This window comes from Aulonocara sp. 'chitande type north' Nkhata Bay, linkage group LG12 (assembly GCF_057382095.1).
Source record: "Aulonocara sp. 'chitande type north' Nkhata Bay isolate Kocher_YH1m ecotype deep benthic linkage group LG12, A_spYH_male_GT1.1, whole genome shotgun sequence".
In the NCBI taxonomy this organism is placed as follows: Eukaryota; Metazoa; Chordata; class Actinopteri; order Cichliformes; family Cichlidae; genus Aulonocara; species Aulonocara sp. 'chitande type north' Nkhata Bay.
In genome coordinates, this window is record NC_141355.1 from 9,354,379 (window position 1) to 9,642,736 (window position 288,358).

Consider the following 288,358-nt stretch of genomic DNA (forward strand, 5'->3'; position numbering starts at 1 on the left):
AAGGTTCAAACAACAAGCAAGGTCAGTTTGATTACAGTCTCCTGAGTGAAGAGTCTGAAACATCTATTTTTTGGGGTTAATCTTCTAATCTTCTCTTTCAGTCCTTTAATGTATCATTACAAAAACACGACTTCAGCAGCCCTCCAAAGATTTGTTGTGGTGCTTTCAGGGAAACAACGACGATTCTTTTTAAAAGTCATGCTGAAGTATTGAACTAGTTTGCCTCTGGAGCTTTTACCTTTATCCCTTTTAAAACAGCATGGACATGATACCCAGAAAAACAAGAGCCCATCCACTAATGGAGCTTTAACCGGATTAGATGCTCTTTCATAACAACACCGAAGGTCAGTCTTCACAGTCACCCGGGGAGACAGAAATGGGGATATGCTGAATCTAACCTAGAGTTTGTTGGGAAGTAGCCACATTATTAGTTATTTGTGTTCTGCAGCAGTGAAAAGTGTTACTGTACTTGAGTTGAATTTTCAGGTATCCATATTTTACTTGAGTAAAGTTTATTATTTATATTTTTTGATTTTTCTCCCTACATTTTAGGACTGTGATCGCTATTTTCTATTCAATTCAATTTAATTTATACAGCACCAAATCACAACAACAGTCACCTCAAGGCACTTTATATTGTAAGGTAGGCACTACAATAATACATACAGAGAAAAACCCAACAATCATATGACCCCCTATGAGCAAGCACTTTGGCGACAGTGGGAAGGAAAAACTCCCTTTTAACAGGAAGAAACCTCCAGCAGAACCAGGCTCAGGGAGGGGCGGCCATCTGCTGCGACTGGTTTGGGCAAGAGAAGGAAGACAGGATAAAAGACATGCTGTGGAAGAGAGACAGAGATTAATAACAGATATGATTCAGTGCAGAGAGGTCTATTAACACATAGTGAGTGGGAAAGGTGACTGAAGAAGAAATACTGAATGCATCATGTGAATCCCCCAGCAACCTACGCCTACTGCAGCATAACTAAGGGAGGATTCAGGGTCACCTTGTCCAGCCCTAACTATATGCTTTAGCAAAAAGGAAAGTTTGAAGCCCAATCTTAAAAGTAGAGATAGTATCTGTCTCCCGAATCCAAACTGGAAGCTGGTTCCACAGAAGAGGGGCCTGAAAACTGAAGGCTCTCCCTCCCATTCTACTTTTAAATACTCTAGGAACAACAAGTAGGCCTGCAGTGCGAGAGTGAAGTGCTCTAATGGGGTGATATGGTACTACAAGGTCATTAAGATAAGATGGGGCCTACTCTACTCCGTACATTTTCAAAACAGGTTCATTACTTTAGATTTAACATGTATGAGTTATTATTTCATATCACAACACATCTTTTAGACCTCAAACCAATTTGAATCTAAATGCAGGGATAAAAGACAACCCTATCGGTGTATCCATGACTGGTGTTTATTGCACATGGCCCAAGATGAAGTAGATGAAAAGATCTGTGAATTTTGTCAAACTGTGTGGCTAAGAGGTGGATGAAAGGTGTAAAAAAGGCAGAACAGGAGAGGGAGAAGAGGGATTATATTTAATAATTTGATTAAATGGTTAAGTTTACAATAAAGGACCATGTAAGACTGCTGCAGAGTGCCTGTGGTGTTCATGGTCATGTCTGATTATATCAAGTGTAGCAAAGATTGATTTAAATTTAAGCTGTTGCTGCTGAATAAATTTATTCTGTTTTTAGGTGGGAGATCTTTTTTTTTACTAATAGAATCCTGAGATTAAGATATCCCATTATGTTCTTATTATTAGTTAGAACAATGTGAATTAAATTGCTTTTCTTGTGCAATGTTTTAATTTTTTCTGCCTCTTGCCTGATTCTTTGATATAGTTTGTTGTTTGAAATGTTATGGTTGATCCTCTGTGACCTTTTATTTTCCTTCAATAGCTTTTCTTCTGTTCATGAACCAAGAACTAAGTTCAGAGTTAAGGCCACCAAAAACTATATTTTCTGAGACGAATTGTACTCCTTTGCTGGTGTTGTTTTAACTGCCATACCTGAAAACTGGAGCTGGGGACACAATGGTTTATATCAGAGGGCCATGGCTCTGTTATGACAGCTCCACCTTTTAGTTTGAAATCTTTGAGTTTTGTGCATCTACAGTAGTTTCTCTGCAGATGTTATTTGCAGATGTTAACTGTTGTCATGGCAGAAGATTGTTGCCCCTTTGTGCAACCAAGTAAATTTTACGAGAATGAACCTCTTTTTAATTTACCTTGATGGATTTCAGAAGCGCATGAATAACATCAGTAAAACTTGCTTTCTTTTATTTTTAAGGCAATCAGTTACTTGCTACTCCTGTTATAATAACTACAACTAAGAAACAGTATGTTGCAGGAACATTCATTGTTTAAAATAATAACAATTCTTTACTAAGTCAAGAGTACATCTGACTTGAAATAGGTGTAGGTTTTTTCATTACATAAACGTGTGTATGTAAAACACATTGTTAGTACAACATATGTTTTAACATGTTTCTTTTAAGGCAATCTGTTTGCATGCTTCTTTTAGTATGGTTGACTAACTAGAATTCACAGTGCAGATTACACTGCAGTCAGTATATTGAATAGTTTGTAAGAACATAATGTTATCAGCTTCAATCCAGAATCACAAGTGTCAGTCTTCCTATGTTTAAGGAACTGCTGCACTTTCATTATAACTATAGAGATCTGACCAGTTCAAAAAAAGTGACAGAAGCTTTTGAGGATAATGAAGCATTGCAGACTTCCAATCCATTCCCTGAACTGTGCTTATCACTCTGTAGAAAAGTAATATGTCTGGACTCTTTTCAGCATTACATCTTTTTGAATGACACCCCTGGGAGAGTGTGCCGAAGAATATACAGTACAAAGAAGCTGCTTATTATGACTCACCACTTATTTCTTTCCTTTCCACTGCAGCTATTCTATTCGAAAAATATTTACATTTTCCTAGATGGAAAAATTGCAGAAATTAATGTGACAGAATGATTCAGCCTGTGCCAACAGATGAGCTCTGGACTCTGTTTAGAAACTGCTGAGAGAATTTAAACATGAGTAAAACGACACCTTTTGCACTGTCTTCTTGTTTGTAAAAAACTAATTAAATCCCTAAATAGCCACGCAACTTCAGTTTCTGCAGTGGAGATTATCTTTCACTACAGTGGTGCCTTGACTTTAATTCATTCCTTGTGACTCAAACTACTCATATGTTTTGCAAAATAACTGCAAGCACAAATGGACTTGAAATGGTAAATGACAGCTGATCAGCCGATCACATGGCAGGTTATTAGACATGGTTATTAGCATGGTTATGAGCTGATCTCAGTGTTTCAGAAACTGCTGGTCTGGAAGACAACAGTAACCAAAGTAAAGGCTTGTTTATTTGAATGTGAATGAATGTGGGCAAAAAATATGATATTTTTTTAATTTTTATTGACTTTGTTTACATGTTTACTCTTAGCTGTTTTACTCTCTTACCTTTTGCTGTCTTTATCTAGTTCTCTCTCCTTCTTACCCTAACCTCTTCAGGTAAATGTAACAGTGAAAGAGAATTTACCATCTAATCAATGGCTGATTTACTGTATATAACATGACTTTATAAAAATATTTGAATTGATAGGTAACATCCTTCTGACTCCCTCTTACATGTGCCACTGTACTGTGATCAAAAAGTAAAGTCCAATTCACCCAGAACAGGAAACTGAGTACATGAGCTCCTTGACTGGTAACTAGCAAAGTGGTAGCAGACTTATGGCCAGTGTTGGGCAAGTTACTTTGAAAAAGCAATTAACTATAGTTACTAGTTACTTCTTCAAAAAAGTAACTGAGTTAGTAGCCGAGTTACAATATTCTAAAAGTAAATAATTACTTGAAAAGTAACTATTGCGTTACTTTAAAAAAAATGTTTAACCCTCTGGGGTCCAGGGTATAATTGGCCATTTTTCACAACTTTTGATTGGACCTCTACATTTCACCTTTAAAAACTATTTACTTTGCCTTGTTTGGTATCATTCTTTTCAGCACAACCTCCTGTGTCTGAATTTACAGTCATGTTTTCATTTTGACATACCTTATTAACACAATTGATCTGAAATCAGACAAAAAACATAAAATCCAAGTAGAAAGTTATATTTTTTACTGTAACAACCACAAACATGTTTATTGAATCATATTTCCTAACTTTAAATGCAAATATAAATTGTCAATTTTAAAATCATATGCACAAGTTTTACAAACAACAAAGTCATTTGCAGCCATTTACCTTTTACTCTTTTTTTATAACCATTTCAAACTATTTACATAACAATCAGGTGTTCTGCATTCAATAAGATGCCACACAAATTATTTGTGCCACTCCAAAAAAAAAAAAAAGATTTCTGTCCACTATAAAGGAGAACATCACAGCCTGATACCTGCAGGTCTGACAGCAGCAGGTGTATCACTCATCCTGTTCTCTACCTGGAGACAGCAGTCGCCTCATTGTTCTGACACACAACACAAAACGATCCACAACACTACACACTAACAACACAAGACAACACATTAACTACACACTCCAAACATGCTGAACGTCACAAATCTCTCACATCTCAAAACTCGCTCTCTCTTTTTCTGCTCTCTCTCTCTCTCTCTCTCTCTCTCTCTCTCTCTCTCTCTCTCTCGCAGTCGCTCCTAAAACTTCTCCCTCTTCCTAAACAACTAAATGTCATGTTGCCATATCATTTTTTGATTGGTCTGTTTTTTGTCGATTGGTCGACAAAAAACAGCCCTCCAACACGAGCAGGCTGTGTTTTGTTTAGTTTTTTCATTTTTTGGTCATAAGCAGAGAGTGCTTGCTAGTGCTGTCCTCAGACACTAAACGTGACAAAACTATTGAGGAAAAAACGCCACGTATATATTGTTTATCATGACTCTGGTTTTATGTGGCCTAGTAACGGTAATACGGTAATTACTAGTAACAGTAATTCATTAGATTGCTCGTTACTGAAAAAAGTAACGCGTTACTTGTAACACCGTTATCACTGCTTATGGCTCTGAAAGCTAATGATCTGTAACTGTAACTTCAGGTAAGATTTGACCAAGTTTAGGTGTAGTTTATTTTCGTTGTGCTAACTTTTTACAGTCAGTTACAATAACTTGTGCTGCGTACTAGCTAGTTTCTATACTGCTGGATGGGTGTTATGATGTTGCTGATAATTAACTTTATTTTATTCGTAAGGTTAGTCAGTAGAGTTGCCAACCGTTCTGTAAAAGACAGAATTGTCGCATATTCAGAGAAAATATTACGCGTTTTGTATTGAGCTGAAAAGGAACACAGTTTGTCCCGGACTTCAGCTACAAAGGAAAAAGACACAAAGCTGGAGTTATTCTGCGTCTTTACGCTGCAGCTGCCTCTTCTTCTCTCATTCTCTCCCCCTCCCTCTCCTGTTGCTACTCCAATCATGAAACTGATCATTGGTTACCTGATCAGTGTTTCTGACACAAGTCCCGTCTCTCTTGTTTGTTTATGGCCCACTTTGCGCCAGAAAGAGGAAACCAGCGGATGTCGCGCTAAACAGCAGCAGCACGTTTAAGGTTGATCAGCTGTTGTTAGAATTTAATTTCTAGTATCAGCTGATGTTTGCTGGAGCCACAGCTGTAAAAGCTGCTGGTCATGATACCGGTTTGGTTATCTTACTGGATCATCTGAGCTGAACAGGTGATGGAGAAACAGGTTTACCTTTTAGGTGACATGAATGAGTTGAAGGGAAGTTATGAACTGTTTCTGAGAGATAAATAACACCAGGATCCTTTTCTAAGTAGCTGACAGCTGGTAACTGTGCAGGGGTCTAGCAAAGTTTTGTCAGGGGGGCCAGGTAGGGTATTAACAGGGAAAGGGGGGAACAAAGAAATACTTTTCTTTCTTATTCTCATTTAAACTGTCTAGTTTTTAATAAATAATTATCTGAATCTTACAACCAAAGTTTTTATCTGAACAAGACAGTGTACAGGCAGCACGGTGGCACGGTGGTTAGCACTGTTACCGCACAGCAAGAAGATCCTGAGTTCAATTCCAACATCAGGCCGGGGTCTTTCTGTGTGGAGTTTGCATGTTCTCCCCGTGTTTGCGTGGGTTCCCTCCGGGTACTCCGGCTTCCTCCCACCGTCCAAAGACATGCACTTAGTGGGGATAGGTTAATTGGATAACCCAAATTGTCACTAGGTGTGAATGTGCGAATGAAAGTGAGTGCGAATGGTTGTCTGTCCCTGTATGTTGGCCCTGCGACAGACTGGCGACCTGTCCAGGGTGTACCCCGCCTCTCGCCCTATGACAGCTGGGATAGGCTCCAGCGCCCCCCGCGACCCTGAAAAAGGATAAGCGGAAGCGAATGGATGGATGGATGGATGGATGGAAGACAGTGTACATCACTGTCACAGCAGCATCTGTTTTCATTCAAAGGCTTTATGGCTTTTCCTATAATACCCGGTGGGCTGCTCTCTAATCAAAATGCCCAGGCTGATTTTTTTTCCCCCCAGTCCAGCCCTGGGCACGACACACAGGGCTGGACTGTGTGTCGATAAGTTTTATCGTTGCTAGATAGCAGGGAGCAGACGACTGAGTTTATTAAACTCCACCAAAATAATTAGCAAATTTCATTAAAATTTAATAAACTATCATCTTGTCTTTATTTTTAGTTAGCACATACCTTAAACACTTAAAGCTGTAAGCAAATGATAGTTATATAAGAGCAGATGCATGCTGGTGCAATAAGCTGTACGTTTTACGTCCAATGGATGCATGATCTGACTAGTCGACTATCAAAATAATCATTTGTGGCAGCCCTTAAAAATAAGGACTTGAGCATTAACAACACAAAAAGTCTTTGTGATGGCCGGTACAGAAATTTCAAGTCAAGCAAATATTAAACAAAACAAGATGATGGAAAACAGTACAGACTAAACTGTAACCAATTAAAATTTAAAGGTCACTGAAAGTTTACTTAAATGCACTTTTGCAGTGAAGACAGTAGATATGGATCTAAGCCTTTTGCAGCCCTTTCACTCTGCAAAATCTTCTTTTCATGAGTCCGTTAGTCATGTGTATGAGGGCTAGAGTGGCTGTCACATCAGCTGCAAATGGGGACGGCAGTATCATTAATGTGCTAGTTAAGTCCAAAAGTGTGTGTTGCCAGCTTGCTAGACTCTGAGCTTGGAAAAAGAAAAAGGAAAGTATAAGAGTATTGCATTTTCACATTACTCTCATATTACTCTGTCCATTTGCACCTAAAGGACAAAGGTCAGTCTTTCGAGGATGCCAATGTTCACATTTTGGACAGAGAAGACAGATGGTTTGAAAAAGGAGTGAAAGAAGCCATTTGTCTATGTATTTTAACAGAGGGGGTTGCAATAATCTTCTCATGCACCTTAACGCCCACTCACACCTTGCTTCAGCTGATCTTAGTAAGTCACATGACCTTGACTCGTGTGATGAAGCACATGATCAACAGTGGGTTAACGACCCCCTTAAGGGAAAACTCCCACTAGAGCTTAAATACCAGGGACTCTCCATCATTTGGTCTTTGAACTGAAGAAGCTTCTCGAATGAGATGTGAAAAGTCTTGAAGAAACTTTAAAAAGTCCAGACGCTTTTCTTTCCAAGCTCCTTAGACTGCCGTTACCATGACTGAGAACCGACAGATATATTCATATTACTCACTTGCTTCCAGTAAAAAGAGATTAACAGCCAATGGCATGATGGATTTCTAAGGCTAGGATTTGTAGTTAAAGGATAATGACTCATTATCCCAAATATAAATATGGAGGTTCAGGTAATCTATATGTGTTCAATAGATTTTCGGCTTCAGCATGCTAGCATGTCACCAATAACGTTTGTGTAGTTTACTAAAGATTAGATTAAGTTTATAACACTTTCAGGTCATTGCATTGGAGGCTTAGTGTTACAACTGTAGCTCTACAACTGAACAATGAACTTGTGCACATCCTCTGTCATCTCATACAGAGATTTGTTGTCTTTAATAAACAAAGGGTCACATAAAACTGACTTTCTTAATTACTATTACTGATATCCAGCTGTGCACATAGCTTTGTCATGAATAGGATGTAATTTTATATCAGTGAGCTGAATGGGAATTTGTTTGTTTTTCTTTTATAGACTTAAAAAAGAACACGTGTCTTTATTAAGGCAATATCTCACTTATTTTTTGGTAATGCGCAGAACACTGGCAGCAGAATGAAAAGCACCTTTCAATGTATGCTCTTGTCTAATAAAAAAAAAATGTCCACACATATTGTCTTGATGCATGCTCAATCTTCCGGGTAAGGAATCCTCAAAAGTTGACCTTGTTCATTTGGATGTAGGCTTTTCATTGGGAGAAATGGTTCGTCACTAATCCAAGTGACTTCTATGCTACATCTAGATGAACAGAATCCAGCTGTTGTAGGAGAGAGCAGTGTGTCATTAATCAGTATGGTATGAATCATCATTAATTTGCAAATTCTGAACACGCTTTTTGCTTTCCATAATAATTAGTTAATACACCTTTCAGCTTTTCATGTATTTTTTAAACAGTTAAACACTTGGGACTTCTGTTTCTTAAATTCTTAAAATATTTTGGGTGCTCAACATTGTTACTATGCCATAACAAGTATTTCCATCTTTAAAGTTGGCGTTGCATATATGAAAGGAAGACATAAACCCACGGAGAATAAACATTTTGTTCCTCTTTGTGTTTTACTTTCATGCCCTCCGCGAACAGAAAAGCAAACCGACACGGCTGCTCCCTGGCTTCTTCACGTCTTACATACACTGTCTGTTGTGTGACTTCACAGTAAATTGCCTTATCTTATCTGAAAGTGACAAAATGTGAATGAGTCGAGTCTGCCTGAAAGCTGTTCACAGATAAAGCCAAGTCAGCCTTGCTGTGACACTGACACACAGTAACCCTTAAAAATGTCATTTTCTCTTACAGTTCAGTCAGCTTAAATGCTTATTGCCTTAATGCGTTGACAACATCGTCGCATCTTGAGTGAATTGCATTCCCCCAATGAATCAACTGAAAGAATGGCCACCATCTGAATGCATCTCTGTAATTCTGTCAAAAAGGAAGAATTCAATTATTTTCTGACAAATGGTGTTGTGTGTATCAGTAAGGGTTGGATTTCAAATCAATATGTCTCTGTAGTTCAGTCAGCAGTGGCAATTAGTTTTCTGCTGCATTCATAAGCAGGAGAGATTTAGTAACATCCCGCTTTAACGTCACATCTTTGCACTGGGGATAATAAGTGTTTTTCCATCTGCTGCCAGACAAAGGACTCCTTTTCTCCAATCATGATTCGCTGGGACTGCTTCTCCCCTTCAGCTTCAATTATTATTAACATGATCCTGATGATGACAGGTGACTGGAAGCTGTTCATATTGGGGACACTGGGCACTAAGGTACAAATGTTTTTATTAGCACTGTTAATGTGCAGCATGTCTTTAAGCTCAGTTTTTAAAACCTTACAATCTAACTTCCTTCCTCTCATCACCACCAACAGGTCTCAGTAGATGGCCGCCCCTCCCTGTGCCTGGTTCTGCCTGAGGTTTTCTCTTGTTAAAAGCACGTTTTTCCTTCCCACTGTTTAGCCTATAATATAAAATGCATTGATGTTAGTGTTGTGATATGGAACTATATTTACTAGGGACAACACACAAGCGGTTTAAGGCCTGGACAATGGCTGAAAATAAATCACTTCATCCAGCTCATAATTTTATAAATTCTGCACTCAGAAGTCTCCAATATCCTTGAAACTCAGATGCTGCGCATCTTATATGGAATGATCTTTATATCATAACTCGCACAGGACTTATGATATAAAGATCATTCTAGATCATTTTACGTCACTCGTTTCTTCACTTTTTCCCGACACGCTTGTATTTAAATCCGGCTCCCTCGTCTCTCTGTGTACCTGGCGTTTATCAATCCATTTGCTATCTTCAGAACATCTGGCCCCCTTCCTTCTTTCACATAATGGTATGAACCCAGTCTGTCTTTGCATGTCATTGGCCAGCTAACCCAACTTTGATAACCCTACAAACATTTCTACATTTTAGTTTCTGTCTTGATTTATGTTCAAACTAATAGCAGAATCTCATATTAAATTTTTTTTATTTTTATAAATCAGTCAGAACATCTAGTTTTATCCTTGGTTATGAGACCATTACAACCAACAATGACAAAAAAAATAAACTAGAAAAACAAGGAATCGCTTTAATCTTTATCATTTACTGTATCAAACCCCACTGAGCTCAGACTCATTTGTGATGCACCTTTATGGTAACAGCTGGGCGACTCACTGTAGGATATTTGTGCAGTCCATATGTCGTGGTACAGTACACAGCGTCCGTGTTGCATATGGTGCCCTGAAACTCTAGACTCTAGGGTGGTTCTGTGTTGATGCAATATGCTTTAGGCAATGTCACCCAGATTATCACTGTAATTCTCATAAAAACAATGGACAATACTGGTCCATTAACAATGTTCAGCTAGTGTGAGGCATGCAAATAAACCCATCAAACCGAGAAGGCCATACTTGAAATTACCCAGTGAGCACTTGACAAATTACAAACCTAAAAACTGCCCGTATTTGATATGATTACAGATGTTTTTACTTATATTTGAACAGTGACAGCTATTCAGTGCACAAAGGGTTTTGAGGCAAGGTCACTTTCATAATAACTGCAGTGTAAGTGGCAGTGCTGGAGGTATTTCCATCATTTACTGCTTTCATTTGGTTTATAAGAGCATTGGAATGGGCAGCGCTATAATTTCTGATGTGGGGGAATGGATGAGAATGACCCATATATTACTACACTCTTCTACAGAGTGTCAGGATTGCAGACAATGTGTTTTTCAAGAGTAATTACTTCCAGCAAGTGAAACTGACTGCAGTTGAAGTTGAAGATGTAGCGGGCACTATCTAAAGCCCTTTACGTCACCTTGATAAATGCCTGGAAAGCTGTCCAATATCACTCAAAGACTAGTTTTTCTCGTTTTCCACTAAAGGCTGTGAATGCCCTTGTGCCAGTGGCTGGCAACTTTTGCTCCATTTACTATCTGAGAAAACAGTCCCAATTCTGAGAATGATTCTGTTAACTTTATGAACAGAGAAAACAGTGGGTTATTCATCATTTCTCACCACTGAGAAATCATTTCAGAAATATTGCAATACCTTTGGTCTTCATGGATGCATGATCCAATTACCTTCTGATGAGATGGCTGAATAGAACTGAGGAATTGAAGTTGAAATGTCATTTTAAGTTGAAATGTCAAATGAGATCATGCTGAATGTCTGAACAAGGACAGGGCAGAGAGAGAAAACTCACTGACATACACAGCAGTGCCTGACAGTGAGACGTGTCTCTTGACAGGGAATATTTTAAGATCTTACTACTTAACCTTTAAAATGTGGAAATATATGAGGGGCCATATTCATCATCAGGTGATGGCCACCATATGCCTGCCAGTGTCAAAGGACAATGACATGTCATATATGGCGCATTTACAATTATAACATTCATGCATTCACTGTAACTTTTTGCTGACCTTGTTGATTATTTTCATTTCGTCTTTAAAAATAAATTTTCTCCAGCGCTGTAAGAGCTTTGACAAGGCTGAGTTTTCACTTTTATGATTTAAAGTAAATGAATTTTCTTATTAAATTCCCCCATGATGTTAATTCATATATTACTACAAAATGAAACAAAATATAGTTTGATGTTGAACACCTTCTCAATGCCGGGATCAGCAAAATGTACAAATTTTATTGTTTGTGCAATTCCTTATTATGTTCTTCTGAGTTTTCTTTAGATACTAATGTTTTTTAAGCTTTATCATCTCTCCATTCATTTTTTTTTTACCACATATCATCCTGCTACAGAGTCGGCTCTTTGTCTGCATAATAGAAACTCTGATGGACTGAGGTGTAGCATGCATTAATGCAGCACAAACAAGTGCAAGTAAGTCATCATTGGTGAACCTAACCCTACTCCTGAACCCTAACCATATATTTTTGAGATGAATAAAAAGTACTTTTATGGGGGGGGGGGGGGGGGGGGGGAGGGAAATGAAGAGCTAAAACAATATTGCAAGAAAACATACAACTACCAATAAGAGGTGAGGTTCGCTAACAGTCACTGGCCGAGTTAGTATTAATGGCTCAAATGGCTTTTCCTTCTGTCAATTCTTTCTCCTTCCCCTTTCTTGTATTTCCCTTCTCTGTCATTCTCTGTGATAAAATGGTCATTTGAAGGTTATTTTACTTTATGCCACTTTACAAGCTGGGGTCACCCTTAAGGGTTTTAGTTTATGTAAATGTAGTCACTATTAGATTTAGAAATAGCATTATTTCAATCCATGCCGCTGGTATGGATGACTTGATCCTGATATAGAATCAGTTCGTTAAAATACACTGTAGATGTGATATAATAAAAACCTTGCGAGAATGATATAATATTAGTAAAAGTTTTAATTTGTCCAGTCCCTGCTTTAAAATGTCACATTTCTGGAAGTTAACTTCAGTTTGTGGTTAATTTCGTCACTCTTCAAGTTTTCCTGCGTGCAGCTGACCTTTGAATGTGTATTCTTTTGGTCAGATGAGATGTCAGAAGCCTTCAGTGTTCACAGCCACTTCACTCTCACACTTTGAGTCACTGTGCAAAATGTCCTGCTATAGTCATTCGCACATGTTAATAAACTGGCTGAGGCAACCATACACATGGACATGATTTCCCCATTTAAATGACATGCAAAGGTCTCTTCTGTAAATATGAGTTAGTGTAATGTCTAAATGACAAAATAGCTACAAAGAAGCTGGTCAGTACCGCTTCAAGGCACACTGTGTACATGTGAAAGCACCTAATAACATATACAACGAATTTCTTCGTTTTTTCTGAGAATACTGAAGGTTAGGAGTGAAACACAATTTCTTCTTTGAAAGACAAAAACGGCCAAAGCAAACAGAACCCTAGTCCTCCTAAATAAGACAGACTTGATGAATAGTTGGACAGAACTGAATAACAACTGTAAACGCTCTGAAAATCTCATTATCAGAAAGCGACACTGTCACCTGATATGAATTGCTAATTTGATACCTACTGATGTTTTTGCAGACAAGCGGCAGCGTGTAATTTGTTTGTCTGCGTGATTATATTTATCTTGCGCTAATGCTAAATGATTCAGTTATTGTCTGATATGGGACCGAGCCTGGAAATGAAAAATGGAATAATCTCCCCGTAAATAAAGCGCCTCAGTCCATTCATTAGTGCTCAAACTCCTGTGTGTGCTGTTGTCTCTGCAGCACATCAGAGCGCTGTTAAGACTTGGGAACCGCACAGTTTATTGCATTGCCTGAGAAATTATATGATTACAGGCCAAAACTGGCCCCTTGTGGGCTCTCAAGTTTCAGCATGCCCCTGCTGTGGGTAGATTGGCTTTGGGCAAGAGTGGATGATTGCTAATAGAGACATTACCAACGATGCTATTTATTGTCCCTAAATAAAACTATCTAATATAATAGTTTATTACCCCTGAGTTACAACAATGGTTTAAAACATCCCTCCAAAATGGTTTATACCTCACCAAATATTAAACAATAAGATAACACAAGTCGTGCCCCCTAGCCCTCGCCGAGGATTCAAAAAACAAGATAAAAATGAATTTATTGTCCCTGTCCCCCAGTGTGGCATCTTTACCTTCATGCCCCCGCCATCACGGTTTGTGATTACTAGCCTCTCCCGTTGCAGTATGATTCAATGACTGTTGAGGGAAAGACCAACACTGTAACAATTAGAAGGAAACTAACTCAGACAACTCATTCTTGGACATTTACTAACTCGACAGTCTAAAGAGTGTCACACTTTTGCCCAATAACCAAAGAGAAGTGTGTACAGACTACATGGCAACATTCTATCACAATTTAGTTTTATAAGTGCAAATCTCTATTAGTCAAATGAATGAATTGTTGTGCTGACTTGCACCTTAGTGTGCGACATGAAATCACTGATGCTATGCAGCCTTTGTTATCGCTCATTATCTGCTATTGTGCAAAACAAATTTTTCTTTTTTTTTTATGTATATAGATTACCCCTCCACAAGTTCCCTGAGAGGCAGGGAAAGCTTTCATCAAGTACTGCTAATCTCACCGGATCTCTCTCTCTCTCTCTCTCTCACACACACACACACACACACACACACACACACACACACACACACACACACTTCTTTGTTTGTCGTCAGCTCATCAGCAGTAATCAGAAAAAGGAAACCTGCTTTTCATTATATCAATTATACCCCCCGGATGTGGAAGAGTAAATTATCTGTCACCGATCTTAACATGTTATTATGCAGACTAAATGAACATTCACTTGTTATTTTGACAAACACAGAACCTTTTCACACAGTGTGAAAAGGTTTAAGACAATAAATCTTGTTAAGCTACAAGGAATTTGCAGTGTGAGGGTCTCATAGATTTCACTCTTGAAATTTATGAGACCCTCATAAATCTAATATCTGATTAAACTATGTTGATGTGCCAAAAATGGAATTAAACTATGTCTTTTTTTTTGGAGAAACCGTCCTCTACCCCATTAGACTGCTAATGCTGAGGTTTTGAAGGGGCGATACCTATCATTCAAGAGAAGACTGCAGTGATAGTGCGTCCTCAGAGCCAGTATGAATGATAATGGGGTTGCAGTGGCATCATCATTTGGCTAAAGCTAAAACCAATTAAAACAAACCTTTGCTTTTGAAAATAAAAAGCAAAATTTCTCTTTCCTAAATGCATCTCTACTGCATTTAATCGTTTGCAATTACTAAACTCTCTTCCCCTTTCTCCTTCAAATTATTGGCCACGACAGAGGGCTACCCCTACCTGAGCCTTGTTCTGCTAGAGGTTTCTTCTTGTCAAAAGGGAGTTTCTCCTTCCCACTGTTGCCAAGTGCTTGCTCAAAAGGTTGCATGATGGCTTTACTTTACAATATAAAGTGCCTTCAAGTCACTGTTCTTGTGAATTGGTGCTTCATAAATGAAAGTGAAATGAGTTGAAGTGATGAGCTAAACAAAAATAGTTAGACTGAACTAAATTACCCCAAACCAAAAGTACAAGAAATTCATCCCTCTTTTGACCAGTAATAATTTGAAGGTCTGAAGCCCAACTGTGAATTCACTCACTGTGGTGGTTGAGGTGTGAAGTGAATTGAATTTATGTGCCCTCTGAGATGAGTTTCCATTATGTCTGCATGGTGTGATGAGAGATGTGCTCAGTAGGAATGCGTACAAGCAGGAGACTTCCCATTACTTCCTGGCACTGGCCATATAATGGCTACTTCTGAAACACCCAGGCATCATGTGCAGACTCTGACCAACTCGTGAATATACTGTATCTAGATACATCATTATTGATTTACACAGACCATCTTTTGATGGATGCCGTTTCCTGTTGTGTTAGTGCTGGGATGGGAAAGTTGTTTGGCTGGTCAGGAACCAAATACATGCAGTCTTTGATTCTCTCTCTTTCAAATAAAAACCCCACAAATTTTGTTATATATATTATTCAGTAAGAACATCCACCCAATGTCAAACTTACATCTGCAACATTGTACAATTTTCAGAGTAATTAGTTTCAGCTAGTTATTCAACATTTAAATATTACTTAGGGTTATTTTGAGTCGAATGAAGAATGACTTGTTTATTTTCTCAGATTTTCACATGGTTGGCACAATCATGTAATCATCTGTTTCGATTAAAAATTCAACATTTATAAATACAAAAAAAAGAAAAAGAAAATCACCATCCAGTGAAATATCCCACCACCTTAGAATCCATCAGTGAAGCCTGCTCAGTGAGATCTGTGTCCCATCTTTTTATAGTAGTTTTATGGTTAATATTTGAAAATAACAAAGCACAATATCTGGACCGGCTTCCAGTGCCTCCAGTCAACTTATAGGACAAATGCTAATCCATTTTACCAGTCTGGAAATCCCATGTGATGTACAAGATGCATGATTCAACAGGCTAAGTATAGCCAAAAAGACAGTTGTAATATTTATGAGAACGTTTGCTAAATCTCTGCTGAAAAAACTATTTTGCAGGCTGGGGGAGGGCTGTGGAGGTGGAGCTGACAAGGATAGCTGTGATAAACAAGCACTACTCTAATGGAGGGCGCTACAGCAAAATATGGATCTTCAAAGCTGGCTTCAGGGATAGCGCTTAAAAAAACAACAACAGCAACAAGAAACTAAACATTTCTTGTTGTTTGCCACAAAATATCAGACACTCAAAAATCCTCTATAAGATTTCTTCATCAATAAAACCAAATGCACTTAAGAATTGCTTTTTAAGAAATTCTGAATATAGAAGAGCTACTGTCTTGGTTTTTATCAATACATCTCTCCCTTTTAGCCAAGCTAACATCACAACTGCAGGAATGTTGATTTGCAGCTAATCTCTCCTACTGACTTTAGTGAGTTCCCTCACTTTTCCTCCTGTTTCAGCACATACAAGTCAGAAAGTAGTGTTTGCAGACTGCTGTAAAGTGCAATCATCACTTTTTCACTCAACAACTCCAAGCCCAAGCCCTGGGTTGACAATGATGAGTAGGAAAAGGGACATCAAATAGTGGTTTTTAGTCCTGTGGGGTCTGAGTCATCTTCACTGAACAACCCAAACCTTTGCAAAATGTCCAGCTGCTCTGAGACAGGCATGGTAGGTTCTCGTTAGTCCTTGACCTTAATCAGATGTCCCACAAGTGATAATGTCCTTGTAGGAAAACTGCTTGTAATGTCTTGTGTTTTCACCAGGAGTAGCAGCCTTCTGAGGTGAATAAAAAAAAAAGGTTTATGGGATTTAAAAATCACAGCATTTTTTTAAATTTACATTTTACACAGCATCTCAATTTGCTTGGATTTTGAAAAAAAAATTGCAAGCATCCTTTCGGCTTCAAATTCAGATTCTGACCGACCCCACAAGGCATATGGTGCAGCTCAGTGTTTGCTTAACTGAAGGAGGCTGAAGAAGAGATCCTTTGACTCATGTGTTGCCACTTTGTAGTGGCTTTTATCATATGGTCGCATATAATAAAGTGCATCAAGTGATCTGGTTTGACAGTGTTGTTGAACCATCCACTAACACACAATATAAGGCTGCCTTGTTCACGCCTGCAGATGTATGTTTCTGTGAGGTCAGCTATTATCCAACATACGCTTTCAGAGGCATCATAAAAATGCCAGATTCTTCAAGTCAAAAATATGCTCTTGGAAATCATATTTACATAAAGCTGTAACAGTGTTACTTCAGACATACAAAACAACTGCAGTAAAATATATTTTGAATCACATTAAATAGAGGGTCCTGGCCACATTTTACAGCCAAACAGCCATAAGATTCATACATCACAATGAATTATACAGTAGACACATCAACACTAGCATAATGTATTTCCTGCAGTTTCTGCTGCCAGTAGTATGTTGGAGAAACAACAACAAATCTCGTGCCTGCGGACGAGATTCAAATGTCTGTACTGTACTGAAAAAAGGGAACCAAATACATTATTAATGTGTCACTTCCAGCTTCGCAAAGTAAAACATACAATAAAGGAGATGGAAACCTGTCCCACATGGAGGTGTGGGCAGCAAAGAGAATCAGTAGTTTGAATAATAAAGAGAAAATGGCAGATATGAAATAAAGATAATAATGTTTTTCTCTGGTCTCTCATGGTTGTATTTATTTTTTTATGTTTGTCTTCTCTGCTTCCCTTTTTTCTTTTCTTCAGGAAAATAAATAGAAGGTAATCAAAACTGAGCAGAGGTGGGAAGTAACAAAGTACAAATACTTTGTTACTGTACTTACATACAATTCTCAGGTATGTGTACTTTACTTGATTTTTTGTTTTACTTTTACTCCCCACATTTTTAAACAAATATCTGTACTTTCCACTCCTTACATTTTCAAAACAGGCTTGTTACTTTTAGTTTGACGCATTTGGGTCAAGTTATCATTTTGTCACTGCAAACCTTCAAACATCAAACCGATTTGAGCCTAAACAGAATGACTTGAAGATAAGATAAGATAAGATAAGATAAGATAAGATAAGATAAGATAAGATAGAACTTTATTAATCCCTCGGGTGGGTTCCTCTGGGAAATTCGATTTCCAAAAAAGCACAGCACCGACAGAAGTTACAGAGTTATACACACACACATATATATAAATACAGAGACAATATAAATAAAATATACGAAGGGGATAAATAGAATAAATAGGAATAAAAATAAAAATACAAGTGAATTGCACATTTCAAGTATTGTCTATTGCACCGTTGACTATTTACAAAAGTATTGCACAAAAGGTATTGCACAGTGAGGTGAAGAGGCACTACAGCTTAGTTGTTCCCCCCTCCTTTGTCCTCCTGTTTCCCCTCCCTCTCCCCTCCAGAGAGGAGTTAAACAGTTTGATGGCGTGTGGGACAAAGGAGTTTTTAAGTCTGTTAGTTCTTGTCTTTGGGAGAAGCAACCTGTCACTGAACAGACTCTTCTGGTTGTTTATGGCCGTGTGCAGAGGATGCCCAGCATTGTCCATAATGTCCATCAGTTTCTTTAATGTCCTTTTCTCTGCCACTGTCACCAGAGTGTCCAGCTTCATGCCGACCACAGAGCTAGCCCTCCTGATCAGTTTTTCCAGCCTGGATGAGTCCTTCTTTGCTGTGCTGCTCCCCCAGCACACCACAGCATAGAAAAGTACTCCAGCAACCACTGACTGGTAAAACATCCTCAGGAGCTTCCTGCAGATGTTAAAAGACCTCAGCCTCCTGAGGAAGTACAGTCGGCTTTGGGCTTTTTTATACAGGTGCTCTGTGTTGCATGACCAGTCCAGTTTATTGTCCACCCACAGCCCGAGGTACTTGTACTTGTTGACCACCTCCACCTCCTCCCCCTCTATCTGAACCGGCAGTGGACCTGCTCTAGACCTCCCGAAGTCCACAACCAGTTCCTTAGTCTTTGAGGTGTTGAGTTGCAGGTGGTTTGTGTGACTCCATGCGACAAAGTTCCTCACCAGACTTCTGTACTCCTCTTCCTGATCATCCCAGATACACCCCATGATGGCTGTGTCGTCTGCAAACTTCTGAATGTGGCATAATTCAGAGTTGTAGCAGAAGTCAGAGGTGTACAGGGTGAAGAGAAGAGGGGACAGCACAGTTCCCTGTGGTGCTCCTGTGCTGCTGACCACTGTGTCAGACGTGATGTCCTTCAGCCTGACGTACTGTGGTCTGTCGGTGAGGTAGTCGGAGATCCAAGCCACCAGGCAGGGGTCCACCTCCATCCTGTTCAGTTTTTCTTGAAGCATACAGGGCCGGATGGTATTAAAGGCACTGGAAAAGTCAAGAAACAGGATCCTGACCGTGCCTTTTCCCCCATCCAGGTGTGAGTGGGCTCTGTGTAGGAGGTACAGGATGGCATCCTCCACTCCGACACCCGCCTTGTATGCAAACTGTAGTGGGTCCTGGGCATGTTGTACCTGTGGTCGGAGGAGGTTGAGGAAGAGCCGCTCTAGAGTCTTCATAAGATGTGACGTCAGTGCCACCGGTCGGAAGTCATTCAGCTCATTGGGCCGGTTCTTTTTGGGGACCGGGACGATGCAGGATGTCTTCCATAGGGCGGGCACTCTCCCCAGTCGCAGACTGAGGTTGAAGACTCGTTGTAGCGGCTCCCCAAGTTCAGCAGCACACGCCTTTAGCATCCTAGGACACACCTTGTCTGGGCCTGCTGCCTTTCTGGGGCGAAGCTTCCTCAGTTGTCTCAGTTGAAAGGCGGTCCTGTTCGTTTATTAATCACCAGAGGATGTCGCATAAAAAGAGATGACGTGTGCCAAAGTCAGGAGTTAAAAGCGGGACAGGTTTTTTTTCTTTTTGGGTTTTTTTTTGGCACAACACTGGAATGACTGCAGTGCTCTATTTCAGCATCTAGCTCGCCCTAAAGGGAATTACTTTTTTTAAGTGTCAGGGTAATTTCAAATGCAACATTTCTATCAGCTCAACAAAATCAGCAATTTTCTTTGATTGTTTTTATTTTCATTTTAGAAAATTGAGAAACTTTAGGCTCCAGTAAAAGATATTTGCTCAAGATGATATTATAAGTCTTGCTTTTACATCCCACATATCTTGCACATAGTGTTGTACATGTCTACTTTTAGTGTCACGCGACTGCCATATTATGGCATCTGTGCCAATCTGCGAATGGTAGCTGTGTGCCTCACTGACTGATACATTAAGAAAAATGTAATCCTCATCATACATCTCCCCAGTGCTAAAATGTAGAATTGAATAGATTTTAGCTAGCCAGCTAACTTTCAATTCAATTCAATTCAATTCAATTTAACCCTTCAATAATAAAGAAACCCCAACAATCAACAAGAAAAGCATTTTAAATTTGATTCTGGATTTAACCAGGAACCAATATTCTCTCTCTCTCTCTCTTTAACTCACTTCTAACTTGTAGTTATTCTCAACATCACAAACTGTCTTTTTTCTTGAATGCCTGGGAAAACAGCCAGAAAAATTGGAGCATTTTACTTTTAAAGCTTGTTTGTATTTCAGAACTGAATGCGCATTTGGATATGGCTACGAAATCCAACTTAACACGTGTATATACAGCAGGATTGACGGATTGATCAAAACTGTGCAGGTGAGGTGCCATGCAGGAGAAGTGGAATCCTACAAGGAAAAAGAGATGAGAGGACAAATGGAAAAACAAGCTGAAACAGAGGCAAAGCCTGAGCCATGGCAGCCTGAGGTTTTCACATTGCATAGTGCTAACCTCAACAATTAACTTATGGCTATCTCAGCAGCAAATACCTGGCAGTGGAAATGTTTTTCCTAACTTTGGCCAAGGTCTGTCAACCCTCTAACAAGAGTGTGTTGGGCTCCAACTTTTCTGCTAGAGAAAGCAAGTAAAATTAGGTTACATTTGCCACCAGCTATTCTTAAAATGTGGGTTATAGAACTGCCTTGGGCTAAATAGCGTGTCTTCAAAACAGACTCCTTCCCACACTTAGACAGTGGTAAATGAATTGGTTGTGACTTAATAGATATAATTCCAATACATTGTGGTCTTTGGGACCTGCAGTAAACAAAATTTAAATATACACCTAAGTGATGAATTCAGGTCAGACCAACAAGGAACGATGCTTTTTTATCTTCACTTCTGTTATCATTTGTCACTTCATCAAACAGTGACAGTACATAAGACAATTAATGCAACCAGATGAATGTTTATTTTTCTTCTGTTCTGTGCAGATTAAATTTAGTGTTCCTTTGCAGGATTGTATCTATTGATGTGTGTGACACTCAAATGAGGAGCTGACTGATGAGCTCTGTGTCAGGCTTCTGTGCACAACTCCCTACTAGCCGTTAGTGAGTCTTCTACATTCCCGTGTCCATGGAGCAGGCCCCCAGAGTGAAAGCCACAGGTTCCATGTATGAACATTAATGTGCATTGTGAAAAAATGCAAATGTTGTGGGGGGGTTAATTCTTAAAGATGAATGAAAAAGATTTTTTCCATTTGCAAACTGCCCATGAATCATGGTATGTGATATATAGTTAGTCCCATAAGACAAAAGTGCACAGTGAGTTCTCCAATGTGCATTCTTACTTTCTTTAAGCCATGTGTGTAGCAGTATCTGGCCTGAGTAATTAATCCAGCACAGAAGAGCCAAAAACAGGAGCTTAAAGCTGTCGTTAATTTAGTCTCTGTAGATTCCCATGTTACATTTTCCACATTCACCCATTTCCCTCCTCATAACAACTATTTGGGGTGTTTTATGTAACTCTCCTGTTTGGATTTTGTTATGTCTTAAAGTTAAAGGTGTGACAGGATATGGTTGAGACAGCTGTAGCTATCAAGCTAGCTAGACCTAACTTCTGTTTATTGAACTGGACCTCTATGTTTGATGTGCAAGTCCTTTTGATAGGATTTTATTGGAAATATCTGAAAGATACTTTTCCCCTAAATGGTTAATCATACTAAAAGTGCTTCAGGGTGACATTCTTATATTTGATTAGTCTGATACTTTACACAAGTTAGGAGGTATTTGTGTCTCAGCATTCCACACATACATTTGTGGATGTCGCCTGCCAGCCAAGCTTGGTACTGCTAACTTACTGTATATAAAAGATGCCACTATCATGTTACCAGCTGGTTTGAGTTTCACATTTTGAAGCCTAAAAGTTATCAGTTAATGCTAACAGTTTTGGTCAATAAGTTGAATTCATAACCAGTACAGTGAAAAGGCACAGATATCGATTTCTGACAATTTGTGCCAAGCAACAAACGAATATAATTTTATTTAAAATATTCCAAGAGATGCAGATTAGTTACTGAATGAGGCTTAAAAATGCATTCTAGAAACCAATGGGTGATATCACCATAGCTGCATACATTTTTTATACATTCTACGGTTAATATCAGCTGTCTCTGTAGATTCCTGCTGTACCTGCAACTATTTGAATTGCACTGCGCATATAAAGTAAACTCTAGTAATTATAATGCTCAGTCAGCATCAAATGTGTTACATATTCAGTGTGATATTTATTTTACTCCAGTATCTACTTTATAAATGCATGCATTAGTAAAAGCATCCTGCAGCAGGACTCTGTAGTGAAACACTTGACAGCTTGGTTTTTATGAGAGTGTGACAAATTTCCAATGTTTCAAGAGTCGGGTTAAGCAAAAAATTCTGCTGCATTATTGAACAGGACATTTCCTAAATTCTGCTGTCTCTGCAGCATGTACCCGAGGGGAGATTGATGGGCAGGTATTACCAAAGGAGAAATATTTTCATAGATTCTTTCTATTGCCTTCCTCCTTTTTGCCTGCAGAGCAATTTATCAGCAGGTGGTATTTCAGATGACACTCTATCAAACAAAGCCTGAGAAAAAATGACTTTCTGCTCTTAACTATGATGCCTGCCACGTGTGCTTGCATTGGTGTGTTTGTGTGTGTAGGCTGAGAACATTATTTTAAAAAAAGGAAAAATATAAATTGTTGTTAAATTACAGGTAGAACTTAATTTCCCTAAGCAAATCAACCTCCTTAGGTTTAATACATTTAACAAAACATTGAACTGGCTAAAAATGTGATCGATATCATTCACGTGAGCTGAATTAATTCAAGCAGGGATACAAGGAGGAGGCAATTCCTGTGCGACTGCACCAGAAGACCACATCTAGATATTATTTTCACTCAGACGCATTGTTATTGATTTGCCAGCTGAGACGTTGCTTCATAAACTATTCACTATACATCATAAACTATACTATCCCCATTCCTTTGGTGATATAAGAGTTGAGCTATAATAAATAAAATTCTGGAGATTGGCATCGGCTTTACAGTGCAATGAAGTGCTGATTAGAAAAGGTGTTTTTTGTTTCCAGATAGGTCTGAAGTGAAATAACACAGGGAAACAAACCCTATCACTGCATTAGTTTGATTTTGCCAAATATCAATCTAAAAAGACAAATATTAATCTTGATTATTTATGCTTGGGGATATATGAAGTGTGACACTGGCCAATAGATGCCAAGGTTAATATGTTATATATCTATAAAGAAATCTATAAAGAATAACATCATTACTATCATGGCTGAACAGCCGGTGCGTTTTAGATATGGACCCAATTGCAGACACAGGAGAACAGAACTGGAGTTTAAACACAAGCGAGCCTATGTTGGATTGATGCACGAGAAACAAGGTGCAAGGTGAGATCAGCTTGGGCAAAACTAAACTAAACAGAAACAACTATGACCACTATGATAACTATGACAACTGTGACGAGAGGTACATGACTTGAAGGGAACCGAGTAGAACAGACATCCTGACAAAGACTTAATGACAACACTAAACACACGCACAGGAGGTGATACGGGGAAACAAATAGGGAAACAGCTAACACAAATGAAGGACATGGCACCACAGGGAAAGCAAAACTAAAACAATGAACATGGAACAAAAGACCTCTCCAAAATAAAACTGGAAACAAGGAGAGACATAGACATGAACCAGGCGTGACAACATGAAAACACAGACAGGAAATAAATGACCTGACACAGAAGACCTAGGAGAAACATAAACTAAACTCAAGTTCTAGGATTATTTGTTTTGCCTTAACATCCTTTCACATAAATCACAAATACAAAAATAAACACAGACCCAGCCACTGACAATTACATCATGCAGAGAAAGACAATACTATACAGTGGCTTGCAAAAGTATTTGGCCCCCTTGAACTTTTCCACATTTTGTCACATTACAGCCACAAACATGAATCAATTTTAGTGGAATTCCACGTGAAAGACCAACACAAAGTGGTGCACACGAGAGAAGTGGAACAAAAATCATACATGATTCCAAACATTTTCTACAAATAAATAATGTTTGGAATCATGTATGATTTTCATTCCACTTCTCTCGTGTGCACCACTTTGTGTTGGTCTTTCACGTGGAATTCCACTAAAATTGATTCATGTCTGTGGCTGTAATGTGACAAAATGTGGAAAAGTTTTGCAAGCCACTGTATTTTGATTCAGGATTCTGTGTCATCCTAATTCAGTATTCCCTTCACATACTCAGTCATATATAAACCATTTTATAAAGATTCTTCATTTTTCCAGATGGAGATGTTTGACACTGGTTTCAATGCATGAGTGGGAAGCACTGGAAATTGATAGGTCCTAATAAGGAAGTGTTCTGTAATAAACTTATAGGGCACTTCCTGAAATTCTGCTACAGGAAGGGTCAATGTGACTTATATGAAATGATAAAATGAAAGGTACATAAACACATTGAGAATTAATTTTTTTTTAATATAATGAAAAATCTTCAAAATGTTATTTAATACAATGCAGTGTAGCAGCTGAACGATTAGAGATTCATTACAAGCACATAGACCTCGGATCCTTGCATGAGTGCTTGATCAGCAGTGCAATCACATTCAAATTGAAGTCACAGAAAAATGCCTTTAACGAAACGGAGACTTTACAGTGTAGAAGCTGCGCGATTTAAGTAATAATAAAGTGAGGTTGTAAGGTTAACAGAGCTTTATGACAGTTTAACATTATCAAGGTACACCAAAAGCATACCAGTAAATGAATATGTTGCCATGGCTACATAATTTAACATTAAAATTCAGGTTCATTATATTTCTAAAGTATCAGCTTGTGAACCTTTTTCATATCAAAGATACAGGTTGGTCACAGTATAGTTTGTTCAGCTTTTAGACTTCATCGCAACTGTTTAAACTCAAGAAACGACCTGAACACAGACATTTGATTCTGCACTTGAGGAATAGTTTCTCTAACTTCAGTCATGTTAAAGGGGGCCCACTGTTTGGTTTATACTCATGCTCATATCTATCATGAGAACACAGAAGCCCCATCAATCCACCATTCCTTCCTAAATGGAGGAATTCATCTTCTATCACCAGGGGAGAGAGCTTCGGAAATAGCTGTGGGTGGTGAAAAGCTTAACTGAGGAGTTGCATCAATACACAGTATGAGACAAATAAGGATTATTCTGAAAAAAGCTACTTTAGCCCAAGAATAAAAACATGGAAGTGTAAATGAGTAAATAAGGTTTAAAACAAAGTTCAACAGCCTGAATCAGAGGATGCTTGTATTGTCAGATCAGATCAAAAACGCTGCTGAGCTCAGTTCATTAGGAGGGAAGAGTGCCTTTAAGTTTCTTTCTGTGTGATCCTGCAGTGTTTTCAGCTGTTTTTTTTTTATTTATTTTTTTTTAGAAATGCTTCAGTACTAAGTAGCAAGACAAAAACTGATAAATAATGGATATTTTGAGCTAGAACAAACTAAAATAGATGGAAAGAGCTGGCATATAAAGACAAACAAACTGACAAGAGACAAAAAGGTCAAGATGTGTTTGAATGTGATTTGTTCCCACTATCTTTTGTCCTTTTCTATTTGATGTGTTATATGATTAAATTTAAGCTGACTTACTAACACTTTGTATTGTTGTCACTATTAATGTTCATACCTCCCACCATCGTCCTCAAGAAATGAAACGCTAAACTATTTCACTTTGTTTGTGCCACTTTGGAGAGAGTGTAATAAAGAAGATCAAATAAAGACGATATGATTCAGCGAGAGCAGCCGTAACCGGAGCAGTCACGGTTGGGCTGCCAGCACAGGCTGCCTGTCTATTGAAGCGACACTGGATCCAGAGCGGGACAGTGTTTGGACAGGTCTGGGCGACGCTGCTGCGTCAGCGGGACAGACACGCTCTCCTGGCTCATCCCGTCTACTTCAGCTGATGAACACAACCTGATAGGGTTCAGCAAACGCTTTAAGAGGGCGCTGACTGATATCAGCTAGCCAGCTGCTCAGCCCAACAGCGAGCGAGCTGACATCCCATTGACAAGAGGTTTTCATATCTTTTCCTGGGGAGCACATGCACTGCCCCAGCACACAAACACCCTTGTTTGTGTATGCCTGTATTTCTAGAGCTCAGAAATGACAGATCCATGATATCAAACTTCTACCAGAAAAGTTTTTTTTTCTTTTAAGTAGATCCAAGAAACATAATCATGATGGTAGATCACATTGTTACCAGTTTTCTGGTATCCTAATTAATTCCTTCTGTATGAGTTACAGTCCAAAATAATTTCTTTTTATCTAATCCTGAGCCTTCTTCTATTCAAGTGAGACTTTTTTTTTTTTTTTATCTTTTTGAAACCACTCTGTCTTTAAGGTAGCTTTCTTCTGATTTGTGCACACACACACAACAACACGAAGGTTAATAACAGTCCTGTACTTAAAAACGGGATTTGTAGCACAGTGACACAAACTCTGATGTAACTGTGTTTGGTTTTTTGGTTCATTTCCTCCGTTGCTATACTAACTCATGCTGCTCCAAAACAGCTTACCATTGCAATGAGTGATCGGACATGTGTCTGCTGACCAACTGATTCTCCAGTAAATACCAATTTTATAAATGCAAATCATTTTATAACTTCTCCAAACCTAAATCCTGGGTGGCTGTGGCACAGGAGGTAGAGGCAGTCAGCTACTAATCAGAAGGTTGATAGTTTAATCCTTGACTGCTTCATTCTACATGCCCAAGTATCACTGAGCATGATACATAGCCCCAAGTTTTTCCCAAAGTTAATCAGAGTACAATGTTACATTTACATTTTGCAGCACTCTACACATTGTATAAAGCCTTTTCAGTGCTCAATTAGAAACGTGTTGCATAAGAACACGTCCATTTACCATTTAATATATCTGAAACTTTGAAGTTGCTAACCTTATACCGAATTTGCCCACTTACTAGTTTGAATTCTGCTTGATCTTTATTTGCATTCACACCATTTAAAACTGCAGCTGCTGCTGAAAAAACTGGACTAAAATGTTCCTACACACAATGTGCAAAGGATAGGCCACTAGCACCTTCATTTAACTGTAATCTCTGTGCAGTAATGATGGGCAGTGATAGTAATAAGTGAGTTAACTGATACAGTTTTTTTGTTTTTTTTACAGTTTTGATTTTAATTATCTCACCTTTAGAGTAGAGAGCGTGTCTGTCTCCGAATCCAAACTGGGAGCTGGTTCCACAGAGGAGGAGTCTACCTCCTATTCTACTATATACCCTAGAAACCAATAGTTGGATTTAATAGAAAGCCTATGAAGAGAAGCTGATGTGTATAATAATAATAATAATAACAATAAAAATAATATAGAAAAATATGTCCTTTCTAACTATCACATACATAACAACACCTCAAAGAATGCATCAGGGACAAAGTGGGGTTTAGTCTCTTGCCTGGAGCTCACTCAGAAGTCTACAATATCAGTCTAAATATACTAAATGATGCCAATCATTATTTGGATGTAATATCTAACTCTTTTAAGTGTTGCTGGTGGTGTGCATGTTTATATAAACGTCTTTTTAAATATATCAGTGATGATATTTTTTTCACCCTGTTTTAATGTGTTTTTTTACCTGTGAAGCCTTTTCAACCTTTGAATGAGATTTCTGGCTGCACAAATAAAACTGACTTGATTTGACCCTGGTAATCATTAAAACAGAGTTAAACACATTCTTGTTATTAACCACAGCAGTCTGACCTTTCCTACTAAGCTACCCAGCTGACCCCTTGTGACCTTTTCTCGTGCCACTCTACTGAGTCTATGAAAGTGTCTTTTCCCCTTTTTCATTTCTCTCATTTAGTTTTCCCTCGTCTTAAATACAGAGTTTGTCCCTCCATTCTAGATGTAGAGCAATCTGGGCATAAGCTTCATGTTTATACAAGTTTGTTTTGCACTATTTTGTCTTTTTTATAGAAGTGACAAAAGAAGGAATCTAAAAGATTCTAGTGCCTTAAAGTTGTACTCACAGGTGTCTCAGACTGTCAAAAGCAGTAATTCCTTGTGCCTCTAAAAGTGCTCTTTTTTTAAAAAAAAATTAAGTGGTTTGTTTTAGGATTGAAGCTTTCCCAATGTGCAGCACTCTTTACACTTGGGGCATTGTTTGTGTAGAGCAGTATTTTCACTAACCATTAGACTAATTGAACCATTATAAGCTTAAGAGAGACGCAAACCCTCGGGTGGTCTTTACAAATGAATTTGTCTCAAATCTGTGCTAATTATCACATGGTCCATAAAGTGTTGGCTGTTTCTTGGCAGCTACTTGTTCGGTGTTGAATGGCAGCTGGAGACTCACATTACATGGCTTATTTTTTTCAAAATAAGCCCAAGTTTAAGATTTAGGAATAAATATTATATAAACTTTAATTAATTCTCTGCAATTGAATCCTCATGAGTGGAAGATGAAAGAGTGACATTTGACTGGAACAAATTTCTGGGCCATTTAATCCTAGCAGTCAAAACCAATTTAATGTTACAGCTGTGCAGCAGGCTGGTTATTATTTCTTTGACCTTAGAGTCCCAAACGCAAAGTCATCAATCAAATTAGACGGACCTCTTCTTCCCTCTGAGTTCTCATAGCACGTTTCCCTAAATTAGTCTGGGATTAAATGATCAAAAAATAGAATAACATCTGAAAACAGGCAGATTCTCAAACAGAGAGAGCATCTCATCATCTGCAGCATATTTTTGAAGCCAGCGCTGTGCCCTACTATACCAGGCAAACCAATCAAAATTCACACTAATGCAACTGACATTTCATTTGTCTAGAAAAATCCAAACTCCAGGTAATATGTTGCAGATTGATCATCTGTCTCCATGTTTGCTTCCACTGCTCAATCACTTGAAAAAGAGCAGGAAGGAGGATTAGCATATGACAAGCTGAATCTAGCATGTCAGAAGACCATGTTTCCATGTACATATAGAATTCTTGCCACCATAAATTTTAAATTTTCCTTCCAATATATCAAAAGCACACATAGATGTATTTGCTTTCTGAAATGTCCCCTCGGTGGCGTTCATCCACTCCTCTCATCTGTATAGCCACACAGGAGATCTGAAAAACATTTCTCTTGGACAGATTTCAGTTATATAGTAATGTGTGGTGCAGTCCTTTTTTGGTACTGGCTAAACTCTGATGCTTTGGTGTCTATTACGCTCTCCTCCTTCACTCTCTCTCCTGTCCTGATCATTAAACTAAAGGAATCATCAAATGCCAAAGAATTCCAAATTAATCTTTCCATTTACATGTGAACTGTGTTGTTTATCCAGTGACTTCAATAGTGTTTTTCTTCCGACTGCTCCCTGTAGGGGTCACCACAGCAAATGATCCGATCCTTAGCATCCTCTTCTGTCACACCAATCTTCTGCATGTCCTCCTTCATTATATCCATGAATCTTCTCTCCTATGCAAATTTCCAAAGGATCTCAGTTTTGCTGTTCCTTCTCTGTCTTCAAACGCCTCAACAAGAGCTGTCCTTCTGATTCACTCATTTCTAATCCCGTCCATCCTGGTGTCTCTCAGTGAAAACCTTAACACCTTCAACTCTGCCACCTCCGTCTCCTGTCTTTTTTTTTTTCACTGTCAATGTCTACAAACCATACATCATAGCAGGTTTCATCTTGTACCTTCTCGTTCACTGTTGCTGCAACCTTTTTTTTCACAAATCACCCCTAACACTCATCTCCACCCACTCCACGCTGCCTGCACTCTCTTCTTCACCTCTCTTGTGCACTGTCCATTCCTTTGGATGGTTGGATGCTTTCTACTCTTCATTCTCTTCCCCTTACTTCCTCCTTACAAGCCCTTTGCACTTCCTGATTCACCAATTATCCTACATCTCTCATTGTATTTCTTTTTTCTTCATTTATCAGGCCCTGAAAGCACTCCTTCCACCTTCTCAACACTGTCTTCACTTGTTAGTATACTTGCATCTTTATCCTTAGCCACCATCACCTGCTGCACATCCTTTCTAGCTCGATCTCTCTGCCTACCCAATAGATACAATTATTTTTCTCCTTCCTTAGTATCCAACCTCACAATGCAGCTCAAAATAAGCCTCGTCCTTTTTCTTTGTCACATTTCTCTTTGTTAAATGCATAGCTCCCCAATACTTTCTTCATCTCCCCAACTATCCCACCTTTTCTTTGATAGCATCTTCTGTTAAATACATTCTTGTACTTCCTCATTGCCCCACCAAGTCTCTTTGTCCTCTGTCCAGAACACACCAAATATCTTTGTGGCAGTTTCCCTTGGTTTTGAAAGGCATCCTACAGACTACCAATCATTGCTGGCTAATTTCATTATCTCCTGACACCACCTTGCAGTCTCCTGTCTATTTCAGATTGTACCTTCTACATCGGATGTTGTCCACATGTGTGCACCTTCGTACACTCTTTTACATCACCATATATTCCTATAGTATGTGTTCACCACAGCCACTTTGATCCATTTCCAATAATCCAGGTTAACAAGGCACAAGTTGCAAAGTGTTGACCAGCAAAAATGGGGAAAAAAAGCAATTATTTACTTTTTTTTCTCTATTTAAGAGAAAAAACAGAGAACCTTTCATTCTAAGATGCCAGTACCACCAGGGTCACTGCTACTAGTAAGTCTTTATCCCTAAAATAGCTTTTAGTACAGCCTGCAGACTTCATATAGAGACATTTTTCTCCTTTTATGATAACAACTCTTCAAATGGAAACTGCCTTTAATACAAATTGCCATTTCTATACTACAAAGCATCTTTTGAAGGAAGCACAATTGTGACCCAATTACATAAAAATGAAAAAAAAAAAAACAATTGTGCATTTGGGGGATGCAGATACTTTGATTCTTATCTGATCTCGAGGTATGAAGGATAAACCGTGGGTGGTAGAGATGGTGTCGTGTAGTGTGGTCCTTCTTTTACATTTTATTTATTTTTTTATTTTTTTATTTTGCCATGTCACTGGTGACAGTGCCATGAATTTTTAATGAGAATTCTTGAGGTTTGCAGAAACCATCCGCGAACCGGTGACAACTAAATGGAGGAATTCATCTTCTATCGCCAGCATGTTCCCAGTTACATTAAAGATGGGCAATATTCTTAAAGGGGTATGCTTCACACACACACACACACACACACACACACACAAACACACACACACACACACACACACACACACACACACACACACACACACACACACACACACAAACAAACACACACACACTTTGGCCTATCATTTATTCCTTGGGATTTAGTAGTGACAGTTCCATTTACCCCATGGTGGGTGTCAAGAGATGGACAGTCTTCAGCCAACCCATCTCGAATGGAGACTGCATTCAAATCTACTTAGAGATAATCTGCCCTTCAAATGATTCTTAATTGCAATACCAGAAAGTCTTCATGCTTAATGTCAAACCAACTGCCAAGCAGAGAGTAGCACAACATGACATTAAGTACCAATTGCATCAAACTGTGGTTACATTACCATTTTTTTGTTTTATTTGAAATATTTTTCCAATAAAAACTAATCCTTAAATGGCAACACATTCCTTTCATGTTACTTATTTCATCAGGATCTCACTGACAAGTTCCAACACAACGTGGTATCCTGACAACACACAGTTGCCCGCTAATAGGGAGCCTAAAAAGATGAAAGTGCCTAATAAGATGAAGACATGCAGGTGAAATGTGAGCCAGTAGGTCTGGAAAAAGCAGAAAACACTGAATTATACACATACACACATATTTGAGCCTCCACTGGGACAATCCCATAACTGTCATTAGAGAATTCCAGCAGTACTGTCCACCCAGCCTGAAAATCAATAAGCTGGCAGCCTCTGGCCCAGAGCACATAATGGTGTCATCAGCACAGGCAGCAGTCAATACTGATAGGAGAACAGTGATTACAAGCTCCGTGTAATATTTAACTAGACAAAGCTGTGCAGTAGGGTGTAAGCACTGTTTTCTACTCGGTTACTGAGAAGCTCCGTGGTTAAATGTTTCGTTAAATGTTTGGTGAACACACCATCCTGATTTTGCTAAGTCATCAGTACAGATTATCATTAGCACTGCTGTAATTATAGTGTTGTTAAATAACGTTCAACATTCAGAAGCGAGAAGATAGGCGGGTTATGAAACTGTGCAGCATGTTCCATTTCATCGCTTTATTATAGGTTCTTTTTAATACTCAAAACTCTTGAGTCTCAAATATCTATGCAGGTTTGCTATTGTTGCCATCATGCCCTTTAGTCCACAAATATTACACTTAAATACTTTTTTATTACTGAGTGAATGATTGATTAAAACTGTGGGGCAGGCCAAAAGAAGTTTGAGAACCACAGCCTTAAAGCAACAGATTGTATAGAAAAGATGGAGTTATCCACTGGTTATTTGTGGCAGTGTGAGTTGTGGTAGTCTGTCCCTGTGGTTGCAAGTGGTAATCAGAGTACTCTTTTGCTGGCCTGAAATCCACCTTAAAACACAGAGGAGGTTAAACCTTTGTTAATTAAGCTGCTAATAAATTTTGGACTAAACTACCTACTTCTGTCAGAAATCTCCCCAGAAAGTCACTTTCAAAACCCATTTTTATTCTTTAATACTTTTCATATCTTCTGCTTTAGTTGTTTTTTCTCATTTTGTGTTCTTTCTTAAATCCACTTTATTGTTTTATGTATTTTACTCAGTTTAGCTGTATCGCACTGCAACGGCTGATGGTTTTAAAAATGCTTATGAATAGATGTTACACAGATGTTATACACTGAAGTTTGCTCATTAATAAGAAAACTTCCTTGCTTATTACTGGTAGAAGCATAATTCACTGATGCTCACAAGTATTTTAAGTCCTAAAGTATCTAAGTGTGTTTCAGATCAAGTTCAACACGAGAAGATGGAATTTATTCGCTGTATGTGCACATTTGTATTGTTACCAGTTATTGATACAAATGCTTAATAATACCCTAATTGCAAAGAAAGCTCATTTAGGATATGAAGAATGGGAAAGGATTCCTTAATATAAAACAAGAACATTAGTGGAATGAAATGTGCAAATAGGCTTACATGTTTATTTGATAACTGCATGATACTACTACTAATAATAATAATATATCATATTTAGTGAAATGTTTCAAGAACAGACTTCTGAGGGAAGTGATTCATGAAGATTTGATTAAGTCAGGAATCTTTTCTGGGAGTTTCCCTGATGTGTGCTTAACATGCAGATGAGCAACCTGAAAACACAACAAAGTGGACCTAATGTGCACACATGCACACACATAAACACACAGCATTTGAGTTAAATGCTAGGGGGGTCAGACGTTAATTAAAAGTACGTGGCTTGGATTTGCATACATTACTCTATGCCCTGCAGGTGCTGCTGATAAACGTGTGCCGCTCTACATGCAACATACAGCCCAACACAACAACATTGCACATGGTAAATATGCCCCTGTTGCAAAAGATTACATTTAACAAGAAGCAGTGTTAACTCACTGGAACATTTAACCCTCCTGCCATCCTTTAAAAAACTCACACCCATCACCCTAGGGACCATTCTCAGCCACGCCATAAAAAGACCATATATCCATATTTTATTCCACTTTAAATTAGCCAACCTTGTAAAACTACTTCTCCCTGAAATATTCATGTAAAGTTTTAATTATATTTTCGTTGTTTTAACCCTTCAAATCCCAGTGTTATTACATGAGCGCCCTGTGTTATAAGCCCCAAAAACCAAAAAACGAAACTAAATATTTCCACAAAAAACCAGTTGAAGTAATATGTGATTGTCATTATAAGTAGGCCTTTAGATGGACCAAAGATTGGCACCAACATACATTTTGACCTGCCATTATTTTTTTTGCATTTTTTTTGCAATTTAAAAATTAAAACTTCAAGGCCCTGAGTCTTCATTGACATCCAAGAAAAGAAGAAAAAATAAAATCATATGATGATAATTTGGGGTTGAAAAATAGCGTTTATAATGGAAGTCAATGGGCAGAAAATGGTCCCCAGGGTGATGGGTGTGGGGATTTCTGCTGCTCAGCCATTTTAGGCTGATTTAAGGAATTCACACTGGAATATTAACATTGACAGGTAAAAACTATCCTGTGGCAAGTTTGGTTATATTCCACTGAACACAGTGGAAATGGCAGCCATTTAACACATAGCAGTGGCACAAAAAGGTCCCAAGAAGGCAGGAAGGTTAACAAACCATTCCACACAGTTATGTGGAAAATGGCAGTGATCCAACTAAACACTTGTTGAATCTCTGAGGAGCAGCACACATAATGAGACACCGCACAAAAAAATCATGTGCAGCTAAAGGTCAGATTCTTTCTGTTGTCGTCTCTCTGCTATTAGAATAATCTTGAGGGAATGCATGCTGTCTTACAGTGAAAATGTTTTCAAGCTCTCCCGGGCATTGAGATTGTTAGCAATTTGGAGGGAGGCCATCTTGCTGCCCTACAGGCCCATCAGTTATGAATGAGCAGCGATTGTGGCTGAATTACAGAGTGCCAGTTGGTAACCAGCATCAATTTCTGTTTCTGATAATTGCAAACATTTGATATGCAAATCCAGGAAAACTTGTTTGAATAAAGGAACACATTTGAAAAGCTGACAGATTTATGGTGGTGATGCTGTTTCCAGGAGACGACGTGTTTTGGGGCAGCTTATGGAAGGCCTACTTAAAAATGCCTGGTAAGTTTTTTTTAATGATCTGATTGTTAACAGACAGAACTGATTTGATTAGTGTCAACATATCAAGTCATCATTTCAAGAAAAAAAAATCCAGAAGTTGACTCCTTGTGGCTGTTGACACCTGACTTCTCTGTTAGTCTCACTTTTAACAGTCTTCCAGAAGCTCTTTCACAATGACACTGGAAATCCCCTTTCTTCAGCATCAACATGATGATGACATTTAAGAGTTATAGCTATCTGGATGCATTGCCAATGAATTTGTATCGATTTATTTGTTAAATGTTATTCTGTTAAATTCCTGCAACTCCCAACATCCTTAGCTGGATTGTTCTGGCTGATGTGAAACCCAACATTCTGGGTTTTGGTCCAAACACAACACACCAATAAGTAAGCATTTTCCCCCTCAGACTTTAGGCATAAATGTTACCCAGCAAAAGTCGATGTGCATGCAAATATCCAATGCATTTATATATTTCACTGGCCAGCGTCTTGGTGAAAATTTGTGTATATGACAACATAAATACACACACACAACAAAAAAGTTGCTAATAGTCTGATGCATAAACTGCTGCCATGTGTGCTGCCACCTTGCTCTCTAAGTAGCTTTCCATCTAAACCACACAAAATATTCCCAATACTGTGAATCATTCTGAAGCGGACTATTTCCTGCTGTGTGCTATGAGAAAGGATGATGAGAAAGAACAGCCAAGGAAAAGAAAGGTTCAAAATCTGAAGTTTGTGTTTAAAAACAGCTAAATGCACCCGAAGAACAGAGGTATTTCTAACATTAACTCAGTCACAGTAGAGAAGCCAGGCCATCAACGAGTCAAAGGTCTACATTTGATGAAAAAAAAGTTACAAAAGAGAATTTTGAGTTTAATGAACATGAGTGCAGCTAAGTTACAGATATATAAATAACTGCAGTACAAGCTCTTTGTTTCACGTGGATAAAAAGCACATTTCACTTTACTGTGGCAACTATTGCAGTGGAGGGTGATTTTTTTCTGGACAAGGTAAAGCAACCCTCAGGAACACTTCAGTTAAATGGATAAAAGAAGAAAGTTAAGAAATTAAGTAATGCATTTTGGTGGTGCAATGGTCAGCACTGCTGCATCACAGCAAGAAGGTTCTTGGCTTGAATGTCCTTTTTGGCTGAAGCCTTTTGTGTGTGTCTGTGTGGATCATCTGCAGCTTTTCAGTAAGTACTCCGGGTTCTTCCCAACATTTATATTAGCTTAATTGTTGATTCAACAACTGGCAAAGGATATGAAGTAGCTTTCTATACTTGTAAAAAATGAAATGCAACGAAGAAACTTGGCACAAAAAATGTTATGCTTAAGTAGAGCCTCCTGGAGTCACTACCAAGGCTAGACTCTCTGATGTAAATATGAACTTGGTATATTTACTATAGCCATATTTGCCATTGTAATTCTATAGACTGTATAAACTTTACACACACAATTTTTTTTTGCTTTGTAACTCCAGAGAATGTAGAGAAATGAGACCTGGGTAAAACACAATAGTAGCCATTCTGGCTAACCACAGGTTAATAACATTGCTGGCAAATAAATCAAAACTGTTTCCACAGACCTCTCTGTTGATCTCTTTCCATCTTACGCAGACTTACAGCCACAGCAGTTTACTATAAAAGAAACCCAAGCTCAAATTACTTAACCTGTAAAGGTGCAGGCTTTGCTGCTTGCAAGGAGCTGGTTATTTACCATCATATTTTACACTGCATGCTTTCTTCTCGTGTGTGATAAGCTAAGGAAGTGATTTACTTTTTGTGACTGAGGCTTTTTTTTGTGTATCCATGACCTCAGACTTAAAGACCGGACAACGGTCTTTAAGTCTGAGGTCATTAGCCGTGTCTGGGCCCAAACTCCGCTGCAGGTCCATAAGTCAAGTGATCACTGTGGCATCACTGAGAGTTGAAAAACTGTCTAAATTCTTTAATCTGTAATAAAATGATGAGCGTTCTGCTCTACCAGGTGTAACAATTAAGTTTAACATCCAGGCATCCATGAAAACGGAATATCTGACATTTAACAGAGTTAGAAGTTAGCACGGAGTTAGCTCGCTAGCTTCCATCTAAATACAACATAGCATGTCCTGACTGAGGGATTTCGGAAACCAATTAAGATGTACAGCTCTGCTATCACTTCTGACATAAATGAAGACAGAAAACTAAACAACAGTGATGTTTGTAGGGTTACTGAAGTTTGGCTACCTGGTATATAATGATGTGCAACGTGATCGCAAGCAACACAGCTATGTCAGCATAATAAACACAGTGAAGCTGGAGGATGAGATTAAATAGAACAAGATACAAAGCATTAAAACATGTTAAAAACACAAAAGCCTTATTAAACACGGGGTAGTTTGGACGCAGAAGCAGGATTCATCATGTCATCACTTAAAGACCGGATAGGTTCATGCACATTTCTGAACTCATGTAAGAATTTAGAGTCTTGTAATACAGGGAGTGCAGAATTATTAGGCAAGTTGTATTTTTGAGGAATAATTTTATTATTGAACAACAACCATGTTCTCAATGAACCCAAAAAACTCATTAATATCAAAGCTGAATGTTTTTGGAAGTAGTTTTTAGTTTGTTTTTAGTTTTAGCTATTTTAGGGGGATATCTGTGTGTGCAGGTGACTATTACTGTGCATAATTATTAGGCAACTTAACAAAAAACAAATATATACCCATTTCAATTATTTATTTTTACCAGTGAAACCAATATAACATCTCTACATTCACAAATATACATTTCTGACATTCAAAAACAAAACAAAAACAAATCAGCGACCAATATAGCCACCTTTCTTTGCAAGGACACTCAAAAGCCTGCCATCCATGGATTCTGTCAGTGTTTTGATCTGTTCACCATCAACATTGCGTGCAGCAGCAACCACAGCCTCCCAGACACTGTTCAGAGAGGTGTACTGTTTTCCCTCCTTGTAAATCTCACATTTGATGATGGACCACAGGTTTTCAACGGGGTTCAGATCAGGTGAACAAGGAGGCCATGTCATTAGTTTTTCTTCTTTTATACCCTTTCTTGCCAGCCACGCTGTGGAGTACTTGGACGCATGTGATGGAGCATTGTCCTGCATGAAAATCATGTTTTTCTTGAAGGATGCAGACTTCTTCCTGTACCACTGCTTGAAGAAGGTGTCTTCCAGAAACTGGCAGTAGGACTGGGAGTTGAGCTTGACTCCATCCTCAACCCGAAAAGGCCCCACAAGTTCATCTTTGATGATACCAGCCCAAACCAGTACTCCACCTCCACCTTTCTGGCGTCTGAGTCGGACTGGAGCTCTCTGCCCTTTACCAATCCAGCCACGGGCCCATCCATCTGGCCCATCAAGACTCACTCTCATTTCATCAGTCCATAAAACCTTAGAAGAATCAGTCTTGAGATATTTCTTGGCCCAGTCTTGACGTTTCAGCTTGTGTGTCTTGTTCAGTGGTGGTCTTCTTTCAGCCTTTCTTACCTTGGCCATGTCTCTGAGTATTGCACACCTTGTGCTTTTGGGCACTCCAGTGATGTTGCAGCTTTGAAATATGGCCAAACTGGTGGCAAGTGGCATCTTGGCAGCTGCATGCTTGACTTTTCTCAGTTCATGGGCAGTTATTTTGCGCCTTGGTTTTTCCACACACTTCTTGCGACCCTGTTGACTATTTTGAATGAAACGCTTGATTGTTCAATGATCACGCTTCAGAAGCTTTGCAATTTTGAGACTGCTGCATCCCTCTGCAAGATATCTCACTATTTTTGACTTTTCTGAGCCTGTCAAGTCCTTCTTTTGACCCATTTTGCCAAAGGAAAGGAAGTTGCCTAATAATTATGCACACCTGATATAGGGTGTTGATGTCATTAGACCACACCCCTTCTCATTACAGGGATGCACATCACCTAATATGCTTAATTGGTAGTAGGCTTTCGAGCCTATACAGCTTGGAGTAAGACAACATGCATGAAGAGGATGATGTGGACAAAATACTCATTTGCCTAATAATTCTGCACTCCCTGTATTTGTCTGTATGTGCCATCTCCCCTTCTTCCTCATCCCTGTATATCACGTGTAAAATTTACTTCAGTAACGAGAGCAGATTTGCAGAAGGCTTCAGGGAAAGTTAAAGAGCCCGTGTTCCTGCCTCAGGAAATTATGAGGCAAAAATTTTTTTATTAATGTACCATTAAAAATTGATTCATGTTCATTACTTTCTTTGATAACTTCCATCCACTTTGTATGCAGAGAGGGAATTTAATTTCCTCCAAAGAGGAAAGTGGTTTGATGCAATAAGTGCTAAATATTCTTTACAATAGATGGTTAAGGTAAGGGTCAGTACACATACACTTACAGGAAAGTAAGAAACGTGCATGTTTTCAGTGAAGGTGCTAACTTATAATAGAAAGACAAAATTCCTGGGGGAAGGTTTAAAAGCTATTTTTGGACTGCTTTCATTTTAGCAAAGACAGTGCATGTTGATCTAAAAAAAAGGTGGCTTGCGACTCATCATATTGAGCTATTCTGTTGTCAATGAGTTTTAGTAGTGTAAATGTGTGGACTGAGAATAGAAATGGGAAAACGACAACAAACTGCAGATAAGGCTGTAGCATAACCCTCCATATTTTGAAGCTTTAAAGCCAGAGATTTGGTCACTAGCTAATAGCTAAGGTTAGCATTACAGGTTAGCAGAATTCTTGCTAACTTGTGTTAGCTAACTCGTGCATCCATTTTCTTCTCCTTATCCAATTCAGGGTTATGGAGTACAGTGGGGCAAAAAAGTATTTAGTCAGCCACTGATTGTGCAAGTTCCCCCACTTAAAATGATGACAGAGGTCAGTAATTTGCACCAGAGGTACACTTCAACTGTGAGAGACAGAATGTGAAAAAAAATCCACGAATTCACATGGTAGGATTTGTAAAGAATTTATTCGTAAATTAGGGTGGAAAATAAGTATTTGGTCACCTCAAACAAGGAAAATCTCTGGCTCTCACAGACCTGTAACGTCTTCTGTAAGAAGCTTTTCTGTCCCCCACTCGTTACCTGTATGAATGGCACCTGTTTGAACTCATCATCTGTATAAAAGACACCTGTCCACAGCCTCAAACAGTCAGACTCCAAACTCCGCCATGGCCAAGACCAAAGAGCTTTCGAAGGACACCAGGAAAAGTATTGTAGACCTGCACCAGACTGGGAAGAGTGAATCTACAATAGGCAAGCAGCTTGGTGTGAAAAAATCAACCGTGGGAGCAATCATCAGAAAATGGAAGACATACAAGACCACTGATAATCTCCCTCGATCTGGGGCTCCACGCAAGATCTCATCCCGTGGGGTCAAAATGATCATGAGAACGGTGAGCAAAGATCCCAGAACCACACGGGGGGACCTGGTGAATGACCTGCAGAGAGCTGGGACCAAAGTAACAAAGGTCACCATCAGTAACACACTACAACGGCAAGGAATCAAATCCCGCAGTGCCAGACGTGTTCCGCTGCTGAAGCCAGTGCATGTCCAGGCCCGCCTGAAGTTTGCCAGAGAGCACATGGATGATACAGCAGAGGATTGGGAGAATGTCATGTGGTCAGATGAAACCAAAGTAGAACTTTTTGGTATAAACTCAACTCGTCGTGTTTGGAGGAAGAAGAATACTGAGTTGCATCCCAAGAACACCATACCTACTGTGAAGCATGGGGGTGGAAACATCATGCTATGGGGCTGTTTTTCTGCCAAGGGGACAGGACGACTGATCCGTGTTAAGGACAGAATGAATGGGGCCATGTATCGTGAGATTTTGAGCCAAAACCTCCTTCCATCAGTGAGAACTTTGAAGATGAAACGAGGCTGGGTCTTCCAACATGACAATGATCCAAAACACACCGCCCGGGCAACAAAGGAATGGCTCCGTAAGAAGCATTTGAAAGTCCTGGAATGGCCTAGCCAGTCTCCAGACCTCAACCCCATAGAAAATCTGTGGCGGGAGTTGAAAGTCCGTGTTGCTCGGCGACAGCCCCAAAACATCACTGCTCTCGAGAAGATCTGCATGGTGGAATGGGCCAAAATACCAGCTACTGTGTGTGTGCAAACCTGGTAAAGACCTATAGTAAACGTTTGACCTCTGTTATTGCCAACAAAGGTTATGTTACAAAGTATTGAGTTGTATTTTTGTTATTGACCAAATACTTATTTTCCACCCTGATTTATGAATAAATTCTTTACAAATCCTACCATGTGGATTCATGGATATTTTTTTTTTCACATTCTGTCTCTCACAGTTGAAGTGTACCTCTGGTGCAAATTACTGACCTCTGTCATCGTTTTAGGTGGGGGAACTTGCACAATCGGTGGCTGACTAAATACTTTTTTGCCCCACTGTATGTTAGCTAACAGAATGATAAAATAGTAGAATTTCACTCACCAAAAACTGGAGTCCATACTTGTTGGAGAGGCTGTTAGTACAATTACCTGCATAGGAAGACATAGCCTACTGTTTGTGAGGTAATTCTAACAGCACTAAAAAGTTGTGAGGTGCAGTTAAATGACTGTAATAAGTGGAAGTGAGGCGTAGCAGACAATTTTCAGCAACAACTGGAAGTTGTGTAGACCAGTGTTTGTCCTCTGTCTCGAATGCTCCCCTCTGTTTTTTACTGTGTGATTTTTCCTTGTACTGTATGATTGAATTCCAGTTTGGTTAAACTTCAATATTCCACTGGGAATTTTTTCATGAGCCACAATAAAGGCTCACCTTATTCTTGGGTCACTCTGCTACTCTACTATAAATCTTCCTTATGAAACAATCTATATTACATAAATAGTGTTTAAACACATTATTCATGCCTTTGGAGTTACTGAAGATGCTATGTATATGGAATATAAAGAATCTGGTTATTTTCTCCTGGAATTTAAACTCACTTTGTCATTTGCACATAGTTCTTCAGCAAAGCTCCTTAATTCACTTGCTAATTCCTTCACTACAGGAAAAGAGCAATTTCACATATTTTGTATGCATCGCTACAGATAGCATTAGGGATTTGCACTGGATTGGTTTGGTTCTGTCCCAGATGTATATGGCTTCTTTTCTCAGTTCTTTCTCTTCTGTTTATTCTGTCTCCTAGCTTAAATTGGCACACATGTGAGGGTGAGCTCTGGGAAAAGGAATACAGATCTCATACTCATCCACAGTCCTCAAAAATCCTCCTTTTCCTTTAAAAACAAGGCAAGAACTGCACAATCCTCCCCAACTCTTTTTTTTTATTGCTCTCATCATGTTCAGGTACAGGAGTGAAAATCACAATTCAAGCAATCAAAAGAATACCTACACATAAGCTGTGACTTTGGGTATCATAGTGCTAGGGTGTGGAATCCAGTTAAAGAGCATCCAAATGACAATGCTTGCTTCAGCTATTTAAATAATCTCATAAAGCTTTAGTAAAACTGTTGAAAAAAAGGATTGTCATCAACTAACTCCTGCAGTCTTATGATGTTTTTGCATAATGATTGATGGCTTGGCATAAAAAAGTGATACTGACAAATTGATGAATGTATGTGGTAAGATAATTTAAATGACTGTTAGAGGTCAGCAACGATGCTTTGGTAACACTGTGGCTTCCTTCCCGGCACGCCTCCTCATGCAGAAACTAATTTGGGACCTTTTCCCATTTACATTCTATGATTCAAATTTTAAAGCAGTGAATTAATGAGTCTTGCCTCTTGATGGGCCGCTGTTGTCTGCATAGCTTAATTAGAATAATCTATCATCATGGGTCAGTACACACCAACCCACACTGCCGAAAAATTTCAGTAGGAAAAAAATGTAATGTAAGGAGCTCCAAAGTAGAGAATGAAGGATACATGTAGACGATTCAAAGAGAACCATCCTTTCTGATAATCTTCTTTATCTGTATGTACTGGATATGAATCACGCATATGAAATTAATCAAAGCCTTTCATTTGTGATTGTGATTGGATTGACCTTTTTGGATTTCCTTCCTTCCAGTGGTAGCAGTGGGTTTGTGATGGTCTGGGGAGGCATATCTTTGGTGAATGACAGTTGATCTGCTTAGTGCTTGGCTGTAAGCGCAAGGCCAGGGCCTAAAGGATTGCAGAGCCTCATGCCACCCTCATGGAGTCTCTGACAATTTGATTAGAAGCATGCACATGAGTAGCTCACTAAAGGTCATACCGTAGGACTCGGCAGTGCTTCCACAGTTCCTCCTCGTACAAAGGAGCATAAACTGGTCCTGCTGATTGGATGATGTCCTTGTACAATCCTGTTCAGCTGTACTTGTATATTTGTCCATTTGCTGGTATTTCCTCCCCACTCTTGAGACTGTGCTGAACCATTGATACTTTCATTTGCACCAAAGGTGCATGGCTTCATGATGTTTAATGCTAACACCCATACTCACACCCATTTGAATGCTACAGTATGCTAGCCACAGTGGTTAAATATTGCCTTAAATTCTTGATAAATTGTCAACAACAGTAATGTCCATTTATTATTTCCGGATCCCAGATCTTCTCTCAGCAGTTGTTTCTTTGCACCATGAAGGAAAATGTTCATCATGTTTTTTTGTGTGTTTTATTTTCTTTATTTTCTTCTTTATTTTTGGGTCTTGAGAGAGCTCACTGGTTTTACCCATCATGAGATGTTTCTTGTGTGACACCTTGGTAATATGAAATCATTTTTATAGGCCATCAGTTGGGATTGAACCAGCTGATAAACTAAGTGGGAGGATTGCTTTCTAATTACTTATATTAGAAAGCAATCTAATATTATTAGTAATATTGGTATAATATCTAATTACTTATATATTTCAGATGATGTCATGACTTTCCATGCCTTTTTGCAACCCCCTTTCTTCATGTGTTCAATATTTTTTCACTGTGTTATTTCTCATTATTACACATAACTAAATTTATGGATGTCCATGGTTTGTTTTCTTTGCATGTGTAGATTGGATGGGGTGTTACCAATGTCTGGTGATAATTTTGTGTCAGTGGCACCTTTAGAAATATATTTACTTAGAAAATTGGTGATGTGTTCAGTGCTTACTTTACCCACTGTATAACGCATATATTTGCCACTTAAACAATCGTGAGTGGAAATTCCATAACACCACAGATGGCAGTTCTTCTGCCCATCTGCTGTTATAAGGACCAGACAACATTTGCGCATACAGTATGTAGCAAAGATACCATCTGTGAAGGAAAGAAAATCCCTTTAAAACTCAACTTTTTGGCAAACCTAACTAACATTTAGGGCGGTTTCACTCAATATTTTTAGACATAACATTTTAAATTTAAAGTTAGATCTGTTTCTGCATTAATTTAGATAAGTAGTAGTCTTGTTAGCTAGTAATATCTGCCTAGACACCTTATCAAAAAGGCTGCTGTACATACCACCTACTGTAGACAAACACACTATCTCTGCTCCAGCATGTCTTCAGTGTATCATCAGGAAGTTGCTTTAACCTCCTAAGACCCGAACTCTTTCACGCCATGCATTTTCCATTTCTCTTTGTTTTTACAATATGCACAAACATCAAAGAATTACCAGATTTTTTTTTACCTTATTTTTTTTTAAGAAAAATAAGAGCGACATATGAGGATATTCGTTTAAAATTTTAATAGAACAGTAGCAGTATATTGTCCTCGTAAGTGGATATCAGGCCCATGTAGAGCAAAATTTAATATTTTAGTCTAAATAACCCAAAATGTGATGTCCACATATGTGGACGCCAGGTCCTAGGACGTTAAATTCGTCGTCATGACGTCATGAGAATGTCTTTATCTTTGTGTACATATTTTTTCAAAAATCATAAAAAAACATTCTGAATGTTTGCCTATTGATGTAACCATGGATCTATATAGTACAGACTTTTAATGCAGGATCTAATTTAGATTACAATCTAATTACAATCAGGTGCCCTACCAATAGTTGCATTTTTTACTAAAAGTACAGTGGGGCAAAAAAGTATTTAGTCAGCCACCGATTGTGCAAGTTCCTCCACCTAAAATGATGACAGAGGTCAGTAATTTGCACCAGAGGTACACTTCAACTGTGAGAGACAGAATGTGAAAAAAAAATCCATGAATCCACATGGTAGGATTTGTAAAGAATTTATTCGTAAATCAGGGTGGAAAATAAGTATTTGGTCAATAACAAAAATACAACTCAATACTTTGTAACATAACCTTTGTTGGCAATAACAGAGGTCAAACGTTTACTATAGGTCTTTACCAGGTTTGCACACACAGTAGCTGGTATTTTGGCCCATTCCTCCATGCAGATCTTCTCGAGAGCAGTGATGTTTTGGGGCTGTCGCCGAGCAACACGGACTTTCAACTCCCGCCACAGATTTTCTATGGGGTTGAGGTCTGGAGACTGGCTAGGCCACTCCAGGACTTTCAAATGCTTCTTACGGAGCCACTCCTTTGTTGCCCGGGCGGTGTGTTTTGGATCATTGTCATGTTGGAAGACCCAGCCTCGTTTCATCTTCAAAGTTCTCACTGATGGAAGGAGGTTTTGGCTCAAAATCTCACGATACATGGCCCCATTCATTCTGTCCTTAACACGGATCAGTCGTCCTGTCCCCTTGGCAGAAAAACAGCCCCATAGCATGATGTTTCCACCCCCATGCTTCACAGTAGGTATGGTGTTCTTGGGATGCAACTCAGTATTCTTCTTCCTCCAAACACGACGAGTTGAGTTTATACCAAAAAGTTCTACTTTGGTTTCATCTGACCACATGACATTCTCCCAATCCTCTGCTGTATCATCCATGTGCTCTCTGGCAAACTTCAGACGGGCCTGGACATGCACTGGCTTCAGCAGCGGAACACGTCTGGCACTGCGGGATTTGATTCCCTGCCGTTGTAGTGTGTTACTGATGGTGACCTTTGTTACTTTGGTCCCAGCTCTCTGCAGGTCATTCACCAGGTCCCCCCGTGTGGTTCTGGGATCTTTGCTCACCGTTCTCATGATCATTTTGACCCCACGGGATGAGATCTTGCGTGGAGCCCCAGATCGAGGGAGATTATCAGTGGTCTTGTATGTCTTCCATTTTCTGATGATTGCTCCCACAGTTGATTTTTTCACACCAAGCTGCTTGCCTATTGTAGATTCACTCTTCCCAGTCTGGTGCAGGTCTACAATACTTTTCCTGGTGTCCTTCGAAAGCTCTTTGGTCTTGGCCATGGCGGAGTTTGGAGTCTGACTGTTTGAGGCTGTGGACAGGTGTCTTTTATACAGATGATGAGTTCAAACAGGTGCCATTCATACAGGTAACGAGTGGGGGACAGAAAAGCTTCTTACAGAAGACGTTACAGGTCTGTGAGAGCCAGAGATTTTCCTTGTTTGAGGTGACCAAATACTTATTTTCCACCCTAATTTACGAATAAATTCTTTACAAATCCTACCATGTGAATTCATGGATTTTTTTTTCACATTCTGTCTCTCACAGTTGAAGTGTACCTCTGGTGCAAATTACTGACCTCTGTCATCATTTTAAGTGGGGGAACTTGCACAACCGGTGGCTGACTAAATACTTTTTTGCCCCACTGTATATCCTATTTAGGTATTTAGTAACATAAAGGGTATTTCTGGTCAACCGAGGTGGGTCTATAGGCATTTTGAATCATAAAGGAAAATTATAATTCTCTTTATTATGACACTCTAGTTCTTTATTGGGATAAAAACATTGTGATTATGATAGCTTGTCAGTCAAAGAGATTATACAGTCATGTGAAAAACAAAGGGTTCTATGCATTTCTGTGAACACCTAAATATACTTTACCATATGTCAAAATTGTGAGGATAAGAAACAACCAATCAAATGCACTTGATTAATTGATGTTTGACGCAACAATACTATTACTACTACTACTACTAATCTTTTAATAGTAATCATAATACAATAATTGATAAAAACATACATTTTGTCAGTTTGTTTGTCTGAGGTTCAGGTGTGTGTTAAGGATTAGAAAGCAATCCTGCCAGGAGTGGATATCCTATCAAATTCACCCCAAAGTTAGGTGAAATGCTCAGAGAAACTGCAAAATCATAGAGTAAGTAATTTTATTTAGTATAAAATAAAATATTGTACTCGGAAACATACATTTATTAGTGTGTAATCATGTCTTCTAACGACCTTATGCATTTTTATTGGAATTAATCCACTGAAAAACTCATAAGCGCGAGCACCGTTTGTTAAACCCACCGTGGTGCAGAGATGGGCACTCCACCTAATCACATTGTATATATGTGGTTATAGTCTAGTCGTACACATAGTACATCAAAGGCAGAGAAGAAAAGAACTCATAGGCATTCACGTTACATTGAGCTAAATATGTTTTATCATCCAAGAAGCTAAAAAGTGAAAGCAAAAGATGTGACCATCTTTTTATTCGCAAAAAGTAGTAGAAACAAACCAGCTGTTATGGAGAAAAGTCCTACAGTGGGCCACCACAGCTAGGATTATGCACTTGAACTAGGAGTAAAAATAACAGAATTCCTTAAAACCAATCTGCACTCTACAGAGTGATGTGATTTTACATAGTCTAGTTTTAAGAGAGCTGTGCACAAAAAATGCCGACAAATATCAATGAAATGAAATGACCAAAATAAAAGTGCGCCATAAGTCCTCCTCAACAATGTGAAAGACTCATAGTCACACAGAATACGATTACTTCAAGTTGTCACTGGTAACTGTGGTTCTACACTACTGACTCACTACCTTAAAAGTTTAATGTGTTCTGATAGGATTTTTTATAATTATTAAAAATAAGATGAAAAAGCAACACAATAAAATAAACAGAAAACAACTTACAGAAGAAATCATTGCAAGTGTCTTTTATTCGTTTCTCAGACACAATAAAGCACATAACCCAGAGCACAACAGGACTAGGGGGGGTATGAGCAAAGGACATCCTGTGATGAAGGAGAAATGACTGATTCAAAGCAACGCCTGGACAGAGACGTTATTACTCAGGCTGAGCAATGCAATTCATTTTTTTCCCTCGTTGCAATAACAAATCATACGTGCATGTCTTATTTGCAATATTTAAAAAACACATTTCTAGAAATTATTCATAATGTCGTTGGCGGTGGCATCTCACACATCAGCTGGCGGCTCTGACATCAGCCAGCGACAATTCTTCCACTTTTCAAATCGAGATGATAATCTTTTTCTTTTCCTCCACAGTACAAATCTCCAGCTCCATATTTAAGTGATTTCAGCTGTCAATAACCTTAGAGGGCTGAAAAATTAAACGCTTTAACGACACAGTCAAAGCTACATGTTAATCAAACACAGGTCTGCAGTTGACACAGCACTGAAAACGATAGTAGATAAAATCTCTTACATTGTAAACAGATAGCAATTACAACTTAATCTGGTCCACAACAGTGATATATTACTCATCTATAGTTTTCCTCATAGTGCTCATTTATACAATACTGGCTTTTAAGTCAACATCTTTAATTTCTTGACATGACATGTAAGAAAGAAGAATGCTACATAAGCTTTGAATAATATATATACTGTCTATATATGTAAAGCTGAATTACCCTTTAAAACACTTCACATCAATATCAAATACTGTGAAACCATTACAGTTATACTTCAGTCCTTTCTACCTCATCTACCAACACATTCTACAAGTCTCTAGGGTGGAATGGATTCAGTACATTTGAATGTTCAGCTCTCAACAGCATTGTTAAATTTCACAAAAGCATCCAGTTACACCTCCCTGAGATGAAGACCATACTGAAATGAAAGGAAATATATATTTTTTGAAACACTGACTATATATAATAGACTGTATATGCTGCATTGGACAGCAATTTAAAACAAAACAAAGTCTCTCTTTTCAACGTGCGGTAGAGATCATGTCTGGTGACATCTTTTTATAACCAAGAGAAACCTAGCTGTTCTTTGTAACAGGTGTGATCAACAACTTCTTGGACGAGGCCTAGAAAAATTAAAAACTTTTCCCAATTTAAACCATACCTGAAAAATTCAAGATCAGCTTTTCAAATCAGTCTGTGGAAGTCGCATTTTGTCTACCACTACTTGTGCCTCTGTAATTTCCACTGGCTCTCCCAGCGCAGTGTGTTTGTGTGGCCAAACATGACAGATAATTACAGTATGGTGGCACAAGACAGGTAATTTTCTGTCAGTGTTCTCCCTCAGATCCCACAGGAGCATGGTGTTGACAGTCTCACTTTGTCATGGTGCAAAATCCAGTGAATGAGTAACAACAACCATGCTTCTGGTCTCGATCATCACCTACCATTAGGCTTTGAAATTTATGTCACTTCCAAACATAATTTGAAGGTGGTCCATTGTGAAAGTTTGTAAATGTAAATGGTCAGAACAGAACTTCCAGAGAGGGATCTAAAAATAGCTGCGCTGGAAGCTGTCTGAACCTAAAAAGATGATCTTGAACTGATCCAAATTGAAATCAGGTAAGGTTTTAACGCACGCAAACATATGCATGTGTATTATATATATCAGGCCCAATCCCAGAACTTTTTTCACACCTTAAAAACAACTTTAATGTAATTTTTTGTTTGATTTTGACATCGTTTCTGTCAATGATGATAACAGGTAACTTTTTATTATTGAAGTCATCTGGGACTGCTTTAAAACAAAGACAAATTTCTACAGGGGCAAGAAACATGAAACCCAAACAACCAGACAGTTAGAGTAGCTCAACTTGAAGCCCAGAGTTAGCTGAAGATGTCGGATTACAATGGCACAACCAGTGTGGTAATAATGTCTGGATGGCCTTATACATGGAAAAGATTGAGCGTATGTGTGACTTTCAGTCTTTTGGAATGTTCTAGAAATTCTTTGAGGCAGCCCTTCACTTCCCATGATGCAAAGCTGTAGGACAAGGGTGCTCCAGACATCAAAGAGTTCTTTTAGTTAGACGGTTCCTGTTTCTAAGTCTAGTTTATGCAAATGATTTGGTACCAATGGAATCAACTGGTAATAGCGCTCTTTTCTTTGTATGTCTGCAGAAGAATACTCCCACCTCAAGAGCTTGCAACGCAAATCCTTTCATGCTGAAACGAAGCTAACTGGGTGGAGAACTTGGGGCAGATGAGCTAAGTATCCTGGAGGACCCGAGGAGAAAAATATCTGTGCTGCTTTGCTTGGGATGATGCTGGGGTACATGGATAGAGTTTGGGAAATCCTTCTTTGTTTCTCCTTTAGCAAAGTTTGGCTAACTTTTTCTGACTTGTCTGATTGTTTGACAGTTTCTTACCCCACTTGATTGCTTTACAGTGATGTTAGTTGTTCCCAGATCACAGCAATTAACATGGTGAAAGCAAAGTTCTTACCATGGTCCCAGTACTGGCAAATTAAAAGTGTTGAAAGCTTCTATTTGAAACTTGTAATCCTGTGTAGATGCAGACAAATCTCACCAGTTCTGGTGGTCTTCTTACAGCACAACCAAAACCCAAGAAAAAAGAGCAATTTAGTCTTCAGTATGGCCAATAGAAGACAATACCAATGCAACTTATTGTTAGACTTCTACTAGTGTCATTATTGCCATTAACCCCTTAAAAGCTACAAGGGGATTTAGGTCCAGAATGTATGCACTAAATTACACTGTTACCTTACATAATTTAGGGCAATGATTTAACAATGTTAGACACTATGCATGTGTTACATTAAAACTGAGCAAACGCAAACAAACCCTTATATTCTTAATTCCACTTACAGTACTTAACATGTGAAAAATAAAGCTAAATTCAGTCCATGCATGTTAGAAAGGCTGCTGCGTATCAGATCCACTTTAATATTCTCAGATGGTCAGTGGACTGAAAAAACAAATAATTAAAAACAAGAAAAAGGAAAAAAAAAAAAAAGCAAGCAGAGAATACAGCCGCAGTGTGAAGGTTTATGGTTTGGGAGTGGCTAACAATGTGCAGGAACTGCACTTTATATTGAAAGGTGAGGGAGCTGATGCAGTTCTAGTGTTAGAAAAAAAAAATCCAAAACAGACAGAGTAAAAAGCCAGAGAGAGATGGAAATGGAGAGATGAGGAGAGAAATTGAAATAGTTTTGAGAGGAGCGAAAAGCATGGCGGAGGCAGAAAAAGCAGGGCAAGCTGAACACAGCTTGTCTGACATCAATCCAGTAGTAGTTTTTTTTTTTTTTTTAATCGGCATCCCACGCTCACTGGACACATATCTGATTCTTCAGACTGTTGGAGAGAAACAGAAAGAGACGGAAAAGATTCATCAGTGATACACTTCAGATATTGTATACACAGTTTATGCAGCACATGGCAAAATAAAGGAAAAGAAACATTTTGGTGCTGGCTGCTGTCGCCATTGATTTACACCAGTTAAGAATCATAAAAATGTCAAGAAACTCATCAGTTTCACAATGGATAAGAAAACGATGTCAAAGCTTACACTCACTGGACACTATTAGGTCCACTTTGCTAGTCCTGGGTCTGACCCTGCCTTGCAGATGTCGCAGAAGAAATTGAGACTCATCAGACGAGCTAATGTTTTTTCCAGTCATTTAATGTCCAACTTTGAGAACTGCGTGTGTTGCTGGACTGAAAAAAATCAACATCTTCCACACTGCAGAGCTTGGAATGACATATACCACCAAGATATGATAAATAGGTAGAAATTGGAGTTATTCAGTCTTCAAGCTCTTCTTCTTTTTCAGAGATGCTCTTCTACATACTTTGGCTCTAATGAGTGATTATCGGAGTTACTGTTGTCGCGTTTGTTTTCTGAGAGAGGATGAACAAACTCAAAGATGAATTTTATTTATAATGAAGTTTATTAAATGGTCGAAGGTTCCAGTTACAGCACTGCGGACCTCTCTCTGTCCAGCTGTCCTGACAGAGAAAGGGTGCCACTCCTCAGGGAATAAAGTTTTAATAATAGCATAGAAATATCACATGAATATGATTGGTTAAAAATTTGGCGAGAAGCCTCAGACTTGGCTTTCCATAGATAGTGTTTGCTCCAGTTTCTGTCTCCTCCAATCAGGCATCTTTCTCTCCGTAAAAGAAAACTCCTCCCCATTTCCCTGTTGCTATGCAGTTTAGTAGTTTTTCAATTCAAGCTCACCCTGACTGCACGTGTGTGTGGGTTCCACCCAGCACCTATCTCCACACCATAACATTTTCACTTCAAACCAGTCCAGCCATTCTCCTCTTTTATCAAAAACACATTTTCAACCAGAGAAATGAGCTCACTGGATATTTTCTTTCTTTCTTTCTTTTTTTTTAATTATTCTCTGTAAAGCCGAAAAGTGGTTGTGTGGGAAGTCTCTGAAATTTAAGACTAGCTTTGTTCCCCATTCTGATGCTCAAATTTCAGCAGGAAGTCTAAATGCATTGGGCTTCTGCCATGTGGTTGGCTACTTAGAAATTTATGTTAATGAGCAGGTATATGGCGTGCCTAGCAAAGTGACCAGTGTATATATATATCAAAAGACAAACCAAAAATCTTTCAAAAGTTTTAGGCTTCCTGTTGAATTTTGCAAAAGTTTTGAATTGAAAAGAGTAAATATGAATAATTGGTTTATGGAAACCATGCAGGGTTTGGTTTGTTATATATTCTGACAGGGCAAAAAAAAAAAAGATTTTGTTTGTGTTTTCTCCTCTTCAGCTGAAATTTTAAAATAAATAGAACAGAATAAATAGAAAAAAGAATACAGGAAAAGAATAAAGGTGTTATTTGGATGTACATTATTGGATGTAGATGTAGATTATCATTTAAATTGATATGCAGAGGCTTTACCTGTTTGTTTTCTTCCTATTTTTTAAACTAATACTGCTGAAAAAAACACCAACTTGTTCTTATCCAGTTAATAAGTTTTTAGATCTTTTAATGCTCCAAACAGATGAGAGAATCTGGCTGCTTGTGTTTCTTGTCATGTTCTGTCGCCTTCAGCCTCAGTTTTCCTTTATATATCGTGTTGAATCTCCATCAATCCTGCACATGCTGTACAAAAACAATATGAGTGTGTAGTTCCACACACATATTTAAATTTAAACTGCTGTGCACAACATACAACCATACCTCAGCTGCCATCCTCAGAGCATCCCAGGATGTATAGTAGTTTCTGTTTGACTATTTTATTACAAATACAAAACTTCATTCATGTTTTTGTGGCGTGGCCCTCCAGTGTTCTAAGTAAACATTAATTCGGTCTGTTCAAAATGAAATAGAGAGACACCAGTGCCAGAGTGGCCATCGGGGGCAACGGGAGAATTAAACACATAAATTAATCCGTTCACACATTGTAAAGTTGAACCTGCACACACAGCTCTTTTTCTCTTGGGTTTTTTTTTTTGTTTGTTTTGATATTGTGAAGTTTTAAAATGCCAGAGATGACTGCACAACTGCTGAGACATAATGGTAGTTATTGTTCAAAATAATGTTGCCGGTTTTGTATTATGAAAAATATGACAGCTCAGTATGCAGCAAAGATTTGAAGAAAAAAAATATTCTAAAAAGGTTTTGGTAATCAACTTGTATTTGCAGTCAATCATGTCTCTCATTAAATAGTAAAGAAAAGAAAACAGATGTGAATCAAATTAAGGTTAATGAATCTCTTGTCACATTGCAGTTTTGTATAGTACGTTCTACATGCAGAAACTTGGTGTGCTGAAATGACAGAAGAATAACCAAAGTGTCTGTAGCCTTCTGATTTTTATGCCAGTTAATAATCACTTCATTCATCCATCTTTCTGCCCCTTGTCCTGTCACAGTTCCTACCAGTAGGACATATCCACAAGACTTAATCTAGGAGGTGTGCATGAGGCATCCAAATCACAACCACTTCAACTTGCTACTTGTTATGTGAAAGAGGACTATAACCTGTCCTAAACTACGGAGCTTTTCCAAGACAAGCTCCCACAGAAGAAGAGGAACATCCACTACATGCATGTATGGCCATAGGTGAGGGTGGGATCATAGATCAACCAGTAAAAAAATACAGCCATACAGCTGTTTACTCAATGCATTTGAAGCACTTTATCTACAACCATGGTCAAGTTTGAATCAGGAATGAACCCACAGGCTATTCTCCACATAGATGACCTCCTCTGAGCAAGCACTTGCTGAAAGTGGGAAGGAAAAAAATCATTTTAAAAAAGTTCCACAGAACCAGGCTCAGGGAGGGGCTGCTATCTCCCGTGACCGATTAGGGGTGAGAGGAGGAAGAAAGGACAAAACAGACGCTGATGTTCTTTGTGGAGAAAGGCCATAGTTGGGTTTGAATCAAGACGCCTGCACTACCAAGACTGCAACCTTATTCTTTCAGTCACTATCCAGAGCTTGTCACCATAGTTGAGGGAGGGAATGTAAAAACAAATGAATGGCTTTGGTTTCAAGCTCAGCTGTCTCTTCACCACAAGAGACTGGGGTACACTCATCCACTTTAATTTAGCCAATGCACCTGCCAGTCTTCCACTCCACAAAGTCCTCTAGGAGTTTTCAGTGGGTTGGGTGGAGTGAACTCACCTAATCCTCAATAAGACTGGAGGTTTTTTGTAGACCCTGATTCAATGAATTGAATGCAGTTCAAAACATGACAGCATGGCCTAAAATGTATGTCCAGTTTCCTGAGGGCCTGCATGTGTCAAGGCCTAGGGCCAAAGGCAGTCAAGGGGATCTAACACCTCTGCATGAATGAGTTATTGTTTGCATGCCAAAGATTTAATTGACAGAGACAGACCGAGACATTTTAGCTGATAGAAAGCTCAGTGATACATAATGAAAAACAAACCTAAGACCAGGCAGCAGGAACACCTGACTTTATACTTTGAACTGAAATTATGTTTCAATGGAAATGTAATTTCTTTGTAAACGTAAACATATAACATGAAACATGATTTAAAATAGATCCTCATAAGGATTAGGCCAGGTGGTTTGTTTTTAAAGAATAAATTATTTAGCATTATTTCTTTTAAAATATTTGCCTTTGAAAAATCTGGAATGGAGATACAATAACTGTATAGAAATGTAGGTTTTCTGAAAGAAAGCTGACCTTGATTTACAATATTCTTAACTTTCTAGTTCAGTGTGTCAGGTCAGAAAATATTCTTATTTTTCCTGTGGCTCAGTCCCTGAAATTTGCACAAATCTGCATGTCTTTCAAACTACCGTCAATGACTGATGCACACTTGGCCTGCAATTCATTTCAACAGCCATGTTTCTGTACTTGTGCAATGTGAGACATCTGGAGAACATTCCTTTTGAACTTTTGAAAGTATAATCTGCTGCAGATAAGTTTCAGGACTCAGTTTATACAAGTGGTTAGTTTAAGCACCGTTTTAGAGACTAATGATGCATGGTTCCCTGGAGGAAATTCTTAAAGCTATTGCAGTTGATTGAAAAATCAGATAAGTATATATCAGCAATAAGTTGATTTGCAGAATCGAAAAGGTAGAGATCTGGTCCTGTCTACCATTCTGCTCCTTTTTGTTCCATGCACTCAATGAAATCGTTTTTCTTTCTCTTGACATCCAGTGTCAAAAAGTTGCCAAGTAATCACAATCGTTGTGTGATTGAATAGGTGACTTCAAGCTTTTTCTGCATTGGTCCAGCAAACCAGACCAACAGATGGCCTCATCTTATCGCTTTATCATTACAGAGTTGCTTTCCTGACGTCTCCTCGATTAGCAGGACTGATGTACTCCCAGGTTCAATCGGTCAACACAATAAAGACTCAGTCACGACACACCAAAGGCTGCCTGTCCCTCAGACAGCACAAACAAGTGTGCCCATGGTTTGATAGAGCAGATGGGGAAAAAAATTCAGAGGCATCGTGCAATTTGCCCCAGTGGGGACACACAATAACTGCACAATTGTGAGCAGGAACATGACAGACTGGCAGTTAGCATCGCTTCTGTTGTTTGTTGCACGTAATCAAATGGCTTTTTCTCTGTCAGTGCAATGGGAATTGCATGTTGTCCTTAGTCGAACTAAGCAGAGTAATCACAGTCTGCTCTGCAAAAAGAGCATCCTGCTGTGTTTGTCTTGCAAAGACAAAAACAACTACACAAAACAAACTGTTGTGCTTATTTCACTGGTAAGCTCAACGTGGCAGAATGCACCAATGCTTCAGACTTATACCTCGACACAGAAAGTGTTTTGACTTACTACCCTGAACCTTTCTTAACAAACAGATCTTGTAACCCTCTTCCTCGTACACCAAGTATTTGGGTAGAAAAAGAAGGACAGTTTGGTCACTCAGTTGCTCAGAAATGTCCTTGCTTTTTTAAGAAAAGCACATGTGATTCTATCTAATGTAAAACTGATAGAAATGAATGATTCATAATAAACATTTATCATTTCTGATGGAATATCTGCCCATATTCAGCAACAAACACTCCTCTATTCTAATGGCAGAGGTTTAACATCCTAAAAGGCTGATTGATTTAAAAAAAATTTTTTTTGCATAGCTAACAACTGTTGTGCCGATTAAATAAGCAATCACTTTGAATTATTTGACTTTCTTAAGCAGAGAAGTCAGGCTCATTTTACATTATGTGCCACATACAGCCCACTTTGGTCTGTACATTTTACAGAAAAAGTTCTGGTTGTTTACGTCTTGATGCATGCTCAATCAATCAGGTAAGCAAATCTCCAAAAGTTGATTCTGTTCATCTGGACGTAGCGTTTTGTGGGAGAAACGTTTCGTCACTCATCCAAGTGACTTCTTCAGTCTCAGCTGATTGCAGGTTTCCCCAATCTTATAAACAGTACATTTGCATAATGACTGAAACCAGCCCACTGAAGGAACAATGGGCTGGGAGGTCCTTGCTATCTTACCCTGGAACACCACCAAGCCATTGGTTCACATATGTGGATGAACCCTGGGTGAAAATGAAATCTCTGTACGTACCACAATTCACGGATCACATTAACTTGGTGGACCGACACATCAAATTCACCAGGGAGGATATGAAAAGGGGCAGGTTAGCCTTCTTAGACTGTGAGATTTCCATCAGTAATGGGGGACATCTAAAAGCTGACGTGTACCATAAACCTACGCATACGGATCAGTATTTAAGGTTTGACTCTCATCATCCACTGGAGCACAAACTGGGTGTCATTAGGACGCTATAACACAGAGCGAACACCATCCCCACTGACACAGTGGCCAGGGAGGCAGGAGGACATCACATCAAGAAGGCCCTGAGTAAATGTGGTTTTCCCAGCTGGACTTTTGTCAAAGCTGGAAAGGCACCTAAAGAAAGCTGATCCAGGAGAGAAGGACAACCGCTGCCCAAGCGAAAACCTGTAGTGATTCCATATGTGTCAGGAGTATCGGAGCAGTTGAGACGCATTTTTTCTAAACACCGGGTCTCTGTAGCTTTTAAACCCCAAAACACGCTGCGCCAAAAATTGGTCCACCCCAAGGATCGGGTCCCCCGACACAAACAGAGTAACGTAGTGTATGCTGTCCGGATTGCCAGGATTTATACACCGGGGAAACCAAACAACCTCTGGCGAAGCGGATGGCCCAACACAGAAGAGCTACCTCGTCAGGCCAGGACTCTGCAGTCTATTCACACCTACAGGCCAGTGGACACTCTTTCAATGATGAGGATGTACACACCCTGGACAGGGAGGAACGCTGGTTTGAGCGCGGAGTCAAGGAGGCCATTTACGTGAAATGGGAAAGACCATCTCTGAATCGAGGAGGGGGCCTTAGGGTACATCTTTCGCCACCTTACAATGCTGTGATTGCAGCCATTCCCCAACTGTCTGTGAATGGGACTCATGGCCATTGATCAGTGGGCTTTGATCAGTGGGTTTTGGTCAGTGGTTGTTGATCAATGGTCATGAGAATTTGCATAATTAAGATTAAGGAACTGACCTCCCAGCCCATTGTTCCTTCAGTGGGCTGGGTTCGTACATTATGCAAATGTACTGTTTATAAGGTTGGGGAAACCTGCAGGCAGCTGAGACTGAAGAAGTCACTTGGATGAGTGACGAAACGTTTCTCCCACAAAATGCTACGTCCAGATGAACAGAATCAACTTTTGGAGATTCTGGTTGTTTATTGTCCTGACACTCCTGTAATTACTAATTATAAAGAATCGCTGTGCTCAAGACAAAGCCATCGGGATATGCAATTCCCCCGAAATCATTTGAATTAACTCCTGAGTTCATGGTAAATTTACCCTGATGAAGTGAGCTAATGCTTTTTAAATTCTAAGGGCCAATCACAATTTTTATGCCACATTTCCATCGCTGAATGTCACACATTTCATTACTCTGCTTGGTTTCAGGTAGGTCTCCAGCGTATGTGATAAAAAAAACACTTGCGCCTTAACCCATCATTAAATCTCCATGGAAATCCAAAAATAAACAGGCTAATTTGCATTCACGTATTTGACTGTTATTGGCAGCCATGTAAATCTACCCTTTATGAAAAATTGTGTGTATGTGGCTAAAAGAAAAGTATCACATTTTATGTAAAAATATAAATTTTCACACATTAATGAAAGAATTAGCACACTAGGGAACCTTATTTTAACGCTGAATAATTTTCACAATGTGAGTCAAACATGGGGAGATATTTTTGTCTCTCCACTCATTATCATGGAAATGCAGAGTGGGATGGTGTGATATTAAAATGAAAAGGCATAGTGGAATATAAGAGCATCTCCAAAGTGAAAGAGAGAGAAAGAAACAGGCAGGAAGCCAAAAATGGGGAAAAAGGAAACAAACAGAACTGAAGACACCTTAAGACCAATGAAAGAAGGGAGGGGGAATGGAGGGCAGAGGGATCTTTCTTTTTTTATTCTGACAACAGAATTGTTTCTCAGCACTATGGTGCTTTATATATCTGAGGGTTTCATATGTATAAGTCTATACTGAGTCAAATGCTTTACAACCCCATGTTAATTAGATTCAGTATTAGGTAGAATCTCCCTTTCTTCAACGATCCCAAGACAAAAAACAAAATTATGTCATTCAAAGTCAGTGTTCTCTTTCAAAGCATTCTAAATTATTTCTTCTTACATTAAGTCATGTTACATTTGATCTGATACAGCAGAAAAAAATAGTTTTAAACAGATTTGTGTTTGTTTAATTCAGTTAACGGGTAAATGGACTGCTGTATGTTCAGTGCCTTTTTACTCTATGCGAGGACTCAAAGTGCTCCCTAAACTTCACACAGTAACACGTATCCATGCTGTGCTTTTATCTATGCCTAAGCACTTTAATTAACATTCACACGCACAGCTGTGTCATGGGCAACTCGGGGTCCAGCATCCTACCTGAGAATATTCAATGAAGGAGAGGAGAGGCCAGGATTGAACGCTTGACCTTCAATTGGTAGAAAATCTGCTCTAAGACCTGAGTCACAGCCACCCAAACACAGCAACGGTGAGCAGTCTCACTGCTTACTGGTTTTTTTTTTTGTTTACACCATTTGTTTTCTCATTTGTGTGGCCAACATAGCAGGTAGTAAGTGAGGCAAACTGGTGCACAGAGGTTTGATTTCTATAGCAGTCATTATGTTTGTCCCTGTTCACATCCAGCAGTTACAGAATATCAAATTCAGCCACCATCCTGTTCCTGTGCATAATTTAACATTTTTGTTGTCACAATCTTTCCAGGCCAGAACTGTTTATGGATTATCTTTGTGTGGACCTTTGGAAGGAACTTGTTTTGTTCATGGTTGGTGTTATATTTCTACGGTAACAGCTGGTAACAGCTTATTTTCTAGTATGTGTGTATTGCTACCATACATGGTATGACACTAAGCTTACATAAACATGCACACACAAGCAAATAGTATTGTGCTCACCATTTTCATGCTAGTTTTGTTTCTAGCCAACTAGTCCACACACAAACCTTTCCTAATCAGCTTTCCTTCACACTGATGTGAAATATCATGAGGTGCCATGGAAAATGAATAAGAAGCAAGAAAAAAAGAACAGCGGAATCTAACTGCACTTAAAGACTCCTTGGTCTTAGATGCTTTACATGTTCTTACTGTATGTATTACTATATATAACATATCACTTCCTTACCAAGGTTGAAGGTTTAAAGAAAAGGAAGCACATGACCTATAAGGTGCAATTAAATCGTTCCTTAGTATTAAGAGAATTTGAATAGCTTTTATTATGACTGCTGCAGATGCTTCACTTAGCTCAGTTAGGAACCTTCCTTAGTAATCTTGACTATGTGACTCCAAATCTGCATAATTCTTGCCTCTGCGTGCTTCGCGTCTCACTTGTAGTCACTTCCTGTTTTCTTCTTTTTCTGGTATTTGGTTCTATTTTATGTTTTTGGTTTTTTTTTACATCATGTCCTTTTTTGCCAACTTCTAATTCCTTGACTGTTTTCACCTGTATTGCTTTTAATTTTTCTAGATTATCTGCCTTCATTAAGTCATGTATTAAAACTTGAATTTTGTTCAGTAATCCTGCTGCAGTGTTCTGCATTTTGGTTATCATTCTGTCGAACATGTAGCAGATTTAATCTTCTCTGGCTTTTACAGATACAGCTGTGAGCTGGTCTGACTTGATCCGAGGTTGCAATATTACAAATGTTCTGATTCTGTCACAGGTTCTCTCAGGTTTGGTATTTGCATCTGATCTAACTGGGGTCTCTACTCAGAGTCAAGTGCAGAGCTCCTGAAGCACCCTTAGCACAGTGAGTGCTGTGGCTACCTATTGACCACTTAATTAGCATGTGAAAGTATCTGCAATTTGATGCATTTCTCTCCAGCACAGCCTCATATTTCACACATCACTGCTGAGCACTTATACGAGATGTATGCTTCAAATGACTGCAAAGAAATTTTCTCATCAACAGATTCAGTCAGCAGTCTTGTATGTAAAAACCCTTCTTCTGCAGACCGATGACTGGCTTTTAAATTAGCTGGACTGTGTCATAAAACATGTGGAAAATAAATTCAAAGAAGCAAGAGGAAGCCTTCTAGGAAGAGCTGGCAATCTAGTTGTGCTGTAGGCAGGGTGAGCCAGTCCACCCTCTGTATTCCACAGGATTGCCAAGACTTGGGAAAACAATTATCCAGGCCAAAAAACTTGTTCATTACCTTTCACTGAATGATAAGAATCAAATTCTGTGTGGTTTAGTTTGATTTATTTTTCTTTTGTTCTTATGGTTATATAACTTTTGATGCAGTCATGTGACATCACTGCACCAGTTTATCCTGGGAAAAATAAAAGATCTGTATAATATGATTGTGCATTAGGGCTAAAGTTATACAAGAATTATATAGAATTCCTAGAAAATATGAAGAAGTGGCTTAGACTTTAAGGAGCTTGAGGATGATACATGGCCTCAAACACTGCCCGAAGCAATGTGCTGCTCTGCACAATCATACTTTCACAGATTTAAGTCAAGAGTAAAATTTTTCACGCTACTACTGCATAAAAAGCCCCCCAGCTAACTTCTTAAGGTGGAGAAGGGTCTCTTAAGTAATTCACAGTACAGTCGGCGTAGGTTACACTGCTTCACAACCTTCAATGGCCGAGAGCAACAGCACAACCTGACTGCATCCACCCCTCCCACATGGCAACTCTGCAACTTATGTATTCCTGTGGTGTGTGACAAATTGTATCAGGACGTTGCTCTAGTGAAGCATTTTTCATGCATAATTCATTCTCCAGCCTACATTCCACATGGACATTTTCAAATCCCTTTGAAGTTAATTCTCTCTTCATGATAAACAGCCTCCCTCGCTGTGGCTGTGCGGGTCACGATTGTCAGTGTGGTCTGTGCTGGGAGAAATCACCTGTCCCAAGCAATTTCACAATACAAGAGGTTTACATCTAATAATTCACTGTGGGAAAATGATCTGTGCCTGATCAAAATGACAGGAGGACTTAATGCTGCATGATTTACAGTTAATTGAGCACTGAACTAGTTTTGTTCTACATAAAACAAACAGAACAAACAGGAGATTATGTATAACCCTTTTGTGTACCTTTACACAGTACACTGCATGCCCTAATGACAGGTATATAGAAATAGTGCATGGTGGATTCAGCTCAGCACTCAATATAATGTTCTGCATGAAACAAACAGACCACAGGCAGTTCAGATTGGCTGCCATACCATAGCTGGCAGGTGTCATCTGCCATACTACTAAACTTAGGACTAATTCATAAATTATCTTCAAAATTTGATATATTTCGACGTACGGTGACCGCAGCTGGCATTTTACTGTAATGACTTTGTGTTAGCATAAAGATATAATAAAAGCAGGCGTGTTTCTTGAATCATAAATTGTTTCATCAGGACTCTGTGGATAGGAATGTCAGTTTTGAAAGAAATAGTGCATGCACATCTTATAATATGTTTAAGTCAGCTGAAGAAAAAGGGAGGCTGAGAGCCCAAACACAGCTACTTTTCAATTCTGTGTATTTTTGGGGTCTGTACTAAATGTGAGGTTATTAAGCATTTTAAAGAACCACAACCAGAACCAAGTGTAGAACCGCATTTTGACTGTTCTATCCTGATGATAGTGCAATAATTATATAGAAAGTAACTATACTCAGCACATCCCAAAGGTGCCTTTTTGGATAGGGATCTACTGATGCTGGATGCCATTTGAGCACAGTTAACTCATGTCATGTTTAAGAAACCAGTTTCAGATTATTTAAGCTTTGTGACTTGCACGTTACCCTGCTGAAAGTAGCCATCAGAGGATGAGGTAGGCTGTGGTATTTAAACAATGCTCAGTTGGTACAACAGGAGCCTAAAGTGTGCCAAGAAACACACCATTACACCACCACCTCCAAACTGAACCAATGATACACGTCAGGATGGATACATGCTTTCCTGGTCCTTATGACAAATTCTGACCCAACGTTCGAAATGTCACAGCAGAAACTGAGATTCATCAGTACAGATAATGTTTTTTTTTTCAAGTCATCGAATGTCCACTTATGGTTATCCTGTGTGAATTCTAGCATCAAAGTTTAGTTACTCTTGCCCTCCTATCAGCTCAAAACAGTCTGGTCATTATTCTCTGACCTCGTGTCATCTTTGTTGTCCCATCCTTTGTAAACCCTAGAGATGGATATGCAGCAAAATCCCAGCTGATCAGCAGTTTCTGAAATGCTCAGTCTGACACCAACTACCGTGTCACATTCAAAGTCCTTTAAATCATCTCGCCTCATTCCTTTGCTCGGTTCCTTGACCACTGTGCTGCTGCCATTTGACTATAATTATAGACGTTATTCAAGGATTGCTTACAATCAGCCGCAAATGTGAACGTCACGGCAGAAGCGGTGGACAGATTAGACTGTCAAAATCACTTGGATCCAACTCTATGAACCGCTGATATCTTGACAAAATTTATGGGCTAAACTGCTGCTGCGGGTTAGGAATGTCCCATAAAAAGTGAGCACCATTTCTCCTGTCATGACCACACATGCCACTTACTTGATCTTCACCCAACAACTGTGGAAATTATTTGATCTGGACCAAAGTTGACTGGTGGATCAATGAAAACAAGGGCAGCTGACTGTGAGGAGACAAAATCCTCAACACATTTATAAATCAGTTACCATGATTTCTGCAGAAACTTCTGCTAACAAAACATTAAATTGTGTTTGCACTGTTATCACAGATATGGGTGTTTATGATTTTCATTACCAAAATTATATGAAATGAGTGTAACTTATATTCAAAATGTACCAGGAGAATTTAACTTTGGGGGCACAGCGACTTTTAGTGGGCAGATCTGGAGCACAGAGCCCTGTCCATAATGCTGACGCTGACCACAAACAAAGCTCAGAGCAAAGAGAGGCTTGAGAACCTTGTTAACAGCACTAATCATACATTATCCTGTTAGGCAGAACTACTGTTTCAGAGAGGTTTTATTACAGGAGACATTGTTTTCTTCATCATTTGAACTGGCTCCCATCCACCACACGGAGTCTGGCCTTCTTCAACAGTGATAGATGGTTTTCAATAACAAACAACAAGGAACAAAGTGAATACTTGATTACACTCCAGTGAATGACAGGGAATTAAATTAATGAGGGTTTGCATCTCATCTAACAGCAGGCCCCTGGGGGACTATCAGCCTAAGAGAGAAGCAAAAAAACAAAACAAAAACAGGTGATCTGACAGGCACTTGCCCCACTTGGAGGTTGACAATTGCTCCTCTGTAGCCAACTGCATCCCTGTGTTATCTCCCTGTGCACAGGGGAATTAATTAGGGGCTTGATGATCGGGAGAAATGAGGCTGAATAATAAAAACCTTGACGAGCACTTTCTGTGGTATTGCTCTCTTTCGCCTTTGTCCTTCCCAGCTCATGATGACTGCCAGTCCTGGAAGCTGCTCTTTTCATCCATATCCGCCTGCTACGTGCACATAAAGTGGTTTTGAAAAATCCCTCTACTGAGCAGCTAATAGGTGTGAGGTGTAAAAAGGCCCGGTCCCTTTCAGAGCTTCCCATCGTGCGCTGTTGTAAATCGCAGAGCCATTACACGGGAGATGAGTGCAGGGAAAATATGGGCAGTGAAAAATCCCCCCCTGCCTTGGTCCCGGCTATTTTGTGCTTCAGGACACAATGCACTCCGAACCACAGGTGCTCCAAGACCATTACAAAAACAGTTTTCTTTTCATTCTTTCTTCATTTTTCATATCAGATGAAGTTGTTATAGCTGAAGATCATCACTCAGAAACACACAGGACACACAATCAGTCATTTTTCCAGTCAAATTATCCCAACAGCTCCTGGGACAAACCTCACCAGAGACCAAAATTAATAATGCACTTGGCTGTCCTGCTTGGTTCATGAAGCAGAAAGATAAATATGGCATAGTAAATATCACCGTGTGATGGCAGGCTGTTGGTGTTTTTTACTGACTACAAGACAATGACAGATCACATTCAACATGGTGATAAGTAAGTTTTGTTATCTGTGGCATATTGGAGGGAGCTTCATATTTTTGAACTTGCAAAGGAAAGTGGAGAAAGAAAATAAAGAAACTAGGAAACAGAATTGAAATCTATGAATTTTTTCATAGCACTGAGGAATGGATGCATGTTTTTAAAAGAAAGCTATACTCACAGCTGTCAGTTTGGGCACACCTAGCAGCGTAAAGGTATGCAACTTTGAGAGATAAGGGTATGCAAATTACTTTGAGTTCACATTTTCAAAGGATAAGAATGTGACAGTAAAGTGGAAAGAGCTTTTGTATCTTGTGTCAAGATTCCTGCCCTGTCCTTGACTCCTCTTTTGTTTCTCTTTCGTGTTTTAAAGTGTTTTTTCCTCGCTGCTTTCCTGTCTTAGTGTTACTGAATGTGTTTTGTTTCTCTATGAAATTTGTTTTCTGTTTTATTTTTTTTAATTACTTGTGGGCTTTTTTCAGCTGATGCGCCTCTCTGTTTCTAGCTTCCGCCTCTCTAGTGTTTACAGTCTGATACTGCTGGCTGCTTGGTTCTGATTTCTGTCTGCTTGGTCCTGCAGTCAGATACTATTTTGAACCAAAACCTAATCCTTTGTCTTTAGTTCACCCTACGCCATGCCGTGCATCAAGCAGCTAATGCTTTCCATCATTAAACAGCTAATCAGGATATGTTATTATGCTTTTTAAATCAAAAACCAAAACAATGATAATTCTGATGAATTATCATCTACCCCCCCAAAAAAACAAAACAACGAAAAAGAAAAGAAAAGAAGAGAAAAACTAACTAACTAACTAACTAACTAACAAAACAAAACAACAAAAAAAAAAGTATAGGCTCAGAGTTAAGAGTAGGGTTGGGGTCACCAGTCATGACTTGGACATGAACAACCCCGCTTTCCTGATTACAAAGTGCTGTGTAACTGCATGTGTGAATATATTAAGTATAACACTACATTAGAAAAGAGTAATTATGACTTATTGAATAAACAGCCCCAACACGGCTGATAACTGGAACAGTGCAGGAAAATAGACTTTTGTGTGTGTGTTTTCGGCCCTGAAATGCTAATTTATTTATTTATTTATTTATTTTTATTATTTATTTTAATTTCAGTTGTTATAGATGGGACAGACATGACTGAGGGATAGGAAAGGGAGAGAGAAAGATGAAGGAAAAGAAAAACAGAAGGGAAGAGGGACAGTGAGAAAAGGCGCTTAAAAAGAGAAAGAAGAGAAAAAAAAATCTCCTGGATCACTCCCTTGCCTGGCACCCACCAAGGCAAGGGAGCCCAGGCCCATCCAGACCGGGGCCTACGGCATCAGGACCGCCCAGCCCCACAGGACCCGGGGCAGCCCACCCGACCCCACCGCAGAGGAAACTGTACCCACCCTAACATTCAATCATCTCCCAGACAGCACAAGACAGTAGACACCCAGGTTAAGTTTATTCTCATCCTCTCCTATGACTCTCCCCCACCTGCAGAGTGGACTCCTGCAAGGATGGAACAAACTCCCTGCTAGTTGAAGAGCCCCCCAGTTAGGCTGATGAACCAGAGGCCCCCTGCGCCAGGGCTGAGCCCCCGTGCACCCACCCGCCCACAACCTCTGCAACACACCAAGGAGGACCGAAGCCCCCAAGGCCCAGCCAGAGCCCTAGCACAGAGCACCCCCAAATCCCAAGCCCCCACGCCTGCCCGGATCCACTCAGGGGCAGCCAGGCTACCAGGCCAGTAACCTACGTCCGCCAGCACAGACCCTCCCCCAGCCCTGCTGCACGCAGCCACAAGGAGAACACCCTCTAAGAGCGACCAGAGCCACTAACCAGGTTATGACCACAACCCCTGGGTTAAGCCCTCCAGGGATAACGTCCCTAGGGATTCTCCAGACACCCTAAGCCTGTCCCTACCTCCACATCAACCACAATGGCGAAGGCGGGACCAAACCACGATCCCCCACCCCCGCTAGGTGATGGAGCCGATCAAAGGAGCCCAGAGGGATTGATCTAATGTGGTGGCAGAGGCTGTCTCGAGACTAATGTGATCTATTAGATGGTTTCTATATTGGCTAGAATTAAGATTATTTTTATTTTTCCAGTTCATGAGGACCGTTTTCTTGGCGATGCATAGGGCAGTAAAAACCATGTGGACTGTATTAGTTTCTGTAGTGACATCATCCAATTTGCCCAACAAGCACACTAAAGGGGAGGTTGGAATTACAGACACTTTGATAAGTCTTCACATATCTCGCGCCAAAACTTCTGCACTAGTGGACAGAACCAAAGAGCGTGGATGTAATTGTCTGGTGTATTGCCTTGACAGTGTGAGCAGTTGTTGGAAGATGTAAAGCCCATCTGGAACATCCGATGACCTGTATAGTGCACTCTATGTAGTATTTTGTGCTGTATTAATTGCAGACTGGGATTTCTAATCAATTTAAAGGTTTTTAAGCATATCTGAGACCAGAAGTTTTGGTCTAAGCCGACTGATAAATCTGCTTCCCACTTTGCAATAGGAAGGGATATTGATTCATCTATTTTAGAAAGTGTTCTGTATATTTTAGACAATAATTTGGGGGATTTAAGAGTAAGAAAATGTACCGCGCTTGGTGGTGTTTGCAATTCAACTTGACTGAGGTTAAATTTCTTTTTTACTATGGATTTAATTTGTTGATATTCTAAAAATATTTTCTTGTTGATCCCATATTGTATAACTAGCCTGTCAAATGGAATAAAGTCTGTTCCTTCCTGAAATGCTAATTTAGATGGAGGCAGAATTTCAAATGGGTACACTATCTCGGGTGACTGATGTTTCCCAAGTTTGTCTCAAAGGCCATTTTGTTTTTGTGTCTAAATAAGCAGAAGTTTATTTCCCTGCAGAGATAGCTTTACCAGCCTGCGTACACTGTACAGAAAACAAATGCTACCAGCTGGAACGTTCTTTCGTTTGAACACACCGGGTAAATATGCTATCTGAATTGCAATAAGGAAAAGTGTCAAGGCTTATTAGTGATAGCTCTTTTATGCTTTGAAGATGTGATCATTTGTATGCACACGTTTTACTTCTTTGAAACTGACTGAATAGAAGGGAAGGGGGGAAGTATCATGCAGGTGCTGATGGTGATTGGTGACAGGCTGGATTGAGCCTCAAGGGGCTGATTGCTCCCCAGGCTAGCCTATTGCATCGACTGAGAGCACACTAAAGAGAGACTGTGGATAGACCTGTCAGTGCCAACCAGAAGAATTCTTTGTCGTCAGACTGCTGCGGTTTATAATCAATGGGTGGCAAGTCATTCAAAAATAACATGCAGTTTTCATACTTTTATAATTATTAGGCCATGGAGTTTATGTGAAATTCCATGATAAGCACTGACTGGCACAAACATTAAAAAACAGACAATAATATAACAACAGAACAACAGTATAACACAACACCAGGCTGTTTATTATAGTTTGACTGAAGAGTTTAAAAAATGTGGCTTAACCTTCCAATGCCAAGTGCAACTTATTTGATACATGAGTTTTTGAGACCTCACAGTATTTTAACTTTTTTGTAGTCTTTGGTTTCCTTTCTTTAAGTCTGTTTTTGTTAATATTACTAAATTGTTAATTTCCTTGGTCATGTATTATGTCTCATTATAGCCTCCCTGGGCTCCCTGTGTTCTGTCAACTTTGTATGTTCTTGGCCTGGTCTCTGTGTTAGTCACTTCCTGTTTTATTTTGTATGTCATTTTCAATTTTGCTTCCACTGTTAGATTTTGTTTAGCTATGTTCCCAGGTGTGTCCACTCTGCCTTTCTGGGTATATATTGTTCACTTCTCCCTCTGTTTTTAGTCGTGTCCTCCCTCATAGTGTGCAAATGTTCAGCCTTCAGTCACCTTGTTCCTGTTCAGCAAATTATTGTTTGTGCTTTTTGTTTCCTTTTACCTTTTATCAGTATTAAATCTTTGATGTTCATGTACATCAGTGTGTTGCATCCAGCATCTGGGTCCACAATTTGTTACCACACAGCCATCCACATGCTCTACATTTCAATGTGATTTTTTTTAACACTATAACCTTCTTATATGCTTTTGTTTGTTTTAGTTAAACCGGAAGCAACAAATTTCAAATGTAGCAAAAGTGACACAAAGTAAAATCCATATATGCAAACAGATTTTCTTTTTGATTTTTTTTTTTATTTAACTGAAGGTTTAATAAACATTTTTATGGCAATTATTAAATAGTTAAAAAATAGCAGGTAACTAGTGTTGCCCTTCAGCCTCCTAGTAGTTGTACTCCTGGTTTAAATTTGAAAATCCTAGTTGACTTCCTTGTTGTTAGTTAGTGCAGTCACAAGATTTTCAGAAAAATGACCTCTAAACTTGACCTTGGGGTTAGGGTTACCTTCTACCTTGAAGCAGAGGTCACTGAGATTCTAACTTTTAATAAATAGCAGTGCTATGTGCTACTGAAAATTTTGAGGGCCTCTACTGCCAATATCAATACCAATACTAATGTGGATACTTTTAACCTTTAAAGGTCTCTTATGTAGGTGAGAGCAGTTTTCTGTTTTTGGACACATGCACAAAAGGTTTCAAACATTTTTCATAGTTCATGTGTGAGTCATATTTTTCAATATCCAAAAAAGCCCCAATTAATTTAATACATTTCAGCAGGCCAGGCTACGTACTGAAGTTAGAGGATAGCAACAAAAAAGTATCAATCCAACCGGACTAGTACCAATGTGATACCAACACTAGTGTGGGTACCGATACGATCACTGTTTTGAGCGATTCGCCCTTCTCTAATAGATACACTTATGATATCAATTTGAAAATCCCAGCCGACATCCTTCTTGAGTTATAATGTTCACAAGATTTTCAGAAAACTTTGCAGCTCTGAGATTTGGACTCATTGGAAATTTTTGGTAGATGCAACTATGTTATTTGTCACAAAGTTGGGTGTCCACACCCAACTTTGAACCTGTAAGGCTGCACCTGTGTTTGAAGTTAAAGTTGTATTTAATGTTTTAGCATAACAAAGTTTAAAAGGTGACAAAGTAAATATGTGAGCAGTTTTTAATTATGTTTATATTTAATTATGTTTATAATTTAATCATAATGTCACACTTGTTCGCATGTTGTTGTTGTGTAACAGTACACCATCCCTTAGAGGCTGCCTCAGTAACAATTATAATAATAAATAACAATAATAATACAGCCTCCTTGTAGAGGTCTTAACTACATACTGCATGTTGTAGCCTGCATTACACATTATGCAAAACACCTGCGTGCCAAATGACAACTTAAATGTGTTTGGTTGCTTTGCTAGCGTACAAACACTCAACAACTCCCCCATCGCCTTCAAATGTTTATGTTTTACAGATGTCTCATGATATTTATGTAGCTCAAAGCACAATGGTTTCCAAGTCCTAGCTCACAGAGCTGTCACTCTTCTCACTTCTGCTCGTACTATCAAAAGACTTGTAGGTCACACTGGATAAAGCAGAGATGATTAAGTCTCAGTTTGAAGCAATGGATTTACAGTTACCAGATACAGCATTAGGTTATTGTGTGGAAATCAGTCAGAGAGGCTGATTATCCTTTATTATCCATTACTTACTCTTATTGTAACCTGTGGGCTTCAATCTGTTGCTCCCTGTAAAGTTGTCCTTGGACAGCTCCTCACTGCCAGCTGCCAACACACCTGCACCTGCATTGTCATTGGGTCTCTGAAATAGTGTTAATTTGACCTTACGGAGAAGTTTTATTCTCTTTATTTATTAGTAGCCTCAGAGTTAAAATGTTTCCATTCAGTATCATCCAAAAAGAACTTGCCATTAAAAAAGTATCTGATTCATGTTTCTTTTGCATAGAGATGATATAAATCTTATTGCATGCTCCCTTTCCATATAGAGAAACGATTGAAGGTTGGCTGTGGCACAGGAGGTAGAGAAGGTCATCTGCTAATCAGAAGGTTGGTGGTTTGATCCCTGGCTGCCCCAGGCTGCATGCCAAACTATCTTTATGCAGGTTACTGAACCGTGAGAATGTTAGACAGAAAACACTTAAAAGAAGAACAAAATGTGTGTGAATGAGGGATAAAATACTTTGAGTGGGAAATTAGAGTATAAAAGCACTACATAAGAACTGATTAACAACGAAACCAATTTAATTGATAAAAGCATTTCTATGCTAGTTTTTATGTGTGTCACCACTCTATAGTTTTCTATCTCTCCATTATCAAAAAATTAGCATAAATGGCTAAAAAAAATCCCAACCTCAATCTTTCAAGAAAGCGCAAATGAAAAAGGAGAGCCCCATTTTAATGACCTGTTTAAATTTCAAAGGCATCAGCAAAAGGACCTTCACATCTAATGTGTTTCTGCAGCCTATTAGCATTCTCAAAAGTCTATTTGTATGTAAACACGTGTGTGCTTATACATTCAGGCTAAATACACACTCATACACACATAATGGCCACTGATGGATAGATGTCCTAGGACGATGTAATGGTACAATAATTATGGTGTCAGCCTGAGCTGACCAACTGATGACAGTGCAGTCCCATCTATGTTGCAGAAATGCAGCAATTAACAAGCAATTTGTCTTGTAGAATGAAGATAATTCAAGTGAAATAATAAGCAGGAAGAGAAGCTGTACAAATGATTCCATCTGCATTCTGCTGACCTAACTGAAGCTTAAAAACATCTCAAAACACATAAAGATAAACATTATTTGTCACAGTATTAAAAACTGATATTACACTCCAGAAAACAAAACAAAAAAACAAGTGATTTAAAATCCCTTATGACACAGATGTCTGCGGTGAAGAATATGATTCAATTTTCTGTCACTATATTCTTGCTAAAAGACGGAACGCTACACTACTTCCACAGGCAGACCTTTTGTTGGTGAGTCATGGATCATTTTATCCATCTTTGTTTGAGAAACAGACCTCAGGATAGGGCTGGGCCATATCATACCGTTCACGGTAATACCAGTATAATGTTGGGCAACGATAAGAAAATGAAATATCGCAATAGAATATGGGTAAAATGCACATGCGCAGTGCCCTTGTTTTCATATGCACATGGCAGAAAAAGCATGGCAGCGATGGAGAATGAGAAGGGCGAAAGTGGACTGTTGAATGAAACTGATGAATCAGAATTGGTTTGTAAAAATGCTGCAACTTCAGTGGTGTGGAACTGGTTTAGCGTTCGTCCGTCAGATACACAACAAAGCACTATTTTTGGTAGAGCATGCTAGCGGGCCGTCGTTATTACAGTGTTTTTTGGAAAATACGGCACACTTAAAATCAATCCTTTGATTTTAAGAAAACTGGCAGTGCCCCTTATAATCCCGTGTGCCTTATGTATGAATTCTGGTTGTGTTTACTGACCTCGAAACGATTTTATGTCATACACGGCGCTGGAAAATCTGTCAAATGTTTTAGTACGACTTTGCTAAGCTACGAACCCGCACCGCTTGATGGATTGTCGGAGCATTACAGCTATCATAGGCAGGAGCCTGGCCGAGTGATACGTACTGTGCTTCAACATAATATTACCGTATTGTGTGTGTATAACTTCTTTTCAAGTGTTGTGGATATTCTACATGGTTATGCTGAGGATATGTCAGCCAATTTCCACTGGAAATGCCTTTTGGTTAAACTGTCAGCAAGGAATTTGCATTTGCACCGTTAAATTTTTATATAACTTTAATGCACATAAAAACAGCTGCTCATTTAAGTGAAAATCTTTTTTTTTCTGCTCATTCTGTTGGTTTTTGTCTTTTGCCCTTCTCCCCCGTCCCTCTTCTCAGCTGTTTCTCTTCCCCCCTTTCTTTCTCCCCTTCTTTCCCCCAGTCAAGTCTGTCCTGTATTCAGTAAGTGAAAATAAAATAAACAAAAAAATAAATAAATAAGTGAAAATCATTGATGTTTTGTTTTTTTGCACTAATACAGTTGTGGAGTTGTGAAGTATTTTGTCTCGTGTCAATTATATCGTCAATTATATCGTTATTGCAAATTTTCAAATGTATATCGTGATAAGTATTTTTGGTCATATCGCCCTGCTCTACCTCAGGAACTCATTCCACTGGCTTTATTTCTTCTCAGTCATCACCAGTGAAGACTTAAAGGACCCTGATGCTTTATATATATTTTGTTGTTTTCTCAGCAGGTCTTTGCAATCAGGGAAGGAAAACAAAAAGAAAAAAAGGACACAGTTCTTTTGTTGCGTTTTTGAACAAACCACCATAAAATAAGCTGCAAGTAAAGTTCTGCTTCATAATTCAACAATGTGGACTATAACATTTACCTCCCCATGCTGATGTCTTCAGTGCGGTGGCTAAAGATTAATCCCACTAAAGAGCCTTGAGGTCAAAGCACTGCAAAGGTCAGTGCTCGAAAATATCAACACATATCTCCACATTGATTTTTTAAATGGTTGCTATGCACTACTTGCTTATTGGCCACAGAAAGTGGCTTCAGCACCTGATTTTCCAAGCTATTTTCCAGTTTGGAAACAGAGGAGGCAAAACAGCGGCAGAAAGAAAACTGAAAGACAAGGGGGGAAAAAAGAAACTAAAACAGGCCATAAAGCCAAGTTCACCTAATAAAAGCCCACATTAGATTAGAGATTCCTGCTTTAGGTGCCGGCAGCAAATCAGATAGTTTAAACACCAGGATTGTTGTACTCTTTTAGCGCTCTCAATAGAGGAGTATAGATCACACTTCTCATTAGTGCACCTATCATGGTGTAATTAGTCCCCTTTCCTGAGTCAAAATTGAATTTCCTCTTTGCTTTCCTGACCTTAGTTCATTGAAGCAATAAAGGCCCATATAGCCCCGAAGCCTGTGGGCTTTGTTTCCCGTTTTGCACCACAACGTGACTCCTTGTATCGACCCGCACACAGATCCCAGCCTCACCTGACTCGGTGAACCATGCAAAGAGTACCCACTAATGGAGTGGCATCAATAACAGCAGATACAGACTTACAGACACTAAAAGTGTTTGAGCTGCTCTCGCTCATTCACGCTACACAGAAAAGTAGAACACACTGGTTTCTCAGAAAGCAAAATCCAGTTTGGGCTGGTCTCACAGATCTTCTTTGTATAAGGCATAAACAACAAACCTAGTTGTTTGTGCATAAATGTAATCAAACCAGCATCAAATGGTAAAAATAAAGTTAATAGATGACTTCTGTGTAATGTAATTATGGCCTAATTAAGTTTTACAGCTCCACCAGATTACAGATTTAACAGATTACTCACACATACAAGGACCTCATTATGTTACCACTGATCGATACAGTGTTTAGCTCTAACGCCTCGCAGCAAGCAGGTCCTGGGTTCTACTCCTGACTGGGGCCTTTCTGTGTGGAGTTCGCTTATTTCCCTGTGCCTGAGTGGATTCTCTGAGGTACTCCAACTTCTTCCCACAGTGCAAAGACATGCATGCTAGGTTACCTGTTGGTTTTAAATAAGTCCTAGGTGTGAATGTGAGCGTGACTCTGTCTCTGAGTTAGCCCTGACAAGCTGTCAAGGATGGACTGTGCCTCGGCTCCAGCCTTCCCACTCCCCATCCCACCCGTATAAGCCTGAACTGGACAATCAATTAACAAAATGGATGAATATAAGTCCCATTAGCCATAGTGAAATGAATGGTTTCCACTTTCATTAGCTTTTGTATTACGGTGTTATTCATGTGAAACAGCTCCGATATTATCCTTAGCCTCACTCTGTAGTTTTGGAGAGCAGAGAAGCCTTTGATTCACTCCATGTGAAACAGCATTAGGCAAATGACCTAAATAGACCTGAGGCAAAGTTGTGGACTATGTGGATAAAATCAGGCTGGTTGGATGGCAACGATGGGGTGGGGTGGTTAGACGAGTGGTCTGATGTGCCAGTCCTCTGCCCTGCTCAGAGTGTGAGGTGGGATGAAAGGTTTGTGTGCCACAGAAACCCAGCGGCTCTGACAAGGTGGAGTTTTCATCCATTAATAAAGCAAAGAGGCTGTTAGACGGCACGTCACGTCTCCTGATGCTAGCATCCCCATGGAGGTGTTCTGGCAGAGCTGGCCAACAGGGGGAATTAATTCTAGGACATGCACCATGTAAGCCCCATTAATTCACAGCGGCTGCCAAAGGTCCATGTGGAATCCCACACAGTGTGCAGTCCTAAAACTGCTTTAAGTCACGTAATCTGAGCAAAGGAGAATCCCCCAGAATAATAAACAAATACACAGATAGTTGTTAATTTGAGGTCGGAAGGGAAAACAAAGTTTACGCCTTACAAGTCACAAGTACATCGTTACCCCTGAATTCAGTGTCATGACACAAGCACGTGTTATTGTTACAGAGCTTTAAGTCTGAGCTTTCAGTCAACATAAATCTAAGCTTCCTATGACTTAACACTATGTTACCCCTTTCCCTAAAGACGGGAGAGGGATGCTTCCCATTAGACTGTAGCAAATATTTCTCTGTTTATTTTTCTAATAATTCAGTTACTCTACAGTCTTTCCGGATGTTTCCAGGACAAAGTTCCCTTTAACTACACGTTTCTGCTGCTGTGTCTTTCTTTAATGTGTTTTAGAAATTTAAAACAGGTAAAGATGTAAAAGTGTGACATCTCCAGTATCCCCAGTGAGATGGAACTCTACAGGGAGCAGCCAAATAAAAAACCAACCCTGCTTCCTGTAAATTAGCCAAGTATAGAGATTAAAAGCTGTTTTATTTGGCAGACAGTAAACACGTTAATTTCATCCCTACTGGAGAGGCCTCAGAACCATCTCGGGCCACAAACAGCAGAACTCTCTGCCTGGGAGGGATGTGAGATGGGCAAATGAACTGAATCATTTCTTCAACAGATTTGACTCAGCCATGAGGCAGTCTGCAACATCGGCTGCAGACTCACCCACCCCCACTGCTGCTGTTCCACCTCAGACACTTCACACCTCCTCTATTCACCCTGCTCACTCCCCCCCACCCCCAACAACAGCATCCAATACACACTCAACACAAGGCTCCAGCCTGTCTCTCTCAACCACCCAGGTTAGGAGGGAACTGAGGAGGATTAATGGCAAGAAGGCAGCGGGTCCAGATGGCATCAGCTCGAGGGTCGTCAGGTCCTGCGCGGACCAACTGTGTGGGGTGATGGAGCACCTCTTCAACCTGAGCCTGAGGTTGGGAAGAGTCCCACAGCTCTGGAAAACCTCCTGTGTTGTACCAGTGCCAAAGACTTCACGCCCCAAGGACCTCAACAGCTACAGGCCGGTGGCTCTGACATCCCACCTGATGAAGACCCTGGAGCGGTTGGTCCTGGCTCAGCTTCGGCGCCTAATAAGCTCATCACTGGACCCACTTCAGTTTGCCTACCAGCCTGGCATTGGATGCCGTCATTCACCTCCTACATCGTTCCCTCGCTCACCTGGAGACCGCTGGAAGCACTGTGAGAATCATGTTCTTTGATTTCTCCAGTGCCTTCAACACCATTCTTCCCTCGGTTCTAAAGGACAAGCTGGTGAACTCTGGAGTGGACCATCACCTCACTACCTGGATCCTGGACTACCTCACCGACCGACCACAGTATGTGAGGACTCAGGGCTGTGTGTCGGACAGGGTCGTCTGCAGTACGGGGGCCCCACAGGGAACGGTTCTGGCTCCGTTCCTCTTCACCATCTACACTGCAGACTTCTCCCACAATTCCACCCAGTGCTTCCTGCAGAAGTTCTCTGATGACTCTGCAATAGTCGGCCTCATCACTGATGGGGACGACAAGGAGTACAGAGGACTGACTCAAGACTTTGTGGACTGGTGCCAGCAGAACTACCTCCAGATCAACGCCAGTAAAACCAAGGAACTGGTGGTAGACTTCCGCAGGCACAAGCATTCTCCACTGCAACCACTGAACATCCAAGGTATGGACATTGAGGCTGTGGACAGCTACAGGTACCTTGGTGTTCATCTGAACAATAGACTGGACTGGATTCATAACTCAGACGCCCTCTACAGGAAAGGGCAGAGCAGGCTGTACCTGCTGCGGAGACTCAGGTCGTTTGGAGTGGAGGGCCCACTCCTGAAGAAATTCTATGACTCTGTTGTGGCTTCTGCTATCTTTTATGGCGTGGTCTGCTGGGGCGGCAGCATCTCTGCTGGGGACAGGAAGAGACTGAACAGGGTGATCCGAAGGGCCAGCTCTGTTCTAGGATGCCCTCTGGACCCAGTGGAGGTGGTGAGTGACAGGAGAACGGCGGCTAAGCTGTCATCCCTGATGGACAACATCTCCCACCCCATGCAGCAGACTGTGACAGCACTGAGCAGCTCCTTCAGTGGGAGACTGCGGCACCCACGGTGTGGGACGGAGAGATTTCGCAGGTCTTTCCTCCCCACTGCTGTCAGACTCCATAATAAAGACTTTAACTGATCAAGCACACACATCCATACATATGCAATAATACTAAGTGCAATAATCCTTTCTGTCATCGTTGTATTTTTACTCAGTTGTATATAGTATTTGTATTTGTATTCTATTTTTATCTTATTGTATATTTATTTTATTTTATTCTACTGTATATAGTATTTTATTTTATTCTATTCTGTACAGTTGTGTACTGTATTTATTCTTATTGTATTCTAATTTTTGCCTCATAACTTTTGCACTGTCCACTTCCTGCTGTGACAAAACAAATTTCCCACGTGTGGGACTAATAAAGGTTATCTTATCTTATCTTATCTTATCTTACAGTTAATATGGAGCCAGCCTGAAGGGTTTTTTTAGAAATGTATTTTTTTTTCTGCATAGGAGGTTGCCGTTTGTTTAAAATGGTAATGATGGTAGTTTGAAGCAGGAAACAGGCGATGTCATGAATCTCGTGATGCCATATATCTTAGCAGGAATATATTTTGTGGTAATGTAAACAGGATATGTGTGGATATAGATTATAAAAAGCTGTGGTAAGGTTTAGCCATGAGGACTTATTGCCTAGAGTAGAGATGGCACGATACCACTTTTTTATGTCCGATACCGATATAACAAATTTGGATATCTGCCGATACCGATATGAATCCGATATAGTGTTTTTTAATCAACAAAACTGTTTTTTTTAAATATCTTGCTGCATTTTGTATAAGTTCATACTCAAGTTTAAAACAACAACTACACTAAAGCTATTCTGTTATACCTGTATGCAAAAAAAAAAAATTTCATAGTTCAGCAATACTGATCAATCTAATAAACTTAAACCTACACCATCCTCCCTATTCTGGTATTTTAAAGAGTACTTAGCGTAAATATTAAGCAACCTAACTAATAGGGTTCCAACTCCCAGCAACAACAAAAATAAATAAATAAAAAATAGGGAACCACCCCTCACGCTTCACCTTATGATGCTTAATCAACGTAATCAACCTTAATTTGATGCAGTGTGAAAAAAAAATGCATAGAAATCAATTATTTTTCAAGAAATATTAAATAGATTCAACATCTTTCTTCAACAAAATTGCAGACTGCACAGATGGTACCTTCCCAAAGGAAAAAGTACTATAGCTTACTAGGGTATATATATTAGACTTAATAGTCACTATATACAGTAATTGACTTCTATTCATTTTACATCAAATTAAAACTTTGGGTGTAAGATTTGGATAATTATTTATTAAAAGGTAGACATTTTAAATGAGAATAAGAAAGAAAAGTATGTCTTTGTGCCTCCTTTTCCCTGTTAATGCCCTATCGGCCCCCCTGGCTAAACTTTGCTAGATCCGCCCCTGCACAGTTACCAGCCGTCAGCTACGTAGAAAAAGATCCTCCAGTAGAAAGTAATAATAAATAAATTCTAACAACAGCTGATCAAGCTTAAACGTGCTGCTGTTGTTCAGCCGCTGGTTTCCTCTTTCTGGTGCAAAGTGGGCCAAAAACAAACCAGAGAGACGGACTCGCGACAGAAAAGCCGATCAGCTGATCATTAAGCAGTTTCATGATTGAAGTAGCAGCCAGAAGAGGCAGTCGCTCCATATATCGTTTGGTAAGCTTAACGCAGGAATGCTTTACAAACATTCAGAGATGGACTTACACACTTGCTTTACTTCTCTCGGGGATAACTTTGTCGGAGATGAAATGCCGGGTTGCTAGCAAAGCTCCACATGCTATCCAGACCACCGACAGGTCCCGCATGCCACAGCCGCTCTATCACGTGATGCATACTGCTCCGACGTGCTAACGTTCTGAGGTGAGTTACGGCGTGTTGCAAGTTTTGTGAGGTGCTTTCGTGATATTTAATGGATCGGATTACATTTTTTATTTTTCTCCGATATCCACTCAGTAATTTAGGTCAGTATCGGACCGATACCGATATGTAATATCGGATCGGTCCATCTCTAGTCTAGAGCTATATTTCTCTTGTAACTGGCTGCAGTTTTTTGCAGATTTGGGAAAAAGAGAGATGTACGTTCCCACAACTAACTACAAAAACCAAATTCAGCCCACAATTTTAAATTGACACTCTGCCCAGTCAGCCAGACTGATTAACTCGTAGACACTTTAAGCTGAACATCAATAAGTTAGCAACAACCTAAAAGACAAACAAGGCTAAATTAGAGAGTTAATTCCCATAATAGACTGTCCTTTAATTTGTTGACTGAAATTAATTCAGAGAAAAATCTCACTGCTTGCCTCCAGCAAAAGCTCAGCAATGGCACTCACTGCAACATTCTTATTATTAGTGTAGCATGTCTGGTTCTTTGTTGAGAAGTAGAAAGAAAAATGCAAGTGAAAGCAAAGAAAACAACATGTTGGCTTTTGCCAGAGCAGCATAAGTAGTTTGATGTGTAAAGGAGCTGTAAATGAACATTAGTGGGATCCACTCACTTGTTTTGGTGCTTTGAGCCCTGCAGATGTGCATGGTACTGTGCCACTGAGTTGAGTGTGACGCTGCAGACTTCACAGGAGTAGCTTCGCTTCAGACCTGGAATCAAACAGAATAGCGCACATTACAGAAACGAATCTGGCAACTGAACAAATGCTTTACTCCAGTGAATTTTTCAAAACTTGATTCAGTAATACAATTTTTGCTCTGCTGCACGTGGCCAATATGAATCAATCCATCACAGTGAGAAGGCATGTCTGCCTTCACGCAGACGGGTCTCAGTCCTGCAGCAGATGAGCATTCATGTGACTTTGCCTTAACAAACTGGTGTTTGCTAAAGAAGACTCCCATAACTGCACTGAAGGAGAAGACTCTTTGTGCAGCAGTCATAGCTCAAAGATCTTTATAGTAAATCCATAGCAGCTGAGACCTTGAGATGTCTGAATCATTTGGAATCTACAACATTTAATGAGTTGCCTATTTTTTTTTCTAAATAGCGACAGCAATGCCCTTGGGGTGATAATGGCTGTATTGAATCAGCGCCCTGTTGCTGCAAATTATAAGCATCCTGTGTAATCGCCTTCATGTTGCACTAATCTTATTGTGGTGTGAAAAATGGCCATCTTGATTTCCTCGCTCTCGCAATTGAGTTAGCTCCTCTATAAATATGCCTCAGAGCAAAAGGCCAAGAGAAAATAAATGCCACCCTGCACTCATTGAATCACATTTCCATATCCTCCTCAATCAAATTTCCTCACTGAATGATTGTTTGTTAAATCGCTGCGGTGAGGAAAGCGCTGCCGAAACTTTGAAAGTCTTCTTGTTTTTCTGCTTTCAGGGTTGCGGAAGGTGAAAATCTGCAGTGGGCTTGGTCTCGGGTGTTGATGTCAGCTGTTTCCCTTCTACCATTTTGATGGAGGGCAATATTCCCCACAGAGAGCGGCAAATCCCTCCCTTTCACTTCCCCGCTGATAAGCTGTACAATAACCACTCTGTCAGCTGGTCGCCACCATGACTGAGATTTCAATTTTGCACCATCGTCCCCAGACGCAGTCATGAATCGACATTAAATTTCTGCAGCAGGCGGAGAAGCTCTGCCTTGCAGTGCCCCTTTGACAGCCTGCCTCTCAAACTATTTTTGAAAGGGTGAAAGATTATACTGTGACTTCGGTATCCATCATTGGCAGCCACCTGCGGCTCTTCCCACATGGCGCTATGGTGCATGAGCGATGAAGCATCAGAAGCTTTAGGCTTCTGCAATTCCTCCCCTTCATCAACTTTGCTTCCTACTTTCTGAGGCACTGGAGACTCGTTTGTTTTGGTTAACCTGTCCCTTTGCTGAGAAAAACGAGGGTGTGGGGAGCAGCCGATGAGTGGTTGCAGCAGAAGAAAAATGTGCTCTGCAGTCTCATTTGTTTGAGTTAACTTAGGAATTTGGTAACTGTTAAATAAAATAACAGGTTGTGGAGCTGATGCATGCAGAGAAAAAAAAAACACAGACTGATGTCTTCGATCTTTATTCGATCTCACCGTATAAGAAGTATACCTCTAAAAAAGAAGTTGCCAGGAGGTAAACTACTAAACCCAAAAAGGTTAAAAAAAGATGTTTTAGTGGGTGTAATGAGATTCATATCAGCTGCCTATTTAGTTTTAACTTCAGGTCAAATATCCAAAAACATATTTAAGCTAAGAGGAGCTCAGCTCAGTTTTTAGTGTAAAAACAACTCATGCAGCATTTTAGCTGTAAAAACAGATGAAATGCATGCTGGTCTGTGAAAGCTATGAAGCTGAGAGATTTTTCTGGTATCAAGTAATTGTATGTCAAAAAATACCCACAGATACAAGCAAAGCCTTAGTAAAACTTTTTAAAAAGCAATTTATACAGAGCACACAACACCACAGATGTAACACGATGCTAGCATCAGGGTCTAAGGTTACTTCTCAAAGGAGAACACACAACATTTGCAGATATGCATGGGCCATTGACTTGTTTAGCTTGTCCAGTTACTTTCAAGCCTCAAGCCTATAATTCACAAACAGTTGATGCAATATTTTTGTCAATTCCACTGAAATAAAGCTGGGATTTTGTACTTTAATTACATTTTTATTTATTTTAAATCCTCTGTCATAGCGTACAGAGAGAAAACTACAAAAATAAAAGTGAGAAGACTATTTGTCCACAAACGTATAGACTAACCGTACGTGCTTGCACCACTCAAACAGATTCTGAACCTGGGCAAGATCAATTTGTTTTGCAGTGAATCTTTTGCTTTCTCTTAGCTTATTGAGACCTATTGCCTGAAGCTTTGGAAGAGATACTGTTGGCAGTATGACTGATCAGCAGTGCAACATTCTTTGTCGATTGTTTATAAGCAAAGAAAAAGGTGGTACTGGTCCAGGATTCATGCTAAATTAACCAGCAAGCATCTGCCCCACTCAGATCTGGTAACTTTAGCTCATTCTCTCCCTCACTGTAGCATTGAGCCCAGGCTGAAAGAGCATACACTTAATCACTGTTTCTATGAAATCAATTGGGTGCTAAGTTGCAACTGTGAGATTTAGTATAATGAATTGCTTTGCAAAACTGACAGAATAAAATCATTACTCAAAAATGTTTTCATCCCACCGAAGCATTGACTGAAAGTTTCTTAAATTGGACGGTTCAAAAATGTGGGGTAAGAAGAGGCGTAATATCTTGAGGAGAACTCGTCCAATCTAGAGTTTTAAATTAGGGTTCAGCATTACACTTTGTTGAAAAGGACCTAGATCAGCTTGGTGTAATTTCCCCGTCTCTGAGCCTGTTGTTAACAGTATAATGGATCTATTTTAGGCTGGGGAATACAAGAGTGGAGAATACAACATACAGCTGAAAGCAACAGCTTGAGAACAGTGACTGCAAGCCTCTGTTGAAAAAGAGCTAAAAAGTGAGAGAATGAGGAGACCACATGCTAAATTATATCTTCCAGAGAAGCATCCCTGATTAACAGCTGTAATAGTCTGACCCAACACAATTTGTCTGCTGGGTGTTGACAGGCTAGCTAGCCTGTGGTCTAAATTTAGTGGTTTCTGGTTGAGATTTGACAACATCAAAATACACTGAGAGGGACCATTAAGATGGCAAAGACAGAGACGGCCCTTACTTGACCTATGAGAACAAAACTGACAACAGGTTGCAGAAACACATTTATGAATGTTTTTTTGGTTTCATGGCCAGGTTGAAACAATTCTCATCTTGATCATTCATTACTTTTTTAAACGCAATTTTCTTTCTTATTTTCAAGCTTACTGTTATTACGAGTTGTATGCAATACTGAACACTAAGGAAGAGGAAAGGACTGTTTGTCTAGGTGAGGGGTCAGCAACCTTTAAGACCGCCACCCTGATATTGCCTTTGGGCTTTTGGAGCCTTGACCTGACTTTTAAAAAATAATTGGAAAAAAAGCACTATGCTGCTAAAAAATGAAAAATAGATATTTGCAAAATTCTGCCTAAATATGTATTTTACCTGGTTAATGTGCGTGGCGGGGCGTGGTCTGCAGCGCCACTGCAGGGGAGGTGGACGCGCCCGAGCGGCGCCCGCAATCACGCCTTGCCGCCTTAACGTCTGTGTGCTATCTATGCTGTTGTGTTGTTGTTGGTATGTGTTGGGTGGTGAGCTGAAAAGCTACAGCCGGCTGTGTGCGTACAGCAACCGTGTGAAAAGTGGTCAATAAAGAGATGCTGAAAAGCATGTTCATGGAAACATCGTCGGGTCTGCTGTGGTACGTTTACAATGGGACTTCTGCTCCTGAACTTTCATCTTTATGCAGGACTGTAAGCTGTCATCTGTGAGGCGTGAGGTGTTTGTTTTTAACATAGTTCACGGTGGAGAACAGCTGCTGATATAATGTGGATCCGAAGATCCATAATTGGCCTACCTGGGGTTGAAAGTCTCGATAAATGCACAGCGTTTCGGTGGGTACACCGGCTTTCGCGAGTGTGACGCTTATTTTGAGCGATGAAAAAAATAATAGAATATAATTTTAGAGAAGATGAATTAAAGTCAGTACAAGCAAGACAGAATATGTATGTGAAGGAGAAGGAGACAGGTGGAAAGGTGGATATGCAAACAATAGAGATAGTGAAGGTAGATACATTTAAACATCAACAGTCCAAAGCAGACAGAGAGAGAGAGAAAGAGAGGTTAGAGAGGTGAAGAAGAGAGTGCAAGCAGGGTGGAGTGGGTGAAGACAATTATCATAGAAGGATAGCTGCAAGAGTGAATGGGAAGGTTTACAAGATACTAGTGAAAGTTGGGTGTATGGTTTGTAGACTGTAGCATTACCGAAAAAGATAAAAGGTTAAGACGGAGGATGTGATGTTTGGCATGCACACTGAAGCAGCCAGAAATCGAACCACCAACCTCCGATTATTAGATGACCTGTTCTAGCTTTGCATGATTCACAGTCCAAATTAATCCTCATTTAGCTCGTGCTGGTTCTGGTACAGCCCCTCACTTCTTTATTTGTCTGAAACAAGCTGCTTTCATTGCCTTAACGGCAAATGCCTTCTTATTGGCTGCCCCTCAAAACAAAAGATTTTAAGAGTAAATGGGTGGAGCTGTTACAGTCACAGCTGCATACCTAAGATGACCTTGGAGAGGTTAAGCCCTTCTTCTGCCATCATACACACCCAAGAGTAGAAAAATGGCAAAGAACTGAGTTCTATTGGCTCAGAGCAAACACTTCTGTATACACTGAACAGCAGTAATAGAACAAACAATAAAACCAATCATATTAGGTCCTCTTTAATTAAATAATTGTGTGCTGTACTGCTTTACTAAGCACTACCTCTTTAGAATGTAAATGTTATATTATCGCCTACATTTAATATTAACTGTGTTTTAAAGTCACTCTTAGATTTGTCTACAAACTGAGTCTCCAACTGTGCTTAGAAAGAACAATACATCACTGCCCAGAGTACACAGTGGAGTACTTAAGGATTAATCACGTTCTCTTAGTACAGAATTACTCACGCTAAGCTCCATAAACTTTTCTCGTACCTGCTCATCAGTGTGCCATAGAAGTATTAAAATGAGGATGATGGTTCCAACCACGTACCTGTCAAACCTTAGTGTGATTTCTTAGCTTCGACACACAGTCTGACTGTGTGACAGTTAGGTAATAACATGCTTTGGGAGAGTGGCCACTTCACTAGCTGCCATTTTATTCTGAAAAAAGGATGTAGTTGACTGAAAAGCAAGGAGAGGGATTGAAATGAGGTGGGATGGGGGGGGTTCAAATGTTTCCATGCAGACTTAAGAGCAGCTTATTTTCACAGCCAATAAGGTTTGGAAGAGATGACATCACTCGGTGTTAAAGACGTAGCATCTGAAAGCTGGTGTGCAACAAAAAAAAGATAAAAACAGGTAAATTCGAATATTTCTGCAGTCTACTTTCCACTTCTCTTTCAACTGCTCTTAACACAAACGCAGTCTGCTTCTCTCCATGTGAACAGCTTTCTCCCCCACACTTCAGAGAAGCAGCCACAATATGAAAAGCACTTAGTGAATATGGGCTGCTCCGCCTGAAATCATCTTTAGGGCCGGTTCAAACAAGATACTCAACAGAGGCAGAGCAGACGCGAGGACTGTTCTTCAGAGACATGGTAAGTGATAGGAGTGCAAACACCAGCTGTGGCACAGCATGGACTTAAAGTGAGTTCTGCTGTCTTCCTGCTACTATTATTCATCTTCTCACGCTGTCAGCTACACTCAAAAAAGGAAAAAAACATTGTGATTCATGCTACATAAAAGGGTGAGCAAACAGTTTATTTATATAAAAATGACGTTTAAAGTTTCCCATTTTTATTTAAAGAGTTCTCATTTTTTCATGTAAAAAGAAATGTTGTTGAAGCATTTCATTTCAAAAGCACTGAGATCCTTTGTAGTGGCACTTGCAGCTGAGTCGTGGTGCATCGTTTATACTGTAAATGAGAGCTTTGAGTCCTTTGTGGTGACAGGAGAGACTTTAGGAAGGACAACCATCGGTCAAACACTCTGCTAAAGGGCTTTATGGTAAAGTGGGTAGATGGAAGCTACTTTTTACTAAAAGGTACATGACAGCCTTTTAGAAAAAGGTAAATGTTCTGATGGACTCTTAAACCTTGAGAAGCAAAGGCAGCTGGTCAGGTAAAACAAAGATTAGAGTATTTGGTCAGCTATGTGTGTGTTATCAGGCAGTGATAATAACTCCAAATAATATTTCTTGGAAATGATGTTGAAACAAACACTTCATCTTGTGTCCTTATCAAATAGCATGACTGACTTACATACAGGGATTCTCCTGGACTAAAAGGGACATAGGATGGGCGACCAAACATGTAAGTATATTCAGCCCAGGAAATTGGCTCTGGATAAAAAGACCGAAGTTTATTAGTGTAAACGCTGATTAAGTGTTGAGTACATTCATTATATTTTTTCGTCAACTTCCTTCAACACTGTTCAACGTGTATTAGATTCTTTTGGACATGTGAGCTTGTATTTTTCTCATTTCTAACTTTAGTTTTTAAAATATTCAACTGTGTGGATCCAGGTACAGGGAGTACCTTTGTGTAACAGTATGTGTAACAGTATGTCAGTATTTACTTCAGTCCAACTGAAAGCTATTGGCAGTTACTTTCAGTTGGTGAATTTAAATCTATGGGAATGATAGAGCGTTCTGATTGGCACATTAACTTGCGGCCAAATTTTCATGGGTGGATTTGTCTTCAGCAGACAGGCGGTTCAAATCTGGGTAGTTGGAGTCAGTTGATGACATTAGGAATCATATTTTGTGACTGGATCATTAGAACTGAAACTATGTGCCTGCCTGTGGATTCTAGTGGATTCTCCCACATTTCAAGTCGTCTAACCTCATTTAATGTCTCTGTTTTTAGTCTGTATAGCTTTTCTCCCCACTAACATAAAGTCTAAAATAAGACGCACAAAACAGTTAAAGATTTAAAACTATTTTACCTCCTAATTTGATGCCAGTTCCCCTCTTTCTCTGTATGTCACTCACTCGCTGATAAGGACACACACACACACACACACACACACACACACACACACACACACACACACACACACACACACACTACATTCCAACTTCTGTGTAAACTTCAGCTTTCAACAGTTCTGCACTCCGGCTTTCAGGTCAATGATTTGGTGTATTTTAGCTTATTAAACATTTTTTTCAACAAAGATTCAGCAATTATAAAAATTGAACTCAAACCATTCGGCTAGCAGCGCTCACACTGCATTTTCTTTAGAAAATGCATTCTGAAGTTTACTTAAGTATCATTTTACTTATTTAAAAAACTGTGAGACTGGAGAATAATAGATCTGATGTTTTGTAAGAGCACTGCCATAACGTTGTACAGCACGACTCTTTGAGGACTGCTAAACCTCCACTGCCAAAAATGGAACTGATTATGATGGGACTCTGACCACTCATTGTTCACTTCCGCAAACATAAAAATAAAGATGAAGTTTTGCTTGTTGATGCACAGGAAGAAATCCAACAGGCATTGGGAAAAAGTGGGACAAAGGGACAAACTAGATTAAATATAGCAGCCGCCCAGAAAACAGATCTGGGTTACACAAGAAGAGGGAGATCACCAAATTTAAACCACGAAGATTTTTTTAAAATATTTGTATTACATTTTTTTAGTCTCAAAACATTTTTATTGAACAAATAATGAGAACAATTACTGCATATCCAGTACTGATTAGAGATGGCACGATACCACTTTTTTATGTCCGATACCGATACCGATATCATAAATTTGGATATCTGCCGATACCGATATGAATCCGATATAGTGTTTTTTAATCAACAAAACTGTTTTTTAAATATCTTGCTGCATTTTGTATAAGTTCATACTCAAGTTTAAAACAACAACTACACTAAAGCTATTCTGTTATACCTGTATGCAAAAAAATATATTTCATAGTTCAGCAATACTGATCAATCTAATAAACTTAAACCTACACCATCCTCCCTATTCTGGTATTTTAAAGAGTACTTAGCGTAAATATTAAGCAACCTAACTAATAGGGTTCCAACTCCCAGCAACAACAAAAATAAATAAATAAAAAATAGGGAACCACCCCTCACGCTCCACCTCATGATGCTTAATCGACGTAATCAACCTTAATTTGATGCAGTGTGAAAAAAAAATGCACAGAAATCAATTATTTTTCAAGAAATATTAAATAGATTCAACATCTTTCTTCAACAAAATTGCAGACTGCACAGATGGTACCTTCCCAAAGGAAAATGTACTATAGCTTACTAGGGTATATATATTAGACTTAATAGTTACTATATACAGTAATTGACTTCTATTCATTTTACATCAAATTAAAACTTTGGGTGTCAGATAATTATTTATTAAAAGCTAGACATTTTAAATGAGAATAAGAAAGAAAAGTATGTCTTTGTGCCCCCTTTTCCCTGTTAATGCCCTATCAGCCCCCTGTCGTGTTATTCAATTATACGCGGGTCCACTGTACGATTCATAACCACACTTTATTTTCTTGTTCTTGCTCTGCCCCACATAACATAACATTCTATACAGAAACACACCGGTCTCGCCCTCTAGCTGCCATCAGCCTAACTACACTGACCGGCTGCATTAACATCTACTGTACAATGCAATTATACCACACCCCCCTGGCTAAACTTTGCTAGATCCGCCCCTGCACAGTTACCAGCCGTCAGCTACGTAGAAAAGATCCTCGAGTAGAAAGTAATATTAAATAAATTCTAACAACAGCTGATCAAGCTTAAACGTGCTGCTGTTGTTCAGCCGCTGGTTTCCTCTTTCTGGTGCAAAATGGGCCAAAAGCAAACTAGAGAGACGGACTCGCGACAGAAAAGCCGATCAGCTGATCGTTAAGCAGTTTCATGATTGAAGTAGCAGCAGGAGAGGCAGTCGTTTGTTAAGCTTAACGCAGGAATGCTTTACAAACATTCAGAGATGGACTTACACACTTGCTTTACTTCTCTCGGGATAACTTTGTCGGAGATGAAATGCCGGGTTGCTAGCGAAGCTCCAAATGCTATCCAGACCACCGACAGGTCCCGCATGCCACAGCCGCTCTATCACGTGATGCATACTGCTCCGACGTGCTAACGTTCTGAGGTGAGTTACAGCGTGTTGCAAGTTTTGTGAGGTGCTTTCGTGATATTTAATGGATCGGATTACATTTTTTATTTTTCTCCGATATCCGATCCAGTAATTTAGGTCAGTATCGGACCGATACCGATACGTAATATCGGATCGGTCCATCTCTAGTACTGATAGGACAAATTCATCATTCATCTCATATGAAAGCTGAAAACCTACTGAGATGGAAATCACAGATCACAGTGGTGCAGTAGTTCATCCTTTTTTTTAGCTCCTGTGCATCGTCCTTCATCGATTCCATTATTACATTTATAATATTTTTTCTCTCTGACATGGCACAAGATGATTACAAACTGTATCTTATGTCTGCTGGTGTTGGAAATCACATTAGCTAAAGTACATTGCCCAAATGGGCATGATAAATAAAGAAAAATGACAGCACGCAGGCAGTGTTTACAACTCTGTGATGATGATGGCAAATGGTTCTAAATTAGATCAAACTTGTATAACGCCACTTCAACGCAAAGGTGATGCTTATCTCATATAACAGAGCTTTACCACTTACCGTGACTTCTACCTTTGCTGATGCTCACATCTCTGTGACAGCAGGTGTCTTATGAGTACTATAAAAAGCATTTGGCAGGCACTTAGATAGTTACATGAACCGCTGGCTGGTGGTCAGATGAACCAAGCTGTTTGCTGTGTCTCTCTTCACATTGTCTGGTTGTGAGTCACTAAACCTGGGATGCAGCTCATGTTTCGTTTAGCCACTCTATGAACACTGAATGTGGGACAACAAAGGAGTCTATAGCATGTGTGTTATTTCAGTCTCTCTCATGAAGTCCATTATGTGCCAGTACAAGAAAGTAAAAGAAAGCTTAAAAGCAGTCATCTGTTGATTTGATGTGTTCTGATGTAAAAGTCATAAAAGGGGGCATTTTTGAAAGATTTTATTTTTTTAGTTTATCTAATCTATATTTAAACTGAAACATTAAGCTAGACTGACGGCCTGCCCTCAGTGTACCCTGCCTCTCACCTTATGACAGCTGGGAAAGTGATTTCCCGAAACTGTGGCTTGGATAACCAGTCATGAACATGGATGGATAGATTTCCACACAGTTACAGGCACAGTCTGTAAACACTGACAAGAGTAAACACATGATTCCTGAGCAGCAGTGCTGGAATGGGGAGAGTTCAGCACGAATAAGAAAGTTCACCACAAATACAAGTTTAGCTATTTCTGAGATAAAATCCAACACATCTTTACTTTAATAAAAAAAGAAGAAGAAAACAAACCTGGAAAAAAGAGATCATCTGTTTTAAACTTGCTGCAGCGATAACTGGGCAAAAGTGCTTACACAATCTGTTCCCATTAGTGTCTTAATGGACTATCAACCACAAATTCATTTTCCATCCCATTTACATTTATGCAAACATTACAGTCCTCACAGTTATATCACCATCTCAATACTACTCCCTGTTAGCTTTGAACAGAATGAGCACCAGACAAAAGACCAGAGGATCAAGTAGACTATTAGAGCGCAAAGATGGAGTTTTACCAAAACAACTTAAATCAACTAAGCCAAAGAGGACAGGTGAGCAGGGACCTCGGTTTTACACTATGCTCATGCGGTTAACCTGCACTCTTTTGTATGTACACCACTTATAAAACAAAGGCTTTTATCATGAGGTTAGACACATCTGGAGGGTCTCTACACTTGTGCTAAAAGTGCTAATGGCTTGCCCATCTCTTTATCCATCTTCAACCTTATGTCTTTGCCATCAGCTTTTCAATGCTGCACAGCTCTGTACACACAACAACAACAACAAACAAGACCACTGGATGATGCTCCCTCCCATTTTATTAGAGCTTTTGAATATTTCATCACAGGACAATCTTCAGAGTCAGACTCCACATTTTCTTAACAGGTTGAGAAGTGCACAAGGTCAGGTAGAGGGGAGGAAAAAAGGGGGAAAGATGAAAGGATAAAATGCAGAGAGGAAGCAGAAAGAAGCAGCAGCATCCCGACCGCCTGCAAGGCCTGCTGCGGTCCCATTCTCCTCTCTGTGGGCTCACACTGCTGGTTTTGCCTGATAGGACAATTTGCCACTTCATTACTAATTGATAATCGCCAGAGAGTAATGCTCATTATTCCAAGTGCTGAATAGTACAGCTAGTGTGCTGACATTTTCTGTCGCTCCATAATGACTCTGTTGAAGCCGGCAAATTCATTTCCTCTTAATGCACTGTAAAAACAGGCGCCGTGCAGAACAGATGAAGGTAAAGATATAAAGGGATTAAACTGTTTTTCATTTTTACATGCAAATCTCTAATGAATTATTCATTGAGATCAACACTTGTTATAAGAGGATTGTAGAAGCAGTGCATTCTTTGATTCACTTGCAAAACACTGAACCCGTTAACAAACTACGTCTTCATTTAGAAATCTTTCCTTTTCAGTCGCTTTAGAAACCTTAGTCATACTTTTCAAACACCCTGTGATGCAAAACTTTGGACTGAAACATTGTTTCAAAAATGGCCAGTAACCAATGCTGATGCTTTATTTCACACCCCGTGTAAAGGAAACAAAGGAATCTTGCAACAAAAAATATCTCTCCTTCCAACTCTTCACTGCACTTTTTCCCAGCACAAGATTATTGGTCAATTCAATTTGATTTAGTTTAATTCAATTTTATTTACATAAATGAAAAATCACAAGTTGTCTCAAAGTGCAACTATCAGCCACAACTGGTTGGGGGTGAGAGTAGGGAGATAATCTTTCAGCCATCTGACTAGGATACATCCTGTATACCTCCTAGAAGAGTTGGTTTTGACATTTCCTAATGGAAGGAGACACAGGGGCAGAGCCAGGACATGTTTCTTGGGTATGTTGGGACAATCAGAAACACCTTTTGAGCAAGTATTTGGCAACAGTGGGAAGGAAAAACTCTCTTCTAACAGGAAGATACCTCCAACAGACCAGGCTAAAGAAGGGTCAGCAATCTGCCACAAGACATGCATATATCAGTTAATAGGCCCAATATAGGCCAATAATGATTTTTGATAACTCTAAAAAGTACCTTCTATCATATTTTATTCATTAGCTTCTTCTGCCATTATCTGTCAAACTTCAAACAAGTTTTGTAGAAACATTTAGCTGACACACAAGATGCAGCATTTAACTGTGCAGCATTTAACCTAGCACTGATGCGCAAACACAGCCTACATGAACGATTCATTGGAATCATGAAAGTCTACAAATGACTTAAAGTAAGATTACAACAAAAAAATCACACTGAGCTCATTGGTCACACTTTCCGAGCCATGTGTTTGAGAAATTCAGGAGCAGAAATGAAAATCTTGCTAGCTGTTAAGCAGAGTAGCAGAAATATTCTGCTTTGGAGTTGAGTGGCAGCCAATAGTTCAAGTAACATAACAATAGATAGAGGGAAGAGTGGATCTGGCTAAAAATAATCAAATTCTGGACGTAGACTTCAGGCAATTCGTTGAGAACTGGAACTGAGAAAAAGTTCTACAGGAGGACAACGATCCTCCTTAAAAACTGGCATGAATGTTCGAATTGACTGCCATAATCTCCTGATTTGAACCTCACCAATTTATACAAAGGTGTGAAAACATCTCTTTGTATACCAAAAATACTTATTTAGAAAAGAGCTAAAAATGCTAAGTTCCAGCCCTTTATTTATTCTGTGTCTCCCCTGTAGAGTTAATAAAGTTCACCTTTGTCTTATACTGACTCTTTATGCAGCCTCTTAGTATATTCGTAGTCTGAAACCAGTCAGTTTAACTTATGTATCCTTAATGCACAGGTTCTTATATACATACTGATATATCCACTCAAGCACTTTATACAGCATGTCTCATTCACCCATTCATACAAGCACTTTCTAAATTTCACACTCCAGTGAACACAATGAGGTAGTATCTTGCCAAAGGATATCGTAGCATGCAGACTGGAGCAGCAAGGGATCAAACCACCAGCCTTCTGATAAGTAGATGACCTGCTCTACCCCCTTAGCCACTCTCCCAGCCAGTGGTCACCATTCAATGTCACCTGGTAAAAGATTCTCAAAATAAACTGTAAACCTACTAATTTTAATATGGCCCAATCTCCCCCAAGCCAAAATGTAACCCACAGAGTACAGAACCACCATCCCCACCAACACACATTACAGCACAATATCTATGTTAATACTGTTATTATCTGCTTATTGTCCAAAACAATGGTGAATTTCTTCTTTGAATCATAAGTGTATTTATGTCCCTGTTTATAGGTTTAAATGCGGTACTGGTAACTGAAGTTGCAAACATCGGCAGTCAAACACACCATGTATAATGTTCCTGAAACAAACATCGTGGACTCAAAAGCTTGGGCAGCATAACAAAGCTGAACAAAGCAGAACCAACCAGTTTGCCCTCAACTAGCAAAAGTAGCCAATCAGGCTCTGAGTTAGAAGGTCCATGGCCAATCAGCTGTGAAGACTTGTTTCTCCCATTTGGTGCAGTCACACTCTGCTGCCCTTTACAACACCTCTGGGCTCCGTGTGCTCTTCTGGCAGCCAGCACTCTGCCAGCTGGAATAATATTATGTAATTGTTATTGACATATTGTAACTGGGAAATGATAAGCAAGAAAGTTCTCCCCTCCTCCTCTGTAAAATTAACAGCTTGTGACATGCTGGTGGGCTCCATGAAGAGTCAAGCTGACAGCTGAAGTCAAGAGGGTTACTTTTCAGCTCCACAGAGCAGGGCTTAGAAATAGTCACAGCTATTAACAAATGTAATACTGCTCTCTGTTGCTCATCAATATTAAGCTATGCAAGTCACATTTATTACCTGCAGCGTTAAACGAGACATTACTTATCCCTACCTAGTTGGATCCCATTTTTGCTTTCATAACTACCAAAAGTCTTTGTGGCACAGATTTAAGAAGGTGCTGAAAAAATTCCTCAGAAACTATGGTACGTATTGACATGACAGTCAATATGGCACAATCTCCTGTTTCACCGTATCACAAAGGTGTTCTATTGAATTGAGATCAGTCACCAGATCTTAGTGAAGTCATTTATTTTGCAGTGAAATACACGTCCAAGAAACCAGTTTGAGCTTTATGACATGCTGGATTCAGTCATAGGAAGATGAGTTCACTGTGGTGATAAAAGATGGATGTGGGCAGCACCAATGCTTACATAGGCCGTGGTATTTAGATGGTGCTTAGCTGGTATTGAGGGGCACAAACCATGATAAGAAAATATGCCCCACAACACTGCGCACCCACCACCAGCAGCCTGAACCTTTGATACAAAGCTGGATGGGTCATTGTTTTCATGCTTTTTACATTTAATTTTGACCCTACCATCCAAATTTCACAGCAAAACTAAAGATTTCATCAAACTAGGCTAAGTTTTCTCAATCTTCTATTCCCTTCACAGATAGGACTGAAAGCTGGAATTGTTGTTCTGCTGCTGTAGCAGTTCTAGTTCAAGCTTTGTTAGGCTGTGCGTTCGAAGATGCTCTTCTGCTTACTTTGGTTGTGATTATTTGACTTAGTCTTGTCTTTCTGATCTGTGGCATCAAAAAGCCATTTTCAGCCAGAGACCTGCTGATTACTGGATATTTTCTGTCCCCTTAGTCTTCACATGGTTATGCAGGGAAACCCCAGCAGTTTTTGAAATTGTAAGGCAGGCTGATCTGGCACCACAGCCAAAGCCAGTCCCTGTCATCGCTATTCAGAGGCTCAGTTTGAACTAAATGGCTAAATGTGCTGACTTGCTATCGGCTGATACATAGTTATATTGTTTGATAATGCAATAATGCAAATTGTGAAATTACCTTTCACAGTAATGCAACTCTGCTATTGGCTTACAGTTATTTCATTGTGATTTTTTTTATTGTGAGTGGTGGTATGTGTCACCTCAAAAGAAATTAGAACTGTATATACTGTATATACTGTACAATAAGATTGTACAGTATTCAGTATAAGAATTTTTTACCCTTAAAAAGGCTGGAAAACTTTTTTTGAACTTCGTTTATAAACTGTATCTGATAATGCACCTTCACAAATGCATGAACATAGTTTAAAAATGAACTGATGTACTGAAAATGTATTCATATTACCTTTCATCACTCCCATGTCCAGGGTCTTTCCCAGCTGCTCCAGGAGATCTGCTCTGGCAGCGTTCTTCTTGTGCTTTTTGCCATCATAATGTTGCTGAGCCATGCCAGGGTTGTTGAACCAGGCGTTGCATAGCTGGCAGTAGCGGTCTGAGTCACGGCGCTGTCGTGGGGAGGTCATAGGAGATGCTTCTGGGGAGGTCTTAACAGGACTGGGGGATGCCTCTGAAGGTAAAACAAGAATGATACAGATGTCTCTTGGTGATCTAGTGATAGTTTTGTAAACAAAACAAATCTGCTAAGACACTACTACTTTTTAAATAATCTCCTTTACAGCATTTTATGTAATCTGGGAACCCCTTGCCTTATACAAAGCAGAAAATTTACATATTTGACATGACCACAGTACGCGACTTGACAGAGATAGAGCCCAGCAAATTTATTGTTGCGTCAATTTTTTCAGCCAATATTAACAACTCGCTGATCTATCGGTAACGACGTTAAGAATGATTTATAGAGAAGAGAGAAACAACGCTCAGCCATGAGTGTTGATGCTGCATATCTTGTCCACCAGAGGGCACTTTGCAAACAAATATTTGAGTGCCACAAACAAAGTAACCAGATGACGTGAATAAAGTCAGACAAGACATAAACAAGTAAAAAAGTAACTACACTTGACTTAAGTGTTAGGGAAATTTGATTGTGCTTTTTTTTTTTAAGGCTAATAAATTGGCATTTCAGGGTTGGTATCAGTTTGAAAAATAATATATTGATCAGTCTCCACAGTATCCGCCTCCAGTAAAGCATAATCACACTCTGATTTAATATTATTTCTAGGATGCTTTATGATAGAGTGTCCAGGACATTTGTCTAGCAGCCCACCAGTTTTACCTACAGTCTTTACTTTCCATATTTGGCTCTTCACGCAGATAAGCTGCATAAAATTACTATAAATACTTTCTTACACTAAGTCTGTGAAGGTTCTCAGTCATCCAGGTCATCAGAGTCTAAGGCGCTTGGAAAGAAAAGCGTCTGGACTTCTTCAAGTTTCCTTGAAGACGTTTCACCTCTCATCCGAGAAGCTTCTTCAGTTCTAAGAGCCATTGGTGGAGAGTCCCAGATTTGAAGCCCTATGGGAGTGTCCGCAAGAGGGTCATGGACCCCCTATTGATCCTCTACCTAATCACACGGGCTAAAGTGTGAAAACAGGTGTGGGTTACAACTAGCCAAAGTTTCAGGTTACCCATTGTGAAACCTAGCCGCACCCTATCATGTGATTTACTGAGGTCATATGGCCCGGGATGTGAGTGGGCAGTAAGGCGTCTGGGAAGGATTTTAAACTCTCCACCAATTACTCTTTTGAACCGAAGAAGCTTTTCGGATGAGAGGTGAAATGTCTTCAAGGAAACTTAAAGAAAACCAGACGCTTTTCCTTTTCCTTTCCAAGCTCCTTAGACTTTCTTACACTAAGTTAACCTCAAATTTCAGAGAAAGAAGTATTGTTGCTCATTGTTAGAAAAAAACTAACAATGAGCTTTAATTTCATATTTTGAAGAAACAAATACAAAGCAAAAGCAATCACAGTGACTTGAGTAAAAGATTGAAACACCAGGTCAACTTTTTTGTGTGTGTAACAGCTTTAAACGTTTGGAAAAAATAAATAAAAATAAGTGTAAAACTCAAACAACAAAACAAAATAAATACATAACCACATATCAAATTATCTTCTAACTGAGACTCATAAACGTAAGAAGCAGATCTGAACTATCTAACTAAGCTGTCAGTAATATGAAATCATTTCCAGTGGTTACGAAATGAAAAAGCTTGTGATTGTTCAGGGGAAAAGCACACTCTGACTCTGATGAATTCACTCTCTTACTTCAGGAGAATCTAAAACACTATGGGGGATTTTATGGTTTATTAAAATGGGACCATTATGTTAGGCTTAACTCTCAAACCATTGGTAGCTTGTGGGCTAACTACTAACCTGATCTGGCCTCACAGTCAAATTTTCATCTTTATTATTCATGCATTTTTGTCTCAGATGAAGAAGAGGCATGAAGAGGTACTACAGCTTAAACAGTACTCTAAGGTATTGCCATTCGACAATGGGTGCTAATTTGTACCCATGTGGTTTTGATTCAAGGACCACTTCTGATTCTTGGCAACATTTTTTAGTATAAAGTTAAAGAATGACTATTTTTTTGAAATATTATTATTTAATAAGTTGAAACAGGGAGGCATTTGTAAAATACTTGCTTGTTCTTACTGAACCCTTGAATCTTCTTTCTCTCATATCTGCCTCAGACAAGCAGACAGCAAAGCAAAGACTGAACCTAAAACCTTCTTCCTGAATTTTGCCCAAATGCTTTTTATCAAGTCTAAGAGTTAAATCAATATGCTAACTTGTTTGTTTACTAGACCCCAAACAGACTGTCTCCTCAAACTGCAATTATTTAAACCAAGAAACACCTTTTAACTTCTTGGGTATATATTTACCTTTTTAACACTGGGTACACTGTACCTGTATGGATACAAACAGACTTTTGACATTAGTTGTCATGGACTGACATAACTGATAGCAAAACAAAACAACAAAATTTAAGGACACAAATAATAAGAACAAGGTGTTCTCTGTGTTTCTAAACCATAACTTGATTTTAATGTCTGACATGACTTTTAATGCTTTTGAAATCCAGCTAATTTACTTGGGTTCTGTATGATCATGACACTTCATGTCTTTTTGGCTTATGTCAAACAGTAAACATAATGTATAAGTCCTGAAAAGGTGCTGTGAACATAATGGTGATATAATAACCCAAAATGTCACATTTTTGCTAAGACAAATGTGAGAAACTATAAATGCTCAGGAAAAACACTGCCCAGGAAAAAAATACTTTAAAATGAGCTACATTAGCAACACTTTGCCAGCTTTTTTAAAGAAAAGATTTGTAGCTGGCAGACAGAGCACAATGGGACGGCTTTAATGAGCACTCATCAGCGGCAACGTAACTGTGGCTGTGCAAGTGTAGCCCTCTGAATAACAAGCTGTTATCTCCATTAGATGCCTAAAGAGGAAAACCTAAATTCTACTTGGCAAACGGAAGAGAAGCCAGCTCTTCTTGGGGCTGCCCACTTGTGCCTTCACGCATGGATGACGGCATTAACCCCCGAACGAGCAACGTGCTGCAACAAGCACTCCCCAACACGAAGAAGCCCTATCAGCTTAATCAGTTTTAACGCTCCACTGCACAGCTCACCCTAAGTCAACATTTAGTTTTGTCCCATTAGCTTCCATTACACCAGTCAACATTTCAAAATAGCAAAGTCCAGTGAAAAACATGGCGGGAGAGAGGATGTATGGAGCCTGAAGTGTCAGGACTCGCTGTCTGCTGAGCACAGCTGGCCCTCAGTGAGGCCGTTTGCATCACACTTTACATTCAGTGCTTGGCTCATTCGCCGCTCCACAGCAAAAGGATGTTATGTAGGATTTAAATGTTGGACTTTACGGTTATAGAATGACCCCCACTATAATAGGCCAATGTAAACTGTCAGACTCAATTTAATCCCTGCAGCTGCTTTTGCAAGCAGGTCAGAGGTCAGCAGCATAACAGCAACCCTGGAGCTGAGAGAAATGTAACGCCTTGCTCAAAGAGAGGGGATTGCATTTCTGCAACCCAAATATAAAGACTACTAGGAAATCTATAGGCAGACTAATGCAGCCTCGGATTAAAGCAGGAAAAAAAGCTCTAAATTTACGAAGAACTAAAAGCGTAATACTCAGATGCAACACTCCCCCAAAAGCACAGCTCCTGGTATCATAACATTCAGGCGATTTCCAGACACAGTGATGACAGAATGAAAGAAGTTAGAGCGAATGGGAACTCAAAAGAGGTTAAATGTTTACTGTTTGCTGAGATAAAGACGTGAGAGAACAGAAAGAAGGTTAATTATCCTCACAGTACACTTCTGCACTCCAGACTGTTCAAAGAAAGTCAGCATCTCAAATATTGTTTTAAAGTTAATACAGCATTTTTGGTAAACATGTTAATTATCACTACAATGCTGTCAACATCTCTCAAGTTGTTTTATCATTTAAATGGAGAACAAAATAAAAAGTCCATGAGAAGCAGTGCACACATATTTAATTGAACACCTGTATGTAGCTAATGACTCTGCAGAAAGCCTCAGGATCTGCTGACCCCACTCTATCACGACTTACCACTAACAGTTGAACATGGAAAATTTAGTAGTAAGGAAATTCAAAACTGGACTTTTGCACAGGTAGCATCTTATTATAATACCACTCCTGAGAGCGAGCCGTTCTTTCAAAAATGTTTGTAGAAGCAGTCTGCATTTTATACACCTGTGGCCATGGAGATGATTGCCACATCTGAATTAACATCTGATTTAGATGCAGGAGTGAATTTACAGTGCTTCAATCTGCCCACAGTTGCTGCTCATCTGCAAGCTGCTTTTCAACCCACCTCCTCCTTTCACACCTCCCAGCACTGGGCCGTACCACCAGATACAAATTATCGCAGATAGAAATGTCAGCCTTGTTTTGACTATAGTGGTCTTGACAGATTTCTGGTAAGTGGCTCTTAGATTTCTGTTGCACGTCAAACAGTGTTGATTATTCGATTAAATTTATCGCATGTGAAAAATTCCCAAAAGAGGAGAGACTCTGGAAAAATAATTTGCTGCAAATAGTCAGGAATTAGAGGGGCATGATTATATGGCCTAAGCAAAGAGTATTTATCATCATCAGTGCAGCCTCTCCATATAGTATCTTCCTCCAGCAAAGCATAATCACACTCTGATTTAATATTCTTTCTAGTAGGCTTTATGACAGAGTGTCCAGGCCATTTGTCTAGCAGCCCACCAGTTTTACCTAAAGTCTTTACTTTCCATATGTGGCTCCTGACTCATAACACACTGTGTTATTACAGGATGGGTCTTTGGCATCAAATAACCCAGCAGGCACATAAAGGACTGAAAGCCTTTCCTCCCATTTAGAGCATCATTAAATCCACACTGTCAAACACCCCTCTGTGCTTTGATTGAGGATTCAGTTCACTTCAGAAGGCAGGGGTCGTCACCATCACTAAGAGACAGATGGCTTCAGCTTGATGTGGCACCTGCTGTGTAAAGGACACTTTAAACTCAATGAAAAGGGCCCTGCTTCTCAATGTTACAGGTTTAAGTATCATCTGGATAAATATGGAAAGTTTTTTTCCGCAGAGATAAAATCGAGAGCTGAAACATTGCGCTAAGCACAGAGAGCGCAGTAAAAACTACTATCTGGGAAAGTAGCCTATTTTTTGTAGAGACTTAATGATTTTGACAATGATGTCTGAAAAGAACATTTTTTTAAGAGACAACCGAGTGAATCATCTGAGACTGATGGTCTTGCTGTATCAAGTCAAACAGACAGTACACATGCCACATTTCATACTAGCAGCCTCGTAGCTGTTTAGTCCAACGACACACACATACACACACACACACACACACACACACACACACACACACACACACACGCAAACACACACGCACACACAGCAGCTGTTTATTGGCCTGATAGACCCTCTGCTGTCTGCAGATCCACAAGAGGGGATGCTACACAGTGGTAAACATGACTCTGGCCCAACATTTTTGAGACTTGTTGACATTAAATTCAAAATGATATAGTTTTCTTAAAATGGTATGTTCTCTCAGTTTACGCATTCGATATGTTTTTTATGCTCTATTGTAAATGAAATGTGGGTTTGTGAGATTTGCAAGTCCCTGTGCTTTTTCTGTCCTAACTTTTTCAGATTTTGTAGTTTGTAGTTTGTAGGTTCAGATTGTTAAAACGAGCATGCAGGTTTACAGAAGCATTTTCAGTGTCAGCTGTTAACTTGTACAGTTTTTCTAATTGAAGTTTTATGCTAGAAAAACTGTACTTAAGAAGCTTGACAGTAAAGCAGGATGTGGCAGAGCTCTGCAGGGTCTAGTTTTGCAGGTTTACTCACCCTGCAAACACAGAATTTAGCTCTCAAATCCACTCTTCTCTGTGTCTGTGTTTCTCTCAATCCCAACCAATGACAGCAGATGGCCCCGCCCCTCCCTGAGCCTGTTCTGCAGGAGGTTTCTTCCTGTTAAAAGGGAGTTTTTCCTTCCCATGATCACAAAGTGCCTGCTCATAGGGAGTTGTTTGATTGTTCTTACAACCTGACAACATAAAGCACCTTGAGGTGACTGTTGTTGTGATTTGGTGCTATATAAATAAAACTGAATGGAGAATCGAACCGAACTGAATCAACCAGTTATTTAAAGACTCAAGACACGAGCCGTTGCCAAACTCAAATAGGCAGGTAAATAGGTTTTGGGAAACAGTTATTAAGGGGCTGTGTACAACAGATAAGGACAGATAAAAGAGCAAGTGGGCTATCAGTCATGTAAACCTATAACACTGATACCAAGATGTTAGATAAACCCAAAGTACAGTTGGATTCAATGCTTGACAGATGCTTTTAATGTCAAACTCCTGATAACAATAGAGGCAAACTGCTGATCTCACCAAATTAATAGAATCCATCCTCTGGGCACCACGAATATGCACTCACCAGCCACTTTATTATGTGCGCATGTGTAACTGTTCATCAGTGCAAATATCAAATCAGCCAATCACCCGGCACTTGACCATGTCTACATTTAGCCATGTAGACATGGTTAAGTTGATCTGCTGGAATTCAAACGGAGCATCAGAATGTTCAAGAAAAGTAAGTGACTCTGAACGCAGCATGGTTGTTGTTGCCAGACTGGTCTGAGTATCTCAGAAAGTGCTGATCTGCTGGGATTTTCCTGTAAAACTATCTCTAAGGTTTACAGAGTATAGTCCGCGAAAATATCCAGTGAGCGGCAGTTCTCTGGATGGAAAATGCCTTGTTAATACCAACGGTAACAGGACAATGGCAAAAGTGCTTTGCGTTTATAGGACAGGAACAGTAGCTCACATAACCACTTGTTATAACTAAGTTATGCAAAAGCATCTCTGAATCCACAAGCCATGCAACTTTAAAGTAGGTGGGCTACAGCAGCAGAAGACCATGGCAGTTTCAACTCCTTTCAGCTCAGAAAAAGGAAAATGAGACTATGCTCTCCTAAAAAATTGGATGACAGAAGACTGGAACATGCCTGGTGTGATGAGTTATGATTTCTGCTGCAACATTGTGATGGTAGGGTCAGATTCTGGTATAGAAGTGCAGCTGTTAGCACAAGCTTGCACAGAAATGCACAGAAAGACCTCAGCTCATCAGCTGGGATATACCTGTGTGAGGTTTGCATGTTTTCACGACTGCACAGGGTACGTGTGCAATCGTTCAGGTTCTCGCCTCATACTCTGATTTCCTCCTACAGTCCAGATTCTAGCCTGCTGTGGATGTGAGAGTGACTGTAGTGACCTCACACCATATACTCCAGCCCACTGCCACCCTCAATGAGATAAGCTTTTAAGAAAATGAATAGATAGAGTTGAGGTGTTGGATTAACCAGAGATCAAGGGAGAAAACTAGCCAAAAATCATATGAGCTCCTCTGGTGTTCATTTAGACAACAGTGAGAGTCGGTTCTCACTCCTAAGTTGTCACATGCGAAGGACCGATTGGACTTTAACCCCAGTTAAGCTCAAGCACCATTTTCAGTGTGCAGGGTAAATCCTGTGAAGTGGGTGTAAACAAAAAAAGCAAATCAAATGTAAAAAGTGATTCAAACAGTGAAAAAACAGCAGCTTAAAACCGAATGGAAAGCACAAAGCTCAAAATAAAACACCTGAGGAAAACAGACACCTCCATGCAGGCTTTTCTGTGGACACACTCATGAGTCATTTTTAGTCACATTATTCTAATTTAGTCACATTCAAGAGTCACACATTGTATCACCGTTCCTCTTCCCCACTGTTTTTCTTTCCCTCTTTCTTTCTCCCTTTTCTTTCCCCCAGTCATGTCTGTCCCGTGTGCAGCAAGTGAAAATAAAATAAAATAAACAATAAAAGCAAAGGTGAATCAAATAGACCAATACGGCAAGGGATGGTCCATTTGGTAAAGTAAATCCGTTGGACATCTTTCTTTGCCTTTGGACAATAATTCTGATGGCAAAAGAACCAAACGGGACAGGCGGGAAAAAAAGAGTCACACATTGTGCTCAGCCTGCATTATGAACAGCAGTTTGCTCTAAGCAGCCATTTTCGCACACTAATATAAATACAATTCATACATTATACATCGTAATTTGTTTGGGATTTTTTCAAACATGTAGGAAGAGCTGGGAGGTTTTGGTTTTTGAGGTTTTGACACCACAGTTAAGGCTTTTGCTGTTTGATGCTGGCTGTGTCAGCTTCCAGTTTCAAACTAATTTGGATTTATTTATGCAGCTCTTCTGCTGCTGTTTGTGTGAACACTTCTTTCATTACTGACCAGCTTAGTAAGAGAATACCAAGAATCCATTAAAAATAAAATGTACAGCACAGCAAGGCAATCCTTTCATCTGCTCAAAGTCGAAGAGAAACACACTTCCGTGTTTTCACTAATGCAACAATTTACTTTCAGCTGAAGCAGAGTGTCTCATTTTGCCCCCCATGGCATTTCTTATAAGCAGACAGAGAATCAGGGCAGTGTAGAAATCTTCTAACTCTTAAAACAGAGTCATAAATCTAAAGAGATTCCGCTTCTGTGAGAAGACGGGACCAAAGTGCTCCAAATCCATTCACTGACCCTTTCCTACAATGAGGATCCCTGCTGTGCTTTCCTTCACCCCTCCACCCTCTCGGAATATAAACCCTGCTGACATGTACCACTTATAAAATGTTTTCTCAGATTTTCCTTTTGTCTTCAAAGAGAAATCTCTGAATGGAAAGCAAACAACACATCTTCATACTTGAAGTTAATTATCACCCTCTGTGCACTGCGGACAATTTGTACTTTAAAATGCTTTAAAGTGGAGGGGAGGGGGGGGGGGGGGGGGGGGGCACAAGTGTACTAAGCCTGCTGCATTTGAGACAATTCTGAGTAATAAACACAGAAGACTTGAGGGCAAAGCTGCAGTTTGTGCAATTCAAAGCTTGGTCCATGTGTTTGGAAAGGAGGCTTGGTTCCCATTGCACTTGGAATACAGGCGGAACCAAAGACATCCTTTAACTAAGGGGTGTCAAAAATAAGACCTGGGGGCCTGAATCAGCCCACTGTCCCACTCAAAGGCTTTGAATATGAAATGTAGTAGAGTGCATACATTTTGAGCTTTTAACTGTACTTTTATATGTTTTACAGATTTTCCACTTTGAAATACCTCCCGTATGGTCACTCATATAACACCAAAGTATTTAACAGATAAAACATAAAAATTAAATGGTAGAAAAATTACTTTTTTTACTATCTACTACAGAATTGTGTTATGTTTGTTTCTGAAGTGTGTTCACAGTTTTAAAAAAGATCATTTTCTGTGAATTAACCACGTTTTTTTATTCATGTAATTTTACATTTGCCATATACAAAAACGGAGACACTGTTGAAATTGCATTTTTTAAAAAAAATTAAGACATTTAAGACATCTTAAGGATTAAAGACCAGTGTGGGCTGTATGTGGGCCACAATGTAAAATGAGTGACATCCCTGCTTTAAATGCAACAAACAATAAACTGCAGTAAACTTTACTGCAGCCTAAAGCTGATGCTTAAATTAGCTATGAAAAATGTAAAATATTCTCTGGGCAAGATTATTTTTATAACTAAAGTAAAAGAATATGTGAATACAGCTGCTTAAGTTTTATCACATCGTCCTGCAGCTGCTGTGAAACATTTGAAGTCAGGCAAAGTAAAGCAGGAGGCCACAGAAGGTAACAGACGGGTCAAATGATCCGACTCGGTGTTGCATTGCTATTTGGCTGTTTGAAGATACAGAAATCTTTCCTTTCTCCCACAGTCTGCGCTTTAAAGAGGGGCATTTTAAAATGTGTGCCGCATGAAATGAAACAGGCAATTACCATCAGTGCCACTTCTCTGACATTCTATGGACAGCAAACATAATTACAAGTGTAAATTGTTTAAAGCATATAGCGGATTTTCTATTCAGCTTTTCTGTATATATTTATATACATTAAACCCACAACAATTCTTCACTCCATCTCTACTCTAGACTGCAAACTTGCATGTGAGGATGATTGCTTGGGCCTATAAATATCTTCATCATATCTGTCATTTGATCTGTAATAAGATGCCACAGATATCTGACCTGATTAAAGCAAGGCTTGGGGTTATATGAGATTATATTCACATAGTTTAAAATCAGGATATTCTAGGAGTTTATCATCCTTGACTCTATAAGTCGTGACAGCAGTTTATATCTGGCAGGCATTACATCTGATATTGCACAGATATCAGCTATAGATAACACACAGATAACAGCGAATAAGCAGAATAGGGTAGAGCAAAGACATAGGGAAAAAAATATGTGTGTGTTTGTTTGTGTCAGCATATAGAGCAAATTTAAACAACCACTGTAAGCCCTTTACATTTATTTACAGGTAACTTTTGTTTCATGGTGACTTCACATTACTGACATCACCGCTCTGTCTCTCGATGTCAGCACTATAAACCCAGTGTGCTGCTGAGTCCACCTCTGGTTTAGTTAGTTCAGCAGAATGAGAAAGGCTTCAGGATGGAAAATTAAGTTTTTGAGTAACCCTTGCAGGATGTTTTCTTTTTTTTATTGCCTTTGTTAAAGTTGCTGATGTTGTTCTATTTATTAAAGTTAATACATCTTGTAGGGCAGTCCAAACAGAATGACTAGGTCACATTTAAGAAGTATGCCTAGCAGATGGCGAGGTAACTAACCAGATTTACCAACGGGTTGCACCAGCACAAACTGGTTTAAAAACAATTACTGTCAGTACTTACAGAAACACTGCAGTTAGGAAATTGTGTGCAAGAGGTGGGAAGATTCTTTTGGAAGGTTTTTTTTTTATAGGGTGAGGAATACACACAAAATGATTTACTACCATTTGTGACACGCAATTTACTGCTAACTAAACTGACAAAAAAACACATCTTATTTTTTTGTGCAAGCAAAGTGAGACATTTCTCCATCTGTGCCAATTTAACTACTCCTACATTTGCTCAGTGAACTCAGAGTCTAGACCTAGAACCCAGAAAAGAGTCGCACGATACCAGCGGCAACTGAACTTCTTGTAACTCTTCAACTTTTAGTGCCGGGTTCTTTCCAACATACTGTGATTCAGCAGCAGGAATTTCACAGCCCGTGCAATGGGTTCACCACAAAATTGCTGAAGTGCGGAGAGAAAGGAGGAATGGTGACGTTGACTTTGTACCCAATACCGAAAATAACCAAGCCCTGGATGGACGTCGATTGATCAATGCATTTACATGAACAAACTCTAAAAACACACTTTTCTTTAACTAAGTTTTTATTACAGTCAAATTTAACCGTTAGAAATCCAGGACCATGGACAGCGCACAAGGGTTTTGCATTAGGCTTCATGCACTTTGACAGTAAGTGAGCTACAGACAATTACCAAAGCCTGTTTTGATTATAATGACTCTACCGTACACTGTACGCCCTATATTTATATGCTTTTCTGCACCTGTCCGGTTAGTTTACTGGGAGCTGAATATCATTGCTTAGTTTGCGACCTTGCTCAAAATTGCTCTGCTCTTGGTAGATTGGGTATGTTATATTCAAATGAACTGACAGCACATGTGTTAGAAAACAGCATTATTTCTGTAAATCACCCGCAAAACTAATCACACCTGTCAGCGCTGTCTGGGGATTTGCGCTCACACAATGCTTTACCACAGTGACTTTCTAACATGCTCACAATAACACTACTGGCATTTATCAAGAGTTTTAATAAATTGCCATCTTGTCCCCAACTCCCACCCCTAAAAACCTAACAACACAGAAAAATAATCTGGGTTTTGGCACTAGATAAAAGGTCTGCATATGACGAAAGTTATAATAGTTAATTCATAAACGTTGTTGCTGAAATGGTTGTTTCAAACTCCATGCAAGAAAAAGATGTATGTATGAAAATACAATTTAGTTAATCAAATGTAATGAAAATCTTTTGTTCTAGTGCTGATTACAGTCATTCAGGACTTAATAATTATGACCACATAATACGGCTCTCTTCACGTGTTCCATTCTAATTGCTCCACTTTCATTTTGCTCTCAAAGCAGAGCTGCTGCAACACAATGAAAGTGAAATCCATCAAATGCAAATGTGTGAATGTCTAAAATGCTGCAAATGCTTAAAGTGTCCCATTAGATAGAAACAGCAGGGAACCACAAGGCAATATAAAAATACAGGAGCTTTAAATGTTGCTGTTATGATTCATGCAGGCTTGCTGTTGATTATATGTTAACAGACAAAGACATTTAAAGTCTTAAGATAATGTCCCCAGTTAAACGTAATGGAAGGGGAACAGCTATTTTACAATATGAACAATTTAACTCCAGATTTCTCTAAATCACTTCTCGGTAAATCAGTGCAGGAGCAAAACAGCCCCACATTAAGCTGCAGATGTTAAAGGAAATGCAGCTCATGCAAGCTATTGTGCTTACGACACAGACGATGGGAAACAAGCCAGAATTTGGAAATAGCGACTGAAGAAATACAAAAATAAACGTGGCTGTGATTATATAAAAGTACTAATGACAGATCAACGCTCGTTTAGCCTGCCTCCGCTCTAAAATAGAAAGCGTATTGCAATACATTGCAACACCAGCAGTTCATTCAACAGAAAATGTGTGCAGCTGAGCATGATCTATGTGGGTCAGTGGAAATATTCAAATTTAACACAACGGTGCCCAAGTAAAAGGGCAAGCAAGGGTTACTGGTTAGCTTATAGAAGCTTTGTGTAATTTTGTGCCTGCAGGTAAAGCATTAAAGATTAATTTCAACTGTCAGATGAAATTCTCGCATCTTCAAAAAGTTTGAAATTGAGAACAATCGCTTACGCAGGACTTTTCCGTGTGTGTGTGTCTGTGACTAGAGATTGATGACAGTGCATTTCTCGAATGTTCATCGTGGGTTTTGAATAGCCATTTTGGGCACAAGAAGATGATGTACAGCATCTGTTCAAAGGCAAAAATAACATCAAGTAAAGTTTATGATGCTCTCCCATGATGCTATAAATTCTTATTAGTGTTATTGGAGGCTTTTTTTCACAGCATGTCCTGTGTGGACACCAAAGTCAGTGCTTGGAGAGCTAGAAGTTTTTGCAGCTGTATGCTGGCTGACAGTCGGCAGAACAACAACGCATCCCGAGAGGCAACTGGATCAACAGAGTCGGCTGATGTGACTTATGCAGAAATCAATAGCTGGGGCCTCTCGGCACCCTGGATTTATCTTTATGACATTATGTATTTGTGACAGATCTGAGAGGATTTAAATTACACTTCCACAGGATAAAATAACCTAAGCTAACATTTCTTTTATTTCAGCAGGACTGGAGTTTTTTGGGTAATGAAAACTCAACATTTTACTAATAGTTTCTTTTTCTTCTGATGGTTTGAACCCCTCTGTAATGAAACAGACACAAATAAAAAACAAATTCACTGTGCTTCAGGGTAATATATGAGTCTAATGTTAATGGAGCAGTTTCAATTTCATTTCTGTCATTTTCACACTAAAAGAGATGCAAGAGAAGCACTGAATAAGTGATTTTTTTCAGTGATACAAATGATTCCCCAAAGATGGATGTCAGCAACTTCAGTCAACAAAACTTAATGTGTCTGTCAGGTGGAGAAGAGGTTCCATGGTGTCCTGGTACTTTGTTGGATGTCAGTGCGATTGATAGCTGTGCCTCCCCCTCTTTTGGCTGAGACGGTTCTGCCTCTGTTCTGAACCATTGGCCACAGATGGCCTCGTTAATGGCTATGTCTGTCACTGACATGTGGCAGAAAGAAAAGCAAAGGGTGCTGTCTGAACACTACATCAGAATTTCTCAGCAGTGACAATATCTCTAAAGTACAACTACAACCAAACAGTCATGAAGTCCTCTGAAACTAAAGTCAAGGTATCTCTTTATTTCTTTGGATGTTTGGGCTATTCAAGTCTAAACAGATATAATTATGCCATTTTGAACTGTCTGGGGTTTTTTTTGCATGGTGGTTAGAAGTATTGCCTCAACAGCAAGAAGGTTCAAATCCACCATCTGGTCTGACTCTGGTCTGCATGCTGGGATAGGCTCCACCCTCCCAATGACCCTGAAGTGAATAAGAGTATGGATGGATGTTTCCAAATGTTTCCTGTTAAACCTGAATCATTCAAATTAAACCACCAAACTAAAATCATGTCTATCCCCAGTTTTTTACATCATTAATCAGCTGTCTGCAGTCAGTGTGTAATGTATATTAACAGCATAGTAGATGCTAGACATAGACATACATCTTCATCTCCACTGCATTACAACTGCTAATTTTGTTTTATTATACTGTTTAGTTAATGTTAGATGTAGGCTATTTAAGGTTAGAAAACATCACAGTCTGAGATAAAATACACAATTTTTCAACAAAAAGCCCTTTGCTTTACATGAACTTCTTAATACAACTGGTAGATATTTCCTTAAATAAACACGGCTGTTCTCTGTTTATCACTCATCACAGTAAATGAGAGATTAGAAGATAGACTGAGCTACCTGCTGGCGAGATATAAAGGAGTGAAAACAGCCAATAATGACCAACAAGATTAGATCCAAATCAGGATTAAATTTAAACCTTTAGGATCTGAACATTTAGGCACCATGCTATCGTGTAATGTTATCTGAAAAGTCTGTGCAGAACTTTGCTGAATGCTCTTTACCCAGCCCACAGAGTCATTCTGTGTTTGTCACTGGATTGTAGCTTTTAGTCCCATCTGTCTGCTCAACCTGTCCCCCACTAACCAGTCTTGCCAGTCTGCCCTTCAGTCACAGTGCCCTCTGGAACAGTTCAGCTAGTCTGCTCTGCCTTTGGACTTGCCTGACTTGTCTTGATAGGCTTTGTGCCTGAGGTCTTCTTCCCAGTTTTCCAGCCAGTAGCCTGTCCTAACTGTCCCCAGTTGTCTGATTTTCTTGGATTTTTGTGTCCTCATGCATTTTTAATCTTCTTCTGTTTTTTTTCCCTGGAAACTTTCCCTGGGACTTTTTTTGTTTTTATTTTCCTTTTTTGTTCAGCAACACTGTTTTTCTTCATCTGTGAGGCTTTGCTACCCCCTGTAAGTTTTCATTCAGACTTTTTGTTCTTTATTCAATCTGAGCTCTTAGTGCATTTGGGTTCACACTATTCTACTTTAATCAGTTTTACAATAGCAGGAGGGAAATAACGTCCTCTATAAATATACCAGACATTTCCAAACAAAACATTTATATTTTTGTAAATGGATTTTAACCAAAAGTCTAATTATTTATTTATTTCCATTCTTTTCATTTAAGTGTCTAAGAAGATGTCAGAAATAACATACTGCATACATGTTACATGTTACAACCCATCAAGCACCACACGTTAGGTAGATTTTCTATTTGGAAAGTTAAATCTATAAAGGCTGTAGACAGCAGAGTGGATGATGATGATGATGATGATGATGGTGAAGATCAAGACTTCTTGAGGCCTGATTTCATTAACATATTTAGAAATATGCTTCACATATTGGCTTCTTTATGGCTGAATTCAGCATTATATCATATTACCCCCAATGAAATATATATAAACAAATGTATAAGACACAAAAAGCTGACTTAACAGTTTGCCTAATAAAGAAATGAGCTTAACAAGTGGATTTTTTCAGTACCCTTGGGCGGTGAGTCAAAAAGTTCATTTCAGATACTGTTTCTTGCATTTCAGCACCATGGAGATGTGAACAGCAGTAAGGACGAGAGACAAAACACACTTCAGTGGTATTTACTGTAAACAGACAATACAATTAGATTGACTATATATGAACATAGGGAAATGCCATGTATGGACTCTGTGATCACAATCTGCATCCCAGCATCCTGAGAGGTGAAGTTCATGCCATCTTTGCTGAATTATTGCAGAACAAAAGAAAAGCACATCCTAAACAGATCATATTTCCAGAAATCTGATGTTAATGTAACTTGTTATTTTTAAGTTATGCTTAAAAAGGCTTAGAATGCTGAGAAAAGTGTAATACAAATGACTTATGTGAGACAGAATGAAAAGTTATTCTTTAGCAGTATAACTGTGAACTTGACAGGAAAACTGCACTGAGAATTTACAAAAACTCTGTTTGGCATCAAGCTTTTTTTCAGTGACTGCCTCAGATCCTTAATATTTGAACCAGCTAAGCATGAGCAGCAAGAGATCAATTTAGATCCCGAGAATAAAAAAGCACAGAGACCACATGTGGAAACTGGGCTGTCAATGCACCAGAGGGAAGTGCCACTATGCAGCAGCATTTGGTGATCACTACCACAGTTTCGAGAGCTTTAATATTTCGACCTCACTTAAATCATAATCTGTCCTGCTATTTTTTCAGTTCACAAACACAATACAAAGAAAACGCAACTTGCCGTTGGCCTGAAGTAAAACAGAGGACCTTTCCATTACTTTCAAATGTAAATGCTGTTCTAGAACTGCTGCGGTGAAAGAAATTATTCTATTCAGGTTTTTCAGCCAGAAGGTTAAGTCAAACATAAACTCAAAGACAAGAGGTTTCTGTGCCAATCTACGGATTCAATCCTCCCACTTTGGAAGGGGAAAAAGGCTGCAGTGCCTGAGGCAGCACTAATGCTGGATAAACTCAGGATGGTCCAACAATGTGAGGCTTCAGATAATACCACTATAAAAATTTACTGCCTTATCAGCCAGCTGAACGCATCCAACAAATTAAAAGAAATGTAGCAGTGAGAGCACAAAGTAAAACACAAAGCTCTGCAGTGCATATCAATGACCTGGTCAACTGGAGCACCAACAAACCACAGGAAACAAACAAAGCTCAGTTACCCACATCCACGCTGCTCACTGTGGACTCAGGTGTTGGGCTTTAAAATGATCTAAAATTATGTTTGCCGTATTTCCTCTGTGACCTTTGCTCATTATTTTCGCAACTGCTAATATGTACGTGATTTCAAGGTAAGTAGCTCTCAGCAAATTACAACGGCAGCAGACTTTGATCACCCTGAGGTAAAGCGCAGCTGGTGATTAACTCTAAATAACACGCACACAGACTCATGAAATAAGGAAACATGCAAACACACCAACTCGTGACCTGCTGTTGGCACGTAATTAGACCCTGAATTATACCAGGTAAAATACATTTTATCACGATTATCAGATATAAGTATGACATCTTTCCATCAGCTGATACAAGATCAGACCGTGATCCAATCCCATGGTGCATCCATTCATTCTCTTCCACTTATCCAATTCAGCGGGTGGTTGGAGCCTATCTAAGCTGTCTTAGGGTGAGAGGCAGGGCGCACCCTGGATGGGTTGCCAGTCTGTCGCAGGGCAAACACATAGAGACAGACAACCATTCGCTTCACACATTCACACCTATGGGCAATTTGGAATCATCAATTTACCCAAACCTACTAACTGCCTAACTAACTAAATGTCTTTGGACTGTGGGACCTGGAGAGAACCCACGGAAAGAACATGCAAACTCCACACAGAAAGGCTGATCTGATGGTGGAATTGAAGGCAGGACCTTATTGCTGTCAGGCAACAGTACTAACCACAGACCATCATGCGTACCTTTTGTACCCTTTTCAGGTGGTACTCAACTGTATCTTTGTTGCTCTTGCTGAGGGGCAGATAACCACAGGACAAATCGTGTGTAAAATGTCCACATAAAAAGTTCCATATTTTGTGATAATGTAATAATTTGAAACAAAGATTTAACAGATACATATTCAGAGCAATGACAGCAAGACTGGATAAGCAGTTAAAACATTGATGTATGGATGTTGAAAGCAATTTTATTAAAATATAACACAAATAAATTTTTGGAATCTAATGTGGCTCATATGTGTGTGTGTATGTATGTATAGTATATGTAAGTAAATACTGCTCCTGATTTCCCCTTCTTGAGTTTTTTGGGAATGAGAATCAACACCTGCAAATGTGAGGCCATGGCCATCAGCCGGAAAAGGGTGGAGTGCCCACTCTGGCACTCCACCCTGACCCTGACCCAAGTGGAGGAGTTTAAGTACCTTGGGGTCATGTTCACAAGTGATGGGAGAAGGGAGCGGGAGATCAACAGATGGATTAGTGCAGCGGGCGCAGTGATGCGGACGCCGTACCAGTCTGTTGTGGTGAAGAGAGAGCTGAGTGTAAAAGCGAAGCTCTCAATTTACAGGTCGATCTACGTCCCTACCCTCACCTATGGCCACGAGCTGTGGGTAGTGACCGAAAGAACGAGATTGCGAATACAAGCGGCGGAAATGGGCTTCCTCCGAAGGGTGGCTGGCCTCTCCCTTAGAGATAGGGTGAGAAGTTCGGCCATTTGGGAGGGGCTCAGAGTAGAGCAGCTGCTCCTCCACATTGAAAGGAGTCAGTTGAGGTGGTTCTGGCATCTGACAAGGATGCCTCGTAGGCACCTCCTCGGTGAGGTGTTCCGGGCATGTCCCACAGGGAGGAGGCCCCAGGGCAGACCCAGGACACGCTGGAGAGATTATATCTCTCGGCTGGCCTGGGAACGCCATGGTGTCCCCACGGAAAAGCTGGAGGAGGTGGCTGGGGAGAGGGAGGTCTGGGCTTCTCTGCTTGGGCTGCTGCCCCCGCGACCCGGCCCCAGATAAGCGGAAGACAATAGATGGATGGATGGAGTTTTTTGCATATTAGTCATATTTAAATGCTTCAGATTATCAAACAAATTTTAAGATGAGACAAAGATAACCTGAGTAAATACAAAGTACAATGATGTTTTTAATTGATGAATTCATTTATTAAGGGAAAAAGATATTCAAACCTAATATCTCGTCATAACATCCTTAGCATTTGATGATCTAAAATATTTAACTGTGACAAATATGCAAAAAAGTAAGAAAACAGGAATCAAGTGTTCTAAACAAAGACCATTTTCTTTAATTCTGAGTTGCTTCCATGACATAACACAGTTTCATAAGTCTTATGATTTATTTGTTATGAAGTCTCTGTAGATAAAGTATTGTGTACTTCAAAACTCAGCACAAAGGTAGGCAGAAAAACAACATAAAATTATATATATAATTATAATTATATAAATATAATTATAATTTGTTCCTCATCTCCCTGAGTATGCTACAGGTCTAGCCAGGGGTAGGGAACTCCAGGCCTCGAGAGCCAGTGTCCCGCAGGTTTTAGATCTCACCCTGGGTCAACACACCTGAATCAAATGATTATTTCATTACCAGGCCTCTGGAGAACTTCAAGACATGTTGAGGAGCTAATTTAGCCATTTAAATCAGCTGTGTTGGATCAAGGACACATCTAAAACCTTCAGGACACCGGCTCTCGAGGCCTGGATTTCCCTACCCCTGGTCTAGCCTATGGGCTCCCGCAGTATATACTGACCATACAGCACCCCTTTTTTATTTGTGACATTTTGGATCACTGATCTAAGAGTCTGTCCTATTGCATTGCTCCTAAGCTCAGATACAGTAGGTATGGAAATATAGGGAGAACAGAAAACCCGATCTGTCACATATTTAATTTCACATATACATCTACGAGACTGCCAACACATATCTTGATGGTAGCCTTAAGTACTATAACTTGTCTCTCATTCCTTAATTATTTTCTTCTCAATTATAAATCCCCTTTGAACACATGTAGCTCTTCCATCATTGATACCCATGATGAATTTTTAACAGGGGATATACCTTTGGTTGTGATGGCAGGCTGCTCTCCCAGTAGTAGTTTTAGCCTCTTTGCGTGGATTTTACCCTGGTAGTGTGACTGTGCCACAACCGCTGAGGTGAAGGACATGTTACACAGTGTGCAGCATTTATTCTTGTCCACATCGCCGTCGTCACTGCCCTAGAAAAGAAAAATGCATGATTGAGAACCACATTTATTTATTTTTGAGAGCTTTAAAAATAGGGTTCAAACATGTAATATGCATAACAAAGGAAGAACAGCATATCATTTTAGCACTTTAACACTGAATGGCTTTACTTTGGCTGACTCAACTTAGAAGATAATTCTAACATTTCCTGTCTGAAGGATAGGATCCTGGCAGAATGCAAATAGAGTCAACTCTATCCAATAAAGGACCCAAAAAGCAGACAACTGAAGCCTGATAGATTAAGTGAAAAAAAAAAAAGCAAACCTAAAGAAGAAGCAGTAAACAAAAGGTCAAAAAAAGTACAAATAACAACCAATTCTAAGAACCATAAAGACCAGATCAAGCAACTAGTAACAGAAGATTTCAGTTCGGTTGGGCGTCTGAGAAACTAAGAGATTGGGTGTAGGGCTGGGCCACATTATACCGTTCACAGTAATACCGGCACAATGTTAGGCAACGATAAGAAAATGAAATATCGCGATAGAAGATGGGTAAAACGCGCATGTGTAGTGCCTTTGTTTTCATACGCACATGGCCAAAAAAAGCATGGCGGCAACGGAGAATGAGAAGGGAGAAAGCGGATCGTTGAGTGAAGCGAATGAACCAGAATTAGTTTGTAAAAATTTTGCCACTTCAGTGATGTGGAACTGGTTTGGTGTTTGTCCGTCAGATACAAAACAAAGCAGTTTTTTGTAGAACATGCAAGCGGGCCGTCGTTATTGCCGTATTTGTGGGACTAAGGCGCTCGTAAATCTGGGAGTAATCTGGGTCCTAAACTCCGTCTCTTCAGGTCCCAAAGTCAAACAAACCCTGCAGGATCACTGAGAGTTAAAATGTCTAAATTCTTTCATCTTTAATAAAACGATCAGCATTGCTGCTTTACCGGGTGTAACTATGAAGTTTAACATCCAGGCACCCATGAAAACAGAATTTATTACACTTAACGGAGTTAGAAGCTAGCGGAAGTTAGCTCGCTAGTTTCACTAGTTACCTGAGCATGATATAGCATGTTCTGACTGAGAGATTTCTGAAAAATTCAAACGTACAGCTCTGCTATCACTTCCAACATAAATGAAGACAGGAAACTAAACAGCAGTGACGTTTGTAAGGTTACTGAAGTTGGGCTAGCTGGTTTATAATGATGTGCTACGTGATCGCTAGCGACACAGCTATGTTAGCATAACATAAACGGTGAATCTGGAGGAATCAACGCTAACATTTTTCCAAAGTTAACGTGAAGGTTCCTGATGGTTAGAGACAAATGCAATTGCATGGCAGGATGCTGTAAACGGACCAAACTTCAGTCAGGAGAACAACTGAGACAATCCATCCACAATACGAGGTTAGTCATTAATATACTGCAACAACACGGGAATAGAGCAGCTGTGATAGAATACAGCATTAATGAATCAATGGTACAGAAGTGGAAGAAGCAAGAAGTATGAGTTGAATAAAGTTTCATTTATCTGACTGCTTTGTTTAGCTTAATGTGCCTCATAATCCCATGCACCTTATGGTCTGAAAAATACGTATTTGACTTTTTTATTTGGCACACTGCAGTTTAATGTTGCAAAGCACCTCTTTTTAACTTCAGTGGATATTATACATGGTTATGCTCAGGATATGTCAGCCCATTTCTACTGGAAATGCCTTTTGGTTAAACTTTCAGCAAGGAATTTGCATTTGCACAGTTAAATTTTTATATAGCTTTAATACACATAAACAGCTGCTTGTTTAAGTGAAAATACATGAATGGGTTTTTTTTGCGCTAGTACAGTTGTGGAGTTGTATTTTGTCTCGCGTCAATTATATCGTTAGTTATATGCACACTCCATCTTTACAAACTGCACCAAAAACCCATTATCATCAAAAAATGTAGAACGATCCTAGCAGTATTGTTCACCAAGGTTGTGCTACTTTTTTTTTTTTACAGAGAAATGAGGAAGAAGAAGAAGATAGTGTGTTGCCAGTCAGGCCAGGTCACCGAAAGGCTGATATTCATACAGGAAGAAGAGGAGAGAAGAGGGTGAACTTCATGACATCTCTCAAATGTCTGCTCCGGTGCATGGTGCACTCTACCAGACGCAATGCGTGAACAATGAATCTGAGTGTGTGTGTGTGTCTTTTCAGTTCAACTGTCTCAGTCTGAGATGAAGCGAGATAATGAGCTCACTCACCTTCATGATAAATTTACTTCCAAGAGTTCAGTCAGGTAGAGAAGAAAAGCGTTTGGATTGCGACTGGTGGTTCAGGTTTTAGTCTGGAGCATATATGGTAATATTTAAACTAAAATCTGAATTTCAGGGAATGTGAAAGGAATATCTAATAACAGAAAATAATACAATATCAGCAACCCTCTCATTCTTCAGGGTAAATTTATTGCTAAAATTAACCAGTCACCAATTTTTGAGTTTGCCACATTCAATACAATAAGTGTCTTGTTAAAAAAAAAATTCAAGTCCCATTGTTTTCTGGTGAAAGATACAGAGAGACCATTATATTCAGCCAGCCGTTGGTGTCCAAAATGCAAATAAAGAGCATGATGCTTCGCAAATGCAAGGTAGTGTAAAACTGCTGACAAGCACACAGCTAACCTCGCTCATGGAGACATATTAAAGTATACAGTACGAAACTGCACACATCCATTTTTCCATTTTCTTCCATTTATTCAATTTAGCATCCCAGGAAGTGTTGGTGTCTATTGTGACATTGTAAGGTTACTGTGGTCCTATGTAAGGTCCTATTGTGACATTCCATACTGTTCTCACCCTGTGGCGGGTGAGAACAGTATGAAATTATTATACATTTTCTAATTTATATCTTGAAACCATCTCATGTACAAATACAAAATGTGTCCTTTGTTGCTGCCATAAATGCCATTAGTTCAGGGAGGTCCATGAACCAATGAACATGCTCCATGCACCACTCAGCAGGCCATTTGTAAATATGTGTACAAATGGTTGGTTTTTTGTACTGTTTTTATCAATAAATGTCAGCAACAAAGGGCATACAAAGGACATGTGTTGATTTCTCCCTAAGATGGCAAACTGAAACACTGAAACACTCCACTCCCCCACCCCCTCAATCACTCACTGAGTGATTGAGGGGGTGGGGGAGCTGCTAAAAGCGGTGAGCTTCCTTTTGTGTTTCATCTTGATGCATTCTCAATCATCCAGGGAAACAAATCTCCAAAAGTCACCAACTTGGAGTGTTTCAGTTTGCCATCTTAGGGAGAAATCAACACACATGGGTGTATGTCCTTTGTTGCTGAGATTTATTGATAAAAACAGTACAAAAAACCAACCATTTGTACACATATTTACAAATGGCCTGCTGAGTGGTGCATGGAGCATGTTCATTGGTTCATGGACCTCCCTGAACTAATGGCATTTATTGCAATTGTCATCTTGCGGGGGGTTTACAGGGTTCCATCGGTAAATGACTGCTGGTCAGCAAACCTGGGAAACCCACAGATAATTGGAACTATGGCACGAAACCGCTTCCAAGACATCATGCAACACCTACGCTTTGATGACAAGTCCACCCGCAGTGATCGAGCAAAGACTGATAAGTTCGCTGCAATTTCCAGTGTGTGGGGATCATTTGTCACCAACTGCATCACGTGCTACAACCCTGGTCTACATATCACCGTTGATGAACAGCTTTTCCCATCAAAGACTCGGTGCTGTTTCCTGCAGTATATTGCAAGTAAACCTGACAAGTTTGGGATCAAGTTTTGGGTGGCTTGCGACCTAAAATCCAAGTACACAGATGCAAAAAAAATCAGGCCACTGTGCGATGTGTTCACTGCTACAGGTACACATGTGTTAAATGCAGACGACAGATACCGTGGCAGTGCCAGGATTGTGAGTGATTGCTGAAAATGTTGAAATGTACTCACTCACTTTTTATCATTATTTGTAAATATGTGTACAAATGGTTGGTTTTTTGTACTGTTTTCATCAATAAATGTCAGCAACAAAGGACATACAAAGGACATGTGTTGATTTCTCCCTAAGATGGCAAACTGAAACACTCCACTCCCCCACCCCCTCAATCACTCACCCCCACTCCCCTCCCTCCAGAATTCCTAGGTAACGACCTAATATACATATGAATGACTAGCCAATTTAGCTTCCACTTCCACCATTTGACTGCTCTCCGGGTTTTATAGGTAGAAAGGTAGAAGCCTGGGGATGCTAGTGTGTGCATTTCACGCTTTGGAGAGGCAGTGTGAAATGAACATGGTGGAGCGACATGTCTGTTACACTCTTTGCTGTGATATCGGGTTGTAATATCGACTACTGAATTAAAAGACTGTATACAAATGAATCTGAATGTCTTTGGCGATGCCATAACAATGAAAAACAGATTTTGTGTTTACTGTTACTTCTGTATTTAGTTAAAGAGCTCTGCAAACCTGAAAAAAATGGCAGATGCACTTAGCTTAGAATTAACGTTAGTTATATTCAAGTAAAATAAAATCAATGCCTTACCTCATTTGATATGTTAGAGTGGTCTATTCTGCTATTGGCATACTTTTTTTATTTTCTTTTAAAAAATAATTTGGATAATAGGCAACCTCATTCCCAATGCAAAGTTATAATATAAGGCATGTACACAAACTTTGTACTCATTAAGAATGTTGGATATGAGTCGGGATACAACAGATGCCATTTGTTCTGTCTTTGCTTTAGAGCCGTTAAACAGTATTTCCTTGTTACTCTCAAAGGAACCAGTAGGCTATTTCAGCAGTATTCAATTACCTTCAGCACCACTCAATCAATTTCAATCAGCCAGCCGAAGGACTCTTGTATTCACTGCATTAGCCGGTTGTATACAGAGAAATGTCTTTTCTGTCTAGACGAAGGCACGGTGCATAAATGGAATGGGCTGTAATCATTAACAGACGGTAGGCAGAAAAAGTTTTTTACATTTGTCAATAACTGCACCTTTCACTTCAACTATTCAACAGTATTGGAATACATTATTGAATTTAGTTTTTGAAAAAATAAATAAATGTAAGGTATGTTCAGACGAGGCTTTCTACGCAAATATTGTATGTACACTGGATTGTGTATTTCATTTCACAACTCTTTATTCTTTTCATGGGAAGAATTCTAACTTTAACTTTGTGTACTCAAACGTTTCCAGTTAAAAGTTATAATGAGTTGCTAGGTTCATTCAGAAATTTAAATATGAGCACGACACTGGACAGGTAAAGAGTGACTGAACCAACTCAAAATCAGAAATCTGAAGATTATTTTTCAGCCTGTAATCAAGCTACTCTTTATTTTGTCTTTGCTTGTTAAAACTCCTGAAAGTACATTTCCGTCGCATTTCAAGTGGACAATGTGAGATGTTTAGTTAAATATTTAAAAATGATGCTGGGTCATTCCATGAAAAGTTAGGGAGTCCATCTGACCTCGTCAAACTTTCCTGATTTTATTTATACAACTTTAGTACATTTAAGGTTGTGTAAAATTTTACTGTCATACTATGATTTCTGAGTTTATGGCCCCTCAATTGCACAGAGTTGGGTTGAAATCTGTCACTATTCATTGTGTGTGTTTTATTTATTTCTTCTTAATAGCAATTTTGCCCCAATTTAGCCCCTCGTGGCCTAAATTCAATAGCTAGCCACATGACATGTTCAGGGCAATCTGAAAATCTGTAGCGAAGTAAGTTTTCCTATCCAGTCAGAGTATTATAGTCTAGAGCCAAAATCTTTTTTTTAATTGACTGAAATAAAGTTTCTAATATTATTTTATTATTACCTTAATGTAGCACAAGGTTTAGTTTACCTGTTCTTCTAGGAGCTACTTTTGCTTTCTTACTTTGAGTACATTTCACAGCTGTTTTTTTTTTCACTTTTACTTGAGCAAAGAAGTTTAATAAACTTTCCCTGCAGTATTTTCTAACAGTAGTATACGTACTACTTCAGTACAGAACATCTGTACGATTGCCACCCCTGCCCGAATGCTCCAAACAAAAACAAAATATTTTATTCACAATAGAACACAGAAAACACATCCAGTGTTTACACTGACAAAATGTAAATTTTTTACAAAAATATTAACTCATTGGATTTGATGGCAGCAGAATGCCTACAAAAAATTGGGACAGGGCCGTGTTTACAACTGTGTAGCATCCTGTGTTCTTTTAATAGTACATAAATATTTGGGAACTGATGAGGCCAGCTGCTCAACTTTTCGGAAATGAATGTCATCCCATTCTTGTTATAAGACATCACAGGGCTGATAACCATTCACATTGGCAGTACTTTAGAACTACCAATTAAGCTAAACCAACAACTTGATTGTTTTGGGGAGGAACATGGAAACGCCACACAGAAAGGTCCAGACAGATGGTGGATTGAACCCAGGACCTTCTTGCTGGGAGCTATCAGAACTAATCACTGTGCTGTCCAAAATTCAAGCACAGTGTTTACCAGATTAGTAATCTCTGCTCATCTTTACTTTTTTTCTTTTTTTTTTTGCCTGTCCCATTTGGTTCTTTAGCCGTCTGAATTGTTGTCTGAAGACCAACAAGGATACCCAATGGATTTATTTTGCCAAATGGATCATCGTGGCATTGCCGTATTGGTCCATTTGATCGACCTTTGTTTTTATTATTTATTTTATTTTATTTTCAGTTGTTACAGACGGGACAGACATAAGTGAGGGATAGGAAAGGGAGAAAGAAAGAGGAAGGAAAAGAAAAACAGAAGGGGAGAGGGACAGTGAGAAAGGGGAAAAAAATAAATAAATAAAATAAAATCTCCTGGATCACCTGTTGAGAGAGAAAGAATAGAAAACAAGCAAAAAAAAAAAAATGCAAAGCAACATACTAAACACAACACCATCGCATTAATCTAGCTAAGTGTAAACAGCAGTAAATACTAAATATTCAATGTTGTTGTGCAGCACCAGGACCGACAGCGCACAATGTGCTTTGAAGTAGCAGCCAAGAAAGGTGTAATTTAAGTCTACGAACAGTGAACACCCGTGTGCACACCTGTGTGGATCAGCACGCTTGTATTCAAATGGTTTCCACATGTAATGGTCTGCAAGAGGATGTAGAGAGCCATAGCCCCGTCCCCCAGGGCATGAAGCAGGCATGGAGGAGATCCAGGCCCCAGACATCCAGAGGCCCCAGAGTGCGAGAGCCCAAGGAGGACCACCGGAGGGGCATCCGTGCCACCCTCATGGGAAGGGCTGAGGATCATCTTTACTTCTGAGAAACTTTATAAGATGCTCTTTTTACACTGACCCACCACCAGCCTAATTAGATCTGGGCTGCTTTCTTCATAGCACCACTTAATATCCAGCGTTTTGTTGCCCCATTCCAACTTTTGCTCTGCTGTCACCAAATTCAAAATTATATCTTTTTTTCATGATTTGACTTGTTTTCTGTTTTGTTTTCTGTTGGACATCGCCTCCAAGTCTAATAGTCAACAATCTTTCATTGACATTTACAACTCCTCTTTCAAAAAATTCGGACTTGGACTCACATGTTTGCAAATTGTAAGCATTGTAAAGTCACTGCTCTGGTCTACTTCACAAAGCGAAACAGCCAAGCCACTGACCAACCGAAATCCCACAAAGTAGACACTGAGCATAAATTACAGATATATGCTATGGAAATGCACAGCTACAAAGCAACACTGTCTGAGTTACTCACCAAGGATGACATACGACTCATAATTATACTCCAGTGTTCCAAAATGTTTGATCAGTTTGGAAGCATTTGCATACAATCTGTTGAGTCTGCAACATTACATTAACATACATGTGATATTTTGAATTTGACAATCTTTATCAGAAAAAAAACATCCACTGGTTTCCACACCATTAGATACCCAGAAATATCAGTTGAAGGTCATAACTTTTCAACAACACTCACCACCCACATTAACATTAAGCTTGTGCCAACATGACTGTACAAATTGATTCACACAACACTCACATTAATAAGGCTAGTAATGAAGCTAATTAATTGCTTAATGATGAAAACAGATATGCAACAGCAGCTTCTGCACAGACTGTTAAAATCATCTCATGCCCTCATTTTAAAAGAGTTGAGTTCCACATCATCGTGCCCTGTTTTCTTTTTTGTTGTTTTTATGATGAAAGAGAGGTGTGTGGCTCAGACACAAAAGCTTCGCCTGAGAGGAAACTAATGTCATTGAGTGGGAGGTTCTGAATTGCAGTAGACAAACATACAGCGATCTAAATAAGCTGAGGGCAGAACATTAAAACAGCTCAGGAGAAGAAGGTGCCACCGGTTAATTTGGGTTTGTGATTGTGCCATATTTGAAATGGCTGATGCATTAAACACAAACGGATGTGCTGAATAGGGTAGGAAGAATAACAAGAAAGCACGCCTTATACCTAAACGGATCTTTAATGTTAAAGATGTAAGTTTGTCTTCTACTGGGTATAGGCACTTAAGAAATGTGATATGCTGATTATGCAAAAAAAAAAAAAAAAGGAAAAAAATGGTGTAAAAAGTACTGAAAAAAAGTTTTTTTATGACCCTCAAATCAGGAAAAGCAGAATCCAATGCATCTGTCAAGTTAAGCCAATCTCATGCACAATCCCATTTATGCTGAGCCACCTAAAGACATTTCACCACCATACTCTTATCCAAAAATTACACAACATTGAGGTTACAGAAAGGGCAAGTATCGAAGACTTGTGACCCTTGGAGTCTTATGGTTAAAGACTAATATCGATTCCAGACTGCATGACTGCTCGTACACATTCACAAGTGATCAAGCAAAGATATCTAAGTGGAAGTGAGTACAGAGTGTAAAAATATAATTGAAAGCACATTTTGAATTTAATAAATCATGCTCTTTGGGGTTTTTTTAAACTCTCTTAAATGCTTTGATTGAACACCCCACCTTCTTAACCCCTCTTTGGCCCTGGGACCATTTTTGGTCCCAGGGCCAAAGAGGGGTTAACAGTGGGATGGTCTTTTAATGTATCTGACAAATTGCAAATAAAGCCACTGAGTAAACACCTGAATCTGTATTTCCCTTTAACTCTAGATAGAGTTTTAGCTTCCTATATCTTCTAATTTTGGTTTTAGAGCTCAATAATTCCACTGCCATCGATACTATTCTCTGTACACTGCTATTTTTAGAGGAAAACCTACTGTATGCCACTTAAACACTACCTCACTAACAGTGGCTCACTGAGTCATGAGATTGTTTTACTCTCTAAATTTACAGGGCGATAGAGGAAAGTCCAGTCAAAATAAGCCTGGCTGAAAGAAAGCAATTGCAGCTTTTTAGAGAACTGCTCGGCCAAATCATATCCTATGAAACACTGCACCTGGTGGAGAATAAACACTGCCACAAATAGTTTGTGGCCTCGGCATACTCAAAGTGCCACTTTGTCTTTATAAGGACAAGTTGTGATGTCATAATGTTGCTGCACAAAGCATAGCGTACAGCCAGTTGTGGGAAGGTGTAGAATCATTTGGAAAAGGAATGTTGTATCTACTGCAGGTGCATACGATCTAAGCAAAGCTGACTTTATTGTCATTATTGTCACAGCCACAAATGATGTCACAACTGCATCAGAAATTGATGTGCGTGGTCGAACAGACTAAGAAAAGACTTACCAACAGTGAATTGTGTTGCTTTTTAGGCACGATACATAAGTGCACAAAGTAGAAACTTTGTATAGAAGTTTTACATTTTGAAGTTAATCTGTAAATACATACAATTTTTGAAAGGGATTTCTAAAACATTTGCAAGTAGAAACATCTGAAACATCAGAAATTATGTTAAAAAAAAGTCTAAACTGGGCTGCATTTCTGATTTGACATGTAGTCATTGGGACAATTAGATTTCTAAACCAGGTCTAAGGTATTGTTACTGTAGATAAACCTCTACAATATGAGACACAAAACACAGCAACCATTCCCTGTCTGCAAGCATTTAGAGAGAGTGGGGAGGACGAACTCCCTACTGCCAGCAGCTGGGGGGTGAGGAGAAAGAGAAGAGAGAAAAAATGAGCACAGAGACACAAAAAATAAACAAACAGATTTCAGGAGAGAGCAGACAGAAGTTACTGACATGCTGTAATGGCACATAAAAACATCAAGAGAGAAATAAGAGAGTGGAGAAGAAATTCTCAATACATCATCAGAAGTTCCTCGTAAATATCCCCATGTTGGAGTTCTTGCTGTCGCTGTGTGTCCGCAGACTTTCCACTGGCTGTTTGTTCTGTATAAATCACTGCTCTCATTTGTGTGTCTGTATGTGTAAAAACCACAACCAGTACAGTCTACATGCTCACAATATTTGACTTTTTTCAATGAATGAGTCAATGCGACTGCTTTTGATGTTCCTCTTGTAATGGTCTGTTATTCATAAGGTCATGTGTTCACCTGTCAGTACTGAATGTCGGTTGTATTTGTTTACTTCTTATATTATATGTGTTTTATGTGTTGTCATTTCTGTTGCCTCCTTGGCCAGGGTTGCATTTTTTTTCTCAATGAGACCTTCAACTAGATAAATGAAGGATATATTAAAAAGGCCAATCTCAGACCTTCTGGTCAGGTAGGACCTGCTTTTCTATCGATTTTTTTGAATGCATCAGTGGCTTCATACCTAACCTCTGAGTACATGAACATGGGCTTCTGTTTTTACTGAAATACTATTTGTGGCGAGCTCTAATGTAGCACAGATCACAACTGCGCGTGTGTGAGAGGATAAGACAAAAACACAGCTCTTCCTCCCACAGTGTGTGATAACACAGAAACACTGCTGCACTCTGAGTCATTCTGACACACACACACACACACACACACACACACACACACACACACACACACACACATGCACACAGCCCCTCCTTCCGCCCTTGGTGTTGTCCTTCACTAACTCAGCACACACATGTACATTGGCACACACACACACAGAACCTTCCCTCAGCTACCAAGGTAGCAGCAGCAGAGCCACTACTGCACTTAATACACAGTATTTTATAGACATAATGAGCAAATATATTCAAGAAGAAGCAAAAATGCACCACCGGATGGGATGCCTCTTCCAGACTGGAAAGATCTATAATTTCATGGTTAATTAAAACTGGATAAACGAGAAGCTAATTGCAGGGAAATGTAATTAATTAAGCAGTAGGTAGGTGTATGTTGCAGGCTCCCAATCACAGTGGAGACCTGGCTGAGAAACTGTTGTTTCAGGTATGAGTAGTAATGGTGATGTGACATAAACTTGGGGAATGTGGATAAGGTCAACGACATAGTTTAAAATATCTCCTTTTTTTGTATTTCTTTTCTTAAAAAATATAATAAAATTAGCCACCTGAAGCCTGACGAATGCCATATTTCAGCAGCCATGTAGAGTGAAAATCTTTCTGTGCGTGTGTGTGTGTGTGTGTGTGTAAAATCTTAACTCAACAGTGAGAAATAATTGGAGTTCTGCATTGGCAGAATAGAGGGCTGTGCTGCACTCCTCTGAATATGTAACTGATGGGGCCAGGAGGAGAGATAGAGGGAGGAAGGGATGGGGCTGCCTCATTCCTATTCATGTAAGGCATAATAAAATAATCTTTTTGATTTGCAAGCAGTAAATCCTCTCTCCGCTGTCAGTGCTGTGCTGCACATTTTCATCTTGGTTTAGGGGAAGCACTGCCCCTGTCTTGTCTTGGAGCACTGGACTTGTGTTGTTTACTACTGTCGCTATATCACAAATGCCAAGGCTGCAACACGCTCAGCCTCACAGAGACTCTGTCTCAGATGCATGGAGTCAACAAGCTGCACCGATCCTTGAGGCGATAGCCTTGAGCTCTGGGAAACCTGGACTGGATTGGCGTGATTCTGGTGCGGATAAACACCGTATAATGCCTGAGCTAAATCTGGAGGTCAGGGAACACTCACTGTTCATGTGCATCTCCCCTAAGGCGCGCAGAGAAGAAATAGGGCAGCCAAGTACAAGGGTATCCCAGCTAAAAAAAAAAAAGGATTAAAAAAAGAAATTGCTCCCAACATAGCTGTGGACAATGCAGTCTATTGCTGCCAAGTGGAGCATACAGGGGAGCACTAAGCTGGGCTGACACAGTAGTCTCTGCTGCACATGATAAAATGACCTTCACATTAAACAGCAGGCAGGGCCAGCAGGAGCTGAGAATAAACCCTGACTGGTCTTCACTGGACGATGCATCACGAGGCAGCAACGAGAATTCGAGTTTTGGGGCCTCACTTTTTACTGCAAGAGCATATTGTGCACGTCGGCACGAAGCAGTTATTCTTACTCATTGGAGGTTTTTTGTGTGAACAAGATCAACATCTCTAAATATAGAATTGAATTTGTGAGCATCATTTGCACTGATAATTATCACAAACGAGGCTGCGGCTGGGTCTTAAATTAACCAGTCTATTCTGCATATAGTAGCGTTTTTCTTAATTTAGTTATGCAAAATTATGATTAATGATTAAAAGTGCCTTCAAAAATGTCCCCAATCCACTAACAGTACACATGAGAAGATAACATGAAAAAAGTCTGGTTTGCTCTCTTTAAATTTTACTCACATATTATGATTTTGCAAAGCCTCTGGATCTTACTAGGTCACTGTTTGCTAAACTACAACTAGATTCCTTTTGAGGTTATTTCCCTTCCAGTGGAGAACAGCAGAACAGAAACAGCAGGATCATTTGGCCACTGCTTTCTTTGTGTGTGCAATGGTGTGTTAGAAACAAAACTGCCAAAAAGAAAAAGAACAGACAGCTCCTTTAGAACGTGTACCTATTGTTTTTGACAATAACCTCGTATTTGAACCTCCCATGAAAAAACATGCTATAAAATGAAACATGTTTGATTTGGTCGAAATCAGAAACAAACTGGCTCCCAAGCTGTGTTTTTTTTAAAAAAGAAATTTATGAGAAACACATGCAGAATGGCACTTTTATACACAATCCCTTACAAAAACAGGCTTATACATAAACTTAAACTTAAACAACTTGACGATATGATTATTAAAAAACACGAATGAGTGCCAGTCCCTGTGTAGCAGCTGTTATGTTGCTATTTTGTCACAGGCTGAAGACCGAAAGCCGCGGCAGGAGTCAAGATCTGCAGTTAGCGTATCTGAGAGTAACAAAGTTACTCACACACACGCACACGCACACACACACACACACACACACACACACACACACACACAGGAGGATTCAGTCCAGATATATTGCTAGTTCACATACAATTAAAATAAACACACAAATAATCAATGAGTAAACAAAATATACAAAATATGGTTAGTAGGGTTTTTAAAAAAAAAAAAAATACTGGTACATGATATTAATCAATCCTCAAATTACTACTGAATTATGACACTCCAACAACATCGATCCCAACTCTGCCGTCTTTGTCTCCTCCAGCTGACTCTATTAAGAAGTTATCATAAATCATAAAACCTAATTTTAACATTAGCCATTTAACACATTAGTCACCTGTTATCATCAATGTATCATTAATGGCAAGAGGACTGTAGCTAGAGAACAGAGTAATAATTGAGCTGTGACATTACAGACCAATGAAGAACCGGGAGGGTTTCTGGTTGGGCTGAACAGCGGGGGAACCGTGGCTGAACTGAGCAGAGAGCCCCGAGTGTGGAGACCCAATCTGAGCAAATATAGACTGACATCCGGACCAGAGCAGCTGAATCAGACGAGCAGAACTGAGGAGGTAAAGAGCTGGAGAGTAAGGTGGAGCAGTGTGAACGCTGGATGAGAGCGAGACGGCAGGCAGATGTGGAAAGGATGATAAACTTTAACGTTTCAACTTGTATGATCATTTATTAAAATCTGCTTCTCATTTAGTTGTAGAGTTTGTGATTTTGTGAGTTTAAGTGTGATTATTATTCAAAGTTATTTTGTAACTTTTCAATAATGCTATATTTTCTACATTAATTCAATCACATAAAATGTGAATTATATATAACTTAAATTCTTAAATCTAAAATCTTCATGAAACCTAACTTATAATAGGGAAAAATAGTTTCAAATAAACAGCTTTTTCAAGCAGTGACTTCTTTGGCATTACTTCTGTTGTTGCAGGATCTTCTCTATATCAAAAATGAGTTTTAAGTATTTTCCTGTGTGTCGGTATAAAGTTTTAAACTCTAGTATCGTAGTCGTACGAGACCATCAAAACACACGCACACCCATAATTACTAGCATACACAATTAAACATGGGCAGTCAGATGGTGAGCATTAGTTTGACAGAGCACAAATAAAAAAAAGTAAAATCCCTCAATAAATCTGCTGAGGGTCAGCAAGACTGCTCATGGAGCTACACTTTTAGACTAGTTGCCGCAAGAAACTTTTTCCCCCTCTGCTGATTTCAGACCCCCCCCCCCCCCCCCCCCCCCCCCCCACACACACACACACCACACACACACTCGTATAGGGTGCAAGATCGTCTCAGTTCATACAGCAAGTCAGAAAAATATGCAAGAGGAGGAAAGTCTCTGACATTAGTGAGTAAACTTAGTACTTTTTTTTAACCAACTAAAACACATCAGCATTGATCTATTACATCAACCGTGAATTACCCAGGAATAAGACCACATCATGACACATCATGACCAACACCAGAGCAGCTACACTTAAATCAGAACTACGCAGACAGTAAAAAACATCAGCAAAAAAACAACCAACACTGAATTATCTCCACGTTTTACAGCAGGTTTGTGTGTTGCTTTTCTCTCAACTGTCATTGGTATAATATGGACATATGGACTCAGGACCAATTTGAAATCCAGAGGAAAAGCCCATCCAGTAAACCCTGTGAATCTGACTTTCTTGCTGCAAGGCAACAGTGGACTGCACCTCTGTGACAGCAAAAACAGCATCTAAGGATAACTGTCATTTGCCTAGCTGACATCTCTTTTATGTAGCCATGCCAGGTGGTGACTGTTAATGGAGAAGGTCACATATAGACAGAGAAGGGTTAAGTAGTTAAATCGGTAGAAGCACACGAGTGTATGTGTTTTAAATTCTTGAGCTCTTCATTCCTTCAAAGGTCAGCACTGGAAGAGTAGTTTAATGTTGGTCAATAGCACAAACTCAGGTATTAAAGTCTGTTAAACTCAAAGTGAAAACATTATTAAACTATCACATAATTCATTCAAATAATTAGATTTTATAGCAAAGCAAGTGCTGCTTGCAGTTTCCTAACTAATCTATACACCTTTTCTATACAGGTTAGTCCCATTGAGACTCAATGTCTCATTTACAAGAGATCCAGGTGTACTGTACTGGATGCAGATTTAACTGCATTCAAAACTTTGACAAAGGGAAAACTGTTAGGACATGACGAATGCATCACAGCATATCAGAAATGAGCAGCAGCTTTCCAATTCACAGTCTCCACATTCTAGTTAAACAGAAAGAAGCCTCAGTCCTGAATCCTGTAGCTTTTTGTGGCTCAGCTCTCTCAGACTAGATAACTGGGAGCTATAACGCTCTTCTAATGGCTACCCGAAGCTGGCTCCAGAAGTGTTGATCCCCAAAGCCTGTCAAGAAAAAAACGAGCAACTCCAGCCACGAAAATAACTGATCTGGAAAGGGACTGAGGGAAGAGTTAGAAAAAATCTTATCAACTGCAGCTCAACTCGTGGAATGCAAGTTTCCAGTCTCATATTAGGCACGGAAGTTAACATTATGGATCATCACTTTACATCCTAATTCAGACAAGGTTTTGTATGACACACACAAAAAAAAAAACAACTCTAGAGATTTAATATAACAATCTGAATGGTCTTCCATAAAGCTTATTGATTGACACGTTTGACAAGCTCCATCATCTGCAGCCTTCACCGTCTCTTCACAAGGTTAAATGATTCGCTCCTTATCCTTGCCCAAGCTTTTCACAGTGTAATGTAATTGTGAACAGCAGGTTCACACTGTGAAGGACCCAGCAGAGGGACTTGGAGGATATTCTGATTAGTTACACAAGCTCTGCTGTGATGATTGCAAGGCTAATGCTTTAAATGAAGTGACTTATTTACCCAGAAAGCGTCCACTGTTAAGTCTGTCATATCACTGATGAGGTCCAGACAAATTCTAAACAGATTAAGCAGGTCTTAATTGTAATAAGCCTGATCTGCACGCTGCTGTATCCACCATCACACAGACTTTGTGCGTTCTCACACATACCTCTTTCCAGAAAGTCTTAGAAAAGTTCAGGCTGCACCGCATGTGTGAAAACTGTGTAAATCTGTTTCTGCTATCTCTGTTCTCTTTAACGTTCTTTGGAATCCTTCAGCAGAACTCCTCACAGGCCACCGAAGCAGCTTGTTGTGCTCAAAGTCCAGTAAAGTCAAAACACTTAAAAAAGTTTTCCTTTTGCTGTACGCACAATTGTGCAGCTTGCCAAGAGCGGCCAATAAGTGTTGGAATTTGGAACAGTACTTTCAGGAGACTTTACTGTTCCACAACTTGTGTGGCCAATTATCTGAGCTAATTTAAAAAGGGTTGAACCGTCTCCAGTTTGAAACCTACTTTTCAGGTATTCTTCCCTTCCTGCTTTCTTAGAAAAGAGCTTTGCACAGGGGTCTGGTGCAGAGATGTTATGCGGTTCTAGTCAACACTGTCAGCTCTCTTACACCTTCCTGTGGAACAGAAACGCTTTCTCTCTCCCCCCCCCTTTTGTTTTTTTTTTTACAACCATTGTTTTCCGTCTTTTTGGAGGTTCAGATAGTTCACTGCTCTCACCTCTTGGTTCTAGCCTTCATTCTGCTGGGCTCTGCTTTCTGCACGGTGAGGGGTTTTTGCTAAATCCCTCCCCGTCACTGGGCATAATGGACCACCCCCCTTACAGAGCAGAAATTCACACTCATCCCTTTTCCAAAGAAGCACTGAGGATGTTTAAAATGTGGAAGCAGTTTAGGGAGAGAAATGGAGGAGTCTAGTCTCGGTTCCACACTGAGGGGAGCTGCAAATACATTTAGGCAGGTGAAAAGGCATCATCCTCTCCTCATTTCATTCTTCAAACAGCAGAAGATTGACATATCACTTTTCAGGCTTGATAGATTCCTAACACTGAGGTGCCCTTTTGTTTACTCAGCTTTGTGTTCCATAGCCTGTGTGCATTTATCCTTTTGTGCTAAGCAGTAAAGTGATATCTAACTGCTCTTTCTGAAGTGTTTCCAAGTACAGGTATGATTTAGAATACTGTTTCCAGACAGAAGAGGTTAAAAGTGCTGCATCATTGTTCCATAAAATTAGAGAAAAAATACTGTGTGTCCAAATGTTATTCATCTACAAAAACATAAGAAAAGGCACAAATGACAGCTGCACAGCTTCCACTGTAAACCAAGACGTGAATCTGGCATCTGCAACTGAATCTTGATTTTCTTCATAACTGTATGAAGCTTTGTGTTTCCACATCACAGTAGTAATAAAATAAAAGCACAGTGGTGACTCAGAATCAGAAGCAAAACAAAACATGAGGTCACCATCATCTTTATTACTAACATTGTGGATTGGAGTGACTCAATTTAGAGAAAACTAACTGCAGCAGAAAAAAATAGTCTTAAAATATAAACAAGCTTGATTTGAAGCTCATGGAAGGGGAAGATCAATGAAGGAGCTTCTGATAACTTGCCATGCAACTGTACAGGAAGTCCAGCATGCTTGATGACGTTTCCTATCTTCCACTGTGATGGGTTACCTCTTTAGCTGCCATCAGGAACCACCAACTCACCATCTTGCAAAGTTATTATTGACAGATTTACAGAGTTGGTGAGACAACTGACGATTTCTGCACAAGCTGCCAGATTAGCAGCAACACTGAGAGGCATCCTGAAATGTTCTCTAATTCGGATCATAGTTCTTTTTAACATTTCTCTTTTCAGCTTTTTTTTTTTTATATTATGAGAGAATGTTTTCAAATTATGATATCTGCTCCTCTTATTCATAATAGCATAACTTTACATTAAGTAGTGACTGGCATTTAGGAGCAACCTGGTATTTATTTCAAATACTTGGAAGCAAACATTACAGACAATAAATAATATATTCTGTGCAAGTGGTGCTCCACCTGCTGTTTAGCTAAGGTGAATATGTACTAATCAAAATATGCAAATAAGAACATTATGCTCTTGTATTATTGGCATGTGAAGCAGATTTCTAATGCACGGTCTGAAATACTTTAATTATTCTTGTGCTTTTCTCATGTTATGCTGTGCGTTCTAATACATTTTACATTTCAGCTGCTCATTAACACAAATAAGTTCTTGGCTCTTGACTAGAATGTAACTTTTATTATTTTTACAATTCTGTTTCTGCATTGATACCTACTTATTTTAATAAACTACATGCTGTACATATGCCATCTTATTTTTTTTAAGCTGCAACAAATTAGCAGAATGGAGTTCTGCTATTGTCCATGTGATCCCACTATGAACTTAAACCTCCAGAGGCCTTTTTTTCTGTCCCTGGTGCTTCCTCGCCATGCAGCTGATGTAGTGTATGTATACACTATTAGAAATGTGTGCAAGAGTGCAATCTGCTGCACATTGCCCAAGGAGAGGTCAAGGCAATGAAGCATAAGACTGCAGTCACTTCTTGTTCAGTCAAGGCAACGCTGGACACCTGTGCCATCTCCAGTGTGACTGCTCCATCTACCCACCAGGATATGGTGGGAATGCTTGAGGCCTGATTTAATGGAAACTGGCAGTTGAATAAACTGGCAGGCTTACACCAGAACCGTCCAACCAATTGCAAAACTCTGCGCACATGAATGTGTATAATGAATATCGGCTGTGTTTGACAAAGTAAAGTGGTGGAAATTTTATGGAACGGAATGGTTGTAAGTGTGCCTGTCAGTCCACCAGACTGTGAAACACATTTTTATATCCATGGGTACATACTTTGTTCAAGGTACAGCCATTTTTAGTCTACAGTAGTTTAATTATTACAGTGCATTATTTATGCAGAATTGGTCCCTTTCCTGATTTCTTATTTTTTCCACATTCTCCACTCTTATGTTTCTGATCATAAAAATAAATGTTATCATTAGACAAAGATAAGACAATTATATACAAAATGCAGTTTTTAAATTAAGCTTTTGTATATTAAGGGAAACAAGCTATACAAATCAACCTGGCCCTGTATGAAAACGTTATCCCTCCCCCTTGTTAAATCATGAATTAACCATATTGAAAGCTGAAAGCTGAGTTTCACACCCAGGCCTGATTACTGCCAGACCCGATGAATCAAGAAATCATTTTCATAGACCCTGTCTGGCAACATGAAGTAGGTTAAAATATCTCAAAACGCAACACATCATGCCATAATCTACAGAAACTTAAGGGTTGTTTAGAAACAAAATCATTGACATATATCATCCTAGAAAGGGTTCCAGAACTTTGGGATGCCAGTAAACCACGGTGAGAACCATTAGCCACACTGGATGAAAACTTTGCACACTGGTGAACCTTCGAGGAGTGGCCAGTATTTTGTGCTTACTGCTGTTTAGCTATTTTTAGTTAGTTAGCACAAAGCTTGCTAAAAACCAACAAGCCAGGGTCATAAAATTTAAGTTAGCGCGCTAAAATTAGCATTTAGCTGACATCATAGTGCTGTTAGCATTGTAGGCACACAAAAATGCTAACAACCAGAAAAATAGAGAAAACAGTTTTTCACATCAGAGCAGAATTAAAAGTTTTTTTGTTTGTTTTGTTTTCCGTCAGCCTTCTGTGAGAATGAGAATTAGCTACATTTTTTCCAGTACAACATATATAGAGAGTGGGTTTGTTTATTGCATTATTTCTTCTCTTGATCACTGTGTATTGCTTCAAAATGTGGAACTGGATAAAAACAGTATTGCCTATGCATTAGTGGTACAGCATAAACATTAGTGGCTTTATTTTAACAGCCTTTAATAGGCATAAATGAAACCTACCCTGGTGTTAAGAAGTGGCACCATGAGGCATGGCAAACACATCAACACAACAATATGTAGCCATCCCTGAGGTATTGTGGAAAAATGTTTTCTCCTGTGTAGTTGTTATATGATGACTATGTTCATATTGATATGGGAAGAACATAGTGAATTTGTCCTATTATCGGGTGTCAAGAGCAAAGCTTTTATATAACATCCTGAGAAATAGTGGCACCTCATGCTGCATTTCTGCGAGAGTGGTTTCATCCAACATCAAGATGCTTACATGTTACTAGCAGTGGAACCACATTTATTCCTTAAATTAAATTTAAATAGATGGACGAGTGACTGGCACAGTAATGCAGTAGTGGTGGTGCTTCACAGAAAGGAGGCTGCGGGTTTGAATCCACCAGCTGGCTGGGGCATTTCTGTATGAAGTCAGTACTGTATGTTCTGTATTTCTGTGCTTTTGTGAACTCTCTGGCTACTTCCTTCCATATTCCAAAGACAAGCTTGTGATGTTTATTGGTGATTCAAAACTGGTCTTAACTGGATAAGTGGTTTTAAAAAACAGATGTATGGATGGATAGAAGTTCAAATATTGACATAATGGCTAGAGAGTTCAGGGTCAGCATTTCATTTCATCACTGCTCCAAGCTGGTCAAGAAGGCTCACCAGCCCCTCTTCTTCTTGAGGACTCTGAGGAAGAACCACCTGTCCTCAGACATCCTGGTGAACTTCTATCGTTGCACCATCGAGAGCATCTTGACCAACTGTATAACAGTCTGGTACGGGAACTGCTCTGCCTCGGACCGGAAGGCGTTGCAGAGGGTCGTGAAAACTGCCCAGCGCATCGCCGGAGCACCACTTCCTGCCATAAAAGACATCTACAGGAAGCGGTGTCTGAAAAGGGCTGGGAAAATCATCAAAGACCCCAGTCACCCATCACATGGACTCTTCACCCTCCTGCCCTCTGGGAGGCGCTACAGGAGCCACCGGACTAAGACCACCAGGTACCGGAACAGCTTATTCCCCACAGCCGTCAGACTCCTGAACTCTGCCTCCTGACATCTGACCCTCGTTAACACATGGACTGAACATACACACACCCACAATGGACAACCGTACCCTCAAACACACAATAATAACATGGACTGAACCACCACTCACAACCACTAGCACTTTATATAGCCTCTCTAGGAATTATATCTCACTTATCTTAACTGCACTACTGTATAGCTCTGTGTAAATAATCATTCTGTACATTCGATAATTTTTAATCCTACAACTGTTTACAACTTGCATAGTTCCCATTTCTGTATAACTGTATATCTCAGATTCTGTAAAGTTATTTATTTCATATTCTGTATAGTTTTTCATATTTATATCCTGTTCATAGCCTGTTCATAGCTTGTACTCACTACAGCCTGTACATACTTATAGTTATAGAATATTCACAACATACCTCATACCGTGTACACTATAACATAATAGACCCATTTCTGTAATATACTTACATATCTATATTATTGCTAATATATATTGTAATATATCTATATCACTAAAGCACTTCTGGATGGATGCAAACTGCATTTCGTTGCCCTGTACCTGTGCATGTGCAATGACAATAAAGTTGAATTCTATTCTATTCATTAACCCGCAGAATCATGACCACCTAAGAAAGGAAAGCAAAGACAACATCTGTTTTCTGGTACTCGACTACTGGATTTGACCACTGCGGTAAATACTAACTGTAGCAAAACCTATTTCTAAACTTAGCTGTAAAACTGTCTTCACTTTTAAAAGTGAACAGATATTCACAGGTCAACCAGATGTCTGCCTCTCCTTAAGCACTGTTCTGCTGGAGGTTCTCTTCTTGAAACAGAATTAATAGACACAGTGCTATGATGTGGAAAAAACGATAAATTAAGCATTTTTCCAGTTATTGATAAAAAAGATGAATTTGATTACCATTAAAAAGTCATGTAAAATAATGATGCGAATGTGAAAATCAGCAGTCAACAAATGTCTAGCTTGCAGTAAAATAGTCTATCAAATGTACATTTTATATATTAATTTATACCGCTCAACCTTCTGTACTTGTACAACACAGGCATTTCCAATCCTGTTATCGACTGAAAGCCTTGCTGGCTCAAGGAAAATATTTTTGCGATATCAAAGCATTATCAGAGCTGAATGTGCAGATCTCATAGGGCTATCTGAATCCTAATTTTTCTTCATACTGTTCTGTTTAAATGTCAGAACAGAAGGCTGACTAACCAGCCAACACAGAAATGAAAATGCAGTAGAGTCAAACTATGGGTGCTGAACTCACGTCTGCCTGATAAAACTGTAGCATCAATAACTGCTTTGCAGTTTCACAGGTTTTCAACGTTTCTTTTAATAAACAATTTAATCTTATTTATGAGAGTCTGTCTGGCTTTAACAGAGTAAAACGTCAGTGATCGCAAAACTAATCTGACTGGTACAAAAAATCTGAACAAATGAAGCCACAATCCCAAACATGCCATTTTACAATCTCCATCCACAAAGCAAGCATTGACTGACACCCCCTCCTCCTTTACATGAGAGCAGGTTATCACCGGGACTAGCATGACCAGGAGCGTGTACAGTTGTCAGATGCCATCAGCTCAACCGGGTCCAGACATCGGGTCACGCCAGGCCGTACGCACTCCCACAGTCTCTGGAGGCTGTGCTGGCGAGTGTATTTTTAGATAGTGCCACCTTATAAGCACAGCCTGGTCGCATCACATCTGTGTAGTTTAAGTGGAGCCTTTCCCATCAAGGCAATGTGCCCTTTTACCAAGGGCCTAAGGTCAGACTACAGACCAAACACAGATTTACTGTGACATTTAAAAAAGCAAAGATGAAGCAATGTGTGAAGCTAGTCCTGGTTTGGTCATAGATTTTTTCAACCAGCTTAAAAAAAATACACAAAAAAGTTGGTGTAGATTTGCTTGAAAAATGTAAAATAATTTTGGTGATGCTGTGTAACTACAGCAAACCGTGAAGAGACTACTCTTATGAGACATTTTCAGATAGCTTTTAATGGACCAATGAAAGTTCTAATGCTAGCTGAAAGGTCCAGGAGTGAATCACCCTTTGGGAGATCAACACCACTGAAAGTTAGCAAATGTGCCTTGCTTTAAGAGAATAAAAACAACAACAGAATAAAGTAACGCACATGCAAAACTGTAAATTTGCATTTTACAATGCAGTCAGTGTTCCATAACAACAAAAAACACAAATCAATGTAACAGCCTTAAAGCCTGTAGTTCTAAACTAAGATGACAGGTAGAGTGTTCAAATTGTCCAGTGGCTCCATTTTTAAAAAAGTTTAAATTTTAAATGAATAAACAGGTGACTGTAGAGCTTAATCTTTCCTTCTCCCTGTCCAGCCCAGTGTGTACCCCAAAATGTATGTCAAGTGTCAGGAATTAAATCTAGTGAATTATTTATTTTGTATTTTGTATGTACAAAAAGAGGAGTACATTTTATGGATCAGACCATCTATTTTGGTTGTTTGGTTGACTTGTTTTATTAAACCTCAGATTCTGCCCTAATTTATCTGCACCACAAGTCTTTAAAATCATGCAACTGCCATGCACACATACTAAAAGAAAAAATCGTTTTAATCTTAGGCTTCAGACATCCGAAATACTGCCACTGAAGATATTGAATAAATTTCAAGGAACTGTAAAGATAGATGGCACATGCCTATAGACAGGCTTGTGTCTTGAACCTTTTGAGGATACACTAAAATAAAATATGTTATAGTTATACACTATCTTTCTAATCACTGTAATAATAACAGTGTAATTTTCAAATTTGGTTTGCTCAGATGACTGGTAAAGAATACAGGTATTGAAAGTATCAGTCAGTAGTCTCTACTTTTACATCAAGGGATACCCAGAACCAAATACATATTGCATACATACATACATACATATTGAGAACACGATGATCAAAAGACCAATATGCTCCAAAAGGGAAGCAAAACCCTTTGTGACTGAAATTATTTCTGTAGAAACAAGTTTAACAAAGAATATTTCAGATCTATTTTAGAAAGTCATTTGACTACAAAGCCCTCTTCTCTCATGTGATTTCAAAATTTAATGAATGTGGTGCAAACATTGGTCCAAACATACAGTATTAGTGATGAGACAAGAGGGTGCAGAAAGTAAACTATCAAAGCAAGGCTGAGAATTTGCTGCAGAAATGAGTGAACCCTTCACTCCCCATCATCCCCATCGCTCTCTAACAGTAAAACAGGAGCTCTCCCTCCTGGAGCAGACATTAACCCGGAGGTTGATTTAATTTGAATCGCAGGAAGGCTCAGAGGAGTTGTTCTGTCAGGTCCAAATGGGTCCCTTGGCTCTCATTCTAGACTAATGAAAGGATTCTGCATCAAACCACATGAACTAGAGATCCTTCTGTCCCCTCTACAGAGGTCCATGTGCCTATTAGTTGATCCGTAAAATGCCGATGGGGAGGGAGCCTGTCTCTATAGACAGGTTTGATGGTGCTTTCCCTGTGGATGGCATCTCGTTACAAGCAATAAAATCACTGTCAGCAGTGGGTGCCACCTGGAATGTAACCTACTGTACTATGAATTCAAATTTGATTGATGCCTAATCATTTTTGTTTTTACTGTACAACTGTAGTAACAAAAAATAAATGTGAAATGTTACTTTTCTATTTGGAACCGAGCAACACACACAAGCACAGTGAAGCATCTTCAGAACTTTGAATTTAATCAAAGGTAGGCAGAAACTTTTCTGTTCCTCTGCAGGCATCAATGAAGCCCCTAAAAATTCAACTCTGTTCACCCAGTTTACAAATATATATATATATAATATTTTTTTTCTCTTCTCAATCAAAAGAATGTCTTCAGGGCGATATGACCAAAAATACTTATCACGATATACATTTGAAATTTTGCGATAACGATATAATGATATAATTGACACTAAACAAAATACTTTACAACTCTACAACTTTATTAGTGCAAAAAAAACCCATCAATGTATTTTTCCCTTAAACAAGCAGCTGTTTTTTTATGTGCATTAAAGTTATATAAAAATTTTACGGTGCAAATGCAAATTCCTTGCTGACAGTTTAACCAAAAGGCATTTCCAGTGGAAATTGGCCAATATATCCTCAGCATAACCATGTACAATATCCACAAAACTTAAAAAGAGGTTATACACACGCAATACGGTAATATTATGTTGAAGCACAGTACGTATCACTCCACAAGACTCGTGCCTACAATACCCGTAATGCTCCGACAATCCATCAAGCGGTGCAGCTTCGTAGCTTAGCAAAGTCGTACTAAAATATTTGACAGATTTTCGAATGCCGTGTACGACATAAAATCGTTTCGAAGTCAGTAAACACAACCAGAATTCAGTGTGCTGTATTTTCCAAAAAACACGGTAATAACGACGGCCCGCTAGCATGCTCTACCAAAAACAGTGCTTTGTTGTGTATCTGATGGACGAAAGCTAAACCAGTTCCACACCACTGAAGTTGCAGCATTTTCATCCGTTTCATTCAACGATCCGCTTTCGCCCTTCTCATTGCCGCCATGCTTTTTCTGCCATGTGCGTATGAAAACAAAGGCACTGCGCATGCGCATTTTACCCATATTCTATCGCGATATTTCATTTTCTTATCGTTCATTTTATATGGCCTGCCTGCATTTGTATAGCGCTTTTCTAGTCCTTAAGGACCCCAAAGCGCTTTACACTACATTCAGTCATTCACCCATTCACACACTGGCGATAGCAAGCTACATATATGGACATATCTGTGTATATGAAGACTGAACAAAGCCTCATCTCTCCTTTACTTGTCTTCATCCTGACTCTTACTCTTCCATACCACACCAGCACCAGACCTCACCTACTATAAGTTGCATCACATGTGTGATCACACATACCACTAGTGATGGGAATTCCGGCTCTTTTTAGAGAACTGGCTCTTTCGGCTTGGCTCCCAACCGGCTCTTCAGGTTGTTTTGTTGCTTTAATTAATTTATTATTAACAACAATATAAAATTATGCACAAAAGGAATTACTTTAAAAAAAATGTGGTTTTATTTATATATATAAATATATGCGGTGGCCCCTAGAGACAAATCACGTACAAACTCCAAAGCACATTTCTAGCGTTAACTGAACTTCCAAAACAGAGCTACCTACATCACTTAAATTACACAATTGAAAGCATATGTGTATTGTTTGTGTATTTATACACAAGCACTCATATATAGTCAAATAATTTAAAAAAATGTTAATTTACCTGTTACTACCACATACCAAATCTGGTTGTTGGTACTTCCTGGCCTATGTAGCCACTAGGTAACAAAAGCTCAACACTGCGCCTAGCATCCTGGAGCACTTCTGTTGTGTTTTGTACGTGTTTTGGAGTTTGTATGTGCTTTGTCTCTAGGGGCCACCGTAAATATACTTTTATTTATTCACTCCACATAAAATGTAATAAATAAATCATATAATAAAAAAAACACCTGTTTACATTTCACCTTTTAACTATTTAAATTTTCAGCTTTTTCCTTTTAAACAAATTTAAAGTGAAACAACACAAAACACTGCAAACCACAACACAATTAAATATAAATTAAAATATGAAAATAAAAGGAAGATTCTCTGTCATATGGGCCTGCATGAATTAACTTTCTGAATCCTTTATCATCCCCAACTGAAAATAGTTGTGGATGATTACTATACCTTTCTAATGTGACATTGTTGTTCCTGGCTCTCTTTCTCTCTATTTCCCTCTCGCTCTGTTCCTGTGCTACTGCGAGTGTAACTACCGCCCCTCCCCCCTCTTCCCAGAGCAAGCACAAGGCTCGCGTGCGAGTGAAGCGGAAAAAAATGCGAGAGAGAAGCTGAGAGAAAGAAAAAAAAAAAAACACCCACGGCTGGCGTCGTTCACTTCAAAGAGTCGGCTCTAAGAGCTGTTTCGTTTGCGACCGACACATCACTACATACCACAAACTTCCCTCATATGAAGCAGCCTGCAATGTCAGCTCAGCAGAAAAACTTGTCAAGCTCCTCTGATTTGAACTCCCCCTCCATGTTAATGCTACAGAATGGAAGGATGTTGTAGTAATACAACAAGGTCCATGTAGAAGCCATCTTCTGGCTGTGGGTGGTGACAAAGCCATTGCAATACAGACACAAACTCTGACAGCTACACACAAAATTCTAACAGCTTTGATATTTGGACTGCAGGTCCATAAATGCTTCTCTGGATCCAGGGGGTTTACTTCAAGAAATGACTCTGATATTGGTTTGAGCTCTAAGAGAGGACATCAGCTGACTCCAGTTTAGGCATGGTGTTGCCTGACTCTGGGCCACTTTGAGGCTGAGGAACTGGGCAGCGATGAGAACAATGACACAGGCAGCTGAGGAACACAATGGTACGAGGAAGTCTAGCAGGATAAAAAAAAAGTCAAAGTTGGACTACAATACTTCTCCACAACATGGAAAGCCTTGCTTTCTTGTTGGGTGTCATCTTGAAAGCCAGTCAGGTTCCCAAGAAAAGAGAAAACTGTCAGAGTTGGAACTGGACAAGAAGCCAGTTGACTCAGGCAGCAAACAGGGTGACTATCAGATTCCACCTGATTCATACTCTTTATATTTAGCGTGGTTGCCCATTATCCCATTAGTCTGACTTCCAGCCCATATCAGCTGATGGCTCAGTTGATAACTTTAAGCAGAGTCATGTCTGTTGTTATTGGTAGTCTGTTCTGTTCTGATGACGCTTTTATCTACCGTTTTCAATACGTCCATTTAAAAATGAAGAGAACCTAAAACAATCATACCGCATATGAAAGTAAGAGTTTCCTTTTGTCTATAGTAGTCATGACTGAACTATGCTAATGGGTAACACACATTTCTGCTTGTCAGAGTGTACAATGTTCTTATCACATCATCACATAAAAATCACATAAAAAGTTATACTGTGATGGAAGGGAGGGGGGGAGAAAACTACACTAAAGGTATAAGAGGTAATGGTGTCTGCAAGTACGGAAAGGAAAGGAAACAGGAAAGAGAAGAAAATCTATTATAAACAAAACTCTGAATATAGTGACATTTGTTGGAGGGAAAGAAGGAACAAATGATAAAGCAAAAGATCAAAGAGGAAAATACATATTAAACAAAGATAAATAAGAAACAAGAAACAGAGATAATGAGAAAAGAGAAAGAGAGAGGGAAAATGAAAAGTGGACCAGAAAATGAAGCCCAAAACGAGTGCAGAGGAAATGAAGAGAGGAAAGAAAATGATCTGAGAATTAAATAAAAGAAAACAGATGACAGGAAAAGTAAAGGCAAAAAAAGAGGGGAATAAAAGTTTTGGGTAAAGAATGAAAAGAACAGAGGAGAAAAAAACTTATAAAGCAAGAAGAGAAAATATCTAATGTAAAAATAGCAACACAGGAAGGGAAAGAAAGAAGGTTAAAAAGGAAGCAAGGAAGGAGTATGAAATAAGAAATGCATCAAAACCAAAAACAGTAATAAGTAAGTGAGAAACACAAAGGAAAGAAATCAGTGGAAGAGAAACAAAAAAGTAGAAAAACATAGACTAGGACCAAAAAGGAGATAGGGTCAAGAAATTCAAGTAGAAGAGGAATGAATAAAAAAAAACATAGGAAAGTAAAATAAGAGAAAACAAAGGAAACAGGAAAGGAATGCTTGGAAGGTAGAGGAAAGGAACTTATCCAAAACTAGAGAACACAGAGAATGGAGGCGTGTGACATCTTCCCAACCCGTGTAGATGGATACAAGAGGAGAAAGAACAAGAGCAGCAGGATTAGATGACAAGCTGAGGCAGCAAGCGAATGCAATAGCATCCCTTGACATGTCCTTATCTGGTTCAGAAACCCAGATTTCTTTACTGATAGCTGGCAAACCCTCAGTAATCAAAGCACAGACCTCTCCCTGTCTCTTCATCAAAGTCTGTCCACTTCTACATTCAAGTCTTTCACCACCACACTCCAACTGTAAACTTGACTTGGATTGGAAATGCACCTTTCACCATGACGCTTACATCAAATATCAGCACCCACCATGAAATTTCCACACTGTGATGCTTATCTGTGTGCTGGCAGAGCTGCAAAGAGGATGTTAGAAGCGTGTTTTCACCCTTCCTCAGTGCAGAAAAAGAGGAACAAAAGTCACACATAATTGTGTCTGTCAGACACATCGCATGCTTCAAATTTACATGACAGTAATGGCTGTGAGGGCCGGACACCAAACAATGCGCCTTTGTGTTTGATGCAAGGTTGACGTCCTCTGGCATCGCCAGCAGTGCCATCACAATCGCATTGTTCATTGGTCTAAAAATGTGGCAACGCTGTTTATCAGTCACCTATTCTGAAGGACAAGGGGCCAGCGAGTCTCACGGCTGTTGTTGTGAAAAATCCATTAAAGGTTTCCATATGAGACCAGCAGGGGTGGACTGGGGCTGAGGTGTGTGTGTGTGTGTTTCTCGGTGATTACCAAGGCTGTGGACAAACACACAGCAGGATGAAGAGAATTCACACAGGACTCACATTGTCTGATCTGAGCTTCTTGGCAGGGCAACCTCCATCCACAGGATGTAGCATGTAATACAGTCGCACTTTGTTGGCATGTTTCCGACTCTGCAAGAGAAAAAAGAGGAAATGACTCAAATCTAAAATGTAAATAGGCATATACATCAAATATATTCTTGTCAAATAAATACATGCATATAAATTCAACAGTAAACAACAAGACAAAATACATGTATTTGGTTGAGTTTAAAAACATCACCCAAATGTGTGGATCAGAATAAAAAGAAGGCTAAATCCCATTGTCCCAGGCTTTGTCCCAGACAGTCACACAGTGGTTGGAGACCATTACACGAACAAATTATTGCAATCTTTTGCAACAAACTTGTGATCTTGTTGTCTACAAAGACTTGCAATCAATTGCTGTCGTCAGGCCTCAATACATAGGTGTGTCAAGATCGCAATAAAATGAGAATACAATGGAGTCAACTTGCTATCAGCTTATCATTGAACAAATTGACAATTACATGCAATCTATGACAGCACAGCGATTAACTATGATAAATCCCTGAAAATCACAAATCTGCAGTTGTCTGCTTACAGAGAAATTTACATTAACAACTTATATTCAGAGTCCAGTCAGAAATTCGTACATTTGAAACAGAAATTCAGAAACGTCTACATAAATGTTCAAGTAGTTGCAGCAAGATGGTAATTTGAGTGCAAAATAACACAGAGGCTTAGTAAATGTCCTATTAATTGCAAATATTTCAAGGCTACAAACCGTTGATAACACTGCAGAAACAAGAAAAAGACATTTTCACAATGAAATGGCAATACGAAAGGGGTAAGGATGAAACCATAGAGATTTCTCCGCTTCAGGCAACTACTACTACTGCCTGTCACCCCTCCCAGGGTATGGGCCGCCAAAGGTAGAGTTTTCTGTCCTGGGCCATTCTTTCTAGATGGTTCCAGGTGTAAGCCCATCATTTTTGATTTTGCCACGAAGTCTTGTCGCCAGGTGTTTCTTGGGTAGCCCCGCTTTTGCTTTTTTGCCTTGGGGTTCCACCTGAGAACCTGCCTGGTGATGTTGGTTGGCGGTTTGCGCAAAGTGTACCCTACCTAGCACCATCTTCTCTTCCTCATTTCTTCCCCTACTGGGAGTTGACAGGTTCTTTCCCCTAGTTTGATGTTACTGATTGTATCTGGCCTTCGAATGTGAAGAAACTTTCTGAGCAGCCCGTTCTCACTCCCGAGGTGTAACATGTCGACGTTTTGTCACATCCCGCGGCGTTCCTGAGGAACGCAAAAGGAGACCTTCGGCGTTCTTATGGTACGCAGCGGGTTATGGTTGGAATCCAGTGCAATGACGTTCCCGCTGTAATAGACGTTCCAGCCCTGTATTCCAGCCCTAGCCCTGACCATAACCTTATTCCTGATCTTAACCAGGACTATAATGATGTTAAATAGCGTGTTTCTAAGCGATTTGAAGAAAAAGAGCGAACATGTGTAGATGGAGTCCAGACGGTTCTCATATTTCCTCTTTTTTCCGAGGTCGTCATTTAGGAACGTGGTGGGTAGCCGAAAACGTAATATGTTGACGATTTGTCACCTAGCGTAAAATGTTACGCTTTGGGAGTGAGAACGTGTTGTTCTGAGACAGCTGTTGAGGAATTTCTGGATTTTGCATTTTGAGGTTTTATTTGTCTTCCAGCTTTCAGCCCTGTACAGCAGTACTTCATTTTGGAGTTGAACAGTTGGATCTTGGTAGTCAGGGTCATCTTTCTGGATGCCCAAATGTTCTTGATCTGGATGAAGGAGACTCTTGCTTTGCCAATCCAGGCAAACCACTTGGTAATAATCACTGAAAACCTTGTCCAAGTTGCTCTGGTCTCCAACAAGTTGACTATGAGAACCGACTGTTCCCTTATCAACAAATACTATATATATACAAAACTTTGACATCCAACTCTGTTACAGGAGAAATTATGTTTCACCTGAGAATGGTAAGAATGTTGTTGTTCCATCAGTGATCAGAGATCCCAAGTTATTGTGAGGCCTATTGGGACACAGAGTGTCGGGAACAGAAGATATATTTGGAACATCGGATGCCCCTGCAACATATCTTCTCTGCCACGGTACTAAGAGACACCCTGTTCATGCCTGAACCACTGCTACTGACCTATTTAAAACTGCAATATAAACTTTCCTTATATATTTTTGATCTGCCATTTATAAAGCCTGTGCTTGTACAGATGATAAATATCATGTTGAAAAACTGCCCTGTTAAGTTCCTGTGTTTCTAATAAGGCAGTTTGCTTTTAAAATATGCTTTTACAGGAAAAGCCTGAGAGATATTGCATTAACCTCCTAGGACCTGGCCTCCACATATGTGGACATCACATTTTAGGGCTGTCTAGACCAAAATACTAAATTTTACATCAGTATTTGCTGGAGCTTATTTGAAAAAAAAAATGATGTTGTTCAAACAAAAAAGAAAAACTTTCAGAACAACTCTTCTACCCTTTAGTTCTCCCTCTTGTTTCAAATTACTGGCTTAGGTTAGAGGACCCATTAAAAATAGGTGAAGGCCGTCAAATGAGGTGCACTCTTCCGATCCCTGATACTGGACTGAATTGATAACTAGTGCTCGGTTTACTGAGGTTGAAGCAGGAGTCTTCTTACCGGCAGCCCATCAATCCCCCAGGATCTGATAGCACAGCCATGACAGGAGAAAGACGGGATTTGGGAGGGCAGATTAGTTCATCTGAAAATGACTCTGCTTAAGGATGTAATGCTTTAGAAGTCAAGGGGAATGACACAAGGTAGGAGGAGGAAGTAGGAGGTGAAGGAAAACATCCTTGGATACTGCAATTTTTCTTTTTAAAGAATGCCACAGAGGAGTGATAGCTACAAAATAAGTCTAGTGAAGCATGTATAGTAGCAGCGTTAACAGGGCCTGATGCCTTACTCCAGCGGACAGGGGTATCAGAGACATCCATGTGTATGCATTTCTTTACAAGGGCAAACTCATCCTGCCTGGGCAGCGTGGGGAGAGCAAGCCTGCGTGAATATATCTGTCTTGCCTGTCTGGTCTCCTGGCAGAGACACAGCAACATGAGCTCTGCTGCTTCTTTAAAAAGAAAACAAACAGAGCTTGAAAAGCAGGAAGGGCTCATGAATATTCACTCCGCACTTATCATTAAAATCTGAGCCGGTTTGATCACGTACGTTTTATATTATATCTGCATGAAAAAAAGAATTTTCAACTTTTAGCTCAAATAAATACAAACAAAGCATTCTAGTGTTATATAAAACTCTGGTCTTGATCTGTGCATGATGTTTTACTCTTTAGAGCAACAAGGGAATGTTTCAAACTGAAAGAAGGACGGAAATTTGACTATTTGAAATTCAAATTTTTTCCCAAACTTACTGATAAACTGGCTAAAATAAAATGATTTATTCTTTGGCAGAACCAGGCAGTGTGGTTTTGTTCAAGCAGTTTGATGATGTGTGAAGATATATTTTTGATCTGTATGCCAAAAGAGTCTCACATGACACTGCATAAAAGTTGGTACACCACACAAAATGTGTTGCTTTCACAATAAAGGCTTTAAAATGTGACAAGATTATTTTTCTTTCTTTCTTCTTTTGGTTCTTTGACTTATGTGTCGAATTTCTTCTTTCTTGTTACACGTTGTACAAAAATCTCTAAAAATGAATTTGGCCATTCACTATTTCATAAAAAACATGTAAAGAATAATCTAAATATATATTGTCCATTCATCCATCTTTTTCCGTTTATCTGGGGCTGGGTTGCAGGGGAAGCAGCCTAAGCAGAGAAGCCCAGACCTCCCTCTCCCCAGCCATGTCCTCCAGCTTATCCGGGGGAATACCGAGGTGTTCCCAGGCCAGTCGAGAGATACAATCTTTCCAGCATGTCCCAGGTCTGCCCCAGGGCCTCCCCCCGGTGAGACATGCCCGGAACGGACGATCTGATATCCTCGTGTTTGTGTTGTTCCCTCGTCATTATAAATAATGTTGTTCCAGGTTCAACATTGCAAGTGACCAATCACCTTCTGCTGACGTCATCCGCGACCTCAAAAAAAACAAACGCCTTCAAAAAATCTATTTCACTTGCGAGAAGAGAACCCGCCTCTGTAAGGACAATATGTATAATGCTTACCGTTTGTTAAAGGAAAGTATCCTGAAATGCAAAGAATTCAAGTTCCTGGATCGGCGGACAGAAGCGGTTTCTCTTGTCGCAAGTGAAGTAGATTTTTTTAAGGCGGTATTTGTTTCTCATTCACATTGTCAGCATGTTTACTCAGGAAAATCAGTTAATTACAAAAAACTGTCATGCACCAATAGCCACAATCAGAGAATCCACTATCAGGAAGCACAGCTGTTCCAAGAATCCACAAAAGAGACATTCCAGTGCTTCATATGAGAACTCAAATGAACAACTTGTTTATTGTACTTTCTGTTAAGTTATTTAAAAAATATTTCTAATGCTTGCGGCAAAAAGTTGTTGAAAGCATCTTAAGAGCAATTTTCCACTCTCTCTTGAAAATTTAATTAAAGTGTATATTTGAAAAGCTGATGTCATTTATGTGGGAGTTTTCATCCTGGCTCTTGTTTGTGCCAGGAGGACCCATGTAGCCTCCTCCCACTGTACTTTACCAAATGTTAAACCTGCACAGCACTGTTGCATGCATCCTTCAGAACTGCAGAACAAGTAGAGAATAAGCAGGGATTTGAACACAGTGCACACATGCTAAAGTCTTAAGAAGAGACACTCTAAATGAGAGTGTGCAAGATGTATGCTGTTGAATTTGCGTGACTGGATTATGATCATTACAGTGTTCTAATTCCCTTTGATATCGGTAGCCATGGCACTGGCTATTGTGGTTGAAGCAAAATTACTTTTTTCTGGCTTAGATGGCCAAACCCTACCCGTTCTTTCATCATCAACGTGGCTGCTGATGTGCAGAGCAATCTCTTTAGGTGATGAAGCAGCCAAAAGCTGATTCAAAAATTAAGAAAAAAAATGTGGAGGCCTGCAGATAAGAAGTCACTATGTAGCCCTAACAAATTACCAGAAGGGAAGGCAGGGAAATGTTGACTAAGGCAGTGAAAAAAAAAAAAGTACTTCTTTAAGACACAGTGCCCGTGGGAATGCTGTGTTTTCTGTGTATTGTCAGCAATGTGTGCTATCACCTGCAGGTGACTGTAAACTTTGTACAGGGTAGGGAAGTCTGGGACCCTGTCAGTTATGATGAATTGGACCTACACACAAAGCAAACATGGATATCACTGAAAAAAAAAAAGAATCTCTGTAGGTCGACATCAGCATTTGACCACGCCACATTGAAGCAGTTTTATCTATGCTGGCAGTGCAGCTTTAGGGAGGATACTGTTCACTGGCTCACCACTTCAGTCCATGCTGAAATATCTCACTACCTCTTACATAATAGAGGGCCATCAATTTTAAAGAGAGATTCCTGATCTCTGGAGGATCCACCTCAATTATTATTTTTTTAATTTGATGATGGAGACTTTTTCTTGCAGCACAACATTTGTGGTTTTAAAAGAGGTGTCCCAAAATCTGATGGACACCGTAACTACGTGGACATCTTCCGGGTCTGAAAAGTGAAGTCAAATTGAAAGGCCCTTTAAATTGCAATATATTTAATGACCACCAGAGGGCGACTGCTGTGGTTGAACAAACATTTCCAATTGCATAAAAGTCTATGGGAAAATAGCACTTGGCTCCTCTTCTTATAGACCTCAGTAAAAACTCTTTATGAGTTTATGGGTCATAACAAATAATACACTGAGCCCAAATTTACAATTTATGGCCATTATAAGGGAAACAAAAATTGCCCAGGAGATGCTGATTGCCCAATGACTTGTCAGTCACAAGTTGACCAGCAAAAAAAAAGCTCACCAAAAGGCTGCCTGTGGTTAATTTATTTTGTTTTATTCTGAAATTTATTTAAAAATGACTTGCTGTTTGCTTTTAGGCATAGTTTTAAAACTAGACTGAAGTAGAAAATTTAAGTAGAAAATATATACATTTTCTTCCATTCCACAGATTCAAACAGGATATAAAAATAACTAAACCTCAGTGGGAGATCCTTTTATGACAGGGTGGCTGAGTGCACATCTGACATAAACAGGGATGAGAAAAAAATCCATATTGCATTACCACCACATCAGTGAGCTGATCAGTGAGCCATCCCTGTCCTTTGGGCATTGTGAAGTTAAAAGAACTGATAATCCCAAACATTCTCGCCCTGTTTTTTTTTAATATGTAAAAACTGATCCTTGTAACTTCTTCAGTATTGAGGAAGTGTACAAAGTATGTGGTGCAAACGGGCCACTGATTGATTGTGCTGCTGTTAATCTATCAGCCAGCCACAGAGAACAGCAAAGTTATAACAGAGAGAGAGCTAAAGTGAAAAAAAATCTTAAAAACACTGACGAGTCCACTGCAGTCACTGTCTGTGTGTTTCATACTCTGTTTTTTTGTCTTTCAATTTTTTTTGGTGGTTTTCCCAGAGAACTGTGCTGTTGCTCCCTTCCCTATTCCAGTCTGCTTGTCCACCAATCAGCACACTTAGGATTTTAATTCAATTCAATTCAATTTTATTTATACAGCGCCGAATCACAACAAGTCACCTCAAAGTGCTTTATATTGTTCAGTAGATCGTACAATAATAGATTCAGAGAAACCCCAACAATCATATGACGCCCTATGAGCAAGCACTTTGATGACAGTGGGAAGGAAAAACTCCCTTTTAACAGGAAGAAACCTCCAGCAGAACCAGGCTCAGGGAGGGGCGGCCATCTGCTGTGACCGGTTGGGGAGAGAGAAGGAAACAGGATAAACACATGCTGTGGAAGAGAGACAGAGATTAATAACAAGTATGATTCAGTGCAGAGAGGTAAATTAACACATAGTGAGTGAGAAACGTGACTGAAGAAGAAGGCTGCAAGGCAACACATTTTAGGTGAAGACCCTTCTCCGCTCACTATGTGAACAAAACTATGTACACAGAGAGACACATTTGTGGGACCATAAATTAAGTGAGAGAAGTCGTAATGTAGAAGAAAATGGATGTTTTTACACCGAGTCCATTTGCATTCTTTCAAATGACCAGCAGGAGTCGACTCTCATGGCTGCACAAAGAAATCTGGCTGTAAAAAGGACTAGGAGAAGATGGCCGTTGGTTCGCTTGATCTGTGAGCTCAGTAAACACGTGCTTTATATTTTTAATAATAGTCATTAGTTTCAAGTCTTATTGGATACAACACGATATTAATCAACATGATCTAACCTTTTGTCCAACACACTGGTACCCAATGAGCATGCAGCATCACTCACGGTCAGATCCATTCATTGCCTTAGTTTTGCAATCAGCAAAAAAATTCCACTCAAGGCTTCAAAATGGCATCAATGGGTGATGGTCACTGTGGCTACATTCTTCTGTTATATCAAGGGTGTGTTCTAGCTTAGCAGCTGAACCTGATATTGCACCCTGCTAACTGTTTAGAAGGTTGTGGCTGTACTGGGCAACTCATTGGTGGAAATATAGATTACTCAGTATGTAATGCAATGAAAATAAAGACCTTTCCTTAAAAAAGAATAACAGTCATGAAACACCATGGCTGTCATTCAGGACAGTTTAAATCTTAATTGCGTCGGACATGATTGCATAGACTCTTGTTAAACCCCAATTCCAAAAAAGTTGAGGTGCTGTTTAAACTGTAAACACAAGTCAAATGAAATGCTTTGTTAATCTGATAAATGCAACTTATTAACAACAGAACATGGAAATCACGTTTAAATGGACATTTTTCAAATTTTGATCCATCCCAACTTTTTTGAGATGCCTTACTGTCATCAAATTCAAATCTTTTTATCATTATAATGTAAAATGTCTCAGTGTAAGGATCTGATATGTTCTCTATGTTCTACTCTGAATAACATATGGGTTTATGAGATTTGCAAAAGATTTGCAATTTGCCTTGTTTTTACAAATGAAATTGACCTTATTGAATATGTATGTGTAGGGCAGAAAGGAAGGAGAGGGAATTTAAATGAATTGTACAATGTGGTTTTTGGCTGCTCACTGTGCCATTTTTCAACAGCAAAGAAAGAGATGTCTTAATTGCCATTGACTTGTCTGCAGCAACTGTAGAGAATACGCTGGTCAGAAGAACGTGTGGTTGAAGGGAGAGAATTGTCTGAAAATATCGATTACCCCTCTGCTTCAGGACCACAGATGGCTGCATATTTTTTTCTCTGGGCTGTTAATGTTGTTGTGAAAAAATGACAGCCAGAAAGGGGATAGAGGCAAAAGTCAAAAGCAGGTTTAAATTCTGCTTATTTTAACACTATTTTAAGTGAACACCAATAAACAGAATGTTGTTTTTTTTTCCCTATAAACTAACAGTAATTCTGTACGAGATGCAGGGAACTATAAATCAGTCCTATGGTGAGGTGTACAAATTCAGACCACGTCTGACATAAATTGAGTGCTTTAGTCCAGTTTACATATATTTATACCAACAACCAATGGCTGTCTCCATCACACGTCCTTCCATTAATACATTAGTACAGTGTGTTGGTTGACACGTTGCCAACAAATGATGCTTTTACTTAAGAATTTTCACTATAAAAGTTTTAGTAATGTGATTTAGCTCCTTTCATTTTAAGTCATACCTGGAGAGTTAGTTTTTTCATTTCATCCACAAGATAAATTAGGTTGACAGCATTCTCATCCCTGGGTGTTTACGGAGCATTAGCTGCCAAAACATCCCATTTGTCTAATTCCTTAGACCAAAAATTGTGGCATTGTTGGTCCCTCAGCAGAACCACTGCAGTATAATTATCATTTCTTTCAGGTTAGTTGTAGCTGTTATAAATCTGACACAGTCAGCTGCAGTAGTGCACCATGTAGACTGCAAAGCAGCTAACTGGCCAGGGCAGATTGTCAGGAGAAAATATGATGAATCTCACATTTTTAAAGTAGGGTTATTATAGTACATCAAGCATTTAGTCCTGTCCTGTTGCTTGTCCTTCACAGGAGAAGATAAGGGCAAGATAACAATTACAATTACAATATTTCTGTCCTGGTCACTAGTCCCTAATCAAAGTGTGTCATTTGTCATAAGATACTGAGACAAATTGGATGATTGAACAGAAAATAAATAGAGTGAAGAAAATATTTGATCCCCTGTTGACAAAAATTAACAGTCTATAATATTTATGGTAGTTTCCAGAAAAAACATATTAAATTATGAACAAAATCATTTGTATATGATTGTGAAATAAATATTTAATCTCAAATTCTGGCTTCTGCAGATTTACTGTGTGCCCACGTTGCAGACAAATTGCAACCAACCAACCAACCAATCAGTCAGGACTATCTTTATCAATTAGGCCAGGCTCCAGACGTCCAGGAAGAAGCTAAAACCTTGAGTTGCAAAGCAGCAGCCAGGAAACCTAAAGGATTTAGAGAGTTTCTCTAAAGAGATGTGGGCCAAAATCCCTCCTCAGATATATGAAACCCTAGTAAAAAACTACAATTATTGTCTTACCGCTGTGGTTGCCAACAAGGTTTCTACAAGTATTAAGTAAATTTTCCTTTGGGATCAAATATTTATTTCATTTAAATGTTAAACGGGCTGATTCTTATATGGTGCTTTTCTACTCCGCCAGAGTATTCAAAGCCATAGCGCAAAGCTCAACCAGGAGGTAGAGCAGCAGAAGAGCATACCACTTTTTACCTTGCAACCAGAGGTTTTTGAAGATAAAAACACTTTTGCTTTATGAGCAAAGAAAGCCACCTACTGCTGATATGCATGGGACTGATAACTGATAAAAACCATTCAATGAGCAGATCACATTTGATATCTGTTCGAAATCCCTATATAGCTTCATATAGTTTTACCAAAACTGCACTGATTGTAAAGCAAGGATGCTTGACTAGTTTGATTTATTGTTTCATTGTTTCTCCTCAAAGCAGTTTTCAAGAGAGACTGGAGAACTTGCCACAGCTCATATGTGGATTTAGGGTTTCTGACTGTCTGCTGTCTCTTTATGTAATCCCAGACTGACTCTGTGAAGCTGAGACGGGGACTCTGTGGGGACTGCACCATCTGTTGCAGGGCTCCTTGTTTTTCCAGTGGCTGAAAATAATTTTTCATGACTCTTTCTACATGTTTGGGCTTGTTTTTTCCTATAAAACAAATTTGGGACAAATGAAAGACCTCGGCATGATGGGTAAAAATCTTGACAGCTGAAGCACCTCAACTTTTTCCACATCATTGTTCCATTTTTGTCATTTTGCTCTCAAATAAGAAGAGCTTTTATAACTTCCAAAAATATAACGTTGTAGAGTATTTCTATTCCAACTTCAAGAACTTGCCCATTCCTTGCCTAAAAGGACCAGCCTGCACCATTATTGCAGCATCATCACAGCACTCAGTGCCTCCTGTCGACACCTGTTACATAACTTGGTTAACAACAACAACAACCCTCGTTGCCTCTCAGGTCATGTTTGGAAGCTTTTACCCAAATGTAACCTTGAGTGTTTCATGACTTGCACTAGACCAGTGGCTGTGTGCTTGCCTCACTGGGCCCTTCTAATTATAGCAAATCAGACGAAAATGTTGTGACACAGGTCTTAGGACACTCTGAACTGAGTTGTGTTACGTACCTGGTAGCCATCCCCTGGATTATTTAGGCAGAGGGTTTCTGACTGCTGCTGGACCCCTCAGGTCTAATACAAACCCTTTCGCTGTGGGGAACAACACTGCAGGCCACACTCACACAGGCAAAAATTCATGAATCATTTTGTTTACATCAAAACACTGGGTCCATGCAGGGTTTTGTGGAGGGATTACAGTGTGTTTACTCGGAAACACCACAGAGGGCTTAAACAGAGAATGAAAGAAAGTTTTCTTCAAAACAGCAAAATGCACAGAGTGGTTCAACTGCTGCAACACATTAACCTAAAAAATAAATAAATAGAAAAACTGTAGCTGCCAAACATAATTGGCTTCCTTTAATTTCAGACACAGCTGTGAGGAAAATAGTGTTCACAGTCCAGACTAAAACTAAAACGAAGAAGCTCCTCAGTTCCGTGTATATGTACAGGTTCTTCAGTGTACTTCTAAAACGATACAAAGGACCCCATCCTTCTATATGATACTTAAATTGACCTTGTTGCTAACAAGTGGTACAGTGGTTAGCACCATCACCTCACACAAATAGCTTCTTCTACCATTATCTCTTGGGTTTAGAGATATATGTGAGACTACTGTACTTGGAAAAACTACCATTTTTTAAAACTTTCTTGATGTTTAATGGATAGTATAGCTGAATGTCGAACATGTTCATAGTCCCAGATAGATCAGAGAAATCAGTGTGAGCGGAATAAAAATCTTTAATCCTTTGGATGAGGAAAATATGGACACTAAGGCTGAAGCATAGTTGGTGCTGTCAGGCAGTGCGCTTCCTTGTTTTCCCAGTCTGATCATTAATCAAAATTCCTCACTGTTCTCACAGAGCGACTTCATGAAGAAATAACTTGAAGCATTTCCACAATCACTTTGAGGATTTATACTTTTCCTTCCATTACTTTTCTTTTTATTTATTTTCATTTTGTATTACAGTTATTTTCACTTTGGTATGCTGCACACTGGCTTTGTAAAGCACTTTTATTGCTTGCTTATATGAAATGCCAACACCACCATGCATGAATCATCAATATAAAACAGAATAGTGAGGATGTTTTACTTCCTGCCTTTATGACCTCACCTGTGTTTGTGTATGGTGAAACCGTTAGAGGGGTTAAGCCATATACAGGGTGGGGGAGATTACCCTTTGGTGAGCAGGAGGTCACACAAACGAACCCCCAAATACACACACACACACACACACACACACTCACACTCACACACACACGCACACGCACACACACACACACACACACTGTTTTAACCTTTTGTGACCATAGGGGGTTTTACAATGGGTGGTGCTTGTATTCACTGTATTCAATAAAAAGGCAGCAAGGAAGGCTGTTTATTTGAAGTTGGCTAGGAGACAGGTGAGGAGCGCTCAGCTCCAAAAGCCTGGTTCCGACCAGCCTCTCTTGCTAGGAAGTAAAAACAGGTTAAAGCTCTTCGTCTTGCTTCCTTGCTTCGTTAACGGGAATAAGTCTCTAAACCAGCGGGGCCTGTGGAAGCGCAGACCCAACACAGTGCAATCCAATGCAATGCAAATTATGGGCTATTCCCTCAGCCTAGTAGTGCAGTAACTACCAATGTAGCGTGCACTGCTTGCTATGAAGTAAACCCATGTGTCTTTGGGGTTTTTTATGCAACATTTGAAAACGATTCTATTTGGTTTTGAAATGGTTGTGATCAACTGCACAACGACTACGCTATGCACAAAGTGACATCGGAGTGACATCTTTATATGTCACTTTTGGACATGCAATTTTGGTCCACTGATGGGGTTGTTTTGTGATGCCAGGCAACGTCTTTTTTTAACGTCTACTGAATGTCTATTGTTGATGTCCTTGTTGATGACCTCCATGTACGGGCTACTTATAGTTGGACTTGGTCATTTTTTATGCTGTTTCTATAGGCCCTGTTTTTCAGTGTTTCCAGGGTGAAACAGTTCTTAGTAAGTTTTGTTGGTTTTGAACTTGTAGCTTTATAAGGTGTGTATTCACAATACACTGATAAAAATTAGTGGTTATAACTTGAGCTCCTTCTTGAGAGTCTGCAAAATAATCTCTGCTCTTGTGGAGTATTTGGTGGAATACTATGTCCATAAAAGTGCATGAGTTCTGGAGCTGTATCATTTCTTTTTGAAACATCTGTGAAAAATCAGAACAGAGCATCTGGAATAAACAGCAGGAAACATCTTTTAGGATTTGTGCAAGATTCAATTTAAAAAATTGATTTACAGACAATTTTTTAAAATTCTGAATTTGCAGGAAAGAAAATACATTGACTGACTACCCACAAGTGATACGTGGCTTCATAAGGAGTCTGTGTACGTATAATGAGAAATGGTGGAGAACTAATAGAAGTTGGTGGTTATGGGAGCACCTGCTGAGCTTCACTTGGAATAAACCTATTCATCAGCACAACCTACATCAGTATCACTGAGAGAGGTCGAATATATTGGTCCAACACTCTCATTTCAAATCATTTCACCTGTCCTCTCGCATTTGTCACTGTAATACCTGCCAACTTATCCACTGCAGGAAAATAAACCTCACTTCAGATAGCTCATACCGACACAAGCAATTGCAATCAGAGCATAAATCACAGCAGGAGTTCAATTTGTTCTCAGGACAGGAAGCAACTTCATTCTTCACTGCTGACAGTCTGATGTGAATTAGCAGCAGCCACGCCACCTCATTGCTTTGATAACCAACTTGACACCTCAGATGATTACTAGATGGATTCATTTAGATTTCTTTTATTTAATGCTTTCACACTGAAAGCTGATTGACTAAAGCTTGCTTGGCAGCAAGCCAAAGGCTGGTTTGCAGAGATCGGTAGACAATACTGGGAGCAAACCCTGAGGCTGCCGAGAGAACACTGTCAACGCTGTCAAAGTAGGCCATGCAGTCAATTCTCAAGTTCCCACTAAAAACGCAGTATCAACCACAAACAAAACCCTGTGAGATCAAAGAGAACAAGCTTGTCGGCTTAATGGGCCATCCAGTATAAAAGCTGAAGTCTGTTGAAAATGCCATGAAAGCTTCGGTTATGTTTTAATGTCTTTTTGGGGGGGAAAGGGGTGTTTCAAGGAAACATTGGACTGTTAGGCGGTACAATGTGCAAGTCCAGCATCTTCCTTTAAGCCTGAGGACTCTTCACTCTGCTGATTCTATTTTTGACAGCTACTAATATTATATCTCATTCAAATTCCCCTGAGCTTACAAAGCTTTTGTTCCTCTTTCCAAGAATTTCAAGACAATTTTTCCCAAAAGCTGGACTTTAACTTGCATATGAGGGCTGCAGTGAAAGTGTTGCCTTTTTTGTTGTTGTAGTCGTTTTTACTCACTAAATGACTAATCCATAAAAGAAACTTCCATAAGAACTCAACTGAAGCGCAGAGAGGTAATAATGCACCACTGCTGCAAAGCAAGAAGAACTACAGGTCTCATTATCATCTTGTAAAGCTCTCCTTTCACTCTCACTGCTATCCTTCTGTCACAAATCACCCCTGACACTCTCCACCCACTCCATCCTGCCTTCACTCTCTTCATCACCTCTCATGTACGTTGTATGTTGTACTTCAGGTATTACAATTTAGCTACCTTGCATTTTCACTGTTAAACCAGCCCTGCTCTCATTCACATACATATTTGGTCTTGCTTTTAGTCAGGGCTGGATCAGGTGACCCTGAAGCCTCCCTTAGTTATGCTGCAATAGGTCTAGGCTGCTGAGGATATCCCATGATGCACTGAGTATTTCTTCTTCACTCACCTATTTTAACTCTGTATGTTTATACACCACTCTGGATTTAATCATTAACTAATTTTATTTTTTGGCTCTACTCCACAATGTGTCTTTTGTCCCCTCCCTGAGCCTGGTTCTGTCGGAGGTTTCTTCCTGTTAAAAGGGAGTTGTTCCTTCCCACTGTCCCTGCTCATAGGTGGTCTTCTTACTCTCGGGGTTTGAATAGGGATGGGTATCGTTTAGGTTTTATCCGATACCGGTGCCAAACCGGTACTTTTGAAACGGTGCCGGTGCTTAAACGGTGCTCAAACTGGTGCTTAAAGAATGGAGAACACAAAATTGGTCCAAAAACCTCTCATGTTCAGCTGTTTTTTTGTAAAAAGATAACAATGTTAGCCTTTTCTGCAGCTATAGGGCATACATGGTATCACTCTTGGCTGGAAGCAGTGCTTAAACAATGGAAAAAACACAAACTTTGTCCAAAAACATCTCATGTTTAACTGTTTTCCACTCTTTCTTTGGTCATTATAGCCTTTTTGGCCAGGGTGAAGGGAGCATCTGCCATCAAACAAGAGGACAGCTGCATGTAACTACGATGATGTTTGCTAGTTCACCTTACATGCATTGGTTAGCCTACTCAACATAAATTACACACGTACAACATTAAGCTACTCACGCAGAGAAGAACGGATGCTGCTGCCATCATCATCCGTCATCATTTCTGCTACACTGGCAGGGCTAGGGGCCAGGACTCTCCTCTTCGGGTTTTTGGGGGATGTTGCTAACTCCGGGTCCGATAACAGGCACCACACCCGCAGTAGATGCGCTCGGTGTGAGGTCTCGCAGCAAGCTATCAAATACGGCGCATTTCTCGGCTTTTTAAAAAAACGCTATGCGTTGCCAGGTGTTTCATCAGATTTGAGGTGTTACTTCCTTTGACAGTATCACAGTATCAGCTTAAAGCAGTTGTTGCAGGCTGCTGAGTTTGCATATTTTACTGCGAAGTACAGCCAGACTTTTGACCGCTTCGCCTTGGGCATTTTTAATCTGTAGCTCTGATCTAAAAGAACGTACGTACCTGGACCCGCCTACTATCCTCGGAAACGTAAAATGATTGGCTCAGGAAAAAAAAGCACCGAAATAAAGCACCAAAATGTGCGCTGCTTTTCGGTCTGGTTACTACCGTATATGTCAGAACCGCTGCCATGATGGCACTGGATACCGGTACCCATCCCTAGGTTTGAATTGAATTGTATTGCTTTTACTAACTTCCTTTACTTTTTTCTCCAAATAATGCCTCCACCTCTCCAGGTTCTCTTTCCTCTATTCACTACTCTCACTACAGATTACAATGTCATCTGCAAACATTATAGGCCTGACCTCATCAGTCAGTCGGTCGATCACTATTGCAAACAAGATGGGGTTAAGAGCCGATACCTGATGTAATCCAATCCCACCTTGAATCTGTTGCTCCTACTGCACACCTCGCCACGGTCTTGGTGTCTTCATACTTATCCTGGACCACATTCACATACTTCTCTGCCACTCCTGATCAACTCATAGATTACCAAAGTTCCTCTCCTGGGACTCTATCACATGGTTTCTCTCCAAGTTTCTCTCTCTCATGGTTTTCAGTTGTTGAATCTAAATTGCCCATGGGTGTGAATCGTTGTCTGGCTCTTTGTGTTAGCCCTACTGGTGGCCTGTCCAGCATGTACCCTGTCTCTCGCCCTATGGTAGCTGGAATAGGCCCCAACCCCCTCCTGTGATCCTGCTAAATAAAAGAGACTGGATTGACTGGAAGTCCCTGTCAAGACTCCATAATTGCTATTGACTATAATCATGATTGTAATTTTCTCTCTTTATGCTAATGATTCTCAGCATCCTCTGTATTGGTACACTGCAGCAGTGTCACAGCAGCCGCAGAGCACAAAACTTTCATGGCACACAACAAACAAATTGTACCAAACCACCAAAGGCGAGATGCAATGTTGAAAATTGGGCTTGTTGTTTGGAATTTGTGCCTCACAGAGCCAGAAGCACATGTGTGTGTGTATGTTGGGAGGGTTGAAAACCTTGCCTGGGATTATGAGCTGAGTCACAGCGAAACTGTGAGGGAATTCAATCTATTTGCAAGTGGAATATGCATTTCGCGCTCTTTTAATTTGACGCGCATCATGGGCTAAACGCCTCCCTGTCAGGAAGATTCTGGGCTGTTTGGAACTTGTTTAATCATCTTTCAAGAGCCAAAAGGACTGTTTCACCTACCTCTCTCCCTCTGCCTCTCTCTCCCTCTCTCTGCTTTAAGGACGGGCTAACAACTGATCTCGCAGGACTCTTTCTATTAATAACCACTCCTTCACTCCTCTGTTTCCCAGTGAGACAGCCTCATAATTAAACTGTGTAAACGCTGCTGCATTAGTGTTTTTTGCTTACCAGGGAAGCTTTGGGCCACTTTTCATTGTGCCAACATGTTTGGAAGCGTTTTTAATCTTCTTCTTGTTTGTGCTGTTATCGCATGGCACGGAGAGACAGACTCCTGAGGAGCTTACAATTGTCTTTTACTCTTTAATTTAATAACAGAGACTGATAATGAAGCAAAGTCGCTCTACTGTTGATTATGTTTTCCAGTGATCACACTTCAGGTTGAGTGGAACAGCACTTTTCAGTCTCATTTCTCTACTGTAGATTAGTTTCTGCCAGCACTAGAAATGGCTAATATTTCCATGCCATTAACTCCAAAGCCTGTGAAAATGACAGGAGATGGCAGATGGGGGCCATGTGGACATCAGTCTTCCAGATGCAGACAAGAGCATCTATAAACTCTCTGACGCACCTGCTGCAGGTATTAGCAGACCTCGACATTCGGCTAATGATGCATGGGAGGTAATTACAAAGGGATCACGGAAATTAGTTTCTTTCTTTATCAGACAAACACGTGGGCCAGGGCCAGGGCTGCACAGAAACTGCTAGTGTATGAGACACCAGGAATTCATGAGTGAAAGGCAATTCTATGTGACTCCACTGACTGCATAAAAATCTGTTCATGGACTACCAAAGATAAAAACCTTGGTGGTAGTTACTGCTACCATACGTGTCTCCAAGAATGCATATTCTCACTCATGATAGCAGCTGGTAGAGATCCTTCCTTTGTGCCTCTTTGGAGTGATAGAAACAACTAGTACTCACACTGAACTACAGTGATTTACTAATCCTCTCCCTCAAAAAATCAATACTTGTAGAGGTCAAACTGAGCTGCATGGAAAATGCAGATTACCTCGTCAATAGCTGACACACTCTCCTACACACTCACATGCTACAGTTTAGTGATGAGCCTGTGTCAGTGAAAGGAGGAGTAACTGCTCAGGATTTATAAAATGTTGATTTCACGCTTTCTTAGGTTGTTTTGGGAGAAATTTGTTTTAAAAAGTGAGAAAAGCTGAATTTCAAATGCGATGCATATGGTCAGCAACAATATCTCTGGTAACTTTACATGATGCTCAGCTGGCCCAATGTGTGTCAAAGAAATATCCGCCACACTATCACATCACCACCAGTCTAAACTGTAGATACAAGGCAGGATAGATCCATGCTTTTATGTTGTTCATGCCAAATTCTGGCCCTACCATCTGGACATCACAGACAGTGTCTGCATGCCTGAGCTGCTGCCATACGATTGACTGATTAGATATATCTGTGTTAACATGCAACTGAACAGGTATATTTAGTTCACAAAATGAAAATCACAAAAGACATGCAAGCGTTGGAAAACGAGGACATCCCGGGATGAGACAGCAATGGCAGCACCCCTGAGGGCACATGATATCGTCTGAGCCAGTCGCAGTTATTAGGCCCTGTGGTCTTCTCTAGACATCTAACGCTTCAGACATATTCAGCAGTCTGATTGGAGTGCTGAATGTGCGAATACAGCAGACACAACACTAAGCTCATGAATGAGACAGGGACTTACATGCAGTGGAGAGAATGGAAGAGGAGCAGTGTAGTGCAATGTTGCATTAAAGTAAAATCATATTAAGATATGATTTAGCCTTGTTTGTGTTCCTATCTTGGTAAAATCTTTTCCAAACTGTCAACATGAAAACATAGGCAACACTAAGACACCCACCAGTCTGTTTTATGGACTCCCTGATAACTCCTTGATAACTTAGATCATAAAATCAGAAAATATAATAAACTATCTGCTCTGAATCCGGTAAAATAGTAACAAAAACTAAAGCATCACAAAATAGTCTTTCCACCATGGGATAAACTGGGATTTGGCACATTGAAAAACCCTAAGACCCAACGGAGAAAAATAAATAGTATGAAAATATCCATCCATCAATTTTTTTCTGCTTAACTGGGGCCAGGCTGCAAGGGCAGCAGACTAACTGACTAGCCCAAACCTCCCTCTCCCCATCCACCTCCTCCAGCTTATCTGGCGAAACACTGAGGTGTTCTCAGGTCAGCTGAAAGTCATAATCTCTCCTGCATGTTCTGGTCCCATGTTCTCCTGATAGATTGCACGGAACACCTCACCCAGGCGTCCAGGAAACATCCTAGTCAGATCCTAACTGACTCTTTTCTTCTGTGGGCTCACAACCTACAAGAGGCGCTGTAGAGGCCAGGTGCATGACATGACCGTGACATAAGCAGCTACAGCTGTGGTGGGCAGCATGTTTGACAGAAATAGAGAAAATCTTTGTGTCGGGTGGAAGTCAAGGGCAGAGGCCCTGGCGGTGGAGTTCAAGTTGGGACACTGTGTGAAAATAACTTTGATAAACCGATTTATACCGTGAGCTCCAGTGGACTGTACTTTTTTTGTGTACAAGCTAGATGTTCAACTAATTTTACATTGTAGATCTTAAGTTCACTGCTCTTTGTCAAATTTAGCCAACTACAATTTACAGTATGTTATCTCATGGATCGGTTATCAGGACAGGCAAGTCAATCAGTGCTTGACTAGTCAAATCAATAAAATAAACTTAATTAGCGTGAAACCAACATGAAAGCGATCTCTGTCTCAGAACAATGTTCTGTACTATAAATTATGTTTTATTGTCTGTGCACACTGTGATTTACGGTCCTCTTGTGACCAAATTTGGCATTATCTACACAAGCTAGCATGAATAGCAACTACTGCATGTATCGGAAGCAGATTTTTTTGTTGTAGTTTGAGTACACACGTTATGAATACTCCTGTATTGGTAGATGCTTTTCCTCTTTGTTGTATATTTTAAATATTTAGTGTCAGATCAAATAAACAGTGAAATATTCAGAACATCATGAAAGACACTTCTCACCTCAGCCATTTCCTGGTAAAACTGCTGCCCTCGGGCAGGTATAGGACAATCAAAGCAAGAACAAACAGATTTAAACACAGCTTCTACCCAACAGCAATATCGTATTTGAACATCAGCATTACCAACCATGCTGTGGAATAACTTGCAACTAATTGAGGCATATGTATTGGAATGAATGTAAATGTTCTGTTTTTTTATTGTTTTATTTTAAGGTTTTCAGCACCGATCGAAGACAATTCTTTTAATTTCATTGTTCAAGCGACAATTACAATAAAGATATTCAATTCAATTCGAAAAGAACACAAAAGTAGGAAAGAAAAAAAAACCACTATTATATATTAAACACTTGTTCAGCCAGAGAGCACTTCCGAAAAAGACATTCAGCACGGGAAAGAAAGGCAGTACAGAGTCATAAATGGTATGTTTTAGTCTGGTCTCTTCTCAGCACAGTAAACAGCTGCTCATTAAGATGTTGTAGGGCCGTGGTAGGGGGATGGGTGGTGGGAATAACTGGTTTATTGGCTCTGTTTGCCCCCTACACCACTATACTAGCTCAATGGACTATTTTACCATCATGGTTTCTTTTCAACCTTAAGCTTTAATAAATGTAACCAAATCTAGCCTAACACACACATGCATTATATTTAATTATGTACTGTAGTATTACACTGTATATTAGCTGAGCTCCTAAACCCTTCTCCTCTTCTTTACAAGCCAAGTGAGTCATTTGCTGTATAAAGCATAAAGCATAGCATAAAATGTTGAAAGGCAAACTCATTTTGTAATGTCTCCGAGATAATAGAAACCTATTAGTGAGGACATGAAGTGCACAAAGAGCATAGCAGTGAACAGAACAACACAAGCAGCCAATAGTGAGCTACTCGAACTTTAAGAGTGTCCCCAATGCAGTTGAATTCTGCTCTTGTTCGATCATGTTATGTACTGAGAGGAGAATCACAATGTAGTGGAGTGAAAATGCAAAATGTGAGCTTGATACAGCTTTCACGGAAAAAGTCATACATGCTGCAGCTGCTGGATTAGTGTGGTGGCATTTTGAAAATGACTCTGCAGTGCTGACAAATAGCATTTGACAGGCATTGTTCCTGGATGTGGGGAATGAGATTATTCAGCTTGAAGTGGCTGAAATACACATTGCCTTAGATTTATGAAACTGTGCAAAAGGTAGTCTGCTGTGGCATGTTTAGCTCATGCTGCTGAAATATACGATTTTACATCGTTTTCCAGGACTTCCCTCTGACTGGAAAGATCGAATCCTTGAAACCAGATTTTCCTGTATAGGTGAAAGCTCCAAACTTCATTTTGTATCTAAAGATTAAATAAAAAATTACATAACAATGGATCTCGTGTTCATTTCTCTCCTACTCATAAACCTACAGAGAATTATTTCAAAACTGAATCATAATAAGATTAACCTCAGTTCCATAATACAAGCTATTTTAGGGTATAATGATCTGATAAACCCTGCAATTTACCACACAGCAGACAGACAGAAATAACAGCTAGGTAAAATAGTGAGGCGTTTAACAAGTATTCAAATATTTCCATCCGTAGATAGTGGAGACCAAGACCACAGCAGATGTCACCAATGTCAGCTAAGAGGAAACTGAAATTACAATTCTCATGAGCTGACAAAATTGGACAGAGGAAGACTGGAAAAATGTTGTCTGGTTTGACAACTCTCAATTTCTGCGGTGATATCAAAATGTCAGGGCCAGAATTTAAAAAAGGACTGATCCATCCCGCCAACACCACCAGCACCAGTTTAGGCTGCTGGTGGTGACACAATGGTGTGGGGGGTATTTTCCTTGCACAGGTTGGGCCCCTAGTATCAACTGAGCATTGTTGTTGACTGTGTCCATCTCTTTATGACCACATTGGATCGGCCTTCTGATGCTGCTTCCAGCAGAATATCACAAAGCTGTAACATGTCACAAAGCTCGGATCATCTTAAACTATCTCTTTTCTCTGTACTCAATATAATAATACCTTTAATCAGATTTCAGTGTAATATTACCTTGGGGATGTGTGGACTGGAAGCACTAAGTATTTACATGATGTTATTAGGGCTGGGCGATATGGCCTAAAATTCATATCTCAATATTCTTTAGCTAGATGGCGATATACAATATATATCTCGATATTTTTTAAAGCCATAAAGTAAGAACTAAAAGAGAATTCTTAGTCACACTGTGTCCCAGATCTCACACAGGCACTTTTATTAACATACAGCGTAGATGTACATGAAAAAATTACTCAGAGATAAATTATCAGCATTTATTAAATAATAATTGTCCATAAATAAAATAAAACAATGTTGTTTTTGTGCATAACAAAACGCTCACAACTGTGCAGTCAAAATGTAAACTAAAAGACGCTGAGCATAACAAAGACAGACAGATTTCACCGCTGCTCTGTTCCCAAGTTCTACTGCGTGACTGACAGCCTGGAGTTTGAAATCCGCTTCGTAAGCGTGTCTCTTACAGGTGCCATTTGTGCTCGTTGTGCGCACACAATACGGTAATATTATATTGAAGCACAGTATGCATTACTCCACGAGGCTCCAGACTCCGCTAGCCGTAATGCTCCAACAATCCATCAAGCGGTGCAGCTTCGTAGCTTACCAAAGTCGTACTAAAGCATTTTTGACAGATTGCTCAGCCCTTTGTACCACATAAAATCGGTTCGCGGTCAGTAAGCACAACCAGAACTCATACATTTTTGAGAAAATGAAAGGATTTTAGTGTAAGGTTATATTAGGGCTGCACGATTTTGCATAAAATGAGAATCACGATTTTTTTGGCTTAGAATTGAGATCACGATTCTCTCACGATATTCTTTTCCAGTATAAATATTTATTGCACTTATTAACTGCACATCAACTTCGCAACAGTTGAGACTGAACATAAAAACAATAAATAAACATAAAAACAACAAAAGTCTCACATTTTGTTGTTGCCGCAAAATGTTGTACTGCTTGAAATTCCGTCTCCACCGTTGCTCGACACTGCGTGTATAGAGCAGGTAGTGCAACAATAGAAAAATAGTTGCGGGACGGCACTGTGTAGCGTTTGTCTAGGGTGTTGATCATTTCCTAAATCCCTCGTTTTGCACAGTGTTGATGGGAGCCATATCTTTGGTCAGGTGATAAGTGATAGCCTCCGTAATTTCTTTGTGCCTGCGGGAGTTCGACGTGAAGCGCTGTATAAGGTTCCCGTTATTGATGTTTGGGTGGTTGACCGGGACGGATTTTCTCCTGTCACTTTCTCGTCATCCCTGACGTGCTCTCCGTTGTTTTTTCCCTGCTAATTTTAGCAGCCAGCTTCTGTATCACGTGGTATAAGGCTCCGCCCTTGTCATTTGTTGAGCAGGAAGAGTGAGCGCTTGTTTTCATGCAGATTACGTCCCGGATCAAAATGCGGTACAATCGTCGTCTTTTTTTTTTTTTTTTTTTTTTTTTTTAAATCGTTGTCATTCGGAAATGAGATCGGACATAAGTATGAATCGAGATCGCGATTTTCTAACGATTAATCGTGCAGCCCTAGGTTATATGTAAGGTACTTTGTTTCAGGGCAGGAGGCTGGGAGACTTCGTGGTCTGGGATACAGCACACATTTTCACACACTCTTCATTTTGCACTTTATGGCGCTGTTGTAAATGGTGAAAATACTAGTAATGCTAGCTGCACGGCGTCAACACGTTAACGAGGTAACCGTTAACGCGTTGACGCCGTGCAGCCCCACGCACGGGGCAATCCGCAGTAACTCGTTAACGGAGATTTGCCGCGTTAATACAGTTATGGCGTTAACGTCATTTTAACGAGAGTAATGCTGCAGCACTAAAATAGTAATCTCTAAATGTTTTCTTTTTACCGACCAGCTCCTCTTTGATAGCTACCGTGTCCATCTTGTCGTTAACTGCAGGTGAAGCGATGGGGGAGGGGGAGTTGTGTTCAGTGAAGGAGAGAGGCAAGGCAGAGTAACGCAGCGTAGAGACAAAAGTGGACGAAAGAGAGGCAAACTTGTGGTTCCACAAGTATAATTATAACGTAACATAGACTATATCGATATAAACGATATTGTCACATCTCTTATTTCGTATAAAAATATATTGATATATTTAAAAACTCAATATATCACCCAGTCCTAGATGCTATCATGTATATAATCTGTATATATTATCCTCATGTTAATTAATGTTATGATTAATTAATTTTTAAACAAAGGCCATGTTCTGATAACACAAAAGAACTGAAGCAAGGCAGAAATGTACACCTGTTTCAGACTATATTAAGTAATAACTGACCACAACTATGAGGTCATTATGTAGCAGTCTGATGTCCATAACAGGTCCTGTCATTAAGGTATGGCACAATGGAAGCTATGCATTGCCACATCTCAAATAACAGACTAACAGACTGCTGCTTAGATTTAATTTGTTAAAAGAGAATATATTATATAAGACTTAACTACATTCTAAAAAAAGAGAGAAACTGGTGTGGAGGTGGGTTGCAAAGCGACTTGCAGATGAGCGCCAACTGTGGACAGGCTGATGCAGCTTATATGAGATTTGGCAGTTGGATGTGAAGAAAGCTATTAGGTAAGCATTCAGCTGATCTGTCAGAACTCTATCTGAGCTTGACTTTAAGGTCTCTCTGAAGTAGGGCTGTGCGATATGACCAAAATCTCATATCCCAATATAAGACATCTATCGTCCCGATAACGATATAAATCACAAAAATTTAACATTTTCTGTAAATTCTGTGAATCTCGGGCAGCTCGACTTGGCTGAAGTGTTTCCAGCTGGGCGTCGCGTACCTGGAGTCGAGTGTTTTAACAGATGCATGAAACGATACATTTTTAGACATAAGTTGTAACGGCCGCCATTTTCTTTGTGAGTATTTATTACACGGCGTGCTGCGGGGAAAAGCCTGTTCTAACGTTTGAGTCTAAGGTTCATTTTTAGCACCTGATGGGCCTTTTTTTGCTTCTCATCCGTGTGATGCCATAAAACAGTGCCTTAGATCACCCCTAAAACATGCCACACTCAAGCAAGTACTAATAAACTGCTGTTGACTCAGTAAGTGAAAGACACGTTGAACAATCAGACATTTAACGAGCTGTGTTATATTTCTTCAAGAGCAGTTACTCAACACTGCTAGGGAAAATACATTAAAACGTAATAGGCATCTAGTTTAAAAGAGGTTCTCTTGCACTGCTTGCAAGAGGGCAGCTTGTCAAGAGAGGCTGTAGTACACGCCCAAATCAGAAAACATGCAACGAGACAGATGCATAAATTAACATGCGCCACACTCATATCTTTGAACTGAGAACCAAAGGCCACTCTGATCCACTCTGCAGGGGAGCTCTTGCTTTGATGTATTTGAAAAGGAGGTTTAAAGATCAATTACATGTCTACTGTCACCCCAAAGACTGATTTAACTTTGGAGTTTAAAAATTCAAAGTAACACTGACTCGATCACAGATCATCATATTTGAGTGAGTTAGATGACCAGTCTGTCAAAAAGATTTCATCTGAAGGGGGGATACAGAAAAAGTTCTCCATTTGATAAAAAAGTCCCTACTATGGTCCAGGAAGTTTTAACTATGAATTCTTTTTCAGTTAGTTATTTAATTATTTATTCCTACCCTGAAAGCCCTTTACATGTCTGTCTCCTATTGCCTCTGATCTCTCTTGTTTTTGCAGAGTCGAACTTGAAGTCTGCACACTCTTCCCACTATACCTTATACAGTTGCGGAGGAAAACCATGACATTTGCCTGAAAGCTCACCCCACACTTCCTGACACTGGTGGTGTTGCCAGTACATCTAGAACAATATGCCTCAGGACCTACTTTCACCTCAAAATCCACCTGCAGGGCTTGAGGCCAAGGGAGGAAATCATTATTGCCTGTCTCCCTTGGAGATTCCTTGAGTGGGGGGAATCTCCAAGGGGTGATGAAGTCAGACCCTTAAGGCCAAAAATGTGAAATGGCAATAACAATAACATATTATCTGTTGCAAAAAGCTTAAAAAAATTGGTCTGCATCCCCCGTCAAAAGGAGTTTTCAACTACAGATACACAACTGGCCCAGCGCTTCACCTGAAGCATAGACGTAAAATCTTCTGGCTTCCTTCTTTCTTTGGCAAATGCACTTTTTCATTATTAATGACCATTATTATGATTTATACATATGTTCATATTTTTAATGAAAGAGGTCATGAGTTTCAGATGCAAGTTAGAAGATTTGAAGCTCTACAGTCTGATATACAGCAACTGTAAATCTTCAAATGCAGCACTGCTGGAATCAAATCGACAAAAACAAAATGCAAACACTTCACCTTTTCAAATGCAAAACTGCCATCTCGATTCAAAAGTTTACTTTGTTGTGGCACTTCCCTTTTTTCTTACTGTCGTCAACATGACCCAAACACGTCACCATGCATTAGACCCTAACTGTGCTAAAATAGAAGCCAAATACACTCTATCTCCAGGAGGCAACAGGCCAAGTGCTGTATTCTGCATTCACCACACAATAACAAAATTAATATTTGATTCGGATTGGTACAGCCACTTTCTGTCTCCTGCAACAGCCTGAAGAACACAATAGTTCTCCTGTTTCCCATAGGCAGTTAGGGCTACTTTAAATAGCACTCCGCAGCAGCAGCACAGCGAGCACTATGCCCTGCAGGAAACAGAGTCTGAGTTAAGAGTTGCAAAAGAAAAGTTGACTCAAAGTCAAGGAAAGCAAGCTTAGGACGAGGCAAAGTTAGGACAAAGTAACACTGTCAGAAAAATGTAAAAAAAACAAACAAACAAAAAAAACATTTCGTTTTCGTTTTTGAGATTTTACCTCAGCAAACTGATGCACAACAACAGGAAATCAATAACATGCTTAATTGACTCAAGGTCTCAAACTGTTTTCTTTCAGCCTCTCAAAGAATGAAAGTCAGCTGGCCAGTCTTTGATAATATTGCCTGGATGGTAGTGTTCATATGAGTCCCTTCAACTCCTGTTACTGCAGATGTCCTGTAGCGGCAGGCTAGCCATCAGACTCACTGGTCTTGAAACTCAGTTTGACAGTGAGTGAGCGGTGGCATCTGCAGAGAGATAGAGGTCCACTACCTGATGATGCTCAGGCAGGAGGAAACCAACTGGCTGCCTTCCTCAATTTGACCTTGAGTTGACTGATTGGGGCATCGCCAGTTTCAGCGCGTCGGGTTAAAGGACAGGTACAGATGTGTTTACATAGATTTACTACATTTTTTATTTTATCTTGTCAGAAACTCCTTAAAACTCACTTGCAAGAACATTAAAGTGGACGTGAGATGGTATTTGGCATACTGCAGACAAATTTTGTGGTTTCTTTAGTCCATCTCTCTATTTTGGTAGTTACTAGCCAGCTCCAAAGCTAGCCACCAAAATATCAAAATAATAGGGCTTTACTGAGATTATTCAATAATCCTATTGATAGAATATCATTAATTAGTGGGCTTCCATGTCAGGAACTATATTAACCATTAGAAACAAAGGGCAATTCAGTTTGTGAACAGTAAGGTTAATGAAGGGAAAATTTGGGGGATTTATTTGGATACAATACTTGGCTTTGATTACCAATCTAACACCAGTCCTAAATTTATTTTGCAGTAGTTAGTTGTATCACTTTGCAATACTTAAATACAAAATGAGAGATTAGAGACTTATTTGTAACTTTAAAATGCTTTGTAGCTTTTCAGTAATGGCTTTTCTTGTTTACTGCAACTGTGCTGTCAAAGTTTGAATTCAGCAATGATCTCTTGGGGTTAAAATGTTAGGTAGTGTGGATGAATACCCCTTAAAGTATGAGCTGTGGAAAATCTCAAAGTTCAGTTTCTCTTTTGGTTATATCTGTATTTCTAGGTTTGCATTCAACTGAGGCTAAATGAAAGAACAAACAACTGGGTGAACTCAGGTGTATGTCAGTGTGGAGCTGCAGGGCTCAGGTGGATAGATTTTCCAAGTGTCTCTGGGGGCAGTGCCTAAACAGCACAAATCTTGTCATTAGCTCCAATAGAGTAGTATAGTATATCAGGGTCATGTGACTCTCACCTCATAATGGGCGACCCGCTGGGACTCGGAAATGAGCTGAGCGCTGCACACTTTGCAGTAGCTGTCTGTGAAAAGCCCTTGGTCCACCTCTGTTGACTTCATCTGGAGAAGGAGAAAATGAGTTTACTGACTGGAGTTCCGTTTTTGGCAGGTGTTTTTAAGAACTGCACACATAATGCTGACTGTTTTTGAAAGAAAAAGCCCATTTCAGACAGGATGAGTCAAAAGAAGTTAGGGAAAATGTTTTTTTATTTAAACGGCAAGTCCGAATCAAACTGGACCTCTCTGACTAACAGTTTTGACAAAATGACATAATATGTCCACTGTACATTCACACAAACACAGAAAGCTGTCTGATTTCCATTGGTACTATCAGGCAGCCTTGTTTTGTAGGTCTACAGGGAGCTGTGACAAACCAACCAAGATGTAATAGAGCAAGTAAACAACAAACTCATATTTTCAACACAGTTAATCAATATTTTATTAACTTAGTGACAGATGCTGAACAGCTTTTGCAAGCAATGAGTCAGAAAAACTACAAAATATCCCACTTAAGACATGAAGCTAAAATGTTATTTGTTAATGAATAAATAACAAGAGATCAAAGACGAGCTGTTCCTGGGAATTCATTAAAGTATAAAATTGAACTCCAGGCTGTGTGTTGTTGGAGAAAAAAATGTATTCTAGGTGACATGGCTGCAAAAACCTTTTATTTTCATAGCTGAGCCCTCTCTGCTTTCTATTACTAATTCAGCCTAGTTTACAACAGAAGCTCGCATTTCATATTTGGAAGCAGTCAGGCTTAACTCATCCTCATTTACAAAGGTGCAGCTTCATTTGGAGCCACGGGACAGAGGGAACTTAGGAGGAACGTATCTCAAACTTGTTTCAATTTACAAATTTGATAGCTAATAGCTCTGTGCTATTAGCAAAAGTAGGAAAATTGTAACAAGTTTTAAGAAGTCTTAAAGATTGGATGCAGTTTCCCATCCGGGTGGGGATTTTGCAGTACAGGATTCTCTGTAGTGCAAAATCATAAGTCCTTCAGTCACCTGAGGTAATAACTGGTCTTCCCTCTCCGGCTGGATCCCATTCATGCTGAGAGGATGAAGGTTCTTTGCTAGTTTTCGGGTAATGTCCACTGTTATCTCTTTGTTGGTCTTACACACATTCAGCTCAAGATTGTCAAGCAATACTAAGATGCATTAATAACAAGAAGATGCATCTTGGTATTGGTTTTAGATTCAAAATCTCTACTCAAGGAATCATTGCACAGCATATGATCATCAAAGTTTTAATCCTCCTCAAATCACTTAGTAGGGCCATGGTGAGGATGAGTTTGGTCTTAAAAACTGCACCAGGTGTCCTCTGGTTTGTCAAGCACAAGCAGGAAACACAAATATTCTGACAGAGAGCTGGAAAATGCCAAGGCAAAGGGCTCATTAGAGACTTGTCAATCTCAAGGCAGACAAACCTTAAATTATACCCTACTTTAACATTTGTTTTTTGTTAAGGAGATGACATTCTATAAAAAAATTTGTGTCACAGTGAACAGAAAAATGCTCTTAAGCAGCAACAGAGTACGCAAAAAGAGACTGAGCTCACAAATCAGAAGTAAGATCACTGTCTCAAAGTCATCATTAAATTCAGAGTTTTCAGATGATTCACCCCTGTTGGCCATAATGTTTTAGACCTAGAGGTTTCCTCTGCCTTTTACATCCAGTCTGTGTGGTTTTACAAGCTTCCCATAAGTGTACTCTTTAATATTCACAGAGAGTACCACTTAGCTTGTGGTAATGTATAATTTGCATGGCTTATTTGGGGTCGGATTTTACATTTTCATTGGCAGAAAGATGAAAAAAAAATCTTTTTCCTTGTTATTACTAATTGATAGTTCATCATGCCAACAAACCAAGTGGCTAAATTTACATCCACTGGCCAGAGAATATCTACTTAGAACATAAAAAATTATATTGACTGATACAGCAAAAGAAAGAGACACACAGAAATTTGGTGGTCGTCTTTAGGCAAGGTAGGAGGATGGAAATTTATTGACAAAATGATTTTACACTAATTCTGTTTCTAGACCTGAATCTTTGTTTATTGCCCTAATGATTCATGATAAATTTTGTGTGTGGAAAAGAAATTCAGCCTACAGTAGTTTCAGCATCAGAGAAAATGTTGGATTCTTGGAATATGAAGCACCAGCAACAGAACAGAAGAATAAACTTGCATGTTATTCAAGTATGAAATATTTGCACTATCATTCAATTCAGTTTAATTCAGTTTTATCTATACAGCACCAAACAGTCACAACAACAGTCGCCTTAAGGTGCTTTATATTGTAAGGTAGGCCCTACACTACCCTACCCTCTGGCAGCAAAGACATTATGGTCAGACTGAGAAAACAGGGGCAAAACATGTCAGGAGTGTATGTGTCTGCAGATAAACAGCAAGAGAAGAAGAGAAACATAAATAAGTCAGCACTGCCACTCTCTTCCAAAGTCTTGTAATCAGTCGAGAGCACCGTCACTTCTAGTTCAGATTCTAGAGGACAAACAACATAAATAAGCATCTTTGAGAGCTCTATCAGCCTGTGCCAGTTGGAGCCACTCACTATTTTAGCAAGGGTGCACAGATGTGCAAAATGAATAATTAATCTGCCTAAATTCTGTTAAGAAGCAGAGGCATCAGGGGTAACTTCTGCAGAAGCCTGGGAATGAAAGCAACTCTTATCTCTGACTTCATTTTCCATAGTTAGAAGGAGGTCTCAGTTCTATTTCTGCCATTGTAAAGTCTGCATATTCATCTTAGTTTGGACTAAATGGCCAAAACCCTACAATGTGGAGTAAACAGAGAAATAAGTAAATATTTTTCTGTTATCTCTCTCCACAATGCATAATCCCGCGAGACACGAAAAATCATTCAGCTGGATTTATTGTTAGGATGTGAGCTCTGACCCTATATTTTGTCTGCATTTAAGGTCAGCAATGGTGGGAGTTTACTGTAAAAATCTCAACACCGCCTAATAAATAACAGTAAAACAAGGCCTCTTAAAAAGTTATTTGTTGTTAGTGGTTTTGATTTTGGGTAATGCTGTATTGACCTATTTCACTAAGAAGCGAGACCCCTTGTAACACCTTCGTTAGGCTTTTTTCCTCTTTTGTCCTGTTCTCTGAAACTCTGAAACCACCCTTGTGCATCTTCTGTTTGCCATTAGACAAACATTAGATTCATGTACTTTAAATCTGTATCTCATTGTGAGTCAGAGGTGTACCCAGACAATTTACATAACTAGAATTTGGCTAATTTGCCAAATTGTTCCCTCAAAACCTCATAATGTCCACAAAGTGGCTAGTGAATCACTTAGGGGTTAGGTTTAGGTAGCATTTTATGTATGATTCTACTTATGCGTAAGAAGGATTCTGAAAAAATACAAAACATTGCTTTTCAAGTCCAGTCTCTTACATGTATCCTTACCCTCAATCGGTCAAATGGTTGCCCCTCCCTGAGCCTTTTTAGTTAGTTTTTCCTTCCCACTGTCGCCAGGTGCTTGCTCATAGGGGGTCATCTGATTGTTGGGGTTTTCTCTGGGGTTTATAAGCACCTTGAGGTGACTATTGTTGTGATTGGGCGCTATATAATTGGATTTAACTGAACTGAATTTCGACCTAACAGATCTTCTGTTATAAGATTGGGTTTGGTTTGGGTCTGTCAGAAAATAGATGGAAGGGATAGCATTAAACCAAACCATAAGTCTACTTCCAACCCTTCAAAGGTCACCAACTCTGTGTTTCATACTTGATATTCTCAGTTATAGCCCAAAGAGTACACCTATGCTAATAGTTCCAGTCAAAAGCTTGTTAAGCCCTGTGTACATATACAACTATGTGTTATATAGCTAATGGTCGGCCATTAGTAGAGAGTTCAAGCTCTACCAACTACATTCACACTCCGATGGATGCATCGGAGAGCAACTTGGGGTTAGTATCTTGGCCAAGGATACTTGACATGCAGACTGGAGGAGCCAGGGATCGAACCGCCAACCTTCCGATCAGTAGGTGACCTGTTCTACCTCCTGAGTTACAGCCATCCCTGTGCTAACGTGGTGCCAAGTAAGCTGAAGAGGTCCTGAGAAATAAAGCCCCTTGTTGTTAGGTCTGAACCTAGTGGTCAGCTCATGTTTCATTCCTGTAAAGATTAACTTAATGAGAAGTGGTGGATGGGCAAAAATAGAAAAAAAATAATTATTTTTTACCTGAGAAGAGAACTTGTTCCTGAGTGTGTCTATCACACAAAGGCACAAGAGAGAAAGCAGGAAACGTCCTGCTGAGTATTAAGCACAGCGCTCCAAAGAGCAACAGCTTCTCACCAAATTAACATGTGCCTCTCCTTGGTGTTCAATTCATTAAGCTAATGGATTTTACTGTCAGATACATTGCTATAATTGCAAGAGGTTGACTCTCTTCTAAATGAGAAAAATATTAATTTTTACCCCGTGTAATTGGATAAGGGGAGGCATCGCACTTGTAAACCAACAGGGGGTCCTTTACACAATTCAATCATCAATATCTGATCAGAGCAGCTGTTGTTAACAACATTACAGGCAAGCTCTCTCAGCACAGCTCCGTGAGCTCATTACGGAAGTTATGTTGCCACTCTGTCCCTTGTTTCTCCTTCACCAGAGAAGTCAGAAGAAACAAACCAGCACATTTCACACCAATGATCAAATTAGCAGAAAGCCAGCTTTCCTGCTTACCGACCTTCTTTGACTACGACAAAGTGTTAGCACATCAACGGAGGCAAGCTCCGTAGAGCTGGAAAAGTGAGGCTGGGGATAGAAAAAAAGAAAAAAGCTGACGAAACAGAGGGAGAGAAAGAGTTCAAAGATGAAAAGAAGGTTACAGTGGCGAGTGCCCAGCAGATGCTGCTGCTAAAAAGGTCAGTTGTAATTCGTTAGGGAGTGTGTTAAGCTGGGAAGCTGGATGAATGCCCATGCAGATGAGCTGGACTCGTGCTGGCCTTAGTGGCAGATGACCCTTTGGCTAAGAATAGTTCAGATAACAAATAATGATAACCAGCTAAATGGGCACTGCTGCTGTCACAACATAAAAATTCCAGCTTTGATCCCAATGTCAGGTAGGAAACATTTTAATACACAATTCTATCGCCTCTGTCATTGCCTATCATATGAACAGACATTCTGACTTGACTATCAGAATGTCCCAGGCCTATTCTTTGGACCGGTTAGGCCTGTATTGGTTACACTGTGAATGAAAATAAAAGTGCATGAACAGGAAACACAACACGGAAAGACCTCTGGAGAGTGCACACACAGAAAAAAATATGCTGTTCTCTGCCAGCTTTTAATTAGATCTTAAATTATTTTTTGTAGGCCACATGAGAATGTCAGTGAGTACGGGACAAATGCTTCTTTTGATCAGACGCTGCCAATAGGTTAAAAATGAGCTGTCTGAACAGCATGGCATTACTCTGTTACACTTGTATCAGTACTACATTTTATCCTCAGTGGACTTTTCTCTTTTTCTGAATCAATGCCAACATACCAGGAACTGCAGATGAACGTCATGAAATCCCCAAAGTTATCTGAGTATTGATTTTGGGCTAATCTGTTCAAGTAGAAAACTAAAGACGAAAAATCACAATTAGAAATGTACACAACAAATGTATGCGGCAAATTTTATAGCAACTCAGAGCTGTTGCGATAACCCACTGAAATCCAAAAATACAGTGGGAATGTGTTCCTAGACAGACAGTGGATCAAACAACACCTGAGACTTTTTTGTTTGCTATCAAACTTGAATATCTATATCAGTGACTTTTTTTATGACAATCAATTCTTGAAAGACTCTTAGAAGTCAGGAGGTCAGAAAAATTATTAGTTAATCATTCACTGACATTCATTGTTGGAATGAATTTATCAGATTTCAATAAAAGATTGATCGGAATTGGACAGAAGTGAGAGCAAATGGAAGTTGCAGGTTTTGAAGGTTTAAGAACATGTAATGTAAGTTAATATGTCACACATGTTAAACCAGCCTTCAACACTAGCCCTGCTCAATAATGCATCATCACACTGGAGACTAGCTGATAACAACAACTGGGGTACGTTGTTTGATTGTCTGGTTCGGAATAATATCAGTAAATCTTAGATTACACTGAGCAATCATCTCTTAGAAGCAAAGCCACATAAATACCAAATGTGTTGTCTCATCCTTAACTAAGTGATTTTAGAATTCCACTGTATTCACATGGGGCGATTCTGCACTTCCCACACACAGGCCTCAAATTCCTCCGGTGAGGAGCTTTAGTGACTAGCTGCCCCAGATTGTTTCCCCCATCCTTGAACTGTCAGAGAGATGTAACACACAGCAGAGTGCTTTAAAAAGAGAGAAGAGGCATTTAAAAAGCTGTAGCTGATATCTGTGTTTCTCTGTGTCCTGCAGACGTACTAAGTCTTGCTACATTTGTGGCATACCAAACACACAAATAATACACAAAAACAGAGTTCCGACACAAAGAGACTTTATTTCAGTGTGCAGCCATGTTATACTAATACTATATACTAAACACTAAAGTCATATATGTATTATGTATTTTCTTTCTTTTTCTCTTTTTGTGACTTTATCAGTCTCTCTAATAGTTGAGTGAATTTCTGCCCCTTTTTTCTTTAACATTGCTTCAGTTCATCAAAGTTTGTGACGATTCCTTTATGCAATGCTCTCTTAATATTTTAAGGAAGCATTTTAATCGAGTTGAGGTCCAGCTCATTTGTACCATTTGAACTTTCTAAATAGGAAGGAGAGGATTGTTTACCATTAAGTCAACCACAGTTTGAGTTGTCCTCAGATGGATAAAAAGATTTACATATAAAAATGCTAAAATGAGTTGCCAGACTTATTTGGGCAGACATTATTATTCTTGTATACTGTCTACTTATATTTGTGTTGGATTTTTTGATACATACCAGGTTAAACGTTAACAGCCAAAATGACAGTCAGCAAGTCAAATAACATTAATAAAAACAAAAATCATCATCATCATCATCATCAATGTTGTCTCAACCAGACTGTAAAACTTTACTGTAAAAATGGAGCAAAGCTTTTTTTTTCTTTTTTTTCTCCAACTCTAAAAATGGCAAACACGACAAAACTATGGAAACATATTTGGGAAGCAATATGATGATATCACAAAATGAAGCCATTAAAAATTAAAGGTACTATAAGTAAAATTTCATCACTAGATTTCAGTACATTGCAGATTGATATCAGTACAATTCTTATTTCTTACCCCTCCCATTTCAAGTGCATCCCAGCTACAGTAGCCACTCCAGGACAAACAACTTTGGCTTCTACTCATATGTAGTGAGTAGATGCTGTCAGTCTTCTGTTTACTTCAGCTCAGCTATGTTGACAGCTTAGCTCAGCTCGGGTGTTCACATCTATTTACTTTAGAGGAGATTGTAAAACTCTGTAAAAGGAGACTGATATGATTCGATGAGACTGTGTAGCGCACTTCTGACCGACTACAGCGATACTGAGGTGAGTTGTTGAGAATATCCTAAACTTTTCTTATAAGCGCTGTTGTTAATTGCTGCTAGCTGACGTTAGTGGAATTTTAAAGTTGATTAAGTTGTAATCAATTATTTCTGTTTAATTATTTCTGTTTATGTGAATTTGTTGTTTTAAATACACATCAATTAATATATATTTATTAGTGCAAAAATGACTTACAATACCTTTAAGTTTGCATTTGCAAAGGCTGAAATACAACACCAACAAGGCTACAATCTAGGAAACATTCCAGTGAACTGCAGTCATCCTAAAACCCGCACAGTCCATTTGGTCTTTACTGAATTTTTGGCTTGCAAGTTCAATTCAAATTCATAACATTAACTGTCCTATTATTAACTGCACAAGAAGTGCTGGTCATTAGCTGCTAGCTTACTGTGTAAAGTCGTCATGGGTCTGTAGCTCTGTCCACCGTTTTAGGGAACATAGTTTGCTTTAAAGTAAGTTAATTATTATTACTTTATTATTATACCATTAAGAATAAACAATGAGGATTCTGGATCAGCACCATGACGCAAACTTGTGGTATAGTATATACAGTACTCTGGAGAAGGTATAAAATGTCACTGCATGTGCATGTGTGTGTGTTTTATGTGTATAGATTTTTTTGTTACATTCTTACACTACCACGACAACCCCGCTCTTTTGCCCTACTAATGTTCTGGTTTCAGTTTATTTCCCACAGTTTTTTTAACCTCTTGCCTTATGATTCCAAGCGCTGTCACCAATCTTTGTATTTTTTTATTATTATCTCATAACACGTCTTTAATCAGCTACCATCTTTCCTATGGATTTTTTAAATGTCTACCGTCTCAGATCAACACAGCCCTGTCCTCTAACACCACCAGGAGCAGCAGCAACCCCTCAACAGAACATTGTACCCCTTCAGTTAAAAACACGGGCTACATTTGGTTTGTGTTGTCCACACCTGATGACAGTGATACAGTATGATGTGATTTCATATTAGATTTTTGATGAATGTGGGTTGTTGTTATTCAGCCTGTTTCTATGTGCCCCTTTTTAACTTTGAGCACCCGCCCCTTCAAACATCTCTGCACAGCCCTGGCATCAGCCAACATTACAAAGAGGAAAAGGTAGAATCTTTGTCATGTTTTAGCTTTTATTTCTATTTATAAGTGCACACGTTTTGTCATCATATATAAAGACTGACTTTAATGGTGTTTGTACAGGGTTTTTTTCAGATGTAGAGTAAAAGTTAACTGATGTCAAAGGAAATAACATTTCTTTGATTCAGTAAGTATATGTGACAGTACTCAACATTTACTCTTTTTTTTCTTTAAATCAGTAATAAACAGACTTGGCTACTGTGAGACTCATGCTGGAGACACTGTCTGGAACAGATATACAGATGCCCCATAAATTTCACACTTTTCTAAGTTCCTCCTGTCTTATGCCATACCTTTGGCTTTACGTTTGGTGAGAGGTCATTCTGCTGTCATGCCCTTTCTGACTTTTCGTTAAATCTTGCCTTTGGATTTCTGCTGCTAACAAGAAATTAGCAACTTTAAGTACAGCTCCTGCTTCCACAAATTGCTGATTTAGATGCTTTCACTCACTCTTTCTATTGACTTGTTATTTGGGATTATTCTTCAAGGCTCCTAAAACAAGGAATTCAGCGGCTGCTTTTGTTTTTGAACATTTCTTTTTAAATCTCACAGTCCACCAGTGATTTCTCTTTTACTTGATGTTTTAATTTGATGTTAAAGTTCAAAGACTTTTTCTGTCTCTGTCCTTACCACTTACCAGTTGCTCCGTCATATGGCTCTTTTCCACTTGTACCTACTCAGCTCAGCTTGACTCGACTCAATTCAGTTTTTAGGGTTTTCCATTAGGTGGTAGTACATGGTACTGGTAGTACCTGCTCAGCTGGGGTTCGACGCAAGCTGAGTCTGAAAATATGACATCAACAGACTGCATGCCACAAATTGGCCAATCAGTGGCATCACTTGATGAGTCATGTGAGTGATTCCTTAAAAATGGAAAAGGACAGAAACTGAGTAGATTCAAGGAACTAGTTGAAAAGAGGCTATATATTCTTTGATCTCCATGTTGCCCTCTAGCTTCAAATATTACCTCAGCAGATGTAAAGGCATCCTTAAATGAAGCATGTACCACATGGCCCTGTTATGTGTAAACAATACATCTAAAAGGAACATGTTGCACCTTTTCAGTTGATAATTTACTTTTGCGTGCTGTTCCATCCATGATACAGATCATACTGGCAGCTTTTAGGACTGGAAGAGCTGCACAAACTCTGATATCTTGAAAATTGAAAAAAAGAAGAAAAAAAAAAACGACCCGCTGCTATTTTTAGGTATACAGTGTGATGAGCAGTGTCTGGGGAACTGTAAGCATTGTTTTGAGCTGCGACGATCAGATCCAGTTGCTGTACTGGAGTTACAAAAGCAAAGTTCCTGGATAAAAAGTCACACTTTATAATAATACAATGTAAAAAGAATCCATTGTGATTTAATGTCATTTAACTCCTCATACAGCAGATCACTTTACATGTCCTTATCGTGATCTTTATATGCCTCCAGTGCCAACATGTCCATTTGTTTGGTTTTTCCTCTACTCTCACTCTTACTCTCCCTTTCTTTCTCTTTCTCCCTCTTGGCTGGGCTTTGGTTCTTGTAGGATTCTGGCTGGCTGGCACACCAGGACAATTACCTAATCACGTTGCTGCAGTATTTATAAATGAGCTCTCACCACCCACTATCTGCCAGATTGTCTGTTAGCCATGGTGTTATAAAAATTCAGACTCCATTAATGTTATCCTTTCGGATTTCTATTTTCCTTGCTGTTTTCCAGCACTGTAAACACCAAAGTGTGCACTCCAGATTTCCCACATGTCCCGACCAGCTACTTCAACCCTAAACCAGCCACCTTCTTGCTGCCAGTCCCTGCTGGTCCACTCACCACTCTCTCCACTAGTGAAACCACAGATGTGACTGCAAATTTTTGTTTTTCCTGAAAATTCCTAAAGGTCTCAAGGAGACCATTCGCTGCAGCAAACAACTTCAAGTGTGACACATGCTATCGTGCCAATACACACTTGTTCACAGAGCAGGATCTGTTCAGATACACTAACACGATCTTCACTCAGCACACACCTTACCAGATTTGTCTCCTTTCAACTTTGTTCTCTACTACAAATAAAAATTCATGTTGAAGGCTCACAGTTCTGGTACAGTGGAGGAAATCCAGCACTTACCAAAGACACAGGTCTAAATGGTCAGAATAGGAGTTCTAGGCATTGACCTAACAAAAGCAGCTGGGATGGACGTTGTGCAGCATTGCACAAGGAGATGGCCAAATTTAAATTAAGTATATTTTTTTCTCTTTATGGGTGGCCTGAAGATGTTTCATAATTAGCAAACTATTATTATTATTACTAACTGATTTTAAAATGAGACTACAATCCTCCCAGTGAATTCAAGCCATCTAAATAATACCAAAATGTACACAAGAATGAGACACTTTCAGTTAGTGCTCAGTTGTATATTATTGTATTTCTGCAGAAAGAGGGATGCTCATTGAAATAATTTTTAATGTGCCTTCAGCCAAAATAATAATCTATTGGCAAAATAATGAACCAGACTGTAGACAGTAGACAGTAACCCTCAACTCCTAACATAAAGTAAGCTTCACCAATAAATTGTGAGCTATTTAATGAAGAATTATGACTACACATGGAGGACTGTAGAAACCCATAAATTAGAAGTTGGTCATTTATTCCATATGTAGTATAGCAAGTAGTAAAACTGCCAATTAATCATAGTAGCTCCACACATTAAGAGTAGCAGCATGAGAAAGAGAGGGGCTGCAGAGCCCTGAGTGAGCTCGTGCCACAAAGAACTGCTGAAGCGTTGATCACGTAAAATCATAATAAGGTCTTTTCTTAAAAAAGTTCACAGTATGCAAATTTCTCACTACGCTTAACTATGACGCTGACTATGACAAATTGTAGAAAGCAAGCGCTAGTGTAGTTATACAGCCCAGTTTCCACAGCAGTTAGAACATTGTGCAAAATGTAAATAAACACAAAATGCAGTCATTTAATCTGTATGTCTACTCTCTCATGGCCCTGAGGCAGCACAATTCCGCTGCTTCCCACTAGGGCTGCCACAAACGATTATTTTGATAGTCGACTAGTCACCGATTATTTATGCGATTAGTCGACTAATCAGATCATCATCCACTGGACGTAAAACGTACAGCTTATTGCACCAGCAGCATCTGCTCTTAAATAACTATCATTAGCTTACAGCTTTAAGTGTTTAAGGTGCTAACTAAAAATAAAGACAAGATGATAGTTTATTCAATTTTAATGAAATTTGCAGATTGTTTCGGTGAAGTTTAATAAACTCCTTGCTATCTAAAATATAACAGGACAACGGAGTATATTCTCCAGCATCTCACACTTTTGATAATCAGCTGTCTGCTTGACGTTTATTCAGCTGTGTAAAAACTATAACTTTAATCTCAGCCAAACCGATTTACTCAGGAACAAATAAAATACAAAAAAAAAAAAGCCAAACAACAACATTTTTAATTTATCTAAGTGACTCATATATATTTAACCTGAGTAGCGAAAGACGGCGGTGGGTTAGAAAACAATTTGCCGGGAGTCCGGTGTTCTCACCGCGCTAGTGACCTAGCCCCCGGCTAGCTATCGAGCTGGTGGGTAACAGACGTCTCCGAAAACGTCGGAGCGCTTTTGAAAATATGTGGTGTCCTGATAAACTGAGCCGATATTTGAGGTTTACACAGCTACATTCTCGCCTGAAAATACGTTAAACGTTTATTTTCTGACCCAGAAAGAATAATAAGAGTAACATTAAAACTAACTAGCTGCCGCCATTGTTGGAAACTAAGCTGGGCCGCGCTACGATTTCTGGGACACAGCTGCTTCTTCTTCTTCTTCTTCGGGGTTTAACGGCAGCTGGCATCCTTGTACATGCAGTGCTGCCATCTTCTGTTTCAGTCCGTTATTACACTCTTAAATCCTGCTACTTATTCCTGCGTCTTTTGTGATCTTACAAAGCTTCAAACGACGCGTCGACTATTAAATCAGTCGTCGACGATTTTGATAGTCGACATAATCGTGACTAGTCGACAAATCGTGGCAGCCCTACTTCCCACACAAAGACTAACGGATACGCAGAAATATTTGGTGACCGTCTGGTTTTGGCTTTTTTTTGTTGTCTACCACCAGCAATCAATTTACTAGCTTCTATTTTGAAATTCAGTCATGCCAACCAGTGACTTTTCTAGTCTCTAAATGCACTGTTTCTTACATCATGCTGTTCTACTCTACTTGAGTAGATTGATTGAACCACCAACCTTGTGATTACTGGAGAGCCTGTTCTAACAGGAGCTACAGGACCCCAGCCTCTAGTACTATTTCACTACACGATGGCTTACTGGCCATACTGCTGTTATGGAAGTTCTTGATATCATCCTACTACTTCCTCAAAAAGAATCTGGTCCATGGGTGGGACGGTCTCCAGAACCTGCAGGAGGCAGAGTGCTGTTTGTGGCACGATCAGAGACGCTGCAGAGCAGAACCACTAACCAGCAGCTTTCCAAGAGTTCATCTGAAGGATGAGACACTCCACTAATGGCACACTTCATTGTATTTTTAAGTTATGTAATTTTATCAAAGTGCTTGCCAAATAACATAATTGCTAAGGGAATTTTTAATTGGGTGCATATTCAACACTCTTACCTCCTGCATTGGAAATAAGAATCTAAATTCATGGAAAACTGAATTCTGATCTGATCTGTAAATCAGTCCCTGGGCACAAGAAAACTTCTGAAAAACATAGTTGATTACTGCCTCCACAAACATTAAAAATGCAATTCTGACAGTCCTCTGAATTTGAGCTCTTTTAAGAGTTGAAGTGAAAAGCATTCCTGTGGTGTGACCGTTCACAATTTGAAATTCCTTTTGGAAATAATGAAAGCTGCATCCTCCAGGCTACAGAGGAGAGGGACTATGAAACTGGCTGTCAGCACACAGCACTGATGGCATGGAGGGAGCATTAATGTGCATGGCATGAATAACTGACTATATAATATTTACATATTTTGAAACAACATCCAAAAAACAATGCAAAACTACAGTCAGCATGTATCACACTATCATGGTACAACTTCAAAAATGGAAACCCAGAGGTTAGGAGTGCAGCACCCTTTCAACTGCAAGGCAGTTGCACCGATCACCTGGTGGAAGGCAACTTGTCTCCAAGTCATTGTCGTGCGACTCAGACTGATTGCAATTACTCTCGGACGGATAGGCAAGGGTTTGAATCAGAGTACAACTGGTCGCAGACTTGGTCCCCATCTTCAAAGCAACCATTTCTAATGCAACAAGACTCCAAGTTCATTGCACACCGTCTCCAACGGTCTCCAACCACTGTTTTCCGAAGTCTGTCTGTAGCCTAATTATAAGGATTATTAGGAGATTTATATAAATATATTACATATTGATCACGGTTTTCATATATATTGATCGGTTTTATGTGTTTGACTTGTGTTTGACTTTCAATAAGAACATGTTTCTCTGCATGCAGGGAGGAGCTTCACCATCTTCATTTTAAAATGAGTAAAAACAGAAGGAGTGCTGGTTTTAATTTAGAGCTTACTGTAATAGTGCTTTTAAAGAGACGGTAGTACGTGAGTGTGTCTGTGAAGGACTCTTCTGTGTGTGAAGAGGGCACAGTCCACAGTCGAGGCGAGACAGGTAAACCATGTTATACACATAAAAACAAATTGAACAACAGGCCTCAACGGTGGAAAAAGGTTTTCTTTTTTCTTGAAAAGAGCCAATGTGACTTTTATGAAATATTGCTGTTTTGGCTGTGCATCCTTCCACTTGTATTTACCTATTACTCTAGGCTAAATCATCCATCATTTAGGAAAGTTAGACTAGCCTACTGGTAAATATGTTATTCTCTTTTGGGCCTGGAGGATGAAACTGTCAAATCTCTCTTTCTCTTCCTCTAACCAGTAGCAGTATATTAAACACTGAGCATGTAGTGGAAAAATCTTTTTTTTTCAAATGTGAACTGTACCATATATACACAACCTGATATCACGGCAAAGCGCGTAATAGACACGCCAGTCAACCGTGTTCATTTCACGCTTTGCCTCTCTAAAATGTGAAATCTAAATGCATGCAGACGTTACATTACCAGTAGGGGAGATAATATATTTAAAGCTACAAAGTTGGTAGTGAGCAGAAAACGTATTAAGTACAATCAAGGGTCCTTCGTCATCAGAAACAATGAACCTAGGCAGCTAATATGTATATACATGTAAAGGTGCTAATAATGTCTGTTTAAATGCTTTCTTGTGATTATCTTCATGCTGGCTTGAAATAAAATATTTCCCTGTGCTGGTACTTCGGATTACTGCATCTTCTGCGTGCGTGTACATTTCATGTTTTGGAGAGGCGAAGCGTGAAATGGACACGGTGGACCGGAGTGTCTATTACACCTTTTGCCATAATACTAGGTTGATACATACACCAAAAGTATTGTATTTCATTTCATATGCAGAAAATCCATCCTCAAAAAGAAGTTGATGTTGAGCTGATCCTGATCTTTCTAAACAAGAAAAGGAAGAAACTGAGATTCTGGATTCATCCAGTTCTCAAACGAAGGCAGCAGCAGGGAGAATTTCATGGTTTGATCCAGGAGTTGAGGCTGTATCATGACTGCTTTCGTACATATTTCAAGATGTTAGTGGGGCATTTTGAACTCTTGCTGGCAGAGTTGGGACCACATCTGAGGAGGCAGAGTAATAACTTCAAAGTCGAATAACCCATAGCAAAGTTTATATGTCTGAGGTAAAACAGTATTATTGTGCAACCTATATATTCAGCACTGGTGCATGTTGTTGCCGAATGTAATGGTCCCAGTGGTCAGATCTATTCATTCATATCCAAAAAATCTGCATGTTAAACATACAGCCCAGTGATGGCAAACATTTTTACCAAATGACAATGGGACAATCGCCAAATCCCACTCTGTAAGCAATTCTAACAGGAAAAATAAAATCAAGGTGATCTCTAAATTAGAAAGATTAAAGTTAAATCGCCAACAGTTACAATAACTGTTTTTGTGCTTAATAATAAGCACAAAACAGCTTTGTTTTGGTTAAGATCTTGACTGATTAGTTCCAGTGACCCATGCAGACCACCAGGGAAACAACAGTGTAGTGGAAATGCATGTATTCATGACTTGGCACAGTGAAGTGCAACTAGAGCTGACGATACCAGGTCTGAGGAGAACCAGTGTTTGGGTGTGTGTAGACTTGTAAAGTACTTCTGATAACCAAGTCAAAGTGTGGCGGGTGGCGAGTAGTTTCCATATGCAGAATCTTGGTCTGAAACTAAGTTTTGCACAAGTGGACCACCTACTTGTAAAAATAAGTGAACTAACAACTGACTGTCCAACCCCAATGAACACTATGAAGAAATGCCATGAGTAAAGTGAAACCCTTTGCCAGCACTGTTTAGGATAATGGTCAAACCAGCAGAATTTGCAGCCAGTACATACTGACAACATTGGGCCAACACTGACCATGGGCTAAGCTTTCATGTGAGATCACCAGCCAACCATTGTTAGAGCTTTTGTTACATTTGTGTTTAGATATAGACAAGATGTGCTGTAGTAATACATGTGCTGTAGATATGTAATAAATTGATCAATTTATTACATATCCACAGTGATTGTCTTTAAGTATGACTCTCTAAGTCACTTGGAACAGTTGCTGAAGTTGTTGAAGAATGCAATAATTCTGATCACTGCAGACTTTTACAGTTCTATGATGGCATGAATCATGTTAAATGATTTTTCAGCTTTCCTAGTCTCTGAAACCCTCATGATGAAAGAGCAAGCTTTATTCAAAAATGCAAAAACTCAGCTTTTTAGATTTTGATGCATTACTCTGAAACCTACATTATCCACTTTTGTCTGAAAATTGATGCATAGAAAATGAACAAAATTGCAATCTGAGCAGCTTGCAATGACGAAATTTTCAAAAGGTATAGACCTCATGGTCCACTATTTATTCGCATTCACCCTAAGTCCTCTCCACAGCACCTCCATTTCTCTCATTTTGCCTGACTTTGCAAGTGAAACAAATGGGTGCTAAATGTCCAGCACAGCAGAAATAATCAATCAGTGATATGGTACAATGGCCAGTATTCTACTGTGTGAATAAATGGGACTATAGTTATCTTTGCTCACCTGTTGCTGACAATGAATTATTATAAGGAATAAAGTGAGCTTGTCGGTCACCAGTTTTGGAGGGCCTCCAGCACTGTTCTCTGGGGCCAGATATTGGTGTAAAATCCAACGTGGGCAATAATCCTCTGACTAAGAAAACGCCATCTGAAAGTCCCATAGCTCAATCTATGCTGAGTGGAAGACAGAGATGGTGCAGAGAACTCCTGGATCAATGCCATAACTAAATAAAAGCAAAGCATTACAGAATAAAATGGCAATAATTCTTCTTGTTAATCAGATCTACACTGATTTTTGTTTCAGTTACTTACACACTCACTAGCACACAGATGTAGAACGTATCAATTAAATCACAGTATGACTAATATGACCTTTTGTAGTAATTCTCACTATCAGTATCCCTTGTAAAGCTATTTACGCATACGTAAACACAATATTTATACCCCACTAGTATTAATTGGGCTACTACTGATTTTGTGTATTTGGAATCTATTTTTATTCAGCTACATTTAGTGAAAGGCAAACACAGCATATCAGCTTAAACACCTCCAATAACCAACTGTCAGTCACAGTGGTGGTGAGGGGTAATGAGCTGGGCTTGTTTTCCAGCCACAGAATCTGGCAACTTGCCATCTTTGAGTCAACCATCAAGTATTGTAGGGTCAACTGTGAGGTCATCAGTCCAAGAGGACAATGAACATGAAAACCCACAGAACTGGGATTTATAATAAATCTTTAGAAAAACAAACAAACATCTAGATGTTAATCATTTCTCTTTGTGTGAAGATGATCGTACAATGTTTTGTTGAGATTAGACAACACAATAAGAAGGAGGTAGGCTACTGAAAGAAGGTGTACTTTCTTTTAAGCATGGTTTTACATTCACAACTACCTGTTAACTGCACATATGTAAAGAGTTAAGCTTCCTTCTTTCAGGGACAGCGAGGACACTGGACTTTGACTTTTTAGGGTTTGACTGGACACTAAAAACTCCCAGGGTTGGAAATATCTATTATTGGTGTTCACCAAGACAGAATAAAAAAAGGAAAATAGCAGGTTGCTTTTTTAGTAAAACACAGAAAACCCAGATAATAAATATCTGACATTTTTGCTTCAAAGATTGATGACAATGATTTACAAACTTTCTTCTTAGTTAAACTGTGATTGACTAGTTTGAGTAGAATTTTAATCTGGATCAGAGCAAAAGCCTTAGATCTTGATACGGTATTAATGAAGGAATCAGTATCTAAATAGCTACACTGGTGACGTTGCTTTCTAGCATGCATTGTTCCTTTAGCTTATTCAGAGATGGATAAAAAATCATTTGAAATTCATTCTCAGTTCTCACTCAAATCATTTGAACTAAATCTCATCTGTAAAACTGAACTCTGACAGTTTTGACACACAAAAAAAGAAGAAGAAATCAGTTAGTGGTAAATCAATCTGTACCCGACCAGGACTGTCTGTATACAACTGAAGTTATCCTGAACTGAAATCCAATAACACTGATATATACATATGACAAAACTGAATCCATTTTACATACAATAACTATCGTCGTCACCATCCTCATCTTCATTGTCCTCTTTATCACCATCTCTGGCATCATCATCAAATCCAAGCAGGATGTCTGTAGTAATCACTGTTCCTGCCACTCTCTGAATGTTGATTACCCCACAACTTGATTGCAAAGGACTTCACTCTCAGTCTCAGTAGAGGTCTCATGTTTGGCCTAATTGCAAGTCTTGTTAGCCAATGTAATGGGTGGTCTGCTGCTTACATATCCCAAAAGACATGAGCTTCAATCTCTGCAGACACCACAATGAGAGGCAACAACCCATGAAATACAAGCATTGTCTTATCCTTATATCTAAGAGGGTCATCAGTGACACATCTGGGGTTAGTGGTAGTGTTTGAGTTTAGTTAATGTTCACCTATTTTATTGCCCATTTGTAGAAGGTTTTAACAGAAAAAACATGATACCAAAATAACTGGATGAGACTTTATCTGAAAAAGGCAATAAAGGCTCTAAACTGACAGTCAGTCACTTAAGATACTTAAGATGATATCATATTTAACTGTCTGGGTATTTGCTAGGTAAGTAGTAATTCCCTTTCCTTAACAATTTGCAATTAAAAATACCAAGCCTGCATAATTTTTTTCTTTTGGTTCAAATCAAGCGCTTTCAGTCAAATTCTTTATGCAATTTAATGTCACATACTTTTATTTTCAATTTTCACCTTTACTGAGAACATGACACACAATGTTTTGGCCCAGTTACACACCATCACTGCTTCATGGGAAACTGAAGGATGATTTTGGGTTTGCTAAATGTCATATAAGACCATTTTTAAACTTTGACAAAATGATTTAATTCTGTCATACATGTCACTTTTACGTTATTATTCAGACATACTAGTGCCATTGTTTGTCACAGTACACACTCTCACTCTCGCCACCACTGTCACTAAGAGCAGGCTCTCTCTCTCTCTGCCTGTTTCTGTGTGCATGTCTGCATCTTCATGTGCATGGCACAGTGCTGCTAAAAATTTGTACCCTCCTACACAAGTCTCTCTTCCTGATTGGCTGAAGTAAAAGTCCACAGAGAGATAATTTTCTTTTATAGCAACTTGTAGATAGTTGGTAAGAGTTAATATCACATATGTGCATGCATTTGCTCTTAAGCAAGCAGAACAACTAGCTTAGATACACAACAGACACGCACAGTCAGTATCTTGTGCATACTTTTCCATTAATGCAACTGCTCTCGGAGACTGCAATAAATGTTAGATGCCAATGTTGCTAGGTCCAGCCAAGTAAGACTATTAACGCTTTTTCTTTGCAAAAGTTTAACTCTAAAGTTGACAAGTTCAGACACCTTCAGATTACTGAAAAGCAGTGCATGTTTGAAAGAAAATATAGTGTCTTTTAGGAAATCCAGCTAAAAAAAAAAGGAAATCATCTAAAAATACATGGAACTGAAGCAACTTGGTGCTGGTCAAGGATTTAGTAAGGAAGGAACAAAGGAAAGTACATATATAATAAGAGCAGCTGTCTCACTTCTCCGTGCACACTTTGAGCTGTAAGCTCTATAGAATCTGCCTACTCTATCATCGGCAGCATTTTGTCCAGCTGGTGCTCCGGGGCCATGTGAGAGATTCTAACATTGCTCTCAGGGGGGCAAATTAGCCGGACTGGTTGAGCGAGGCTGCAAAGACACTTTACATCCTATTCCACAGACCTGTGCACTGATCTGCCTCCCATTCTGTCTCTATTATTCTGCTGCTCTGGCTTTGGGGAGGCAAAGGCTGGCCAAATTGTAATGTCATGCCTTGAGGTCGAAACAATGAGCATTTGCTTTGTGTTTGCTGCTAAGTGGCCTATTCCCATGCAGTGTGACCCAAGCGGCATCCACAGATCTGCTGAGTGAAAACATTAGCACTCACACTGGGCATACTGCCTGCACTTCAGTAATATAATCAGCTTGGTGTTCAGCCAGAACAGACATTTAGGGCAAATGTTGAGTCGGTGCAACAATAAAATAGTGACACTGGTCGGTCTGATGAGATTAATTCTTCCCAGCGTGGGCATGAGATCAAGGAGGATTCAAACTCAAATAATCAAATAATATGCTGTCAGAGACATAGCGTGGCTTGGGACATGACAGCACAAACCTGTTGGATGATCCTGTAGTTAAAGTAACTTGGAAATTACATCCATAACAGCTTACACAAAAGCACTTAACTACAAGGTGACATATCCATGCATCTAAGATTTAAAAGACTCTTTTGGGACACCAGAAGTGTTTGCAAGCAAGGTGAAACAAGCGTTGTGTTCGACCAATGCCTTAGTAAATACATGGATAATTATTTTTCCATCTACTGGCTTGATTTCACTAAAGTCCTTAACCCTTTAACATCTGGGTTTAGGGTTAAGATAGATAATGTCTTTAAAAACACATAAAGGGAGGAGGCCTTAACAAAAAAAACCCTGTAATCTAACATTCTACACTCACTGGTCATTTTGTTAGGTACACCTTAGTACTGCTGGGCTGAACACCCTTTTGCCTTTAGAACTGTTTTAATTCTTCACAGCATGGACTATTTAAAAAATTCCTGAAAACATCCCTCTGAGATTTTATTCCATATTGTCATAAAAGCATTCCACATATGCTGCATACCCATTATGCAAATTTCCTGTTCCATTGCATCAACTATCTCTACTGGATTGAGATCTGCTGACCGTGAAGGCCATCTGCGTATAATGAACTCACTGTCATGTTTGCAAAATCAGTTTGAGATAAATTGAGCTTTGTGACATGCTTTATCCTGCTGGAAGTGGCCATCAGAAGATGGATTTAGTGTGGTGATAAAGGGGTGAACATGGTTAAGGAGCAATACTCAGGTAGTCTGTGGTGTTTAAACAATGCTCAGCTGATACTAAGGGGACGAAAGTATATCAAGAAAATATCATCCACACCATTATACAACCAACAACAACTTGGATCCATGTTTTCATGTTGTCCACACTTAATTCTGACCCTAACATCTTAATGACACACATCACATCAGGCAGTGTTTTTCCAATCCTGCTGGTGTGGTCTTCTGCTGCTGTAAGATTTGACGTGATGTGCATTCACAGATGCTCTTCTGCATACCTTGGTTGTACCGAGCGATTATTTGTAATTACTGTGGCCTTCCTGCCTCCTTAAAGCAGTCTGGCTGTGATTAAATATTTGCATTAACAAGCAGCTGAATGGGTGCACTGAATAAAATGGCTTTTGAGTATTTTGAATTTCTGAAAATATGCCTGTTAAGCACAAACTAAATACACAACTCTAACATTAGATGGATAGCCGATGACCTGGTTAAGAGGTAAAAAGAACCATGCTTTGTTTTATTCTTTATAAACAGGGGCACTTTTTGGATGCTTTGTTTAACATCTTATTCAGTAACTGCATTTTTATAAGCAGATACAAATGGTTCTGCATATTTGAGCTGGAGCTTGTCTGGAAGCTGAGAGAAGATTCCACACCTTTGATAAAGCACACATTATCTTCTGTGATGCAGCTGAGTTTTCTTAGTTGTTTCCTTCAAAACAACTTCCAAGCTCTGTGTAATAAATGTGCTCAGTGCCAATGGTTGGAGCACTTGGTTACTTTGTGTGCTATTTATAAAAATCTCAAGCCCCATCTCAGTTGACCTTCTGTGAAAGGAATAACGGAGAGAGAATGGAAACAACTTTGGGAAGGATGCAATGGAAAGCAACAAAGAAGCAGAGCAATTTTAACTCTGCAAAACAAACACATTATTGATGATGTGGAAGTGCAGAGCTTCAAAGCCTCTTATTTATAGGCATCACAAATTACAGACAGCATGCGGGGGAATGGAAGTGCTCTTTTCTTCAATTGAAGGTTTTCACAAACAGAAAGGATTGTAGTCATCCTTGGTGGTTGAAAAAAATCACTGGAATATTAAAGATAGGGTTGAAGGAGCTTTATTATCTGACACACTTTATAACATGTTACTGTTTTGGTGCAGAACCTTACTGCTGAGCTTTAAAAGAGAAATGTTTGTGTCCCAGGGAAAACTTGGAAGCCTTCAACAGTGCCATCTATTGTTCCGCACGAGGGGAAACTTGATGATATAACTTTAAACGTTCGTATTACTTTAAATAAGGCAGATGGCACTTTGAGCACCCACTTGGTAAAATGGTGCATAATTCTTTTATTCCTTTTCTCATCTTGCTGGGGGCTGCAGAATAAAACACACCTGGGATGTGTCTGGGATCCTTAAGTATGTGTTGAAATGATGCTGCAAGAGCCTTAGGTAAGAAAACACGTACAATACTCATATAGAACATGAAAGCAAACAGCCTTGAAAAAAGTTTCCTTTCTATTGATCTGCATGGGTTTCCTCCTTACTTTTTTCTTGTTTTACAAAGGGAGGCATTAAATATCAGCGGCCATATACACTATAGTGCCAAATCATTGAGTTCAGGCGTTCCGATCATGAACACAGGTGTATAGAATCTACAAACATTTGTTAAAGAATAGCTCTCTTTCTCTAGATCTCAGTGAATTCCAGCATATTACCGTGATAAGATGCCACCTGTGCAAGTAGAGTCATGAAATTTTCTCACTAAACATTTTAGTGGTATTATAACAAAGTGGAAGCCACTTTGCCTGGGCCTGGGCGCCTCCTGGGTGAGGTGTTCCAGGCATGTCCCACCGGGAGGAGGCCCCGGGGCAGACCCAGGACACGCTGGAGAGATTATATCTCTCGGCTGGCCTGGGAACGCCTTGGTATTCCCCCGGATAAGCTGGAGGAGGTGGCTGGGGAGAGGGAGGTCTGGGCCTCTTTGCTTAGGCTGCTGCCCCCGCGACCCGGCCCCGGACAAAGCGGATGAAGATGGATGGATGGATGGAAGCCACTGGGAATGACTGCAACTCCATGAAGTGGTAGGGCAAGTAAAATAACAGCAGCTTTCGGCAGATTCAAGACTTCATGTGGCCTTCATATTAGCTCAAGAACAATGCGTAGAGAGCTTCATGGAAGGGGTTTCCATGGCCGAGCAGCTGCATCCATGCCTTACATCACCGAGCACAATGCAATATGTCGGATGCAGTGGTTTAAAGCACCACACCACTGGACTCTAAAGCAGTGGAGACATTTTCTCTGGAGTGAGGACTCGTGCTTATCTGTCTAGGAATCTGAAGGACAAGTCTGGGTATGGCAGTTGCCAAGAAAACATTACTTGTCTGACTGCATTGTGCCAAGTCTAATTTGGTGGAGGGGGGAATGTGGTGTTTTTTCCTAACTTGGGCTCAGCCCCTTAGTTCCAGTGAAAGGAACTCTTAATGGTTGAGCATACCAAAACATGTTGGACATGCTCCCAACTTTGTTTCCCAACAGTTTTGGGCCAGTCCTTCTCATCCAACATGTCTGACCTCAAAAATGTCTTCTGTGAGAAAGGTCAAAAATTCCTATAAACACACTTCTAAACCTGTGGAAAGCCTTCCCAGAAGAGTTGAAGCTGTTATAGCTGCAAAGGGTGGGCTGACATCATATTAAACCCTATGTATTAATAATAGGATGCAACTAAGTTTTTATGTGTGTGAAGGCAAACAAACAAATTCTTTTGGGAATATAGTGTACTACTGGCTAATACGCAGAGCCTTCTGCCAGTGCAGAGCCAGGTTTGCGCAGCATCAAGGTGTTGCTGTAGTTAGAAATACTGCATTTTAATGCCATTTAAGCCAGCTATTTTTATTAAACTGATGTGAATGTGTTGTATTGTGGTGCCACAGTGTAACCCTCCAGATATCCATCCAGAGATCAGTTGTTACTAGTGGAACTGGCAGCTACTGAGAAAAGGGCAACTGTCAGCGGCTGGAACAGCATTAAAAAGGAAAATGCCTTTTTCCCTGTTTTGGAGTACTTGGGGACATGTTTTGTGTGTGTGTGTGTGTGTGTGTGTGTGTGTGTGTGTGTGTGTGTGTGTGTGTGTGTGTGTGTGTGTGTGTGTGTGTGTGTGTGTCCACTCTTCTCACATAACTTTCACTGACAGCCCACTGATGTGTCGATGTCGGCTAAGGCAAAAAACATCGCCATCACCAGCGCCCGATATGAATGCCAGAACTGTCAGCAAGTTATCTATGTATGAAAAAAGGGCTCCTATAGTCATCCACATATGCCAGTCCCAATCCAAGTATTTCTAAATGATACACAATACACTGAAAAATATTGATGGTCAACACAACTTTTGATACAATTGGAAAAAAAAAACATTAAAAAGCCGAGTGTAGAGCATTGTGAGAACGTATGTATCAGTCGCTGCATTGTGCTGCACAACAAACAAACAATTATAAGTTATCATTATCTGTGGAATAACAGTAATTTCAATAAGAGCACAAAGAGTACATATCACCACAAAGAAACACGAAGGAAGTTATGCAACAAAATTTCACCAAGTGCAGTTTCATTAATTTATTATTATTATTATTAATAATAATAATAATCATCATCATCATCATCATTATCATCATCATAATAATAATAATAATTTATGATTTCTATTCATCCTCTTTATCCTTTTAAAGTATAAAACATGAAGTAGTTGCTAGAAATTTCACATTAGTTTGAAAATTGAATGTTTATTGAATCTTTCTTTAAATTAATTAAATATTAATTTGCATATATGACCATATATGAGTGATTTGCTACATTCCTACAGCATTTTTGTTTTGTTTTTATTACTTAAAAATGTATGATGCAATTTAATTGTGTGTTTCGATGGGGAGGATGGGGGTTATATGTTGACAAGTGCATTTACAGTGGGTAACTTGGTCATTCCACTTCTGATGCTGTACAGACACTAAGAGAACAGCTTCAGTTCCATTCACCACCAAACACAACTAAAGAAAAAGTTCTTCTGTTTTTAAATCTGGTGTTGGGAACCATTCAGGTCAGTCAATACTTTTGAAACTCTTCCCTGAGGCTGACACAGGTGTCTTCAGCTCCTTCCAATCCATCTTACTTGTCATCTTTAAGAATCAGAAAGGGCGTTATTATGCATGTTACGAGCAACCTGGGCTGCTCTATGGGGGGCAGCTGATCGCTTAATGATTACAGTTTGTCCTGCACTGGATGAAGAAGCTACAGACTGCAGGAGAAAGCTTAATGTGAAGAGTGACACACACTCTCCAAAGGTTATTGGAGGATTTTGCCCCCGGGGTAGAAGAGTGTTTGCAGCATTGTGTGTACAGTACTGGACCGCGTGTTGAATTATTTAAAGTTAAATCTCTGAATGGACTAATACACTGAGATTGTTTCTGAATATGTCTTCATTTATAGCTTATCGAGAGGGACTCCCTCGGGGATCGACCAGGGACTGTCACCTTTTCAGCACGCAGGAACATTACACGAGACATAAGGTCAACCTAAAGCAACCAGGCTGCTCTGCTCACTTTTTCACCCCGGTGTGCGCCGCAGCGCGCCGGCAGCAGCACAGCTGCGCTGCGCTCCTTCTGACAGGATCCTCCGTGCAACAAGGACCTCGGTGTTAAAGATATCAGCATGCAACACCACAACCATGCTTGTCCCCTGCAGCAAGGCATCTACATAAAGTCACACTCATTCACTCCTAAACTCGCGTGCACGTCTCTCATCACAGTCTAGAAAAAACCGAGCGAAGAAAGAAAGAAAGAAGAAAGCAGACAAGAGCGGTAACGCGTGCAGATCATACCTGTAACTCCACGCTGTAGCCCTGATGGAAATGCGTCGGGAACACCGCCAGCTGATGTTGCACTTGGAGGGAAACTGTATAATCCATGAACCAGAAGAAGATGCTGAAGAGCGGGAGTGAGCAGGAGACGCGTCTGCTGCTGGCAGCGGTACTACACTGTAGTACAATCTAAGCGTGCTCTCCGCCCCGCTGCGCTCCCATTGGCCGCGCGCCGCTCATCAGCCACGTCAGTTGACTTTGAGGCAGCAGGTAGGCAGCGCATCTCCCATTAGCAAATGTCATCAGCTCAGTCGTTTGTGATGTGCAGGCAGGAGCCGGGGCTGGGGATGAAACGGTCTGTAAAGAGCCTTTTATGATTCATGTGGGAGTATCGTTATTACTGACATGAGCAGTGGACATTCTGTGTGGCAAAAGCTTTTCATTTTATCTCATTTTTAGTTTTTATTTCATGTATACATCGTTAACCTGACATTACATTCAGCCTTAGCATTTAAGTGCTGAGATTAGCCTGTTGGACAACTCAGCAGAGTAAGTTTAAAAAGCAGAGGTAAAGGACATTTGTGCCCTGCAAAGTAAAGGGTCCTTAAAGGGTGCTATCCAGAACCTACACAGCATGCTGTAGCTGTCTACTGCCACTAGGGGACAGTGTCAAAAACATGCGTAATGGTCACAGACTGTATAAAACATGGACATAGCTTCCAGGTCAGAATAATTAAAGACCCTGTCACATGACCATAAGTGGTGTTAAAGTTGGTGCTGTTTTGCGTCTCTTGATTTTGTAACCTGATGGGTTGCCAACTGGAAGACACGAGTATATGATCATTTCGGCTTTTGCAGCTGTTTTAATGATGTGTCTGTGCAGAAACTCAGAGATTCAGAGATTACACAGAGGGAGGTGCTGCAACAGTTTGAAAACTTGAGACTTTGTGGATAGAAATTTGAAAAAAAAGAAAAAGAAAACACTGCAATGTCTTTGCTTCCTGTTTTGACTTCTTCTCTGTCTATGTCAGTGCTGAGGTGGAGGTATTGTCTGAGTGGTGACAACTAGGCAACTAGACAACAAGGCTATGAAACATTTACTTCAACTCCAAACTTTTGAGCTTTATTTAGTGCTTGCAGAAGAAGAAATGGCAATAGTGAATGAAGGCTTAGTCAACCGTAACTAATGCAGAAATACAGAATGAATCACTATTTGATTTGAATTACTACTTTGCTCAGAGCCTGTTAGAATTCTGTGAAACTCATTTTTTACTGATGACTGAAAAATAAGCTGGTGTATAATGAAAAAAAAGAAACAAAGGATAATAAAATCAAATCAAATTTTAAAAAAATGTTTTGCAAATTTGCAGCAGAGCCAGGCAATCCTCAGCTGTATTCAGCTATATACAGAGGCCTTCCCAAACCTTAAGATCAGCTGGAGGTTTGGAAAGTTCTCTCGCAAGGCACAAACTCCCCCTCACTTGTTTGATCAGTATCCTCAAGCAGCTTCTCAAAATTCAGAGTCTGTATAACGCTTTCAGTAGTTGGATATATGATGTAGGCTTATAGTTCAGTTGCCATCAAATCAAATTGAGTTATTTTGCCCGTGACAACATGATCAGACATATTTTGTTACCACTGTTAACTTTTGATTATGTGTAATATTTGATTCTAACTATGATTATGCTGACTAAACACTTCAGTGTGGCTGTGTATCAGTAAATAATAAATTAATAAAAATCCTCTTTGGTAGTCAAATTAGGGGAAACTCAAAACTATGTAAACATGTGAAAACAACCTTGTTATGTAGAATAACTTAAATCTCATTCATGTATAAAGCTCAGCTTAATGTTAGAGAATGTTTTAGGGAAAGATAAAAATTCAAATTCAAATTTTATTTGTCACGTACACAGTCATACACAGTACGATATGTAGTGAAATGCTTGGACAACTGCTCGTGACCTAAAGAAAACAAAAAAGGAAAGGCTATGAATAAGATAGGAAATAAATATGAAAAATTAAAAAGGTTAAATTTAACTAGGAAGGAATAAAATATAAATTAAGGTTAAAAATGAAATAACTGTACAACACAAATTAGAATGAAGGGTAAATTTAACTGGGAAAGAATAAGATAAAATATATAAATTAAAGTTGAAAATAAAATAACTGTACAACACAAATTAGAATGTAACAATGAGATATTAGGTGCTTCTATGTCTGTCTCATCATTATTATTTGAGATTCACCAAGCACTAATATTTATTCCCATTTGCACAACATGCTGAAAGTAGACTGGATTAAAAAAAAATCTTTGCAAATTCTTTCTTTCTTGTTATGGTAGGAAGTCAATAATTCGCTTTGCACGAATTTTCTTTTCTCTTTTTTTGGAAATATGGACTTAACAGATTTGTTTTGCTTTCAAATTATAAAGTTATGGCTTAGATGAGTGATGAAACATTTCTCCAACTGAAAACGATACGTCCAGATGAACAGAATCAACTTTTGGAGATTTACTTTCCTGGATGATTGAGAATGCATCAAGACCTGTTCTATCATTGAACTGTTTATTACTTAAGTACTTTCGTTTAGTATGAATGGCTGTTGTGAGTCTGTGCAGTCTTACACGCCTCTCTGCAGCTTCTCTCCTCCTGCTACCCCCCCCCCAAAAAAAAAACCCCATCTCCATAGAGACTGTGTCAGCTCCCAAAGAGCCAAAAAACAAACTAAAAACCAGCAATGAACATAAACAATCACAAAGAAAGAACAATACAGTATCCACATCTGAACCAAAGAGTAAAACAGTGAAATGTGGATTATTAAATATTAGGTCTCTCTCCTCCAAGTCTCTGTTAGTACATGACTTAATAATTGATCAACAAATCGATTTACTCTGTCTTACAGAAACCTGGTTGCAGCAGGATGATTATGTTAGTTTAAATGAATCAACACCCCCGAGTCATTCTAACTACCAGAAACCTCGAAGCACAGGCCGAGGGGGCGGTGTGGCAGCAATTTTTCACACCAGCCTGTCAATCAATGAAAGACCAAGACAGACTTTTAATTCATTTGAAAGCCTGATGCTTAGCCTCGTCCACCCCAGCTGTAAAACTCAGACACCAGTCTTACTTGTTACCATCTATCGTCCACCTGGGCCTTACACAGAGTTTCTGTCTGATTTCTCAGGCTTTATATCTAATTTAGTTCTGATCTCAGATAAAATAATTATTGTGGGTGATTTTAACATCCATGTAGATGCTAAAAATGACAGCCTCAACATGGCATTTAATCTGTTATTAGACTCAATTGGCTTCTCTCAAAATGTAAAAGAACCCACCCACCACTTTAATCACACTCTAGAGCTTGTTTTAACATATGGAATAGAAACTGAACATTTAACAGTGTTTCCTGAAAACCCTCTCCTTTCCTGATAACATTTACATTTACAATAATTGATTACACAGTGGTGGAGAGTAGACTTTATCAAAGTAGATGTCTTTCTGAAAGCGCTGTAACTAAGTTTAAGAATATAATCCACCCACTGCTATCATCTTCAATGCCCTGTACCAACACAGAGCAGAGCAGCTATCTGAACGCTACCCCAACAGAGGTCGATTATCTTGTTAATAATTTCACCTCCTCACTGCGTACGACTCTGGATACTGTAGCTCCTGTGAAAACTAAGGTCTCAAATCAGAAGTACCTGACTCCGTGGTATAATTCTCAAACACGTAGCCTAAAGCAGATGACTCGTAAGCTGGAAAGGAAATGGCGTGTCACAAATTTAGAGGATCATCATTTAGCCTGGAGAAATAGTTTGCTGCTTTATAAGAAAGCCCTCCGCAAAGCCAGAACATCTTACTATTCGTCACTGATTGAAGAAAATAAGAACAACCCCAGGTTGCTCTTCAGCACTGTAGCCAGGCTGACAAAAAGTAAGAGCTCTTTTGAGCCAACCATCCCTTTAACGTTAACTAGTAATGACTTCATGAACTTCTTCACAAATAAAATTTTTATCATTAGAGAAAAAATTACCAATAATCATCCCACAGATGTAATATTATCTACAGCTACTCTTAGTACCATTGATGTTAAGTTAGACTCTTTTTCTCCAATTGATCTTTCTGAGTTAACTTCAATAATTACTTCCTCCAAACCATCAACGTGTCTTTTAGACCCCATTGCTACAAAACTGCTCAAAGAAGTCCTGCCATTAATTAATCCTTCAATCTTAAATATGATCAACCTCTCTAATAATCGGCTATGTACCATAGGCCTTCAAGCTAGCTGTAGTTAAACCTTTACTCAAAAAGCCATCTCTAGACCCAGCAGTCTTAGCTAATTATAGGCCAATCTCCAACCTTCCTTTCATATCAAAAATCCTTGAAAGAGTAGTTGTCAAACAGCTAACAGACCATCTGCAGAGGAATGGCTTATTTGAAGAGTTTCAGTCAGGTTTCAGAGCTCATCACAGCACAGAAACAGCTTTAGTGAAGGTTACAAATGATCTTCTTATGGCCTCTGACAGTGGACTCATCTCTATGCTTGTCCTGCTAGACCTTAGTGCAGCATTCGATACTGTCGACCATAATATCCTATTAGAGCGATTAGAACATGCTGTAGGTATTACAGGTACTGTGCTGCAGTGGTTTGTATCATATCTATCTAATAGACACCAATTTGTGCATGTAAATGGAGAGTCCTCTTCACACACTGAGGTTAATTATGGAGTTCCACAGGGTTCAGTGCTAGGACCAATTCTGTTTACATTATACATGCTTCCCTTAGGCAGCATCATTAGAAGACATAGCATACATTTTCACTGCTATGCAGATGACACCCAGCTCTATCTATCCATGAAGCCAGGTAACACACACCAATAAGTTAAACTGCAGGAATGTCTTAAAGACACAAAGACCTGGATGGCCGCTAACTTTCTGCTTCTTAATTCAGATAAAACTGAGGTTATTGTACTCGGCCCTGAAAATCTTAGAAATATGGTATCTAACCAGATTCTTACTCTGGATGGCATTACCTTGGCCTCCAGTAACGCTGTGAGGAACCTTGGAGTCATTTTTGACCAGGATATGTCCTTCAATGCACATATTAAACAAATATGTAAGACTGCTTTCCTCCATTTGCGCAACATCTCTAAAATTAGAAATATCCTGTCTCAGAGTGACGCTGAAAAACTAGTTCATGCATTTATTACTTCCAGGCTGGACTACTGTAATTCATTATTATCAGGGTGTCCAAAAAACTCGTTGAAAAGCCTTAGGTTAATCCAAAATGCTGCAGCAAGAGTCCTGACAGGGACTAGAAAGAGAGAGCATGCAGCAATAGACGTAGGCTGCCGGGGGATTCCCATGATGCATTGAGTTTTTCCTTTCCAGTCACCTTTCTCACTCACTATGTGTTAATAGACCTCTGCATTGAATCATATCTGTTATTAACCTCTGTCTCTCTTCCACAGCATGTCTTTTATCCTGTCTTCCTTCTCTCACTCCAACTGGTCGCAGCAGATGGCCCCGCCCCTCCCTGAGCCTGGTTCTGCCGAAGGTTTCTTCCTGTTAAAAGGGAGTTTTTCCTTCCCACTGTCGCCAAAGTGCTTGCTCAGAGGGTCATATGATTGTTGGGTTTTTCTCTGTATCTATGAAGCGCCTTGAGGCGACTTTTGTTGTGATTCGGCGCTATATAAATAAAATTGAATTGAATTGAATTGAACTGAACTGTTGGGAGGTCTGTATCAGCAGCAGCAGATTGGAGTCTTTGCCAGGCCATTTCTGGCCCCCGTGCCTTATGTTTGGCACTTCTGCTCTATGTGATGATGACAATGACATAGTTATCACGCCCACCTACCTGCTGTTTAAATCAACCTGCTGTAGCAAATCAAAAATGTCATCTTCCTTTTTTACTGTGGCTTCTCTAGGCACATGTTCTGGTGCTGTTTACTCTTTGTTGTCCAACAATTGACCAACTTCAGCTGAACAAGCTTTGTTTGCGTTGCAGTAAAACAGTCTGTGTAGAGGGGAACCATTAACCTCTGTGTGTCTCATGCAGCTGTGTTAGGCTGATGGTGTTTCTGAGTCACACTGTTTATATGGCAATGCAGCTGTGGCACTACCTGCACACACTAGGGTGCTATTTAGACATTGATAGGGTAAGCTCTTGGAAATGGTCCAGCTCTGTTTCAGAATGTGGATTAAGGTCTAAAGGCGGTGCATAGCTGCAGGACTACATTTATGTGCAAACAGGGTCAGCACTGCAATTTGAAAAAAACATCTCCACTGCTTCCAACTAGGTCAGAATACCAGGTCAGAACAGTTTCATTTGTTAGAGAGGGAGACAAAAAAAAAAAGGTTAGAGGTGGAAAAAGTCTTTCATCTGCCAACGGGTCCAGATGGTTAGTATGTCACAACAAGCGAGGTTCGAAACAGGAAATGTGTCACGTTGCCAGAGGCCTTATTTCACCACATTTTCATTCAGTGTGTTTATTGAAGCTGTCATACAGTTAACTTGCCTTTACTGTAGGTAGGAGGATACACAACCAGCAACTGATGTAGAACTGCTGCAGGAATCAGACCTGTGAACTTCTGGAGCCCGCCTCACTGCCAGGCCACACAGCTCCCTCTGGAGAAGCGTTCTTTGATCGCCGCCGCATGTTCGCAACCGAACGGAGCTCTAAGTTGAAAGTGTGTCAGAGCCAGATGATTTTTGCTCATTTCTGGATTCCTTTGCTTCTCATTACTCAGTACTCTGTAGCCAAATGTATTCACGACATGCATTATGGAGGAGTGGTTGTAACTGAGCGCTGAATATTAATTCTACCCTTTTTTCCCCCCACATCATTTCCAAAATCACATCCCATCCTCCTTTACAGGCTTAGCACATTAGGCAGATATTTGCATTACGCCATTTAGAGTGCATCTTTAATATGATTTGTCATAAACTGCAGCGTTTGAGACGCACCCCCCGAGCACAAAAAGTGCTAACACTCAGATGCATTATGAGGCCTGATAGGCAAAATATAGGCCACTTCTAAATTTGGTGGAATTCTGGGTAGAGTCTCTGCCTCTAGTAACAAAATACAAATCTCACTGGGCTCCCTGTGGGCAGAAGCAGGAACCATTTTACCAAAGACAGAGAGAGGATTCTCACTAGAATTTCAAACAAGTGCGCCTGCAAGACTTCATATTATCATAAACTACTGTAAGCAGGCAGCTGCAATTAAGCCTTTCAAACCTGGCCCAGTTTGTTGTGAGGAGCCATGCTGTAAGTCTGTAGCACACATGCCTGTCTGTGGCTGGCACATTGCTTTTGGCTCCTTGTCTGCCTCCGTTTTATTTATGTTTTCCAGCTGGAGCTGCCACACAAAGAGAGGGAATGCCACCATCAGTCAGTCACAGCCGGCTAGCCCATAAAAAGCAAACCCCATAGCCACCAGAGTGGCTGTGGCTGGGAGCACAGTGAAAGAAAAACCAGCCGGTGCTCGTAGTCATATTTTATCCTTAAAACAAGCAACTGTTGTAACTGTCATGCACTATGGCTGAAAAGGTAAAATGTGACCAAGTGATGTATTTGGGGTTATTTGTACTGCACAAAAATGCAAAAATACTGTATGACAATATGATAAGTAAGGTTAATAACATTCAGGGTTGAAAAGAACCTTTAAAAATAAAGACTTGTTGAAATAGTGAACTGGACCTCGCTGTCAGAGTCAAAAACAAGTCTTGATGATGAAAATCCTTTTTAAATGTTTAGTAATAAATAGCAAGTGAAAAAGTTTTTGAATTCTATTTTGATTTCCAAACAAACAATAAATAATAAAGATAGTTTTAAAAAGCTCCATATGGCATTATTATCACTTTGACTTTCAGATCAATCTATTGACTTTGATGGAGGGGTCAGAGGTCAAATGTGACATGATAAATCTTTATACTTTTTGCATATTGACAACATACAGCACATTTCATAGTGCATAGTAGTGTTTAAGTTAAAAGGCTTTTTGTCAGTTGTCGACCAACAAATCACTGAGTCAACCTTGAAGGCCTTGGTGGATGTAGGCCAAATTTAAAGGGATAGTTAACATGACTCCACTCTACATACCTACAAAGTTTTATCAGAATTTATTCAAAGGTTTTCGAGCTATTGTGTTTACAGACTAAAAGAACACCATGCATGCAAACGCTGGTGGGGGTCATGATGATCATTCACAGATGAAACAAATATTTTGATTACTTTTTTAAAAGGAATATGCCGAGATCTGGAACATATGAGAAAGAGACTGAACAGCCTGTTCTTGCAGTCAGTCGCTTGGTTTAGGAGACAGTGGCAAAACCAAAGATCTTACACAGAGGAGGAGAAAATAGCTAAAGCCACACGTGTCCGGAATGGAAAGGATTGTATGATGGTAAATATCTAAGAACAGCGGTGTGGAACTGGAAACAGGATGCTTTGAGGAATAGATGCTGTATTTTCTCCAGCTTACTGGGCTTACTGGGCTTTACCTCATCACAGGTGATAACCCTAGCCCTCCCAGAATATGTATTTATTTCTGCTTCTCTTTCTCTTTTTTTTAAAGAAAATTGTTCTCCAAATCTGTGTGTCTTCTATTTGCCAACAATTGTTTTCCAATTTCTGAAAAAGAAATCAGCTTTTTTTTTTTATCTGCAAAACAAAGGGTCAGGATTGAGTTCATGTCATCATCACGGAGGATGGGTTAGACCTCAGGAGGTTGAATGTTCTGCAGGTAATCCTCAGATGTCTTTTAGATTTTATTTCTAGTACATAAATGACGGACAAACACTATAAAAGGAAGCTTTGGTCATAAACTTGAACTTTTGGTTCATCATTTTGTGATACGAGAGCAAAAGGTAAGCTGTTATTACTTGGTGTGAAAAACGTCTGGAAAAAAATTCTATTATGTGCTCAGAGAAAATAAGGTCGTAAACCTTAGAATAGAAGGCTAAGGACCTTATCAGTGTCCAGATGTAATGAGATGTTAGGACATCCCAGGCTATTTAAATATGCCCTGTATGCCAGAGTGATGTCACATGTCATTAACTTCCTCACATCCAGCAGGTCATTAGGGAACCAACCGAGAGTAGGAGTTAGGGTTGGGCTTTGTCTTAGCATGCTAAATAAGCACATTTTATGGACAATTAAAAAAAAAGGCATGGACATAAACTTAACCCATATCCCATCCCTAATTCTCTACGCGACTCTGGTGGGTGTTAACCCTCTCAAGGCAAGCGTTGCAGATTTGCAACAGTTAAAAGCTAACAACCTGATTACCCCACATACATATTTTATGAGGTTTTTTTTTACTCAGAAGTACCACTGCAAGTATTCTTTTGTGCATTAGCAACAAAAACTTAATTTGAGCCTGAGAGGGTTAAGAGTTTATATGTAGTGACTGAAAAGATATCTGAAGCATTAAAAAGGGGGAAAGTTATTCAGTGACTTTTAAAATGCTGGTTTGCTGTTTCATTACATTTTATATGCAATTTTAAAAACAGGTACAATATACTTTACCTGTTAGCTTACATACTGATTATACTGAATAGCAATATACTCCAAGTTTCAACTGTCAGCCCAGATACCAGATGTGGATGTCCTAACTCCAAATGGAACAGTCTCATAAGCGTTTGCATTGCTGTGGAAAAGTATTTGCTCCTTTTCTAATTGCTTGTTCTTTTGTTGATATATATTGATCACATAGTGTGATAAATATGCAAAAGAATTGGAGATTAAACAAGATGCAAAAACCTTTTCACAGCCCTGTAATTCAAGCATCTGTTTCGAATGACCGAAACAGATGCTTTCAGGCCTCTGACTACTTTTTAGAATAGCTTGACCATTTCTGTGGTCAACTCTGTTTTTATTTTTTCTACTAAGTAAATTTTAACAGTCAACATTGGGATTTTAGGCTTCACTTTAATTTGGGCTGCACCTTTCATATTTTTTGTAGTACTTTTTCTGCATTGTCCTCCATGTTGAATTTGAATTTTAAATATTCTTATAGTTTTAATAGTGATTTTGCAGGCTTTTTCAACATTACTGGGTGTATAGTTCTCTGTGTGCACGGTGCTGATGACCCATGGACCTTGCCTGAAGAATGCCAGAGGATCAGCATGTGAAGGACTCGCTGTCTGTCTCTACTCGTTTTTGAAGTTGACCTGCCAGCTGGCAACTGTAGTTGTAGTTTTGCTCTGGAAATCTGCCTCGAGCTGAAGGAACTGCAGCACATGGAGGGCTGGTTCATGTACCACTACACCGATCTCACAGAGGCCACAGAGCAGAACAAGGACTACTGTCAATGGCAGCAATAGCACAGTATTTCCTACAGAATGTAAACCTGCAGGAAGCACTGCACTGTTGCTAACGAAAACTAAAAGCTCAGCATTCTTGTAGTTGCACATTTGGCCTTCATCAATATATAATATGACTTGCTTGTTGCCTATCACTGCTTTGTAGGGGTTTGTAACAACTGGTCACCAGAGGACAGCAGATTAGATTTCATCGGTAACCATATGCCAGTGTATCTCTCTGGATGTTCTTTCTGGGGTTCCTTATATTGATAATATTGAGATTAAAGAAGGAAAAGTGTGAAACTGCTTTCATTTCTTCAGGGCCTGTGGCTCATTCGACCGCTCATTCTGTTGCTCTATTCCCTTTGTTCGTGGGGCTTATTTAGCACATACATGGTGTTTTAGCACAGCAACAAGAAGCTGCAGACTGGCCATCATGGGCACATTCACTAACACAGCAGCGCAAAAGCCCAACCTGGTTCAGTGACTTCTAATTTCTCATGTGTTTCTTTCTACTTTATTTCTCCACGTTAATTCATTTGTTTCCTCTCTGAGAAGACGGAGTGTTTGTTGTATGATTCAGCTGCAGAGGTTGCTGGACTGCAACCTGTTGTATCTGTTTAACCGGAAAAAATGACAGCATCTGTTACATCACACTCTGACAAGATATTGCTGCCAAAACCCCCGCCGGCATCGACAGCCCTAAATTATCTCCTCAGAATTAAACATAATTTTATACTTTGAATTTGGATGTTCTCACTCAGTCAGGGGTAAACCTGACGCAACTGCTGGCACAGCTTCAGAGCAAAGGCGCTGCTTTTATTAAAATGTAATGCATGGTTACAATGAAAAGCCTTCACGAGGTAAAGATTCATAAATGTTTAATGAAAGAATTTTACTGCACATTATACACAAGAGTAATCTAATGAAATAATAATAATGATAATAGGCAACCAGATCACAGGGGAACCTTAAGTTAGATTGACTGGGTGATATTATTAGGGTTTTAATAAAAAGATGAAGACAGACACACATGCATGCACACGCACGCATCAGCTAAAAAAAAGCCAACAGGCCAGGCAGAGGAAGCTTGGGGACGGGGAAGACAGCAGTGGAGATGACAGATCCTGACAGGTGAAATATGAGTTCCACTGATGCAGTGAGCAGGGGAATAAGCCACCGGGGGTTCTCTGGCACACATCTAAACTCACCCTTACAAATCCCATTCTTTCTTTCGCTCAGAGCTCTCATACGCTGCCGCGAAGTCTCAAATATAGAGGAACATTGAGTCATTCTTCTTTCATAAATAGATCATCGCATACCTACAGACATCACCTGCTCTCAAGTGGAGGGGAGGGTTGGTTCTTGATAAGGTCACGCAGTAGTCAGAGGAACAAGCTCCTGGGACAAAAATGGAGCTTACTAACCCCCTCCAATCCCACGCAATCTAAAACAAATGTAAAATAAATAAAACCTTGAAGAATATCTAAAATAAATATGTAATGTTTTTGAACATTATACATTTACATGAGCAGTTTTGCATACGTTATCATGAAAGCATAGTTTAAAGTTTTGTCCTGGCAGAGAATAGCGTTGACGTAAGCTTTGTACAAAAATCACAGCTGGTGGTCGCCGCCTACCTGCTCATGAAACCACTTGTGAATTGTCCAATTATTTTGGGTTCTTTGATAACAGGCAACCATGTACACAAATAATAAACCCATTGAATTAAAGCTGAAAGTCTGCACTTCAGTCTCACCTTGGCTGTATGATTTAAAATCCACTGTGATTGTGTGCAGTTAGCAAAATAACAAAACTGTATCATTATGCAACAATTTATAGACCTAACTATTTAATATGGGTCCTCTTAAACAATATTCTTTCTCCTAGTAATTACAACCATTAACAACCAAATCACTTTCCTACTTACATTATAGTGTTAATGTAATTGCTCACTGTTCACTGAAAAGTCATCTTTTTTATTTTCATGTCCCTGAAAATAATGTCAAATTTATGTACTATAACAGAATGATCATTAAGTGGTTCAGATAAATGTTAAGTGTACAAGGCTGATGATCATTACATGTAAGCAACAAGTGCCTTAACCTAAGCCTAAGGTCAGGGAAAGGCAATAGTTTTGGTTAAATATCATTAAAAGTGCAATAAAATCACATCAGCCTTATTCTGTTAAAATTTCCATCCTGTTACAGTAAACTCCAAGCTGTACCGAAAGCTAACTCTAACCAAGTCCTGCCTCTCTACAGCATTACTAACAGTACTGTTCAATTCGCTATTTAGTACAGATAGTGTTGATGTGTAGCCAAATATTTGGTGAACACTACAAGGTGTCATCATAAAGTTTTGTTTATTGAAACATTAAAATCAAAAACCTTACCAGATTAAATCCACAGTTCAAAGCCATCTTCCCAGACTTACAGCACATCTGCTACTTTTAGTTTAAACTGACCAAAGCCATTCTGAGCTTTTTAAAACTTTTTTTTAGATAATAAGGATTAAAGTTCTGCACCATGAATTTTCCTCCCAGACTACTGTCACTGTGGAGTACATTAGCAGTGTGCTACAGTATACCAGCACAGTTCATTAAAACAAGTAATTCCTCGGACCACCTGACAGATTTGGCTCTCTGCAATTTAGTCCACTTCCCCAAAATGAAGATAACGTAGAACAATCACTGGAAGAGATCCAGCACAAATCGCTGAAGCACAAGTACAAAACTGGATTTATGGGCATATTCCAAAAATTACTTTGTAATTTTATGAGTTGCTTGTTTATGTTTTGTAGGTTTCAGCAAGTTAGGCCCGTCCCAAGATTCCTGGACTACACAGGTAAAATGTAGTCAGATCGAAGCAAGTGAGCAAGTTCCCCCCCTTTGAGGCATCTTAATATAACAATGCCTGACTGATCACATGGGGTCACAGCTGACTAGCGAGTTTGATTTTATCCTTCTCCGTCCCTGTCTGTCTTTTCTTATTTGTTGCTCACTCTCTAAATAATGCAGACCTCCTGATTTATATTCTGGACAGGCAAATGGGTAAATGGGTAGATATGGTAAGCGGGCATAGAAGGCTGGACATACTCTAGTGCGCCATTGTTGAGGGCTTGATTGAAATTGCTTGGTGCATCGCTGGAGCACACGAGGCAATTACTCACACACATTGCAATTATGGCACAGTATGGGTTGGCAGGCAAAAGAACTTGGGGTTGAGTGAGAAAACAGTGCACTTTACAGAGATTTAGTACTACATGCTCACAAATGAATAAAGCATGCCCATGCTGGAGGTCTGCAGCTGTTGATGGAGTTATGGCCTTTTGATTTGTAATTTCCCACTCATTCATCTTGCAGTGATAATATCAGTCCATGTCATTTGCAAGATATGAATACACTGGTAAAGAGGAAAAGATAGAATAGCTAAATAATGTTAGCAATTCTGAGACCAGGAAGTGAAACACAATAAGCCTAAGTGTGCTGTTGCTGTTTCCTCAGACATATGGACACATTTTGCATTTAAATAAAATAAGATGCTTTATACACTGTGTGGAGCAACTGACAAAAAAACAACAAACATTTAAACTTATGACTAAAACTAAATGAAATCTTAGTCAAAGGACTATAGCTAAATCAAAACTTGAGATCAAAATGAACACTGTTTCAAAGCTGCCTGATGCCCTGGAAACATGTTTGATGAAAATGCTGAAACAGAATAAAACTAGGACTTTTAGGACATGTTCAACAGTGACAGAAAAGGGTGTCACCAGGATGAGGATGGATTTTTTTAATCCTGTCATGCAGACTCTCCAGTCTGAGTCAAGCACGTCTGCTATCTGGCAGACAGGCTCTCTGAGTCCAAAATAATACTGCCAGCCCAAACATGCAGCTCTGAGTCAAGGATCCCTTGGCAGTATGCTGTCTTCACATCTCAATGCCCAAAGGCTGAAAATCTCAGGGTCATCACAGGCATCGTTATTTGATGCTGGCAGCTACTACTGAAGGAACTATGACTCCATTGTGCTACAAGGGTATGTGACAGGGAACGGCCTTGTCCTGTGTTCAAGATGACTCTAATCTCGTGCCGCCTTTTGTCTCTGCTTATTCATCTAGAGTTTTTTTCTCAGGGTCTCTAAAAGACAAAAGAATGAGTTTCTGAGCTGCACAGTCTTTTGTAGATTTCTTTTCACTGCTGTTGTTCTGGAATATATGTCTTTGTCTCGGTTTATAGAAAAGCAACTCAGTTCCTTATTTTAAGCCTTAAAAGCCTCCAGTCATTACGCTGCTTTGGTATATGTAACATATCAAGTGCAGCTGTTTGCATGATAACACACACACACGCAAAGACATTCCACTTAGGTGCACTCATAAAATGCAATGGCGCATTCTCAGGCACGTGCTAATCGACTAACATAAAAGCTCAACCAGCTTTTATTACCATTGCAGACAGTGAAAAGTGGATTGCTTGAAGTTAAATTTGCCACACAAATCATCAGTATGTATCAACCATCAACATCTACCTGGAATATTGTAGGGAACTAAAATCTATGAGGTACAAAGAACGGAGGGCTTCTGCCATCAGTGCTTCCTGGCAGTTGAACAGATAATACTGCAACTCCTATCCCTGCTAGTGCTGGTACTTCTGCTAATATGGTGTCTCATGGCTTTTACTTGAACCAACAATTCCATAACAACTTGCAGGTTATTTTTTATTTCTTTCCATGCCAGTCATGAAATTTGAATGTGAAATCTCTGCACAACTGAATGAGCAACAGGGGTGCTGAAAAAGTGCTTCATAAAAACAATAAAATAGAGCTCCCACAAGCTTTTGCTTACTGTTTATTTGCTTACACAAATCAGAAATACCAGCTCTTTATGTATTTTAATTTTCAATGTGCAACACATGTGAGTGAATGGAATAAACATAACTAAAACTGTTACTCTCACAATCATATAGTGGATTGCAAACTGAAATGGCAAAATGACACAGAAATAATCAGGGTGTATTATCAATAACTTGTAACAATGGTATTCAATAAATGCTATCTTTAAAATAACAGCAAATGCATTGCCGTACAACTCCAAATGATCTGATCTGAGTCCAGGATCTGTGGAATGTGGTCTGCAATGTTTTGATTTAGAGCTACTATCTTTTATTCTAATTTTATTTTTTATATGAAGTTTTGAACCTTTACAGATGTTGTAAGAAACTAGTGTTGTCCCATTAATGACCCCATTAATAATACAGGCTCAGTCCTGGAACTCTTACTTGCAAGGTGGCCATTTGTCAGACTGTTCTCATTAGACCTTTTTTTTTGCCTGTCCCGTTTGGCTCTTTTGCCATCAGAATTGTTGTCTAAAGGCAAAGAAAGATGCCCAACGGATTTACTTTACCCAATGGACCATCCCAGCCTTGCTGGTCTATTTGATTCACCTTTGCTTTTATTGTTTATTTTATTTTCATTTGCTGAACACGGGACAGACTTGACTGGGGAAAAGAAAAGGGAGAAAGAAAGAGGGAAAGAAAAAGAGCGGGGAAGAGGGACGAGGATAAGGGGCAAAAAACAAAAAAAACAAACAGACAAAAAATACATAACAATCACCTGGATCACCTGATGAGAAAGAAAAAGAGAAAACAAGCAAAGAAAAAGAGAGAAATATAATAAACAACATCATCGCGATGATCTATGTGAATATAACAGTAAATACTAAATATTAAAGATTATTGTGCAGCACGTAAGATTGACAGCGCACAGTGGACTTTGAGGTAGCAGCCAAAAAGGGTGTAGTTTGTGAGCACCTGTGTGTACACCTGTGAGCATGAACGCGCTTGTATTAGATTGAAGCATTCCTTATACGTGGGTGCAGGAATGTTGTCCATGTACACGATGAAGGTCAAATATTTAAAATGAATGAATATGGTAAGTGGTAAGTGAAACAGTCTGCACAAGTTCTGTTTAATGTTCTTTTGTTTTATGATGCCATGAATTTCTGCTCTGTTGGCTGTCTGGTTTTTGTTGGGTTTTTTTGCCAGAAGTAAGTAACTACCGGTAAGCTGGATTTCAAATGCCATTTTACAATGTGCTCTTTGTTGTATGGAATAAGGAATGATATGGATCGATCAAATATTAGGCTTCTCGATTAATTACCTGCCTCATCTCTGGCTCTGTGCTGTTACCATCTGCACCGTATCTGCAGACTCTCAGCCACAAAGGGCTTTCAGTCCAACGGGGTGATTTATTAGGAAATACATGCTAGATCAGCTCCCGGGAGCACTACATGGACCTGTACTGCTGGCTGTGGATTCTGTTTGCAAATCTCATTCATCATCCCACCCACCACCCTCTTCTACTCAAACAGAGGGAGGGAAATTAACACTGGCCAGCAATTATGAACCAGCACTGAAAATCCAATCAAGCCTCTGACACTCATCTCGTGGCGTGGCAGAGCTGCCTGATGGCACCTTTTTAGATTCAGCCTTTGTTGATGGTATTCATTAGGAGCCTGTTGAAATGGCATTCAGAAATGCACCGAATACTGCTCAGAAGTGTACATTAAACGCCTATAAAGTCAACTGAAAGTTAATATGCTTAAATGTACTTACATGTACATGTTGTACATGTGCTTGGCTGCCCCAAAATTTTGAATGATAGTTTGCTGCAGTGGAGACAAAGTTTTGTGTTTTACACTACAGACAGGTTAGGCATAAGTGACTCTATTGGGCTTGCATGACAGATGAAAAGCAGTATTATTAGCACCTTTATGCCTTATAATGCAAAGGCTTTACAAGCCTCCTCCATCCATTGCACATTTTATTGCCTTTTCACAGAACGGCATTCTTCAGTTCATTTCTTCTCAATTCAAACTCCTTTATGTTTGACAGGAAAGTACTGCAGAGGGTCATCAACACAGCCCAGAAGATCACTGGCTGCTCTCTGCCCAGCCTGGAGGTCACTGCAAACTCTCGGTACCTCAGCAGAGCTGGCAATATATTCAAGGATCACTCTCACCCCAGCAATCAACTGTTTGAACTATTACCGTCAGGCCGACGGTACAGGTCACATAAAACCAGGACAAACAGATTCAGGAATAGCTTCTTTCCCAGAGCTATCACCGTAGTAAATAAGCACAAAAACAATTGAACCTGCTTAGCTATACCAGCTATACCATACGTCACTGCCATTATATTATGCTGCTATTCATACTGTCATTATATTAATGCTGCTATCCTGTATATATCTTACTTACTATTGTTTGAATACTTGCGATTGTTTTATTGTACTTTTTATATTTTACATTTATATTTATTATTGAATCTTGCACCAAGGGAGTGGCACTCCAATTTCGTTGTACTCTGTACAATGACAATAAAGCCTATTCTATTCTATTCTATTCTATTCTATTCTATTCTATTTAAAACAGCCACCAACAGAGTTGTTGGATTGGTATGGAAGATTTTTAGAGTTACAGACCGTGATGTTTTCATCTGCACAGGTGCTGTGATCAATGGAAACCCATCTCAGTGCTATTTTTCAGGGGTTCTCTGTGCTGGTGTGAAATGGTCAAGTCCCTGTGAAATTGGGAGCAGGTAATCGAGTGCTGATCAGCCAGTCTATTGGCTCTGAGACAATATACTGTGAATCCTGCTGGATGCTTGTGCTCTATGTTGTACAGCCAGCCACAAGTTAAACCTGCCGCTAGCCTCCTGTTATGAGCCTTATCCAGAGTCGAAACTTGCATTTTGACGAGGATAGAGAGGGAAAGTACACTGTACAAAAAATACATCATAATTAAATGGTAGCAACCAGAATCAACAATAAATTTTATGCTCAACATATTTTGCCTCTTTATTGATCGACATAAACTAAAGCTGACTTATTATCAGAGTTTCACTTTACACCTATTGTGGAATTGTAGACGAATGCATGAGCTCTACAGACATTTAGAAAATGTCTGGTTAAACCTGTCCTTAATTTAGCAGAGTTTTGTTTTTACTTTACTATAGTGCCTTATAAGGCAATTTACTTACTCACTGAAATAGGATTACTAAACTACAGTGGCTCAGTCAGTTTAATTTCAGGAATGAAGTGATCAGCAGCAGAGAATTTATAGTAGCAGCCCCTTGATCACACTCACCTTCAACCATAAAAATATCCTGTACTAAGGAGAAGCAGATGACAATGGATGATGTAATTTCTAAAGTCCAATTATTCTTTATAATGAACTGTCATAAATCCTGAAAGTATAACTTGTTGATTACAGTTTTTTGTTAAATCATATATGTGTAATGTGAAAAGGTTATGCATGACTTCATGCTTTTAAAAACAAAGTCTAAAGTTCAAAATGCTTTTCCCCCGACACATACCTTAATTCAAGTTCATACAAACATCTTAATTCAATTAATTCATTGCTGAGCGTGTTCTCAGTGCTGCTGTTTAATTCCAAAGTTACAGCTGCCCATTAGAGCTCTGAAGCTTTAAACTGGATGCATTTAAACATCAAAGGTTACAGTCCCACAGCCAAATGAAGGAGAGATAAGATAAGATAAGATAACCTTTATTAGTCCCACACGTGGGAAATTTGTTTTGTCACAGCAGGAAGTGGACAGTGCAAAAGTTATGACGCAAAAATTAGAATACAATAAGAATAAATACAGTACACAGCTGTACAGAATAGAATAAAATAATATACTATATACAGTAGAATAAAATAGAATAAAAATATACAATAAGATAAAAATAGAATACGAATGCTATATACAACTGAGTAAAAATACAACGATGCCAGAAAGGATTATTGCACTTAGTGTTATTGCACATGTGTGGATGTGTGTGTTTGTTCAGTTAAAGGTGGTTAGAGGTGGAAATAGCTGAACATTTATTCCCTCCGTGTGTTCGGTGTTTTTGTAGCAGTGATTCCAGCAATGTAAAAGAGACTTAGCAGCAGATTAGAGGCAAGTAAGTAAAACATATTTTTCTGCAGCCAAATGAATACAAAGTGAAAGGTATGGCTTAACAAGCTGCACATATGAAGTGTATTCCCCTGTTGTAAAGGCTCACCTTTCAGCACACTCACTTCACCAGATGCACCTTGTTTCTTTTCCTCACCTTTGATTGGGTGTGGTGCTTGCCTTTAATTGCACTCACCTGTCACCCATTATATAAGGACTGCACTCACCTACAGCTCACTCTTTCTTCACTCCCACAGCTGAGGTGAGTTTCTGTTTGCTCTCCTGAGTTCATCTGTTATTTTGAGTTACTTAAATCATACTTTATTTCCTTTCAGAGATAGCAGTCCATGTGTCTTTCCTTTTGCTCATTATTCAACAAAACGAAAAACCCTGCAAGTGACTACTGACTGTTCATTCTCATCCTGACCCGATGATCTCCAACCTTCTCTGAACCTTCCTCCAAAACACCCCCAGTAGATCATTTATTTTGCACTTAAACATGCTTTGTCTTTTATCCTGTCTTCCTTCTCTCTCCCCAACCGGTCACGGCAGATGGCCCCGCCCCTCCCTGAGCCTGGTTCTGCCGGAGGTTTCTTCCTGTTAAAAGGGAGTTTTTCCTTCCCACTGTCGCCAAAGTGCTTGCTCATAGGGGGTCAAAAGATTGTTGGGTTTTTCTCTATATGTATAGGGTCTACTTTACACAATCGTCTTGAGGCAACTGTTGTTGTGATTTGGCCCTGTATAAATAAAATTGAATTGAACTGAATAAATAAGACCCAATGAACATGTGGCACTTCCACCAGATTTTAAACCAAGCCTTGGAACATAACACCAGTTTTAGCTTTAGTTACTTCACCTCAAGTACAGTGTAGGTGTGTAGTGTTAGGGTCATATGTTAATGCTTTTGGAGCAATACAGGTATTGCAAAATCATTTGCAGGAAAAAAGGAGAAAGTCTCCTTCTGATATACTTAAAGTTGGACACAAACGACATGGCTTGTGTGGTTTGTATATTTGTATTCTGCTCCATTTGTTTTGTGCAAAAATCGTCATATTGGTTAGAATAAATAAGTACTGTCTCCACACAGGGGAAGAAACAAAGCATGATTTTATGCATCTGACAGCTGTGGTGTTATCTGAGTTATTGTAAAAGCTGTCCAATTTGTTTAGATTTCCTTCTGTTTATCATATTCAAAATATGAGCATGAGAAATCTGACAGACATGTGCATCAGGATGTTTCTTTATAGGGTGGGTCGAACAAAGAGACACACAGTATGTACAATACTGTGCTCAAGTCACCCCGGATTTGACATTTGGATTCATTACTCCTTAAGATCTCCATAAAACCATACATGTTTGTCTGATCCAGATAGGTGTGTTTTTTTTTTGTTTTTTTTTTTTGTTTTCTTTTTTTAGGCCCTCCAGTTCCTCTTTTGCACTCCACTTTTCCAGTTCTTTCAAATCGCTTGACACACTTTAAACCATGCCCAGATATTTAGCAAATAGCGCTTCAAGAGCTATTAGCCACGGATGTCGTCTTTGAGGATTTTTAGATCAAACCAAAGAAATGTTAAAAAAGTTGTCCATTATGTATTCGCATAACAGTTGCTGTTAGAGGAGATAGTGGATCACATTTACTCGAAATCACTCCCAAGTTGTTACCTTGCACTTGTCCTCAGCTTATCAGACAGACATACAGACACAGGGGGAAAGAGGAAAAAAAAAAAAAAACCGACACTAGAGGATTAAAGCTCAGTACCTCTGCTAGGGTGACAGGAAAGAGAGGAAAACAATGCCAAGCAGTAAACCACTCAGTAAATCCTTTGCTAAACTCATTATAACCTCAAAGAGAGATAACTGAGGCAGAAAGAGAAAATCCCCCAGCTCTCAGTCATGACAGAGAGCTGATCATTCCTTATCAGCATCACGGACCTTCAGTTCTCTCAATGAAGGTTTTAGAAGGGAGCAGACGGCAGCTTTTTACTGCATATGCAAATATTTATTTTTCCAGATTTGACAAATGTATGAAATGAAATTAATAACCACAGAAGTGTTGCTACAATTAACATTGACAAACATTTCTACAGGTCTCATTTAACCACAAAGCTGGGAGTTAAATCATCCACTTCATTTTTCTCCCACCATCCACTAAAACAGTCATTGGGAGATTTCCTATGCTTGTGGTGAGCATGGGCCACACAGCTGCTGATTAACTGTTCAGCCAGCAGAATGGCCTCTTGTTAGAGGATCATTGGCTCTCTGGAGATGATACAGAGGACGGGAAAGCACATCTACGTGTAGTAACTGATCAATAGTGCACAGCTGAACCAATCAATCACACAGACACATGGGACCCTGAGGCACATTGCCTCATACCCTCATTCATGATGATGAATAAACCATGACTCCTGGGGCAATCTATCCAAACCTCAAAGGAATCTGTTCTCAATCTTCAATGTACAATAGGATAGCATAAGAAATATTAGAAGGTTCCTTTCAGTAGATGTGTGGCGCTGGCTGCCTTTCAGTAACATTGGAGAACAGCACCATCTTCAGGTAATTTGGATAAAGGACATCTGCATGGCCTACATTTTTTCAGGGGTCTGAATCTGTTGCATCATAATGGTTTTTTTTTTCACCCTTTTTTGCATAAATATATGGGTTCCTTTGAAGTAATGTAATGAAGTAAATGTACCATGCAGGCAAATGTGAAACATTTTCTACTACTGCAGAGAAGGCTTTGCATAGATTATAAAGAAAAATAAATGACAACAAACAAAATAAAACTAATGTTCTTAGCAAAGTGTGCTGAAAAGCATGACAATGTCCATCATTTATCATCTGCATAAAGCTAATAAATCAGCCTTCCACCTGATTTGTTAAAGTTCCACTATTCCATATAACATTGTTACATCACAATTAGTTCCTTTTCTCACTTTTCCCTGTGTGCCGTCACCAAAGTGAGCACTGAAAATAAAATATGATCAGTTTAATGTTCAGAGATGAATCACTGACCATTTCTGATCTGAATCACAGTAGTTATAATATGAAGAAACACTGGGATGCTACTAGTGTACTCTTCTGTTATCCAGCCGAGACTTACTCTCTCACTGCTCTCACCTCACATCATCTACCTCATGAAGACACTGAAAGAAAGATCCCTGTAGCTGATTACATTTAATCAGTCGTTAGTAAAGCTACCTATCATAGCCAAGGACAATTACACAGCACAGTCTGAGTGTGTTCTAAATGAAAAGCTATAGTTGTCTACAATAAATTAGACATGCAGAACATGAAGAATTTATAGTTTGCTCAGAATTTCTGTGGCCTTTCTGACAAGTATAATGTCTGATGTTTGCTTGAGTATAACTGATTAATCAAACACCAAAAACATTTCCACTCAAGAGAATTGCCCTTTTTCTGACAGAAATATTTCCACAATTACAATTCATACTCAAAATGAGCTGTTTATATTACTGCTGGTGTTTACGGAAATATGCATTGTGATTATAGAGCTGTTGTCCAATATTTACAACTTCTGAAAAATAAGTGGGGAAAAAATGGTGGTGGTGGTGGGGGGGGGTTACTGAAATAGGCTGTAAGTCATCATAGGCTGTAAAAGAAAGTTATTTATGCTTATTATTTTCACTTGGATAACAGATGGCCCCTTTAAAGGCAGTCACGCATTGAGACATTTAAAATGACTGCAATGAAAAACAAATTATTGTCTCGTGTTTTCTTTCTCTCTACATTTTCCACATTAAAAAATTCTTAAAAGCACATCAAGTTTTTCTCCCAGGACTGAGAAATTATGGATCTTATGCAAATATGCTGTTTATTTAATGCTCATGGCCAAATCCCAAAGCAAATTGGAAATGATCACTGGACTGCAATAAGGTGAAATCAGGGTAAAGCTTCACTTTCAGAATTTAAAATGGCCCAGTGTCAAACCAAACACATATGATTACGAAATGTGTCTGAGTGATACATTTGTTGGTTCTTGTAAATATGGGCACTCTAAAGTGCAGGTTAATTGTTTAAAAAATATCTGCAGCTTTAAAAACATATCTGGTTTATTCTGATTATTTCTGTTTTTATAGGTCCAATTAATCTTTAATTTTTAAATTTCCCTATTTCACAGCTGAAAGGAAGCAAGTAGAGGAAGAAAATGGTGCATGAGGGGAAACATATAAGGGTTCACCCTTCCACACCTCATTTAATAGCATTTTAACGTAAACCACTGCCATCCCGCTCCAGCAGCCACAAACAGGCAATTAGGACTGTTTCCATTTAAGAACAGGATTCCAGAGAGTTTGAAAAAAAAAAAAAATAGAGTTAGGGTAAATCACTGGGGTGAGGGGAGTGGGTACTCACTACTTGTGACCACAGAGATGAAGCACTGTCAGGCAGCTGCATGTTTGTCTTGCATTCAGACGTGGTGCGAATGGAGAATAAGGAACCCCCTGCGCTGCCAAGGACAAGGATTGAATATCGGTGTAAATGTCCAACAGCATCTCTCACTTCATCTTGTCCAGGCCAGAAGAGAGAAGAAGCCAGTTTCCAGAGACCAGACCTGAGGTCATGCGGTATGCGAGAATCACTTTATCAACTTGGTTTAAACTACTTGGAAGCCCTGTTTGGTTGGATTTAGTGGACTCAGCTTTCAGCCAGAAAGGGATAATAAATTTAAAATGCTGTCAAATTTGTGGCTCTAGCACTATCCTTAATCTTTTAAGAATAAGGTTTTTAAGTAAATAATCTTTGACATTTTCAAATGGTATGTTTTCAGTCAAAATCAGTGGCTGATGTAATAGCCATTTAGAAAATGTGGAGAAAAAGCAAAAAAAGAAAGAAAGAGAATGTGGGAGGAAATATGAAATTGCATTTACATATAAATAAATATTCAGAGGGCTTCTAGATGAAGACTTGTCAACTCCCCAGCCAGAGTGCTTATTTAGGCACTTGCACTAAATAAATAACTTGTAGTAGTATTTGCTAAATTAACTTTACCTTAAAAATTACCAAGACAAACAACCCCCCGCCCCCCCCCCAAAAAAAACCCCCCAAAACTACATGTCCTAAATCACCATTAAAAAACCCCGTTATTCTGCACTCAGTCTAAGCTGTGTTTTGTTGTGAATTTGCGCTCGTGTAACACTAGAGGGAGCCCCGTGCCAGCCTGTCATACCCCTCTGTTGAGTTACATTAGAGAAACAGTTGAAAACATTTAAACAAAAGCATATCACTATTTAGTGTCGTCCCAAGGCATGTATTGTGAAATTTATTCCTTAACTCAGAGGTGGGGAGCATATTCAGAGGTCAAACAGACCTAAAGAAGGCACAGGGCTACATGGATAACTTAATCAAAACATGCTTACAGGATAGAATGAGAACATTAAGAAAGCAAAAGAAAAAGCCATGTTAATGCTATGTGAACATTTGAATTAGCCTGCGTCTTGCCAGTTGTCTGATGCATGTGCAAATGGCAACACAAACTCATTGCCTTGAGATTCCTTAGCAAATGTTGCCTTTTATTCATTTGGGAGGACTAAAAGTACTAATACCTACATTATTAAAAAATGGTTAGGACAAGAGAACCCAAGGTTTGAACTCACTGGCTGGGTCTTTCTGTCTCAAGTCTCCCTGTGCCTGTATGAGTTCTATGTGTGTACTCTGGCTTCCTACCATGATCCAGAGATGTGCATGCTGGGTAATTTATTACAGTAATTGGCAATGTTAAATTAACTGTTGTTGACTGGTTGTCTGTTAGCCTCGTGACAGACCGGTGACCTGTATTGTTTCAATGTTCACTTCTCACCCTATGGCTGCTGGGAAGGATTAATAATCTGTCTGTCTGTCTGTCTGTCTGCCTGCCTGTCTTTCTGCCTGTCTGTCTGTCGGTCTTCTTTCCAATACCAATTGCTGCTGCTTATCCGTCTCAATCTCATCTTGTTTTCAACTACCTTTGTTGGTGTCTCCCATTGGGACATGGGGAATTCAAGTCCAAATGTGGCACAAATTCTCCTGTGTAGTATACAATTTCCCAGCCACTTTCATTGTACAAGCTTGCATTTTTTTTCTGTATGTTGGATAGTTTCTTGTGCACCTTTGCAGACTTTGCAACTCTATGGCTCTAGTGCTTAGGGCCTGTTCTTGTGCTGCCATGATCAGACCCTCTGTCTTGTCCTTTTGGCTGGGTTTTTCTAGCTGCTAGCAGGATGTCTTGATGTCAGCCACTTAATCTATCTGTCAATGGTACAGCCCACGCAGGAGCTTGGTCATCCATGATAATTCAATTCAATTCAATTTTATTTATATAGCGCCAAATCACAACAAAAGTCGCCTCAAGGCGCTTCATAGGTACAGAGAAAAACCCAACAATCATATGACCCCCTATGAGCAAGCACTTTGGCGACAGTGGGAAGGAAAAACTCCCTTTTAACAGGAAGAAACCTCCGGCAGAACCAGGCTCAGGGAGGGGTGGCCATCTGCTGCGACCGGTTGGGATGAGAGAAGGAAGACAGGATAAAAGACATGCTGTGGAAGAGAGACAGAGGTTAATAACAGATATGATTCAATGCAGAGAGGTCTGTTAACACATAGTGAGTGAGAAAGGTGACTGGAAAGGAAAAACTCAATGCATCATGGGAATCCCCCGGCAGCCTACGTCTATTGCAGCATAACTAAGGGAGGATTTAGGGTCACCTGCTCCAGCCCTAACTATATGCTTTAGCAAAAAGGAAAGTTTTAAGCTTAATCTTAAAAGTAGAGATAGTGTCTGTCTCCTGAATCCAAACTGGAAGCTGGTTCCACAGAAGAGGGGCCTGAAAACTGAAGGCTCTCCCTCCCATTCTACTTTTAAATACTCTAGGAACAACAAGTAGGCCTGCAGAGCGAGAGCGAAGTGCTCTAATAGGGTGATATGGTACTACAAGGTCATTAAGATAAGATGGGGCCTTATTATTTAAGACCTTGTATGTGAGGAGCAGGATTTTGAATTCAATTCTGGATTTAACAGGAAGCCAATGAAGGGAAGCCAAAACAGGAGAAATATGCTCTCTCTTTCTAGTCCCTGTCAGGACTCTTGCTGCAGCATTTTGGATTAGCTGAAGGCTTTTCAGTGAGTTTTTTGGACATCCTGATAATAATGAATTACAGTAGTCCAGCCTGGAAGTAATAAATGCGTGAACTAGTTTTTCAGCGTCACTCTGAGACAGGATATTTCTAATTTTAGAGATGTTGCGCAAATGGAAGAACGCAGTCTTACATATTTGTTTAATATGTGCATTGAAGGACATGTCCTGGTCAAAAATGACTCCAAGGTTCCTCACAGCGTTACTGGAGGCCAAGGTAATGCCATCCAGAGTAAGAATCTGGTTAGATATCATATTTCTAAGATTTTCAGGGCCGAGTACAATAACCTCAGTTTTATCTGAATTAAGAAGCAGAAAGTTAGCGGCCATCCAGGTCTTTATGTCTTTAAGACATTCCTGCAGTTTAACTTATTGGTGTGTGTTATCTGGCTTCATGGATAGATAGAGCTGGGTGTCATCAGCATAGCAGTGAAAATGTATGCTATGTCTTCTAATGATGCTGCCTAAGGGAAGCATGTAAAATGTAAATGTGTGTGTGTGAATGTGAGAGTGAATGAATAGTGGCATTGTAAAGCGCTTTGGGTGCCTTGAAAAGCGCTATATAAATCCTATCCATTATTATTATTATTATTATTAAACAGAATTGGTCCAAGCACTGAACCCTGTGGAACTCCATAATTAACCTCAGTGTGTGAAGAGGACTCCCCATTTACATGCACAAATTGGAGTCTATTAGATAGATATGATACAAACCACTGCAGCACAGTACCTGTAATACCTACAGCATGTTAGATTAGATTAGATAGAACTTTATTAATCCCTCGGGTGGGTTCCTCTGGGAAATTCGATTTCCAAAAAGCACCGACAGAAGTTTCAGAGTTACAGAATATTATATATATATATATACACACACACACACACACACACACACACACACACACACACACACACACACACACACACACACACACACATATATAAATACAGAGACAATATAAATAAAATATACGAAGGGGATAAATAGAATAAATAGGAATAAAAAATAAAAATACAAGTGAATGAATTGCACATTTCGAGTATTGAGGTCTATTGCACTGTTGACTATTTACAAAAGTATTGCACAAAAGGTATTGCACAGTGAGGTGAAGAGGCACTACAGCTTAGTTGTTCCCCCCTCCTTTGTCCTCCTGTTTCCCCTCCCTCTCCCCTCCAGAGAGGAGTTAAACAGTTTGATGGCGTGTGGGACAAAGGAGTTTTTAAGTCTGTTAGTTCTTGTCTTGGGGAGAAGCAACCTGTCACTGAACAGACTCTTCTGGTTGTTAATGGCCGTGTGCAGAGGATGCCTGGCATTGTCCATAATGTCCATCAGTTTCTTTAGTGTCCTTTTCTCTGCCACTGTCACCAGAGTGTCCAGCTTCATGCCGACCACAGAGCTAGCCCTCCTGATCAGTTTTTCCAGCCTGGATGAGTCCTTCTTTGCTGTGCTGCTCCCCCAGCACACCACAGCATAGAAAAGTACTCCAGCAACCACTGACTGGTAAAACATCCTCAGGAGCTTCCTGCAGATGTTAAAAGACCTCAGCCTCCTGAGGAAGTACAGTCGGCTTTGGGCTTTTTTATACAGGTGCTCTGTGTTGCATGACCAGTCCAGTTTATTGTCCACCCACAGCCTGAGGTACTTGTACTTGTTGACCACCTCCACCTCCTCCCCCTCTATCTGAACCGGCAGTGGACCTGCTCTAGACCTCCCGAAGTCCACAACCAGTTCCTTAGTCTTTGAGGTGTTGAGTTGCAGGTGGTTTGTGTGACTCCATGCGACAAAGTTCCTCACCAGACTTCTGTACTCCTCTTCCTGATCATCCCAGATACACCCCATGATGGCTGTGTCGTCTGCAAACTTCTGAATGTGGCATAATTCAGAGTTGTAGCAGAAGTCAGAGGTGTACAGGGTGAAGAGAAGAGGGGACAGCACAGTTCCCTGTGGTGCTCCTGTGCTGCTGACCACTGTGTCAGACGTGATGTCCTTCAGCCTGACGTACTGTGGTCTGTCGGTGAGGTAGTCGGAGATCCAAGCCACCAGGCAGGGGTCCACCTCCATCCTGTTCAGTTTTTCCTGAAGCATACAGGGCCAGATGGTATTAAAGGCACTGGAAAAGTCGAGAAACAGGATCCTGACCGTGCCTTTTCCCCCATCCAGGTGTGAGTGGGCTCTGTGTAGGAGGTACAGGATGGCATCCTCCACTCCGACACCCGCCTTGTATGCAAACTGTAGTGGGTCCTGGGCATGTTGTACCTGTGGTCGGAGGAGGTTGAGGAAGAGCCGCTCTAGAGTCTTCATAAGATGTGACGTCAGTGCCACCGGTCGGAAGTCATTCAGCTCATTGGGCCGGTTCTTTTTGGGGACCGGGACGATGCAGGATGTCTTCCATAGGGCGGGCACTCTCCCCAGTCGCAGACTGAGGTTGAAGACTCGTTGTAGCGGCTCCCCAAGTTCAGCAGCACACGCCTTTAGCATCCTAGGACACACCTTGTCCTAGGATGCTAAAGGCGTGTGCTGCTGTTCTAATGTTCTAATCGCTCTAATAGGATATTATGGTCGACAGTATCGAATGCTGCACTAAGGTCTAGCAGGACAAGCACAGAGATGAGTCCACTGTCAGAGGCCATAAGAAGATCATTTGTAACCTTCACTAAAGCTGTTTCTGTGCTGTGATGAACTCTGAAACCTGACTGAAACTCTTCAAATAAGCCATTCCTCTGCAGATGGTCTGTTAGCTGTTTGACAACTACTCTTTCAAGGATTTTTGATATGAAAGGAAGGTTGGAGATTGGCCTATAATTAGCTAAGACTGCTGGGTCTAGAGATGGCTTTTTGAGTAAAGGTTTAACTACAGCCAGCTTGAAGGCCTGTGGTACATAGCCGATTATTAGAGATAGGTTGATCATATTTAAGATCGAAGAATTAATTAATGGCAGGACTTCTTTGAGCAGTTTTGTAGGAATGGGGTCTAAAAGACACGTTGATGGTTTGGAGGAAGTAATTATTGAAGTTAACTCAGAAAGATCAATTGGAGAAAAAGAGTCTAACTTAACATCAATGGTACTAAGAGTAGCTGTAGATAATAATACATCTGTGGGATGATTATTGGTAATTTTTTCTCTAATGATAAAAATTTTATTTGTGAAGAAGTCATGAAGTCATTACTAGTTAACGTTAAAGGGATTGTTGGCTCAAAAGAGCTCTGACTTTTTGTCAGCCTGGCTACAGTGCTGAAGAGAAACCTGGGGTTATTCTTATTTACTTCAATCAGTGATGAATAGTAAGATGTTCTGGCTTTGCGGAGGGCTTTCTTATAAAGCAACAAACTATTTCTCCAGGCTAAATGATGATCCTCTAAATTTGTAACACGCCATTTCCTCTCCAGATTACGAGTCATCTGCTTTAGGGTACGTGTTTGAGAATTATACAATGGAGTCAGGTACTTCTGATTAGAGACCTTAGTTTTCACTGGAGCTACAGTATCCAGAGTCGTACGTAGTGAGGAGGTGAAATTATCAACAAGATAATCGACTTTTGTTGGGGTAGCATTCAGATAGCTGCTCTGCTCTGTGTTGGTACAGGGCATTGCAGATGATAACAGTGGCTGGATTATATTCTTAAACTTAGTTACAGCATTTTCTGAAAGACATCTACTTTGATAAAGTCTACTCTCCACCGCTGTGTAATCAATTATTGTAAATGTAAATGTTATCAGGAAATGATCAGACAGGAGAGGGTTTTCAGGAAACACTGTTAAATGTTCAGTTTCTATTCCATATGTTAAAACAAGATCTAGAGTGTGATTAAAGTGGTGGGTGGGTTCTTTTACATTTTGAGAGAAACCAATTGAGTCTAATAACAGATTAAATGCCATGTTGAGGCTGTCATTTTTAGCATCTACATGGATGTTAAAATCACCCACAATAATTATTTTATCTGAGCTCAGAACTAAATTAGATATAAAGTCTGAGAAATCAGACAGAAACTCTGTGTAAGGCCCAGGTGGACGATAGATGATAACAAGTAAGACTGGTTTCTGAGTTTTACAGCTGGGGTGGACGAGGCTAAGCATCAGGCTTTCAAATGAATTAAAAGTCTGTCTTGGTCTTTCATTAATTAATAGGCTGGTGTGAAACATTGCTGTCCCACCTCCCCCTCGGCCTGTGCTTCGAGATTTCTGGTAGTTAGAATGACTCGGGGGTGTTGATTCATTTAAACTAACATAATCATCCTGCTGCAGCCAGGTTTCTGTAAGGCAGAGTAAATCAATTTGTTGATTGTTGGGTTGATAGTTCTTCCTCACTGAGTGTTTGCCCAAGGCACTCTTAGAGCAACTCATATTGGTGGACCATCTTCCTGTTGTATTCGCGGAGGCTCCTTTATCCTGGTTTGTGGCTCTAACAGTCACTAATCCTCACCCTCCCTCTTTCCATTGCTCATAGAGCCTTAAGGTTCTAGTCTTTGGGTGGAGACCTCCATGTATTGTGAGTTTATGTGTTTCCTCCTGTTACCAGCTTATAATTCCATGACCAGTAGATCCATGGTCTGGATCTTATTCCTACTGGCTTCTAACCACCTATCTTGTCCTCTGAATGTATGTGGGTCACGTTCCCTCTCGTTGCAACCATTAGGCCACAATTATCCAATCTGACTGACATCTCGATATCCTTGTTGTAGATCCTGGTGAGCTGTATTAGTGAGTCAAGGCTGAGGGTTACTGCACTTCTGAATCTAAATCCATGTCAACTCTTGCATCTTAGGGGGTTGAGGCCTATGCAGAACAACAGCATGGACAGTGGATGACCTTGGTTAGGTGAGTCCAGGTGCTCAGGTTAGTCTACCTGGTCTTAAAGTCTTGCATACTGCTCTATCAACCAGGAGCTAGTCCTGTAGTGTTATTTCCACTGCCTTCCTGCGTTGTGAATCATGTATTGACTCATGTGCCTACTCAGTTTGGTTGCTGTGATGCCTGAGAGGAGCTTCCATCTTTTGGAGAGGCAGGTGCTCAGCTGATAGTTTGATACTGCAGTACCCTTGATGTTGACTGGTTTTTGCTCTGGGAGGTTGCTGTGGGTTACATTTAGGGCCACTAGCCACTGTGGTCTTGGTGTTGTCTCCTGTCTCTTTCTCCATGATGTTCTTCAAGTATTGCTTTGTTGAGTTCTGGTTGTGTTTGCCCTTGTATTATTTTTCCCTTGTAGCTGAGAGAAAATCCTGGATAGATCTTTGGAGAACAGGGCATTTATTCTCGTGGTCTATGCTTTTCTGGTATATTTCTTCAACCAAGTGACCAGAGCTGTGAATCTTTGTTTTGCATTTTCTACAGCCTTAGTTATGCCATCTTGCTGTACTTCTTATTTATCTGGGACCTATCTTTAATGACACCCTTCTGCACCTCAGTTAACCAACCAACATCCTTCTGGGCTCCTTGATTTTGGCATCCAGCCTTCTTCTCCATAGGAATGCTTTCTCTACATGCATCCTCCATGTTTCCATGTTACCATGTTACTGTTGCAAAGGCATATATAAGTTCACTATCTGGATTTCCAAATCAAATGTGCACATGTGAATATAGGTGTGCTTTTCTTTTGGTCCTAGTGTACCTTGGGCTCAAAAATATAAAAAAGCATGGACATAGAGAACTTTATTACTTTAACTTTCATTTGATTATCTGAAGTAAAAACTGATGTTGTACACTTTAATCTAAACTTTAATCCACTCATCCATTTTCTGCTACCTATCCAGTTCAATGTCAAATCCCAGTTGTTAAAGAACAAGAGGCACAAGTAGAGTTTGTAAACCAGCTAAGTTGGGTAAAATAAGGATAGGTAAAACTAAACTCGAAAATTTTGTTGCTTCTTCACGTTATGTTTTGTTTTCAAAATGTTATATAAATAGCACGCAATAGTAATTTCAAGCAGACTATTCTATAAAGTTTTCTTTTAACCTGCAAATTTAAGGCCTACTATGTTTGTTTTATTTACCACCTGTTGATTTGTTTATAGTTAATAATTAATAGTTATGTAAGTATGTTATGTATAATCTTTTGCCTTCTTGGAAAGACATGATGTTTTTTCCATGAAAAAACATCGCCTCTATCCCTTTGACTTACTACTTACTGTGATGTGTGCTATGCCTTCCCATAATTAAGATTTATGTCAGCCTTGGAGGCAGGAACAGTGATTTTATGTGGGGTTTCCCTCTCCTACATCAGCCTATATAGTATATGGAGGCAAAGAAAAATATTTGCTGAAATGACCCTTGAAAAGGAGAGATTGAAGAGTTTGAACTAGAGATACATGGAGGCTGTGTGCAGGGCTATCCACGGCGGTTAACAGAGTTTTTGTTTTCCCCTGCTGTAATTTAGTTTGTCACCTTATTGACACAGAATCCATCTACAGATACATTTGGATCTCAGAGGTTGTTTCCAGACCATCTGATCTAGGTTTTTAATAGTATCTCAGTAATGACCTTTCAATAAATGACAGCCCCCTAACCTCTTCATTTAACATTTTCTTATAAGCAGCTTTTGTGCAAAGATACCCCTCAGATTCAGCTTTCAGAAACAAACCCATCTCAGTTGAAGTCCAGGCAGTATTGTTTTTTGCTGACACTTTTGAAATATAACCTGATACCATTGCTCTAACAGAAACACCATGTAGGTCATTATGAGCCCTGCAGGCATGGGCAAATAGCAATTCAGTCTCCCATTCAGGGTCAGTGAAATATGAGTCAGGCCTTTCTCCAGACTCATTTCTTCAGATTATCCTTCTGTCCAAGGTTAGCACAGGCATTCCTCTATTTCGACTGTAACCTAGCTAATAATGGGTAATGCAGCACAAGGTGTGCATTATTTCAGCAAGCAGGAAACCAGTGTCACTGTTCATGGGTAGTTATTCATCTTTGGAAGACGCAGATGATAAGTTGAATGATGAAAATCTTTCTGCGTTGTATCATTTCCTTAGAAAGATGTCATTCAATCACTCATTTATCATCCTCTCTGAAGTTTCACAAAGCTTATATCCTTATGTGAAGCTCAAAACTAGTGAGTTATAGGACAGATTCATTTTCAGTCCAATCAATCAAGAAGCCTTGTCTTGAAAATACATTTAAAATCTGGGACTCAGTGAAGGATCTCATGTTTGTTATTTGAATTTCAATTTCCTTCCCATGCAGCTCTACTAAAGCACAGTATGGCTTTAGAAAAATTAAAGTCCAAAGTGCTTCCTCACATAAATTATGTGGTGTCAATATGTCACCTGTCACAATGCAGATATTTTGACTTGATGTAACAGAAAAAGCAACAGTGAAACTAAGTTCGTTGCCTGCAATGGCTTAGTTCCATTAAAGGTCTCAGCAAAGCATGGCAGACAGCAGGCATTTACATTTTAGAACTCATCTGTATTCTCAATAAGGTTTACAGAAAGGACTTTTTTTGTAACTTTTTTTTCACAAATCTTATTGTAATGAGAGTATTCTTGGTATAAGGAGCTTGGAAAGCGTCTGGACTTCGCTTTTCTTTCCAAGCTCCTTAGACTACAATGACCTAGATGACTGAGAACCTTCACAGACGAGAGTGTTCTTGATTTCCTACAGTCCTTCCTTTTTAACCAGCCAATGATAAAAGGCATTGAATATTCTATAAATAGTCCATCCATCCATCTTCATCCGCTTTGTCCGGGGCCGGGTCGCGGGGGCAGCAGCCTAAGCAAAGAGGCCCAGACCTCCCTCTCCCCAGCCACCTCCTCCAGCTTGTCCGGGGGAATACCAAGGCGTTCCCAGGCCAGCCGAGAGATATAATCTCTCCAGCGTGTCCTGGGTCTGCCCCGGGGCCTCCTCCCGGTGGGACATGCCTGGAACACCTCACCCAGGAGGCGCCCAGGGGGCATCCTTGTCAGATGCCCGAACCACCTCAGCTGGCTCCTTTCGATGTGGAGCAGCAGCTGCTCTACTCTGAGCCCCTCCCGGATGGCCGAACTTCTCACCCTATCTCTAAGGGAGAGGCCAGCCACCCTTCGGAGGAAGCTCATTTCTGCCGCTTGTATCCGCGATCTTGTTCTTTCGGTCACTACCCACAGCTCGTGGCCATAGGTGAGGGTAGGGACGTAGATCGACCGGTAAATTGAGAGCTTCGCTTTTACACTCATCTCCCTCTTCACCACGACGGACCGGTGCAGCATCCGCATTACTGCAGCTGCAGCCCCAATCCGTCTGTCGATCTCCGGCTCCCTTCTCCCATCACTCGCGAACAAGACCCCAAGTTACTTGAACTCCTCCACTTGGGGCAGGAACTCATCCCCGACCCGGAGTGGGCACTCCACCCTTTTCCGGCTGAGAACCATGGCCTCAGATTTGGAGGTGCTGATCCTCATTCCCGCTGCTTCACACTCGGCTGCGAACCGTTCCAGTGCGAGCTGGAGGCCTTCACCCAATGAAGCCAACAGAACCACATCGTCTGCAAAAATCAGAGATGAGATTCTGAGGCCACCAAAGCGAAAGCCCTCCGCCACTTGGCTGCGCCTAGAAATCCTGTCCATAAAAATTATGAACAGAACCGGAGACAAAGGGCAGCCCTGGTGAAGCCCATCACCCACCGGGAACGAGTCTGACTTATTGCCGGCAATGCGAACCAAGCTCTTGCAACGGTTGTATAGGGATCGAATGGCCCGTAGCAATGGGCCAGACACCCCATATTCCCGCAACACCTCCCACAGGACACCCCGAGGGACACGGTCGAATGCCTTCTCCAAGTCCACAAAACACATGTAGACTGGTTGGGCAAACTCCCATGCACCCTCAAGTATCCTGGAGAGGATAAAGAGCTGGTCCAGTGTTCCGCGACCAGGACGAAAACCGCATTGTTCCTCCTGTATCCGAGGTTCGACTAACGGACGAACTCTCCTTTCCAGCACCCTGGCATAGACTTTCCCAGGGAGGCTGAGGAGTGTGATCCCCCTGTAGTTGGAACACACCCTCCGGTCCCCTTTCTTAAAGATGGGGACCACCACCCCGGTCTGCCAGTCCACAGGTACTGCCCCTGATCTCCACGCAACATTGCAGAGGCATGTCAACCAGGACAGCCCTACAACGTCCAGAGCCTTCAGGAACTCGGGGCGGACCTCATCAACACCAGGGGCTCTGCCACCAAGGAGTTGTTTAACTGCCTCAGTGACCTCGCCCCCGGAAATTGGCGGGTCATTCCCCTCATCCCCAGACTCTGCTTCCTCCTCGGAAGACGTGTCAGTGGGATTAAGGAGGTCCTCGAAGTATTCCTTCCACCACCTGAAATTTCTCAGTCGACGTCAGCAGCGCTCCGCCAGCACTATACACAGTGCAGGTAGAGCCCTGCTTTCCCCTCCTGAGACGTCTGACGGTTTGCCAGAATCTCTTCGAGGCAGTCCGAAAGTCTTTTTCCATGGCCTCTCCGAACTCCTCCCACACCCGAGTTTTTGCTTCAGCCACTGCCCGAGCCGCATTCCGCTTGGCCTGTCGATACCTGTCGGCTGCCTCCGGAGTCCCACAGGCTAACCAAGCCCGATAGGACTCCTTCTTCAGCCTGGTGGCTCCCTTCACCTCTGGTGTCCACCATTTGGTTCGGGGATTACCACCACGGCAGGCACCAACCACCTTGCGGCCGCAGCTCAATGCAGCAGCTTTGGCAATGGAGACGCTGAACATGGTCCATTCGGACTCAATGTCCCCAGTCTCCCTCGGAATGCTGTTGAAGCTCTGCCGGAGGTGTGCGTTGAAGATCTCGCGGACTGGGGCCTCTGCTAGACGTTCCCAGCACACCCTCACTACGCGTTTAGGTGCACCAGGTCTGATCCCCCGCCACCTGATCCAACTCACCACCAGGTGGTGATCAGTTGACAGCTCAGCCCCTCTCTTTACCCGAGTGTCCAGAACATATGGTCGCAGGTCTGCTGATACGATTACAAAATCGATCATCGACCTACGGCCTAGAGCGTCCTGGTGCCACGTGCACTTATGGACACTCTTATGTTCGAACAGGGTGTTCGTTATGGCCAAACTGTGGTTAGCACAGAAGTCCAATAACAGAGCACCGCTCGGGTTCAGATCAGGGAGGCCGTTCCTCCCAATCACGCCCCTCCAGGTCTCGCTGTCGTTACCCACGTGAGCATTGAAGTCTCCCAGCAGGACAACAGAGTCTCCAGGTGGAGCACCCTCCAGCACCCCCCCAGGGACTCTAAGAAGGCTGGGTACTCTGAACTGCCACTCGGCGCATAAGCGCAGATGACAGTCAGGACCCGTTCCCCGACCCTAAGGCGCAGGGACTATAAATAGTCTATAAGTAAAATAAGAAAATAAGGGTACTACATAGGATAAATCCCCCAGTTTCTTCTCCCACTACTCTGAAGGCAATGTGGAAAGATACAGAAACTTGACAATCACAAATTTAGAGTTTGTTGTGCCAAAGTTAACACGTTTTAGAGTATTTCAGCCTAAAAAAGGGTAGAGACCTGAGCTGATAGACTTACAATGTCATTCTAAGAGTCCTAATACTGGAAAGTCTATAAGATGTCTTGTTCGGAGCAATTTTTGTTGAAATAGCTTTAGGATTAGCTTAAGAACCGTGGTCGATATTTTGACAAGTACATTTAAAATTAGCTGTGTGCTTCTGGTTGTGGTTAAATGGAGAAAAAACAACAACAACAGAATAACACCCACCAAAAACTGTAAACTCCTCTCACAGAAGAAAACATCTTGGCATAAGGTTGGAATTAAAAGCAGATCTTCAGGGCTTGGAGTAAATGCGTCCATCCAACCTCCTCAACCTTGCTTTCATTTCAATGCCAAACTGCTTATTTCTCAACAACGCTTTCATTTTGTCCTTTGGTGGAAGGGAAATGTGTTTTTAAAGTATGGAGCACAGCCTGAATTCATTGAAAAAGGCTGTCATTACACCATTGTGAAAAGTCCATCATTGACGTATGGAGAGTTTTGAGTCTTGTTATACCTTGGCTCACTGAGATCTAACCCTAACCCTTTGCCAGACTTGAAAAAACTGTACGTTCTCTCAAGTCTTGGCTTTAAAGGGAAAAAGAAAATATTAATTCTAACTGATATGTCAAAATCTATTTACATTTTATCATAGCAAGTAATTTTTGCTTGTTCCAATTTCAGGGTTGTGGTTCAGGTCTGGTGTTCAGCTTATCACCAGTACTCAGTCAGACTTCTGAGGATTAAACAGTATTCTTACATCAAATTAAAGAACTAGGCTCCTGAAATATCTTCTTATGGTGAATGGTAATTGGATTGGTACTTTTCTACTCTGAATAACCACTCAAAACACGTACTAATTCAAGCCACATTCATTCATGTGGTTTGGAGGTGCTAGGGTTTGGTCAATTAATCTTTAAATTAGGAGATGATTCACTTATTTAGTGTTTTATTCTGGTAGGAAGGCCATTTGAGAAACCTAATTATCTCAGATGGATTTCTAACAGAAAACACACATTACTTGGGACTTTACAATGATGACAAATGCTTTTAAATTTCTGTCTGCTTCCCAGTTGGTAGCAAATCTATGCTTTACATCAGTTCCATTTCCCCAGCTCATTGCGACATCACTGGTCTGACCATCTTCTTTAGACCAATCAGGCTCTGCTCTGCATACTTTAAATATCAGTGCTCATATGTCATTTTCCATTGCAGATGCCTTCCTGCAACCCACCTCCTCACAATCTCCAGCTCTCCCATATTACTCAGGCTCCAAGGCGCTATCTTCATCTCTAACACCAGCGTCTAGACTCTGGGGGGTCCGGCCCAAATCCCTATAAATGCTGGGATTCTGTTCTGCTGTGATGGGTCATGAGAGTCTAATCACCAAATAGCTTAATTAAATTCTGTATATCACTAAGTCATGTTCAAACCTTCAAATGATCTCTGCTTACTGAACTGAAATTATCAGCTGATGTTCTTTGTTTGATACTGTAAGCCCTATCAGTAAGCAAGACTTAACAGGAATGTAATTTTTCACAAACAAAGTACTGGGAAACATCCAATTTTGACCTGATGATAGATCTTACAATACATAACAATATTGCGGATGAAGTAAAAGATACTGGCATTAACAGAACACTGCCTATAATTTATAGAGAGAGATTTACACTCACTAATGGTAAGTGCACAAGTTTGTGCTTTTCAAACATATTCAGTGGAACAACATATCAAATTTCTACTAGTGATTGGGAAATTGGCAGGTTAGCATACAATACCTGATCAAACTGTTTGGGAAATGTAGGCACTGTTATAGGAATGTTCAGGACTGCAGTATAAATATCTACAATTATCCAATGTTCAGCGTGCCCTGACCAAACTTGAAGACAGTGATACTTCCCAGCATCTGCTTTTGGGCCAAGAAGTCATTTGGAGTTCCAGGAATCTACTGTTAAGAAAGTGTGTTATCAAATCCTTGATAAGGCCTGCCCCTTATCGGCAGGTGATAAGAAAACTAAAAGACTGGATAAAGGAATGAAAGCAATGAGATGCAGAATTATTTGTGGAGGAGAGTACAATATCCAGTAAGTCTGAAGCAATGACCAAGATAGTCACACTTGTGATGATGCATTTCCTTACCTTCATCATTCTTGAATTGGAATACAACTGTAATGGAAACAATAACCATTCTTAAATGGTTAAAGTATGAAGACTTCGATGTAGTCATGCAGAGATTTGAAATTGTTGTTCATAGAGTCGTAGCATGTGACATAATTCACAAGCTAATATTAAAGCCTTGAAAATGCTTAGCACTGAGGTTTTGATTGCGATTCCTTTTATAACAAAAGTTTGTTGAATATAAAGAAGAAAAAACAGGTGGGGAAAGTGTACCACACCATGACTGTTAGACCACACTTGACTGAGAGATAAGTGTAGAAAAATGTGTTGATGAGGCATGACTTCCACTTGAGTATGTGGGCGTGAGTATGTGTGCACACCTAACAACATGAAACAGAGGCCCTCGGGGAGATCTTTTTGTTTCCCTTAAGTGAGTTATATAAACAGATAGAGCTGGAAAAATCCTCCCACTGGAATATCAGTCTACAATCAGATTTATGTTTTTCCTAGCAGCTTGTGATTTCAAGTTTATTTAATCAGTGCGATCACAAAGGGACAAACCATTCGGCATATTGTTAACAAACCACTGTCAAAAGCCGTGCCCAGGCTTGATAGGCTCATTATGGGGTGCCGAGCAGCCTCTGGTCTTTTTTTTTTCTTTTTTTGATGAGCTGTGACTTGGCAGCAGCTTTCAGTGTCAAATGTGGTAGTGAACAAACAGACTAGACAAAAACAAGATGTGTTTTTTGTGATGTAGACTGACAAGACGGCAGATTCTGTGTGAAATAGTAAGAAAAAGTGAGAGAGTGTGAACCCTTTCATGCATTATGTGGTTGGGGATTTTCGACTATGGAGATACAACTCTTCTGATTCATATGAAGCAGAATAAATGATAAATGTGCTTTTTAGAAAGAGGAGGGAAAAGATCACACCCAAGACTTTCACCCAAGAGACTGGCTTTGTGTCCTGTCTGTGCTGACCATTGGTAATTATTTCTTTCAAGTTCCTTGAATTTTCCATCACTGTTTCGTTGCAATTTATGGTTTACATTTTATCACTGATTGCTTAGATTTGAGCACAATGAATGGATTAAGGATGTCAACACAGCTGATGTTTTTCAGTAAGACAATTGTGCCATTGCGACCATTTAGTGTGTGTCTCCTGATCATGGTAACCAAGACAACGAAAAATAAACGTATCTCTTTCCTGGGCGTTGACATATTTATTGAGCCTATTGTGTGCCACCACAACATAATTTAATACGTAGAGGTTGGGTGATCTCTGACACTTGTCTGAATGTTTTCACTTTAAACATCACTCATTTATCATCAACATAATGAATAAAGGCTGCTAGTTATGATTTTTTAAACTACTTTAGGCCCCCAAAACACAGACCTGGAGACAGGTCTGCAAACGCCTGGCAACCTGAGGTCTCTAGGAAAAAATGCATATTGTTATACAAGTAGTTGCTGGCTTTTGCAGGTTGGAAGCGGTTGCACCAAAAACCTCTTTGCAATCACTTTGGCCACTGGTAGATTGCTGTGGTCACCTGTCATTTGCATGAAAGATGACATCATCTGTAAACTAACCACTAGGCAGTTGTGAAAGTGAGAAGAGTGCAACATAAACCAGGAAGAGAAAAGTTGTGCCTTTCTTCTCTCTTTTTGGTTACTGAAGTTATTTACTGAACTCAACATATTTTAAAAGGCACAACATTTATTTTGAAAGTTCTCAACTTTCAGCTTGTGGTGCACTCATAGTTTCACTACTGCTCAGTGAGTAGTTGATTCAATTCAATTCAGATCAATTCAATTTTATTTATATAGCGCCAAATCACAACAAAAGTCGCCTCAAGGTGCTTTATATGAATAAAGACATGCTGTGGAAGAGAGACAGAGGTTAATAACAAATATGATTCAATGCAGAGAGGTCTATTAACACATAGTGAGTGAGAAAGGTGACTGGAAAGGAAAAACTCAATGCATCATGGGAATCCCCGGCAGCCTACGTCTATTGCAGCATAACTAAGGGAGGATTCAGGGTCACCTGGTCCAGCCCTAACTATATGCTTTAGCAAAAAGGAAAGTTTTAAGCCTAATCTTGAAAGTAGAGATAGTGTCTGTCTCCCGAATCCAAACTGGAAGCTGGTTCCACAGAAGAGGGGCCTGAAAACTGAAGGCTCTCCCTCCCATTCTACTTTTAAATACTCTAGGAACAACAAGTAGGCCTGCAGTGCGAGAGCGAAGTGCTCTAATAGGGTGATATGGTACTACAAGGTCATTAAGTTTATGACTGCTTGCTGACAACGGTGTTTCCCATACAAACTAGAGGTGAATGCTCCAATGTAATAACGGCCACAATAATTGCAAAGATGCTTTTGGTGCAGGACTGTACACCTTTGCGTGACCAATTTCACCTAGCAACAGTAAACCACCTCCGGCAACCACTCGGTAACTGGTTGGGGAGTGCACATTTTTACTAGTGATTACTGGTTATCAGCGGGTCGCTGGTGTAATGAGAGATCTCTAGGCCTGCATGTCTATACCCTAACACTGTACAAGCACTAAGCTGCTGTGGACTAGACATAGTTCAAGAGAACTGCACAACGTTAGGAACAGGATTTTTTAATTAAGTTGGTTACTGGAATATATGGAAACAGCTGTAACATGAGTGCTCCAATGAAAGTAAATTTTCACTAAAGCATGCTAACACATAAAATTGTTAAATACATAATTTAAACACACAAATTGTTGTTTAATCTTTTAAGGTTGATTGAGGCTTTTAAACTTCTAATAGCCAGCAGCTGCAGCAGGCACACACTTGTTCTAAGATGGATTTAATATTTTAAATTCAATTGAAAATGTAGCTAATGCTCATGAAAACAACAGCTAGCTTACAGACATGATGCCAGTATTATTTTCTGCTCTTAAAGAGATGTACAGTTCTACGGGGCAGGGGGCTGAACTGCTTATACAGCCAGCTAAAACAACCAATTACATCATGCTTGTTAAGCCACCATTTTCATTTCCTGTCACACACAGTAAACACTCCATTAGGCTATGTTATGTTTATAGCTGTAATCTTTCACCTCCTTTTTACAGCTGGTTTTGTAGAATAGATTTTTTTTGCTTTCTTTTTTAAACTTTAGTGAGCAGAGTAAATGGGTTAGATCATAAATGGGTTAGAGAGAGGTTTGTATGGAAGCTGATGTCTACCAGGGGAAAAACAGATGGACAGAATGAGACTTATGAGATCTTATGCCAACACTTTGATTTACTGAGTCATGATCAAGGCATAGTTATTCAAAATTATTTTTCCCCCTTGCAGATATGAGTTTCCATATAGTTTCAAAGGCACCTGTTTAGTAGTGCAATGCACATAATGACTCACGGGGCTGATCCAATTCATGTACCAAATCAGAGTTAACTTTAATTTGCCTCAGCAATGAAAATTATAGGCTTCGAAAAAAGTCTCAATTGCAGGCCATTAAGCAAACAGACACTAGACTGTTTTTCCACATCACCTGCAGCCACCATCAACCATAATTTAGAATTATCTGAGCGTTACAAGCATAAATTTGTCTTTTCATATGTCTCTGAATTGTCAACGTGCCCACGTGTTTCACAGTAATTGTGGTTTTTACGGCAGCTTTAACGAAACCTTTGTTCCCAGGTCATTTTTCTTGCCATGCAGCATCTAAACACATAGAAAGATGTAGCTAACATTTTCTGAGTGGCTCTACTTTTCATTGTTTTCTAGGGAGATATTCATAATTAAAAATAAGAAGCACATGTTTTTTCTAAAGACTTAACCTTCAGCATTTTCCAAGGGGAACTCTGCCAGAAAAACTAAATATGCCTTGTTCATTCAATTCAGGTGGAAACCCCCCAAAGAAGTAATTTTCCCCCCCTAAATATACCATGATAACATAATAACTAAGCAGCCACGGTTCAAAGCCGCCCATAAGAGTGAGGAGAGAAAGTCAGCCGGGGACATAATGACTTATGTACGGGCGTTACAAAGAGCATGATGGAACTAACCAAAGAGAGCTATTATTCAGTGAAGGCTGTCATTATAAACGATTAAATACCTTTGGATAGATACACTGTTAATTTTCCAGTAGACAGTACCCTTCCTGGAGACACTGGAGTCCAAAACAGAGATATATATTTGGTTATGCTGCTGCATCTGAATGTATGGTATTATTTCACCTACATATGACTGGGAAAATTACTCATTTTACAGAACAGTGTAGGAAAAGAGACAATGCTGCTTCTGTATCAGTCTGTCAGTATAAAACCTTGTGCCACCTACCTTTACAGAATATTCAATACATTTATATATTTTCTAAGACACTCTTAGTATCCGGAACATGGCTCCTAGAGCCTCTGGTGATCTGGGTTTTCCTCTACAGTGCCCCCACAGAAAATCAGATTTTTCATAAGTGGTTAAGAACATGATAAATAGATGGATTTCGCTGTCTCTGGTGATCTACTGATATAGATCTGATATCAGAGTTAAATTTGAATGATTTTAAATGAATACTATTGGATTTTTTCCTCTTAAAATGAACCTCACATTCAAATCTACCTTAAGATAAGATTTTAGATAAGATAAGACATAATGGTCATTTAAAGTAGCATGATCACTTGTTACAAAAGCTTAATAATTCCTGTCATCTGAGAGCATTTTAGCTTCATAAACTCATTACCATTAGTGCTGTTCTTTGAGACCTGATTGTGATTACTGGCCATGTGCACTGCCCAAATCTTCTATTTATTGCGCATAGACTAAAAGTTGTAAAAGACATTTCATATCATGCAAAGAACAAATAGTGCTGCAAAACTTTTAGAAAATGACAACTGCAGCCTTTTTCTTTAAAATTATACGATTATTGCAGGGAGAGGTGTGATGACACATGGGAACTATCGGGAAAGAAGTTTAAAAAAGTTTGGATTGCTCTGTAGTTCTTCTGAGATTGGCAGGTGTTCATGTCTTCAGTTTCTCATCCATCTGTGTTCATTTTCGTGTACTTGTCCTGCTTTTTCCCTTTTACATTACAAATTTCCATTCAGTAAAAGACATTTCTTCATAGCAGAGTTTTGTTTTGAGTAATCAGTAACACAGATAACAAATGAGAGTCATTTATAATCACATTTAATAAGTCAGAATCAAAATCGTGTTTTAAAAAATATCAAAACTGCTAACAAAATTGTTTAGCTGGCAGATAAATAATTGGAGATCTTTCAGTCTTACCAAAAATAAACAAAATCTAAGCAACACTTGGGGGGGGGGGGGGCATTAAGGTGGAAATGATGCAGAGCTAGTATGTGTACACAATGAGGAACAACAAACCGTCAAAACAAAAGACATGACCCTTTACCAGTTTATATATATATGTATAAATCAGCTGAATTGTGTATCAGATCCAGTGATTACTGCTTGTTGGGGTCTGGGTTGTAGGTATATCAGTCTTAGCAGAGATTACCTCTTTTTTCTTGTTATCCCATCTAGCTCTTTGATGGCTTTGCCATCTCCATATCTCGACTGTGTCCTAGGTCTGCTCCCAGGTTTTCTCCCATCACACAGAGGAGGCATCCTGGTTAGATGTCCAAACCAAGCTAAGTTCTGCTGCTGATATCTGGGATCTCATCCTTTTGGCGACTACCCAAAGTCAGAGGCATAAGTAGGAACACAGACCTGTATTATTGCTTGGGGCACTTCACACTTTTCTGGGTAAGAACCATGGCCTCATACTTGAATGTGCTAATTCTCATTGTACCAATTTTACAGTGGACAACAAACCGCCCCAGCCCACAGAGAGTGGAGGTCATCACTCAGTGAAGCAAACAGAGCAATGTCAAAGCACAGATAAGGTACTGAAACCTCCTTATCCAGTACTCTCTTTATCATTTTAAAGGAGAAACTCCTTCCATAAGAATTCTGAACAGAATTGGTGACAAAGGGCAGCCCTGGTAAGGAAGGACAATGAGAAACAAGCTCTGATTATGGTTGTACAGAGACAAAAAAGCATGCAACAGTTCAAACTGCATTCCTCCTCCTGAATGTGAGGTTCAACTAAAGTATTGTTCTGTCCACTATTGGTATACATTTTCCCAGGGAGTCAGAAGAGTGTGACCCCCCTGACAGTACCCTCTTAATAAAAAGGGGTACCACCATAATAGTTTGCCATTCCAGGGACACTGTCCCTGAATTCCACATGATGTTGTATAATTGTCTACCAGGGCAGTCCTACAACATTCAGAGCATACTTTTATTTATTCACTCCACATAAAATGTAATAAATACATCATATAATACAAAAACCAACTAGTCACAGTTCAACTTTTAACTATTTAAATTTTCAGCTTTTTCCTTTTAAACAAATTTTAAGTGAAACAACAGAAAACACTGCAAACCACAACACAATTAAATATAAATTAAAATATGAAAACAAAAAGAACATGCATATTCTCTGTCATATGGACCTGCATGATTAAACTTTCTGAATCCTTTATCATCTGCAACTGAAAATAGTTGTGGATGATTACTATACCTTTCTAATGTGACGTTGTTGTCCCTGGCTCTCTTTCTCTGTCTCTCCCTCCCGCTCTGTTCCTGTGCTACTGCTAGTGTAACTACCGCCCCTCCCCCCTCTTCCCAGCGCAAGCACAAGGCTCGCATGCGGAGTGAAGCAGAAAAAAGTGCGAGAGTACGGAGCCCCTCTGATGACATGGTCCAAAGATTAAATAAATTGTGGCCACAAAATACTACTTTGTGCCATCAAAATAGTATAACGTGCCCACGAAATACTTATTTGTGGCCATGAAATACTATTTCGAGGGCACGAAATGGGAATAACGTCGCAACGAATTACGCATTTGTGGCAACGAAACAGAGAACGTGCGCACATCATATTGATACAATTCCTGGACAGCTGCGTAGAGACATAAGCATAAGAGTAGGCTAAACCATAGAGACAGTATGATTGAGTTTTATTTTAGGCTGGGAATGAGCAACAAATGCATTTTGAAAAGCCTGGCAATGCAAGGAACCATTATTACGGAGAAACATTTAAACAGGATATTGAGAGCCTACTGCTCTACAGACGTCAGTAGGACCTGGACGCCAGGATAGATTTTATTGTCAAGTGTTTCGTGCCCACAAATTAACATTTCGTGTGCACGTTATACCTATTTCGTGCCCTTGAAATAGTATTTCGTGGGCACAAATAAGTATTTTATGGGCACGTTATACCCATTTTTGTGCCCACGAAGTAGTATTTTGTGGCCACAATTTATTTATTTTTTGGACCATGTCATCAGAGGGGCTCCGTACGAGAGAGAGGGTGAGAGAAAGAAAAAAATCCCCCATGGCTCGCGATAAGGAGTCGGCTCACGTCGCTCACGTCAAAGATCCGGCTCTAAGAGCCGTTTCATTCGCGACCGACACATCACTACAGCCCACAGAGAGCTTTTGAAGTAACAGTAATGGGTAAGCTATCCACCAATCCCCAGACTCTGCTTTCTTTACAGAGGTTGAGAAGAACCTCAAATTATTTCTTCCACTGCCTGACAAAATCCTCATTTGAGGTAAGCACCCCATCCCTATTTTAAACAGAGTGGGCAGGAAACTGCTTACTAATCCTGAGTCAACTGGGGGTTTGCCAGAATCACTTTGAGGCCAATTGAACATCTTGTTCCAAGTGAATTTCTGTTTCAGCCACTTTCCACTTGGGCTAACGTACCTGTTAAAGCTTGATAATTCTTCAGTTTGATGGCTCACTTTATATCTGGTGTTCACCATGTGGTTTGGGGCTTGGCATCAACCAACATACGAGGCAGCAGGTTTCGGCAGTGGAGGTGTGGAATATGGTTAAACATAGACTTAAGCCTCCCTTAACCATGGAAGGCCCTAATATTACTGGCTCTGGCAAGGGTTCCATGAATCCATCATCACAGATGTCTTTTGAATTGCACTTAGTATGGGTCCTCATCAAGGACCAATATATTACTGTATGTGTGGTTTTAGTTAAATTGCTTTGGTAATGAAGATGCATGTCACAGTTCTGAGTATACTCCTTTGTTCTGAGAAAATGGGTTTAGGTGGGTTTTATCCTCCCCTATGCTCCCCTAGTCAGAATTTTTCAAAGTAACAACCACATGTGGTTTATTGGAGGAACAATTTATGAAATTCACCTTAGATTGTTGGCTTTAGAAGCAGTAAAGTCATTATTGAGCAACAACTGAATTTAAACAGCCCCTGATGATGGATTCAGTCGCAAAGCTCTCTTTTCATGCTTCAGCTAAAACTCTGTTGCTGTCAGTGTGCTTTGTATGTGGGGTACAAATAGAAAAAACATGCCACAATTTTATTTGCAGAATAGTTTACGGTACTTTTTAAAAATCTAGTAAGAGGTAAATTTAAAAAATTTATATTATGCAGATTTATTGTTTTGTGAGCAATGATGACACCAATTAATGCTAAATGGTTTGAATAACCGTAAAACCAGGAATCTAGTCAAAACCGGTTACAAACTTATTACAGATTCATTTCAGTATGTGATTCTTGTTAAAAGCAGTGAGTAACAAGAGTCAATACTCTTCAATAATCAATCATCTGAGAAATTTTAACATCAGGTCTATAACACCGACCTAGCTGCTTGCATTGCAGGACAACTTCTAAATACTTTCTGTGGCTGTTTCTGACAGGTCTTCATGGTTTTTAATGACTAATCATAAATCTTCATTTTTTTCACCACATGTTTTTACAACCTGGGGCTGGTCACCGCTGATTGATAGTCACTAAAGTGCTCCCAAAAGAGAACAGCCATGTTGACGCTGGCACTACGTCTTATCCATAGACTTGTAATTGCTCACATCTTCACCCAAGTCCACAGGCAAAGAGGATAAGCCTCTCTGAGAGGTTTCTTAAGAGGAAGACTTTTAACTGCTTGCTGAAAGCTATGATTTAACATTAGAGTGAATCTAAAATCCAGCACAACTGCAAGTATAAGTATATATATATATTGCCTTTATTTCTAATGTAACCAAAACCTAATTTGATTTAAATCTACACATGTCAAACTCTGGAAACATACTTACCAATCAGTCCAGTGCAAATAGCTCTTCATGTTTCTCAGTGAGGATTAAGAATCATTCATGGCAGGAGTCATTTAAGGGATCAGATCCAGGACTGTGAGAATATAGTTACTGGAACAGCAAACCTACAGTGACATCATCCTCTTAAAACTAATGGCTATTATTCAAAAAAATATGGCCGCTGGCCACGTATGTAGTCTCCCTCTCTCTCTCAAACACTCATACACACAACCCCACACACGCACACACACGCACGCACACCTCCCCCAGCTCCCTTGTCGACCTGCGTGAAACAGAAAACAATTGTTTCTCTGTTCTATTTTCTTTGCAGGTTGTCCACTTTTCTGACAGGATTTCAGTGACTGTTATAGTTATATCACATGCCGCAAGCGCAGCTAGCGGGAGGCAAACAGCCTGAGGTGTAACCAGAAGATTGATGTGAATAGTCTGCCAATTTGACTGCAGTCCCAGAATTCCAGAGGAACCAGGTCTGCAGTGCTGTGTGCAGACTCATCCCTCCTGAATCCTGCATACAAGCCAAAGACATTAGAGGTTATAGCTCTGTAGCTCAGGGTCAACAAGGGAGCCAAAACACCACTTCTGCATTTAAATAACTGGAAATTTATACACTCTCACACACTGAAGTTCTAGAAAAAAGGCTAATGTTGTCTTTTAAATTGTAAAACTTCAGTCCAAACTGTGTTAAAGAGGATATATTTCTTATTTGTAGCTATAGGAAATCATTTTAATGTTACATCTAAAAATGATTTGTATTCCTGTTCTAGCTTTATGACACCGCACATAATGGCTGCGTGAAATGCCAAAACAAAATCGTCCAAAATGTTCCTTTTAAATTGCTGGCTACTGACTGTGGATCATAAAACAGAGTATATAGCTATACCTTTAAATACAAAGGATGGTTTTATAGCAGGTGGGGGGAAGTGGCAGCAGCTTTGAAGGCACAAACATGGATTACGAACAGAGAAGGGCCTCACTTTTTAAAACCTCCAGGCTCAGGGATCCATAAAATGAAACATTTGGACATGGTGAAAGAAAAAAAAAAAACATGTTACGATAGCTTATTTGCTGCCAAATATTTAAGCTATAAGTCTTAATAGCACTTTATTGTTTCCTCCTGTTAATGTGAGGATGTGGAGTTGCATCTTAAACAGACAGTGGTGCCCAAGAGTTCTCCAGATGTTTCTTTAAATCACAGAGGAGAGGAAGACTGGAGCCTCTTCTGCTATGCGGTTGTTCGAAATAACATCCATCTTGACCTCTGTCTCAGGTGAAGCATATTTTTGGGTGCGCAAACTTTAAACTATACACAACTGTATAGAAAATGTCTCAGTACAACACAGTTTTCAGTTTTTGCCCAACTTAAAATGATTTTTCTATAGTTGGAAATCACACAAAATGTTTTCCCAATGTGCAGTGGAAATTAAAAGCAAACTATTTACACAACAAGAATATAGCCCCCCACCCCACCCTCCACCCAACTGGTGAAGGCACATGGTTCTTTTTCTTGTTAAAGAGGAGTTCTTCCTTCCCACGGTTGCCAAATGCTTGATCATAAAGGATCATCTGATACCTGGGGTTCTGCTGTTGTGAAAGAACGTTATATAATTAAGCCCAAACCAAATTTGCCAAGGTATTTCACAAGATCTGATGCACACAGTGTCTAACCCTAAGCTCTCAATCCAGCTGTCAACTTGGTGACTGAAATCAAGTGTGCGGTATTAATACTGGAGGGATAAATAAATACAGTGCCTGACTGTGACATGGAACAAATCAAAATAATACTTCATCAGCTTTGTCAATTTGAGGTTTTCAGTAAAAGGATGAATCCAACAGGATATTTTTTGCAGATCATCTCTTAATAGGACAAAGCTGCATTTTGGCCCCTAGTTTTCTGGCGCTCTTTTGAAGGCAGCTGAAGTGATGATTAGAAAGCAAAGTCAACATCTGAGATATATTTTCCACTACCAAAGCCATTGCTGAAACCAGATGGGCAAGACACTGGTCTGTTTGATACCGCCTTGTTTTTAACAAGCGTTTTTATTAACAGAATGGTTTCATGTTTTGCAGTTTATACATGTTGTACTGACACGATGAATTTCAGTTCTGAAAAGCATTTATATTAAAATATTTATCAATGGGCTGCTGAGATCTACTGCTTATCTTGGGGGCAGCTTCTGTGACTCTTGCATTAGAAAGTCATAGCTGTTCAACTACAGACACTTGATTAGACAGTGCTGCCCTTTGGTTAAGAAAGCATTACAGTTCACCATCAACATGAGCTTTTAATGATGCATAACTCGGGACTGGCATTTACACGCAACATACCAACGCACCAACAGCCCATGAAACCACAATAAACCTGGATTTAAAGCCACCCAGACAAGAGTTTAACATCACTGGAGAAGTGGTGGGAGTAAAAACATGCATGCGTCAGAGATCCTCTGGCATGGAGATCTGGCAACGCAATGCTTTATCTTTCCATAAAGCATGCAAATGTTAGATTGACACGGCCCTGTTTGACATGTCAAGGCAGAAGCCAGTTGTTCTGGCAGTGTCACACATCGTGTACAAAGAGCAAAATAACATCTTACATAAAGATATGAGACTGTTGTGTATCTGAAAGAAAGTTTTAAAAACAACAAGTGTTTACATGTAGTAAAGATGTAGCTTTGAGAAAGTAATTTTTTTCCCAATATTTTAGATTTTCACTCAGACTTTGGTTATATTTATTTACACTTCACTTAGTGGTATGACTGACAGTGTTCTATTTGGTATTATATAAAAGCATTTTGCAATGTATGAAGCTGTCACTGGGGACAAAAACAAGACTGTCTACTTTGCCCCAGCAGGTTCGTTACTCATCAGTTACTGTATCATAATTGGATTACCTAAATAACTGAAACTAGAAGGCTGTAACACAGTAATTTTACACATACGTTCCATGAAAGAGGTGCTTTAAGCAAGAATTACAACATCTTTGAGTCCGTGAAATTTCATTCGATAGCAAATACGGCTCTGCTGTCTCCACTGCCAGTCTTTCATATGCTCTCTTTTTTTTTACGATTGTAACTCACTTAACAAATTCACTATAGACGCTGTGCATGATGTCATGTGCACATTGCTTGTGAGTTGGCTGACATGTTAGATATAATACAGCTTCTGGTCATTTTGAAAAGAAAAAACTGTATTTCCCAACTGGCTGCTGGTTGTTGCTAGGTGAAATAGTTACAAAAAAGGTGCTTCATCTTAGCCCTTTTTGTGATTGCTTTTGTCACTAGCAGATTGCCTTAGTCACCTCTAGTTTGCATGATAGACAGCAACTTTTCTGTAAGAAGAAAGAAAATCTATCTGAAAATACAAAAAGGTTACCTGTTAATTTCACTTAATAACTACTTAGCCAACTTGGCTGGGGTGGCAATGCGATTTAAATAATCTGTTTCTTGAGAGACTCAAATTTTAAACAAATTTAACCTAAATCTTTCACTGGATGATAACACTGGAGGAATGTCAGTATTCATATTTTAGTAACAACGTGAAACCAAGAATTTCAATTTTAAAGATATTTTACTGAACCAAGTTTTGGTCCAACCACCAGAAAGAAAATGAATGACAAAAAACAATCAAGAAAATAATCTCGGCAACACATTTAGTTTTTTTTTTTTTTTTATACATTTATGTAAAATTTGTATGTACATGTAATAGGCAACAATGTACTGCTGACATTCCAATTTGCAATAATAGAGTGCTGAAAATGAAACATGAGCAGAACAAACGAGAAAAACAGAATTGCCAATACTTGCTCTTTGATAAGTTTTGCAAAACTGTACGACTACAAGGCGTATTCCATGACCAAAGAATAATGAATACTGCAGACTAAACGTATACCAACATAAAAAGAAATATTTAAAAAAGGCAAAATCAAGTAATCTGCCACCCAGGCTTACAAATTACTCTGTGATTGGTGTTAATGCTTCTCTTATGGATTTCAAACAACAATGTTTAATGATGAAATGAATGAGCTTCAGAGAAATGTTCATAACTGCTGATAGTGCAGTCTTCAGTTAGACAGAATAATCATGGCAGCATATTCAGACTTCTGTCAATAAGATATTCTACAACAAACCTTTATTGGCTTTTAAAGTTTAAAATACACTGATTTTAAGAGTTTCTTTATGATCAGAAAGAGCCATTTTATAAAAGGCTGTTGGATGTATTTATAACAGTTAGCCAGCAGATTGTTAGCCTACATTAATACAAAGCCTTAAAGTAAAAGGGAACAGCTAGCTTGACTCTACCCCTGTTTAAAATAATACATTTTATTTGTAATACACAGAAAACTCAATGTAAAATGACAGTTTATGCTTTCTTTTATTAAAAGGTTTAGACAGAGACAAGCTAGCAGTTTCCTTCTTGCTGAGCTAACACTTTTTCTTCTTCCTTTTTCAGAAAAAAAGGGTAAGCTAACAGTTTACTGGCTTTAGCTTCAAATTTACACACACAAAAACACATTCTTGGAAAGTGGTGTTAGACATCTCCTCTAATTGCTAGCAAAAAAAAAAAGAAGTATGTATATTTTCCCAAAATACACAACAAATCCACAGACCTTTTGAGAAAGCATGTGAATGAAGTATCTATATACTGGAAATGATTTCAGCAAGGTAGGGCTTTTACTACAATGTCCTTTTAAGTTGAAGCGGGGAAAAAAAGAAAACCCAACCCTGTCGTCACATCTTCAACATAACACGACAGACAGTCCACAGTATCGGCTATCTGCAAATGTACAAAGACATAAAGATATATTAAGAGAACAACAGAAAGTTTGTGAATGCTTGTGCAAGTTCATATGTATGATGAGATGCAACCAGTGATGAAGGGGTAGGTCACATTATTTGAAAACATTCTCAAATACGGGACATTTGTAGGTCTTCATTTTCTTGATGGCATTTTTGAACTCTCTGCTGGACTTGTTCCACTTGTGGATGCCTGTGAGGAGGTACTGCTTATCAACCTTGCGGCCCATGATTAGATACTGGTTTCCCAAGTTGTCCAGCTGCTGGCAGGGGCAGTCAGCACCATTCTTCAAGTACAACACTAACTTCTTTGTGTCCTTCTTCTTCAGGTTTCCCGGTTTCAACATCTTCTTCTTCTTCTGCAGGATCACCTTACGGTCCGTGTTTTCTCGCTTTACCTCCTTGATCTTGGCCTTGAAAGCTGTGGGCGGAGGAACAACAGAAAGATGAGTTTACTCTAAAATGTGAATGTCATTTTGAACTCAACGTGTTGTACAGTGCTGCGTCTGACAGCTCCTGGTAGTGTAGTGCACTAGTAAAATTAATCATCATGAAGGATATTAGGCAGGTCAGTCTCCCGTGATCAGAATCAGAATCAGAAACTTTATTGTCAATCTCATGAGAACAACGAAATTAAGAATGGTCCCCGATCATTGCATCATCCCTAGCAATATCAAAATATAAATAAAACAATAACACAATAATAGATATAGATATAATAGAACAGATATAAGGAAACATGCCACTATGGTTCCCCATCCTTTACAGATGATTCTTAATCATTTTTACCTCATATACACAACTAATTTTTCCAAATGAGAACCATTAAAATTCAAGGAATCAAACCCATAAAAAAATATATCATTGTACTCTTTACAGTACAATGATAGAATGAGTGTAATATTAAACTTTAAGAGAATGTTTTTGGTGCTTTAAACTTGCATTTTCAATTTGCAAAACATGACTTCCTGTTGTATAGAAGTATATGGGAAAATACTTTTTATTTGACATTAATAAAAAACTCTTGTTGAATCAGTTATAGTCTCAATCGCTGCCATACTTAATACAATATGAAGTACATTACCACACTCTTAACATTGCCAAAGTAGCAATGTTTATTTTAGTAGTAGCACTTATAACATACTTGCTAAGTAAAAGTGGTCTATGTACATCATGGGCCCATTATTCAAATCAACTATTGAACAGTGTGGCAGTAAGTCTAATAATGGGAATAATCAGTAAGAATGAGGTTAAAAAGTCGTGTGAAGCGCACGACTGCTAAAGCACAAAAATGTGTGTTTTATTTCAGAATGCATACACAATCAAAGTACATTCATAATCTTAATACTATTGGTGGCTCAGGTCAACAGTATTGCACAATAACATGGATTAATGACGAATAGCTAGCCAAGATACCGCCTTATACAATTTGCTGTTTACTCATGTTTGATTAAAAATTGGATCACCGTTTATTAATAATACATAAGTAATTTAATTAACATAGACTGAAACTCATTTTCCCACAAACAGTGCATTGTTGCAAATCCTGTTCATGCAAAAGAACTTATCCATGATCCTCTTAATTCTGGGGTTTAGCCTAATACTAATAAATAATGCGGTATGTTTTTTCAGTGACTTCTGATGTTCAAAGACCAAATCCAATTATGGACAAAGCCACTTAATTTTTCTGCTTTTCACGACATAACAAACAAACAAACAAAGCACAAATAAATTCTCAGGAATACTGCGCTGGGCTTCCAGCTTGTCAATAGTGAACCACATAGGGTTAGGGTTAGGCTATATTTTAGCCACATGGTGAACAACCAATGTTTCAGAAACTAAATGTTCCCTTAAAATCCAGCCTCTTACCTGCGCATCACAAACACATCACTAGTGACCTGGCGGATGTTACGAGGTTAAGGTGTAAATATAGACAAAGCATATATCTTTATCACAATTAGCAATGCAATATAATTTTTTTTCACCTTCATTTAAGTCCAAGTATGTTTTTCAGACCAAAATACCCCTGATCTTTCACTAAACTCTATTCAACCTTCTAATCTCTAAGTTTCCTCTGAAACAGAGCACGAGTTGGACTTTGGTGGTCCAAATGTCCATAACCCCCCCCCCCCCCACACACACACACACACACACACATTATGACTTGTCATATAGTATATCTAGGTGCATTATGTCTGACTTAACTGACATTTGTGTCAGGATAAATCACGATCAAGCTGGGAATAAAGCCTTGTGACCTTCAGTAGCGGAACAGCCTGACCAAGCATTTCCCCACTCCAGTAAGAAGAGAACAAACTTAGGCTTCAATCTAATTTTCTCCACGATTTTAAACACCAGATCACTTGCTTTTTTAACAGAATTATAGTAGACAGAAAAACCTGTACTGGATCCTTGCTCTCCAGTTGCACTCGTATTGCTAATTGCTAATTAAAGTGTTGAAAAATAAATAAATAAAGAGCCTCCCCCTGTATTAACAGTGCACATGGTACGGATTAAGACTTATCCCCCGTCAAACAGTCTCTGTGAGGGGGCTTAGTGTTCAGAGAAGTCAAAATGCAGCGGTCATAATTAGTGTGTAATAAAAGAAAAGGTCTGGCCCACCACTGAAAGGACTTCATCTTGATAAATCCTCCAACCTCGATAATCCTTTAACGCCCTGAACTTTCTTTGCACCTCGCGTTGTTTGAGGGCTTAATCTCTTCAGCAGCAGAATACAATAAGACGTTCAAATGATCAAATAACTGACAACAGTGTTTCTTTTCTCATGGTCAGTGAAACTGCCCTTGTTTGTGTTTCTTCCTACATTAGTTTTTAAAATATTTTCAATTTTTAAAGTTACCAAACAAAAAAATAAATTCATCTTATACAGTGAGCAAAAGAAAGAAAAGAAAAGAGAAGATAGCCTTTCTGTGAGAAAGCATTTCTCAAATCTGCCCACTTAATTCTTATGTCATAACCTATAACATTAGCATATTAACTGTAAAACAGCTATGAATATGTTCACACTGACGTGACCGTGTTTTCAGAAGCCCTTCCTGGATCAGAAGATCAAACAATGCTCTTAGATGCATTTGGGCCTTACAGTTTTCCTGTGACAAGATATTTATTTGAGTAAGACTTTTGGGTAAAAGTCCACTGTCAATTAGTTGGATGTTAAGAGATTAAAGTTACTGTCACTAATTATTTTCCTACTCCAGTGTCAAGGTATTAACCCACCAGTTTTACAGTGTAAAAAAAACCCCAAAAGGTCAGAACTAGTACATATATGCAGCTTATAACAAGGGTTTTCATTTTTAGGAGTCAAAAATAGACGATTCTTTAAATAAAATGGGAACGTCTTCAGTGGAATCAAATATATGTGCATGCTGCACCTTTGTTACAGTACAAAAGTTAAAAGGAAGATATACTGTCAGTGATTTGGATGCTTTTACGCATGCCAGCACACTAAAATAAAATGACTTCTATTGTAAGATTTCTTTTTGTGATGTTGTCTCTGAAACCTGACTCGATTACCTCTGCTGGGTCAGATGTATTAATGGGATCCTTAAGTGCCCAACGTGTCATAAACCCAGCAGGAGGGCGAGCAGTGCTCCTCATTCACAATAATGGCAAGTGGTCCAAGCTAGACTGAACAGTCATCCAGCACAGGAATGCCCTGTTGTTTATCACATCAGCAAAGGGAGGGAGCAATTCGGAAAAGGACAAAGTGAACAGTTGGAAGCCGAGGAGATTTAATTGAAGGGCTTCTGGAGGTTTTGGGACAATGAGGTACCATAAAACCTTAAGCACGGAGAAAAATTGCAGTGGGAAGAAAAAGCTGATGTTGTGATGATGTTTGAAATCATTTACAGCTGAGTGCGGCAAATAGGACGTGTGTGCATAAATACATGCCCAACAGCTATATTAATCATGAGGATTTCAGGGAAATAAGCGATATTTGTCCTCACCAGGGAAACCTGTTACTCGTTCTTCTAACTCTGATGCATTAGCTCAACAACACACAACTTACAGCCATCCTTCCTCCTGTGCCAGAAAAACTCCACATCCAGGGGACACAAGTCAAAAGTTTCACCACAGAATTCTCCACTTTTATCAAACCACATGGAAAAATCAAACATGCTCAATTTAAATGCTGGGAAGCACTGCAGTGCAATGCATGATAGACACTATTTTTGGCATCTTTCATTTTGCAGCTTCAAGTAAATGAGATGGACAAAAATTCTAATTCACTGCTAGGTTGAGTTTTTTTTTTTTTTTAATGAACACATGATTGGTCCACGCAGATTAACAAAGGCTTCAGTCTCTGGTTCATCCCTCAAGCCCCTCTATGGTTTTCCATCCCTGTGTTCCACTGAGAAAAGCAAAGAAATCCATCACATCTATTTTTGCAGTCTTCTCCAAACAAAACAGGCTTGGATTTAAGATGCTGCCTTGTTAAAGTTTACTGTCCAAATATTTTTTTTGGAACTCAAGAAAGATATCGGGATGACCTTGTGGGATAAAACACATAATGATTAAAGCGTGGGATATTTCCATCTGCACATTTTCCTTTTTGCTCAAGACAAGGCATTAACTCATGTTTAGCTTCTGCTGTTTAGCTGCTGTTGGATGTATTTATAGCATTTCTCTCCAGACCAAAACTGAATTCCGTCGGTCTGCTGAAAAAAAAAATTAACAAACAAATCTTTGGCAAGCTGCAGTGCTGTGTCGTGTCAGGCTACGCATTAGTCGTTTACCCGCCACAATCGAGCCATACTGAAGCAATAGAGAAGTTTGTTGCATTCCAGACTATGTCCCTCCCTCGCAGGGTCAACACAAGCAACAAGGTCTCATCCTCAGCCTGACACTAAATCTGTCTGTGTATCCTCATATGTCAGCTGGTTAGGTGACTTATGACAAGCAAGCAAAACAACATCTGTCTTCATCCAAGATGAAACAAGCCAATAATGCAGCCCGCTCCCTTGGCAAACCGGGACGCAGACTCAAAGGGGCAAGTCTCATCACCGCAGCATAAACACCGATGCAATTTGTTAAACAAATGTAACTTTAAACTTTTTCTTGAGAACTGGAAGAATGTGTGTTTTCAATGTGCGTCCAGTCTATGTTTGCTTAGCCTGGCACCTGGAATTCGTGCTGCCACAAGCTTTGGTGAATAAAAGATGAAAGTAGAACAACTTGCATCTTGTGTGCATCATGTGTGTATTATTTCTGAACGTTCTCATGTCTGCAGTTCAATCTGTGTTTGTGTTATTAATTGAACTCAAAGCTTTCAATTTCCTTTTTTTAAGTACATATGGTTTATACTGGATTCCTCATGTAAGACCTCCAAATTTCCACAATTAAAACAAGTGCCCTCATCAGCTTAAGATCGTCCTTCCTTCCTGTTTTTTTTTTTTAATGTTGTTTTCCATTCAAGTTGGACTGAGGATCCTCTAATGAAAAGAATGTGTGAAGCTGGCTGCAGCAGATTCTGAGCCATCTCTTAATATTTCCAAATAGGCTCTGACGTGTTCAAAACCCACTTCCAAATCCCCTTCAGAATATGTCTTTAGATTTGATAATGTTCCAAAAGAACATTTCTGGTACGACCTCAGAACATGACTGCAGAGCTGAAGAATGGCCTTTCAAAATGAACAACATCCTTCTAAAACTGATCTTCTGATCATCACCAAGCTTTTGATCTTACAACTACTCTTAAAGTAAAAAGTTGACATATTAACTGCAGAAAATAAGAAATTGTGTTGTCTTTCAGCAGGAAACATGTTTTACAAAGTTGAGAAAAGGTCAACGAAAGACTGGAAAAGTTGTGTAATGGCAAAGAACCCTCAAGGTGGAACATGAGACACTGACTTAACTGTCAATACTAGATTCAGTTGGCGTAAGAAAGAACATCCCAGAATGGGTTTCTTGAAATTCAGATGGGAAGACGGAGAGTACTTCTCCCTTAAAAGATTAGATTCATGGGAAAAATAGCTCCACAATTTAAAATTTTCTCAACCTAACATTGTGAAACATTTGGAGATTTCATATCTTTGGTATGCAATATGATTGAAAGATTAAAAGTATCTAGAAGAATCCCAATAAACAAGGCCAAAAATTGGCAGTTGAGCTATTCGTCAGCCATTCAGTTGAGAATAGCCGTGAATTTTAGATCCTCGAGAAGCAATGCATTTAAAACAGCAAGTTCTCTGGCAGAAATCACCACACAGGCTCATTTCTGAAAACCTTTGTAAGGAAACACAGTCCGTCACTGTGTCCATAAATGCAAGTTGAAACTAGCTAGTAATTCTCTGCATTCTGTTTTCACTCAGATCTTATTCTGACCAAAAACAGTGATACCAATCAGGCTTCTACTCACTTCATGTTTATGGAAAAAAACATAAAAAACCCATGCACTACTAGGAATGACATTTAAGGAGCGTCCCATTTTTGTTGGAAACAGGTTTGTATTTGGGAAATCACCTAACAACCTGAACTAAAAATTTTAAATCCATAAAGCTAACACTAAAGTAAACACGAGCATTTTTTTTTAACATCTGAATAAAATCCAATGCCTTGCATGTAGCAAATAATTACGTGTGTTAATTCTCATTTACCCAATAATTCTGTGTTGCAATTCTCCAACAATAACCCAGCAGGGTTTCCTGCATTGTATTAAGTTGTGGCCTGTGCACTGGAGTTTTACAACTACAGCAATTAAGCTTGCTAATGGTTCTTGTTAGCCTACCCTTCCAGTTGACCATTTGTAGATTTAAAATAACAGTTTGAGAAAAAGCTATAGATGAATAGAACGCTAAAATTCTATTAAAAAAAACAAAACAAACAAACAGACAAATGTTGGAGAGCAAGTTTTCAGAACACCTATCACTCTTGAATGCTAACCAGGATATTAGTTGTGCTAATGTGGAAATTTCTTGTTGAAAGTGATACCACGTATTAAATAGAATATTTATTAGCCTATATTAGCTTAGATGTATGAACTATTTCACTCAAAGACCTTCCAGCTCAGTTAGATTTTATTACCATAGAACCAGTTCACTAGAACAGCTACCTCGGCTCTTTATATTACAAGATAACAGTTGCAGAATATTAACACAAGTCAAACACCCAATGTCAACACAATGAGAAACAAATTCTTATCTTTTTCCATGAAGAAATGGTATTAGCATTTAAGAATTGTTTTTGGAGATGGTTTATCATTAACTTTTTTTTCCATTTAGGATATGAAGAAGGTAATCTGTAACATCAGTCAGCCCAGACAACAGAACAAACATCCCAGTTTACAACTGCAAAGATCTGCCACTTAAAGACTTCAATGACCCCAATTCATTAGTCACAGAACATCATGGTCCACCAGACCAGACAGGGATAGTATATCTAACCAAGAGATAAAACGTCACATTAAATTGAACTGCCAAATATGACCAAGTACCGCCAGGACACAGTGTACTATGGGGGGAAAAATAAAAGTTGCACACTTTATAAAACTTTATGAACTTTGAAGATGGGAAATACAGTAAAGAGTTCTTTTGATTTTATGCAGTGCATCCAACTGTCTGTGTTTTGTGGGTGTTGGGACTCCGCTTACCAAACTCGCTGGCACACATGTGCTCAAGAATGGTGTCTGTTTTCATTTCGTTGTCACATGGAGGGCAGATGGGAGAGTAACCTGTGGATGAAAACACACACACAAAAAAAACAAAGAAACAATTGGACAAGAAATCGGTGCAAATAGAAGACAAAATGTCAAATGGAATTTATGTTGCCCGTTTGGTGACCAGGTCAGGAGTGCTCATATTCAACTTCAGTCAGTTATCCTGCAGACTTCTACGCATCTTAACATCTCTGAGGATGCACAGATCCTGTTTACTGTCAGTAGTCAGTCACCTACTCCCTTGGGTTTCGTACACTCTGATGACCTGATGTCAGTGAGGAATGCCTTAAGCTTTTATAGCCAGCTGTAACTAAGAGCCGCTCTTCTTTACTTTTTGCTACACTAAGGCAGTTTTCAAAATGCATCTGCTCAACACTCATCTATACACCTTTAAAAAAGTATTAGAAATATGGAAGGAATAAATGGTAAAGATATTCAATTCAACCTTAAAAGAATGTTCTGAGATTCCAGAGTTTAAAAATGGTGTAGAGGTGTATAATAGCCAGCTCAAAGACAAAAATCCCAAAAGAGCCAAAAAGTGTTTTTGCTAAAAAGTAACTCAGTTGAGGCATATCTGCAAACTTTTTACTGACACAATTTTTCAATTCTTTTGAATACCACAAACGATCGTTTCATGCCAAACAGCTGAGCCGACCTTCCAAACAAACTTGGACCTGCATTGCGATCGCAGCGTCCTTGCAACATTAACCCTGACTACACTGCGGTGTCCCACTGTGGGCCTGGATCGATCAACCAAAGGGGAAGGTAACAGCACTCTACTCTCTTCCAGTTGTCCATTTACATGTGTTTAACGAATGCTTGTGAAAGCATCGCTCGGGTGTGAAGAGCTTGTGAAAACAGACAATGTTTACAGAGTCACTGGGTCCCTTTGCCTCTGAGCGCCTGGTTCATCTTTAAATCACTTATCACGGGTCCCTATGCTGCAGTATTCAAGCACTGTTAGCTGGCCTCTATTAACAATCATTAACAGCTGAGGAGATTAGCTTGCCTCTGTTAATGTTTATCACCCTGAAGATCAGATACTGAGAGACTCTCCAGAAAACAAAACTCTGAGTAGCCGAGCTTCAGCCGACCTGTGGGAACAGGCTGGCTTTATTTAACCCCAGTGCTGACAAATGATAACAGGTGAAGTCTGGAGAGCATGGAGCTCTGTGTGGTCCCTTCGTCTTACCTTGAAAAAGGAGTCTTTTTCAGAAAAACAGGCCTCCATCCATACCACTATGTCAGTCAGCAACAACCCCCCCCCCCCGACAAAACACACACTCACAAACACGTCCCTTCTCCCCCAAAGATACAGTGAGCTCTGTGTTATCGCAGGAAGATCCACAGTCCCTCCATTTATGGCCAACATGTTCAGTAAGGGGCTTTAGATTGAAATATAAGTAGAGGCCCCACCCCTTTAACTTTATGGTTCAAGTGAATGAGGCAGTTGTAGTCCCTCCACCCCCACCCCTCGGCGTACACCTCACCTCGCCTGAGCAACCGATAGAGAACCTGGCACTGCAGCCTTGCTCTCAGCTTTATCATCCAGAGAATTGTTATTTTCTGCGATTTTTATGGGCTTCTCTGGCATTTCTCAACTTGGCTTGCAGAGGTTAGTGCTGGAAGACAGTTTTGCTGGACTAATGCTATTGCCCTCTACAACCCCATTTGCTGATGCAGCGTCTTGGGGAATCTGCACCAAAGCACCCATTAGTGATAGATGATAGGGGTAAAAGAATGTCCTTGGAAGCTCTGTTTACAAACCGCCCTCCCGACGTCAACTTGGACGCCGATTTTCCAGATCTCCATCTTTTCATCAGATGCACAACATTTGCCAGAGCACAGGGCTTAAATATATTAAGGTATTCACATTTTTTTCCTCCAACCTTTTTATTCTTTGTTTTTTTGCTGCTTGACTTCCTCCCAGCATTGTCCTCCAGCTCAGCGAACACCTTGAAATAAATGACTAACATCTGTTTGAGCTTTTGCAATATTACAACATCACTCGTTGTCAATAGCAAGCAACTTCACCTGCACATTAAAGCCAGGGGATTATAGAGTGAAAGGAAAACGTAAACGTGATAGACTTTCTTTAAAAAACATGAGGGGTGGTGGGTGTTAAAACAGGATCAAATCCAGGTTTTCATGGCTGAATTTGCTCCCCCAAAAGGTCGCATTTGCTTTGTTTGTGCTCGGATTTGCATCTGCAAACACACTTTTCACCCCTGAAACAACAGTTGCATGCCCATTTAACTGCACGGGTGTCGTCTTTTACACGGTGGCAAAAGTGCTGGCTGTTTGTTTTCTAAGTGAGCAAGTTAGTCAGGGTTAGGTAGTTAATACTATATTAAGAAATTGGAACTGATTCAAAGAATGAATATTTATTCATCAAGCTACACTGCAAAATATCTCGTTTTCAACTTCTTCCTTATGAGACAACTTGAAGATTGTTTTCTTTCACTGGGATTTTAAGGGAATGCCTTTAAAATTTTTTAATATAAACCCCTCACCTGAACTCTTTATTTAAACATCCGTCCTCTTCCGCTTTTCCTTATCAGGGTTGCAGGGGTAATATATTATTTATACAGAATATATAAATATATATATAAAAAGTATAATTCTCTTAAAAGGTTTTCAACTTTATATTGAAGTTTGACTTCAAATTTCTACATTTAAATTTCACCTTGAGAAAGTTTGTTTATTTAACAAAAATAAATAAATAAATAAATAAATAAATAAATACATCATATAGACAACATGTTAATAAACCTTTTAAATGGCAGGTTTATGCCCAGGAAATATTCAGCTATTAATTTGCATATTTCCTTGTCAAACATTTATTCACAAATATACAGTGTGTGTGTGTCTGTGTGTGTGTGTTTGACCTTTTGAAGTTGCTGTTAGGTGAGTTACCTGTGGGTTTTGTAACCTCCGTGGCGTTGGGTGTCGTCATGGCAATGCACACTTCACCTTCGGGAAACTTGTCACAGGTGAGCATCTCCGGCCAGGGGAAGCCGAAGGCCTCCATGATGGGGGCGCAGCCGTCCCTCACGGCCTCGCACATCCAGCGGCACGGGTAGATCGGCCGCTCCAGGCACACGGGAGCAAAGAGCGAGCACAGGAAGACCTGCGTGTCCGGGTGGCAGTTCTTGTGCACCAGAGGCACCCAGCTGCTGGCCTGCTGCTTCACCTCGGCCATGGTCTCGTGCTCCAGCAGGTTGGGCAGCATCATCCGGTTGTAGCCCACGTTGTGACAGAGCCGCAGGTCGTCCGGAATGTCCACGCACTGGGGCGACTTGCCGTAGACGGGCGTATTCCAGGGCAAGTACTCGTACTCTGACGCCCTGCACCCTGACAGGAGTGCCACCGTCACCAGCAGCCGGAACATCCTGCAGAAGCACTCACAAGTAGAGCTCATGATGTGTCTTTGCAGCCACTGAATGATTGCTAACCGGAGTGCCAGGCAACACTCAGTTCATGAAGAAACGCACAGCGACAGCGACGCAGGAGAAAGGCGCTCTGCAATAAGTCCACTATCTCCTCTGGCTGTAGTCCCGCTGCTGGGCTGCGTGCGGCTCCTGCGAGAGTTTGGGGAGGTAATGCGCTGAGACTGTGCGGTGCTCGGAAACAAGAGGGGGTTGTAAAGTGCGCTCTGACCAATCGGAGCGCGTCTGCGCCTTTTGGCACTCGGCTGTCAGTCAAAGCGCTTAATGACCGCGTGTGTAAAAACTCTCCGGGAGACTCCCCAGCGTTCCCTTTGCGCTTCATTTGTCGATATAAAGTAATAATAATAATAAATATATTTGGATATGTGCGCATAAACTGGGAATACTTTCAGACTGACTGGGGTGTAGGAATAAGCTCGATTAGAAGTTGCACAGCTTTAAAGTGTGACACTGGGTTTGTTTTATGCCTGTAACAAGAACGTGGTGCAGGGAACAACACGAGCCCCTCGCATCCCCGAATGTGAGGAAATCCTGATTTCATTCATATTAAATAAAGCAGCTCTATAAGCTTGTTGCCATCAGCTGTTACTGTACGGAGGCCTGAAACAGCCTAAACGCAGAAACAACTCCAAATGCATTTCCTTTCTTTTATTTTCATCTATTGTTATTTTCCTTTCATTTTTACACCTGTACATATTTACGTATTCATTGTTGTATTCTTTTTAACTCATTTATTCTTTTGGCAATTTATGTTCTTCCATATAATGGAGCACAAACCCAGATCATCTCCTAAAGCATATCCACTGTAATGCCTGCCTGATGCACACATTATTTGGTTCAGAAAATATGATAGACAAATAAAAAAAAATCGACTTTTATAACTTTATTGAAGAAACATGACAGTTTTGGGTGTCATCTTTGACTCAGCAAAAACTCAGCAAAAAACTCAGTAAAAAATAACATTATTATTATTATTACTTTATATCACTTTATTTCCTTGAAGGTTGAAGTTTCTTTGAGGATTTTGAATTTAAGAGTCTGAGCCAAGACTTAGTGAGTAATAATAATGATAATAATAACACTTATTTAGAGGTTTTCTTTTAATTCCACTGCTTCTAAAATGTCCTGCAGGGAACACGCCGAGACACAGAGGATAAGAAGCCTCCCAAGTAAAGACAGGAAATAGTGTTTTCATTCATAATAATTATCTCTGCAGGAGAAAGGTTCTGAAGGAAAATACCCGATAAGCTGCCTCTGGGAGTTCTTGGGTACATTAACTTATCAAATGGGGAGCTGATGATTTAATACTGCTCTGTTTGTGCTTGTTGTACTTGCAACCTGCTGGGGAACACTTTCCTTATCCAGCTCAGTTTAACACTTGAGGCTAAAGTCAATTTGCTGAGCCCCAAGTGTCCATCTCCTCCCTCCTCCCAGCCTGCCCATATCCAATGATAAGGGCAAAGGTGTGAAATCCCTCTATTTAAATGGAGGTCAATTTACATTCCATTGTGATGTTAACAGCCCTTGTAGAGCAAGAGGAAAAAGAAAACAGAGGATTTAATTTGATTTTAAGTGTGCACATAGCAAACAGAGGCCTTTGAGAGGAACGGCCTAGTTGAACTTATAGAATAAATGTGTTTTACAGCTGTCTCTGCTGCAAGAGACGCCGCTCACCTAGACATTTTCCTCTCATTGAACTGAGGCCAAGAGAAAATGTTCTGCAACAGCACGCAGAATGTTTAGTACATCATGTGCAGGATGGATGGACAGTGACAGATGGTACCACTTTAAAGAAAAAACACAATTTACTGGGTGCAAAAGCTGAAATGAAAAATAAAGATGTTGAAAGAAAACTGTAAATCATCTCAGAGTTATAATCAAATCAGAAATAATCCAACTTCAGATTGCTCATGAGTTAAATTATCCATTAACTCAGACCTCTGTGCTGCAATCTGCATGCCAGAGTGGTGATGTGTGCTCAAAAGAAGGCCAAGTGATTCTCTGAAGCACTTTAAAGATGACACCTCAGTTAACATTTTAAATTAATGGTGAAGGTTTAACAAGCAGGGCTGTGTTTGAGGCGATGCTGTACAGACTGCTTTATGGGCTGATGGCATCCAACAACAGTTTGTGCATAGGTGGTTGCTAAAGCAAATTCCAAATTTTGGAGACAGGAGGCTTGTTTTCTTTTTCTTCTCCAGACGAGACCTGGCTTTGCTCAAATGCATGGGGAAGCCTCCCATCCAGCGTGACGGGCCTGCTAAAAACTACCGTCAGCACAGCAGCAAGCCAACAAAACTGAGCGAGACAAAAGAAAGGCTGCAAGAGGAGAGGTCTACAGTGACTTTCCATTTGAGAACAGAGCAGAGAAATGGATACTAAAAAAAAAAGGTCCTACAAACAAGAGCATTTTGGCCCATTAGGCTCTGGTGCTTTAACAGCGTGTGACTTACACAAGAAAGACTAAATATTTGGACTTATAGGCCTGCAGGAGAACAGAGTTTCTTAAAGACCACCAATCCATCTATATTCACCAGGGTTTAAAGCCACAGTCTGCATCTGGGGGTGAATGTGCATGTATTGCCTTGAAAGGGCATTTTTGGCCCTGGCAGAATGAACATATATGTTCATTTAGAGTCATCTGTCACCAGCGAGCCCTGGCTAAACACTGGATCTGCTCCAGAACACGACGTCAGCCGTGCGCTGATGAGGTGCATGACGGACGCTGAAAAAAAAAAAGCTTCATTATAACACTGTCAAGGTTTGGAGAAACAAGCACACCTGCTTTTTGTCAGGTAACACTGGGAGAGAGTGGAGAGCTTCTTGATTTGGCATCATTTTATTTAGCAACGGCCTGCAAGGTTTCATTTAGCTTTGCCCAAAGTCTCATGAGAAGTCCTTTATGATGGATGAGGTGTGCTTGACTTTTCCATGAGAAGATCTTTAGAAAGATTGTCTTGGAAAAATCATAATTGCTGCACCAATCGGTGATTGGAGAATGATTGTGTGTGTGTGTGTGTGTGTGTGTGTGTGTGTGTGTGTGTGTGTGTGTGTGTGTGTGTGTGTGTGTGTAGACTTCCAAGAACTGAAAGTGGCGTATCTTATTTATGACCTTTTCTTTACAGTGTTTCTGACGAAGATGGATAGCGCTCTTTGCATTTTTGGAGCTGTATTATATCAGAAACATTGGAAGGAGGAGACATGGCACTGCATGAATTCTGGATAGAAATCATTGGGAGAAATTCCACAATGCTAAAGACAGTGGTTGTCCTGCCCCCAAAGAGCTGATCGACAGCCAAATCTGGAAATATACGAACTACGTGTTGCTCTAAAATATGTAAAACAGCAGAGTTTCGTGCCAGTTTCAGCTGTATCCTGTATCTGCTGGTCTGCTAGGATACTGCAAGCAAAGACAATAAAACAATAACATGAATTAACATGGACATGGGACTGAATTGACTAAGCTGCTAATGAAGTCATAATGTTGTGTAACTTTGTGCATTTGCAGTGGAAGTATAACCTGCATGGGGGGAAAAGTTTTCTAAACCATATTTTGGGGCAAAGTCAGAGTTTATGAAGTGGTTTCTATCAGATTTGACTGGTGATTCTGTGCAATCAGTCTGTGCATGATCCCAATAATCACTGAAACTGACGTTCTGGCTTTTAATGTTGGATGGATCATAATTACTGCCTGGGTCCAACACACAATTAGATGACCTGCTCTTCCTCCAGAGACCTAGAGACCTAGACCTAGAGACCTGCTGTCAAGAGACCTAGAATAATAATTTTACAATTTTTATTTTAAAAAGATCAAACCTATGTCAGGAACAGAATCTGACTTTTAACTGGCTTTGCTTTAAGAAAGAGAAAATACCATACCATATAATCTGTGCAAATCAGAAAAAAAAACATCTTACAGTTTATCCAGCCAACCATTTCAAATTATATTTGCCTGCTGAATAGCCTTTATCAGTTGTAATGACCTCCTTAGACATCACCTCCACATTTACTCCTCCCCTTAGTAGGCTGCTAAATGAAAAATGATAAGCTTTTCATTTAAAGACAACAATGGGACACCATGAAGGAGGAAGGAGCAGTGGGAGCATACACATAGACCGTAACAGATGGCTCTAACCACCGTAAAATCACCTATTCCTATTTTTCAATTATTACCACACGTAAATCTTATGCTTTGTTTACTCAGAAATTTGCAGTCTAGGCCCAGAAAGGTTCTGGTCACATTAGTGTCATGTCATAACAGTAAAGTTGACTGACTATGTTTCTAGTGTCAGTTAAATTATTCCCACAGTTTAAATGAGCTTCCACTGAAAGCCTGGGTTGCTGAAGAGAAGCAGGGATAGCTGTGATTTTCGTCTGTATGGCAGGGATAGAAGAAGGTGTGATCACATGTCGGTGCCATAATCTACACCATTCTGGATACACATTCAGTAAACAGAGATGATTTATTCTGATAGCACAGTAGCTATCTGGCATTTAGGCTAAGGCAAATTCAAAGACATTCAGAGGATACCTGGAGGGTAAAGGACTTGGACCCAGTACCCTGTTGTCACATAAAAACTATGAATTGCTATGTCCATTTTTTTGGTTTTGTTTGTTTTTTTGTTGTTCTTTGGTGGAGGGAGGGAGGTTTGGAGCCTGACATGACCATATCTGAGAGGATTTGATGAGGGATAACAATTATCAGCTAACATGTGCTATTTAGTAAAACTAACATTAGCAATGTTAGGAAGACCGAGAACACTTTGTGAATTCTTAGTTAAAATCCATGGGAGAATTTGAGGCTGTGCCCTCCTGCCATTAGGTGAACTGTAAAATAAATGAGCTAGTCCTGCTGTTTTACTGATATAGATTGTTATAGTTTCAATTACATGATGCGGTAGCTTTTTCTTGTAGTAACATTTTAGATAAGTGTACTTTACATATACTTCCTTCTCTTGGCTAATATTATCTGTATCATGAGTTAGCTTGGCAGTTTTCCAGCTAATAAATTATATTTTTTTCCCTCCTATATAGATGGCACTACTCCCTCACTACTGAGTTACCAAAAGACCTATTTCTACAAGGATGTTGGTAACATACCAATGTTAATTAGAATTTTACACACCAAAGCTGGAGAGTACAAAGTGTTGGAACAATTAAACACATAGTAAGCGGTGCTGTTTGCCAGGTAATTGCATTGCAAAGACAGACAACACAAGAAACAGTCAAGAGGTCCAGTAAATGATAGCAACACCGAATAATGCAAACTTGAAGCCTTAATAAAAAATGTAAAGACATTTTAGTGTTGTGCTGATTTTATGAAAGAAAGAGCAAAATCATTTTTGTACCAGACTGTAAACATGCTTATTTCTGCTGTTAATTTTAACACTGAAGTCTAATTATTGACCTGCTTTTGGAGCCAGCCTCAAGTGGCTACTTGTGAAACTGCAGCTTTTGGGACTACCTGTGCTTCACTCGTCAGCCCCTGATTTTTCTGTTTAGACTTTTGTTACATAACTCTAGACTGTGATGCTTAACTTTGATGCTCGAGACCTGGCTCTTGGATTTAAGCTTTACTTGGATTTGCTTTTTACTAACTGCTATAATGTTTGAACTTTGATGTTATTATTCAGACAAACGTAAGAAGCCTCCCACATAGTCTGAATTACTTTCTTCTTATCATGGATTAAATTAGAAGATAAACTACTATCTGGACTACCAGCAGGGCGCCCATGGGCCCTATCTATGGGAGTGATAGACTGAAGTGATAACATGATAACAGCAATTCAATGAAACTAAAACAGTCAAAAGCAGGTCATTCATCATCCAGGTTGTTCTTATCTTTAGAGGAAAACGTAGTTGATAAATGTTAAGTCAACAGTCTATTAATTTGTATGTTAATCCATATGAGATGTCTGTTGGAATGCCCCTTGTATTGCTGTACAGCTACCACTTGTGATTTCGAAAATCAAAGCAAACAACACTCTGTGAGGGAGTTTCGCAACACATTGTACAGCTGCCTGTGATGACTTGCCTGGATGTACTGCTCTCGCCATGACTAATCCAGGCAATTTGTGACATTTAGATGCAGGAGAGAATAGAGGCGAGAAGGAAAGGGGGGAAAAAAACAAAAAACGTGGCAGTTACTTCGGCTTAATGATGCTTCTGTGTGTTTCAAAACATGCCAAAATACCTCCTACATAAGTCATACCCTGCACTTTGGTGCCAGCATTATTGCTCAGCAGGAGTGGGAAGTGAATGCTTTTCTGGCCCACAGATATACCCACTCCAAGGTAGATCATTGTAGGTTTGCACTGGTGTGCTTTTGTTTGTTAAAAATTAGCAGTAAAACACATCTAGGCTCAGGCCGCTGTGGTCATCCCATGATGTATAGAGTTCTTCCTCTCTAGCACCACCAAGTACTTGTCTACATGAAATCATCTAATTGTTGGGGTTCTCCAGCTCGTTCTCATCCCCAGGGCATCAACTGGTGCAGTTTTGTTAAAACCACTGGTGTGGCTCATTTGGCGTCTGTGCCCTGACATAACAGGTTATGACATTGATGAGATTGATCTTTCACTCCCAAAAAGACAGTTTGTGAGTGGGAAAGCTTACTGCTGAGGAGTGAAAATCATTTCCTAATCTTGACCAGGTAGTTTTTAGTGTCTAAGCTTTACTAACTGAGCCTCCTGGCAGATACTCATCAAAATATCCTTCCACTTCTCCAGTTTTAAAATCCAGAATTTGCAGCTATCTAAAATGAGATTGCAGGATCACTGTACATGCTTAGACATCTATAATATTATGCAATCTTTACCTTATGATAGTTCAAGTTACCTCTACAAAGTTCCATCAAATCTCTAGCTGCTCGTTTAAAATGAGGGTTAGGTTCATATGTGCCTGTGTGGACATGATGGAACTATAAGGCCACAATATATGTAAGAGAATTAATTTGAAAGCAAATAGCTTCTGTTCTTTGGAACCTTCTGGCTAAAATGCAGCTTAACTCTAACATCACAAACCAACCCGGTGGATGTTAAACGGTTAATCTGCCTCCTCACCCCTACCTCCATCCACCAGATGAGGGCTCATGCTAATATGTGGTGTTTTTCTTCGCTCTCAACACACATTTACCCACATCTGTAAGCCAAAAAATGACAGATTGATATAAACAGAAAAAAGATTCAACCGAATAGACACGTCCTTGCATTTTTCTTATCCATTTCCCACAATATACACATGCACCATCTGCATTTCTGTTAAACCGCACAACTCAGAAAGCAGACGAGGCCAGCCCACTTTAAAGCTGTGCATCCCTCCTTCATGTTCTGAGCCAGCCTTGTTTTTCTGATGCTGACCATGTCTGCAGCACTTATGTCACTATAGCAATGAAAGTTTCATCAGTGTTAAATCTGTGCTCCCCAACCTTCTAGCCAAAAGGTCCAGGAGAAAACTATCAGAAATAATCATGCTGTAAGACACTGAGTATTAAAAGCTGTGCGAGTGAAGTGCTGCAGTTGTGCATGTGGTCAGAAGATGAGGACTTCAGCTAAAAGTCATCCATCTGTGTACAATTACATAGACTTGTTTGCAGCCCCGGCAGCGTTCCATTCATCATCATAATTTATGGTATTAATTTTCAATTGGGTAATTATCCTCAGCTCACTCGGCCTTGGGTTCAATCAGCCAAACATTTCAAAGGTCTAAAGCTGCACTTGGCAACTTTTGCACTTTGGTGACTCCAGATAAGCATAAACAGTAATGAAAGACTGATCTTCGGTATCCAGGAACGTGGCATCAGTTGTCTATCCTAATGGCATATCTATCCTAATTTTGGAAAGCAGGATGACTTACGTCTCTCACCAAGCTGTGAGCTACGTGTTTTTGTTTGACTTTAGCTGTATGCACTACTGTTCAGTACTTGAATACAAGCCTTTAATGCTCTGAGGCCTAAGTTGCCATCAGGGAGTCGATTTGGGTTTTCTTCACAATATAGGGTAAGGCTGACCACGTGTGATGCCTTAGACCTCAGAGGGTCAATCCATTAGTGAAAGCTGGACATGGTACTGATCAAGTGCAAGAGTCAAAAGGATTTTGCTTCAACTTGATTGTTCCTGCTGTTTTATAACAGTGGTCTATGGAAAAATGCTTTTTGGGTTGCAGTAGTTTTTCTTCTACTTGCGACACAATGGAAAAATGGCTGTGAGGCAGAATTGGTGGTGCTTGATACATCCATGGGCAAAGTGGTATTCAAACTGCTGCTGGCCACCTGTTGTTCAGACAAGCTGTCTCCAGTGCTTCATGTATCCTGCACCAAGCAGAGGTCTCTGAAGAACATAAAAGAGCATTCCTCAATCAAATGTTGGCCATTCCTCAACCACTGGATGTGTTTGGATTAGGCATGGGGTAAGCAATGGTTGAAGAACTGCACTCTTCAGAGACTCTTTAAGCTTGATTTAAAGTACAGGGTCCTTATACTCCATGCTGGTGACGTCAAACAACTGGCTCTGGGGCCAGTAGTGTTACTTCAAAGTGTCATATTTAGTTCACTTGGCTTTGCAAAGTGTAAAGATTACAGGAACTTCATTATCATTACTTAAAAGAATTAAATTGCCATTTATTTTGTGGTGATGTCAAAATTACTACAAAGAAGTGAAAATGTATGGATGTATTTGTAGAACTAGAAAATTTGTATTTACACAAATTAGTATTTAGTGTAGTGAGTTGTCAAGTTGTGAAAACCTACATGTGGAGCTTTTGTGCCTGTGAGCTGCAAATGATAACTGTAATGTAAGGAAAAGCTTGGTTATATTTGTGACATTGAACTTTTTTAACGTTTTATTTTTTATCATAAAATCCTTCATTAAACAAGGAGATTAACTTCTCAAGAAATAATACTTCCTGCTGTCTGGTAATTTTTTAAACAGATGAACTAAGGAGTGTCTTTGGCTCTTGGCTCTGGCCCTGGTGAATATCTTCAGAATGTACTTTACATTCCTATTTTTTAAGCAAAGTCGTTTTATTGGTCTGGCTTGCTTCTGATTAAATTGGGCTGTATGTGGTCCAGGAAATAAAACAAGTTTATCCCTGACATGCACGTTTCCAGAAACAAAACTATATATCCTGACGAGGCAGACCTCAACAACTGTGTTTGGGTTTAGATAGAGAGGTGCAGATATGTCATGTTTCCTGGTTTTCATAGCTCTGACCATCCCTATTTCAGTCAGTTTTCTATGTCTTTATTCTTATCTGCACAAAAATAACTTGTTCTATGTTTGCCTCTGGTCCAACATAATTTACTCAGTTTATGCTTATGATGAAGACATGCCAACACACGATAATTATTACAAAGAATGCAGTTGTTTACTACTGCACAGGCTCCAAAGGGCTTCTGGAGTGACTACGCACCAAGCTTCATCAGAGTTTTCAAGCATCTTTATCCCCTACAAAATGTGATCGCCTAATAAGAAGAAAAAGAATTCTAATAGGTATAAGAAAGCTCAATGCTGAATCACTTATTAGAGAGTGTGCCTTGCAGAAACAAATGATACAACATGTGGACTACATCAGAGAGGTTTAGATTTCTTACTCTGACCACAGCAGAAATAAGAATTTAAAATAGCCCTGGGTTAAAGTCCTTTGTCATCATTTATTTGTTATAAATGCTTTATTATCAGATTATAAACATCAACATCAATAGTGCTGCCATATTTACTTTTTTCTGAAATTAATAGAACATACATTTCAACACAGTTCAATGCTGAAAATACTCAAAACATTCAGAGGTACACCTGTTCAACTGCTATATCTGTACCCAGTGAGCCAATCACATGCCAATAACTTAATTCATTTAGGCATGTAGTACATTAAAGTCTGATAAAGTTCTAAACAAGTATCAGAATGGGGAAGAAAGGGCATTTAAGTGATTTTGAATGTGGCATGATTGTAAATGTTGGACTGGCTAAAGTGTTTCTACTTTGATTTTCACATATCACCATTAGAGTTTACAGAGAATGGTCTGAAAAACATAAAATATCCAGAGTGACAGGTCTCTCAGTGAAAATGTTTTGTTGATGCCAGAGGTCAGAGGAGAATAGACAGACTGTTTTGAGCTAAAAGGAAGACAACAGTAACTAAAGTAAACATGCAGAAGCAGAAGACCACACCAGGTGCTATATTATCAGCTAAGAATGGGAAGCTGTTCAACAGAAGATAATATAAACAGCAATTTTGTATAAACTGTCCTTTGTATCAGTGGTTCAGGCTGCTGGTTGTTTAATTGTGTGGGAGATATTTTCTTGACACACTTTGGCCCTCTTAGTACCAATTCAGCATTGTTTAAAATCCACAGCATGCCTGAACATTGTTGCTTACCATGAACATGACAATTAGTTCACTGGCTTCCACGGTAACTTTTGGGATGTGGTGGAGATTCACATCATGGATGTGTAACTGACAAATCCGTTGCAACTGTGTGATGCTCTCATGGCAACATGGACCAAAATCTCTGAGGAGTTTTTCAGCACCTTGTACTATCAATGTGCAACTAGTGAAGTGACCATGAGTATTTTCATATCTTGAGGTATAATTTGGATTTAGTACATCTGTGACCTTAATCTGTTTTTGGCATCATTTGCTCTTGTAATATTGTACTGACTGAGTTAATCACAGATAACAGAAAATGTGTCAGCAGCATAAGAACCTAAGGTCTCTAGGAGTAAGGTTTCAGAAGCTATGAGATGCTACCCCATAAAACAAATGTTTCTCATACACTTTGATTTCACGGTACTTCTGTTATAAGATACTGTTTGGGTATAGGTGAATATTCCATTTAAAGTGGTAGAAGTAAACCTAACCCCTAGGTCATGCGCACTTGGTAAGAAGCTCATCTTTATTCTGTCTCTGTGTGAATTTGCAAAGATTAAAAACCATTGCAACTGTAAAAAAAATTCAGGCCTCACCTACTTTCATAGCTCTGCACACCTGCTGCACAAGTAGTTTGTTAGTTTGTTAGGCTTTCAGACCAAATCAACACCTTGTTTGAAACATACTGACCCCATTACAGTCTGTTATTTAAATGTAATGGAATGTTCCTGCGCTCGCTCAGTGCGGTGACATAATTCTTGGTGGAGCTGATGGAATGGGTTTGTTTTTACACATTAAATAAAGCTTTCACGCTCCGTTTTTCCATTTTATCCCGTAACAACCACTGGCCACTTTGTCTTCACATCTAAACATTGTGACTTGAAGAGAAGTATTTACAGCTGAGATGCATTGCAATCTGGCCCATTCAGCAACTTTCCATCTTTGCAGTACTCCCCTCAAGGTAGGTGAAAATCTTGAGTGAAAGCAGTTGAGGACCTCTTGGGTGCACTGGGCACGCCGTGGATGCAGAGATGGGCCCTGTGGCACCGGCCTCTTGCGTCCAGACGGCCCTCCAGGCTCTCCTGTGATACATGCTGCTTGTTTGACACGAAGCAGGGCACACAGGGCGTTCTGGCTAACATTACCATGCATAAACATTACAATTAATGAGCCTTTGTGACAGCAGAAACTAAATGTCCTTCTCACCACCTACACGCTAACAAATGTCTGCCCATTTTTCATGCAATCGATTATGCTCTGTCCCTCACCTTGAGAGTAAGGCTATAACTGCAATGATAAACAAACCCAGCAGCACTGGCCCCCTCTTCTCTTGCACAGTTCTCAGCCTCCAACACACTCCTACCTAAACAGAGACTGTGTGGGGCCTTTTCTTCTTGTAGCTCTCGCGGAATAAATGCAAACTGCCCATAGGATCACCACTGAGAATAGACAACAGCTTTTCAAATGCAAAACAAAGCCCTGGATCATTACTACCGGTGCTCCATCTCACATGCTGGCAAGCAAACAATTTATACTAAACACTTGCATGTTAGTGAAGCCACAAATTGCTCTAATGAGAAACATATTAAGGTTTACATCAAATAAACTAAAGTTATCCATCCAGCCTTAAAGCGCAGGATTCTGCAGAGGCAAGAATAGCCTCAGTCTGGAATCAGGCACGTCCAGAGAAAGCGCCTGTATTCCTGCAGGTTTAACGCATTTTAACAGGAGCTGTTACTCAAACCTGGTGTGATGCAGGCCAAATGCATTATTCTTGTCTTACAACAACCAAGCGGGAACCTCTCCAGCTGTTTTCCTTTTTCCCCCTTCCCTCCTAAAATTGACCTTGGTGTGGGTTCAACAAGAACTCACTGCAGTTAATCAGGAAAACCTTTCCCAAGTTCATTTGGAAAGGATGGACACTCCTCCCTAGGGATGGGTACCGGTATCCGGTGCCATCATGGCACCAGATACTGGTACATAAACGGTAGTAACCAGACCGAAAGGCAGCGCACATTTCGGTACTTTATTTCGGTGCTTTTTTTTCCTGAGCTGTGATACGCTTTAGATTCTAGCCAATCATTTTACGTTTCCGAGGATAGTAGGTTCTTTTAGAGCAGAGCTACAGATTAAAAATGACCAAGGCGGTCATAAGTCTGGCTGTACTTCACAGCAAAAGACGCAAATTCAGCAGCCTGCAACAACTGCTTTAAGCTGATACTGTGATACTGTGCAAAGGAGGTAACACCTCAAATCCGATGAAACACCTGGCAACACATAGCGTTTTTTTAAAAGCCGAGAAATGCGCCGCATTTGATAGCTTGCTGTGAGACCTCACACCGAGCACATCTACTGCGGGTGGGTTGCCTGTTATCGGACCCGGAGTAAGCAACATCCCCCAAAAACATGAAGAAGAGAGTCCTGGCCCCTAGCCCTGCCAGTGTAGCAGAAATGATGACGGATGATGATGCAGCAGCAGCCGTTCTTCTCTGCGTGAGTAGCTTAATGTTGTTCGTGTGTAATTTACGTTGAGTAGGCTAACCACGTTATTGAATTAATGCATGTAAGGTGAACTAGCAAACATCATCATAGCTACATGCGGCTGTCTTCTTGTTTGATGGCAGATGCTCCCTTCACCCTGGCCAAAAAGGCTAAAATGACCAAAGAAAAAGTGGAAAACAGTTAAACATGAGAGGTTTTTGGACAAAGTTTGTGTTTTTTCCATTGTTTAAGCACTACTTCCAGCCAAGAGTGATGCCATAAATCCCCTATAGCTGCAGAAAAAGCTAACATTGTTATCTTTTTACAAAAAAACAGCTGAACATGAGAGGTTTTTGGACCAATTTTGTGTTCTCCATTCTTTAAGCACCGGTTTAAGCACCGTTTATGCACCGGCACCGTTTCAAAAGTACCGGTTTGGCACCGGTATCGGATAAAACCTAAACGATACCCATCCCTACTCCTCCCTTTCTCCAAGCTCACACTATTGTCAAATTCCTGCAGCTTTGAAGAACTGCCCAGGTATACTGGAGTGTAAGACCCATTATCATTTAAAAATACATTGTAGTCCATACAAACGTAACCTGTACTGAGCTGTGGATGTTGTATAACATTCTGCTTTGTTAATTAGCATTAGTTGGCTGAATGGAGGGATTTATTATTAATTATTTGTATTAGACATATTCATTAGATAGATAGATAGATAGATAGATAGATAGATAGATAGATAGATAGATAGATAGATAGATAGATAGATAGATAGATAGATAGATAGAATTAGTATATAATACAATTATATAATATTGCATAATACTGTCTGCACAGTACTAACTACTAGCCAAAGTTAGTGAATAACTGGGAGCCTCAGTGTAGAATAAATGGGTGGCCAAAAACATGGCTAACACATGCTAATGTTGCTGTTTGCTAACTTTGCCGTTTGCCTTAATGACTTGATAGAGTGATGATATCTTTATAATTACAGTTTGATGCCTTGCCCCAGAATTGCAGAAACATCCTTGATTAAATTCTTAACTGTAACTGTAATTTTCTTAGAAACTTCTCACAGTGCCCTGCACTTAAAGGGAAAAAATCCATAGCATGTATAAAAGTACAAATGTCAAAAATGATAAATCTAACATTTATCTTTTCAGATGACCAACTACACAATACCGGAGCCATCATCTGTCAAAGGATTGCACACCTTTCTTGGCTGCTACTTCGAAGCACATCTGTCCTGCGTGCTGCACAACAACATTGAATATTTAGTATTTACTGCTGTTTACACTTAGCTAGATTAATGTGATGGTGTTGTGTTTAGTATGTTGCTTTGTTTTTTGTTTTTTTTTGTCTTTTTTGCTTGTTTTCTATTCTTCTCTCAACAGGTGATCCAGGAGATTTTTATTTTTTTTCTCCCCCCCTTTCTCACTGTCCCTCTCCCCTTCTGTTTTTCCTTTCCTTCCTCTTTCTTTCTCCCTTTCCTATCTCTCACTCATGTCTGTCCCGTCTGTAACATCTGAAAATAAAATATAATAAATAATAAAAACAAAGATCGACCAAATGGACCAATACGGCAATGCCACGATGATCCATTTGGCAAAGTAAATCCATTGGGTATCCTTGTTGGTCTTCAGACAACAATTCTGATGGCTAAAGAACCAAATGGGACAGGCGAAAAAAAAAAAAAAAAAAAAAAGGATTGCACTAGTTATGCTTGTTAGCTAATGCCCATTAGCAGGCTAATAAACTAAAATGCTAACAAGGGTAAAATCTAAATATATCTTATTCCCTATGTGCAATGTCCTCCTGCTTTGTGATCATTTTCATCTCTTATCCCGCAAAAGTATTAGTATGAGAAAGAGATTGGAGCTCATAAATAGGCGTACTACATGTTAATACAGTTGGCCTCAGAGTACCTTGAAAAAGTAAATATAAATTACACTCATGATGATGTTTGAAACTTGTTTATCAGATTAAGAGGTGATCTAAGGTGAATACTTTTAAATTACTTTTGGATTACTGTATAAAAAAATACACATTATACTAAAAAGACAAACTCAGCTGCAGCAGTTTGGGTTCCATAAAGTTTCTATGTTTTTCAGAATCTCAATACATTATAATTGCAAATCAAATATATTTTGCATATTCACCATTTACAGAAACCAAGTTATTCTTACAGGAGCAGTATTGGTACAAAGTAGAGAACTAGGTTTGTTGTTTGTATTATGAGAACTTCTATACTTTTATGAATGCAACAAAATCAAATTATTAATTTCTCAAAATGTAAACTAATTACACAAGTTACATGAGCTTACTTTAAAAATCTGGTATTGTAATCTTCGTTATAAATGATCAGTTAATACGAGTCATGCCTTGGGGGGTTCATTAATCATGCAGTAGTGGCACATAATATGATATAGGTGATGATTAAAAAACTACAGAGGCACCTAAAGATGCTCCTGACCATGAATGAGGAGTTTTACCACCTTTCATTATGGCTTAAAAAAATAAAAGTATGTATTTTGAAAAAGAAAATGTGAGGAGACTGCTTTAAAGCTGGCATGCTCCTGACATACTTCGCTGACGTACTTCAAGTCTTTCTTTTAATCTAAGTACCAGAGGCAGATGCTGGAGCAATTCCCATCACTCCAGTTCTCAGCCCCTTCAGCACCATGGGAAAGCCAGCCAAGTGAGTGTGGGTCAGGTCAACCATGTCTCCTCGCCTGACTGTCAAAATAACAGTACCTTCCTCTCCAGCTTCCAGCACTGTCTATCAGAGCCAGGCTGCTGTGACAGAGGGGCACAGAGGGGTGGAAAAGCAATTAAATGAAACATGGCTGAGTGGCTGCAGGACAAATGCCTCATCAGCAATTTTTTAGCTCTGCTGTAGAAAAGGTGGCTTTTTACATTTTTTTTAAATTGATTTATTTATTTTTTTAGGATTTTCTCAAGAAGGGGTATTGAAATAAAGAGCATTGAGAGTAAAAAAGAACCAATGCAGGAGCTAGGAAGAGAGACACAGGCCCAATTCAGACCCTCTTTCTTCCCCAGCGCTGGCCTAAAACTTGGGGTCAGACACTTACTCCGACCCCTGACCCCCAGGTTCACGTCTCCTTGTAATTATATTTGCGCATCAGCCCCTTGCCCATCCCCACCCAAAGACAATGTAACAATTTGTCTTTTCAATTGTCTGTCAGTCACTCTCTTACAGGCCCTTTCAGTGGGCGTATATGGTTTCTTTTTCCATTTGTATTTATTTATTTATCTCGTTCTGAGAAGTGGGGGGTTGTCTGGCCCCCAGAAACAGGGAGTCTTTGTTTGGGCTGGTTTCACATGGATATAACCCCACCTACCTCCACCCCCAATCCTCCTGTGCTCCTATGGTTTCTATCCAAGCTCAGAGCCTACGGATTCTGTTTGGGGGCTGGAGGTTAGGTGCCCTGAGGGTCATTGTACATGACATTTCCATTTCCATTAACCAGTCAATGAAACATTTCTCCTACTCCTGGAACACTAAGGTGCTTTTCAACTGCTACTGAGAAGTTAAAAAGAATGTCTGGCTGCTGTTAGGCTCAGGCTCTATTTTCTCTCAAATGTTACCTTTATGGTCAACTTGCAGCCTGTGCTGCAAATGCAAGAAATGTTCTTACTTTATTTAAATTAGTCAGTTTAAACTGCATTATGCTAATTTATGCCTGGATGTGATCAAAAAACGTTTATAAGTGCTTATTTTTATAGTTTAAACCCTAAATATGCATTTGGGAGACATCTTAGAGCTTTAAGAAGAACAAAACAAAAAAAAAGAGAACACTTAGCGAAACACTACTTATCTGCACATGAGAGCTACACGCGGTAAACTGTGTGGGAATGCTGGACTGCATCTGCTGGAAATGCAAAAAGGAAACATGAATAATGCTCTTAGACTGACTACTTTCAAACTTCCCGCCTCTGACTGCACAGGTATTTCACCATCCCAAGCCACCTTCTCCTCTATGTTTGTTTTGTGTTCTCTCTACAATACTAAAAAAAATATACAATAATGTATAATGTAATTTTATATAGAAATTTAGTTGAATTTATGTTAATATTTATTTAATATATTATAACTTGTTGATCATTAAATGAATACATGAAAAAAATGATATATATACAAAAAAAGACATAAAAAAAGTTGCAGAGGAAATTTAAATTTCTGTATACAATTATTAGCTCAGGTCTAAAAAGAAATCCATGAACAACTGAGGCCACGTGACTTCATGAGGGTATACTGTACTTCTGCACAATAAAGCTCAAACACTCATAGGACAGTTAATGCTTAATTTCAAATTCTACACTACAGAGTAGTGCTGTGATCATTATTTCAGTTGTATTTATTTGGTATTTTATTGCATTTGCATAATATTAAATAAAATCTCTTTTACATACTATCATGTTATTATGATTTATCCTCAATCACCTCTCTAAACAAGTGAAAGTAATGTGTCCCCCTTTAGTGTTTTTTAGTGTTTTTAAGGCACTGACTTACATACAGAGAATGACTTACATCTAAAAATTTTTTAAAGTGAATTCAACATAAGAAACATACATTACATACACAACAGTGCAGTACAGAATACAAGTGTTACAGCCTTGCTGTTGCTGACATGCATAGCCACCATCTTGGATTGTAAATTTCTTTCCAAGTTGGAAGCCTTATTTGAGGGGGAAGTCCAGTTGAGAATTCCAGCTGTGAACTGGGAATGCAGCATTAGCTTTAGAGAGTGCAGAGACTGTGTGCACAACAAAGAAAGGCTTGATCTGCTGACACAACCAAGTGTGCTGCAATAACATGCAGGCGATGATGAGGACAAGTGTGAAGACGAGGAGTGAGCAGGGGACAGGTGCTTTGTCAGGTCAACACGTGATGAAACCAAGCTAAATGAACTGAAGAGTTTTTTGCCATTTTTTATGTCTTGCAGGTATCAAATAAAGAAATTAATATAATTTTTAAAAAAGTATCCTAAGCTCATTAAGGTCATACTTTCTCAAATCATTGTGCCCTTATGCTTGACCACATTAAAGAAAATCCTCCTCCTATGTTTCCTCCTGTGTTTGATGATTTCAATCAAATATTTCTTTTCATTTTTTTATGTATATCTTTATTCTATTTCTCTCTTTTAACCTTTTTTTCTTGTGATGAACCCATTCATCGGTTGTCCATGTGAAGTTTCCAGATGGTACTAATTAGAACAGAGAAAATAATTTGGTTAAATATGTACATATTTTGCATTTACACAACCTCTTCTACCATTTCCTGACCTGCTACCATGGAGGCGTTTTATCACTCAGGTTAATTTTAAACTATTATAAGAGGCAAAAGCAAATATGATAAACATGTGATATTTGCTCAATCCAGCATTACAGTTGCATGAAAAAAAAGCTTTTTCTTCATTCTTGAAGTATTCAAAGTATAAGTAGAAAGTATTTTATGTTTAATTTAGCATTACTGTGAAACACACCCATATACTGTACCATTCAGAAATTTTCTCTAGTCATCTTTTACAAGGACAAGTTTTTTATTACTGTGGCCTCAAATATGGGACTATACAGGTATACAGTTTTTTGCATATTCATGATATTTATGGGATATTCAGCTAGTTGTTTATGCGGCCCCTTGATTAACATCAAAATTAAGGCAAAGTTGCCAATTGGCTAGAATAACTACCAAGTCAGTTACAGGCAGCCATCTTGGCTCATTTTAACTCACTATAACATTCTGTTAACTTGTCTTGTCTTGTAAATTACTGGTTCTTGTTACCATGACCACTGCATCACCAAAAGTAACTGTTCTATATGTCAGGCACATCCACCATCAGGTGTGGAAGGAAGACATGACCCTTCTTGAGAGCAGAGTTCAACTCAAAAGAGATCATCACGCTTTCAGAATTGACACCAGGAGCAATACTTGCATTACTCTCTTAGTGTACGTATACATGGCATGTAAGCACAAATCAAAAACAAGCCCTTAATCCCCTCATTCTTAGTACATTTAATCTCTCAATTGTTTCTCATTTTTACTGCACCCTGTTTTTAATTTTGTCATAAAATTTTTGCGCTTTTTATTTCCATCTTGGAGCAGTTAACACTTTGGAAATACTTGAGAGACATTCTCTGATCAATTCTTAGTATTACTGATGAAGAATTTAAAAAAATAAATAAATAAGGGTAAGGTAGGTCTTCTCAAAGGGTGGTCACTTATAACAATAGACCCTATGTGAGCATGTTCTCACAACAGGCTTTAGCAGCACCTTATTGTTTGGCAATCACAGCATAAAATTATATGATGTGTACCATTTCTCCGTTGCATTCCCAGGCGAGGTAATGAAAACCAGAGGAGAGAGAGGACGATTCAATCCCCGACTGTGTGATGTCACGCGGTTTTTGAGGGATAAACACAATCGGTCTTCTAGACAGCTTGGTTTGCGCAAGTCACTCATTCTGATTGTCTGTCATGTTGCTTATGAAGCTCATAATTACGACAGTGTTGGGAGGGAGATATGTACAAAGACTGTGGTTTCCTTTGATCAGTTTAATTTGCTCCCTCCTCAATGGGTGAGAATTTGTGCCAGTAGTTGCAGTTGGTACGAGTAGAAACAGAGCAGCGAGAAATCCTTAACAAAACAGAGCAATTAATCCCCAGTGGTATTTCAAACTGTGCAACAGATATACATTTACTGTGCTGGCTAGCTCTTCTGACGACATACAGGAATAAAGTACAAGCGGTTAAAATCTTGTGGTACTGAGGATAAACTAGGGCGGATTTGCATCGTACGTCTACAAACAGAGGCGCTCTGGTGGTCAGAATAATCCTATTAGTTGATTAAAACCATAAAAGCAGGCGGAGGCAACTATAGAAGAGAAATAACATAACATGGGTTAACGTAAAAGTAGCATGCAGAGATGACACTGGCACCCTGGCGAGGTGTGGGTCTAAAAAAGGGACTGAAACCTTTCAACTTTCTTCCTGCATCAGGACACACCTGAGAGAGCACCTGAAGACAGTCTCTAGCATTGGATTTATAGCTTCATCCTCAGGGAAAGGGGTGTCTAAGGTTTTCTATTGGGATATCAAAATCATTTCCCAGTGTAGCCCATAGCTTGACATGCTTTAATTTAATGTGAAATGCACATCTCACATAGGTTTCTTGTGTAAAGTTGGGTCCATATAAAGCCCTCAGTCAATCACCAAAGATCCTCAGCTAAGCTAGTTAAAGGAGCTTGCAAAGAAAAGCGTCTGGACTTCTTTAAGTTGCTTGAAGACGTTTCACCTCTCATCCGAGAAGCTTCTTCAGTTCTAAGGTCAAATGGTGGGGAGTCCCAGATTTAAACCTAGTGGGAGTAACCCCCCACAGAGGGAGAAAAGGACCCCCTGATGATCCTCTAATCGCCTGAGCCAAGGTGTGAAACTGGGTGTGGGTCCCAATCAGCCAGAGTTTCGGGTGTGTTCACTGTGAAATCTGGCCCTACCTTATCATGCGAATTCCTGAGGTCAGATGGCCCAGGATGTGAGTGGGCGTTAAGGCGTCTGGGGAGGGAACTCAAAACTGGATTATAGATGGCAGACAGTTGGTGTCGTAAACCACCGCCTCTGTTCAAAGATGGTCGCTCACAGTGGACATAGATGGCTTCTTTCACTCCTCTTTCAAACCATCTGTCCTCTCTGTCCAAAATGTGAACATTGGCATCCTCGAAAGAGTGTCCTTTATCCTTAAGATGCAGATGGACTGCTGAGTCTTGTCCTGTGGAGGTGGCTCTTCTGTGTTGTGCCATGCGCTTGTGAAGTGGCTGTTTGGTCTCTCCAATGTAGAGGTCTGAGCATTCCTCGCTGCACTGTACAGCATACACCACGTTGTTAAGTCTGTGTTTTGGAGTTTTGTCTTTCGGGTGAACCAGTTTTTGTCTGAGCGTGTTGCTGGGTCTGAAGTACACTGGGATGTCATGCTTGGAGAAAACTCTCCTGAGTTTTTCTGATACACCGGCTACATAGGGGATGACAATGTTGTTGTGTCTGTCCTTCTTATCCTCCCTCGCTGGTGTCTGATCTTCTTTTCTGTGCCTCTTTGCTGACTTTAAGAACGCACATTTAGGATAGCTGCACGTTTTGAGTGCTTCCTTTACATGTGTGTGTTCCTTCTTTTTTCCTTCAGGCTTAGAGGGAACATGTTCTGCCCGGTGGTGTAGGGTCCTAATTACTCCAAGTTTGTGTTCCAGAGGGTGATGGGAGTCAAAGAGGAGGTACTGGTCCGTGTGTGTGGGCTTCCGGTAAACTTCGATGTTGAGGTTGCCATTCTCTTCAATGTGCACAGCTCAGTCCAGGAAAGGCAAACAGTTATCCTTTGTGTCTTCCCTGGTGAACTTGATGTTTTTATCCACAGTGTTAATGTGCGCAGTGAAGGATTCCACTTCTTGTGTCTTGATTTTGACCCAAGTGTCGTCCACATATCTGTACCAGTGGCTGGGTACTCTTCCTTTGAAAGAGCCAAGAGCCTTCGTTGTATTTGAATAAAACAAAGGCTTCTACAGCCAAAAACATGGCTGTGCCATGGGCTCCCCCGTGTCACCTATTGTAGCCAACCTTTACATGGAGGAAGTGGAAAGGAAGGCTCTTGAATGACTGAGAACCTTCACAGATCCTCAGCTAAGCTAGTTCTTTCATTCATTCTCCAATGGAATCCGCATTTGGGGAAATCAGTATCTTACCTAAGGACACTTGGACATGTAGACTGGAGGAACTGAGGATCAAACCAACAAGCTTGTGTTTAGATGATGTCCGCTCTAGCTCCTGAGCCACAGCCACCCATTAACATGCAAAGAAGACACAGGTTGAACCAGTAAGGGCAAGGCAGACAATAACAAGGATGGAAACCAGCCAAAATGTCACGGCTCGGGGCAGCGGCCGTGTGAAGAGTGGAAGGAGGACTCAAACGCAGCACTATTTCAGACGTGAAGGGTGATTTATTGACAATACTGAACATAAAGTGGAGATGGCAAACAGAACTAAGGACGAACTAAACTGGGAGAAACTACACAAAGGAGTGGCAAACCTGAACATGAAGGGAGAACAGCAGGGAGAGCACGCAGGGGATTTCACAAGGTATGAATACAGACGACGCGACGAGGAACAGAGGCAAACACACACTATAAGTACACAGAGAGACACTGGGAAATCACACACAGGTGGGAGACACAGCTGGACCTGATTAACCTGACGAGACAGGGGAACACTAACACCAGGGACCAATAGAGGGAGCACAAACCCAAAACCCAGTATCTAAAATCCCAAAACACAAACCATCCCAAAACAGCCCAAGAATAATAAAGAGAATAATAACAATAAGGAACACAAACACAAAGTCACTGAGTCATGGCCGCAGGACCATGACACAAAACCTCCCATCCCCAGGCAGTAAGCAAACCTCAAAACTGTAACAAATTCTATGAAAAACATTGAAATGATATCTGTACGTGTAATTTACCTGTAGTGTCCAGTGTCTTGTCATGAAATTCTATGTAAAAATAAATATAAAAGGAAACAAAATTTCAGATTTCTGAGATCATTTCAAAACTTTGAGATAAAAGTAGTGTACGTCTTATTTAATTGAATGGCACAGGCAACATATATTAATATGATAAACTAGAAAAGTTAGCCACTGTATTTTCACTGCATTCCCCATTAACGTAGAGGTATGATTACCACTTTAAATGTGCACGATTCTGCACCCATTATTATTCCCCAAATAGTCAAAGGGATGTAACAAAAGACTCTTGGTGAAGGAAACACAGAGATGTAGAACTGGGACAAAGCTGGGTTCTTTTTAATAATTAAACTCAGAGAGAAGGCCAAGCTGTTCACAACGTAGTGCAAAAATAAACTCAGCTGAACAAGGGAGTAGGTCAACTGCTCAAAGTAGGTGGTAAATCAATAAGGCCTGAGGCTCTCCTCTTCCTTATCACTTATTTTTCTTGCTGTGCTAAAAGGGGAGTGACATGTAGAGCAGGTATCTTGCATGTGTGCTTTATTGTGTAGTTTGCATCACCTTAACATGCTCTGACTAGGTACACCTGAAAGTGAAACATTTTGGTTTGTGGGATTGGTTCATGTTTAGTCTGGGTTGTTGATTTGATTCATGTAATGACCTCTTCACCGCTACCAGTGAACCATTTGGCATTTTAGACACATTTTGGATTAACTAGAAAATCAAATCCACTCATACATGCATGCTGGACTTACAGTTCTGTTATAAGATTCATTCATTTATTCGAGTATTCCAAAAAGGTAAAAAACCTTCATGTCAAGAGTTTGATATAATAATAATAAACTTTATTTATAAAGCACACTAAAAAACCAAGGGTATACCAAGGTGCTTGACAAAAATAAAATAGGAAAAGGGAGATGGGAGGGAAAAGAGAAAGGACCTGGCACATATCAATTATAAAAACCTTGACAATCATAAGATATAAAAGTATTCACAAGCATAACGGATAAAAATGTACCAACGCATCACCAAGTGTTAACTAGGTGGAAAGGCAAGATTAAACAAATAAGTCTTCAGCCGTAATTTAAACAGTGGCATTGAGTCAGACGCCCGAATAGCAACAGGAAGGTTGTTCCATAAGACCGGGGCAGCTACAGCAAACGCGCGGTCACCGCGAGACTTCAGCTGAGAACGAGGTTGCTCCAGAAGAATTTGGGTAGCAGATCTAAGTGCTCTGACAGGAGTGTGTAACCTGAGAAGCTCATTGAGGTAGCTCGGTGCCAAATTATTAATGGTTTTGTAGGTGAAAAGTAATATTTTAAATTGAATACGGTATTTAATTGGAAGCCAGTGCAAGCCAGCAAGAACAGGAGTGATGGAAGAAAACTTCCTGCTACCTGTCAAAAGGTGTGCCGCCGCATTCTGGACAGTCTGCAATCTAACGAGAAGGGTGGAGGAAAGGCCAATGTAAAGAGAGTTGCAGTAGTCCAACCTGGAAGTCACGAAGTCAATGTGCGGAATATAGCGCTTAGCCTTAGAAATGAGGCGCAGCTGATTAAAACTAGACCTCACAACAGCAGACACTTGCTTGTCAAATTTAAGGGAGCTATCCAGTAGTATGCCCAAATTACTGGCATAATCAGAAGGAGAGCTAGCAAAAGGCATCAGAGTAGCACACAGTTGGTCGTGGGGGATTTTACTATCAAACACCACGATCTCCGTTTTCTTTTCGTTCAGGACAAGAGAATTACTCTTGAACCAACCTTTAACCTCACGCATGCATTCATGAAAATAGTGAAAAGACATAGCAAGATCATCAGTAATCTCAAAATAAATCTGTATATCATCAGCATAGCAATGAAAGGCAAAATTATACTTCTCAAAAATTGCTCCAAGAGGGAGCAGATATAGCGAAAAGAGAATAGGGCCTAATACAGATCCTTGAGGCACACCACAGCGTACAGGTACCAAGGAAGATGAGAAGTTGCCCAAATTAACCGAAAAAGACCTGTCAGCAAGATAAGATTTAAACCAGTTGAGGGCAGTGCCTCTTGTACCCACAGTATGCTCAAGTCTTTGTAGAAGAATGTTATGATCAACCATATCAAAAGCAGAGGAAAGGTCCAATAAAACCAGGACCACAGAGCGTCCAGAGTCAGTGCTTACAAATAGGTCATTGAGAACTCTAGGCTGTTTCAGTGCTATGCCGTGGCTTAAAGGCAGACTGAAATTTCTCTGCAATGTTGTTTGCGTCTAAGTACGCCTGAAGCTGAGAGAGAACTAGTCGCTCCAGGATCTTAGACAGAAACGGAAGCTTAGAGATTGGTCGATAGTTCAAAAGATCATAAAAATCAAGATTCTTTTTTTTTTTCAGAATAGGCTGGACTACAGCATGCTTAAAGGCCAGTGGGACAGCTCCAGAGAGTAGAGAAAAATTCATTAAAAATACAATGCTCGGTCCAATTACATCAAAGCAGCCCTTAACAATGCGTGATGGGAGAATATCAAACACAGCATTGGTGTTTTTTAGTTGATCAACCAGCTGCTTCAGAGTCGAAAGCGACACGGGCTCAAATTGATGAAAAGCTGAATTACACTCAGAGGAAAAGACTGGATAAGAGGCAGACGAAAAGGAAAGCTTAAGGGATAAAACCTTATCTAAAAAAATAATTTGAAAACGCTCACAAAGAGCTTGTGAATACAGTAAAGGCATATCAGGACAGGGATTAACATCAGAATTAAAATTTTTAAATAGCATACGGGGGTTGTGACCATTAGCCAAAATGACTTTGGAAAGAAAAGATGCCTTAGCCATTCTAGCAGCAGTTTGAAACTGTGAGCGGCTGGTCCGTAAACCTAACACCAATCATACCTTGAACCCTAAACAGGTAACTAGAGAGCTGAGCATGAATGCCAACATCACCTCAAATTTTTACAGGTGTGCAATTGAGAGCTTGCTGACGAGCTGCATCACAGTTTGGTGCGGAAGCTGCTCGTCCAGCAGCCGTAAATCACTACAGAGGGTGGTGAAGGCAGCAGAGCACATCACTGGCACGAGGCTTCCTGCCATTCAGGACATTTATCTCCAGCGATGCCTCCGTAAAGCACACAGCATCATCAAGGACCACAGCCACCCAGCACATCAGCTGTTCTCCTTGTTACCATCTGGCAGACGTTACAGGAGCCTGTCTGCTCGGACTACAA

The 288,358-nt window shown here is 39.7% G+C and overlaps 2 protein-coding genes across 2 annotated transcripts; both read right to left on the reverse strand.

Moving 5' to 3' along the window:
* Nucleotides 1-48,015: 48,015 nt before the first annotated feature.
* On the reverse strand, nt 48,016-198,948 carry zmat4a (zinc finger, matrin-type 4a). The gene is made up of 7 exons (XM_086313468.1): nt 198,787-198,948; nt 172,671-172,772; nt 144,785-144,874; nt 115,071-115,227; nt 95,214-95,435; nt 79,925-80,021; nt 48,016-51,392 (listed from the first exon to the last, which is right to left on the reverse strand). Exons 1-7 carry the CDS (start codon nt 198,871-198,873, stop codon nt 51,365-51,367), a joined length of 783 nt encoding a protein of 260 aa, XP_086169594.1. The 5' UTR covers nt 198,874-198,948; the 3' UTR covers nt 48,016-51,364.
* Nucleotides 198,949-250,509: 51,561 nt separating this feature from the next.
* On the reverse strand, nt 250,510-262,952 carry sfrp1a (secreted frizzled-related protein 1a). The gene is made up of 3 exons (XM_086313467.1): nt 262,246-262,952; nt 259,264-259,344; nt 250,510-252,075 (listed from the first exon to the last, which is right to left on the reverse strand). Exons 1-3 carry the CDS (start codon nt 262,748-262,750, stop codon nt 251,750-251,752), a joined length of 912 nt encoding a protein of 303 aa, XP_086169593.1. The 5' UTR covers nt 262,751-262,952; the 3' UTR covers nt 250,510-251,749.
* Between the last annotated feature and the right edge of the window lie 25,406 nt (nt 262,953-288,358).

Bases quoted from the DNA above. Each gene is read 5' to 3' on its own strand.
- zmat4a (XM_086313468.1), bottom strand. From the start codon at position 198,873: ATGGATTATACAGTTTCCCTCCAAGTGCAACATCAGCTGGCGGTGTTC. The intron at 95,436-115,070 runs GTATATCCCCTG...TTTTACCTTCAG, and splicing joins GCCTGCCATCACAACCAAAG to AGGCATCCCCCAGTCCTGTT. The intron at 80,022-95,213 runs GTAATATGAATA...GTTTGATTCCAG, and splicing joins GGACATGGGAGTGATGAAAG to GTCTGAAGCGAAGCTACTCC.
- sfrp1a (XM_086313467.1), bottom strand. From the start codon at position 262,750: ATGAGCTCTACTTGTGAGTGCTTCTGCAGGATGTTCCGGCTGCTGGTG. The intron at 259,345-262,245 runs GTAACTCACCTA...TTTCATCCACAG, and splicing joins GGAGGTTACAAAACCCACAG to GTTACTCTCCCATCTGCCCT. The intron at 252,076-259,263 runs GTAAGCGGAGTC...CTCCGCCCACAG, and splicing joins CATGTGTGCCAGCGAGTTTG to CTTTCAAGGCCAAGATCAAG.